The 243,793-nt window shown below is 40.6% G+C and overlaps 1 protein-coding gene and 2 non-coding genes across 3 annotated transcripts; all 3 read left to right on the forward strand.

Annotated features, from left to right (window-relative positions):
- Positions 1-33,181: 33,181 nt before the first annotated feature.
- LOC128050109 (small nucleolar RNA SNORA70) lies at positions 33,182-33,316 on the forward strand. Its single transcript, XR_008199621.1, has one exon. It is a non-coding gene; the product is annotated as a small nucleolar RNA SNORA70 (small nucleolar RNA).
- Positions 33,317-85,829: 52,513 nt separating this feature from the next.
- Positions 85,830-220,833, forward strand: ELOVL6 (ELOVL fatty acid elongase 6). The gene is made up of 4 exons (XM_052642251.1): positions 85,830-85,912; positions 174,356-174,487; positions 208,471-208,622; positions 220,406-220,833. Exons 1-4 carry the CDS (start codon positions 85,830-85,832, stop codon positions 220,831-220,833), a joined length of 795 nt encoding a protein of 264 aa, XP_052498211.1.
- Positions 136,601-136,672, forward strand: TRNAC-ACA (transfer RNA cysteine (anticodon ACA)). The gene has a single exon. It is a non-coding gene; the product is annotated as a tRNA-Cys (tRNA).
- Positions 220,834-243,793: the final 22,960 nt, after the last annotated feature.

Raw genomic sequence — 243,793 nt, forward strand, 5'->3', positions numbered from 1 at the left:
TTGATTACCTCCTCCAACAAAACATAAACAATAAAACATAGTGTTGTCGAATTTTAACTATGCTCGAGGGTAGCATAGATTTCAGTCAGACATAATCTCTAAAATATACGTGTCCCACAGTCATACATTATTATCCATGGTTTGAGGTTGTTTGACATTTGATTGTATTTAAAGGACTCTGATTTCTGGTTCCTCTGCCTTTTCTAAAACCAGCTTGAACATCTGGAAGTTCACGGTTCACGTATTGCTGAAGCCCGGATTGGAGAATTTTGAGCATTACTTTACTAGCATCTGAGATGAATGCAATTGTGTGGTAGTTTGAGCATTCTTTGGCATTGCCTTTCTTTGAGATTGGAATGAAAACTGACCTTTTCCAGTCCTGTGGCTACTGCTGAGTTTTCCAAATTTGCTGGCATATTGAGGGCAGCACTTTCATAGCATCATCTTTCAGGATTTAAAATAGCTCAACTGGGATTCCATCACCTCCACTAGCTTTGTTCGTAGTAATGCTTTCTAAGGCCCGCTTGACTTCACATTCCAGGATGTCTGGTTCTAGGTGAGTGACCAAACAATTGTGATTATCTGGGTCATGATCTTTTTTGTACAGTTCTTCTGTGTATTCTTGCCACCTCTTCTTAATATCTTCTGCTTCTGTTAAATCCATACCATTTCTGTCCTTTATCGAGCCCATCTTTGCATGAAATGTTCCCTTGGTATCTCTAATTTTCTTGAAGAGATCTCTAATCTTTCCCATTCTGTTGTTTTCCTCTATTTCTTTGCATTGATCGCTGAAGAAGGCTTTCTTATCTCTGTTTGCTATTCTTTGGAACTCTGCATTCAGATGCTTATATCTTTCCTTATCTCCTTTGCTTTTCACTTCTCTTCTTTTCAAAGCTATTTGTAAGGCCTCCCCAGACAGCCATTTTGCTTTTTTAGCATTTCTTTTCCATGGGGATAGTCTTGATCCCTGTACAATGTCATGAACCTCAGTCCATAGTTCATCAGGCACTCTATCAGATCTAGTCCCTTAAATCTATTTCTCACTTCCACTGTATAATCATAAGGGATTTGATTTAGGTCATACCTGAATGGTTCAGTGGTTTTCCCTACTTTCTTCAATTTAAGTCTGAATTTGGCAATAAGGAGTTCATGATCTGAGCCACAGTCAGCTCCTGGTCTTGTTTTTGCTGACTGTATGAAGCAAGAGAGCTCCAGAAAAACATCTGTTTCTGTTTTATTGACTGTGCCAAAGCCTTTGACTGTGTGGATCACAATAAACTGTGGAAAATTCTGAAAGAGATGGAAATACCAGACCACCTGACCTGCCTCTTGAGAAACCTATATGCAGGTCAGGAAGCAACAGTTAGAACCGGACATGGAACAACAGACTGGTTCCAAATAGGAAAAGGAGTATGTCAAGGCTGTATATTGTCACCCTGCAGAGTACATCATGAGAAATGCTGGGCTGGAAGAAGCACAAGCTGGAATCAAGGTTGCCAGGAGAAATATCAATAACCTCTGATATGCAGGTGACACCACCTTTATGGCAGAAAGTGAAGAAGAACTCAAAAGCCTCTTGATGAAAATGAAAGAAGAGAGTGAAAAAGTTGGCTTAAAGCTCAACATTCAGAAAACAAAGATCATGGCATCTGGTCCCATCACTTCATGGGAAATAGATGAGGAAACAGTGTTAGACTTTATTTTTTTGGGCTCCAACATCATGGCAGATGGTGACTGCAGCCATGAAATTAAAAGATGCTTACTCCTTGGAAGAAAAGTTATGACCAACCTAGATAGCATATTCAAAAGCAGAGACATTACTTTGCCAACAAAGGCCCATCTAGTCAAGGCTATGGTTTTTCCAGTAGTCATGTATGAATGTGAGAGTTGGACTGTGAAGAAAGCTGAGCACCAAAGAATTGATCCTTTTGAACTGCGGTGCTGGAGAAGACTCTTGAGAGTCCCTTGGACTGCAAGGAGATCCAACCAGTCCATCCTAAAGGAGATCAACCCTTGGTGTTCTTTGGAAGGAATGATGCTAAAGCTGAAACTCCAATACTTTGGCCACCTCATGCGAAGAGTGGACTCATTGAAAAAGACTCTGATGCTGGGAGGGATTAGGGGCAGGAGGAAACGGGGATGACAGAGGATGAGACAGCAGGATGGCATCACTGACTCGATAGACATGAGTCTGAGTGAACTCTGGGAGTTGGTGATGGACAGGGAGGCCTGGTGTGCTGCAATTCATGGGGTCGCAAAGAGTCGGACATGACTGAGCGACTGAACTGATCTTAAAGGACTGATACCGCGAAAAAGGAGAAGGGGGCAGCAGAGAATGAGATGGTTAAATAGCACCACCGGCTCAGTGGACATGAATTTGAGCAAACTCTAGGAAGCAGTGGAGGACAGAGGAGCCTCCATTTCTCCACTCCTAGTGCAGTCCACAGGGTCACAGAATAGGACACGGCTTAGCAACTGAAAACCAACAAAAAGTATTGTTTGATTGGACTAGTTCTCCACTTTTGAAGCCATATTCATGATACCCAACTCAAATGTCAGTGTTTCCATCAAGCTGGCCCTGATCTCCCTCCCCACCCTGTGCTCATTAGAATAGATTGGTTTTCTTTCTTTTATTATTATTATTATTATTTAACTTTACAATACTGTATTGGTTTTGCCATACATCAACATGAATCCACCACGGGGGTACATAAGTTCCCACTCCTGAAGCCCCCTCCCACCTCCCTCCCCCTACCTTCCCTCTGGGTTATCCCAGTGCACCAACCCCAAGCATCCTGTATCGTGCATCGTTCCTAAACTGGTGATTCGTTTCTTATATGATATTATACATGTTTCAATGCCATTCTCCCAAATCATCCCACCCTCTCCCTCTCCCACAGAGTCAAAAAGTCTGTTCTGTACGTCTGCATCTCTTTTGCTGTCACGCATACAAGGTTAGCATTACCATCTTTCTAAATTCCATATATACTGTATTGGTGTTTTTCTTTCTGGCTTATTCACTCTGTATAATTGGCTCCAGTTTCATCCACCTCATTAGAACTGATTCAAATGTATTCTTTTTGATGGCTGAGTAATACTCCATTGTGTATATGTACCACAGCTTTCTTATCCATTCATCTGCTGATGGACATCTAGGTTGCTTCCATGTCCTGGCTATTATAAACAGTGATGTGATGAACATTGGGGTACACATGTCTCTTTCAATTCTGGTTTCCTCGGTGTGTATGCCCAGCAGTGGGATTGCTGGGTCATAAGGCAGTTCTATTTGCAGTTTTTTAAGGAATCTCCACACTGTTCTCCATAGTGGCTGTACTAGTTTCCATTCCCACCAACAGTGTAAGAGGGCTGCCTTTTCTCCACACCCTCTCCAGCATTTATTGCTTGTAGACTTTTGGATCACAGCCATTCTGACTAGTGTGAAATGGTACCTCACTGTGGTCTTGATTTGCATTTCTCTGATAATGAGTGATGTTAAGCATCTTTTCATGTGTTTGTTAGCCATCTGTATGTCTTTTTTGGAGAAATGTCTATTTAGTTCTTTGGCCCATTTTTTGATTGGGTCGTTTATTTTTCTGGAATTGAGCTGCAGAAGTTGCTTATATATCTTTGAGATTAGTTGTTTGTCAGTTGCTTCATTTGCTATTATTTTCTCCCATTCCGAAGGCTGTCTTTTCACCTTGCTTATAGTTTCCTTTGTTGTGCAGAAGCTTTTAAGTTTAATTAGGTCCCATTTGTTTATTTTTGCTTTTATGTCCAATATTCTGGGAGGTGGGTCATAGAGGATCCTGCTGTGATTTATGTTGGAGAGTGTTTTGCCTATGTTCGCCTCTAGGAGTTTTATAGTTTCTAGTCTTATGTTTAGATCTTTTATCCATTTTGAGTTTATTTTTGTGTACGGTGTTAGAAAGTGTTCTAGTTTCATTCTTTTACAAGTGGTTGTCCAGTTTTCCCAGCACCACTTGTTAAAGAGACTGTCTTTAATCCATTGTGTATTCTTGCCTCCTTTGTCGAAGATAAGGTGTCCATAGGTGTGTGGATTTATCTCTGGGCTTTCTATTTTGTTCCATTGATCTATGTTTCTGTCTTTATGCCAGTACCATACTGTCTTGATGACTGTGGCTTTGTAGTAGAGCCTGAAGTCAGGCAGGTTGATTCCTCCAGTTCCATTCTTCTTTCTCAAGATTGCTTTGGCTATTCGAGGTGTTTTGCATTTCCATACAAACTGTGAAATTATTTGTTCTAGCTCTGTGAAAAATACCGCTGGTAGCTTGATAGGGATTGCATTGAATCTGTAGATTGCTTTGGGTAGTATACTCATTTTCACTATATTGATTCTTCCAATCCATGAACATGGTATATTTCTCCATCTATTAGTGTCCTCTTTGATTTCTTTTTCACCAGTGTTTTATAGTTTTCTCTATATAGGTCTTTAGTTTCTTTAGGTAGACATATTCCCAAGTATTTTATTCTTTTTGTTGCAATGATGAATGGAATTGTTTTGTTAATTTCTTTTTCTACTTTCTCATTATTAGTGTATAGGAATGCAAGGGATTTCTGTGTGTTGATTTTATATCCTGCAACTTTACTATATTCATTGATTAGCTCTAGTAATTTTCTGGTGGAGTCTTTAGGGTTTTCTATGTAGAGGATCATGTCATCTGCAAACAGTGAGAGATTTACTTCTTTTCCAGTTTGGATTCCTTTTATTTCTTTTTCTGCTCTGATTGCTGTGGCCAAAACTTCCAGAACTATGTTGAATAGTAGTGGTGAAAGTGGGCACCCTTGTCTTGTTCCTGACTTTAGGGGAAATGCTTTCAATTTTTCACCATTGAGGATAATGTTTGCTGTGGGTTTGTCATATATAGCTTTTATTATGTTGAGGTATGTTCCTTCTTATTCCTGCTTTCTGGAGAGTTTTTATCACAAATGGATGTTGAATTTTGTCAAAGGTCTTCTCTGCACCTATTAAGATACTCATATGGCTTTTATTTTTCAATTTGTTAATGTGGTGAATTACATTGATTGATTTGCGGATATTGAAGAATCCTTGCATCCCTGGGATAAAGCCCACTTGGTCATGGTGTATGATCTTTTTAATGTGTTGTTGGATTCTGATTGCTAGAATTTTGTTGAGGATTTTTGCATCTATGTTCATCAGTGATATTGGCCTGTAGTTTTCTTTTTTTGTGGCATCTTTGTCAGGTTTTGGTATTAGGGTGATGGTGGCCTCATAGAATGAGTTTGGAAGTTTACATTCCTCTGCAACTTTCTGGATGAGTTTGAGTAGGATCGGTGTTAGCTCTTCTCTAAATTTTGGGTAGAATTCAGCTGTGAAGCCATCTGGACCTGGGCTTTAGTTTGCTGGAAGATTTCTGATTACAGTTTCAATTTCTGCGCTTGTGATGGGTCTGTTAAAATTTTCTATTTCTTCCTGGTTCAGTTTTGGAAAGTTGCACTTTCCTAAGAATTTGTCCATTTCTTCCACGTTGTCCATTTTATTGGCATACAATTGCTGATAGTAGTCTCTTATGATCCTTCGTATTTCTGTGTTGTCTGTTGTGATCTCTCTATTTTCATTTCTAATTTTATTGATTTGATTTTTCTCCCTTTGTTTCTTGATGAGTCTGGCTAATGGTTTGTCAATTTTATTTATCCTTTCAAAGAACCAGCTTTTGGCTTTGTTGATTTTTGCTATGGTCTCTTTTGTTTCTTTTGCATTTATTTCTGCCCTAATTTTTAAGATTTCTTTCCTTCTACTAACCCTCCGTTTCTTCCTTTTCTAGTTTCTTTAGGTGTAGAGTTAGGTTATTTATTTGACTTTTTTCTTGTTTCTTGAGGTATGCCTGTAATGCTATGAACTTTCCCCTTAGCACTGCTTTTATAGTGTCCCACAGGTTTTGGGTTATTGTGTTTTCATTTTCATTCATTTCTATTCATAATTTGATTTCTTTTTTGATTTCTTCTGAGATTTGTTGGTTATTCAGAAGCATGTTGTTCGGCCTCCATATGTTGGAATTTTTAATAGTTTTTCTCCTGTAATTGAGATCTAATCTTAATGCATTATGGTCAGAAAAGATGCTTGGAATGATTTCAATTGTTTTGAATTTATCAGGGCTAGATTTATGGCCCAGGATGTGATCTATCCTGGAGAAGGTTCTGTGAGCACTTGAGAAAAAGGTGAAATTCATTCTTTTGGGATGAAATGTCCTATAGTTATCAATTAGGTCTAACTGGTCTATTGTATCATTTAAAGTTTGTGTTTCTTTGTTAATTTTCTGTTTAGTTGATCTAGCCATAGGTGTGACTGGGGTATTAAAGTCTCCCACTATTACTGTGTTATTGTTCATTTCCCCTTTCATACTTGTTAGCATTTGTCTTACATATTGTGGTGCGCCTGTGTTGGGCGCTTATATATTTATAATTGTTATATCTTCTTCTTAGATTGATCCTTTGATTATTACATAGTGTCCTTCTTTGTCTCTTTTCACAGCCTTAGTTTTAAAGTCTATTTTATCTGATATGAGTATTGCTATTCCTGCTTTCTTTTGGTCTCTACTTGTGTGGAATATCTTTTTCCAGCCCTTCACTTTCAGTCTGCATGTGTCTCTTGTTTTGAGGTGGGTCTCTTGTAGACAGCATATAGAGGGGTCTTGTTTTTGTATCCATTCAGCTAGTCTTTGTCTTTTGGTTCGGGCATTCAATCCATTTACATTTAAGGTAATTATTGATAAGTATGGTCCCATTGCCATTTACTTTATTGTTTTGGGTTTGGGTTTATACACTTTTTTGTATTTCCTGTCTAGAGAATATCCTTTAGGATTTATTGGAGAGTTGGTTTGGTGGTGCTGAATTCTCTCAGTTTTTGCTTGTCTGTAAAGCTTTTTATTTCTCCTTCATATTTGAATGAGATCCTTGCTGGGTACAGTAATCTGGGCTGTAGGTTATTTTCTTTCATCACTTTAAGTGTGTCTTGCCATTCCCTCCTGGCCTGAAGAGTTTCTATTGAAAGATCAGCTGTTATCCTTATGGGAATCCCCTTGTGTGTTATTTGTTGTTTTTCCCTTGCTGCTTTTAATATTTGTTCTTTGTGTTTGATCTTTGTTAATTTGATTAATATGTGTCTTGGGGCGTTTCGCCTTGGGTTTATCCTGTTTGGGACTCTCTGGGTTTCTTGGACTTGGGTGATTATTTCCTTCCCCATTTTAGGGAAGTTTTCAACTATTTTCTCCTCAAGTATTTTCTCATGGTCTTTCTTTTGGTCTTCTTCTTCTGGGATTCCTATAATTCGAATGTTGGAGCGTTTCATATTGTCCTGGAGGTCTCTGAGATTGTCCTCATTTCTTTTAATTTGTTTTTCTTTTTTCCTCTCTGCTTCATTTATTTCTACCATTCTATCTTCTATTTCACTAATCCTATCTTCTGCCTCCGTTATTCTACTCTTTGTTGCCTCCAGAGTGTTTTTTATCTCATTTATTGCATTATTCATTATATATTGACTCTTTCTTATTTCTTCTAGGTCCTCATTAAACCTTTCTTGCATCTTCTCAATCCTTGTCTCTAGGCTATTTATCTGTGATTCCATTTTGATTTCAAGATTTTGGGTCATTTTCACTATCATTATTCAGAATTCTTTGTCTGGTAGATTCCCTATCTCTTCCTCTTTTGTTTGGTTTGGTGGGCATTTATCCTGATCCTTTATCTGCTGGGTATTCCTCTGTCTCTTCATCCTGTTTATATTGCTGCATTTGGGGTGGCCTTTCTGTATTCTGGCAGTTTGTGGAGTTCTCTTTATTGTGGAGTTTCCTCACTGTGGGTGGGTTTGTATCAGTGGCTTGTCAAGGTTTCTTGGTTAGGGAAGCTTGTGTCGGCGTTCTGGTGGGTGGAGCTGGATTTTTTCCCTCTGGAGTGCAATGACATGTCCAGTAATGAGTTATGAGATGTCAATGGTTTTGGAGTAACTTTGAGTTGCCTGTATATTGAAGCTCAGGGGTGTGCTTCTGTGTTGCTGGAGAATTTGCGTGGTATGTCTTTCTCTGGAAATTGTTGCATGGTATGTCTTTCTCTGGAAATTTGCGTGGTATGTCTTTCTCTGGAAATTGTTGTCTGCCAATTGTTGATGCTTGGTTTCAGTGTAGGTAAGGAGGTGTTTGATGAGCTCCTATCAATTAATGTTTCCTGGAGTCAGGAGTTCTCTGATGTTCTCAGGATTTGGACTTAAGCTTCCTGCTTCTGGTTTTCAGTTTTTTTTTACGGTTGTCTCAAGACTTCCCCTTCTATACCACACTGTTGATAAAACATCTAGGTTAAAGATGAAAAGTTTCTCCACATTGAGGGACACCCAGAGAGGTTCACAGGGTTACATGGAGAAGAGAAGAGGGAGGGGGGAGTTGGAGGTGACCTGAATGAGATGAGGTGGAATCAAAAGAGGAGTGAGCGAGCTAGACAGTAATCACTTCCTTATGAGTGCTCCACAGTCTGGACCGCTCAGAGATGTTCACGGAATTATACAGAGAGGAGGAGAGGGAGGAAGGAGACAAAGGTGATCCAGACTATAAAAGAGGGGAATGAAAAGGAGAGAGACAGATCCAGCCAGTAGTCAGTTCCCTAAGAGTTCTCCACCATCTGGAACACACAGAGATTCACAGAGAGAATAGAGAAGAAAAGGGGGAGGGAGGAGACAGGGGTGATCTAGTGGAGAAAAAGGAGAGTCCAAAGGAGGAGAGAGCAGTCAGGCCAGTAATCTCGCTCTCAAGTATAAATGGGTACTGAAGATTGGGTTTTTGAAGGTACAAAATTGATAACAAATACCAAATAGCAAAGATTAAAAATCTAGAGTAGAGTTGGATTTTCAAAATACAATATTAAAAAGTAGAAGAAGTAAAAAAAGAAAAAACAAAGTCACAAGAATTATTTTTAAAAAAAAATATGTATATATGAAGTTTGCTTTAAAAATAGGGTCTTTTGGTGGAGGGGGGGAAGTAATAGTAAGTTATAAAAATGAAAACTAAAGGAGAAATAGAGGACTTAAAAATTTAAAAGTGTTAAAAAAAGAAGAAGAAAAAGAAAAGAAGAAAAAACAAACATCAAAAAAAGGAATGATCATAAAAATGCTAAAGATATATCTAGGACTTTCTCTGTTGTTGTTGTGGGCAGTGTGGGGTCAGTTCATTTTCGGATAGTTCCTTGGTCCAGCTTATATTTCTCAAGATCTATAGGCCCCTTCCTATGTAGTGGGTACTAATGACAGGATTTTAATCTATTGCACCTGTCACTTCTAAGGCAGTTCCCTCTGTTTTAGCTTCTTCTATTTGCTGGTCTCTTCAGTGTCTGATTTCCACCCTGACACAAGGGGGGTGGTGGAGAACAGTTGAGGAGGGAGGGATGCTGCAAACAATTAACACTGGTGAGTGCTCGCAGTGTCCCAGCCATGCTGGGCCTGCCCCCGCTCACAGCACACACAGCTCAGGCTCTAGGTTGCTCCACTGGGAACTGAGGCCAGCCCTGGGCTGCATGCACCTCCCAGGTCTAAGCTGCTCAGGCTCAGGCACTCAGGTAGTCCCCAGAGGCGCAGACTGGTTGGACCTGCGTTTTGTGCCCTTCCCAGGTCCAAGTAGCTCAGGTGTTTGGCGAGCGCAGTCGCTGAGACTTATCGCCTCTCCTGTCCCTGCTACTCAGTTTTCTGGGTGTACAGCTGGCATACTTTCTCAGGCAGATGATGATGTCCAGAACCCCAAGAAATCTTAGTTAGCAAAGAAGCCTGTTTGCAGTTTCATAGGTAATGTCTTTCTGCGGCTGCGATTGCCCACATCCAGCCCTTCCGACTCCGGCTGCCTGCCACCGGATGGGGATGGTCTGCAGCCGGCTAATTCTGTTCCATCCTTTGTTCTGTATGCAGTTCCGGTGGCGTCTTATGTTAGAGCTTTTCGCGTGGTAGCTATACCACAGCCTGGTTTGCTAGCCCAAGTTAGCTTGCTCTGGTTACACTCAGGGCATTCGGGGCATTTGTGCCCGATCCTTGTAAAGCAATGCAGCCCGCGCCTCCCTGCCCAGCCCCCACTTGCTAGTGGCAGATGCAGGCATCTGCACTGCTTCTCCACTGGGGGAGTTAACCGTTGGGCTCATACTCTGTGGGTTTTAATTATTTATTTATTTTTCTTCCCTGTTATGTTGCCCTCTGTGCTTCCAAGGCTCACCCAGACTCGGCAGTGAGAGTGTTTCCTGGTGTTTGCAAACTTCTCTCTTTTTAAGACTCCCTTCCTGGGACTAAGCTCCCTCACTACCTCTTTAGTCTCTATTTTTTGTCTTTTATATTTTTTCCTACCTGCTTTTGAAGACAATGAGCTGCTTTTCTGGGTGCCTGATGTCCTCTGCCGGCATTCAGAAGTTGTTTTGTGGAATTTACTCAGCATTGAAATGTTCTTTTGATGAATTTGTGAGGGAGAAAGTGGTCTCCCCATCCTATTCCTCTGCCATCTTAGGACCACCCCCCCCCCCCTTGGTTTTCTTTCATATGTCTACAACGTGTGACTCTCAGCCCACAGCTTATAGGATCTGATAACATCTGTGCTTCCTGATAGCAATAGCCCAGTCTCAGAGTACCTACCATAGTTATTATCATAAAATAAGTAGTAAAGAAATCTTGGTTGAATTTAATTTATACAAATTATATAATAAATGTCTCCTGTTTAAAATTCAGGATCTACGATTTGAAGAATTCTCAATTGGCAAACTTAGGAAAGAAAATAAACCTTGCATTTCTAAGTTGCAAGCAGGGAAGCTGTATTTAAGTAATTTAGTTAAAAAACTAAAACAAGCATCTCCCATGTTCTTAGGGAAACTGTAACTTGGACAAAATTTTAATTTGAATGCAGATATTCCAAACTGAAATCAGTTTGGATCATTAGCATAGTGCCTGGCACAGAGTTAGCACACCAAAAATATTACCTATTGCCTAGTTCATCAGTTTTAAAATGTACTTTTTTTCATTTAAACCTGTAGAATCAGGTTGCAACCAGAAATCCATGGTATCTTACAATCTCTGCCAGACAGTAGCAGTCCTGATGTAGGTATCTAAAAGCTTTCCTAGGTACCATTTGGAAAGAGCAAGAAGGCACCAACAGCAAAGTGCCTTAAGTTTAATGAAATACAGATATTTTAATTGTGCATGGTTACATCCTGGACTAGTGCCTAGCACCTGGCAGGTGTGAATATGTGTTGAATAAAACTCATAGGATAATCTTTGGAAATTTGGGTAGATTTTAAAATACCTTATAAATTGGAAATGTGTGTATAAGAACTCCCTTCATTTAGTAATGTCTGTGCAGGTGAGTGGGCTTCCCAGGTGGCCCTGTTGCAGGAAGGGGGACCCCTTCCAGGGCCCAAAACTGGGCTCTGATCTAACACTCAGAAATGAATTGTCCAAGGATACACGTTTGCTGACAAAGCAGGAGATTTTATTGGGAAAGGGCACCAGGTGGACAGCAGTAGGGTAAGGAAATCCAATAGAACAGCTCTGCTGTGACTCACAGTCTCCAGTTTTATGGTGATGGGATTTGTATTTATCCAATCATTTTGACTCAGAGTTCCAAAGAATAGCAAGAAGAGATAAGAAAGCCTTCCTCAGTGATCAGTGCAAAGAAATAGAGGAAAACAATAGAATGGGAAAGACTAGGAGATCTTCTCAAGAAAATTAGAGATACCAAGGGAACATTTCATGCAAAGATGGGCTCAATAAAGGACAGAAATGGTATGGACCTAACAAAAGCAGGAAATATTAAGAAGAGATGGCAAGAATACACAGAAGAACTGTACAAAAAAGATCTTCATGACCCAGATAATCACGATGATGTGAACACTCAGCTAGAGCCAGACGTCCTGGAATGTGAAGTCAAGTGGGCCTCAGGAAGCATAACTAAGAACAAAGCTAGTGGAGGTGATGGAATTTTGGTTGAGCTATTTCAAATCCTGAAAGATGATGCTGTGAAAGTGCTGCACTCAATATGCCAGCAAATTGGGAAAACTCACCAGTGGCCACAGGACTAGAAAAGGTCCGTTTTCATTCCAATCCCCAAAAAAGGCAGTGCCAAAGAATGCTCAAACTACCGCACAATTGCACTCATCTCACACGCTAGTAAAGTAATGCTCAAAATTCTGCAAGCCAGGCTTCAGCAATACATGAACTGTGAACTTCCAGATGTTCAAGCTGGTTTTAGAAAAGGCAGAGGAACCAGACATCAAATTGCCAACGTCCTCTGGATCACGGAAAAAGTGAGAGAGTTCCAGAAAAACATCTATTTCTGCTCTATTGACTATGCCAAAGCCTTTGACTGTGTGGATCACAATAAACTGCGGAAAATTCTGAAAGAGATGGGAATACCAGACCACCTGACCTGCCTCTTGAGAAACCTGTATGCAGGTCAGGAAGCAAAGCTGAGTGCTGAAGAATTGATGCTTTTGAACTGTGGTGTTGGAGAAGACTCTTGAGAGTCCCTTGGACTGCAAGGAGATCCAACCAGTCCACCCTAAAGAAGATCAGCCCTGAGTGTTCATTGGAAGGACTGATGCTGAAGCTGAAACTCCAATACTTTGGCCACCTGATGCAAAGAGCTGACTCATTTGAAAATACCCTGATGCTGGGAAAGATTGGAGGCAGGATGAGATGGTTGGATGGCATCACTGACTCAATGGAGATGAGTTTGGGTAAAGTCCAGGAGTTGGTGATGGACAGGGAGGCTTGGGGTGCTGTGGTCCATGGAGCTGAGAAGATTTGGACATGACTGAGTGACTGAAATGAACCTAACAGACTCTGACTCAGAGTCCTTCCTGGTGGTACATGCTTGTTCAGCCAAGATGGGTGTCAGAAAGAAGGATTCTGGGAGGTGGTCAGACATGTGGGGGCTCCTTTTGACCTTTCCAGAACTCTTCCTGTTGGTGGTGGCTTATTAGTTTTGTGTTTGTTACTGGGACCTGCTGTTGTAAAACAACTCATGTGAATGGTTCCTATGGTACCTGGCCAGGGTGCACAGTTTCAGTCAGTGTACTTCCCCTAACAACCACTCCCCCACCCCACCCGAGGAGACTTCAAACTCAAAATACTTCTTGGGAATTAGGGTGGAGGTCTCTTTCTTCTGTAACTTCTTCCTGCTGTGCATGGGCATAGGCCTGCCTAGCAGAGCAGAGCAGATTAGATCTCTCCCCCTGATCTAAGCCAAGATATTTTTTGCCTGAAACCAGCATTCACCCTTGTAATAATGGCAACTTATTTTGCAACTGTTGGTTCCTCTCAGAGATGAAATAGACAGGGGGCAAACAGAAGACCTAACAGGATGGTCATCACGGGTCCCCAGAAACAGGAGGCAACATTTGGGGTGAGGGCTGCAGGGTCTGTGACTTCTTTTTTGATTGGTTGGTGGTGAGGCAACAGAGCTGTGCTCCAGGAATCTTGTGTTCAGTCTGAAGTTACCATTCTCCACCTGGGTGGGGGCCCAGTTCTGTAGAAGAACTCAAAGACATTGTTATGCATGTTTTTTTGAGTAGGAACCAGACCCTGTCTGGAGGCTGTACCAACCTTTGACGGTTTCTCCTCTGTTTCTGTATCCCCTCCCTTCCCTGATTAGCAATTATTTGAATCCACCCTTTGGAATTCAGGGAAGGTCAGTTCAGTTCAGTCAGTTCAGTCGTTCAGTCGTGTCCGACCCTTTGTGACCCCATGAATCACAGCACGCCAGGCCTCCCTGTCCATCACCAACTCCAGGAGTTCACTCAGACTCACGTCCATCGAGTCTATGATGCCATTCAGCCATCTAATCCTCTGTCGTCCCCTTCTCCTCCTGCCCTCAATCCCTCCCAGCATCAGAGTCTTTTCCAATGAGTCAACTCTTCACATGAGGTGGCCAAAATACTGGAGCTTCAGCTTTAGCATTATTCCTTCCAAAGAAATCCCAGGGTTGATCTCCTTCAGAATGGACTGGTTGGATCTCCTTGCAGTCCAAGGGACTCTCAAGAGTCTTCTCTAACACCACAGTTCAAAAGCATCAATTCTTCGGCGCTCAGCCTTCTTCACAGTCCAACTCTCGCATCCATACATGACCACAGGAAAAACCATGGTCTTGACTAGACGGACCTTAGTTGGAAAAGTAATGTCTCTGCTTTCAATATGCTATTTAGGTTGGTCATAACTTTTCTTCCAAGGAGTAAGCGTCTTTTAATTTCATGGCTGCAGTCACCATCTGCAGTGATTTTGGAGCCCAAAAAAAAAAAAAAATTTCTGACACTGTTTCCACTGTTTCCCCATCTATTTCCCAAGAAGTGATGGGACCGGATGCCATGATCTTCATTTTCTGAACGTTGAGCTTTAAGCCAACTTTTCACTCTCCTCTTTCACTTTCATCAAGAGGCTTTTTAGCTCCTCTTCACTTTCTGCCATAAGGGTGGTGTCATATGCATATCTGAGGTTATTGATACTTCTCCCACCAATCTTGATTCCAGCCTGTGTTTCTTCCAGTCCAGCGTCTCTCATGATGTACTCTGCATATAAGTTAAATAAGCAGGGTGACAATATACAGCCTTGACGTACTCCTTTTCCTATTTGGAACCGTCTGTTGTTCCATGTCCAGTTCGAACTGTTGCTTCCTGACCTGCATAGAGATTTCTCAAGAAGCAGGTTAGGTGGTCTGGTATTCCCATCTCTTTCAGAACTGTCCACAGTTTATTGTGATCCACACAGTCAAAGGCTTTGGCATAGTCAATAAAGCAGAAATAGATGTTTTTCTGGAACTCTCTTGCTTTTTCCATGATTCAGCAGATGTTGGCAATTTGATCTCTGGTTCCTCTGCCTTTTCTAAAACCAGCTTGAACATCTGACAGAATGTGGTCCCCTGGAGGAGGGAATGGCAAGCCACTTCAGTATTCTTGCCTTGAGAACCCCATGAACAGTATGAAAAGGCAAAATGATAAGATACTGAAAGAGGAACTCCCCAGGTCAGTAGGTGCCCAATATGCTACTGGAGCTCAGTGGAGAAATAACTCCAGAAAGAATGAAGGGATGGAGCCAAAGCAAAAACAATACCCAGTTGTGGATGTGACCAGTGATAGAAGTAAGAGCCAATGCTGTAAAGAGCAATATTGCATAGGAACCTGGAATGTCAGGTCCATGAATCAAGGCAAATTGGAAGTGGTCAAACAAGAGATGGCAAGGGTGAACATCGACATTCTAGGAATCAGCGAACTAAAATGGACTGGAATGGGTGAATTTAACTCAGGGAAGGTCAAGGAGGCTGAATGAAGTCTACAAGCAAGAAATGCAGAACACAGAACACATAGTCCCTTGGACTGCAAGGAGATCCAACCAGTCCATTCTGAAGGAGATCAGCCCTGGGATTTCTTTGGAAGGAATGATGCTAAAGCTGAAACTCCAGTACTTTGGCCACCTCATGCGAAGAGTTGACTCATTGGAAAAGACTTTGATGCTGGGAGGGATTGGGGGCAGGAGAAAAAGGGGACGACAGAGGATGAGATGGCTGGATGGCATCACTGACTCGATGGACGTGAGTCTGAGTGAACTCCTGGAGTTGGTGATGGACAGGGAGGCCTGGCGTGCTGCGATCCATGGGTTCGCAAAGAGTCAGACATGACTGAGCGACTGAACTGAACTGAACTATATATCTATCAGCAAGCTGTTGATTAGAGAAAGGAGATGTCTGAAAACTCAGAGTGGCACCAGGCCCCCTACCCACAACGTGCATTTTGAGATAACATTGGTACCAGGTGAGTCATCCCATGCCATAAAACAATTGACATGAATCTTGAAGAAAGGCAATGAAGTGAAGTTGCACAGTCGTGTCCAACTCTTTGTGACCCCATGGACTGTAGCCTACCATGCTCCTCTGTCCATGGTATTTTCCAGGCAAGAGTACTGGAGTGGGTTGCCATTTCCTTCTCCAGGGGTCTTCCCGACCCAGGTATTGAACCCAAGTCTCCCACATTGTAGGCAGATGCTTTACCATCTGAGCCACCAGGGAAGTCGAAGAAATGCAGGTTTCCAAGTAAATATGTAGATTCGTTAACATAGATTAGGAGAACAATGTATGAGTAAAACACATTGGTTTGTTGAGCCCTTATAGGTTTGTTCTGAGTATTAGTTGGAACCAATTTGAAGAAAGACAGAGTCTAGGGTAAATACATAGTTCATTAACATAGCTTAAGAAAAACATTTCCATAAGAAAACTGTATTGGTTAGCTCAAGGTTTGAGAAAAGTTCAGGTAGCGCCAAGTGTCATGGCAACACAGAATTTTAAGAGAAACCTCCCTTTAATTTTGTATAGAGAAGAGAAAAAAATCTTACACTGAAAACGTCTGACACTTACAGCCTGTTTTCTCCATTTGGAGACTCCTAGCCTTCCTGCCTGTTACCCTCTCAATCCCACAAAGTCATTATATGGTATTTTGCAAATATGTGCTTTGGAAGGGCAAATACCTAAGTGTTACTTCAGAGTGGCCTTTGTTGCCCTTCTCAACACAGTTGATCTTGACCTATTTCCTACTTTCTTGATGGAAAATGTATTCCCCACATTATTCATTACCAAAAGCAGTGCAGTTTACTTCAACTTAAAAAGCAATGTGAGTTTCTCGGTCTCAGTAATGAAATAGACATGACTCAAGTGAGATTTTAAAAGAATCATAATTTAATAAAGGAATGAATATATCAAAGTGTCGTCCCCCCCCCCCCCCCCCGCCCCGCCTCAAACCCAGTGGTGTGTATTCCCCAGTTTCCCTGATGCCATAGCAGTGAGCAGTGGAAGTGCCAAGTCTTAATCTCCTGGACCTCCAGAGAATTCCCTCATTTAAGGCTTGTTAGAAGTGAGACAGAGAATTTTCTGTTTCATTTTCCAAAATGCAGGAGAATTGAGAAATCAATATATAAACATGCAGAAAAATATCTTCCTCTGTAATTCATCTCTTCTATTGGACTAATGTCATTAGCCACCATCCCTTTACCCAGGCATTTAATCTTTTTCCCACCCTACAAGTCTAGTCAGCCACTAGATTCTGGACATTCTGCCTGTGCAGTATCACAGTCTTCTGAGCCACAGGAGACACAAATTTGACCCCTGGGTTGGGAAGATCCCCGGGAGAAGGGCATGGCAACCCACTCCAGTCTTCTTGCCTGGAGAATCTCCAGTCTTCTTGCCTGGAGAATCCCAAGGATGGAGGAGCATGGTGGGCTACAGTCCATCATGTCGCAGAGTCAGACACAACTGGAGCAACTCAGCACGCCAGTTCAAATTCTGGCTTTCCTTATCTGGCCCCAGTTATAACTGCCTTCAAGATCATTTCCTCTGTTCTGTGTTCTGAGGCATTCCCTGCCGATGCAAACTAATTACCAATGCTACACTCAAAAACCTTCAGAAGCTCGTCCTTGCCACATTGATGGCTAGCATTCATCTCAAATTCAGTATGCCCAAAAATGCAGCCTTAATCTCCTCCAAACTCTCATTTCCTATATTCTTTCCATCTCAGTCAGTAGCGTGCATTACAAAATCAACATGTTTCGCTGGCAGCTCCTGATTTATGTTGCAAAACTCACTCCTGCTATAGTTTTCCCCGTCATTCTAGTTAATCAGGGCAAAAACCTTCAAGTCTTTTTTTTTTAATTCCTCTTATTCCCATACTTTGGAGAAGGCAATGGCACGCCACTCCAGTACTCTTGCCTGGAAAATCCCATGGATGTGTTAGGGGAAGCACACTGATTGAAACCGCCCACTCTGGCCAGGCACCATAATAACCATTTGCATGAGTTGTTTTATGACAGGAGATCCTGATAAGGAATACAGAATAAGCCACCACCAACAGGAAGAGTTCAGGAAAGGTCCAAAGGAGACACCACGTGTCCATCCACTTCCCAGAATCCCTCTCGCTATCATCCATCTTGGCTGAATGATGCATGCACCACCAGGAAAGACTCTGAATTAGAATGATTGGCCAAAGACCACCCGGAAACTAATCCCATCACCATAAAACCCGAGACTGCAAGCCACGTGGCAGAGCAGTTCTCCTGGGTTCCCTTACCCTACTGCTCTCCCCCTGGGTGCCCTTTCTCAATAAAACCTCTTGCTTTGTCAGCACAGGCATCTCCTTGGATAATTCATTTCTGAGCGTTAGACAAGAGCCCAGTTTCAGGCCCTGGAAGGAGTCCCACTTCCTGCAACAGATGGAGGAGCCTGGTGGGCTGCAGTCCATGGGGTCACTAAGAGTCGGACACGACTGAGCGACTTCACTTTCACTTTTCACTTTCATGCATTGGAGAAGGAAATGGCAACCCATTCCAGTGTTCTTGCCTGGAGAATCCCAGGGACGGGGAAGCCTGGTGGGCTGCCGTCTATGGCGTCGCATAGACTCAGACATGACTGAAGCAACTTAGCAGCAGCATTCCCATACTTAAGAGATATGTATTCCCATACTTTAGAGACATGGGTTCAATCTCTGGGTTGGGAAGATCCCCTGGAGGAGGGCATGGCAATCCACTCCAGTATTCTTGTGTGGAGAATCCCATGGACAGAGTAGCCTGGCGCACTATAGTCCATAGGGTCGCAAAGAGTCGAACATAACTGAAGCAACTTAGCATGCACACATTCCCATACTTAGCATCCAGTCCTTCAGGAAAAAAAAAAAAAATCTGTCACGTGTAGTATCAATGTATGTATCCAGCTACTTCTCAGAGCCTCCCCTGACACTGGCCTGAGCCACTCTCAACTTTTGCTTCTATTGTTGCGGTAGCCCCTACCTTGTCACCCACGTGAAAGTCTGCTATTCTCATAACATGACAGAATGATCCTTAAAGAAAACTTATAAATCAGTTTTGTTACTGCTTTGTTCAAAAGTGGGGAATAGCACTAATTCCTCTAATATCCTGTAGTACTCTGCGTGGTCCCACGTGATCTGCCCTCACCTTCCTGACCTCATCCCCTACCACTCTCTTCTTGCTCACCCCTGCAGCTGTGCCCGCCTCCTTGCTGAGTTCTCCAAACAAGCCAGATAAGCTCCCACCTTAAGGCCTTTGGATAGTCTGTTCCCTCTCTGCATAGACTAATCTTTACCCAGATATTTACCAGGCCATTTTGCTTACATCTTTCATATTTTTGTTTAAATTTCCCTTCTTAATAGCAGAATCAAACCCTCTCTACTGCCCAGTATTCTTGAACCTCCTCACCATATTCAAACTTTCTTTTTTTCATGGTAGCACTCACCACCTTCTAACATAATATACATTTTTCTTATTTCTTATTTGTTTTATCTTTCTACCTCTGCTACAACAGAAGCTGCACTGATACAGGAATCTTCGTTGATTTTGTTTATGGATGTACGCTAAGTACCTATTACTTTGCTGAACATATTGTGTGTACTAAATATTTTTTAAAGAACTCAATCAGTTAAATACCAACTAATTAAGAACGGATATTCTTAGCGTGGTGAGAAACATCCACAAAACAAGTTCTAATCTATTTTCCTGTCTTTATTATCTACTTCACTAATTTTCTATTTTTTAGTTGAATAGAATATCCATGTTTAAGTAGTTTTCATGAGAATAAAATAACGGAGAAAGGTGTACTTCTATAAAAAGTATTTTTAATTCTGGGTCATTTGTCCAAATTACTATGCTAAAAAAAGAGGAATGCTTCAGGTGTCTTTCACAGTTCATTCCAATGTAATTTCACTTTCTTAGTGAAGATAGAATAGCACCACCTGTGTCAGCATGTTGATTTTGATGAAATAATTTATTTTGGCCTTTATATAAGTGTTTTGTTCTCTAATACATTTTAATAATTGCCTTTTGGAACTTTGTTCAGTTCTTTTTCATGCTATCACACAATAATTTTTATGTGGCCATATAAATTTTTTTTCTTTTTAAATTCTTTTTTATTTTTTCTTGTTTTTTATAAACAAGTTTATCTTGTAATTATCACCAAAAACATTTGTCTAACTGATATTGTGAAACTAAAACATATTAACATAGTATTGAATAAGGAAATGATTCATTCAGGGAAATATAGAAAATTTCAGATCTCGTTTCTGGGAAAATTAAGGAAAGTGTTAGGGTAATGATTCTAGTTTTCCTGGTATATTAGTCATTTCACATCATGGTGACAGTCATGAATAAAGAATTTCCTTCTAGGGAAAATATCCTTCTTGTGTCCAGATTTTCAGAAATGCAGATGTCTCTCTTTTTTCCCCATAAGTGATTATTATATTGATTGCTCAACATAGAATCTATTAAAGAAAGGCAAGACTGGTCTATCTGACTCTGCATGTCATCAGTTCATTCAACAAACATTTATTGAGTGCCTGCTGTGTGCCAGATTCTGTTTTAGGTGAAGGTGATTCAACAGTCCAAAACAGACAAATTCTCTGTCTTCAAGGAATTTACATCTCAGTTGTCAATTCATTGCTTAGCTAGTATGGGAAGACTGACAGTACTTGCCCTCCTGGCAGCTAATATTTTAACTGAGAGAAAACAAACCACAAGCATAATACAGAAAACATATAGTATGTTGGATGATGTTACGGGTTGAATTGTGAGCCCCTCAGAGTTCATATGTCGAAGTCCTAACTCCCAGTACTCCATAATGTGACCATATTTGTCAGTTACACCACTGCAGATGTAATTAGTTAATATGAGGTCATAATGGAGCAGGGTGGGCCCCCTAATCCAGCATATCAGACATCCTTATAAAAAAGAGAAATTTGGACACAGATATATACACCAGAAAAATGCCATGTGCAGGTGCCAGAGTAATACCCTTACAAGCCAAAGAACGCCCAAGACTGCTAAAAAAAAAAAAAAAAAAAAAAATCTGCCAGAAGCCAGGAGAGAGGCATGAAACAGATTGTCTCTTAAAACCCTCCAAAAGGATTGGAGGGTGAGAGGGAGGTTCATGAAGGAAAGGACATACATATACCTATGGCTGATTCCATGTATGTATGGCATAAACCAACACAATATTGTAAAGCAACTATCCTCCAATTAAGAATAAATAAATAAGGAAAGGAAACTCCCCAAAAGAACCAAGTCTGCCATCTAGATCACAGGCTTATAGTCTTGGATATGTGAAGCAATACATTCTGCTGTTGTAAGTCTCCCAGTTTTTGGTACTTTGCTGTGGCAACTCTAGGAAGCTTAAGGAGGGAATAACAATAGTGTACAGGTTGCAATTTAAAATATTTTTTAAATTTTTAATTGGAGGATCATTGCTTTACAGTGTTGTGTTGGTTTCTGCCATACAACAACACAAACCAACCATAATTTTACATATATCCCCTTTCTCTTGAACCTTCCTCCCACCCCACCTCCAGCCCATCCCTCTAGGTCATCACAGGGGGCCAGGCTGGGCTCCCTACATTATACAGCAGCTTCCCACTAGCTGCCTATTTTACATATGGTAGTGTATATTTGTCAATGCTACTTGACCATTTGAGTCACTGCCTAATTGAGTATTGAGGGGCTTCATCTGAATGGTGAAAATGTTTTAGAACTAGTTAGAGGTGGCAGTTGCACAACATTGTGAATATTCTAAATGTCATTAAGTTTTATCCTTTAAAATAGTTATTTTTTTAACTTTTTAAATGAAATACCTAGTGGGCTCTTTGCCCATTATTCTTTGTCACATTGTGATGCCCAGTGTGCTGATATCACTTCTGGCTGTAGCTCTAGCACTCCAGTCACTATATTCTTTTTTATTTTTTATAGACAAGACATTATGTCATATTTATTTATTTTCCAGCTTGGACAAACTTGGATGTAGAAGTATAAACATAGTACCTTTCTACCATCTTCATCAAAAACATATCAAATATACACTATTATTATATTAAAAATACAGAAAGGATACTGAGTCCACCAATGTCTTTCTGAAAGACATACAGGGACAAGTAATATCGAAGGTGTGAGAAAATCACGGGCTAATTGTACATTCTGCACTTGACACCACAGAGTGAGCTGAGACTAGCAGTCTATATTCTAAGATCTTAGATAACATTTCACAACCTGTGGTAGAGCTAGTTTTCTGTCCTTCTGTATGCATGCAAGGTCCATAGCCTATATAATAAAACTGGCAATAATGCATTTATATGTAAATTTGCAAATGCATAATTGAAAATGTAATATATAAGCAAGTAACAATTGCTATGATACAGAAAAAAATAACTATAGTGCTGACCTTGTTTGATATAGTAAAAAGAAAAAAACACTGAATCGACTTTTAAATTTGACTTGTAAAATTTGAAGCTATTTACATTTATCTACTGATCAATATGATCAGCGGAATTTTATGGGGAAAAAAAATCCAAGACCAATAGTTCCTCGCATTTGGAAACTACTCGGATTGGCAGCTTTCAATTTCTGGATTCTGTATAAAAATGATCCAAAAATAGAGTGGAGGGGTCATTTCAGTCAATAAAGATTTAATAGCCACTGTGACCAGGTAGTTGCCACACAGAGGCCTCCTCTATCCCCATTGTCCATTAAGCCCCTTACGGGTTGTTCTTTGATGACTGACCCTCATTGCAAAGGCTGGCATCTCTAACCAGGTTTTGATCTCTTGATACCAAAGAAGATGGGGACTATTTCCTCAGTGATCCTCCAAAGGAGTTTTAGCTTTTTAGGTTTTTGTAGAGTCAGTCTGTCACACCCTCCCCATGGAAATGTCCTGGACTCTGTTGTGACAGAGAAGTAAACTCTGTCCTGTTTAGCTTTTCTTTTCCAGTTAGAGCAGGATCTAATTCTAAATAATACAATTTGGAATTTGAGTTGGAGATTTAACCCAACTCCTTATAGACAAGAGAATCAGAGAGATCCATAGCTGTACCTCAATAAATATTCATTGATCTTCTGAGTTTCAACCTAATACTAGGTTGAAACCTAGCCAGCCATAATACTTCTCCTCAAATTAGATTTTCTAGGAAAGAAAGCACTAGAAGGAAGTGGTTACTTCTATTAGGGCTGAAGCCAGTCTCTCCATAAATCTTTCCCTTTGTTGATTGCCTTCTAGCCTTAGGGAGTAAAAGAAGTCCCAGAAATAATGCCAGAGGATCAATAACCAATGTAAAGATTTTAAAAATAATTTGACAAAGCAAATTAATCACAATAATAGCTACCATTTATTAAGCACGTCTTATTTCCAGGCTCTGTGCTAAGAGTTTCAATAAGATTTTCTCATATAATCCTCATAACAAACATATGAAATATTATTGTTATCCTCATTTTTCAAAGAAGGAAACTGAAGCCTCAAGAAACGGATTGACTTTCCCAAGTGTTCACAATTAGTAAATGGCACATTACCCAGAACACATTAGGCCCAAGACTGATTCCCAGCAAACACTGCGGTCGCAAGTATTGTGTAAAGACATAGGAGCGCAGATGCTGACTGCTCACCACTTGCATATGCCATATGATTGAAGCCTTTTTCTTTATAATCACCTCTTTGCTGCTTACTAATAAGATGCTCAGCATGGACATGTTACACTCTCTGTATAATTATTTTCCTTTTGCTACATAATGAATATCCTGTCATATATATACTCTTAATGCACAGTATAATGTGTACATTGTAGAAGGTAGTGAAATTCTCCATTTATAAATACAGAAGCAGCTATAGCATCTAATCAGAAATCTTTATTCAACTTGTATAGTTGTACAAACAAGGAATGCATTACTTTATATCTATATTCCTACAGCTTTAATTTCTATTTGTGGAAGAAAGTGATTTTTTTTTTTTTTTTTTAGGAAAATGAAAGTTTTTTGCAAACAAAGATGTCTTGCTTCCCTCTGTGCTCCATCATGCTTGGCTTAGCTCTGTATTACACTCCTTCCCTCATTAGGTTTGACTTTTCTACTCATATGACTATTTCCTCCACTCAACTGACAGCAACATGACAACATAGTCATGTCTTTTGTCATTATGAATCCTTAATACTTGAGTTAGTTCTTGGCACACAGTAGGTAGATAAATATTTATTGATTAAATTAATGAATGATGCAGTAAAAGATTACATACTACTATACCAATCTCTGGATAAAGTCACCTAAAATAAGTTTTCAAATAAAGATCTAGAGTAGTTTTATTACTTTATAATATTGAGTTCAAAATTAAATTAACATATAAGCAAAGAATTGCAAAACAAAAAATTCTCCAATGTCTTTTTGCCATAACTAGGCTAGATGTTTAAACTATATATTTTTAATTAAGTTTATAAAACATGTTTATATAAGAGACACCATTTTTTTCCACTATATTTTAAGAGATTTGATGGTTGTGGGTTTTCTTTGCATGATTTCAGATATTCTGCCACATCAAATCCAAATGAAAATTTCAGTGGGCAAATAAATCATCACTTCTTTTTTATGTTATTTTTTTAATCATCATCTCTTTTACTGTTGTAAATTATAATCCTTTCTACCCTTGCAAAAATGACAGGTGTTGAATTATTTTGATCAAAACGGAAAGTGTTAATCAAGGTAGCTACAAATTGCCTCCTACAGATGGGATTGTTTAACTTATGAACACACAATATGAACATGAGCATATATCCTTTTTTTAATTCAACTTAACAGTTATTCATAAGATTCCTTGCATATTTTTCAGAATACTAGTCTGCAAATTAATCTTCCAGGAATAGAATTTCTGAAATTAAATAGAAAGAACCTTAAAATTCTAAGTGTAGTAATAAGCTATTCAGAGTGATAATATCACCAAGATGATTAGCTATTATATAGTTCCTTGTCTCTCATAATAAAATATGATTTTAAAAGGAATCTTTTTTTCTCCGTAGTTGAGTTCTAAAATTTTTTATCCACCTGCCCATCTCTAGAATAGTATGTCTGTAACCCTACCATTAGAAGAAAAGACTGACTATAACACGACACAGAATAATGTAAAAAACCAAAAAGACACTTCTTTCATAAGCACTTTTCTCTCATCTACATGTCTGTGATCTCAGTTATAAGATCGTGAGACTTCTACATCTATTATTATTACTTATATGTTTATTTTATTTCCGCCGTACTTTTCCTGATTTCTACTCACCCTGCTTTTTCTGTGCTTTTTTTGTTTAACTTTCTTCTTGTCTTGTAGCAGTCTAAATCCTGATACTTCATCTTTTTTTGTGGAATACTCTATAGCCATGTTATCTAACAAATGTAATGTGAGCCACATATGTAAATCTAAAGTTAAAATAGTTAAAATTAATTAATGCATGTGTATATGCTATTTAACATTTGTATCCATGTAATCAATAACCATTTTACTTAGTTTTGTTGTATTAAGACCTGAAACTGGTGTGTATTTTACACTTATAGGACATCTCAATCTGAGCCAGCCACATTTCAATGTTTAAAAGCTCCATGTAAGCTAGTAGCTGCCATACTGGACAATATAAGTCTAAAATTTACTCTCTTTTAGACTTCCTTGTGGTCCAGAGGCTAAGCCTCCAAGCTCCCAATGCAGGGGGCCCAGGTTCAATCCCTGGCCAGGGAACTAGACCTCACACGCTGCAACTAAAGATCCCTTGTGCCACCAAGACTGAAGAGTCCTCATGCCACAACTAAGACCCATAGCAGCCAAATAAATAAGTAAATAATAAAATTTACTCTCCTTTGTCAGCTGTAGGAAAACTTAACTTAAAAAAATACCCACTTGGAAATGGTCCCCCCCAAAAAGAACAATAGTAACTGTCAGTAAACATTATAATTTTCCTAAGCCTGGATTATCTATTCAAGAGTTATTCCACAGGCCAAGATGAAGGTCTTCACAACATGCCATAATTGTACATTAAATCAACAAAATTGTTATGTTCTTCTAAAATGAGGAGTTCTAAATACTACTCTTTGTAGTGAATGAATTCACTAGAAGAAAGATCTAAGAATTTTTTCCCCTATTTTTAAAGTTAGCAATCCAAAATCTTTCAATTCAATGTGGATAAAAGTATGGCACTGGCATCAATTGAAGAGAACATGGTATCATTTAATAATTTTAATATCATCAGTTTTCCTGTGAACATGAAAAATCCCCCGTGAAAGAATTATTCTTTATTCCATGAAGTCAAAGTGAATAAAGGACACAGACTGTCTTATGCTCTGGACAGCCTCTACCTATTGCCAAACCATTGCAAGTGCATGCCTCGACTGCGTGCAGACTTCTCTAAAACACTCAACTACTGGCTGAGATTATACTTCTACTGCCAAAGTTCTAATTGGACTAAATTCAGTGCAAATATTGGACCTATCTTATCCCCTCATTTTGGCTAGCTTCACAAAGAGAAAAAATAAGCAATTGAAATAACTCAGTTCAGTGTTGACAGAACCTATTTCAAACTGTCAGCACAATTGTTCAAAATGTTCCCCACATAAGTCAGTTTGAATGAACCTGTTTAAAATGATCAAAATTGTGCCTAAATTGCCAGCAACTTGACTAGAAACACAGAAGGGTTTTTCTCCTTCCTTTTAGAAGCTATACTTCCAGTGGAGAAAGATTATTCACACCATTTCTTATTAGGTAAGATTTAATTTAAATACAGATAATTTAAAACTTTAATTCTCTCACAATTCATTTTGATATCTGTCTTTTCTTTTCCATTTTTTTGGCTTTTGTATGACATACATGCTTATATATATGCACACACATATATATGTTTCATGTGTACAGCAATATAATTCAACATCTGTATATACTACAAAATGATTACTGCCACTAGTCTAGTTATCATCCTTCACAATACAATTGACCTTCTTCATTCATTTCACCCACTCACCCCCAACTGCCTCTTCCCTCTGGTAACCATTAGTGTGTTCTCTGTATTCATCAGTTTGTTTTTGTTTTATTTTTTTCCTTTTTTTTTTTTTTAAGAATCCATATATGAGTGAAATCATATAGTATTTGTCTTTCTCCACCAGAATTACTTCACATGGAGAAATATCTAAGAGGACTCTTGGCATGAGGACTCTTCTATCTAAGATAAAGATATCTTAGCATGATATCTTCAAAGTCTAGCCAGGTTATCATAAATGGCAACATTTCATTTTTTATGGCTGAATAATGTTCTATTGTATGTATATGTGTATACACATACTATATCTTCTTTATCTGTTCATCCATCAGTGGGCACTTAGGTTGTTATCATATTTTGGCTATTGTAAATAATACTTCAGTGAACATAAAAAGGCATGTTTCTTTTTTAATTAGTATTTTCATGTTCTTCAGTTAAATACCAAGAAGTGGAATAACTTGGTCATATGATAGTTCTATTTTCAATTTTATGAGGCATCTCCATACTGTTTTCTATCGTGGTTGCACCAGTTTATATTCCCACTGACAGTGTACAAGGCTTCACCTTTCTCTTTGTACTCTCCAACATTGGTTGTTTCTTGTCCTTTCCATTATAACCATTCTAATGGGCATGAGGTGATATGTCATTGCATTTCCCTAATAATTAGACATGTCGATCATCTGTTCATGTGTCTCTTGGCCATCTGTATATCTTCTCTGGAACAGAAGAAATGTCTATTGTCCACATTTCTATTTGGAATAGAAAATGTCTATTCATATTCTCTTTCCACTTTTTAATCAGAATGTTTGTTTTTTGTTGAGTTGTATGAGTACTTTTGGAGAAGGCAATGGCATTCCACTCCAGTACTCTTGCCTGGAAAATCCTATGGACAGAGGAGCCTGGAACACTGCAGTTCATGAGGTTGCTGAGGGTCGGACACAACTGAGCGACTTCACTTTCACTTTTCACTTTCATGCATTGGAGAAGGAAATGGGAACCCACTCCAGTGTTCTTGCCTGGAGAATCCCAGGGATGGGGGAGCCCGGTGGGCTGCCATCTATGGTGTCACACAGAGTTGGACACAACTGAAGTGACTTAGCAGCAGCATGAGTACTTTATTAATATTTTAAATATTAACCTCTTATCAGATACATGATATGCAAATATCTTCTCCCATTGAGTAGGCTGCTTTTTCATTTTGATGATGGTTTCTTTCACTTTGCAGAAACTTTTTAGTTTGATGCAGTCCCATTTATTCTTTTTTTTTTCCCCTCTTGTCTATGGAGACAGATAAAAACAAACATCATCAGTAAGCCAAATCTCAGTGAAGTTACTACCTTTATTTTTTCTTCAAGGAATGAAATGATCTCAAGTCTTACATTTCATTGTTTTGCCTTCTAGATCACTGATTTGTTCTGCCTCATCTATTCTGATACTGAACCCCTGTAATATATTTTTCAGTTCAGTTTTAAATTGTTTGTTACTTACTTATTTTTTCTATTTCTTTGCTGAAGTTATCATTCTGTTCATCCATTCTTTCCCCAAGTTCCGTGAGCATCTTTATGACCAATACTTTGAACACTTTATCATGTACATTGCTTATTTCCATTTCATTTACCTCTTTTGCTGAGGTTTTTATCTTATTCTTTTGATTGGAACATATTCCTCTGTCTCCTCTGTTTGCCTAATTTTCTGCATGTTTCTATGTATTAGGTATGTCAGCTGTGTCTCCCAGTTTCAAAGGACTGTCCTTATTTCAAGGATGTCCAGTAGGGCTCAGAAGTGCCATCAGAGCAGGAGATCAAAGGGTATCCCCTGTGGTCTGTGTGTGCCCTTCTGGAGTGGTTGGGCTATAGCTACTGCAGGGTGCTGGTGGGTGGAGATGGCCTCCAGATGGTTTTAAGACCCAGTAGTAGCTGCCTCAGTGCACCAGTGGCTATTAGGCAGGTGTAAGGTCCAGCTAAGGTGCAGTGTGGGTGGGCCTTCCTGTGGAATGTGCCCATAAGCGATAATAGGTTAGATAAAGAATTCCAAAATGGTACCTACACTTCCTATTCAACATTTTTTTCTTCCATCTTTCCTTCACAGAGGTCATACCTGAACTAGAATTCTCCCCTGAACTAAAGCCTCCTCCAGCTTCCCCCTCATTTTCCCTCACAGTCATTTTCCCCAGGAAATAACTTGCATATTTAGTTCCCTTCTGGTGTCTTCTTCTCAGAGGAACAAAACTAATACAACATCATTCTTGTTTCTAGTCTTAAGAATATATTCCTTCCTCTTCTTGCTTAAGGACAGCTCATTTAACAGTACTTTTAACTCCTCCTGTCATCTCCCATGCTTTATTACCTACACCATTCTTACTTACAATACTTCCATTTTTCTTCTTGGTATTTACATTCTTTCCCAACTAAACAACAACTACCAACACATATACCCAGGGAACTGGACTCTTTCAGTCTGGATTTGGTTATGAAAGTAAAAGTGAAGTGAAATGAAGTCACTCAGTCGTGTCTGACTCTTTGTAACCCCGTGGACTGCAGTCCACTGTCCACGGGATTCTCCAGGCAAGAATACTGGAGTGGGTTGCCATTTCCTTCTCCAGGGGATCTTCCCTACCCAAGGATCGAATCCAGGTCTCCCACATTGTAGGCAGACGCTTTAACCTCTGAGCCACCAGGGAAGCCCATTATGAAAGTAGAGAAACTTTAAAATTCCAGAAATAAAGGGTTTGTTATAAGAGTAAGGATTTATCCGAAGGATAGAAGAACTGAGGGAGCAAAGGTCAGGGAATTCACCACCAAAGTTCAGAAAAAATGAAACAGACACTGATGACCACAATCTGAAGCACTGAAGCAACAAGTTACTATCTAAAGTTCATGTGAAACTTGGAATTTTCAAGTTTAAAAGTTTTCAACAAATTTATTCCAAAGCAATGAAGCAGATGGTTCTCAAACATAAAAAAGATTGTAGATCTCATTCAAGTATAGCATCAGCAAAATCTGTGATCATATAACCGGAATTATATCATAATCAGAGTTATCAGAGTTTACAATGACCTAGAAAAGTTGTGATTGTTAGAACTCTGGAAACCTGGATCATTTCAATACCTCTCTCTACCTCTTTCTGCTCTCAGCTCTTTGGTCCTCATGGCCAGGACTGAGTTTCACTTAAACCTCCAAAAATAAAAGAAAAACACCCACAAAACTATATTTCTCTTACCTAATTCAGAAAAGAATACGAGGAGAATGCTACCTTTCTTAGTACTATTTTAACAGGTCCTCAGAAAATTCTGAAAAAAATTCCAATGTCTCATCACATATCTATAGCAGTTAGAAAGGAAACATTAGGTTTGTTATTTCTTCATTTGAAGACAAATGGTTAAGTTGCAGGAACGTGAGGTATTCATTCCTAGTCTTTGTTAAGAACGCAGGAGATCAGATACTCTGGCTCATAAGTGTTTAACAACTTATGGCAAGCATCCTGCTTATGCTGAAATATTTTTTCATGTATGCTAACTATTCATTGAGCAGTTGCTTCATTTGTTGTTTTGTTGTTCAGTCCCTAAGTCATGTCCAACTCTTTGCAACCCTATGGACTGCAGCACACCATGCTCCTCTGTCCTCCACTATCTTCCAGAATTTGCTCAAATTCAAGTCCATTGAGTCAATGATGCTTAACCATCTCATCCTCTGATACCCCCTTCTCCTCCCACCTTCAATCTTTCCCAACATCCAGGTCTTTTCCAGTAAGTCAGCTCTTCACATCAGGTGGCCAAAGTATTAGAGTTTCATCTTCAGCATCAGTCCTTCCAATGAACTGATTTCTTTTAGGATTGACTGGTTGGATCTCCTTGCAGTCCAAGGGACTCTGAAGAGTCTTCTCCAACACCATAGTTCAAAAGTATCAATTATTTGGTGCTCAGCTTTCTTTATAGTCCAACTCTCATATCCTTACCTGACTATTGGAAAACCATAGCTTTGACTATATGTACCTCTGTTGGCAAAATGACGTCTCAATATGCTGTCTAGGTTGGTCATAGCTTTCCTTCCAAGGAGCAAGTGTCTTTTAACTTCATGGCTTCAGTCACAGTCTGCAGTGATCTTGGAGCCCAGTGCTTCCACTTTTTCCCCTTCTATTTGCCATGAAGTGATAGGACTGGAGGCCATGATCTTAGTTTTTTAATATTGAGTTTCAAGCCAGCTTTTTCACTCTCCTCTTTCACTCTCATTAAGAGGTTCTTTTAGCTCCTCTTTGCTTTCTGCCATTAGAGTGGTATCATCTGCATATCTGAGGTTGTTGATCTTTCTCTTGGCAATTTTGATTCCAGCTTGTCAGTCATCCAGTCTGGCATTTCGCATGATGTATCTACGTTGGGCTTCCCTTGTAGCTCAGCCAGTAAAGAATCTGCCTGCAGTCCAGGAGACCCAGGTTTGACCCCTGGGTTGGGAAGATACCCTGGAGAAGGAAATGGCAACCCACTCCGGTATCCTTGCCAGGAAAATCTCATGGACAGAGGAGCCTGGTGGACTGCAGTCCATGGGGTCACAAAGAGTCAGGCATGACTGAGCAACTAACACTAACACTAAGCAGGGTGACAATATACAGCCTTGTCATACTCTTTTCCCAATTTGGAACCAGTCAGTTGCTCAGTGTCAAGTTCTAACTGTTGCTTCTTGACCCACATACAAATTTCTCTTGCTTCATATTCACTTCTAAATAATTACCCAGAAATTTAGAAATATATGTTCAATTTTCTCTCACATAAGTACAAAACATATATCCAGAGAGCTACTCAGAACTGTTAAAAATCCAGAGGTGGGATATCATGTCTGTCATGCTGGCTGTGGATATCTCAAGAACCAATTTTATTGACAGCTATAGGAGCTGGGGAGAATGCAGTTCATACATACAAAAGGGCTATAACATCAGTTCAAGGACTGCAGCGTAAAATATATTACAAGTTAGCAGAAACTCAAATGTTTAAGAAAGGGAGCAGTCATCCAAGGAGCATGCTTCTAGAAACATAACTGAACCAAAATTTCCTAGTTCTTAGGATTCCTTTTTGGTTGCAAAGTATGTATTTGCAGAAGCTGGAAAAATTTGGAAGAATGTGTTTTTCAGAATTATAAACCTGGCTTGTTCATGTATTCACCAAAAGACCTGGGGAAAAATAACTTTTGTAGCATCTCAAATTCCTCATTTGACTTTTAAAAATAACTATCTTAATTATCTCCAAGGGCTATTGTGGAAATCAAAGGCAACCTTGTGTGTAAATTAAATACACTCATACAGAATAAAATAAAGGTAAAATAATTGTTGCTTCCTAAACACTATCTTGATTAGACCCTGAGAAAGTTAGGTTCATTCTGTATCATTGCATCATGTAGTGATTAAGATTGTAATATAATAATGTGTCCTTTCTCTTTTTATTAATATATGTTCTTCTTGTTCTTCAAAACTCAAGATCAAATTTTCTACAAGAAGTTTAAGAGGGTGTACAGTTCAGTTCAGTCACTCAGTCATGTCTGACTCTTTGTGACCCCATGGACTGCAGCACACCAGGCCTCCCTGTCCATCACCAACTCCCAGAGTTTATTCAAACTCACGTCCATTGAGTTGGTGATGCCATCCAACCATCTCATCCTCTGTCGTCCCCTTTTCCTCCCACCTTCAATCTTTCTCAGCATCAGGGTCTTTTCCAATGAGTCAGCTCTTCACATCAGGTGGCCAAAGTATTGGAGTTTCAGTTTCAGCATCAGTCCTTCCAATGAATATTCAGGACTGATCAACTTTAGGATGGACTGGTTGGATCTCCTTGCAGTCCAAGGGACTCTCAAGAGTCTTCTCCAACACCACAGTTCAAAAGCATCAATTCTTCAGCACTCAGCTTTCTTTATAGTCCAACTCTCACATCCATACATGACTACTGGAAAAACCATAGCTTTGACTAGATGGACCTTGGTTGGCAAAGTAATGTCTCTGCTTCTTAATATGCTGTCTAGGTTGGTCATAGCTTTTCTTCCAAGGAGTAAGCATCTTTTAATTTCGTGGCTGCAGTCACCATCTACAGTGATTTTGAAGCTCAAAAAAATGAAGTCTGTCACTGTTTCCACTGTTTCCCCATCTATTTGCCATGAAGTGATGGGACCAGATGCCATGATCTTAGTTTTCTGAATGTTGAGTTTTAAGCCAACTTTTTTCACTCTCCTCTTTCATTTTCATCAAGAGACTCTTTAGTTCTTCGCTTTCTGCCATAAGTGTGGTGTCAGAAATATTCAAAGATGAAATGTCATTATATCTGCAACTTATTTTGAAACGTGGCAAAATGTTAAATGTAGGAATCTATTTGCATCCAATAAAGCAGACTGTGTTCCTTTTCTCATGGGCGCCCAGTGTGCAGTGACTGCAAAGAGCAGACTTCTTGGTAGTGTATGCAGCCTGTTGCCTGTACAGTGTGCCCTAACAGACCTTGGAGACAACTCTTTCCAGGGGACAATCACGACTGGCATGCTGTCCCCAGTCTAGGCTCCAGACAGGTATGTGTGGTACCTTTGGAAAGCCCCAGGGCATAGTGGCCAGGGTCCTCATTGGCAAAGTCATAATGTCCATCTTCACCATGCTGCAGAACAAGGAGCCTGTGATTGAGGCCAGACCTTCCACAGGGCCAAGCTCAAGTTCCCTGGCTGCCAGAAGGGCCATATCTCCAAGAATTGGGGATTTACTAAATTAAATGTGGATGAATTTGAAAACATGGTGGCAGAAAAACAGCTCATCCTGGATGGCTGTGGGGTCAAATATATCGCTAATCATGACCCTCTGGACAAATGGCAGGCCCTGCATTCATGAGAACCTTGGTTCTGTCCTCTCCTTCCTTACTCATGTCCACCAATAAATCTTACTTTCCTACCCCCCCCCCCAAAAAGTGGGAATCTAAAAGAAGAATGTTCATTAAACTGTTTGTTTAACTTGTCTCCAAGTTAAAACATTTTCAGAATAAAAAGTTGATGGAGGAAGCAGAATACATTCCTCACTTCAGTCCTTCACACAGCTGTTCTTTCTCCTAGAACAGCTTTTCCCTTCACCTCTGTGTCTAGAATTTATTACAGTGGTGAAGTTTAGAGTCATAGATCCTGATTCTGCCACATGCAAGGGGTTATGGGGCCTCTGAAATGTTATCTCACCCTTTGGAACCTCAGGTATCTTATTTGTAAAGCAAGGATTTTAATAGTATTGTGTCTGAAGGCATACAGTTGATAGATCCTAACTCATGAATTTATTTACTTTAAACCTATGCAAAGTAGCTTCAGTAACTTTTTGAGCTTCAGCTTTCTTACCTATAGATGAGGAGCAATGACACCTTATAGAACTGTGAAGATGATACGTATGATCACTGTGAAAATATTTTGTAAAATGCAATGTTCTGTTATGATTATTATTATTAATTTTTAAATTTTAAGTGCCTAATATATCATACTAGCCACATAGTATGGGCTTAGAAATAATTATGGATAGGTTTTTCTTTTTTAAGCTTTCAGCAAAAAGCTTTTTCTACAATAAACTGTTAGATTAGACTCTGTTCCCCTCAGCAGGTAATGTATCATGTTATGGTGTGAATTTCTTGTCCATGTACTGATGTCCCTAGATGTTAACAGCACCTGTTGGGAGGAAATCCAGTATTGGTCAGTTTGGGGATGCTACCCCTCCTTTAAAATTGTACAAGACCCCTAATATTTATATAATTTGGTAAAAGTGAGGAAGATCTGATGTTCATTCCATTATGTCACTGCTGAGATGCTTATTGTCCAAGTCTACATGGTCCAGATGAAGATCAGTGAGTCAGTGAGCAGTGTCTACACCCACTGAGGCAAGTTTCACCACTGGGACCTTTGCTATCCAACCAAGGGAACAGTGTGAATGCCCAGTCACCAGGTATCCACACAGTCAACTCCATCAGGCCAGTGCACTGATCACCACAGAACCCTTCTACCCTTGAGTCCTTCTAGTCTTGATAAATCCAACCCTCTTTCCAAGGTAAACCCACATCCTTGTCTTACTCTGGCAGAGCAGATGATGTTTCCTTTCACTCCCCACTCAGTATACTCTTGGTTAGTATCAATGGACCTGACACACTCAGAGCACAAAGATCTGGCTGAGCATCCACAAAAGCAAAAGGAGAAGTAATCTTTGATTCTTTGTCCCTTCCTCCACACCAGCAAAAAGACACTAAGTAATTAATCAATAACTCATCCATGACAATACAGAAAATTGCACTGACTCTTGCTAGGTCATCAGGATAAACTCTTCTCCAATTTTTTGATAATTCCAAGATACGACTGGAGTCTGCAGATGTAGTTTCAGATATTCATGGCTCTCAGGTTTAAGAAATAGTGATTTAAGGCAAACAAGTGATGATGTAAGCAAGCAGATAATATCAGGACCCTGATGAAATTTGTCCTCTCTCCAGAATTTCTATTTCAAACGTTCAGAAATTGATTCTTAAAATAGCTTCGTGTCTTTCTTTCTAGTCATCTTATTGAAAAGTTTTCAAATACCTGCGATTATTTAAACACTGAATATATTGTCTTAATAGGAGAAAATGGTAGAGAGCCTGCTACACCAGATAATTAAATGTGATTCTTTCTTTGGTTGTCATGTATTCTTTTCTTAACTCACCACCTTCATAATCTCTGGTACCACTGCAGTTAATTAAATTCTGTTATCTAAAGATTTGAGAATGATAAAATCAAAACTAAAGGAGAATCTCTGGTTTGCTGGGTTTAGACTATAAATACTTAAGATATCAGATTCAGGGGGAAAGGTAGTCATTTTAATAGGCATGAACATTTAAAAGCTAAAAGAGGATAGAATCCACTTAGTTCAACTCATGTATTACAAATAAGAATAAGGGATCAAAGAGATTTTTTGTCTGATCACATATTAAGGTAGTTATTAAATTATTTGTTTCAATACAGAAACATTTCCATGAATATGTCTAGAATGAATGGTTGGTTCACTATCATCTTTTAGACTGGGCAATTGGTATTTGCTACTTCTTTTGGGTCACTTTTAACTTTGAAAAAGAAAAAAGAAGAATGTACCTAATCTTTTGAGAAGCTATTAAATTTCATTTCTATGTTTTTTATTTGATTTCTTTTTTATTTTTTAAAAAATTTATTACTACTACTACGACTATTATTATTATTATTATTATTATTATTATTATGGCTGTACTGGGCCTTCATTGCTGTGCCTGGGCTTTCTCTAGTTGCAGCAAACTAGGACTACTCTCTAGTTACAGTGCACGGGCTTCTCATTGCAGTGGCTTCTCTTGTTGTGGAGCATGGGCTCTGGGGCACTCAGGCTTCAGTAGTTGTGGCAGACGGCCTTAGTTGCCTCAAAGCATGTGATTATCCCAGGCCAGGGATCAAACCTGTGTCCCCTGCACTAGCAGGCAGATTCTCAACCGCTGGAAAGGCAGGGAAGCCCTAGTGGCTCTCTTTTAGTTATGCCTTACCTTTCTTTGTTTATCCACAAGTAAGCCAGAGTGATTGGTCCTCTTAGGCAGACCATGCTTCCATCCCATGCTTATTGAGATAAAGTCACAGTGATTTATCACAACCCTTCAAAACACAAACCTAATACAAATTATTGTCAATTAGTACAGATTTTCCTAAATACTTATTTACAATCATCTCCTCTTCAGCTCCCAGTGTTTCTCTCTTAAAATCCAGTCATTAGATTATCTTTTCCTGTTTTCATCCCAGTGTAACATCTCTATCAGTTATTAATCTGTTGTCCCTCAGCTTCAAACTTGCCCCTTTATCTTTGTGATATTGAGACTGGGTTTCTGCAAATACTTCTATGGTTTCCTTTTAGAGGAAAGTGTCACCAGTAGGAGAATCTAGAGGGTGACCAGAAGGCAGGAGGAAGGAGAAAGAATTCACCATTTTCCTTTTTGCTTTCTACTGCTCTGTGGGTCACCCTAGTATGGCTCTTTACCCAAGTAGCACAGTTGGTTCCAGAAGCAGGTAGTTCCAGTTTCCAAGTTTTTCCCACCTCTTGGATCCAACCTCATATCAGGCCCCTTAGAGAGGTAACCACCAGGCAAGCAGTTCTGAGGACACTTGCTCCAGGTGTCTAGGTTTTTTGAGAACCCTAATCTCTTCCCTTTGTTTCCCTAGTACTAAAAATGAAGGTACTTCCTGAAGTTAGTATCTGTTTTATCTGCATCCCTTCCATTTCCCATTTGACCAACTCCCCACATTAAATTGTCTTTGTTAAAACAGTTGTTGTGATTTCTCTTTTCCTGACTGGACTCTGACTGACACATGCTCAACATCCTTTTTGTTGTAAAGAGAGAGGTCTTTAGCCCTATCACTCCTGAATTTCAAATTTCACATCTCACTTAGCAAAATGTTAGGGCACGTGTGTGTGTGCTAAGTCGCTTTAGTCGTGTCCAACTCTTTGTAGCCCTGTAGACTGTAACCTCCCAGGCTCCTCTGTCCCTGGAATTCTCCAGGGAAGAATACTGGAGTGGGTTACCATGCTCTCCTCCAGGGGATCTTCCTGACTGGGGGACTGAACTCACATCTCTTAATGTCTCCTGCATTGGCAGGCAGGTTCTTTACCACTAGCGCCACCTGGGAAGCTTGTTAAGCACACACCTTCATTCATAGTTTGTCAAATACATCCCTGTTCAAGGCGATCATTGGGAAAAGGGCTTCAGTTGACCTGTTTCACCTCTTTTTGTCTCTCAGTTTCAAATGATGCACATAAAACCTGTGCTCAAAGGGAATGAGATCAGGATAGTCTTGGTCCCAAATAGAGAAACTGAATGCTCATTATCCTTTCTTTGGCTGTCAGAAACATCATCAAAACAGATATCTTGGATCAGTTTTTCCATGAATCCTTCTTAAATTCAGAATCTTAAAACAGATTTAGAGACTTGCAGAAAAGCCTCTCATCTGGGGTACCCAGAGGATCACAGATTGAAGCTCCCCCATAGGGAAGAAAGAGATATAACCCCAAAAGGCAGCTCAAGCTCTGACATTGTTTGAAGAAAACTTTGTATGAATTAAAAGCTACAGCCTGAAAATTATAGGACCAAAGCACCCATTCTGAGCAGCCCAGGGAATGAAATGGAAAAGAAGTAGGTGATCTGAGGCACTTAGGTCTAGAAAAGTGTCCAATAGGTTTAAAACTCTCCAGAAGATAGTTTTGGAGTGGAAACACAGTAAAGAATTTTTAAGTATTTCTATGTCATTTATTATTGACATGGATAGTTAGGGTTTGTTTAAATATCTAACACAAATTACCATGTTGATAGCTTTTAAATTATTTTTCTTAGACTCATTTTTTCACTCTATTTAAGTTTGATAACTGACAACAAAGCTTTAAAGGTAATATATGATGCTTCATGAATGTTGACTTCACCTCCTGAATATTTTATTAACAGCTGCTTCATTTAATAAAATTAATAAGAAAAAAGAACCAGCTAATCAACTGTAGTACCCTGTATATCATTTAAATAAAGCAATTATGTATTAATTAAATAATCTGTATGGTTTTCTAAATGACATCAATCATACTGTGCATTTTTTACATTTGATAACTGATCTCTGGGGGGAGTTTTTTAGTTAGTAGCAGAAAAAGACAGGAAAATAAAAGGTATGGACAAGTCAGAAAGTTACAATTAAAAGACCATCCTTCTTGAACAAATCCTTATATTGTGTTTAATTTAGTTATTAACTTATGCCCACATACCTATATCTGAAAAGAATTTGAGACAACAGATAAAATACATAAAATTAAATGGGATAAATTGGATAGAAGAGTCAAAGTGAAGGGGAGTATGGGAGGAAGAGTAAAATAAAGCCAAAGTAAAATTTCCAAAAGTTCTTACACAGCTACTCAAGGTAAGGAGCAGATTTAGCTTTGAGTTTCCTAGCCACCAAAGCAAAGAAAGAAATTAATAAAATACTTGAATAGAGTACACATTCAAAGCCTTCTTGTTGCACAAAACAAGCATAGCTTTTTTCTGGTATTATGGCTTTTTTCTCTATAGATATTTATGAAGGGTTGATAGTTAGGTGTGTTGTAGATGATGTTCTCAACATCATCCCCACAGTAAATATATCTGTGAGTTCTCTCTCTTTTTTTTTCAATTAAAAAAAATTTTATTTCTTTATTTTAATTGGAGGCTAATTACTTTACAATATTGTAGTGGTTTTTGCCATACATCGACATGAATCAGCCACGGGTGCACATGTGTTCCCCATCCAGAACTGCCCTCCCACCTCCCTCCCCATATCATCCCCCAGGGTTATCCCAGTACACCAGCCCTGAGCACCCTGTCTCATGCATCAAACCTGGTCTGGCGATCCACTTCACATATGATAATATACATGTTTCAACACTACCCTTCCAAATCATCCCACCCTCGCCTTCTCCCACAGAGTCCAAAAGACTGTTCTTTACATCTGTGTCTCTTTTGCTGTCTTACACATAGGGTCATCATTACCATCTTTCTAAATTCCATATATATGAGTTAGTATACTGTATTGCTGTTTTTCTTTCTGACTTACTTCACTCCATATAATAGGCTCCAGTTTCATCCACCTCATTAGAACTGATTCAAATGCCTTCTTTATAATGGCTGAGTAATATTCCATTGTGTATATGTACCACAGCTTTCTTATCCATTCATCTGCTGATGGACATCTAGGTTGCTTCCATGCCCTGGCTATTGTAAATAGTGCTGCAATGAACATGGGGGTACACATGTCTCTTTCAATTCTGGTTTCCTCAGTGTGTATGCCCAGCAGTGGGATTGCTGGGTCATATGGCAGTTCTAGTTCTATTTTTTTAAAGAATCTCCACACTGTTCTCCATAGTGGCTGTACTAGTTTGCATTCCCACCAACAGTGTAAGAAGGTTCCCTTTTCTTCACACACTCTCCAGCATTTATTGTTTGTAGACTTTTTGACTGCAGCCATTCTGACTGGCATAAGATGGTACCTCATTGTGGTTTTGATTTGCATTTCTCTGATAATGAGTGATGTTGAGCATCTTTTTATGTGTTTGTTCGCCATCTATACATCTTCTTTGGAGATAGGTCTGTTTAGTTCTTTGGCCCATTTTTTGATTGGGTCGTTTATTTTTCCGGAATTGAGATGCAGGAGCTGCTTGTATATTTTTGAGATTAATTCTTTGTCAGTTGCTTCATTTCCTATTCAGTTCAGTTCAGTCACTCATTTGTATCTGACTGTTTGTGACCCCATGAATCGCAGCATGCCAGGCCTCCCTGTCCATCACCAACTCCCAGAGTTCACTCAGACTCACGTCCATCAAGTCAGTGATGCCATCCAGCCATCTCATCCTCTGTTGTCCCCTTCTCCTCCTGCCCCCAATCCCTCCCAGCATCAGAGTCTTTTCCAGTGAGTCAACTCTTCGCATGAGGTGGCCAAAGTACTGGAGTTTCAGCTTTAGCATCATTCCTTCCAAAGAATCCCAGGGCTGATCTCCTTCAGAATTTTCTCCCATTCTGAAGGCTGTCTTTTCACCTTGCTTATAGTTTCCTTTGTTGTGCAAAAGCTTTTAAGTTAATTAGGTCCCATTTGTTTATTTTTGCTTTCATTTCCATTACTCTGGGAGGTGGGTCATAGAGGATCCTGCTGTGATTTGTTTCGGAGAGTGTTTTGCCTATGTTTTCCTCTAGGAGTTTTATAGTTTCTGATCTTACTTTTAGATCTTTAATCCATTTTTAGTTTATTTTTGTGTATGGTGTTAGAAAGTGTTTTAGTTTCATTCTTTTACAAGTGGTTGACCAGTATTCCCAGCACCACTTGTTAAAGAGATTGTCTTATCTCTACTGTATATTCTTGCCTCCTTTGTCAAAGATAAGGTGTCTAGAGGTGTGTGGATTTATTTCTGGGCTTTCTATTTTGTTCCATTGATCTAGATTTCTGTCTTAGTGCCAGTACCATACTGTCTTGATGACTGTTACTTTGTAGTATAGCCTGATGTCAAGCAGGTTGATTCCTCCAGTTCCATTCTTCTTTCTCAAGATTGCTTTGGCTATTCAAGGTTTTTTGTATTTCCACACAAATTGTGAAATTATTTGTTCTAATTCTCTGAAAAATACCATTGGTAGCTTGATAGGGATTGCATTGATTCTATAGATTGCTTTGGGTAGTGTACTCATTTTCACTATATTGATTCTTCTGATCCTTGAATATGGTCTATTTCTCCATCTATTTGTGTCATCTTTGATTTCTTTCATTAGTGTTTTATAGTTTCCTATATATAGGTCTTTTGCTTCTTTAGGTAGATATAGTCCTAAGTATTTTATTCTTTTTGTTGCAATTGTGAATGGAATGGTTTCCTTAATTTCTCTTTCTGTTTTTTAATTGTTAGTGTATAGGAATGCAAGGGATTTCTGTGTGTTAATTTTATATCCTTCAATGTTACTATATTCATTGATTAGCTCTAGTAATTTTCTGGTGGAGTCTTTAGGATTTTCAGTGTAGAGGATCATGTCATCTGCAAACAGTGAGAGTTTTACTTCTTCTTTTCCAACCTGGATTCCTTTTATTTCTTTTTCTTCTCTGATTGCTGTGGCTAAAACTTCCAAAACTATATTGAATAGTAGTGGCGAGAGTGGGCACCCTTGTCTTGTTCCTGACTTTAGGGGAAATGTTTTCAATTTTTCACCATTGAGGATAATGTTTGCTGTGGTTTTATGATATATGGCTTTTATTACATTGAGGTATGTGCCTTCTATTCTTGCTTTCTGGATAGTTTTTATCATAAATGGATATTGAATTTCGTCAAAGGCTTTCTCTGCACCTATTGAGTTAACCATATGTTTTTTATATTTCAATTTCTTAATATGATATATCATATTGATTGATTTGTAGATATTAAAGAATCCTTGCATCCTTGGAATAAAGCCCACTTGGTCATGATTTATGATCTTTTTAATATGTTGTTGGATTCTGTTTGCTCGAATTTTGTTAAGGATTTTTGCACCTATGTTGATCAGTGATATTGGCCTGTAGTTTTCTTTTTTTGTGGCATCTTTGTCAGGTTTTGGTATTAGGGTGATGGTGGCCTTATAGAATGAATTTGGAAGTTTACCTTCATCTATAATTTTCTGGAAGAATTTGAGTAGGATAGATGTTAGAACTTCTCTAAATTTTGGTAGAATTCAGCTGTGAAGCCATCTGGTCTTGAGCTTTTGTTTGCTGGAAAATTTCTAATTACAGTTTCAATTTCCATGCTTGTGATGGGTCTGTTAAGATTTTCTATTTCTTCCTGGTTCAGTTTTGGAAAGTTATACTTTTATATGAATTTGTCCATTTCTTCCAAGTTGTCCATTTTATTGGCATATAGTTGCTGATAGTAGTCTCTCATGATCCTTTTTGTATTTCTGTGTGGTCTGTTGTGATTACTCCATTCTCATTTATAATTTTGTTAACTTGATTCTTCTCCCTTTCTTTCTTGATGCGTCTGCCTAATGGTTTGTCTATTTTATTTATCTTCTGAAAGAACCAGCTTTTAGCTCTGTTGATTTTTTGCTATGGTCTCCTTTGTTTCTTTTTCATTTATTTCTGCCCTAAGTTTTATGTTTTTCCTTCTACTAACCATGGGGTTTTTCATTTCTTCCTTTTCTAGTTGCTTTAGATGTAGAGTTAGGTTATTTATTTGACTTTTCTCTTGTTTCTTGAGGTAAGATTGTATTGCTATGAACCTTCCCCTTAGCACTGCTTTTACTGAGTACCATAGGTTTTGGGGCGGCAGCCGGGAGGAGCTACCCCACGCCCAAAGAGCAGTGGCTGCACAGGCACAGGAGGGCCTAGAGGAGCTACTCCACGTTCAAAGTCAGGAGGGGTGGCTGTGAGGAGATACCCCTCATCCAATGTAAGGAGCAGCAGCTGCACTTTGCTGGAGCAGGCATGAAGAGATACCCCACCTCCAAGATAAGAGAAACCCAAGTAAGATGGTAGGTGTTGCAAGAGGGCATCAGAGGGCAGACACACTAAAACCATAATCACAGAAAACTAGTCAATCTAATCACACTAAGACCACAGCCTTGTCTAACTCAATGAAACCAAGCCATGCTGTGTGGGGCCACCCAGGACAGGTGGGTCATGGTGGAGAGGTCTGACAGAATGTGGTCCACTGGAGAAGGGAATGGCAAACCACTTCAGTATTCTTGCCTTGAGAACCTGATGAACAGTATGAGAAGGCAAGATGATAGGATACTGAAAGGAACTCCCCAGGTAGGTAGGTGCCCAGTATGGTTCTGGAGATCAGTGGAGAAATAACTCCAGGAAGAATAAAGGGATGGAGCCAAAGCAAAAATACCCAGTTGTGGATGTGACTGGTGATAGAAGCAAGGTCTGATGCTGTAAAGAGCAATATTGCATAGGGACGTGGCATGTTCGGTCCATGAATCAAGGCAAATTGGAAGTAGTCAGACAAGAGATGGCAAGAGTGAATGTCGACATTCTAGGAATCAGCGAGCTAAAATGGACTGGAATGGGTGAATTTAACTCAGATAACCATTATATCTACTACTGTGGGCAGGAATCCCTCAGAAGAAATGAAGTAGCCATTGTGGTCAACAAAAGAGTCCTAAGTGCAGTACTTGGATGCAATCTCAAAAACGACAGAATGATCTCTGTTCACTTCCAAGGCAAACCATTCAATATCACAGTAATCCAAGTCTATGCCCCAATCAGTAACGCTGAAGAAGCTGAACTTGAACGGTTCTATGAAGATCTACAAGACCTTTTAGAACTAACACCCAAAAAAGATGTCCTTTTCATTCTAGGGGACTGGAATGCAAAAGTAGGAAGTCAAGAAACATCTGGAGTAACAGGCAAATTTGGCCTTGGAATGCGGAATGAAGCAGGGCAAAGAACAATAGAGTTTTGCCAAGAAAATGCACTGGTCATAGCAAACACCCTCTTCCAACAACACAAGAGAAGACTCTACACATGGACATCACCAGATGGTCAACACTGAAATCAGATTGATTATGTTCTTTGCAGCCAAAGATGGAGAAGCTCTATACAGTCAACAAAAACAAGACTGGGAGCTGACTGGCTCAGATCATGAGCTCCTTATTGCCAAATTCAGACTTAAATTGAAGAAAGTAGGGAAAACCACTAGACCATACAAAGTGAAAGTGAAAGTGAAGTTGCTCAGTCGTGTCCGACTCTTTGCGACCCTGTGGACTGTAGCCCACCAGGCTCCTCTGTCCATGGGATTCTCCAGGCAAGAATACTGGAGTGGGTTGACATTTCCTTCTCCAGGGGAATCTTCCCAACCCAGGGATCAAACCCAGGTCTCCCGCATTGCAGGCAGATGCTTTAACCTCTGAGCTACCAGGGAAGCCCACTAGACCATTCAGGTATGACCTAAATCAAATCCCTTATGATTACACAGTGGAAGTGAGAAATAGATTTAAGGGACTAGATCTGATAGATAGAGTGCCTGATGAATTATGGACGGAGGTTCATGACATTGTACAAGAGACAGGGATCACGACCATCCCCATGGAAAAGAAATGCTAAAAGAGCAAAATGGCTGTCTTGGGAAGCCTTACAAATAGCTGCGAAAAGAAGAGAAACAAAAAGCAAAGGAGAAAAGGAAAGATATAACCATCTGAATGCAGAGTTCCAAAGAATAGCAAGAAGAGAAAAGAAAGCCTTCCTCAGCGACCAATGCAAAGAAATAGAGGAAAACAACATAATGGGAAAGACTACAGATCTCTTCAAGAAAATTAGAGATACCAAGGGAACATTTCATGCAAAGATGGGCTCGATAAAGGACAGAAATGGTATGGACCTAACAGAAGCAGAAGATATTAAAGGAGATGGCAAGAATACACAGAAGAACTGTACAAAAAAGATCTTCAAAACCAAGATAATCACGATGGTATGATGACTCACCTAGAGCCAGATATCCTGGATTGTGAAGTCAAGTGGGCCTCAGGAAGCATCACTATGAACAAAGCTAGTGGAGGTGATGGAATTCCAGTTGAGCTACTTCAAATCCTGAAAGATGATGTAGTGAAAGTGCTGCACTCAATATGCCAGCAAATTTGGAAAACTCAGCAGTGGCCACAGGACTGGAAAAGGGCAGTTTTCATTCCAATTCCAAAGAAAGGAAATGCCAAAGAATGTTCAAACTACTGCACAATTGCACTCATCACACATGCTAGTAAAGTAATGCTCAAAATTCTCCAAGCCAGGCTTCAGCAATACATGAACCGTGAACTTCCAGATGTTCAAGCTGGTTTTAGAAAAGGCAGAGGAACCAAAGATCCAATTGCCAACATCCACTGGATCATGGAAAAAAGAAGAGAGTTCCAGAAAAACATTTATTTCTGCTTTATTGACTATGCCAAAGCCTTTGACTGTGTGGATCACAATCAACTGTGGAGAATTCTGAAAGAGATGGGAATACCAGACCACCTGACCTGCCTCTTGAGAAATCTGTATGCAGGTCAGGAAGCAGCAGTTAGAACCGGACATAGAACAACAAACTGGTTCCAAATAAGAAAAGGAGTACGTCAAGGCTGTATACTGTCACCCTGTTTATTTAACTTATATGGAGAGAGTACATCATGAGAAATGCTGGGCTGGAAGAAGCACAAGCTGGAATCAGGATTGCCAGGAGAAATATCAATAACCTCAGATATGCAGGTGACACCACCTGTATGGCAGAAAGTGAAGAGGAACTAAAAGGTCTCTTGATGAGATTGAAAGAGGAGAGTGAAAAGGTTGGCTTAAAGCTCAACATTCAGAAAACGAAGATCATGGCATCTGGTCCCATCACTTCATGGGGAATAGATGGGGAAACAGTGGAAACAGTGGCAGACTTTATTTTGGGGGCTCCAAAATCAGTGCAGATGGTGACTGCAGCCAGGAAATTAAAAGACGCTTACTCCTTGGAAGGAAAGTTATGACCAACCTAGATAGCATATTGAGAAGGAGAGACATTACTTTGCCAACAAAGGTCCGTCTAGTCAAGGCTATGGTTTTTCCAGTGGTCACGTATGGATGTGAGAGTTGGACTGTGAAGAAAGCTGAGCACCGAATTGATGCTTTTGAACTGCGGTGTTAGAGAAGACTTTTGAGAGTCCCTTGGACTGCAAGGAGATCCAACCAGTCCATTGTAAAGGAGATCAGCCCTGGGTGTTCTTTGCAAGGAATGATGCTAAAGCTGAAACTCCAGTACTTTGGCCACCTCATGCGAAGAGTGGACTCATTGAAAAAGACTCTGATGCTGGGAGGGATTGGGGGCAGGAGGAGAAGGGAGCAACAGAGGATGAGATGGCTGAATGGTATCACCGACTCGATGGATGTAAGTTTGAGTGAACTCCAGCAGTTGGTGATGGACAGGGAGGCCTGGCGTGCTGCGATTCATGGAGTCACAGATTCGGACACTACTGAGCGACTGAACTGAACTGAACTGAACTGATAGGTTTTGGGTTGTTGTATTTTCATTTTTATGCATTTCTATGCATATTTTGATTTTCTTTTTTATTTCTTCTCTGATTTGTTGGTTATTCAGAAGTGTGTTGTTTAGCCTCCGCATGTTTGTATTTTTAATAGTTTTTCTTTCCTGTCAGATCAGTTCAGTTCAGTTCAGTCACTCAGTTGTATCCGACTCTTGCAACCCCATGAATTGCAGCACGCCAGGCCTCCTTGTCCATCACCAACTCCCAGAGTTCACTCAAACTCATGTCCATCGAGTCGGTGATGCCATCCAGCCATCTCATCCTCTATCCTCCCCTTCTCCTCCTGTCCCCAATCCCTCCCAGCATCAGTCTTTTCCAATAAGTCAACTGTTTGCATGAGGTGACCAAAGTATTGGAGTTTCAGCTTTAGCATCGGTCCTTCCAATGAACACCCAGGACTTATCTCCTTTAGAATAGACTAGTTGGTTCTCCTTGCAGCCCAAGGGACTCTCTAGAGTCTTCTCCAACACCACAGTTGAAAAGCATCAATTCTTCAGCGCTCAGCTTTCTTCACACTGCAACTCTCATATCTATAAATGACTACTGGAAAAACCATAGCCTTGACTAGACAGACTTTGTTGGCAAAGTAATGTCTCTGCTTTTCAATATGCTATATAGGTTGGTCATAACTTTCCTTTCAATGAGTAAGCGTCTTTTAATTTCATGGCTGCAATCACCACCTGCAGTGATTTTGAAGCCCCAAAAAATGAAGTCAGACACTGTTTCCACTTTTTCCCCATCTATTTGCCATGAAGTCATGAGACCGGATGCCATGATCTTCGTTTTCTGAATGTTGAGTTTTAAGCCAACCTTTTCACTCTCCTCTTTCACTTTCATCAAGAGGCTTTTTGGTTCCTCTTCACTTTCTGCCATAAGGGTGGTGTCATCTGCATATCTGAGGTTATTGATATTTCTCCTGGCAATCCTGATTCCAGCTTGTGCTTCTTCCAGCCCAGCATTTCTCATGATGTACTCTCTGCATATAAGTTAAATAAGCAGGGTGACAATATACAGCCTTGACATACTCCTTTTCCTATTTGGAACCTGTCTGTTGTTCCATGTCTGGTTCTAACTGTTGCTTCCTGACCTGCATATAGGTTTCTCAAGAGGCTGGTCAGGTGGTCTGGTATTCCCATCTCTTTCAGAATTTTCCACAGCTGATTGTGATCCACACAATCAAAGGCTTTGGCATAGTCAATAAAGCAGAAATAGATGTTTTTCTGGAACTCTCTTGCTTTTTCCATGATCCAGCGGATGTTGGCAATTTGATCTCTGGTTCCTCTGCCTTTTCTAAAACCAGCTTGAACATCCTTTTTCCTGTAGTTGACATCTAATCTTACCACATAGTTATCAGAAAAGATGCTTGAAATGATTTCAGTGTTTTTCAGTTTACCAAGGCTAGATTTATTGCCCAGGGTGTGATCTATCCTGGAGGAGTTTCCGTGTGTACTTGAGAAAAAAGGTGAAATTCATTGTTTGGGGTGAAATGTGTTATAGTTATCAATTACATCAATCTGGTCCATTGTATCATTTAAAGTTTGTGTTTCCTTGCTAGTTTTCTGTTTAGTTGATTTATCCACTAAATCAGTGTCAGTGGGGTATTAAAATCTGCCAATATTATTGTGTTACTGTTAATTTCCCCTTTGATACTTGTTAGCATTTGTCTTACATATTGTGGTGCTTTTATGTTGGGTACATATATATTTATTACTGTTATATCTTCTTCTTGGATTGACTCTTTCATCATTATGTAGTGGCCTTCTTTGTCTCTTTTTATGGCCTTTATTTCAAAGTCTATTTTATCTGATATGAGTATTGCTACTCCTGCTTTCTTTTGGTCTCTACTTGCATGAAATATGTTTTTCCAGCCCTTCACTTTCATCTGTATGTGTCCCTTGTTTTGAGATGGGTCTCTTGTAGACAGCATATATAGGGGTCTTGTTTTTGTATCCATTCAGCCAGTCTTTGTCTTTTGGTTGGGGCATTCAACCCATTTACATTTAAGGTAATTATTGATAAGTATGATCCCATTGCCATTTACTTTGTTGTTTTGGGTTTGAGTTTATAAACCTTTTCTGTGTTTCCTGTCTAGAAAAGATCCTTTAGCATTTGCTGAAGAGCTGGTTTGGTGGTGCTGAATTCTCTCAGCTTTTGCTTGTCTGTAAAGCTTTTGATTTCTCCTTCATATTTGAATGAGATCCTTGCTGGTTACAGTAATCTGGTTTGTAGGTTTTTCTCTTTCATCACTTTAATTATGCCCTGCATTTCCCTTCTGGCCTGAAGAGCTTCTATTGAAAGATTAGCTGTTATCCTTAGGGGAATCCCCTTATGTGTTATTTGTTGCTTTTCCTTGCTGCTTTTAATATTTGTTCTTTGTGTTTGATCTTCATTAATTTGATTAACATGTGTCTTGGGGTGTTTTGCCTTGGGTTTATCTTGTTTGGGACTCTCTGGGTTTCTTGGAATTGGGTGGCTATTTCCTTCCCCATTTTAGGGAAGTTTTCAACTATTATCTCCTTAAGTATTTTCTCATGGCCTTTCTTTTTGTCTTCTTCTCCTGGGACTCCTATGATTCAAATGTTGAGGCATTTGACATTGTCCCAGAGATCTCTGAGGTTGTCCTCATTTCTTTTAATTCTTTTTTCTTTTTTCCTCTCTGATTCATTTATTTCCACTATTCTATCTTTCACCTCACTTATCCTATCTTGTGCCTCAGTTATTCTACTTTTGGTTCCCTCTAGAGTGATTTTGATCTCAGTTATTGCCTTATTCATTATTGATTGACTCTTTTTTATTTCTTCTAGGACCTTGTTAAACATTTCTTGCATTTTCTCAGTCCTTATTTCCAGACTATTTATCTGTAACTCCATTTTGTTTTCAAGATTTTAGATCATTTTTACTATCATTATTGTGAATTCTTTTTCAGGTAGACTCCCTATCTCCTCCTCTTTGGTTTGGTTTGGTGGGCATTTATCATGTTCCTATACCTACTGAATATTTCTCTGTCTTTTCATCTTGTTTAGATTGCTGTGTTTGGGGTGGCCTTTCTGTAGGCTGGAAGTTTGTGGTTCCTGTTTATTCCGGAGGTTCCTTCCTGTGGGTGGGGTTGGACGAGTGGCTTGTCAAGGTTTCCTGGTTAGGTAAGCTTGCATCAGTGTTCTGCTGGGTGGAGCTGGATCTCTTCTCTCTGGAGTGTGATGAAGTGTCCAGTAGTGAGTTTTGAGGTGTCTATGGGTTTGGTGTGTCTTTGGGCAGCCTGTATATTAATGCTCAGGACTATGTTCCTGCATTGCTGGAGAATTAGCCTGGTATGTCTTGCTCTGGAACTTGTTGGCTCTTGAGTGGAACTTGGTTTAGTGTTAGTATGGAGGCTTTTGGATGAGCTCTTGTCGATTAATGTTCCCTGTAGTCAGGAGTTTTCTGGTCTTCTCAAGTTTTGGATTTAAGTCTCCTGCCTCTGGTTTTCAGTCATATTCTTACAGTAGCCTCAAGATTTCTCCATCCATACAGATGATAAAACATCTGGGTTAATGGAGAAAAGATTCTCCACAGTGAGGGACACCCAGAGAGGTTCGCAGAGTTACATGGAGAAGAGAAGAGGGAGAAGGGAGATAGAGGTGACCAGGAGGAAAAGAGGTGGAATCAAAAGGGGAGAGAGCAATCTAGCTAGTAATCAATTCCCTATGTGCTCTCCACAGCCTGGAACACCCAGAGAGGTTCACAGAGTTACATAGAGAAGAGAAGAGGGAGGAAGGAGGTAGAGGTGACCAGGAGGAGAAGAGGGGGAGTCAAAAGGAGAGAGACAGGTCTAGCTAGTAACCAGTTCCCTAAGTGTTCTCCACAGCCTGGAATACCCGAAGAGACTCACAGAGTTGGGTAGAGAAGAGAAAGGGGAGGGAGGAGATAGAGGTGACCTGGGGGAGAAAAAGGAGAGTCAAAAGAGGGAGAGGGCAATCAAGCCAGTAATCACACTCCTAAGTAAAAATGAGTACTGAAGATTGGATTCTTAAAGGTACTAAATTGATAACAAATACCAAAAAGTAAAGATTAAAAATCTAGATAGAGGTTAGACTCTCAAAAATACAATATTAAAAAAAAAAAACAAAATCATAAAAATGATAAAAAGTATATATGAAACTTTCTTTAAAAATAGGGTCTTTTTTTTCTCAAGGTAATAGTAGGTTATAAAAATGAAAATTAAAGGAGTAATAAAGGACTTAAAAATTTTAAATTAAAATAATGATAATAGTAAAATATATCTAGGAATTTCTTTGGAGCTGTGGTGGCCATTGTGGGGTCAGTTCAGTTTCAGATAGTTCCTTGTTCCACCTTATACTTCTTCTTGAGGTCTATAAGCCCCTTCCAATGTAGTCGGTGCTAACTACAGGGGTTTAATCTGTTGGACCTGTCACTTCTAAAGCCGTTCCCTCTGTTTATTTTGACTTCTTCTGTTTGCAAGTCTGTTCAGTGTTTAATTTCCGCCCTGACAGAAGGCGGCGGAGGTGGTCACTTATTTAGGCTCACTTGTTCAGTCTTGCTGTGGGGAGGGAGGAACACTGCAAACAAATATCACTGGCATGTGTGGGGAGTGCTCATAGTGTCTGGGCCACACTGGCTTTCCCCCACTCACAGCATGTGTTCTTTCCCAGTCTACACTACTCAAGCTCCAGGTTGCACTGCAGGGGAACTGTCTAAAGCAGGCCCTGGGTTGCACACACTTCCCAGGTCTAAGCTGCTCAGGTTCAGGTTCTTGTGTACTCCACAAAGGCATAGACTCGGTTGGGCCTGCGTTTTGTGCCCTTCCCAGGTCCGAGCAGCTCAGGCAACCAAGTACTTGGCGAGCACACTCTCCCCAGGTGGGCCGTGCATCTTATCATCTCCCCCATCCCAGCCACTCGGTTTCCTGGATGCAAGCAGGAGTGCCATCTCAGGTGTGCTGTGTGTCTCCTCTGGGGAGCTGATCTCTGGCTGTGACCCTCCTGGCAGATGTCAACTGTCCAGGATCCCAGGAAGACTTGGTTAGCAACTGGGAGCCTGCTTGCAATTTGGTAGAGGATGCCATCTCTAGGGCTGAGATTGCCCCTCGCCCTCCAGCTCTGGCTGTTACTTGCCTGCCTCTTGCCTCCGGCTGGCGGGGAATGAGCTGATCTGCAGCCGACTAGCTCTCCTCTGGTATTCAATCAGTACTTTTTTCTGTGAGCAGGCCTGGCAGTATCTTAGGTTAGAGCTTTTCGCAGGAAAGTTCTCCCTCTCTCTCTCTTTTTTTTTTCCTCTCTCTGTCCATGCCACGGTGGTGGGTTGCTATCTCAAGTTAGTTCCCTCAGATTGCCCTTGGGGCATTCAGGCCCAGTCCTTACGCTAAGCAACGCAGCCCGCGCCTTCCTGTTCAGACCCCGCTTACTGGTTGCGATTGTGAGCATCTGGACTATTCTCTGCTGGGAGTTGCGGTTAGGCTGGTAATATGTGGGTTTTATTTATTTATTTTTTCTTCCCGGTTATGTTGCCCTCTAAGAATCCAAAATTCCCCACAGACCCGCTGGTGAGAGGGTTTCCTGGTATTTGGAAAGCTCCTCTTTCGTGACTCCCTCCCTGGAACGGGTCTCCATCCCTAACTCTTTCGTCTCTCTTTTCATCTTTTATATTTTGTTTTACCTCCTTTCGAAGACAATGGGCTGCCTTTCTGGGTGCCTGGTGTCCTCCGCCAGCATTCAGAAGTTGCTTTGTGGAATTTGCTCAGCATTCAAATGATCTTTCAATGAATTTGTAGGGGAGAAAGTGGTCTCCCCATCCTATTCCTCCACCATCTTAGGACCGCACACCCCCTCACTAGTGAGTTCTTATTGTGTGTGTGTCTATTATTGAGTCTTGTGAAAGTGAAAGTGTTACATCAAAGCTTATTTCAGTAAAAGTAACCAGGAGTGACAAGGATACTCTAAGAAAAATCTTACTGATAATCTGGCTAGATTCAGGACTAGTAAATTTAATAATACCCAAAGGATGAAAAGATAGTGTATTCAGTAGGCATGGGTATCATTTCTCACAAAGAAGTTTTTACTGAGACAACTTCTCTGGAATTAAAGATGGATGGGAGTAATCAGAAGATTTGATTGCTGTTGTCTAGTTTAAATCAATTTGATGAATGAGAGGCCAGCCTGAATGGATGTGGAGATGGGGTGATAGAGTTCCTATGGCTAAGTCCCATGTGTCCCTCAGAAAATGATTATAAGATTGTGTAACCAAAGACAAATGAACTAACAAAGAACCCAGGTTCCATGTGATTGTTAGCTAGAAACCTCCCAGAGCATGTTTTTCCAGTAGCTACAAAGTCATAAAAACAAAAATCTCAATAAAAGAATCCTACCATGGCTTCCACATGTTGTCCTTGACCTTCTTTAATGTGAGGAAAACTCATACAGTTTTGTCGGATCAAAGTCAATTAATAAAACCTTTGCTTTTTCCAGTAGTCATGTATGGATGTGAAAGTTGGACCATAAAGAAGGCTGAGTGCCAAAGAATTAATGCTTTTGAACTGTGAAGACTCTTGAGAGTCCCTTGGACTTCAAGGAGATGAAACCAGTCAATCTAAAAGAAATTAGTCCTGAATTTTCATGGGAAGGACTGATGCTGAAGCTGAAACTCCAATACTTTGTCCACTTTATGTGAAGAACTGACTCATTGGAAAACACACTGATGTTGGGAAAGATTGAAGGCAGGAGGATAAGGGGACAACAGAGGATGACATAGTTGGATGGCATCACTGACTCGATGGACATGAGTTTGAGCAAGCTCCAGGAGTTGGTGATGGACAGGGAAGCTTGGCATGCTGCAGTCCATGGGGTCGCAAAGAATCAGACACAACTGAGTGACTAAACTGAACTGAACCTAATGGAAGTCAATTAAATGATTAAAGATGTCTGCCCAAAATGCAATTTGGGGTTTAAGTTATTTGTGTTTACAGTAATTAGATAATATCCATTTATTCAACAATAAAAATCAACAATCTATTAGGTATCAGCAACTGTTCTGGACTTTGAAACAGAAATGCCAGCCTTCAGAGGACTGATATTTTTCTAGTAGAACCACATTAAGCACATAAAAACAGAAATGCTATGGAAGATATTAAAGCAGCAAAGGGGGAAATAAAGTTCCAGGAATTAAAACAGGACTGCAGTTTTAATAAGAATTTTCAAGGAAGGCCTTTTATGTGTATGCTTAGTCACTCAGTCCTTTAGGATAGACTAGTTGGAATATTCATTGGAAAGACTGATGCTGAAACTCCAATACTTTGGCCACCTGATGTGAAGAACTGACTCACTAGAAAAGACCCTGATGTTGGGAAAGATTGAAGGCGGGAGGAAAAGGGGACGACAGAAGATAAGATGGTTGGATGGCATCACTGACTTGATGGACATGAGTTTGAGTAAGCTCTGGGAGTTGGTGATGGACAGGGAAGCCTGGTGTGCTGCAGTCCATGGGGTTGCAAAGAGCTTGACATGACTGAGCTACTGAACTGAACAGAGTCACTCAGTCATGTCCTATTCTTCGTGACCCCATGGCCTGTACCCAGCCAGGCTTCTCTGTCAATGGGGTTGCTCCAGACAAGAACACTGGAGTGGGTTACCATGCCCTCCTCCATGGAATTTTCCCAACCCAGGGATTGAACCCAGGTCTCCCGCATTATAGGCAGATTCTTTACCATCTGAGCCACCAGGGAAGCCTGGCTCCCTAAAATATCACTAAGACAACCTGCTGATAAGACAAGCTAAGCTTATACCTACCTTGGTTAGAAAGAGCACAGAGTCTGAGCATCTCAGAAGGAGGAGGGCAAAGTGGGAATATTTGATGAGACCCAGAGTCAGTTTAAGGCAAGTCTTTCAATGGCAGCCTAAGGCCAGGATCCAAAGCAAGCCAAAATGACCAAATTGACCCCTATTTCCTAAGCACCTGAATCTCAAACTTTTCCAATCCAGAGGGAAAAGTTTGTCTAACAAAAAGCAGCAGCAGAGGAGTGCCGAGAGACAGAACAAAAAAGTTGGTTTCTTCCACAATGCCAAGAGACTCACTCCTTCCATGGGCTAGAGGAACAATCTAGACCAGCTTACTTCACCAGCTGTCAGAAGAGAATGCGCACATAATGGCAAAGAGTCCACAAACATCTGGTAGGAATCACAGTGCTGGCTACCTGGGGGAGAAAGTATTGACTGGGAAGGAGAACTAGGAAACCACCAGAGTCACAGACATATTTCTATTTTAATTTGGGTAGTCATTGCATGTGGATATATATAGGCAAAAATTCTTCCAACTGTTCGCTTAAGATTTGTGCATTTCATTACATGTAGAATATACCTCAAGAAAAAAGGGGGAGGACATTTTTTTTAAAAAAGGAGACACATAGCCAAACTTTTTTCCAATAAGAAAAACTTCCAGACTTTCTTTAATTCTCTGGATTTCTGAAAGTGATAGATCCCAAAGAAAGAATTAAGGGGCAGTTAAAAAAGAAGACCATGATCACAGAGCAGGATAGTTTCCATTTCCCTTCAAACTCATGGCAAAGCAACTGGAAGAGAGACAAATAAATAATGCCCTCACCCCATCACGACTTAGTTCTCATGAAAGAGAATGCATCCCCAAAGTCATCACCTGTATGTACACTGTGACTTCAAAGCCCTTTCATGAAAACAATGAGGGCTCCATCCCAGAGAAACCTGGCCATATAGAGATGATGAGTCCAAACTGCTGTCCAACCCTTGAGTAACCTTCTCTGGAGGCAGTTTCACAAGTATAGTTCAGTGCAACTAACGTACAGATATATTCTTAGGGATGTGCCAAATGATTTTCATTTTTAGTTATTTTTGCTTTTACTTTTTGGCCAAAAAGTGGCATGTGAGATCTTAGTTCCCCGACCAGGGAGTGAATTGGTGCCCCCAGCAGTGGAAGCATGGAGTCTTAACTGCTGGACCACCAGGGAAGTCACAAATGACTTTCTCTTTAAAAGGGCTGCTGTATTATTCAAATTGGGGAAATAATGCCTCTGAGGGCCTTAGTTAGGATCAACAAAAAGAACACAAGAAAAAAACTTTATTTGCTACTTTAAAATATTAACATATTCTTATACCCCCACTCCTCAATTATTTTCTTCTCTAATTCCCCGTTTGGCTCCCCACACACAAACTACCACCACTTTCAGACAACCAGATTGTTCTACCTCCTGAACTAGAGGAGGGGATGTGTGAACAAATTAAAAAATTTTATTCTTAAAAGATTTAATTTTTAATTTAAAATTTGGAATTTTAAAACAGGCAGTTTGGAGACCAACAAAGAACCATGACAGATACAATATAAATGGGAAACTACCTGATACATAAGAGAAAAATATCCCATCCTCACTCTACTCCCTGTCAATTTCCAACCTCTGAAGTACAAAGGAGTCCTCAGGCTAAAAGAAGACTCCGCATTTTATTGCAATGGAAACACAGAAGTGGTAACAGAGCATCTAAAGGGTCCCAGAAAGAGGAAGCTTGCCCTCGAGCTCTTGGGTTGAGTTCTAGGAAGGATTCAAAACCCCTATATGGGCTGGTTGTCTCTGGGAGGAAAGGAAACCAGCTCCCATTGTTTAGGCAAAGCCTGTGGAAATGACATAGCCTTGGAGGAAAAGTTGTTACACAGCACACCTACCCAGATGGCATTGGAGGCAATGCCTTAGGCTTCCCCATGCCCCAACACAGACTGGATGATTTGAATGGCTCCTCAGAGAAGCACAAAGAGAGTGATAAAAGTGGAGGGCTCGTGGATGGGAATTAGGTACAACTAGGCAATTATGTAGACCTTCATTTAAAGACCAGATAGGATGACTGTTCCAGTGGATGCCAGACAACATCAAGGACAACACTGACCTCCTGCCTTCTCCTCAATATGCAGCCATGACCACTGCTAGCCCACAGGGACTTTTGTGCAGCTTAGGAAAAATACCTATAAAATGTATACTGCTTAGTGAAAGGAGCGGTTAGCTTTCAGCTGACTTTTCTCTCTACCTACTCCAACCCTAAAGCCATGGTACTTAGAAATAGAACTCAGATGGTCTAACTCTTATACCTGAGCCACATCAACTCCAAACCTGCCTGAACAATTAAGACTAACCCATCTCAGGAAATTTATCTAAAACTTCATGCAAATTAATTAAATCTATCCCAATAAATAATCATGGTATTAAAAAAATTGTAATTAAGAAAATTCAAACTTATACAACCAAAGATATAAGGGAGAAACTACAATGCAATGGTAGAAGGTACAGAGACATAGTCAAGATCCATAACCCTAAATGGGCAACTCACAAATGGAAGTTGCAAATTAGAACTGCAGAGCTTCTCCCCAAGGAGCAAGGGGTCTGAGTCCTACACTGAGGTCTCCAGCCCAAGGGTCCGGTACAAGAAAGATAAGCCCCCAGAATACTTGGCTTTGAAAGCCAGCAGGGCTTACTTTCCAGAGGGGCAGAGAGCTGTGGGAAATAGAGCCCCCAGTCGTAAAGGGCACCTACAAAATCTCACACACTCCAGGACCCAGGGCAGAAGCAGTAATTTGAAAGGAGCCTGGGTCCGACCCACTTGCTGATCTTGGAGAGTCTCCCGAAGAGGCAGAGGCAATTGGAGTTCATCCTGGAGACATAAACACTGGTGCCAGTCATTCTGGGGAGCTTGATCTACTCTGAGGACACTGGTTTAGGCAATTTGGATTGTTCCCTTTAGCTTTACTAGTGCCTGGGGCCCAGGGCCCAGGCCTTCCCACCAGCCTGTGGCACCAGTACTGGGATGCCAGAACAGTCTGGTACAGGCATAAAAACAGACACAAAGCTCAATGGAACAGAATAGAGGGCCCAGAAATGAACCCCTCTTATATGGGCAATTAATCAATGACAAAGGAGCTAGGAAAATAAAAGGGAGAAAAAAACAAATAAACAAATAGATTCTTTGATAATGGTCTTAGAAAACTGGACAACTACATGTGGAAGAGTCAAAGTGGACTTTTCTATTGGGCTTCCTTGGTGGCTCAGCGGTCAAGAATCCGACTGCTAATGCAAGAGATGCAGGTTCGATTCCAGGGCCAGAAAGATCCCCTGAAGGAGAAAATGGCAACTCACTTCTGTATCTTGCCAGGAAAATCCCCTGGACAGAGCAGCCCGACAGGCTACAGCCCATAGAGTTGCAAAGTCAGACACGAATGAGCAACTGAACACATTCTATCACACCATGAACAAAAATAAACTCAAAATAGATTAAAGACTTCACTTAAGATCTCTGAAACCATGAACCCTCTGGAAAATAAATAGTGAAGTTAAATAGTTAAGTTCTCTGCCATCAGTCTTAGCAATGGTTTTTTGGCTATGTCTCCTCAGGCAAGGAAAACAAAGCAAAGACAAAGAAATGGGACAACATCAAACTAAAAGGCTTTTGCATAGCAGAGGAAACTATCAAGCAAAACAAAAAGGTCACCTACTGAATGGGAGACGATGGTTGCAAATGATATATCCAACAAGACCCAAAATATTCAAAGAACTCATATAACACAACACCAAAAAAAAAAAAAAAAAAAAAGAATGATCTGCTTAAAAATCAGTAGGAGGATTTAAATAGACATTTCTCCAAAGAACACATACAGATAGCTACCAGGTACTGAGAAGGTGCTCAACGTCACTGATCATTGGGGAAATGCAAACCAAAACCAGCTGTCATAATGGCTGTCATCAAAAAGACAACAAAGAAGAAATTTTGGTAAGAATAAGGGGGGAAAAAGTCCTCCTACACTGTCAGTGGGAATATAAACTGGTGCAGCCCTTGTGGAAAACCATGTGGAGGTTTCTCAAAAAACTAAAACTTGAACTACCACATGACCCAGAATTTTCACTCCTGGGTATACATATGAAAAAAATAAAAGCATTATTAGTAAAAGATACATGTACCCCAATGTCCACAGCAGCATTATTTATGATTGCTTAGATATGGAAGCAAATTTAGTGTCCATCAACAGATGCCTGGACAAAGAAGAAGTGGTATGTATATTAACATGGAATACTACTCAGTCATAAGAGAGAAAGTTTGCCATTTACAGCAACATGGATGGACTTGGAGGGGATGACACCACCCTTATGGCAGAAAGTGGAGAGGAACTAAAAAGTCTCTTGATGAAAGTGAAAGAGGAGAGTCAAAAAGGTGGCATAAACTCAACATGCAGAAAACTAAAATCATGGCATCTGGTCCCATCACTTCATGGGAAATAGATGGGGAAACAGTGGAAACAGTGGCAGACTTTATTTTAGGGGGCTCCAAAATCACTGCAGATGGTGATTGCAGCCATGAAATTAAAAGAAAAGTTATGACCAACCTAGATAGCATATTGAAAAGCAGAGACATGACTCTGCCAACAAAGGTCCGTTTAGTCAAGGCTATGGTTTTTCCAGTAGTCATGTATGGATGTGAGAGTTGGACTGTGAAGAAAGCTGAGCGCCAAAGAATTCAGTCTTAAAGGCACACTATTTACAACTGTCTGTGTATATCCCAAATTATGTCTGACAGCCTTTGGTTCAAGATGGCAGACAACAAAAGAGAACAAGAGGGCACAGTCAGTAGGCATGAGAACTCAACAAGTTTCTAGTGGATGGAAAGAAGATGAAAATACCAGGGTCTTGCAGGGGAAAAGGAAGGGATTTCAGCAAAAAAGAACCACTCAGAGTTCTAAGACACTGAATGAGAATATCTGAAGTGGCCTAGGGGGAAAAAATAAAAGCAGGCCAAAGGCAGAGGTGTAAGTACAATTCTGACCATGGAAAACATGCCCCAGTCAGTGAGCCACTGTCTGCCCTTCCCATCCTCATGTATTCCTATCTCTATTCATATGAGCACCAGCATTTTACCTACAGAGAAAAAATAAACAGACACACAACAACAAAACATTAAGGATTTTTAAAAATACAATTGTAGCTCTTTCCTGGAGAGAATTAGGGAGGAAGACCTCAGAATGAAGTTCTCCCCATTCTAGTACTTGTACCTTTTCTATTCCCCTGATTAAACTCTGCACTTGCAGAAAGTAAAGTCTTCTGACCCAAATACACACATATACACACAGACTACTGTGTCCGTATACATACAGACTATTGGGAAACTAACCTACAACACCACAACAGACGAAACTCATGCTGCCTCCTTAGAACAATCAAATTAAGCTGTGCTAACCTTTCCAGCCAATATGGATGGATGCACAACATGGATCACATGAAACTGTAAATCCAAATGTGTGAAATCCTTGAACCTGGCCACCACCTTATAAATTTAAGATAATGAAGCTCCTCCAACTAACAAGTCCATCCTTGTTCCAAAAATAAATAAATTAATGTCCCTCTAGGTAGATCTCTCCTTCAATTTTAAGTCCCAGAAGAGGGAATCAATGCTTCTCCTCCCCAAATTCTTATTTTTCTCTGACCCAACAGGAGAGTTCACACTCCACGCCTGGGTTGAGTCTTATTCCTTCCTCAACAACTTGCACCAACTGTTGTATTTTTCTTTAGTGGGTCACGTTGGGGTAGCACCAACATTAGCACCTGCAGAACTGGATCACTTCAACCTCAATGGTCTCATGAGTCCCAATCTTACAAATGTTCACAGGACAAGCCCTTCTGAAACTCCAGTACTTTGGCCACCTCATGCGAAGAGTTGACTCATTGGAAAAGACTTTGACGCTGGGATGGATTGGGGGCAGGAGGAGAAGGGGACGACAGAGGATGAGATGGCTGGATGGCATCACTGACTCGATGGACATGAATCTGAGTGAAATCTGGGAGTTGGTGATGGACAGGGAGGCCTGGCGTGCTGGGATTCATAGGGTTGCAAAGAGTCAGACAGGACTGAGTGACTGAGCTTAGAACTTAGAAAACTTTATGGAAATGTCTAAAACAAAATGTAAGCCTTAACACTTAAATCTCAGCAACTACCAACCACCAGTTGCATTTCTTGAGCTGAAGTGGATATTTCAGACCTTAGCTACAACCCAAAACCGCATCATTGTTACCAGTTGTAGGCCACCTCAGAGACAGTGTCATGGGGGAGAAGAAGGTAGACTATGGAAAATTGTAAAAACATCCTTCTTATTGATGAATGTGGATGCAGTATTTGAAAGACATCATTTCCCTAGCCAAGGGCAGCCTAAGACCTGGGTCCAAAGCAAACCAAATGACCTACATTGCCCCTGTTCCCTAAGCACTTGAATTTCAAACTTCTCCAATCAAGAGGGAAAAGCTTGTCCAACAAAAAACAGCAGCAGAGGAATACTGAGTGACAGAACCAAAGAGCTGGGGTTCTTCCACAATACCAACAGACTCACTCTTTCCATGGGCCAAATGAACAGTGTAGATGCGCTTCCTTCACCAGCTGTCAGGAGAGAACGCCCACAGAATGCCAAAGACTCCACCAAAGAGCTCGTAGGAATCACAGTGGTGGCTACCTGAAGGGAGAAAGTATTGACTAGGAAGGGGCCTTAGGAAACCCCCAGAATCATGGAACTGTTTCTGTTTTGATCTCAGTAGTGACTGCATGTGGATATATAAGTAAGCAAAAATTCTCCCAACTGTTCACTTAATATTTGTGCATTTCATTGCATATAGAATATAACTCAAGAAAAAAGGGGAAAAAATAATTTTTTTTAAGAAAAGAAGAGACACAGCCAAATGTTTTTCAAATAAGAAAACACTTCCAGACTTTCTGTAATTCTCCGGATTTCTGGAAGGGATAGATCCCAAAGAAAGAATTAAGGGCAGTCAAAAAGAGAGGAAGACAATGATCACCGAGCAGGAAATGATCACATTTCCCTTCAAATTCGTGTCAAAGCAACTGGAAGCGAGACAAAGAAATAACCATGCTTAGCCCCATGCAACACAAGTTAGCTCTCATGAAAGAGAATGCATCCCCAAAGTCTTTACCTATATGTGCCCTGTGACTTTAAATCCTTTTCAGGAAAACAGAGAGGGCTCTGCTCCAGGGAAACATCACCAAATAAAGATGTTGAGTCAGAACCCCTGTCCAGCACTTGAGTAATCTTCTCCAGAGGCACAGTTTCACAATGATAGTTCAGTGCACCTGCTCCACAGATTTATTCTCAGGGATGTGCCAAATGATTTTCTTTTTCTTATTTATTTCTGTGTTTACTTTTTAGCTACCAAGTGGCATGTGAGATCTTAGTTCCCTGACCAGGGAGTGAATTGGTGCCCCCAGCAGTGGAAGCATGGAGTCTTAACTGCTGGACCACCAGGAAAGTCACAAATGACTTTCTCTTTAAAAGGGCAGCTGCATTATTCAAATTGGGGAAATAATGCCTCTGAGGGCCTTAGTTAGGATCAACAAAAAGAACACAAGAAAAAAAACTTGATTTTGATACTTTAAAATATTAAAATATTCTTATACCCCCACTCCTCAGTATTTTCTTCTCTAATTTCCCATTTGCCTCCCCACACACAAACTACCACCACATTCAGACAACCAGATTGTTCCACCTCCTGGACTAAAGGACAGAATGTGTCAACAAATTAAAAGATTTAATTCTTAGATTTGGGATTTTAAAACTTAGGCAGTTTGGAGACCAACAAATAACCATGACAGATACAATATAAATGGGAAACTACCTGATACATAAGAGAAAAATATCTCATCCTCACTCTACTCCCTGTCACTCTCCAACCTCTGAAGTACAAAGGAGTCCTCAGGCTAAAAGAAGACTCCGCATTTTATTGCAATGGAAACACAGAAGTGGTAACAGAGCATCTAAAGGGTCCCAGAAAGAGGAAGCTTGCCCTCGAGCTCTTGGGTTGAGTTCTAGGAAGGATTCAAAACCCCTATATGGGCTGGTTGTCTCTGGGAGGAAAGGAAACTAGCTCCCATTGTTTAGGCAAAGCCTGTGGAAATGACATAGCCTTGAAGGAAAAGTTGTTACACAGCACGCCTATCCAGATGGCATTGGAGGCAATGCCTTAGGCTTCCCCATGCCCCAACACAGACTGGATGATTTGAATGGCTCCTCAGAGAAGCACAGAGAGAGTGATAAAAATGGAGGGCCCATGGATGGGAATTAGGTACAACTAGGCCATTACGGCAACCCACTCCAGTGTTCTTGCCTGGAAAATCCCAGGGATGGGGGAGCCTGGTGGGCTGCCGTCTATGAGGTCGCACAGAGTCAGACACGACTGAAGCGACTTAGCAGCAGCAGCAGCAGCAGGCAATTACATGGACCTTCATTTAAGGACCAGATAGGATGACTGTTCCAATGCATGCCAGATGACATCAAGGACAACACTGACATCCTGCCTTCCCCTCAACAATGCAGCCATGACCACTGCTAGCCCACAAGGACTTTTGTGCAGCTTAGGAAAAAACACCTATACAATGTATACTGCTTACTGAAAGGAGGGCTTCCCTGATAGCACAGTTGGTAAAGAATCCACCTGAAACGCAGGAGACCCCAGTTTGATTCCTGGGTCGCAAAGATCCGCTGGAAAAGGGATAAGGCTACACACTACACAATCCTTGGGCTTCCCTTGTGGCTTAGCTGGTAAAGAATCTGCCTGAATTGTGGGAAACCTGGGTTTGATCCCTGGGTTGGGAAGATCCCCTGGAGAAGGGAGAAGGCTACCTACTCCACTATTCTGGCCTGGAGAATTCCATGAACTGCATAGTCCATGGGGCTGCAAGGAGTCGGATATAACTGAGAGACTTTCATTTTCACTTTAGTGAAAGGAGAGGTTAACTTTCTGCTCCCTGTCTCTCTACCTACTCCAACCCCAAAGCCATGGTACTTAGAAATAGAACTCAGATGGTCTAACTCTTATACTTAAGCCACATCAACTCCAAACCTGCCTGAATACTGAAGACTAACCCATCTCAGGAAATTTACCTAAAACTTCATGCAAATTAAATCTATCCCAATAAATAATCATGGTATTAAAAAAATTATAATTAAGAAAATTCAATCTTATACAACCAAAGATACAAAGGAGAAACCACAACGCAATGGTAGAAGGTACAGAGACATAGTCAAATAGGCAAACCCCAAATAGGCAACTCACAAATGGGAGTTGCAAATTAGAGTTGCAGAGCTTCTCCCCAAGGAGCAAGGGGTCTGAGTCCTTCACTGAGGTCTCCAGCCCAAGGGTCCGGTACAAGAAAGATAAGCCCCCAGAATATTTGGCTTTGAAAGCCAGCAGGGCTTACTTTCCAGAGGGGCAGAGAGCTGTGGGAAATAGAGATCCCACTGCTAAAGGGCACCCACAAAATCTCACACACTCCAGGACCCAGGGCAGAAGCAGTAATTTGAAAGGAGTCTGGGTCCAACCCACTTGCTGATCTTGGAGAGTCTCCCGAAGAGGCAGAGGCAATTGGAGTTCATCCTGGAGACATAAACACTGGTGCCAGTCATTCTGGGGAGCTTATCTACTCTGAGGACACTGGTTTAGGCAATTTGGACTGCTCCCTTTAGCTTTACTAGCGCCTGGGGCCCAGGGCCCAGGGCTGCCCACCAGCCTGTGGCACCAGTACTGGGATGCCAGAACAGTCTGGTACAGGCATAAAAACAGACACAAAGCTCAATGGAACAGAACAGAGGGCCCAGAAATGAAGCCCTCTTATATGGGGATATAAAATTGAGAAAAAAGAGGAGAAAACAGGTTTTCTGATAAAGGGTCTTAAGAGAATTGGACAGCTATACGTAGAAGAATAAAACTGGACTATTCTATTGGGCTTCCCTGGTGGGTGGCTCAGTGGTCAAGAAATCATCTGCCAGTGCAAGTGACCCAGGTTTGACCCCTGGGTCAGGAAGATCCCCTGAAGGAGGAAATGGCAACTCACTTCCGAATTCTTACCAGGAAAATCCCTGACAGTCTACAGCCCATACAGTTGCAAAGTCGGACATGTGAACATGTTCTTTCATGAACAAAGATAAACTCAAAATAGATTAAAGATATAATTTTAAGATCTGATAACATGAAACTTCTGGAAGATAATGTAAACAGTTAAATTTTCTGACATCACTCACAGAACTTTTTTTTAAAATATGTCTCAGGCAAGGGAAACAAAACAAAAATAAAAAATGGACTAATCAAATGAAAAAGCTTTTGCATAGAAAAAGAAACTATCAAAAAAAACCCGAAAAGGCCACTTACTGAATGGGAGAAGATGTTTACAAATGACACATCCAACAAGATGTTGATATCCAAAATATACAAAGAACTCGTACAACTCGATATTAAAAAAACAAATGATCTGCTTAAAAATGTGGCAGAGAATTTAAATAGACTTTTCTCCAAAGAACACATACAGACAGCTACCAGGTGCTGAGAAGGTGCTTAACATCCCTGACCACCGGGGAAATGCAAACCAAAACCACCTGTCATAATGGCTGCCATCAAAAAGACAACAAAGAAGAAATTTGGGAAATCATATGGTGAAAGGAAAAGTCCTCCTACACTGTTGGTGGAAATATAAATTGGTGCATCCCTTGTGGAAAACCGTGTGGAGGTTTCTCAAAAAACTAAAACTTGAACTACCACATGACCCAGAAATTTCATTCCTGGGTATACATATGAAAAACATAAAAATACTAACAGTAAAAGATACATGTACCCCAATGTTCATAGCAGCATTGTTTATGATTGCTTAGATATGGAAGCAAATTTAGTGTCCATCAACAGATGCATGGACAAAGAAGAAGTGGTGTGTATATTAACATGGAATACTACTCAGTCATAAGAGAGAAAGTTTGCCATTTACAGCAACATGGATGGACTTGGAGTACTGTTATTATTCATAACAAGGTCCTTTCAATCACACCTGAGTTTTTATCAATGACATGACTTTCAGTTAGCTTCAAGATAGAGGCCAAGGGAACGATCAGCCATCCCCTGACTATGGAAAGCTCTATACCTTGCCCTATGCATCTCTTCCATCTGGCTGTTCCTGAGTTGAAACCTTTATGATAAACTAGTAATCTAGTAAGTAAAATATTTTCTTCAGTTCCCTGAGTCATTATAGCATATTATTAAACCTATGGAGGGGTTGGGGAACCTCCTATTTGTGGCAGGTTATGTCAAAAGCACAGGTGATAACCTGGACTTATGATTGGCATCTGAACTGGGGACGTGGGGTGCAGTCTTGCAGGACTAAGCCCTTTAACCTGTGCAATCTGATACTATCTCCAGGTAATGTCAGAACTGAGTTCCACTCTGACACCCAGTTGGTGTCTATAGCAAGTTGGAAAATTGCTCAGCATGAAAAAGCCTACACATCTGGCATCAGAAGTGAAGTACTGAGAATGACATATATGGCACAGAAAAACAAGTTTTTTCCCACAACCTTCTTCCTTCCAAATGTGTCATGACTGCATCTAATAGACAGAACCTATGGCTCAGATGGTAAAGCGTCTGCCCGCAACGAGAGAGACCCAGGTTTGATCCCCGGGTCAGGAAGATCCCCTGGAGAAGGAAATGGCAATCCACTCCAGTACTCTTGTCTAGAAAATTCCATGGATGGAGGAGCCTGGTGGGCTATAGTCCAGGGGGTTGCAAAGAGTCGGGCATGACTGAGAGACCTCACTTTCACTTTTCACTTTAACTTGCATCCAGATTACAGATGCAAAGGCAATTGGTCAACATAGTTTTCAGTTTTCCAGTCTCATATTTACATCAGTTCAGTTCAGTTCATTTCAGTTGCTCAGTCATGTCCAACTCTTTGTGACCCCATGGACTGCAGCACACCAGGCTTCCCTGTCCATCACCAACCCCCAGAGCCTACTCAAACTCATGTCCATTGAGTCGGTGATGCCATCCAACCATCTCATCTTCTGTCATCCCCTTTTCCTCCCACCTTCAATCTTTCCCAGCATCAGGGTCTTTTCCAATGAGTCAGTTCTTCCCATCAGGTGGCCAAAGTATTGGAGCTTCAGCTTCAGCATCAGTCCTTCCAATGAATATTCAGGACTGATTTCCTTTAGGATGGACTGGTTGGATCTCCTTGCAGTTCAAGGGACTTTCAAGAGTCTTCTCCAATACCACAGTTCAAAAGCATCAATTCTTCAGTGCTCAGCTTTCTTTATAGTCCAACTCTCACATCCATACATGACTACTGGGAAAACTATAGCTTTGACTAGATGGACCTTTGTTGGTAAAGTAATGTCTCTGCTTTTTAATATGCTGTCTAGATTGGTCATAGCTTTTCTTCCAAGGAGCAAACGTCTTTTAATTTCAAGGCTGCAGTTACCATCTGCAGTGACTTTAGAGCCCCGCAAAATAAAGTCTGTCTCTGTTTCCACTGTTTCCCCATCTATCTGCCATGAAGTGATGGGACTGGATAACCCAGGGATCAAACCCACATCTCTCGCATTACAGGCAGATTCCTTGCCAGCTGAGCCACAAGGAAGAGCCCCCAAGTTTACATAAAGACATTCTAATAGGAGAGTGGAATGAAGCTTAGCAGGCCATTCTTCAAATCTATCACAGACATTGTATCACTGTCCTAATATCTTGTATTTGTGCATTCTAAAATTATACAGTGCCAGAAAAACATAATGGAAGTTGCCCGCTTTGGGAAATAAACTATTTTAAGTAAATCTATTCTGTTGAAAGCAGGGGAAATGCAAGTAGTGTTACTTGGCAACTTTGAATATCAATGAAATGATTAAGCATACAGTTTCCATTTATTCATGATCTGTGGCTACACATTGCCAAATTTCTACCTGTTTGATATTACAGAGAAGGAGAAGAATCTGACATGTGTAGTGCCCATTTGATCTTGAAAGTATTTTAAAACCTGTGCTTTCCTCAAATTTATTCATTCTCTCCTATGGGAAAAAAAAATCCAGGAAGAAAGGCATTCTGGCTTGCATCGCATAAAATCTGAAAACTCTACAAATACTAAGTAAAGTACTGCAGTAGGCTGAACAACAGCTACCCATATATATTAGGTCCTAATCCTTGGAACCTATAAACATTACCTTATATGAAAAACAAAATCTTTTCAGATCTGATTAAAATAAGGATATTGAGATGGAGAGCTTATCCTGGTTTATCCAGGTGGGCCCTAAATGCAATTACATGTATCCCTATTAGGAGGAGGCCGAGGGAGATTTAACATGGATATACAGAGGAGAAAAGTATATGAAGACAGATTTGAAGATACTGGCCTCAAAGATAAGAGTGATGCTGCCACAAACCAAGGAATGCCAGCAGTCATCAAAAATTGGGAGAACTAAGAGATTCTCCCCTCTAGCCAACAAAGGAGCATGGCCCAGCTGACACCTTAATTTTGACCTAGTGACACTCATTTTGGACTTCTGGCCTCTAGATCTGTGAGAAATAAATTTCTGTTGTTTTAAGCTAACCAGATTTACAGTGATTTACTGTAATAGTCACAGGACAAATATTTCACAACTGAAATATTAGAGCCTACTAGCTCAGTTGCTTCGGAGAAGGCGATGGCAGCCCACTCCAGTACTCTTGCCTGGAAAATCCCATGGTAGGCTGCAGTCCATGGGGTCGCTAAGAGTCGGACACGATTGAGCGACTTCACTTTGACTTTTCACTTTCATGCATTGGAGAAGGAAATGGCAACCCACTCCAGTGTTCTTGCCTGAAGCACTCCAGGGACAGGGGAGCCTGGTGGGCTGCCGTCTAAGGGGTCGCACAGAGTCGGACACGACTGAAGCAACTTAGCAGCAGCAGCTCAGTTGCTTAAGGCAATTTTTGTCCAATGACGCGTTGCTGTGGAGCCCCAGTGGATAGAGCTGTGGAGGAGTGAGTCAGAGACAGAGCACATTGCTTCTTAGCTCCCACAAGACAGACAGTGCCTCACTGGTGAGTTAAGCTTGGGTGCTCTGATTTCAGTAGTAGTGTTAGTCGCTCAGTCGTGTCTGACTCTGCGACCCCATGGACTATAACCTGCCAGGCTCCTCTGTCCATGGGATTTCCCAAGCAAGAATACTGGAGTGGGTTGCCATTTCCCTCTCCAGCAGAGCTTCCTGACCCAGGGATTGAACCTAGGCCTCTTCTGGTTCCAGAGGCTGTGCTTTCTCCAGTCTATGGTACGGCTGAAAAGTGGACCCAAGTTCCCTTAAGTCACCACTGGAGTCATTCTCCACTCCAATCCTAGTAGAAACCCAGGTTTCCTCCTTAATTTCTCCCTCTTCCTCTTACCCACACCTGTTCAACAAGGAAGCCATTCCTGTCCAAATTCAGTTACAGTTCTTGGATCCATTTCCTCCTCCCATCCCACTGCCACTGCATCAGTTTATGCCTTTTATATCTTTTCCCCCAGATCATGGTAATAGCTTGCCAACTCTTTCTACTTACTTTCAATGCTTCCCTGTTACCTAAGGTATAAAGTCCAAGAGTATGCTGCTGCTGCTGCTAAGTTGCTTCAGTTGCGTCTGACTCTGTGTGATCCCATAGATGGCAGCCCACCAGGCTCCACCGTCCCTGGGATTCTCCAGGCAAGAACACTGGAGTGGGTTGCCATTTCCTTCCCCAATGTGTGAAAGTGAAGTCGCTTAGTCGTGTCTGACTCTTTCTGACCCCATGGACTGCAGATTCCTAGGCTCTTCTGTCCATGGGATTTTCTAGGCAAGACTACTGGAGTGGGGTGCCATTGCCTTCTCCTCCAAGAGTATAGCATCACACAAATAACTTTTCATTATCTGACCCCAAACTGCTTCACTACTTTATTTCTCCCCACACTCATGCTTCTAATTACACACTAACATTTTTATTCTCCTCCCATACGCTAGGCCTTCCCAAATGCATGGTTTTGCTCATGCACTGGATGGCATCACTGACTTGATGGACGTGAGTCTGAGTGAACTCCGGGAGTTGGTGATGGACAGGGAGGCCTGTCCATCACCTGGCGTACTGCAATTCATGGGGTTGCAAAGAGTCAGACACAACTGAGCTACTGAACTGAACTGAACTGAACTGGACTCTTTCTCTTGCCATCACTCTCACCCATCCTCAGTGCAAATGTCATCTGTTTCATAAAGCCTTTGTTGATTTTCCCAGGTAACCCTGAATGCTCCCTTTATATCAAGTACTGCAGAGCATATACCAACTGGATCGTGAATTCCTCAAGAGAAATGTATGAAATATTATGAGCTTCACATTCTGGTTCAGTCTCCAATGGTGGGATGTGCAAGACCCATTTGTGTGCATAAAGTAAGTGTTAAATCTTTAATTAAAAAATTAATTTCTGTTTATATTTTCCTTTTATTTTAGATTTTTATATTTTTAATAATGCACAAAATGAACACAATACATACCAGTGGTACCTGTGTATGATTTTCTTTTAATGAATGTCCATGAAGGGAGTGCTCACTAATTTTCTTTTTTATTTTACTAACAGAAGTGTACAATAAAATGTTTAGCAACCACTGGTCTTGCCTATTTGAGGAGATTTAATAACAAATCACCCAAATGCAGCAGAGGAAGCCCTTTATCTCAAAAAGAAAAAAAATCAGTATCTAGAACACTTATCTGCATTTGGCAAATAATCTGTGAATGTTAACTGAGCAAATAAATAAATGAGGAATATATTTTTAGCATACACATTCATGGAAGATGTAAAACATAGTCTTTTGATCCTGAAGGTCTTGGGTAAGAATACCAAATCTCATACTCCCCAAGTTTGTGACTTTGGGTAAGTCATTCATCTCTTTGAACATCAATTTCCTGATCAGTAAAATGAAGATAATACAAGTTGGTTGTGAGAATTAAAAAAAATAATAAATGCAAGCTGCTTATCATAATGCCACACTAAGCACTCAGTAAACTGAAGATGTTCTCCAGTACTGTATGGTAGAAAGTTCAAACCGGAAGCCCCTTATATCTTGTAGGTCCACCCTTACTTCTGCTCAAATTATTTTGCCTTACTGTCATCCCAGGAAAGGACCTGTGTGTCCTTAGATATAGATGAATCTTACATGGATGAAATATGAGTCTTTTTAAAGCCAGGTAAGAATCTTATGGATGGAAGTTCGTGACATTTTACAGGAGACAGGGATCAAGACCATCCCATTGGAAAAGGAATGCAAAAAAGCAAAATGGCTGTCTGGAGAGGCCTTACAAATAGCTGTGAAAAGAAGAGAAGCGAAAAGCAAAGGAGATAAGGAAAGATATAAGCATCTGAATGCAGAGTTCCAAAGAATAACAAGAAGAGATAAGAAAGCCTTCTTCAGCGATCAATGCAAAGAATTAGAGGAAAAGAACAGAATGGGAAAGACTAGAGATCTCGTCAAGAAAATTAGAGATATCAAGGGAACATTTCATGCAAAGATGGGCTCAATAAAGGACAGAAATGGTATGGACCTAACAGAAGCAGAAGATATGAAGAAGAGGTGGCAAGAATACACAGAAGAACTGTACAAAATAGATCTTCATGACCAAGATAATCATGATGGTGTAATCACTCACCTAGAGCCAGACATCCTGGAATGTGAAGTCAAGTGGGCCTTAGAAAGCATCACTACGAACAAAGTTAGTGGAGGTGATGGAATTCCAGTTCAGCTATTTCAAATCCTGAAAGATGATGCTGTGAAAGTGCTGCACTCAATATGCCAGCAAATTTGGAAAACTCAGCAGTGGCCACAGGACTGGAAAAGGTCAGTTCTCATTCCAATTCCAAAGAAAGGCAATGCCAAAGAATGTGCAAACTACCGCACAATTGCACTCATCTCACATGCTAGTAAAGTAATGCTCAAAATTCCCCAAGCCAGGCTTCAGCAATACGTGAACTGTGAACTTACAGATGTTCAAGCTGGTTTTAGAAAAGGCAGAGGAACCAGAGATCAAATTGCCAATATCCGCTGGATCATCGATAAAGCAAGAGAGCTCCAGAAAAACATCTATTTCTGCTTTATTGACTATGCCAAAGCCTTTGATTGTGTGGATCACAATAAACTGTGGAAAATTCTGAAAGAGATGGGAATTCCAGATCACCTGACCTGCCTCTTGAGAAACCTATATGCAGGTCAGGAAGCAACACTTAGAACTGGACATGGAACAACAGACTGGTTCCAAATAGGAAAAGGAGTGCGTCAAGGCTGTATACTGTCACCCTGCTTATTTAACTTATATGCAGAGTACATCATGAGAAACGCTGGGCTGGAAGAAGCACAAGCTAGAATCAAGATTGCCGGGAAAAATATCAATAACCTCAGATATGCAGATGACACCACCCTTATGGCAGAAAGTGAAGAGGAACTAAAAAGCCTTTTGAGGAAAGTGAAAGAGGAGAGTGAAAAAGTTGGCTTAAAGCTCAACATTCAGAAAACAAAGATCATGGCATCTGGTCCCATCACTTCATGGGAAATAGATGGGGAAACAGTGGAAACAGTGGCAGACTTTATTTTTTTGGGCTCCAAAATCACTGCCGATGGTGACTGCAGCCATGAAATTAAAAGACGCTTACTCCTTGGAAGAAAAGTTATGACCAACCTAGATGGCATATTGAAAAGCAGAGACATGACTTTGCCGACTAAGGTCCATCTAGTCAAGGCTATGGTTTTTCTAGTGGTCATGTATGAATGTGAGAGTTGGACTGTGAAGAAAGCTGAGCACTGAAGAATTGATGTGTTTGAACTGTGGTGTTGGAGAACTCTTGAGAGTCCCTTGGACTGCAAGGAGATCCAACCGGTCCATTCTGAAGGAGATCAGCCCTGGGATTTCTTCAGAGGGAAAGATGCTAAAGGTGAAGCTCTAGTACTTTGGCCACCTCATGAGAAGAGTTGACTCATTGGAAAAGGGTCTGATGCTGGTTGGGATTGGGGGCAGGAGGAGAAGGGGATGACAGAGGATGAGATGGTTGGATGGCATCACTGACTGGATGGACGTGAGTCTGAGTGAACTCCGGGAGTTGGTGATGGACAGGGAGGCCTGGTGTGCTGCAATTCATGGGGTCACAAAGAGTGGGACACGACTGAGCAACTGAACTTAACTGAAGAATCTTGTAAGTTCAGGGTCATTTGTGGATTTCCTCATTCTGCCACACCACAAGAGAGGTTTACTGGATTTTGGCAGAATCATTTCAAAACACTTCAGAATAGAAACACAGTTAAGTTACCTTTCTTTGGGCTTAGACCTTTGTGTCTGTCTGAGCTCATCCGAGTTGAAGGGAGGCATGGCTCCTAAATGACATACTGGCAGGAAGCAGATGAGCCTCTTCGTATGGTCACTGAGGGACTGAAAGGCTCCCTAAGCAGAGGGTCATCATCTTCTGCGACCTATGAGCACAAGTGGGTCCAACAGAACTTCACAACATTGGAGAGAGAAGGCCTAGAGAGAAAAACTACCTTAGGCCGGTAAGTCCTTAGTGAGATCAGAGCAACTAGAAGGTTTGTTTAATTAAGTGTTAACCTGAGTTTCTCATAGGATTGCCTCTTCCCAGCCTCTCCCCAGATGGAAAAGAGGCTGTAGGGCTGGAAAATCTGGCAAATTTGCAGGGGATTGTGAGTCAGTGGAGAGTGCAGCTAAGCTGACCAGTGCAATTGCTCTATGAAACAAGTCTATTATTTGAAAAATCCATTCTTCACAGTGCTTTCTTGACTCTATAATTGTTCAAAATTGCAAAACTTATCGTTCTCCATCATGGACAAATTCCTCAGAAGTGCCTCACGGTGTAAATAATAAGGTCCCCATTCCTTAATTTGGAAAGACCCACAGGATCCTTTATGATCTGACTTGTGGCTAACCCTCTAGTTTGTTGTCGTGTTGTTAAGCCGCTAAGTCATGTCTGACTCTTTGGGACTCCATGGACTGTAGCCCACCAGGCTCCTCTGTCCATGGGATTTCCCAGGCAAGAATACTGGAGGGGTTTGCCATTTCTTTCACCAGGGGATCTTTCTGACCCAGGAATCAAACCCAGGTCTCCTGTTTTGGCAGGAAGATACTTTACCACTGAACCACCAGGGACACCCCTCTTTTTCATTTTCTAAAGAATGTAATGTTTGTGGAGTTCATGGATCTGAATACACCCAGTGGCCCCAGAGGCCATGAAAATTGACAGGGTGGCAGCTGCTCTCCCAGATGATAGCTGAAGCTCAGTTTAGTGTTCTCTTGGTGAAAAGTTTGCTAAGTCATGAGCACCAGTGATTTCTAGTCTGTAGCTTTCACTGTTTCTAAATGAACAGGCTCTGAGGACAAATGCCTTTGCAAAAGTCATTCAACCTCTCTAAGCCTATTTCCCCTTTCTAGCATGGAAGTAGCTGGCCTGGTTTGCCTTCTGCACCTCTGTTGTTCTATAGGGACTTGAGGAAAGGTCATAACATGAATATCATGCTGTTATTGTCCCAGGCACTATGCTAGTCACATTAAGCCTTTACTGTATTTAATCCTCATTTTCAGAGAAGGGAATAGAGGTAAGAGAGAGCAATGTGTTGCCCCATGATTGACAGGATCCACATGGAATTAAGGGGCTTCCTAAAGTGTGATAGGGAAGAATCTTTGTATTCTATTACAAATTAATCACGAAAGGGATGTTTCCTATAAGTTTAAATCATACATAATGGCTCAGGTATATGAACATTAAGCTCAAATACTTTTGTTTGGCTCACAGGAAACATCCTGACCAGGCCCACCTGTGATTGGCTGCAGAAAGTAATATATTAATATGACCGTTCTAGAGTCTCGCTAGAACCAGGACTTTACGCCTTCTCCTTTGAGTATTAAAAAAAAAAAAAAAAGCTTGAGTTCTAACTCAAGGAAGACAGTTCTTTGGGACACTAGTTCACTATTTTCTTGGTGTGTTGGCTTTCCAAATAAAGTCTCTATTCCTTGCTTCAACAAATCGTCTCTTGATTTATTCACCTGTCATGCAGATAGCAGTAGGAGCTTGGACTCAGTAACAAAAGCTCCCCAAAGCTGCAGTGGGATGCAGTTACCAAAAGAGGAAAGACCAAGACAGCAAACATCCAAATCAATATAGAAAGAAATGAGTACAGGCTCTGTTTTTCTGAATTTTCCTACTGATGCTACAAACACAATCCCTTATGTCACTGATCTCAGATCTTTCTGTGGCTTTGGAAAGTTTTCAGTGTGTTTACTTTCAAATGTCTTTCAAGCCAATTTGCAACTCTTGTTTATGTCTAAAGAAAGTGAAAGTCGCTCAGTCGTGTCCGACTCTCTGTGACCCCAAGGGCTATCCATGGAATTCTCCAGGTCAGAATACTGGAGTGTTTAGCCTTTCCCTTCTCCAGGGAATCTTCCTAACCCAGGGATCCAAAGGGATTGAACCCAGGTCTTCTGCATTGTAGGTGGATTCTTTATCAGCTGAGCCACAAGAGAAGCCCAAGAATAAATGCAGTGGGTAGCCTATCCCTTTTCCAGCAGATCTTCCTGACCCAGGAAGCGAACCGGGGTCTCCTACATTGCAGGCAGATTCTTTACCAACTGAGCCATCAGGGAAGCCCTGTTTATGTCTAAAGAAAAGAAAGTGAAGTCTCAGTTGTGTCTGACTCTTTGTGATCCCATGGACTGTAGCCCACCAGGCCCCTCTGTCCATGGGATTTTCCAGGCAAGAGTACTGGAGTGAGAGGCCATTTCCTTCTCCGGGGATCTTCCCAACCCAGGGATCAAACCTGGGTCTCCTGCATGGTAGGCAGATGAGCCACCAGGGATATGTTTATGTCTAATCCCCTTCCTATTAACTTATCTCCAATAATCTTATTTTTTCTTCTTCCCCATCTTGATTAAAACTTCAGTTTTAAAAATTCAGTGATTAGAAGGTACACCCAAAGCAGCCAAGAAACCACTTGAGGCAAGATTAAAGGGACGTGAGAGGCTCATCAAGATTAGGAGACTGGACCACCTACGACTCTGCATACACCCTAATCTTATCAGCAACCCCAACCTTTTGAAACTTTGTAGAAGAAAGAGGAATGCAAGACTGTTGTTACTGCCTTGATCTTTATCACATACCCTTGCCTGACTTATAACTTCTCCCTATTCACCAGAGAGTGGGGGCACAGTTCTTGAGACCCTAGCCTACTGTGTCCCCCCTTTGCCTGGCAAAGTAACAAAGCCACTCTTTCTTTCTCCATTAAAAAAACAAACAAACAAACAAAAAACAAAAAACTGGATCCAAATTCACAATACCCCGGAGATCATTAGACTTTATAACAGGTACTATATGATCTTAAAAAACAAAAAAGCTTCAAAAGTCTAAAGTACAGAACTTCAAACAGAGAATCAGACATTAATAAATCAGTATGGGGACTTCCCTAGCAGTCTGACGGTTGGGAGATCATTTTGCAATGCAGGAGACATGGTCCAGGAACCTTGGTCCAGGAAACTAGGATCCCACATGCAGCTAGGCCTGAGGCGAGAATACTGGCGCTGCAACTATTGAAGAGATCACGCCACAGCTAGAGAGTCGGTTAGTCAAAGTCCCTTAGTCACGTCCAATTCTTTGCAACCCCATGGAATGTGCAGTTCTATGCAATTCTCCAGGCCAGAATACTGGAGTGAGTAGCCTTTCCCTTCTCCAGAAGATCTTCCCAACCCAGGGATCGAGCGCAGGTCTCCAGAGTTGCAGGTGGATTCTTTACCTGAGCCACAAGGGAAGCCCGCAAGAGTCCATGTGCTGTAACAGAAGATCCCAAGTGCCACAGCTAAGACCTGTGCAGCCAAATGCATAAATAAATCACCATGATTTTGGAAATCCCACATTTGGGGAACTGTTTTACTCATTTGGCTTCTTGGAAACTCTTCTTTTCTGGATGATATTTTTTCTCAAGGTCACCTTATTTTCCAACTTTAAACATCCTCCAGTCTCTTCCACAGTTTTTTCTCCTAGTTCAGTCAGTTCAGTCACTCAGTCTTGTCTTACTCTTAGTGACCCCACAGACTGCAGCACACCAGGCTTCCCTGTCCTTCACCCACTCCCAGAGCTTGCTCAAACTCATGTCCATCAGGTCAGTGATGCCATCCAACCATCTCATCCTCTGTCATCCCCTTCTCCTCCTGTCTTCAGTCTTTCCCAGCATCAGGGTCTTTTCCAATGAGTCGGCTCTTCACATCAGGTGGCCAAAGTATTGGAGTTTCAGCTTCAGCATCAGTCCTTCCAATGAATACTCAGGACTGATTTCCTTCAGGATTGACTGGTTGGATCTAAGAGTCTTCTCCAACACCACAGTTCAGAAGCATTAATTTTTCTCCTAAGATACTTGAACCATTACAAGAGTTCTCTACATGGTCTAACTGAGAAAGACTGCAGGCTCAAAGTAGAACTGTTGGAGAGGAATCCGCTGCTGTGAATGCCTGCAGCACTGAGAGAACGTGAACCATAGATGCTCAGGCCAGGGTGGGGGTGTGGGTGTGAGCCTGGCCATATGCAGTGGGGATAGCCAAACTCAGCCTTCCCTCTTCCTGCTTTTCCTACTAAGAACCATAAAACATGACAAGTGGAGGACACCTAACTGTCCAATAATCCTCATTCTACAGGAGAAAACTGAGGCCACCAAAGGGAAAGGGATTTGCCTAAGATACCTCGTAAATTAATTAATGCAGGGCTAGGAAAGAACTCAGGCTTCCCTGGCAGCTCAGTTAGTAAAGAATCTGCCTGCAGTGCAGGACACCGGGGTTCGATCCCTGGGTCAACAAGGGCCTCCGGAGAAGGAAATGGCAAACCACTCCAGAGGAAAATCCCATGGACAAAGGAGCCTGGCGGGCTACAGTCCATGGGGTGGCAAGAGTCTGACATGACTTAGCAACTAAACCACCACCACCATCCGGAAAGAACTCAGGCCTTCTAAGAATAGGTCTAGTGCTCTCCCCTTGTGCTACAGCTTTCCCTTTCTTATCCTTCCTCTAACAGGAGCTGAAATGACTTCTCCTGCCAAGCCTCCCTTTGCCTACATTTGGGGCTGGGTGGTCTTCTTCCCTCCAGCTCTCCCTCCCTCTCTCCTCCTCCCTTGCATTCTTTGCCTTCCTTGTTGTATATAAAATACAACAAAATGATGTATACAATACAATACAATCATAAAAACAAGTAACAGAAGAAAAAATAAGGGTAGAGATTACAAGATGGAGATGGGAATAAGGTTAAAAGTGTGTATTATATTAAGGTATAAACATCTACAAAGGTAAGTCCCAGATTTGCTTCCATATTTTTCTAACAGTGGAAACCATAATTTACATTATTCTTGATAATAAATCAATTACCTAAGATGGCACAACTATTAATACTGAGACCAGGTAGAAATACTTTTCAGAGTTTCCTTATGATCAAAATATTTGAAGATTTGTTGTTGTTCCTTTTAGGCTATTTGCTGTAGAACACGTTGAAAAGACAGTCTTTAGGAGTTTAATTAGTATTCACTGTCTTAGGCCAAGTCATAAGTTGGTAAAGCCCTCCTCAGTCTTACATGAGAGTAACTGCTCTGCAGGTGTGAAGGCTCAGCTATGGCCCACTGCCCTGCCACATGCCTCTGACAGGTTAAAGTTGGATCGTGGTGGGAAAGGGACTCACTGAGATTTATGCCTTTCTCAAGGTCTCCTTTATAGTTTGGACCAATATTTATCAGAGGGAGAGTCTAAGAGGGTCTAGGTATTTCTTTGTAATTAAAAGAAGTTTATTCATTGTAAATTTCCATGCATCTCCTATTTTCTACTAATGCAAAAATAAAGAATAAATGCAGTTTCCTAGCAGCCAGTTCATTAATACATTTGTTTAGTCGCTAAGTTATGTTTGACTCTTTTGTGACCCCATGGACTGTAGCCTACCAGTCTTCTGTCCATGGGATTTCCCAGGCAAGAATACTGGAGTAGGTTGCCATTTCCTTCTCCAGGGGATCTTCCCAACCCAGGGATCAAACCTGTGTCTCCTGCATTGGCAGGTGGACTGTTTATCACTGAGCCATCTAGGGAAGCCCTCATTAATACATACGAACATGTATATGCATATACACACACACACACACACACACACACACACACACACACACACACATATATATATGGAGAGAGTGTGGGAACCTTAATATAATGTAAAAGTAACTTTTCAGTTCAGTTCAGTTCAGTCGCTCAGTCGTGTCTGACTCTTTGTGACCCCATGAATCGTAGCACGCCAGGCCTCCCTGTCCATCACCAACTCCTGGAGTTCACTCAGACTCACATCCATCGAGTCAGTGATGCCATCCAGCCATGTCATCCTCTGTCGTCCCCTTCTCCTCCTGCTCTCAATCTTTCCCAGCATCAGGGTCTTTTCAAATGAGTCAGTTCTTCCCATCAGGTGGCCAAAGTATTAGAGTTTCAGTTTTAGCTTTAGAGTTTCAGTCCTTCCAATGAACACCCAGGAACGATCTCCTTTAGGAAGGTTGGATCTCCCTGCAGTCCAAGGGACTCTCAAGAGTCTTCTCCAGCACCACAGTTCAAACACATCAATTCTTCGGTGCTCAGCTTTCTTCACAGTCCAACTCTCACATCTATACATCACCACTGGAAAAACCATAGCCTCGACTAGATGGACCTTTGTTGGCAAAGTCATGTCTCTGCTTTTTAATATGCTGTCTAGGTTGGTCATAACTTTCCTTCCAAGGAGTAAGCATCTTTTAATTTCATGGCTGCAGTCACCGTCTGCCGTGAAAAGTAACTCTAGATTTCCATTAACATGCAGGTTGCCTAATTGTTCTCCAGGGGTGCTTTGATCTTAATAGCAATAATAAGAAATTGTTTTCATTATCAAATAATGTTCTTCAGGTTTTCCTTTATATCTCAAATACATTTTTTGTGCTACCACATAATTCTGTGTGTTGAACACATACAGGGGAAGTTTATCAGAATATATCTGAATAAAGAAAGCACGCGAGGTAGGATCCCATTACCTCCTATTTGATCGTCTTTCCCAGCCGTCCCTCAAGGGCCAAGGAAAACTCATTCCTTTGGGCCTTAATTGCTCTTGGCTACTCCCAGAGCAAAAAGTCTTGGCTCACAAACTCAGAGGCTTTCAGGCAGCAAGCAACTGTCTGCAGCATGGAAGGCACATGCTCAGAGTGTTGTGAAAACCCCAGAGTTAAACTGGATTTTTGAACACCTATCACAGTCCCTTATTACATTTTCTTAAATCAGATGTCTTCCTCTGAAATGCTGTGCTCACCGCTCACTTAATTGAACTTTTTCAATTCACTGAATTGAAAGTGTCTATTTTGGAGTGTGAGTTTATTTTTATGTAACTATTTGTACATCTCCTATTTACATAAAATTTTGATCTTTTATATTTCCCTTAATCTCTTCCAAGATTAATAAGGCATGTTGATCACTATGATAAGATCTTTTTAGGACAGGTCTACATGGGATGGGCTTTGAAGTGGCTCAGGCCAACCTCAAACTCTGGGGCAAAGGAAGACGATACTTTGGAACTCTGGCCAAGCACCACGATAGGGAGATGCAGGTTGCCACCTAAGGCACATACAGAGCACCTCTGGAGGGGGAAATGGAAGCAGGAGCAGAAGGGGGGTCCCTAGGTCACCCTGTTTCTCCCAGTGTTTGGGGGAGGCCTCTGCCCTGCCACAGTCTTTAAGAAGTTTCCAGGCCCCAACTTCCCTGTTCCAATCAAAAATCTTGCAAGCCACCTCAGTTCTGTCAGTTTTTGTCAGAAAAGGAATGGGGAAAGTTAAGGCTCCTTGGCTTCTTTTGTTTGTAAATACATTGTGTCTTTGAGAAAAAAAAAAGATCTTCCTAAACTTTTTAATTTTCAGAGAGATCTAAAGTGAAAATTAAAAAAAAAGAAAGAAAGTGAAAATGACCAGGAACTGAATATTGATTTTTCTCTCCGGGAGGTTTTTTTTTTTTCCCAATGTTAGAATTTCTTGCTTACAAATCAATATACTTTCCAACTTCAGAAACTATCTCCAGCTAGGTTAGCAAAGTTCATTGGGGAAAAAAAGAGAAATGAAATGTGGTCCCTGTATTGCCAACCTCTGTAAGCAGGGCCAGAATAAAATTGCAACTTAACCACTGTTGTCAGAGAGATGTAGTCCCTTTCCACCTGTGCCAGATCCAATGCCAGCTTGGTGGCATCAAAGAAGGTACATGAAGAAATTATGATCTGAATCCCTCTCAAGGGGTCAACTAAATCAGAGGACAAGGAAGAGTGGAATCACCTACTTGAGGTGTGTTTTTCAGTTCAGAAATCTTTAGATCTGTTGAAACAGAGATGTGGTTAAAACAACTCTGATGTGATGTGGTTGTTTGTAGTCATTTGCCACAGCAGCCCTATGAAACTAAGAACTAATTGTCTCTGCCCTTAAGATATAAGGTACAATGGATCCCCCGGTGTCTCGGTGTTAAAGAATCCACCTGCAAGGCAGGAGACATGGTTGGATCCCTGGGTCAGGAAGATCCACTGGAGAAGGAAATAGCAACCCACTGCAGTACTCTTGCCTGGAGAATCCCATGGACAGAGGAGCCTGGCGGGCCACAGTCCATGGGGTCGCAAAAGTAGAACACAACTTAGTGACTGAAACCATCAGTCACCACCGCCTCCCACGTGGCTGAGGGCTTCAGAGCTGTGGTAACAAGCACAGGAGTTTAGGAGATGAGAGAGCAAGAGATCTTACATTTGAACAGATCTTATATTTGAAAAGCCTTAAGCTGGGAGTAGCTCGTGAATATCCAAAGGGGTTTCGGAAAGAAGGGTATCCAAGCAGAGAGAATGACGGGACAAACAAAGTCCAGACTCAAGATGTTCAGAGGATGTGAAATGGGTCAGCATGGCTAGACTCATCTAGGGACCAGAGGTCTAGAAAAGTAGGTTAGTGTTAGAAGGGCCCAGAAACAATGAGTATATTTTAACATATTTCTGAACCAGTGAAATTTTGAGCTGGTAGCATGCAGCCCAGTGGTTATTTTACATAGAGAAAATGAAATTAAGGATCAATGTACTTTCCCGAATAGCCAGGTTTGGAATAGAGTCAGGACCAAACTCCAGATCTTTTGCTTAGCTGTCATTCATCTTTGTAAATAAATATGTCTTTCAAAGTATGCCTTACTCTCTGAACTAATTTTGAGAATTTTACTACTAAATGTCAATTAGCTGTTATTTTTTAAGCCCCAAGTATTTATATTCAATATTAACTACCTATCTGGGTATGGGTTAGAAACACACACAATAAATCTTTTCATCAAAATTCCTAGTGGTGTTGCTGGGCGCCTTCCTAACATTCTTCTCCATTTCTCCCAAGCTTCTATAGCCCCCTTGCAGGAAAAAAATAAACAACACAAATAGCCAGGTCTTAGTATGTGTTTTGCAGTGCAAAATAAATGTAGAAAAATCATTTTAAAATATTTTATTTCTAATAGAAAAATAATCCATTATTTCACTACTCATCTAACTCCTGTTGACCTTTTTTTTAATGAAATACAAATACATTATAAAATTCAAATACTGTGAAAAAATAAACACTAGGAACTCTCTTTAGTTTGCTCCCAGGTCTTTCCCCAAACATATACATCACCAACAAACTCTTCCCTCCAAACCCCACAAAACTGTACATTTGTAAATGTTTTTCTTAAATATATCACAATACAAAATGCCCTGTGCCTTGCTTTTTAATTTTCCTTAAAAATATTTCTGGAAGCTCTCTGAATATTGCAACCAACAGAACCATTTCTTTTCAAAAGGCTTTAAAATATTCTATTGCAAGGGTTTGCCATCATCTAATTAATATTAACCATCATTTAGTTAGCCCCCCCATTATTTCCAATGTTTTCTTATTGCAAACATTGCTGAACAATATCTTATACATATATCTAAAATGTGTTTATGGGTGTATCCACAGCTTAAGTTCCTAGTAATGGAATTACTAGGGATTATCATGCTATTCTCTATCTAAAATCCTTTTAATTTCTCCTCACCCCATAGCAGTTAATGTGTGTGTGTGCTCAGTCATGTCTGACTCTTTGTGACCCCACGGACTGTAGCCTGCCAGGCTCCTCTGTCCATAGAATTTTCAAGCAAGAATACTTGAGTGGTCTAATCCAATTATCTCATCTTGATTTGCCAGTCCGCCAAGATCTGGCCCATGCCCCGCCTCTCCAACCTATCAGTCATTCCTTCCTTATGACCTGGAAACACACCAACCTACAGACTTATCCCTTACCTTAGAGTGCTTGTACTTGCTCTTGCTTCTGCAGAAGTTAGTGACTCTGTGTCACTGTGGTTTCAACTACTGACCTATAACAAATAGACTGGTGATTATTACTCCAGCAAGGATGAGTTTATTCAGAATTAAGAGAATTACAATTGAGAGTGTGTAACTGTGGTAAACCATGTGCAAGTCACCGCAGAGGAAGGGAAGAACACTCTTATAGAGGGGAAAAGGAAGTCGGAGGGTATAATAAACAAAGAGACCACGGTTTTTCATTGATTCAGTTGTTGCCAGAAAAAAAGAGGAGTCTTTCTTCTTCCTGTTGGGCTCTGCTGTGGTTGCGGTGCAGGAGGGCTCCCCCTTCTGGTCTCGCAGCTTTATTTAATTGAGATTTCTGTGTATTAATTTTTTCTAAGACTCATAGTCACCTTCTCAGTGAAGCCTTCAGCGTTTAAATGAACACTCCCATCTCTTCAGATGATGCTACTTAATTTTAATCTTAGAATGTCACCTTATATGAAATTATTTTGTCTTCTCTGGAATATGAGCTCCAAAAGGGCGGGAGACCTGTCTTTCTTCTTCCCCTGACTCCCAAGAGCTCAGCAGAGCACAGGCTCAAGGAATATCTGGTAAATAAATGGTCAAAGGATAGTGTATTTAAAATGATTAAATAGGCTGCCAAATTGCTTTCCAGGTAAAGTCACCAGTTTTCACTACCACTGACAGTGTCTGTTTTGAATACTCTTAAAAATACATAACACTATCAAGAATTTACCATTTTTTGGTACTTGTCCACTTTAAAGGTCAAGAAATAGGGACTCACCTCCCATTGTAATTTTTCTTCAGACACTGTTAAGAACAAATCAGATATTTGCTTTTAACAAAACCCCAACTCCATCTCCAGAAAATAAACAGGTAATAACAGACAACAAAGTAAGTCAATAAAAATTTCTCATAGTAGTTTAAAATTGACATGATGCCTAGTGAGAATAACAGTTTAAAAATGGGGTCTTTTTAAGGCAAAAGTAGGACTTATCCTTGCAAAATATAGCAAAATATTTGCTGGATTTTCTCACCCTTGTTTCCTTTGTCACTTTCCTTGCTTCTTTAGGAGCCTTCCCTTGTGGCTCAGATGGTAAAGAGTCCACCTGCAGTGCAGGAGACTGGGTTCAATCCCTGGGTCGGGAAGATCCGCTCGAGGAGGGCATGGCCATCCACTCCGGTATTCTTGCCTGGAGAATCCCATGGACAGAGGAGCCTAGCGGGCTCAGTCCAGTGGGATCGCATAGAGTCGGACAGGACTGAAAGACTAACCAAAACACGCCTCCCTTCTTTCATCTACTTAAATCACTTCACTTTACAAATATTTATTGATTACTCATATGCCCAGGTGCAGTGCTAAAATCCTGATCTAATCAGTCCACACCCACCTTTTAAGACTACTAAGTATTTTGGCCTAGCTGTACTTTCAGATTTACTCAGACTTTTGCTGCAGAAGTCTCTAGAATAACAACCCTTAAATGGAGAGATGAGGAAAGTTTGTATATGGAATATTTGGGAGCATCAACTTATAAATTAATTTGCCATATATGTGTGTGTGTATGTGCGTGCCTGCAAAGTCGGTTCAGTCGTGTCCAACTCTTTGCGACACGATGGACTGTAGCCCACCAGGCTCCTCTGTCCGTGGGATTCTCCAGGCAAGAATACTGGAGTGGGTTGCCATGCCCTCCTCCAGGGGATCTCCCTAATCCAGGGATTGAACCCATGTCTCCTGTGTCTCCTGCATTGGCAGGCAGGTTCTTTACCACTAGCGCTACCTGGGAAGTCTGTCTGTCTCTCCCTCTATCTAGATATATACTGGATTTAAAAAAAAAACAAACTGTAACTTTTTATTATACCCTCCTTATTTAAAGAGATGTTTCTCAGTTTCCAGTTTTCAGTGGTTTGAGGCACTCCACTTTAAATGGAAATATCCTCTTTGGACTGCCTTGGAGGTGGGGAGGTGCGGAGAAAGAGAATTTTCTTCCCGGTCCTAATGTCCACCTAATTTTTAAAGCATAGGTTCGTTGTTCTTCTTATATTTTAAGCTTACAATTACATGATGCCTCGATGTCCCATTTCACTTTTCTTAATTTGTGGGGAATGAGGGGAGGGAGGGACAGAGTGAAAAATACTTCCCTCTGAGTAAAGAAAGAGGGTGTATATGGAAACTGAGATTAAAACACTGGTGTGAGACTGGGAGGTCAGTAGGGGTCAATGGTACATTTAACCCTCTCCTCAAAGGTGATTCTGTTTCGCCTACACCCGTAAAATAAATAAAGCGAATTTCTTATGCATGCAAATAGTTTTTGCATTGAACCCGTTGGTCCAGGTCTCCTATCTGCTAACTTCCTTACCCTCTTTGTTTCAGTTCACTATCTCTCTGCTGCTGCACCACCTCCACCCTTTCCCATATCCAAACCCTCCGCCTAACCTTCCTCCTCTTCTGGCTTCTAGTCACTCTCGATTTTCTGCCACCTTCGCCCTCAGCATCCCCAGCCGGCACGTGACTGGGGGGCTCCGCAGACCGGGCCCCAAGTTTCCTTGAGTCAAAGCCAGAGCTCGGTGGTGAGCGACCTGGACGGTGCGGCAGGGGCAAGGAGGTAGAAAATGCGTTCGTTTCACGTGGCATCTCAGCGCAAATTTGTCTGGAGTTCTTGGCGAGGAAGCGGGCAGGTTTTATTATTTACTTATAGCCTACATGCTAAGCTCGCTCTGGGGCTTCGCTTGGTTTTCAGAAACTTCATTCAAACGCCAGGCGAAGCGGCCCACGAGGTCGGGACTGGGCGTTGTAGATGACCTCAAAGCTACTTCCTCCCCTTCCAAGCCCTTCTTTCTCTCCCCTAGTCACCTTTACGTAGACAAAACTGCCCCCGGCGCTAGAGAGGTCTCGCTCTCTCTCGCAAAGGGTTAAAATTTGTCGGATCGCATGAGGGGGAGGAGATTCCCCATAGACAAGTAAAAAGGGCGATGGACAAACGTGCGGGCACTAAGACCGCAAGGCATTCATTTCCTCCTACGGTGGATGCGGACGCCGGGAGGAGGAGAGTCCCGGAGAGAGGAGCTGGGAGCAGAGGCGCAGGCAATGCTCAACCCCGACTGTAGCTGAGAGAGGCTGGGGGAAACCGGTTGCCGGAGATCGACCGGCGAGGGGAAGACCTTGGGGGGTGGGTGGGGGAAACAGACTGGAGAGCACTCGAAATCTAGCTCTTTACAGATTATTTTATTTTGTGTAGAGAATACGTAGCGACTCCGAAGATCAGCCCCAGTGAACATGTCAGTGTTGACTTTACAAGAATATGAATTCGAAAAGCAGTTCAACGAGAATGAAGCCATCCAGTGGATGCAGGAAAACTGGTAGGTGATGCTTTCGTGTGATGCTGTCCCCACGAGCCCCGCGCGTTTCCCCCGTATGCCTTAATGTCGGTACTCCCTTTCTGGGGCGTGAATGGAGCGAGGAACCGCGGGTAGCGGGAGCGGATCGCTGAGTTCCCGGGTCTCCCCGGTGCAGGAGACATTGGGGCTGCATGAAGCGCGTGAGTCTGTGGTTGCCCCTGGGTGAACCGTGGCTACACATGCATCTTTAACATAGATTATATAACATAGAACATACATGTGTACATAGAGTGCGACAGGGAAGGCGGGAGAGACGCCACAGACCCTACCTGTGCTGCTCCTGGTTTCCCTCTAGATTTGGGTTTTCTTGCTTGGCCTCCTGCAAGCAGAGTGTGAAAGGCAGTGGAGATAGGACCCGGTCTCCGGCTCTGTTTAACCCTCTCCCATCCGCCGTTCTCTGCTCTCTGGCCCTCGCCCTTTCCCCATTCCTCCTGTCTGTCCTTGCTTTCTCCTTGCAGCTCTCCTACTTCACTGTCTTTCTCCTTGCTGCTCCCCAGCCAGATTCTTCCTTTCCTGGACCCCTTTTCCCCACGCAGATCCCTTTCCAGTTTCATGAAGAGACGGAGGCGGGGAGTGGGGGAGGAGGGGACAATGAAAACAGTAATAAAAATGAATGAACCCGAGCGAGTGGAGCCACGCCATTATTAAGTTTGTTTTACGGAAACGCCTTTTGGACACACTGGATTCTAATTTAGTGGGAAGCTGCTGATTGGAGTTGAGACAGATTAAAAACCCCTGGGTCCGCAGAGTCCTTGTGGGGTGGGGAATGTTCCCCACACAACTTCTAACCTGGGAAAGCATCTTTCTTGGTAACTGTATTCCCTCCGCCAGTCCTTTTGGAAATCCCTGTGTGGGAAGCGATCCCCTGTCACCTTGCAATATTTAACAGGGGAGGGTGTGTATGTTCATCTCGCTTCTAGCTTGCAGACGGAGCTGCTGTGGCAGACATTCTCTAACCGCCCCACCTTAAGCCCGTGTCTGACGATCAGTAAAGAGAAAGCTCAAGGCAACCCCCAGCTAGGCAGCTGCTGGCAGCCTCCCAGGTACTGTTGGAGAGGGTCGGGCCGAGGGGGCTCTGGGAAGGTGGGGGATTCCGCCTGCCGCGTGCGCTAGCGCGTGCCCCCGGCGCCCTCACAACCTGCCTTCCCTCCCCCAGGTCATCAATGGGAAACCGGAGACGCTAGCGCGCCTGGAGGCTGGGGCGGGTGGGTGCTCTGCGCCGGAACCCGGGAATGGGGCTCAACGTCTTCTCCCCGGGAGGTTCGGCCGCCGCTCCCGCCTCCTCCCTCGCGGCCGGCCCGCAGGGGACCAGCTGGCCATTTGCGGCCTCAGCGCCGCCGGGCCCGCCCCCTGCGCTGGGCGCGCCGGCGGGGCCGGGCCGGTTTGGGTGGGCGCGGCGCGCGGCCTGGCGCGCTCACACTCGCGGCGGCGTGGCTGGGGGCTTCCTCGGGCGCGGGGGCGGAGGGCCACAGCCGGAAGCCAGGAGGGCCACGCGATTCGCTCGGAAGGCTGGGAAGTGCGGCAGCGCTCTGGGCCGAGGCCCGTCCTGGGCCTCCGAGGGCGAAGGCACCGAGGGTGGGCCCGGAAGACGGTTGTGCGCCCGGGGGCTCGATTCCGTAGGAGTTTAGACAGTTGAGGCCTCTGCGCTTGGGGAAGCCAAGCCTCCCTCGGGCCCCACCAAAGGGACCTTTCTTTACAGGCACTTCCTCCTCCCGCGTAGGGGGTGGCGCTGAAGGCCGGGCGGGGGCGGTGCCTGGGGGGGGGAGTGGCCCCCGGAGCCGCGAGGCGGACCCGCAGAAGGCGAAGGTCTTCTTTGCAACTGTTTGTCGTGGTGTCTTGTCACACCGCTGAGTCCATCTTCCCGCCCCATCGGCCCTGCGCTCTCTGTGTTTCCTAATATCTGACCAGTCTCCAACTTGCTGCACCCTTGTTGTACCTGCCCCTCCGGAACTGGCCTCCCCTCGGGCCGGCTGCTCCGCCTCACTGTGGGCTAGCCCCTCTCCTTGCACCTCCTCGGTGGATGCTCCTCCTACTCACTTGGTGCCTCTTTTCTGGGGCCACTTTCTGTGTTTCCACCACCGCCTGGTACTATTTCCCGCCTCTTTCTCTATGGTGACTCAGACCATAAAGCGTCTGTCTACAATATGAGAGACTTGGGTTCGATCCCTGGGTTGGGAAGATTCCCTGGAGAAGGAAATGGCAACCCACTCCAGTACTCTTGCCTTGAAAATCCCATGGACGGAGGAGCTTGGTCGCGAAGAGTCGGGCACGACTGAGCGACTTCACTTTCACGTTCTCTATTGACCAATACACCAATACATCAAACAGGGCCTAACCCTCGGGATTGAAAATGGGAAAAAATGCACCAATGCATCTTCGCCTGTTGGACTGTTACCACTCTTAGCTCTTTTTCTGTACATTTCATCTGGCAGTATCTTTCCTAGCTTTTTATTCATATGCGTTAAGTATTTAGATGTATGTCTGCCCTCTAGGAGAAGGAAATGGCAACCCACTCCAGTATTCTTGCCTGGGGAATTCCATGGATGGAGGAGCCTGGTGGGCTACATACGGTCTCTGGGGTCACAGAGAGTCGGACACGGCTGAGTGCCTAACACACACTGTCCCTCCCGCTAGACCATCATCTCCTCAGGGCATGCTTCTTGTTCCGCTCTTGCATGCACCTTGAAGAATGCATTGTACAGGCAGATGCCTGGGAAAAGTCTTAATTAGTGAGTTAAAGTGATGATGGATGTCTATTTTATTGCCAGCACAGCTACCTGAACCTTAGCAGACTTGGCCTTCCCTTGAGTTTTGAACACTATGACATAGTCACATATTAGGAGTTCCCCTTCCTGACTTTTTCTCTCTTTGACCCTAATTGTCTTGTTTCTTTTTATATCCCAGAGTGTATGCATTTCTCCCAGTATCCTTGGGTGCCCATTTTATAAACCTCTCCCAAAATGTCAACACCCAAAAAGTCTTGAACTAGGTGTATAAGAAAATGGAGGTTTTTTTCCTTTTCATTTCCTTTGTTAACCAAAGCTTACACCCTCTTGAGGAGAGGGAACGTTTAGGAAGCACAAGGTCTTGCATTTGCCAGACTCATTAACTACAGATAACTTGAAATAGTTTCTGGAGGAAAAACAATGTTGTGAAGTTTCCACTGTATTTTTTTGACAAATTATTTTCAGTCGTCCTTAAAAATTCCCTAGACATAGCCTCAAATAAAACTCAGTTTACAGAATTAAGTTATAACTTATCTCTCAAAGATTAAGCTGCACTCACTGTGTTTTGAAGAATTGTAAGGAAGGTCAGGAGTGTTGTTTTGTCAGGATGCTGTCTGCACTACCTTTTGAATATGATTTAAGAAGGCCTTGATTAAACTTATCCTATAATCTGTACTCATTACTTTATTACATATTAATGTAATGGGACCCTTATTTTGGAGTGATGTTTTTATAAACTAAAGAGTTCAACTGAGGCAAATTTATCAAGTTTATTGCTGCTCAAACAATGATTAACCCTGTATTCACTGTTTTAGACATGGGATAAATACTATAGACCATTTTACTTTTCTAGCAAATAGTTTCACATATAATACATTAGAAAAACTATGGAAAAATGCAGAGTAATAAATATGCCTTGGAGAATCACCCTGAGCCACATCTTTATATGTCAATGAAAAAATATCCTGGGTAATATTATCTGGTAAATGAGGGTATATTGCATGAGACAGAGGAAAATACCTGCTTTTAGCTTAACATTTTTAAGTTCTGATTTGACACTGAAAAGCCCTTGTGGTTTTACAGCATTGAAAATAGAGGCGTTTTGTTCTTTTATGAGATGTCTGGCCTTTACCTGTTATTTTCACAAATAGCTGACTTCATTTATTAGGTCTGCTGGGAAGGGGGCAAAATCGCCTAGGGATTGGTAAAGTGACATAAAATTCACTGACTGAGAAGGGCAGCTGGGCTCTGCTCTGCCTTCTCTTTCAGCAGCCTGCCAGGTCTGTGCTCGCAGCGGTAGATGCTAGTTGCTTCAGTTGTAATTGTCTGACCAATGGTGATTATCTTCTGATGTCGGCTGACACGGTGTTCACCAATAAGAAAGCAGGAGGCCTGTGCTGACTGCTGTAACATTATGTATGTGAGGTGACGTCATCACAGGGTTTGCTTAGAACCTCACGAAACCCTCCCCCGCTCCCCTCTGGCATCCTTCACATCCAGCCTTTCACTGCTTTGTATATTTTTCTGACCTTCTTTCCACCCGTGGTAATGGTTATAAAGATTTTATTGTTTTTATATGTTGTATGCTGTGTTTGAGGTCTATAAGATAGTGTGGGGATTTTTAGAAGTAAATACTGTCTGGCTAAGGAAAGTACAGATTGGTTTTTACTAAGGGAAAAAATTAAACACTGTTAAAAAGAAATTGCACATCTTTTTGTTTTTTTGTTAGATGTGAGATTTGGAAGGTAACATACAGTTTCAATATGAAAAAACATAAAAGTATTATAAGCCTGTGTTAGATTTTTACTCAAAATATAGCATTTAATGTCTATCACACTTTGGAATGCAGGCTGTTTTTCCTGTAGTGACAATTGCTTTGCATTGATCTCTAAAATCCTCCTTGTGACTTGTATGTTTTTGTAAGAAAAGTGGCTGTAAAACAGTACCGCCTGTGGCCGTAAGACAGAAAAGGCCACAATGTCTCATTTAATCAATACAAATTTGGTCAGCTGTCTAGGAAACTACTATGTCCACACTGTACCCAGTGTGTTTTTGCCATTTAGTTTGGAGAATCACAGTTCATATTAGCCTTAAAATTGAAAACCCTAAGTGTGAGGAACTTAACATTCATTCAATAAACTTTAGAAAGCACTTGAGATGTTGGCCTCTTATGCCCTAGGTTAAGAGTGAGAACACTGAGAAAATGTATACAGAGGAAAATTGTGATGTCTGATGTGATGCTAGCAAATAATATTGTGTAAGAACTTTAATCTGAACTTTTATGTGATGTATATTCATGCAGTCTGGTTTCTCTAGGGTTTCCAGGAATAATGCAAATTATTTTATGATTATCTGTCTCTATATTCACATTAGTAACTAAATATGAATATAGTGATAAAATGTTTACATAGGCCTTTTGTTAAATTGGAAGTTAAATTTTGTGGTCTAGACACGACTCCTTGGTGCTTTTAATGTTCAGTTCAGTTCAGTCCAGTCACTCAGTCGTGTCCGACTCTTTGTGACTCCATGAATCGCAGTACACCAGGCCTCCCTGTCCATCACCAACTCCCGGGGTTCACTCACACTCAGGTCCATCGAGTCGGTGATGCCATCCAACCATCTCATTCTCTGTTGTCCCCTTCTGCCCTCAATCTTTCCTAGCATCAGGGTCTTTTCAAATGAGTCAGCTCTTCCCATCAGGTGGCCACAGTATTGGAATTTTAGCTTCAACATAAGTCCTTCCAGAGAACACCCAGGACTGATCTCTTTTAAGATGGACTAGTTGGATCTCCTTGCAGAAGGGACTCCCAAGAGTCTTCTCCAACACCACAGTTCAAAAGCATCAATTCTTTGGTGCTCAGCTTTCTTCACAGTCCAACTCTCACAGCCATACACGACCACTGGAAAAGCCATAGCCTTGACTAGATGGACCTTTGTTGGCAAAGTCATGTCTCTGCTTTTGAATATGCTATCTAGGTTGGTCATAACTTTCCTTCCAAGGAGTAAGCGTCTTTTAATTTCGTGACTGCAATCACCATCTGCAGTGATTTTGGAGCCCAAAAATATAAAGTCTGACTTTATTTTTCTTTATATTTAAACTGTTTCCACTTTTTCCCCATCTATTTGCCATGAAGGGATGGGACCAGATGCCATGATCTTAGTTTTTAATCTTAGCTTTTAATGTTAGATGATAGTAAATTCTAACTGTCAGGATCACATTGGAATTTAATTACAAAGTCAATCCACTCTAGATCCAGAATTTGCTTTGCCTGTTTATCTTTAAGGAGAATCTATTTTGTGGGAAAGTTTTGAGAGGGGAAAGAGGCTTAGAAATACTTTGGAGAGCATAAACAACCATCTGACCTGTCTTAAGCCAACAAAGTAAAATGGAGTACAGCAAATCAAGAATTCATATTTGGTTCAATGATCTGGATATTTCATGTCCAACACTTTCTAAGATGAGTTATCCAAAAATTGTTGCTACAATTCACTTAATTTGTCATGTCTGGATACAGGTGAGCTGAGCTGGCTTTTATTAATAAGAATCAGACAACAGTCCACAAATTTGCCTTAGCTTTCTATTTTTATTCTTAGCTTCAAATCCATCTGTTCCACCTACTTTCCATTTATCTTTGTTAGAAGAGCACAGACACTTACCTGGAAAAGTTTACCTTAGGAAAATTACCCATATCACAGTTATTCCTGTTGATAGTCTAAGGAAATCTGAATGAAAATATAACATGGCTTTATTGAAAGGTAAAGGCTCACAACTTCATTTCTTTGTTTGTATTCTGATTATGAGTATATGGCTTCTCGGGTGGCTCAGAGGGTAAAGCATCTGCCTGCAATGCAGGAGATCTGAGTTCAGTCACTGGGTGGGGAAGATCCCCTGGAGAAGGAAATGGCAACCCACTCCAGTACTCTTGCCTGGAAAATTCCATGGACAGAGGAGCCTGGTAGGCTGCAGTCCATTAGATTGCAAAGAATCACACACAACTGAGCAACTTTACTTCTTCTGTGAGTATATACAGGCAGGAATGAACATGTAAACTTCAGAACTTTAACAGCATCCTTAACTGTATTTAACTTACAATAATTTTATAAGATTAATCCTTTTTTGAAAAAAGACTGCCCTAGTCAAAAATGGATTTGTAATTTTAAGTTCATTGAGCAAAAAGCATCCCGAATCCCAGATCTTTGTAAGTCATCTAAGCTTACATCTAAGCTTTGTAAGTCATCAAGCTTACAATTTTTATTGTGATTTCTTTCTGTACTGAGTACTCATGATTTTAAGTTTCAAGGTTATTTATCTTAGTATATTAGAATGACAGGTATTTTTAGGAACCCTTTTGTTGAGTCAGTCACCCACTGTGAACTTCCTAAAATTTAACTATAAACCTGTGTGTCCAAAATAATGTACAAATGAAAGATTCATTTTCTTAAAGATAAATTTCAGATGTCTTTCGCTCAACCCTTAATTTTTTTTTAAACAATCTTTTAAATTCTGAGACTGATTTTTTTTTCCTGGATTTTATTTAAAATTTATTGTAATGAGGTCCGCACAAAAGGAAGGGGTGAAGAGTGGGGAACATTCAGGGGACACAGGAATGTGGCCAGTGTCACAGGTTCTTAGTGGGGGAGAGGAGTGAATAGAGAAGGCCAGGCTGGAGCTGGTGTGGAGTAGGGAAGGAGGAGACTGTGGCTGTATCCTCCTACCCCAGGAAGCGCCTCTCATCCCTGGAGCCCCTCCTTTGCCCTGGGCCCCCGGGGTCCCATCCCTTGTCCTGCCTCGGGCCCAGTGGCTCTTTTGCTCCCCTTGACTTGTTTTCTCTTGGCAGATTTTTAAGCAGGATAATGTTCAGGGCCTCACCCCAAACAATTCCACCTGATGAAAGTACAGCCTTTGTGAGGCTGAATTTTTGAATTGACTATTAACACTTAATGGGCAGCGCACAAGATCATTCTTTGAAGACTGGCAAGATTAATGAAATGCATGTTTATGCATAAATGTCCATACATTTACTTAGAAAAGTATATGTTTATATATATACACACAAACCTGTAAGTACACATAACTATGTTAAAGTGACGTTTTGAAAAACTGAAAACTGATACCCCATTAAAGACCAATTTTTGTGTATTTCCTGCTAATAGAAGAGCATCTTCCTTGGGAATTCCCTGGAGGTCCATTGGTTAGGACTTGAAGCTTTCACTGCCATGGGCCAAGGTTCAATCCCTGGTTGGGGAACTGAGATCCCATAAGCTACCTGGTGCAATAAACACAGCAACAGAAGCATCTTCCTGAACCCAATGTACTTTTCTAAAATTCGCTGCAAATAGGTCCTAATTTGAATATTTTGTCAATTTTTTAAACTAAATAATACTATTTTAGTAAATTTCTTAAAACTACAAAATTTGAACATTTAGTACTTGGATTTAACCCCAGTTATTAATAATTTTAAAAAATCTTCAATATGGGTAATAGTAGGGGAAACCCTCAAGTCCCAGTTGCCTGGCTCCTTCTATTTATAATAGAAGTATGGTATAAAAGTTTTTAAGATACTTGGTCCACTCCAACTGGGGTAATTAACTTTTTCAAGTGAAGTGGGTTCAGTTGAATTGAACGCTTTGAAGTTGAGAATTTCATGATCTTGTTTTAGGAGCCTCAATGAGGTAGTGGTGGTGGGGGGGTGGCGGCTGGTGGGGGAAACCCTGATGAAAAGGTTTACACCGGAAACTTTCTTTTTTTTTTTTTTTTTAATGGTGTGAGATTTCTCTTGAAGTCTATGGATGCATTTAAAAGCTGGTATAGCAGTGGTTATCATTACAATAAGAGGGTAGGAAGCTCTATAAAAAGTTACTCTAAATATCAAGGTCTGTAGTTTTCTTTCAATTTTATGACTTTTTGACATAGATTTAAAGATCTTAGAAAGGGTAAGTTTTCTTCATTCTGAAGTAATGATACTAACAGTTGAGAACATGGTCATTTACTAATTGCAGGCATTCTTTTAAAATGTTTTATATATGTTAATACCTAAATCCTCCCCGCCACCCTTTGATGTATTATCTTTCTGATTTTAAACAACAGGAAATTAGGCCCAATGAGGTTTCACAAGTTGGAATTTGTATGTAGGGATGAAAAAAGAGAAATGGGCTCCAGCATTGACCAAAGCTTAGCCACCCAGGCCTTAAAGATCCCCCTGTTTGTGTTAGAATAAATATTCAATCAGTTAAAAAATGTGCTTGGAGACTTGGCAGCAGTGTAAACATGGAAGAGATCTGCAGTTTTTAGTTTAGGATCTTACAGTGTCTGTTTCCTATTGTTCAATAAGTGGATCCTGAACACTGAAGGCAAGAATAACTACAAAAAGCACTATTAATGTTATAATTGCCCTATGTAGATATGGATACTGTAATCACGCAGAACTATTATTTTCAGAATATTACTTAATCAAAATCTATCAGTACTTTTAAATTTGTGGAAAGCCATGTTACCTTTAATAATACTTCTATCATAAAATATTTCAGTTTCCTCTCAAACCATGACACACAGACTTGGAACATTTCTTACAAAGCATACTTTCTGTCTGCTTTTCTATGCTCTATGCTTTGTCCACTCAGCTTGGTTCTAGACTCCAAGCTTGTATTTCTACCTGTTACACTGCCTGTCAGCAGGGGGAAAGAATATATTTATATATGTGTATGTCTGTATGTGTATATATGGGCTCCCAGGTGGCAGTAGTGGTAAAGAACCCACCTGCCCATGCAGGAGCCATGAGATATGGATTTGATCCCTGGGTCAGGAGGATCCCTGGAGGAGGGCATGGCAACCCATTCCAGTGTTCTTGCCTGGAGAATCCTATGGACAGAGGAGCCTGGCGGGCTACAGTCCGCAGGGTCACAAAGAGTCTGATACAACTGAAGTGACTTAGCACGCATGCACACACAGACTCACACACACCCATACATATGACTTGGAGATGTCCCTGTTCTTAAAGGTCAGTTCCTCCAGTGTGAAGAAATAGAGCCTGTTAAAAATTAGTTTTAAATCCTTTTCCTGATTTCAAAGTAAATATTTATTATAGAAAAAAGAAATAAAAACGTTTAAAAGCATAAAGGTTCCGGAAAGAAAACACCTTTAATTCTTATCCAGGGTTGACCACTGTTCTTTGCCACATTTCTTCCAGCCTTGTTTTTAAGATTTTTATATACTTTAGATCATTCAGTGCATGTCAGCAGTGAACTGAGTTGTCTCTTATGTGCCAGGGACCGCACTGGATAGTTTTCTTTCACCTACTGCCTCATTACAGCTTTATATGTTGCTTTTGTTTCCTCTTTACGTTATAAATGTTTTCCATGTCACTAAAACCTCTCCTCTCCATAGGTATAATTTTAAGTGACTATTTAACATTGTATTGTTTGAACTTTAGGTAACAATTCCCTTACATGTTAGGTTGAACATGTTAAATTTCTAATATTTTGCTGTAGAAATAGACCTCTTGACATCATAGGAGGTCATCAAGAGTATGTGGCCCCCCAGCTGACCAGAAAGCCAGCCCTGGGCAATCAAGGCTCCTGCTGTTCCCACAGCAGGAGCCGTTTCAGGGATGCAGCCTTGAGAGGGTGATGTGTTGCTGAGATCATCCGGATGATACGCGCACCAAGCCTCATTAAGGACAGTATATGGACTCCTAGCTCTGGTCGGCAGCCGCCCAAGACCAGCCTGGTAGGCAAGTCCCTTGCTCACTACCTGCCTCCCTCCCCGTCTCGAGCGGCTGCGGCTGCCTTCATTTTTGGCCTCTTCCTGCCTTCCAGTGTAAGGGGTCCACTCTCAAATTTCACTTTGGAACTCCTAGGGATACAAACTAACAGCTCTCCTTCTAGGCCCGGAGTTGACATTGCAGTGGGCAGCGTGAGCCCTTCTTTGTGATGAGAGCACAGGTAAAATGTGCCATGCTATTAAAGATGTTTTATAATTAACCTGTTATGACTAATACTTAACTCATACGTGGCCTGACCACTGGGCCCCTATCCACTGTAGGGTGATTCCCCTTTAAGACCTAGTGTTGTAGATGGAATTTGTGCTTTTAACACCAGCAGTTTTGACTTGGAGAATGCTCCAGCAATCCAGGAAATGAAACGGTTTGGGTTTTTTCGTTTGCTTCTTTGTTTTTTTGCTTAAGTTCTCAGCACAGTTATGTTTGCTTTCTTTTATTGTCTGGTAGGTAGGAAATCTTCGAGGTAAAAGCTTATGTCCTTGTGAAAAATGGCCCCACAAAGGAGTGCAACACTGGGTACTGACTCTAAAAGTAAGAGAAGATTAAGAGATCAAGAAACATTGTGATCCTTAATCAGGAAAAAAAATAGGTGGTTTAATTAAATTTTCTATATTAAAGGAGGATTCTTCAATTGTTTTTGCTGACATCCACCTAAAAGATGTTTGAAAAATTATGTACTGCCTCACACATTTAATATTTTTTCCTTTGTAAGTTGAAGTAAATTAAATTTTTAATAGAGATAGAAGAAATAGGATGAGGATGGGCTAGTTTTAATAAATATTTCATGACTTGGTAAGATAGGTTTATCTTTTTAGTGAGTAATGGACAACAAATCTGAAATGCATGATTCCAGTCCGTGGTTTCGTTCATTGTTAGCTGAAAAAAACGGTCTGTATTCCACACTGATAACATTTAAAAGACTTCAGGTGTACTCATCCTGTACTGTTTCTGGTTGTTAAGAATTCAGAGCAGCTTAACATTCAAAATGTGTGGTCTAATCAGTGGGGGAAAAAAGTGAAGATTATCATTATGCTTCACATCATTGTTCATTTTTACTCTGCTTTTGGGGCAAGAAGGAGAGATGCAGGTAATGTCTTAAACGATCCTTTGTTGGCTATAGAGGAGGTTATAGCCGATAGCATTTCTGTGTGTGTTGCCATTAGGGCTATTCTCCTAATCCGCCAAGTGTCAGTCACTCAGTCGTGTCTGACTCTTCGCAATTCCAGGGACTATAGCCCGCCAGCCTCCTCTGTCCATGGGATTTCCCAGGCAAGAATAACTGGAGTGGGTTGCCATTCCCTTCACCAGGGGATCTTCCCAACCCAGGGATCAAACCCAGGTCTCCTGCATTGCAGGTAGACTCTCTACCACCGAGCCACCAGGGAAGCCTCTAATTGGGCAAAACACTTCCTTATTCTTGACTTGATCAACCACTGAAAGAACCTGAGAACTTTCTCAGGAAGCTCCTTTCAGTCCATTCTACTTGGGGTGGCTCTGATTATTAGAAGACTGTTCCAGTTACTGCCTGAAAGTTATGATCCTCCTAGTCCTGACTAGCTGTAGTTTATTCTCACATCTCTGTGACTGTCTTGGATGCATTTGAAAACGATTCCTATCTCCTCTCTAGGCTTTCTTTTCTAGAATATCATCAGCAGTCCTCTGGTAATCCACATGGATACTTGTGAAAAATAAAAAATTAGAACTCCTATACTTTTGAATAATTAAATGTTACCTACTAGGAAACTCCTGAGAAAGATATTAAAACTTACTCAAATTTGGCACTTATACATTAAAATGAGTAAGCCTATATTAGAGGTGCAGCAGGCGAGGGGGGACTTCTAATTTAGTATTCTGCTGAAAAGTCTGCCACATGGTGCTTTGGAACATTACAAAGCTCCTATTGTATATGACATTCTGGAAATTTTAAGGACTCTCTTAACCCTGAGCCACCGGGCCTGTCTTGAGTTGTAGTTGCTTTTCAGTGACTGTTCCTGCTTTCATGTTTGCAGAAACATTTTTTGGAAACTATTTCATGATGGCTGATGTTGTTTGTGATTATACTGCTTTGGTTGGTGCTCAGCTGTTTTTCAAGGCAATGGCACCCCACTCCAACACTCTTGCCTGGAAAATCCCATGGACGGAGGAGCCTGGTAGGTCGCAGTCCATGGGGTCGCAAAGAGTCAGACAGGACTGAGCGACTTCACTTTCACTTTTCACGTTCATGCATTGGAGAAGGCAATGGCAACCCACTCCAGTGTTCTTGCCTGGAGAATCCCAGGGACGGGGAGCCTCATGGGCTGCCGTCTATGGGGTCGCACAGAGTCGGACATGACTAAAGCGACTTAGCAGCAGCAGCAGCTCTTCTTCAGTTCTTTATAATTACTGGGCTCACTGTCTACCGACAAAAGGGTAGCTTGGGGGTAAAAAAAAAAAAAAAGTGAGAACCGCGTTCTGTGTCCTCGGTCCTTAACCAGGTGTTTGGGCCAGGGTCACACGGAGAGTTTGTTTTTCCTCGGAATACACGTGTACGGGCTTCATCTCCGAGATTCAGAAATGATGGGTCCGTGGTGGGGCCCAAGTACTAGGAAAGATCTTCCAAGCTGAAGCTTGTGTCAGTGATGAGCGCTGCCCTGATAACTGCTGATTTCATCTCCGTCTCTGGGTCTGTCTTCTCAGGTCTTTGATCTCACACATTGGACGCCTCTTCCTCTTCCAGCCTGCTTTGCCTCCTTTGTCAGCTCCCTGGGACCAGGATATCAAGCTGCCCAACACCCTGCTATTCATCCTTATCTCTAACGCACAACAAAGACCTTTGTGATCTGGCCCTCAATTTGCTTTCTCTCAATGGTTTCCATTGCCAGTCACCTCCTTCAGGCCCCCGTCACTACTTCTGTTTCCTACCTCCATCTCTCCTTGCTCACTTTCCTACCCCAGCTCTCTGCCTTCTCCTGTGACTCCTATGGTAAAAAACTCTCAATGGTTTCCCACTGTCTGTAGGATAAATCCAAAATGTTCTGATTGATTTGAAAGGTCATTCAAAATCCAGCTCCAAGATTATCTTCCTAATGTTACCTGTTGAAAGGACTTCCCTGGTGGCTCAGACGGTAAAGTGTCTGCCTACATGCAGGAGACCTGGGTTCGATGCCTGGGTTGGGAAGATCCCTTGGAGAAGGAAATGGCAACCCACTCCAGTATTCTTGCCTGGAGAATCCCATGGATGGAGGAGCCTGGTGGGCTACAGTCTATGGAGTTGCAAAGAGTTGGACACGACTAAGCGACTTCACTTTCTCCCAGGCCTATTCAAATAAAAATTCCTTCTCTTTCCCACCCATCAAAATCTGTTGCTATTTTTTTGTGTGGTTTGCTTGCACTTGGCTCAGAAATAGGTTAGTATTCTTTCTTCTGTATTGGGCTTCGCTGGTGCTTCAGATGGTAGAGAATCTATCTGCAATACAGGAGATCTGGGTTCAATCTCTGTGTCAGGAAGATCCCCTGAAGTAGAAAATTGCAACCCACTCCAGTATTCTTGCCTGGAGAATCCCATGGACAGAGAAGCCTGGTGGGCTACATGTCCATGGGGTCACAAAGAGTCAGACTCAACTGAGTGACTTTCACTTTTCTCTCTTCTGTCTTTGAAATAAGTGCCTATCACAGAATTTGGCATGTAGTTGCCCTTACTGTGTGTGGACTAGATGAATGCAGGTATGCATGGATGTTATCGTCTAGTGGCTAAATCCTGTCTGACTCTGCAACCCCCTGGACTGTAGCCCACCAGTCTCCTCTGTGCATGGCCGTGCTGGAGTAGGTTGCCATTTCCTTCTCCAGAGGATCTTCCCGACGCAAGGACCAAACCCTGTATTGGCAGGCAGTCTCCTGCATTGCCAGCCAGATTCTTTACCACTGAGCCACCAGGGAAGTCATGCATGAATGCACAAGGCTGTTTACTCACTCTCAGATGTATTTATTATTCAGCGTCTCTTTATGTTGTCCTTAAGTGAATTATGGACTGATTAGTACCTTCTTGAAATAATAATACTCCAATCAGAAAGAAGTCAAAAGTTTGCTTAAAGTGGTAGGGAAGGTGGGATTGTATACACAAGGGGAAAAAAAAATCAGGAAGAAAATAATACCAAAATAGTAAAAAGTAGTTGTATAAAATGATAGTTATTTATTTTTCTTTTTGCTGTTCCAGTTTTCCATAATTTTTTATATTACGTCTGGGTATGTAAGGTGGTAAGATTTTGCATATTGGTCTTTTTTTTTTCATTTTTTGCATCAACTATACTATATTTACTTCATAGTAAAAGACAGGCTTTATTTTACAATGGTGTATTATCCAATATAAGGTAAAAATTACTTAAAGAAAAAACCAGTACATGTTTTAATAAACATTAAGCAGCATCAGTTCAGTTCAGTCACTCAGTTGTATCCAACTCTTTGCCACCCCGTGAATCGCAGCACGCCAGGCCTCCCTGTCCATCACCAACTCCCAGAGTTCACTCAAACTCATGTCCATCGAGTCAGTGATGCCATCCAGCCATCTCATCCTCTGTTGTCCCCTTCTCCTTCTACCCCCAATCCCTCCCAGCATCAGAGTCTTTTCCAACGAGTCAACTCTTTGCATGAGGTGGCCAAAGTATTGGAGTTTCAGCTTTAGCATCAGTCCTTCCAATGAACACCCAGGACTGATCTTTAGAATGGACTGGTTGGATCTCCTTGCAGTCCAAGGGACTCTCAAAAGTCTTCTCCAACACCACAGTTCAAAAGCATCAATTCTTCAGCACTCCGCTTTCTTCACAGTCCAACTCTCACATCCATACATGACCACTGGAAAAACCATAGCCTTGACCAGATGGACCTTTGTTGACAAAGTAATGTCTCTGCTTTTGAATATGCTATCTAGGTTGGTCATAACTTTCCTTCAAACATAAAAGCATTTTGTGAGGACAGAAATGCACATTCTTACTTCAGATAAATGTACTTTGTCAGATTAAGGTAGAGGTAAGCCATACTGTTGATTGAGGTCACAATAAATTTCTCTCTCTCTCCGATTCCAAATTATACAGTTTGATTTTTTTTTTTTTTTTGAAGTAGGAAAGTGTCCTGCTTCTTTAAGGGAAGGTTATAACAGATACTTGTTTGACTTGAACATGACAACTTTTACGTCTGGGTTTCAGGAATGTATCTAATAGGGCAAAGGTTCCCCAGGGACAAGAGTCATCTAACAGCAATGAAAGATTAAACATAAACCTGCCCCTGGAGAGTAAAAAACAATAGGATAATTGGCTCAGGGACCTTGTGGCATCTGGAAATACACTGAACACACATACATTGGATATATTATTAACAAATACTCCAGCACTGCCCACTGCCTGGGAGATGAAGTCTGATTTAGAGGCGCTGGAAGGATTTAGTTACTGTCTGCAGTGAAGGTTATAAGGGGTATAAAGGACCAGTCTAGTCCAGAGGCCAGCCTGTGTGGAGCCAGAAAATCTGGTGTGTCTGGTCTGGTAGGAAGGACCAGGGATCTGATTGGGAACTAAGTGACGAGAGATTTTTTACAGGATTGCCTTGCAGAGATCTAATCACTTTGGGGCATTGCACAGAACACTCACTGCTTCTGTATTTCCTCTTAGAAGAGAGAGACAGGGATTTCCAGGTGAGCACGTGAGAAGTAATGTTTTGTTTTTAGTTCGCTGTACCTAGGAAGACTTGGTGTTCCTTTTTCCAGAAGAGTCTTTGCATTGTCTCAGTCAGCATACAAAAGGTTACTGGAGCGGGGAAAAGAGGGTGGAGGAGAATGGCTCCAAATCCTATGGGATATAGTTTGTAACAAAATTTCTGTGATTGAATTAATGATGAGATTTTGGTTTTACCTTTTATAAATTTAGAAAAAGTTCTGCACTTAAACTCCAGACAACTTAAGTGTTCTTTTTAGAAACAAAAAAAACAAGAAATATGGTTAGAAATATTCTAAAGGACCAAAAAAGAAAATACTCACTATAAGGAAAATACTGCATACTTAATATGTGTTAGGTATATTAGACTTGATTTTTCTAAAAGAGTGTTGCTGCCGCTGCTAAGTCACTTCAGTCGCGTCCGACTCTGTGCGACCCCACAGACATCAGCCCACCAGGCTCCCCTGTTCCTAGGATTCTCCAGGCAAGAACACTGGAGTGGGTTGCCATTTCCTTCTCCAATGCATGAAAGTGAAAAGTGAAATTAAAGTCGCTCAGTCGTGTCTGACTCTTAGCGACCCCATGGACTGCAGCCTACCAGGCTCCTCCGTCCATGGGATTTTCCAGGCAAGAGTACTGGAGTGGGGAGCCATTGCCTTCTCTGAAACTTTCCTCAAAAAATAATATTTCTTGAAGTAAATTTTAAGATTTAATTTGCTAAACATTTATGACTTCTATAACATTAGAAGAAAAAGTACCTTCATTCCTTTTCAGGTAATTTTTTAAGGCAAGTTTTTTCCTATCTTAGAAAAAAATCTTTTTTTTTTTTAATTTGACAACTACTCTAAAATAAAACATAAGAAATTGTTCATCATTTCATATTCTAGAGCCACATGCTTATGAGTCTGATACCAAAATTATAGCCTATCAGGTATACGGTGTTCTGATTGGCACAGTCTCTGAGTATGTAGTTACAGTTCCAACTGGTAGAGGGTGAGGGCTATATGATTGTCCTTGACTTTGTAAAACATTTAAACAGACATTTTCACATTATAAACTTGGATAAATTTTGTAATGTTCAAACAAATTTTCACATTTTAAACACTTGATATCTATTTATGCTTTATCTTGAAAATAAGCTTTCATTTCAATGCCATATGATATGAATATTGTGATACTTTTACAAAGAAATCTTTATTAATTATTGAATTCTTTTTTAATTGAGCCAATGTTGATGCTTATCCCTCGTTTAGTTCTGCTGAGGCAGATAAGAAGTGGTCAACATCCTGTAGCTGCTATGTAGGCTTGGATTGGTGGTATTTATGTGGATAGTTCAGGCAAATCAGAGAGCTGCTTTTTTAAAATTGCATTATTACATAGAGAGACTAACACACTCACAATGGAAATCTGCACAGAATAACCTGGACGAAAAAGAGAAGAAGAAAGACTCTACTGTGTTTTTGTGAATTATCTCTTGGCTAAGGAACAAAAGCTCGGTTTTGGGGAGATTGTTTCTTCCCCGCAAAATATTTGGTATCCAGAGCCTCTTCTTTCCCCAGCAATGCTGAATGGACAGGGTGTAGGGACTCAAGCTGGTGAATTATGCTCATCCCACCTTCGCACATTGAAATACTGTTCTTGTTCAGTTGCTCAGTTGTGTCTCAGTCTTTGCAGCCCCATGGACTGCAGCACACCAGGCTTCCCTGTCCTCCACTGTCTCTCGGAGTTTGCTCACACTCATGTCCACTGAGTCGGTGATGTTATCCAGCCATCTCATCCTCTGTCATCCCCTTCTCGTCCTGCCCTCCATCTTACCCAGCATCAGAGTCTTCTCCAGTGAGTCGGCTGTTTTCATCAAGTAGCCAAAGCATTGGAGCTTCAGCTTCAGCCTCAGTTCTTCTAGTGAATATTCAGGGTCAATTTCCTTTATGATTGACTGGTTTGATCTCCTTGCTGTCCAAGGGACTCACTGGAACATAGATTCTAAGGAAAAGTGGTGCAATTGTATACTTTCAGGATAAAACTTAGTGAGTAGAATACATAGTCTCTTTTATGTTTATAGTCTGTCTTGTCTAGATTTAAACTATTTTCCGTAGGTGGTTACAATATAACAGCTCCAAATGCCTTGTTTATATGCAAAGTCTAAAATATCTGGAATATAGTAGTTTACTCAAGTATTGCTATAAGCTGTGTTTTCATTGATCTTGAGTCAGACCATCAATAGCATGCCAGTTGTTTTCAGCAGTTGGCTTAAATTGCTTGTTTTTCACCTGAAAATAATACTCTTGTTTTCTCATGAGTTCAGCTGAGTTTAAGGATTTAGTATTTCCACGCTAGTTCCTGAAGTTTGTATATGCATTGTTTTTCATCAAATTATATGCATATGGAGGCCTAGAATTAGGAGATAGACATAAAATCTTTACTTTTTTCTTAAGATTTTATGTAGAAAAGTATTAGGATGCATCTTGATAGAGACATGTATTGTCACAAACACTTTGTAAGGGAATAAACTCTTATTAAGTTGTAGCTTTTTTTTTTTTTTTTTTTTCCAGTTTCTTTGTAATTATAGTTTCTTCATTCATTGGGTAGGCCTGGTGCAAGTAACTTGAAATTATACATTGTCAGAAATTTAGGAAACATAAGAAAGAATAGAGTAAAAGTTACCTTTAGATAAACATTTTGGTGTAAATCTTTTTAAACATCTTTCTTTCCATTTACCCGTCTTTATATTTTTAGCAATACCCTATTTTTCTGTAACCTGACTTTTTTTTCTTGATAAAGGATGGATCATTTTTCCCTATTCTTAAATATTTCTTCACCAAATTGTTAAGTGGGATAATTGTGTTTCTTTAATGTAGTGTTCTAGCTGACATTGGATGGAGAAGGCAATGGCACCCCACTTCAGTACTCTTGCCTGGAAAATCCCATGGACGGAGGAGCCTGATGGGCTGCAGTCCATGGGGTCGCTAAGAGTCGGACACAACTGAGCGACTTCACTTTCACTTTTCACTTTCATGCTTTGGAGAAGGAAATGGCAACCCACTCCGGTGTTCTTGCCTGAAGAATCCCAGGGATGGGGGAGCCTGGTGGGCTGCCATCTATGGGATCGCACAGAGTTGGACACGACTGAAGCAACTTAGCAGCAGCAGCAGCAGCTGACATTGGAAAAGCTTGAGGAGACATGTGTCACTGTTTTCAAAAGAGCAAAGACTACACTGGTTAATAGCATGAAAATGGTTTTAAGTTTGACCAGTAGAATAAATATGCAGTATATTTCAGATTATTTTCTTCATGGATTATGTCGTCTTTGGGTAATAACATCAGTTTGCTGTGCAGAACAAACCACCAATCAAGGAACAGTGTTAAGATGCTTTTAACTGCAAGTAACATTATAATTAACTGTGGCTTAAAAACATAAAAACTTTTAGTTATTTCACATAAGAGTAGCTCCGATTGGAAAGCTCTGTAGTCGTTCAGGGGCTTAATAATGGCATCAGTGTTTCAGGTTCTATCGGGGTTTTTACCGTCCTTACTGTGTCTACCTGCTTCTGTTATGGCCTGTTCCTGAGCCTTGTCAGGCCCAAGTTCACCTTTCTCTGTTGGCGTTCATTCTCACACTTGACTAAGTCACACCCAGCAATTTGTGTTTGTGAGCCAGGGAAGCAGGTCAGAGGTGCTATTTGAATACAGTGATAAGCGGATGACGTCAGTAGATGAGACAGCACACTGCTATGGTTGTGCAGGTTGGGCTTTTTCTACTTCTTACACAGATCTGCAGATGACTCAGCACAGGGCTGATACAGGAAGGTAGCACATGAACGTATGAAAAGTCAGCATGGCTCTGAATGCTGTTTCTCCTCTTGGACTTGGGATCTCAAGGAAAGCAGGTTTGGGAGATCCGTGAATGTTAGTGTACTTCCTCTGCACTAGGTAACATAAAGTTCAGATGAAAACTCCCCATATTCCAGGCCACAAAGGTTCATTGTCTCACTGTGTTAGTCTCTCAGTTGTGTCCGACTCTTTGCCACCCCGTGGACTGTAGCCTACCAGGTTGTCTGTCCATGGAATTTTCCAGGCAAGAACGCTGGAGTGAGTTACCATTCCCTTCTCCAGGGGATCCCAATCCAGGGATCGAACCCTGGTCCTGAGGCACTGTGGGCAGATTCTTCACCTTCTGAGCCACCAACGAAACCCCTGTCTCACTGTAACAAGACTTAAAAGCCTTATAGAGTCCTTGGTTACAAAAGGGAAGGTAATCACTCACTAAGCCACCGATACGAAGCCCGGATTATACTCCACAAAGTTCTTGTATGGATTAGTACTGTCCCCCTCTGTCCACTTTCCTTATAGGTGGTACAATTGATTCTCATTACTTGACTAGATATGTTTTATAAAGTCACTGGAAACATTAACTTGGCAAATTCTGTTCCTAGAAAAGATATAGAGTTAGGTTCCCGCAAGCTTCTGGCCATATTTTTGTCAACCAGTCAACACATAACTTTGTTTTATGTGTTTCTGTTGGCATGCTCACTTGTTCAGTCACGTCTGACTCTTTGTGACCCCATGGACTATAACCCACCAGGCTCCTCTCTGTCCGTGGAGTTTCCCAAGCAAGAATATTAGAGTGGGTTGCCATTTCCTACTCCAGTGTTTCTGTTTAAAGACACCTTATTTTACACTTTATTTATATATAGTTGATTCATGAACACTGAACTCATAGCCAACAGCACCATAACTCATGCCTGAAAGAATGTTATCTAACACATGAATTTCTCTGTAAAACAGCACAGCCTTGTATTTAGGAACACTAGTTAGATGGCATTTCGGCCCTGGGGGCCATTTTTAACAGGGAAATCACCAACAAAAAAGCATAAAAGTGCAGAACATGTGACCCTGCTGCTGCTGCTAAGTCACTTCAGTCGTGTCCGACTCTGTGCGACCCCATAGACGGCAGCCCACCAGGCTCCCCCGTCCCTGGGATTCTCCAGGCAAGAACACTGGAGTGGGTTGCCATTTCCTTCTCCAGTGCATGAAAGGGAAAAGTGAAAGGGAAGTCGCTCAGTCGTGTCTGACTCTTAGCGACCCCATGGACTGCAGCCCACCAGGCTCCTCCGTCCATGGGATTTTCCAGGCAAGAGTACTGGAGTAGGGTGCCATTGCATTCTCCAACATGTGACACTAAGTAGACTGAAAAATGGACACTTATTTACAATATGAGAGTTGAAATAAGAAGGCAGAGCATTACCTTGTTTGACCTAAGCCTGAAGCTCAGGCATTGGGCAACTCAGATTATTCACCACTCTGTGAATGACCATGAATGACCGTGGAAGCACTGAGTGGGGGTGAGAAACAGAGTCTAATGAGTAGGTGAACTTGCAATAATGAGGATCAACTGTATTCTGCTATAGGAGGTAACATCCAGAGTTCAAGTGTTCATACTGTCCTGGATAACCCTGATTTATAATGGCAGCACTCAGCTATGCTTAGCAGTGAAAATACTTTTTCACAGAATGCTGAGAAGGCATCTCTTTATACATACAGAGAACTTGTCTTTTCAGATTTGTATCACAAAGTATGCCTTTAAAAGCTCGAGATTTGAAATTTTATTAAGGGACAAAAGAAAACTTGGGGTTTTCTAAGGGAGAATCCAGAGAGAACTGGGGAGAGAAGGATGGATAATTGAAAACACACCTATACATGCACTCAAACATATACAATTAATCCTTATCAATTGGATTTATGATTGTGGAAAGTGATTAAATTGTGTTTGCTAGAATTTGTGAGTAATACTTATTTGAAGACTTCTGGGCATTTAATAAGGGTATTATGTGTGTGTGTGTGTGCATGTGCTTAGTCATGTCCAACTCTTTGCAGCTCCGTGGATTGTAGCCCACCAGGCTCCTCTGTTTATGGAATTTTCCAGGCAAGAACACTGGAGTGGGTTGCCATTTCCTTCTCCAGGAGATCTTCCTGACCCAGGGATCAAACTTGTCTCTTGCATTGGCAGGCAGACTCTTTACCACTGTTCCACCTGGGAAGCCCAACAAGGCTGTTAACTAACAGTTATTGAGAGCCTATCCCAGGTCTAACATGGACTTTATGAACACTGACTCAACTAAGGCTCTGGTTTACAAAATGCACTTTGTGATGGGGCCTGTTTTGCAGCTGAGGAACCCCAGGTACAAAGAGTGTGAGTAACTCGCAGAGACTCCTACAGAAATGGGTTCAGATGCTGGGCATCTGCAGAGATGGGTTCATAGCCTGGTAGGCTGAGTCCAGCCACTGGGCTGCACTCTGTCTCCCACTTTGGCCTGCAACCCAGTACTTACTGGGAAAATCACAGAAATCATTTCCAAAGACAGTGTTTTAAAAGTGTAGGGATGGGTGACAGAGTAGGCTTCATTCATTTTCTTTAGGAAAGTACAGATCACTGGAAGTATACTGTATGAAATAGGAGTTTTGGTAATAATTATGGTTGTATCTTTTGGATGGGACTCTTATTCCAATAATTTACAGCAATATAATGCTCACTTAAGAAGCTAAGAATACTTATAGAATATGCTTATTCACTCTTGAAGAGTTTCATTTATTTATTTATTTTTGGTAATCTCTTCTGTGTTCACATATTCTGGGTTGTAGTCTTACAGCGATACAAAGGCAGAATTTCTACTGAACATTAATCTTAAAAAAAAAATTCCCTTACTGGACTTTCCAGTTGGAATCAAGCACTAAATCTAGAATTTTATACCAAAAATACAAGAAAGAACTTCCTTAATTTTTTGTCAGCACCTATAGGCCTCAAAAAGTTTTGTGCAGATTATTAAATTAGCCTTAAACATTGAAGTAGGCATTCTGTTCTTCTATGGCTAAGAAAATAACTACAGAATAAGTATATGTATATATATGTAATTATTATTAAAAATTGATATCAGTGCTCTTCTTGTATATACTTGACTAAGATCAGTTGTAGTCACGAATAGTCTGATAGAAGGGTCCTCTACCTGCCCTCCCAAAAAATAACCCCCAGGAAAACCTTTATAGATACTTATATACCCATTAAAATTACATTACTGAGAAATATATCTTGGTAGAAAATATACATCACGTAATGTTACAGGGGTAAATTACCTGCCTACAAAACAGTCTGGCCAATTTGTAAAACACACACATTGCACACATACATATACATAGTTAGTACAGTTAGTTTGTTACAGTTTTAACTGTGTATGTACCAAAATTCTAATTATGATTGTCTTTTGAGGACAGGGTTAAGTTTTTACTCCAGGGAACCAATAGTTGTCTTAATGCACCTAATATTTTGCTAGTGGAGAGACTTCTAGAGGTCTTGCTCTTCAGCAGCTGTGTGCATCCAGGCTGATCCATCTGTTCTTGGGTCAAACCAGCTAGCAATTACTAAAAGATCAGAGTGTGCGTGACATGCAGGAGATGGGCAAGAAGAGAGAGAGGAAGGCAAGGTCCTATGAGTTAGATCCTCTGTAAATATCTCTATTTGAATTACAACCCATTCAGGAAGGCAAATATCCATGCAAAATATAGGTAGGTGTCATATAGCAGGGCAAATATTCAAGTGCTGGAATATAGGAATTACAGAAAATAGAAAAGAAAATCACTATAGTGGGACTTTAGAAAGACTCCATTAAGAGGCAGGAACCTTGAGAGCTTTTATGGTAGGTAGACTGACAAAAAGGAGAACTGGGCGTTTACTTTTAAGGTGGTAGAAGAGAAAACCAACCCCATGTTCTCCGATATGCCAGCCATGACTATGCATAGGGCTGAGATTCAGAGGCAGTGTTCAGCTGCTCTGTTAGCCAGGCCAAAAGTACAAACAGAATTTAAGAGAGTTAATATCTGAAAAGAGGAGGGCATCCAGGTATCTAATGATTGCTCAAAAGACTGAGATGATTTTGGCAATAAGGTAAAGACAAGGCAATGCCCTAGACCAAAGACTAGAGTAGTGTTTGAAGAAAGTCAGTGATACGATACCAAAGAGCACACCAGCAAAGGGCCCAGATTCATGTGGCCCAGGGCATTTCCTAATCTCACTAGCAGGCTAGAATTCAGTCCCCAGGGGAATGGATAATGCTGTATCATCCTTGAAGCTGGGCTCTGAGCCAGGCTGTGTTGATAAGCTGTCCCAGGAGTACTGGGACTCTGTTGTCACTGACAGGGGAAGTGGCCAGGTATATTGAAAAGCAGATCACTTGTTGATAATTAGGAAGGCAGAAAAGCCTAGTTGGTCACCTTGCTCAGAGAGAACCACCCCTCCTTTCCTCCCGCCCTGGTGGGCCGAAGCGTGCAGGTGGACAGTGTAGGGTTGATTGTCCTCGGAAGCCCATCTTGGCTTCTCTCCAATGCATGGGTAAATGTTTGGTTTTTTGAAGCAGATGTTACCAGTAACTTCCACATACCTTATTTCATAAATTCCCCTGATAGTCTGGGCAGGAATGCATTGTAACTGTTCCTTTATCATTGAGGAAAGTGAGTGTTAAAGAAATGATTGGCTCACTTCTGCCCCAGAGCAAATGAGTGACTGACTTGGGATTCAATCTTGAGCATGCCCATCTCCCAAGACTGGAATCCATGCTCCTCCTGACCCACTACAGCCCCACACATTGAGGAGAACAGGTAAAGCATGGCCCTTCCTTGTCTCTGTGAGTTGGACAAGCCGAACTCATTCCCACCTGCTCTTTCTTGCAGTAACATTAAAATGAAGGATTTGATAAGCATTGCTAGCTGCAAGGAGACTCAGCCTTGCCTGACTGAGGTTTACTTGAGGTTGTTGTAAGGAATGAAGTTGGATACGTGCGGGTAGATTGGCAACTTGAAAACCAGCATTAGGAATTGGAGTAACTTCAGTAGGCATGGTGTTGGGGGGTGCAGTGTGGGAAGGGGAAGAAAAACACATGTAAATCAGGTAGGAACATAATGGTAAAAGCACCCTCTTCTTTCATAAGCCTAAGTCATATTTAGGATGAGCTATATACAAGTATACATTCAACAAAAACAAGACCAGGAGCTGACTGTGGCTCAGATCATGAACTCCTTATTACCAAATTCAGACTCAAATTGAAGAAAGTAGGGAAAACCACTAGACCATTCAGGTATGACCTAAGTCAAATCCCTTATGATTATAGAGTGGAAGTGAGAAATAGATTTAAGGGACTAGATCTGATAGATAGAGTGCCTGATGAACTATGAAATGAGGTTTGTGACATTGTACAGGAGACAGGGATCAAGAACATCCCCATGGAAAAGAAAGGCAAAAAAAGCAAAATGGCTATCTGGGGAACCCTTACAAATAGCTGGGAAAAGAAGAGAAGTGAAAAGCCAAGGAGAAAAGGAAAGATATAAGCATCTGAATGCAGAGTTCCAGAGAAGAGCAAGAAGAGATAAGAAAGCCTTCAGCGATCAATGCAGAGAAATAGAGGAAAAGAACAGAATGGGAAAGACTAGAGATCTCTTCAAGAAAATTAGAGATATCAAGGGAACATTTCATGCAAAGATGGGCTCGATAAAGGACAGAAATGGTATGGATCTAACAGAAGAAGAGGATATTAAGAAGAGATGGCAAGAATACACGGAAGAACTGTACAAAAAAGATCTTCACGACCCAGATAATCATGATGGTGTGCTCACTCACCTAGAGCCAGACATCCTGGAATGTGAAGTCAAGTGGGCCTTGGAAAGCATCACTACGAACAAAGCTAGTGGAGGTGATGGAATTCCAGTTGAGCTACTTCAAATCCTGAAAGATGATGCTGTGAAAGTGCTGCACTCAATATGCCAGCAAATTTGGAAAACTCAGCAGTGGCCACAGGACTGGAAAAGGTTAGTTTTCATTCGAGTCCCAAAGAAAGGCAATGCCAAAGAATGCGCAAACTACCGCACAATTGCCCTCATCTCACACGCTAGTAAAGTAATGCTCAAAATTCTCCAAGCCAGGCTTCGGCAATACGTGAACCATGAACTCCCTGATGTTCAAGCTGGTTTTAGAAAAGGCAGAGGAACCAGAGATCGAATTGCCAACATCCGCTGAATCATGGAAAAAGCAAGAGAGTTCCAGAAAAACATCTATTTCTGCTTTATTGACTATGCCAAAGCCTTTGATTGTGTGGATCACAATAAACTGTGGAAAATTCTGAAAGAGGTGGGAATACCAGACCACCTGACCTGCCTCTTGAGAAATCTGTATGCAGGTCAGGAAGCAGCAGTTAGAACTGGACATGGAACAACAGATTGGTTCCAAATAGGAAAAGGAGTATGTCAAGACTGTATATTGTCACCCTGCTTATTTAACTTATATGCAGAGTACATCATGAGAAACACTGGACTGGAAGAAACACAAGCTGGAATCAAGATTGCCGGGAGAAATATCAATAACCTCAGATATGCAGATGACACCACCTTTATGGCAGAAAGTGAAGAGGAACTTAAAAGCCTCTTGATGAAAGTGAAAGAGGAGAGTGAAAACGTTGGCTTAAAGCTCAACATTCAGAAAACAGAGATCATGGCATCCTGTCCCATCACTTCATGGGAAATAGATGGGGAAACAGTGGAAACAGTGTCAGACTTTATTTTTTTGGGCTCCAAAATCACTGCAGATGGTGATTGCAGCCATGAAATTAAAAGACACTTGCTCCCTGGAAGAAAAGTTATGACCAACCTAGATAGCATATTCAAAAGCAGAGACATTACTTTGCCAACTAAGGTCCATCTAGTCAAGGCTATGGTTTTTCCTGTAGTCATATATGGATGTGAGAGTTGGACTGTGAAGAAGTCTGGGCACCGAAGAATTGATGCTTTTGAACTGTGGTGTTGGAGAAGACTCTTCAGAGTCCCTTGGACTGCAAGGAGATCCAACCAGTCCATTCTGAAGGAGATCAGTCCTGGGATTTCTGTGGAAGGAATAATGCTAAAGCTGAAACTCCAGTACTTTGGACACCTCATGCGAAGAGTTGACTCATTGGAAAAGACTTTGATGCTGGGAGGGATTGGGGGCAGGAAAAGAAGGGGACGACAGAGGATGAGATGGCTGGATGGCATCACTGACTGGATGGACGTGAGTCTGAGTGAACTCCAGGAGTTGGTGATGGACAGGGAGGCCTGGCGTGCTGCAATTCATGGGGTCACAGTCGGACACGACTAAGCGACTGAACTGAACTGAACTGAACTGAACTGATACGCAAGTGCCTATACTTAAATATTTTGATCTTTGAAATGACAGTATCATATGTTTCAGCTAAAACAGGTTCCCTGTTGTTTTAATCACACTTTTACTTCACATCCACTTTCACCGAGAGGCTGTTAGAGAGGGTTACCTTTAATTTAGCATTGTTTGCAGACACCAAGCAAACAATCTGTATTGCTTGTCCAACTAGTTGGAAGTCAGTTCTCTTTGTGCAGAAAAAAGACCACACCTGCTGCACAAGTTTATGTATTTGCCACGATTACAATAAACATTATAAAAATTAAATTCAAGAGAAAGGTCACACACAGTATTAACTTTTTGGAAATCTTTACTTTCATCAGAAACAAACATCCTACCTGCCTGCCTTCCATCCTATTTTCTGTCTTTCAACAAATCCTCATGACATGTCTATGGCAGACTTGTGATAGTGGAATTATTTAAGTGTTTACCTAGAGCCTGGGTTATAATACCCATGCCATAAATGCAGTTTTCCGTTTCTCTTTTTAAAACCATGGCCTCAAGTTTCCTTTCCCTGAATGTGTCATTAACGAAGCAGCATGTGACTGTCAGGCACCTCTTTCTGGCATTTCTTTCTAATTTCATTCCTTTGTGTAGAGAATATACCCTGTGTGATTTCAAACTTTTAAACTGTTTTGCAGGTTGTCTTATGGCCTAGTATATAGTCTGTCCTGTGGATGCAGGCACACTGAGTTCCAGATCCACCTTTGCCATTTGCCACTTCATGGTTTGCTGAATTTCAGTTCAGTTCAGTTTAGTTGCTCAGTCGTGTCCGACTCTTTTCGACTCCATGGACTGCAGCACGCCAGGCTTCTCTGTCCGACACCACCTCCTGGAGTTCACCCAAACTCATGGCCATTGAATCAGTGATGCCATCCAGCCATCTCATCCTCTGTCGTCCCCTTCTCCTCCCACCCTCGGTCTTTCCCAGTATCAGGGTCTTCTCAAATGAGTCAGGTCTTCACATCAGGTGGCCAAAGTATTGGCATTTCAGCTTCAACATCAGTCCTTCCAATGAACACCCAGGACTGATTTCCTTCAGAATGGACTGGTTGGATCTCCTTGCAGTCCAAGGGACTCAAGAGTCTTCTCCAACACCACAGTTCAAAAGCATCAGTTCTTCGGCGCTCAGCTTTCTTTATAGTCCTACTCTCACATCCATACATGACTACTGAAAAATCCATAGCCTTGACTAGATAGACCTTTGTAGGCAAAGTAATGTCTTTGCTTTTTAATATGCTGTCTAGGTTGGTCATATCTTTTCTTCCAAGGAGCAAGCGTCTTTTAATTTCATGGCTGCAGTCACTATCTGTAGTGATTTTGGAGACCAAGTCTCTCACTGTTTCCATTGTTTCCCCATCTATTTGCCATGAAGTGATGGGACCAGATGCCATGATCTTGGTTTTCTGAATGTTGTGCTTTAAGCCAATTTTGTCACTGTTCTCTTTCACTTTCATCAAGAGGCTCTCTACTTCTTCTTCACTTGCTGAACTTGGGCACATTCATTAACCTCCCAGGGTCTTCATCTCTCAGTGTGAAATTTGGGTAATCAAATGGCGTTCTGGCCAGAATTAAACTCGATAAAGTGTGTAAACCTCTTACAAATGCCCAGAGTTATATAAACCCTCTGTAAAAGGTAGCTTTTTACTGGTTTGTCTGTGAACCACCATTTTATTTTTACCTGGCTCTCCATATAACAACAGGGTTCCTAATCCAACACTTCTTTTCAACTTCTCAGTAGGCATTCAGAAACATTGTATCACAATTCTGTCTAAAACCTTTTCACTGCTGGAGATTGCCTATCCATGGACTCAAATTTCACAACCTGATACGCAAGATTCTTGGCAATATGAACTCAACTCACCATTTCTGTATTAAGTTCAGTTCAGTTCAGTCGCTCAGTCATGTCCAACTCTTTGCGACCCCATGAAGCGCAGCACGCCAGGCCTCCCTGTCCATCACCAACTCCCGGAGTTCACTCAGACTCACGTCCATCGAATCAGTGTTAGTTCCCTCTTTTTCCTAGGGATAGCTTATGTTCATGGCAGACTGAAGCGCTTCTTACTTCCCTTGTGTTTCCATCCCATCTTTTCCTTTTATTTCTGTCACCAGGAATATCCATCCCTTTTCCCTGCTTTGAAAACGTACACAGAAATCTCCATGTTCCCTACCACCTTCATAAGTACTTAAGTTTTTTGAAATGGTTTTAATCTTTGCCTTTAAACCCCTAACTCTTCCAATTGCATTTAAAACCCCTAAACTCCAATTTAGCTCTGGCAAATTCTCTCTTAATAGTTAGTTGTGACTTGTATTATCATCTTTATAGCATTTTATACTAATTTTGATAAGATTTGCCTTTCAGTCAAGCCTGCCACAAAGCACAGTAAGTTCAACAACTATTCGTTGTTATTTAGTCAGGAAGTCGTGCCTGACTCTTGCAACCCCGTGGACTATAGCCCCCCAGGCTCCTCTGGAGTGGAGCCGTTTTCTTGGAGTGGGGTGGGATGCCGTTCCTTCTCCAGGGGCTCCTCCCGATCCATGGGTCAAACCCACATTTCCTGCATTGGCAGGCAGGTTCTTTACCACTAGTGTCACCTGGGAAGCCTGATATTTCAAGTACCTTAAAATATATTATCCTATTAAAATAAATTATCAGTATGGTATGTAAATCTCGATTCTGAGGTTGTGTTTCTATACCATTGCCACTCATTTCAGTGGTTAAACATTCATTGCTGTGGAGTTTTCATCTTAATAAAGCAAATTTATGCCTGCTAAAATCAGAAGCATAGCAAGTCCTCAAGGAAGGTGCCTGCACACACACTCCTCTCCCCAAAAACCCCCCAAGGAGTTGTTTTGATGAGGGAACTATGGTGATTTAAGAATAGACTATAACATGTTAAGTGAGCTGGAGAAACTGCCAGTAGATATTTCCTTAACCAAAATATGATTCAATTTGTCTTTAGAGTCCAAATTGGCATGTTTCAGGATCCATTCCTTATTTTATATTTACAGCAGTGAGAGACAGAGGGAAAATGGCCAAAAAGAAAAAAAAATTTCTGGGGAAAAATTGTTCAAAATAGCTAAATATATTCAGCAAAATGGTTTATTATACCTCCTTGAAATAGCCACATTAAAGCTGTATTGAGTCAAAAGTTGATAGAATTTTGGTATTTGGTTGTCTATTATCTTTATAATTCTATTCTGGGTAGCCTTTCAAGCCAGTTGTTGAACTTTCTACTGGTAACATTCTTTTAGTTAATTTTTTTTTACCTTTAGTTTTATTCATTTAAAAAATAATTTAACACAGGCATGGTATAAAATAAAAAATGTACACAAGGGTCCTTATTGGCAAATGTATTCAGTGTAAAGGGATTTGTTGTTGTTTAGTCGCTAAGTCGTGTCTGACTCTTTTGTGACCTCATGGACTGTAGCCCACCAGACTCCTGTGTCCATGGAATTCTCCAGACAAAAATACTGGAATGGGCTGCCATTTCCTTTTCCAGGGGATCTTCCCAACCCACAGATCAAACCTGTGTCTCCTATACCTCTGAGCTACTTGGGAAGTCCATAAAAGGGTATAAATCCAGTTTTAATTCACAATGCCCCTTCCTGTGGATAACCAGCATACCTTTATGGTTTTGCATGTAAAAGCAACTGTGAATACAGTCAGTTCTCATTATTGGTAGTACGTGCATGCTGTCCCTTCAGTCATATCTGACTCTGTGTGACCCTATGACTGTAGCCTGCCAGGCTCCTCTGTCCATGGAATTCTCCAGGCAAGAATACTGGAGTGGGTTGCTCTCCAGGGGAATCTTCGCAACCCAGGGATCAAACCCATATCTTTCACATCTTCTGCACTGGCAGGTGGGTTCTTTACCACTAGCACCACCTGGGATGTATTATTGGCGATAGCTGCTGCTGCTAAGTTGCTTCAGTCGTGTCCAACGCTGTGCGACCCCATAGACGGCAGCCCGCCAGGCTCCCCTGTCCCTGGGATTCTCCAGGCAAGAATACTGGAGTGGGTTGCCATTTCCTTCTCCAATGCATGAAAGTGAAAAGTGAAAGTGAAGTCGCTCACTGGTTTCCGACTCTTCGCGACTCCATGGACTGCAGCCCACCAGGCTTCTCCGTCCATGGGATTTTCCAGGCAAGAGTACTGGAGTGGGGTGCCATTGCCTTCTCCGTTGGTGATAGCTATGTTCTATAAAATCACCACAAACACTGAATTAGCTAATACAGAACCAATGCACTCGGGAAATACAGGATTTGGTTCTTGAGAGCTTCTCATCACTTTGATCAATATGTATTTTTGTTTTGTATGCATTTCTGTTTAAATACATACTATTTAATATATATTTGTTCATTTATTAACAGTGAACCCAGCCAGTGGCTCTCTGATTCATGCATGAAATTTCTTCATGAGACACATCCCAGCTTTGCTTGGGAACACTAGGTAGCACGTTAGCACTGGGGGCTATTTTGAAAACAAAACGTCAACAAAAAAGCACAGAAATGCAAGAGACAGAGTGCCAAGACCTGGAAAGGACACGTGCTTACAGTGCGAGAGCTGAAATTGGAAGCAGAGAGTCCTTTGTCTTGTTCTGCCTCAGTTGGGCACATATGTCATGTGACTCAAATTTTTTTGCCACTCTGTAAATGTCCACAGTTGATGCTGAAAGTGCTTTGATTTCAGGAGAGGGTAGAAATAAATTTTAGTGAGTAGGAGGATTTGCAAATACAAAATCTGCAAATATATTCTATTTTCTAAATTTAGATACACAAGTGGTAGGATACTATACATAATGGTCTACATCTTCATTTCTTCATTGAGCACTACTATTTAAACTTATTTTATATACACATACATGTATTGTTTTTATTTCAGTGAAAAAGGAGCTTCTGCATTGTATATTTTTGAAGCTGTATATTGTTTCATTACGTGGGCATTTGTGTTGTTTCCAGCCCTTTATTATTTGAGATACAGTATATCTGTAAGATATACAAGGAACAAACTGCAATGAAAATGTTGATGGATATTGTCAAATTGCCATCTCTGATGATGTACATTATACACTGCTACCACTATTTTAAGAGGGAATGGTATTCTTCCTCATAGCATCATCTTTTGCTGGTTGTAATGATATGAATTATATCTAAATATCAATCCCCTATGTCAGAGAAAGCATCTTATTAAGTATCCCAGTAAGGCATAAGAACCTACTGAATAGAAAATAGTTTAAAAAAAAAGAAAAGAAAAAACCTCAAAGGAGTCAGTGTGTGAGATAATGAGGTTCCTTTCCCCCTTTGTCTACCTATTTCCTAAACTTTTTATTTGGTACATCACCCTTCTTGGTATTTCACATGAATCCATTTGTTATTTCCCATTCTAGTTACACTTTCTATAGAACATATCATGTTTCCAAAATCAGTGCATGTTGTAGCAACATATGGGCAACATGCATGCTTTTAGTATTGTAACAATAGACTAGAGTGGATAATTTGAATACATTTAAAATATCTGAAGCTTTATTACCATGAAGTTGATGTGCATTAAACCTAGTGAAATGGCATAGCTGTGCAGATTGTTTAATGAAATAGCATTTTTAGTCCCTGCCTCTATGAAGGTCGCAAAGTCAGACATGACTGAGTGACTTTCACTTTCTTTTTATGATGTTTATAAATTAGTAGTAAGAGATAGATAAAATAAGTTAACCATGTATATTTCTGATTTATATCTAGTGTGCCTGATAGTGATGTGTGCTATGGAGAAAAGCAAAGCAGGATGGCCTAGACAGGAATTGGGAATAGTTGGAAGGTCCGGTTTGGCAGGAATGTTAGGAAAGATAGTATCTCAGTAAATGTTGTAAGGTAATGAGGGTAAGTTATGCATATTCTGGAATGAGGGAAGGGTCCAAGAATAGGCTCTGTCTGGCAGGAAAGTCACATGTCTGTCAAGGCCAGGATGGCAGGAGCAGGTTAGTGAGGGGACAGTAAGAGGAAAAAACTCCAGGCAAAGAGTCAGAGGAACTAGATTTTAAAATTTGATCACTATCGGTGTGTTGAGGGTATGGGAGAATAGATGGTCATATGTACTATTGGTGGGACAGTCAATGGCTACAGTCTTGGAGAGCTTTAGACACTGTCAAGACTTTTCAATGTAAAAGCATTTTGCCCATGACTAGGATCCCGCTGCCTCCCATCCCCCCGCCGCCCTTATACATGTGTACAAAATGATACAGGTGCAAGAATGTTCTTTGCAGTATTGTTTTTAATAGCAAACAATTGAAGGCATTCTATATGCTTTCCAAGGGCACATTGAAGCCATGAAATACTACAGAACTGCAGAAAAAATGAGGTCAAGCTTCAGGTGCTGTGATGGGAAGATCTGCCATACACATTGTTAAAATGATAAGAAATCATGGCATTTAATAGTACATGCCTGTGTGTGCCTTTTATGTGTTTGTGTTTAATGTGGAGCAGAGTGGTAAACAAATTCCCATTGTATTGTTTAAAAAAAATTTAATTTTTGTTTTACTGTTTGCTTTAGGTGCCAATTTAAGAGTAGAAAACAGCAATGAGATACTACTTTTATCTTCTAGACTATGAGATTAAAATTTTTCCACACTCTCAATGCTGGGGAGTATGGCAAAATATTTTGGTTGAAGGATAGAAATTCTTGTACTTTTTGGAGCCATTTTTGAGGGTAATTTTGTATTCTCTATGAACTGTTAAAAAGATGGAGGTAGTGACTCCTGCTGATGTGAAAAGATTTCAGATACATTGCCATAAGTGAAAATATGCAATAGTATTAAGATACACCTTTTTAAAAAATGTATGCATATATTAATACACAAATATACATAAAAATCCAAGGAGTGGAATTGGGAGTCAGTGGAAAAGGGAAGGAGACTTGGCTTTCACTTTGCATCATTCCTGTATTACTTGACTTTCTCTTTTTTCCCTAAGCCTGGGCATTTCTTATTTTTATGGTAAAAATTTTAATCTCACCTACTTAAATTGAAAAACATTTATCTTTTTCATGATTAAGCAAAGTAATCATCAATTTTTGAAATTGCCTTCATATATATTATTGACTGACAGTCCCCCTGTATTATAAATCCCATGACAGTGGAGGATTTGCCTGTCTTGCTCCCCTGGGTGTGCTCTGATTCCTTGGCATGTGGTAGGCACTCCATGAAAGTTTGCTGGCTAAATGAATAAAGGAAAATGATTTTGAAATAGTGTTCAGTATTCCAACACTACCATCATCCTGGGCAGGTACACTATTACCTCTGTTTTACAGACAAACTATGGAAAAACTTACAAAGTTTTTGTAAGTCTGTTGTGAATAGAATAGAGAAAATAAAGCAACTGTGCAAAGTAAGTTTGACATGAGAGCTGAGGCTAAGATTTTGTGCGTCATGACTAGTTGTTTAACTTAGTGTACTATCCAGCTTTCTTGGTTACCAGCTGGAGAATGGCTGTTCCGTTTTGTCCTGCTTCTTGATAAATGGTGTGCCAGGGGTCCAGAAAGATGTTAATGAGAGTGGAGTTTCCCTTCATCAAAGCTGTGTTTCTGTCTCAGTAAACAGATCACAATTGAAGAAAATGTGCAGATTGATTCCACAGGTGGCACAAAATAAATTGCATCATGTTTGGCTTAAAATTTGTTGTGATATTCAAAATGGGATTACTTAAATTATGGACCCTCTATACAATGGTCACTGTGGAGTCCTTTCTCTATTTCTGTGGCGATGGATGAATATGTAGTGCCATGGGAAAATGCACCCTTATATAATATAAAGTAATATAGAGACGTATACTATGATTGGATTTTTTAAAAATAACATTCACATTAATAAATTCAGTAAACTGTAAATAAGTACAAGAAAAAAATGTAATAAGTTTCTTAAGCTGTGTATGAAAGCATAATTGACTGATTTGGCAAACTTATTTTTCAGTGTATTATATCCATGAATTTTGGATTACCTTTGTATTTAAATATAAAGTAACTGAGTATTTGGTTACTATTTATATGTATTTGTTTAATCCTTCCTTTTCCTAGAAAAGAATTTGTGATTAGATGTCAAAATACTAAGCACTGATCTCTGGTTCACTTCTTAGCGTCATGAACATATTTCTTACTTCTTTTCCTTTAAAAAATTTACTTTGTATAATGAAACAATAAGGCTGCAAAGAGTTGGACAGGACTGAAGCAACTTAGCATGCAATGACAAAAAGTGTCATTTAGCCTAATGGCTAATTCAACATGTGTAACTCATGAAGGTGTTTTTATATCTTCCATGGCAGATACATAATTCTTTGAGGGAGTTAGTACTCAGTAAGTGTTTATTGAATTGCTGTTGGTTTTCTTTCTAAAGATAAAATATCTTTAAGAACTATATTACAGATTATTCGGTCAGGACCCCCCTCCCCAATACTGTGTAGTATTATTTGACATCTGGCTCTCTTTGCTTCACATTGCATATTCCAAATTGTTACTTAACTTAGGGACCATCTGAACAACAGTCAGTCACTGTGTACAGATGTTCCTGTTATGCTTCAGTTAGCAGTAAATTATGGAGGGAAAAAGTGAGGTTGGTATTAGGATAGATGAAATGTCTGAGACTCTCTCACAAACCTCTCACTAATCCTGGGCTCTGGCCTTGCTGCAAGGAAACCCCGCGGGGCCTGGCCTTATGCTCTTGGACTCTCCCCCTGTCCAAGTCTTGAAAAACGGGTCCAAATGATGATGATTAGCCAGTTGCACAGGTTGATACAGATCAGTCGAGTGAGTGAGGAAACAGCATCTTTTGCCAGTTTGGCTGTGGCTTCCTGTAACCACAAATATCCAGCCACAGGCTACCATCTGAAAGAGTTTTTTGAGGAATAATTTTGTGCTTGGGTGTAGATGCTGAGTCTTGATACATTTTGTAAAGGCAGACATTTATTAATCAAATTTTTATTTAACTAACCAAGAAAGTACAAAACTAACTGCTTAGAGAAACTAATTCAATTCTCCTGTCCTTTCTTTCCTGAGAATGAAGTATGTAATTCAGTATACATGGAGCCCTTTCATTTCTGTTCATGAACATTAGTAAGATTTTAGACAGCACAGGCAAGGAAGTGTCTTAGAAAAACCCTTCCTTTCATTACACCCTCTGTATAGTTCTCTCCTTTAGGGAGAATCCCATCCTAATTTCAGGTCACTTGTTACCTAATCCTCTTTCCTGAAAGCATCTGAACTTCCCAAATATTCAGATTTCACCAAATGTGGCAGGGTCAGTAACTACCCATCTCTTGCATTTTCAAGGTGGCTGTGATGAAATCCTCCTTTTCCAGTAGATTCTGGTTTTCTTTTGTCTACCTCTTCTTGTTCTATCCTTTTTTTTTTTTTTGATCTTTTTCAACAGATATTTAAAGAGAAGACAGCAGGCATATTTGGAGGTATGCCCACTAAGGCACTATTCTTAAGAGAACATTTGTTCATGTCTTTTTTAACACTCCTGTGCTTTACTATTCCTGCACTGCCTCGTAGCCATTCTTATTATTTAGCATAGTTGGTTCTTCACATGACTTGCACTTCCCACATTGTAATCACCTGGGAAGATTTTGCAGTCACCATGCAAAGTCACCTTAGCATCTCTGGAGGTAGAGATCAGGTTTAACATCTTACTAGGAGATGAGGAGAACATGTCTGTAGGAAGATGTTAGAGACATGAGGTCTGTTTATCTGCCCAAGTAATTCTGATTATTTAAAATCTACCTAGAAAACGTAGCCATTCTGCCATGCCTCTAGATATGAGTATATGAACCAGGACAACATAAGTCTCTTTTTCTTACTCTCTGAAAAAACTGAAATTGTGTTAGAGTAAAAATAAATACTCCAACAAATGCCTATAAAGTAGTTAAATCTTGATACTTAAACAAGTTTTAAAATTTTGATTTTGTTATATATAATCTGATATGAAATAAAATGCATTTAAATACTTTCAGTAGATTTTATAGTTATCTTTCTTGTTTTCTTTTTTCCATTATTATAAACAAAATTTTTTGCTAAAGATAGGAAAGTTTTCTATTCCCTCAGGTCCCGGGGCTAATCATTTTTGGTGCCTATATTTTAAAATAATGTTTTAAATGATATATAAATACTAATAAATATGTTAACACACTAATAAATATGTGTGACTTAATTGTAAGAGGATTTCTAAAACCACAAAGTCATTAGTATGTATTAGGTTTAGGATTTGGTTCCAAACATGCAGTTATAATGATTTATCATCTGAAAACTTCTAAGAAGTAAAAGTTAGTTTTTGTCTGTGTAAACGTGTTCAATATATATGTTAACATTATATTTTCAAGGAATTTAAAAAATGTTACTAGTTGTGCCCACAATTTGCTACAATTTGTTGGCGTTAATAAAGTAAATTAATTGCCTGTCCTGCTTAGATTGTATTACTTATTTAATTCTCAGAATATTGCTACAGGGAAGAGATTCTCTCCATTTTACAGATGAAGAAGCTGGGGCTCCATCACAGAATTAGTAACTCAAAAGGGTAGGATTTTGACTCAGCACTGTCTTTCTGAAAGGCTTTTGTTGTTTCTGCTTCTATCACATTTTTGGCCTGACAGCAGCCAGAATAGCATTTCTTCTCCAAGGTAATTACAAATAAGAAAGGGAGTTTCACAGTTGGAGAACAGCATCCCAGGAGTCTCTGTCTTGGCCATTACATTGCCTTTCCTGTTTCGTTTCCATGCACACCACCCCCCTCCTCTACTCAGCGGTGTACAAGACAAAAGGTGGCAGCTGATAAGAAATTCAGGCAGAGTTTGGGTCCAATGACAGAGATAGCCTTAAAATATTACTGGAGAGAGGCAATTAGGAAGACACTAAGAAATTAGTATTGACAACACAATGCCTGGGACTTTTAACATTTCTGAACTTTTCTAAACAAAAGAGGAAATTTAATTTTTAATAGACAAAGTCTATGCCTTGGTATAAAATTGCCTTTCGAGAGAAAACTATTTCTGTTTCATTGCAAATGAGGTAAAGAATGCTGTTAGGTCAGTGGAGACAGCTAAGCTCTGTAAAGCTGCTTGCTTTGCATTAAGAAACTACAAAATAAGAAACAGCCCATTATTCCATCTTTAGAGTTATTTCAGGAATGGCACTGCAAAGTTCAGTGAATCCCATTTTAAACAAAGATCTGTTAGTTTTGTTTAAATATGTAAAATCATCCTGAAAATTTTCTAGATTATAATACTTTTCACTTCCTTTTTTACATGGGAACAAAAGATTTAAAGGTTTAATTTTTGAAACATAAAAAAAATCTGTCTTCTTTTAAGATTTACATGGAGAATAAAATATGTCAGCAGCTTATGAATCTTAAGCATTTTCTTATACTTTATTTCCCTTATATGGCACCATTCATGTAACTACTCTACTGGATTTCAATATCATCAAATAAGTTTTTTTGTTTTTCAAATGAGCTTCTTCAAAATTGCCACCCTTAGAGAGGATATTTCTCATTTTGTTCCTCTATCAATTAAACTTCACCTCACTGTCTAATAACTATCTATGAACTTATCCTACTGTCTCTTAAGGTTTAAAGCATTCAAGAAAGATAGGTAGGTGGTTAATGCTGTCATTCTGTTTAAAAGATTAAAAAAAAAAAATATTTGGGGTAAGAGATTAAGTATGGCCTTAAATAAGGTCTCAAAAGTGACACTAGACATTTACTTTGTACAGAATGGTATCATTTTCACAAAGTTACCAAAGTTATAGTTTACTATTATTATTAATAAATTTGAAAAATATTATCCATGACATCAGGAAACTGCCCTCACGTATATTCTGTCTGTAGTTTTCTTCGTGTCTGTCAGTACCTGCTAGGCTGATCATGACATTAAAAAGTGACCATGGTATATCAGAGAAGTAGTTCATTAACTACTGTGTCCTCTCTGCTCTCTCACAGGCCATTGTCTTTAGTTATGGAGGGGTCACCTAGGTTTCAGAGCCTTATTGTGAGAGAAAAAGCTGTCTTTACCAATTTGAAAAAGCAAATTTTGGAAGAACCAAGTGTTCATCTTGAAATAAGGTTTCTAGGACAGTGCAGCGAGTGCTTCTCCCTTCTTCATCTAAAAATTTCCAAAATATTTTTAGCCAGGTCACACATGCATATGCGTGTGTGAGCGCGCGCACACACACACACACACATACACACACACTATAGTAACCTCACTAGGATTGTCACAATGCTCACTACTTAGGACCTGGCTCTGTGTGTGGACCAGCAGCATCACTGGGGAGCTTGCTACATATACAGCATATCAGACCCCACCCCAGACCCACTGAATCAAAATCTGCATTTTAACAAGATCTCCAGGTGTTTCTTATGCTCAAACATACTCAGAATTTGAAGAGCTGGTGTCAGGGAATCAATCACTGTCTGGCAGAAAGGCACTGTCTGTATTTTTCTGTGCTTGAGAGAATCCTGCTTTTTTTTTCCCTAGGCAAGGGAGATCCTGAATGGGGTGGTGGAGAGGTGAGACTTAGGCTGGTAAAGGTTTTATAACCATAATAATGTGACAGTAGCAGCTGGAGAAGGCAATGGCACCCCACTCCAGTAATCTTGCCTGGAAAATCCCATGGGCGGAGGAGCCTGGTAGGCTGCAGTCCATGGGGTCGCTAAGAGTCGGACACAACTGAGCGACTTCACTTTCATGCATTGGAGAAGGAAATGGCAACCCACTCCAGTGTTCTTGCCTGGAGAGTCCCAGGGACGGGGGAGCCTGGTGGGCTGCCATTTATGGGGTTGCACAGAGTCAGACACGACTGAAGCGACTTAGCAGCAGCAGTAGCAGCAGCAGCTGTCAACTAATACCTGGGAAACAGTTGAAAAGAATCCATTGTGACAGATTTCTTTTTTTCCCCTCAGCAGTTTCCTCTTAGATGGTGTCTTCAGTTAAAGATCTGCAAAGAGAAAAGTCCACTTTGGGGACTGGGATGATGTAAAATGTGGCCTTGCAGTAGTCTCTAAGGAAAACTGTTTCTTTTTATAGTAATCCAAACAGTATGAAGCTGTAAAAATATTTTTTGGAGGGTGTGGGAGTTCCAAGAGCCAAATCAATAGGAGTCCCACTGTTTAGAATTGAGTACTTCTCATGTAATATTCATTTTATTGTTAACATGTGTCAACTGAAAAGAGACGCACAATGTGAGAGTTGCGAGTTAAGTTTTATTGGTGGCACAATAAGGACTGCAGCCCGGGAGACAGCACCTCAGAGAGCTCTAAGAGAGGAGACTGCTTCAAAGAGGGAGTGGGGGAAGGTCAACATATCAATATACGATTGTTGAAGAGGGAGTTGAAGCACTTCTTTTACAGAAGGTTTTCTGCTAGTCATGAGGCACCATGAAGAAATTTACTGCTTTTCTAGATATGAGAAGATGCAAGGATTGAATTATGAAATCAGTTCCTGAAAATATCTAACCATCTAAAGACCTGGTCCATCTAGTCAAGACTATGGTTTTTCCAGTAGTCATGTATGGATGTGAGAGTTGGACCATAAAGAAAGCTGAGCGCTGAAGGATTGATGCTTTTGAACTGTGGTGTTGGAGAAGACTCTTGAGAGTCCCTTGGACTGCAAGGAGATCCAACCAGTCCATCCTAAAGGAAATCAGTCCTGAATATTCATTGGAAGGACTGATGTTGAAGCTGAAACTCCAATACTTTGGCCACCTGATGTGAAGAGCTGACTCACTTGAAAAGACCCTGATGCTGGGAAAGATTGAAGGCAGGAGGAGAAGGGGATGCCAGAGGATGCGATGGTTGGATGGCATCACCGACTCAATGGACATGAGTTTGGGTAAACTCCGGGAGTTGGTGATGGACAGGGAGGCCTGGCGTGCTACAGTCCATGGGTCACAAAGAGTCGGACAGGACTGAGCAACTGAACTGAAAGACCTGTTCCACCAGTTTACCTGGTGTGTGCGTCACTCTCCACCCTGAACTCCCTTTGGGGTGTGTCAAAGGTCTGCACAGGATTCAATTGCAGAGGCAGATGGCAAATCCCTTTGGTAAGCGCCAGTTTCTAGTTGACACATGTATTAGATAAACTTTCCTTTTACCACTAGAATTTCATTACAGTTTAGAATTTAGAGATGTTGATAGTTTTAGGTAATGACTTCTTATTGTTGACTGCTACAGCTTCTCTAAGATTAATATTTATTAGCTGATTAGTAAATACAGCCATCAGAATTCATTAAGTTAATCTTCACAATACTCCTAGGCAACTAAGGACTAATTATTTCCTTTTAGTACTGATGAAGAAACTGAGATGCTACAAAATTAGGTAAATTGTTAAAAACTGTATAGCTAGTAAGTGGCAGAAGCAAGTAATAAGTCCAAGATCACTCATTCCAAAGTCTCTCAATTAGGATGCTAGATTGCATTCTAGACTTCTTTATGGCCCAAGAGCACCGGCTCTTAGGAATGGAAAATATTTCAAACCTCATTATTGCTCTAGTTAGTAAAACCTTTCTGTAAATAATTACATGTAAATCTTTTGAGACAACCAAGCACCTATCTTGTCATTCCCACCCAAATGCTGGTCTCATTGGTGACTCGTTACTATAATAATGCTATTAAAAGACTTCGAAATCTCTCCTTTCATGTGGAACTTATGCAAATAAGAGGTATAGAAATCTAGCTAAGAATTTGTTTCATTTTAAAGATACATTTTTATTTTTTAAGTTATCAATATATTGCCAAATAAGGTTAAATTATAGAATTGAAGGGATCATGTAGTGAACTGATATCCAAAGTCATTTAAATCATGTCAAGTTGATGCTTTAAGTAGTCTGCTTTTTAAAAAAATTATGTTAAATTGTATTTATTTATTTCTGGTTGTGCTGGGTCTTTATTGCTGTGCAGGCTACTCTCTAGTTGCGGTGTGCAGGCTTCTCATTGTGGTGGTTTGTTATGTTGTTGGGGTGTTCCAAGTAGCACTAGTGGTAAAGAACCTGCCTGCCAATGCGGAGATGTAAGAGACGTGGGTTCGATCCTTAGAGGGGGAAGATGCCCTGGAGAAGGGCATGGCAACCCATACCGGTGTTCTTGCCTGGAGAATCCCACGGACTGAGGAGCTACAGTCCAAAGGGTCCTAAAGAGCTGGACACAATCATACACACACACACACACACACTCTTGTTGCAGACCACGGGCTCTAGGACACACAGGCTTCAGGAGCTGTGGCGTGGGGGCTCAGTAGTTGTCTCCAGGCCCTAGAGCATAGGCTCATGTTAGTGGCACATGGGCTTCATTGATCTCCAGCATGTGGGATCTTCTGGATCAGGGATCAAACCCATGTCTCCTGAATTGGCAGGTGGTTTCTTGACCACTGAGCCACCAGTGAAGCCCTTAAGATTTTTAAACACCTTTTAGTTTTGTAAAATATAAATTGGAGGACTTTTGAAAATATTTGCTCAATTTTACTTATTGTTGAGAAATCATCGGTTTTAGAAACTGGCTTGACTTATTGCCTTATTGTTGAGTAAGAGATTTCCTTTTGCCAGACAATGTAGTGCCATAGGATAATATGGAAATTGCCAGTATGTTTGGATATTTATGGAGAATCATGAAAAACAAATCTAGATCAAGCTATACAAGCCAAGAACCTGGCACGCACAACTTAAAACTTCTAAATTGTCTGTTTCTGGGATTTTCTATTTAATATTTTTGTCAAATATTTGTATATTTTCATCACAGTTAACTGAAACTTAGGAAAAGCACAGGTAAGGGATGGGGGGCACTACTGTATTCTCACAGAATACATGACAGAGGACTTGTTAAAAAGAAAAAACAAAAATATACAGACTTTTAAACTTTTTTACCTGGAGGAGTGTAAAATTAGGAATGCAGTTAATACTCTTAAAGCATACACACGGGAATCAAAACCTTTCTGACTGTTAAAGCCTAGTCCCAATGCTGTTAAACACAGGCCTGGGAAATAGTAAGAAGAGGTAATAGCAAGAAGAGCATGTGACAATTTCCAGCAGTATCCCCTACAATTTAGTGTGTCTTATGAGACGGTAAAGTGTCTGTTCGCAATGCGGGAGACCCAAGTTCGATCCCTGGGTCGGGAAGATCCCCTGGAGAAAGAAATGGCAACCCACTCCAGTATTCTTGCCTAGAAAATTCCATGGATGGAGGAGCCTGGTGGGCTATAGTCCATGGGGTAACAGAGTCGGACACGACTGAGTGACTTCACGTGATGAATTAAGTGGTACCACTTTTCATATAGTGCTAAGTTTTTAAAAACACAACATCCATGCAAGAAATTTGCAGAAAATAGTTAAACTGACAATTTGAACTATTTGTGTACCATAACTTACTCTGGGGATGAAATTCTCCAGACTGAGTAAGCTACTTCTCAGGTAAGTGAGCATAGCCAGCTCTAATACTATGTCACAACCCACTAAAAAGTGTATTCCTCACTTGCCATAGTAGAAACAGTAACTCTGGGAATGTGAAAACTTATTTTGTGATTAAGAAAAAAAATTTTTTTTTAATGTTTTTTTTTTTAAATTTTTTATTTTTACTTTAATTTTACTTTACAATACTGTATTGGTTTTGCCATACACTGACATTAAACCTGTTAGCATGGGAATGGGAATACCTCTTTATAGAATTTAATCAGGAGGTATCCTTTCGCATATGGAAAATTTCTATTTCTACTAGAAAGAAGAGCTGCTCACTTCAGAATCAGTCCTTTTGTGATATCTGTATGAAAAAGGAGGCATCCCACCAGCGAGGAAAAAGCAAAGTGCCTCTCTAATCTTTGGAGCTTAAAGAAGACTTCAAAGAGGGGACCTGAGGTATCTGCCATTATATAAATTCAGATCATGAACAAATTTCCATTCAGTTAGTTTTAGTGGGGAGAACTGTCCTGCAGTGGCGGCCAGAAAATAATCAAGTTTCCTGTTTGGTTGTCTGCCAGCTCCACTGGACTATGGAACACGATGGGTATTAGCATTTGATACAAACTGGAAAGAGACTATAGTAATAACTGGACAGACATGGAAGGGTGGCCATTGTGGCTTACAGGGCACTTTCCCACTGAAAAAAATGTGAGCCATTCAGGGGTATTCTGCAAGTTCAGAAGTGGACAAAAGGAATATGATCAGAAGCTCAGGACCAGCTTACAGGAAAGTTGCAAAGTGAAGGTACTACAGTGGGGCTAAGCTATCTGTACGGCAGTCATTCTGCTGTATTGTATAGTCTCACACCAGCTGACTTTCTCAGGCTTGTGAACATTTCACCTGAAATTCCAAAGCATCACAAGGTTCTTTTGGATTAATAAAACACGCATTCATACTAGTAGAATTTGAATATTTCTGCAAGAATCATAGTGACTCTCCAGATAAGGACCACTCCCGTCCATGTGGTTAATTATCAGTCACCTTCAGACTTCCCACTTCTACTGCCCTTCTTGTGGGTCATCTGATAGACCCTTTTCTGAGTAGGTGGCCTCAGGAAATGCTGTTTCTGTTGTATTCCTCAGGTACATTGTCAGTATCCTTCAGATGTGCTGGAGCTGAATATTAGTTACCTGGGAAGTTTTTAAAAGATACCAATGTCTCTTACCCCAAACAGATCAGATCCTCTAGGAGGCAGTTCTCAAATACTGTATTTTTTAAAGCTCTCTAGATGATTCTAATGTGCTCCAGGGCTTAGAACCATGCAACTTTTCAATAATTAAACATGAGAACTATCATTCATTCATTTATACCTCAAGGTGAGTCAGTTTCCCCCTGGACTGAGTGTTTTCAGAACAAAGAGGTATGAGAATGAGTGAATGAGAAATTTTAATAGTCATTGTGAGCCATTAAAAAAGCAAACATTTTAATAGTCTATACATTTGGGGTAACAATATAAGTCAATATTTTGTTTAGTTTAAACTGTAAGCTATTCAACTGGTAGCAAACCACTTGCAGAAAAACAGCATAAGATTTTGCCTTTTTCTTGGAGCCAAGAGCAGGGTATTGATATAATATGCCCTCAATAAGTTGTTAAATGTCCCTTTACCTGTTGGTTGTTAAGATCAGAACTAAAGGTTATCTAAGAAACATTAGAAAAATTAATCATTCTGGAAGAGTTTGCTGCTGCTGCTAAGTCGCTTCAGTCGTGTCTGACTCTGTGCAACCCCATAGACGGCAGCCCACCAGGCTCCCCGTCCCTGGGATTCTCCAGGCAAGAACACTGGAGTGGGTTGCCATTTCCTTCTCCAATGCTGGAAAGTGAAAAGTGAAAGTGAAGTCGCTCAGTCGTGTCCGACTCTTAGCGACCCCATGGACTGCAGCCTACCAGGCTCCTCCGTCCATGGGATTTTCCAGGCAAGAGTACTGGAGTGGGGTGCCACTGCCCTCTCCCCTGGAAGAGTTTACTGTGGTGTTTTTATTGTATCCAAGAGGTGCCCTTTACACACGGTATTGTTTGTGTGTTGTTAAATCTAAGACCCTTATTGAAGACCTCAACATTAAGAAATATTATCCTTGGTTGCAATTAACAAGCAGTCACTGAAGGCACTTGGACAATAAGAACATGCTTATTATCATTCAGATATTGTCAAAATGTTGAGTATTCATTGATCTTAAAAATTCACAGAAATATTGTCTCTTGGTTACAAGTAAACAGTGCTCAGAACTGAAGGCAAAAAGTGATCCAAAACATTAAAAAGAACTAGACCCTCAGCATCAACAAATCTCTTTAGCAGAGGGAGTGATTGAGATTAGTCCTGCTTTGATACTTGAGTGCACAAAAACTTAGAAGTGAGGAGCATAAAGCAGCTGATCATTGCAATTGCAGAAATAAAGACAGTACAGGCTTCCTCTGGTCTTATCTTCTTGTAAAAAGAAAAAGTGGGAGGAGACCCAACTTCTCCACCTTTCTGTGGAATGCAAAGTCAAGTTTGGGACTTATAGACCAGTGCTAGCCCTACCTCCAAAGTGCCATGGGGAATAAAGGAGAAGCTTTCACTGAGTGAAAGAGCAAGTGAGTTCAGCCCTATCTCTGGCAGCCCAGGACTAGGGGAGTCACAGATAATTAACATATGCTTGGAGTAGAGGGATACCAAGCGCATGGGGGTGACAGAACTATCCCGAACCTTCCCCAACAATGCTTAATGTGACTAATTTAAGGGCAATTTAGGTAAGGTGTTCTGCCACAGAAGGGAAGGGGCAGGACAAAACCTGTCAGACACTTACATGTGACAAAACAGTTTGTAACCAATGAAAAGTTGAGATTCTTCGCTATGAAAGTTCAGCCATGGTAAGATGGTTGCAGTTGTTAGAGATTGTTATTGCTGAAAAAGAGGAAGGGGGCTAGAGTTAACCTGAAAAAGAAAACAAACAAACAAACAAACTTAAGATGTAGTTCACTTACACTTAAAAATTCCAAGTTAAAACACTGTTTAATAGAAAGAGTTGGGCCAACTGTGGTGGTCCAGTGGTTAAGACTCTGCACTTCCACTGCAAAAGACTTGAGTTCTGTTCCCAGCTGGGGAATTAAGAGCCTGCATGCTGAGTGGCACAGCCAAAAAAAAAAAAAAGAAAGAACAAGAAAAAGAGAAAGAGTTGGGTCAACTATACAGCCATTCTCTTCTTTGCTTCCACATCGCCTCTAAAAAAAGATAAAAGAATAGACATATAAAAGAAAAAGTCCAGATCCACCAGAGCAAAAGGAAGAATTTTTATGTGCATGGCTGTTCTCTAAAAACATATCTGTGAGCCAAAAAAAAGATAGTCATCTTTAACGGCAAAAATGCTTTGGAAAGAAGACTGATTTAAATAAGGGAAAGTGTTACTGAGGTCACCATGATTACCTATGCTGTCTGCCCATCTCTGAAAAGTAAAATATTGACATTCCAGGGCCCTAAGGGGATACAAATGCACATTCAGTTCTTATTTAAATAAAAATGCATAGGCTCAGGTCCAGGGAACATTCTTAAATTTGATTTTTTTCTTTAAGCTTCCAAAATGTAGCCAGCTGAAATTCTTCTTAAAACCAGCCTTTCCTAAAAGCAAAAAGAATGTTTTCATTTTGCTGTTTATTTCCTTAATTTAAAAAATATACACAAAAAAGCAAATCCCTGTAATCTGACTCCCTGTCCTCCCACCTTGAGATATACTACTTTTCTTCTAGAACACCTAGAGATATGTATCTGTCCATTCTTGTTTCTGTATCGGTATCTATAATGATTTAACTTGATGTAAACCTTCATTAAAAAGATGAAACCTTGTGTCCCCTTGGTCTAGGTAGTCTTTTAATATTATATTTTTAGCTTTATCTGCTTGATCAGGGATAGTTTCTGGATTACAAGGCAGTTGAAAGTGAAAGTGATAGTTGCTTCAGTCGTGTCCAACTCTTTGCAACCCTGTGGATGTAGCTCGCCAGGCTCCTAGGTCCATGGGATTCACCAGGCAAGAATGCTGGAGTCGGTTGCCGTTCCCTCCTCCAGGGAATCTTCCCCATCCAGGGACTGAACCCACATCTCTTACATCTCCTTGCTTTGGCAGCTGGGTTCTTTACCACTAGCACCACCTGGGAAGTCAAAAGACAGTTAAGTGTAGTCAGTTGAAGGCAAGTAGTGGGGTAGGCTGGAGAAGGCAGTGGCACCCCACTCCAGTACTCTTGCCTGGAAAAGAGTAGGAGAAGCCTGGTAGGCTGCAGTCCATGGGGTCGCTAAGAGTTGGACACGACTGAGCGACTTCCCTTTCACTTTTCACTTTCATGCACTGGAGAGGGAAATGGCAACCCACTCCAGTGTTCTTACCTAGAGAATCCCAGGGATGGAGGAGCCTGGTGGGCTGCCGTCTATGGGGTTGCACAGAGTCAGACACGACTGAAGCGACTTAGCAGCAGCAGTAGCAGCAGCAGTAGGGTAGGCGATGCCTTGAGGCAGTTAAAAGACAGAGAAGCCTGACAGGCGACATTCAGAGTGAGACAGTATTGAGCGACTAAGCACACACAAAGCAGTTTAGGACTCCAGCCTTATCTCAGTCCTTCCCTAACACTGCCTGGTCCTACCCACACAATGACCGTTTCTGAGTCCATTACACAAATGAAACTCTAGTTTTCAGACTTTTCAGCATGTGTTTCTTTCTACCTTGAACATTCTTCCATGCTTCTCAAGACCAGCTCTTTCTCATTTTTGTGATCTCAATTTATGTGCCACCTCTACTGAAATATTCTCATTCTCCACAAAAGAGCTTCCCATCCTCAAACACTCTCTTTCCCAGTAATCTTTTGTGGGTCCTCGCTGGCAGTCCAGTGGTTAAGACTGCATTTCCACTGCAGGAGACATGAGTTCTATCCCTGGTCGGTGAACTAAGATCCTGCATGCCTCCAAGTGTGGCCAAAAAAAAAAAAGCAACTCCTAGTACTCTCATTTTTTTTTCAAAATGCACCATACCGGGTTATTTTTCTTTATCTGTTGATTAACGTTTCTCCTCTACTCAACAGAATGCAGTGCCCATCTTTTTTCACTACTGTGATTCCAGCACTTCACATAGGGTCTGGCAGAGAATAGGTGTTCAGTATATATTTGTGAAATTAATGATCTGTATATCTGTTTATTATCATTATATATTATCATTAGCACAAACCCGCAAACATAAAACTAGCTTGCTTTACAACTGTGAGGTAGTGAAGAGGTTAGTGTTGGGTTGCTTTTTATTAGTCATGTTTTACCAAATTAAAAGTTACTAGTAAACTTCTAGTAGTAGCTTTGTCAGTAGTAAATTACAGAGCATGCCATGTTACTAAAGTGGGTTACCATTCTTGAGAAACCCAGCAGCAAGGGATAAGAACCTCCCTGCACATTTTTATAATGACTTGGCAGAAGCTGTGGGATGGAGGAGACAATTGTACTTTTTCTAATCATAGATCTGCTATTTCTTATTCATTTATTAGTAACTTCTTTTTTTAAGAGCCTCCATTTTCTTACCTGTAAAAGGCAAATGATTTGGTCTCATAGGAATAAGGTAGGTGATAACATACAATTAAAACCTGCCATAATATATAAGTGAAGCGGAAAATCTTATTATTTTGAAATGAATGAAAAGGGGAATACATGCAGCTGATTGCCTGGGAATTCCAGACATGTGTGAGCCCACTGCCAATTGTGTTAGTTCCACAAATTTGTTTTTGTCTCAAGAGTGGGTTGCCGAGGAATCTATGTAATGTTAGTAGAAGTGTTTTGTGAATTGCAAAGTGCCAGATGAATTTTTGGTCGCTTTATTATTATATGGTAAAAAAATAGATTCTATTAATAAGTAAGATAAACCAATTAATAGTGACTCTTAGTTTTTACCTTTTAAATTTAGATAGACTTACTAGAAGCATGGGCTTCCGTGGTAGCTCAGCTGGTAAAGAATCTGTCTGCAATGCCAGAGACCCTGATTCGATCCTTGGGTTGCGAAGTTCCCCTGGAGGAGGTCGTGGCAGCCCACTCCAGTACTCTTGCCTAGAGAATCCCCATGGACAGAGGAGCCTGGCAGGCTACAGTCTATGGGGTCGCAAAGAGTCAGACACAACTGAGCGACTAAGCACAGCACTAGAAGCATCAGCTTAAGTGACTCCAGTATAGTCAAAATAACTTGTAAAACCTGGTCAACGGTAATGTTTCTTCATGTAATCAAGCAGGACCTTGTAGGGCCTTCTTGGGACAGACTTCCTCCCCCATACCCTCTGCTTCAGCTCCTCTCAGAGGTGGTTAGATAATACCACCTGATGCACATCAGAGGCTAAAATTACCACCAAGTAAAAGCAATTAACTACTTAATGACCATGAGCATGCAGCCCCAAGACCTCCTGGCACCTAAGACTCATTAAGTCCTGTGACGCCGCCCTATTACCTCACCATCCACTAATCAGAGAATTGTGCCTGAGCTGATCGCTTGCCCTGGGACACCCCTCTCTCACCTTGCCTTTAGAAGTGCTTTGCTGGAACGCACGGGGAGCTCATGCTTTTTGAGCGCTGGCTGCCCTGGACTCCTTGTCTGGTACCTCACCTAAACCGCCCTTTTCTTCACAACAACCTGGTGCTGGTACATTGTACTGTGCACGGGTAAGTAGACCCAAGTTTGGTTCATTATCAACAGTGAAAATGTCCGCCTTGCCAGGGAGTGGAAGGTGAGTTTGTTTGCTCCATTCCAGATTGACTTTGCCCTCTGCTGGACTTCCCTGGTGGCTCAGATGGTAAAGCATCTGCCTACAATGCAGGAGACCCAGGTTTGATCCCTGGGTTGGGAAGATCCTCTGGAGAAGGCAATGGCAACCCATTCCAGTACTCTTGCCTGGAAAATCCCATGGACGGAGGAGTGTTGTAGGCTTACAGTCCATGGGGTCGCAAAGAGTTGGACACGACTGAGCGACTTCACTTTCACTTTCCAACGTACTGCCCAAGAGATTAGTCACAATGGTGCACTTTTTAAGAGGAGGCAGCCATAAAGTGCAAAATCACTAAAGGCAGCCAGGCAGTACCAGGTTTATACTCAACCAAGGTAGATTTAATACCAGCTCAGAGTTAGGAACCTCTGAAATCTAGTGCTGGAAGAAACTAAAATGTACTTATATTAACCCCAAAGGTCTCTTGATTTCCAGTCTTCTAAGGAAACCAAAGAAACCAGTTTTATTGTATTTCTTGACCTTTATATAAGGCCAGACTAAAATTTCCAAAGATGCCATTTTCCCTACCAAACTTTGACCTGTGTCCTCGGGCTTCCAGCCAAGAAGAAGCAAAGAGCAGAATTCTGAGTTTATGTGATTTCCACAGCTCTTTAAATGACAATCCCAGAAGACTGGATGTTTCTGTGATAAGGTGTTTTGGTTTTTTTTTTTTCAGACCTCTTTTTCTTCCTACATTTTCCTTTACTGAAATAATTACAGGCTTTACTCTTGCTAAAGTACAGATGGTATGCATTCTTATTTTCTAAAGGTATAAAAACAGGGTTTCTAACTACTTGTTTTAGAGGCTTAGAGGTCAAGTTTGCAGAGTCATTTTAAAAAGTGGAAGCTCTTCCAGGAATGGTGTTTAGAGGCATTCAGCATAATGGTCCCAAGCTTGATGCACCATCGCAGGCTCTCCTGAAATACAACCTCTAATAAAACTAGGCAGTATTGAACCCCTGGTAGTAGAATTACTTGCTTCTATACCAAGAGGATTGGGGAAAGCACCAAAATCTGTATGTGGTGTGTGCTGAGAAGTTCATGCTGTGAGACCTGAAGTTCTTGAGAGGTTACCTAAAATGAAAAAACATATCAGCAGGGCCTGTGGTGGGCCCATGTGTGCTAAATGGGTCTGTGACTGGGTCAGGCTCACTCTCCTTACTGAGGAACAGAAAATCCTGGTCAAAGTATGGAAGGCACAACCACAGAGTCAGAAAATTTAAAAAAAAAAAAGTTTTTTGGTAATTAAAAAACCTGAAAGACTTGTTTTATTTTAAAAGAAAAAAACAGAACGAAACTAAGGCACTGTGCTAAATAACTAAGAGATGAGGTTTCAAAAATGTAGTCCAGAAACATTTCAGTTAAATTTGGTGAGTTTAACTCTTTCCTATCTTATTCTTCTTGCAATACCAAAAGAGTCTTTTGGGAAATAAGGACTTCTCAGCAGAGGACTTTGCTCCCCAGGCAGACATCCTTAAGATGGAGTTAAGTCAGGGTTAAAAAGAGAAAAGCTCAGGATGAGGAGGTGATGCTGCAGTGCCTTTTCTTCCTGTCCCCCCTTTCATCTCAGACTCCTTCCTTCTGAAGCAGGTCACCTCACCTCTTTTTGCTGTCTGCCCACCTGCAGTTTCCCCCAGTGCTTTGCATATGAATCCAATTTCCATTCACATCTACAAAGTGCAACATTTGTAAGGAAATTGAAGTGCTTTTGTTATGCTTTCAAAGTAGGATGATGCTGTCCTTGAGGTTTATCTTTCCAGCATCTGGCACTCAGGGACTTCAGTAAATATTTGAAGAAATGAATGATCCTTGCACAGAGGAGGCAAGCCTTTGGAACACTCTTTATCAGCACTTATCTGTCTTGATTGTTCCGGGACACTTGACCCTCTCTGCTGTGACCTTTTTTCCATGATACTCCTAGGTTTTCTTCTTACCTTTTGATTCTCTCTTGTTCTTTGCTACTCGTTTCTTTTCACCTCCCCCTTAAATGGTGATACCTCCCTCCCAGTTGGAGAAGGAAATGGCAACTTACTCCAGTACTCTTGCCTGGAGAATCCATGGACAGAGGAGCCTGGCAGGGTACAGTCCATAGGGTCGCAAAGAGTTGGACACGACTGAGAGACTGTCACTGCCTCCCTCCCTCCCTCCCTCCCTCCCTCCCTCCCTCCCTCCCAGTTAGGCTCTACCTTGATTTTCAGGACATTCCCCCTGGATGATCTCATCCAGTTTTGTGACTTCAGCCATCACCACGCAGACGTGGATGGCTTCCAAATAGATACCAGACCAACCCAGACATTTCTAAGTCCCACGCCCTATGGGTCTCTTTTAATCTCTACCAGCAAGTCACACAATCTTATCAACTCTCTTTATTAATAAATATTAAAATGTGACTTCTTTACTCCCCACCCACAAAACTAACACCAGTTACCAAGTCACACAAACCAGAAAATTAAGAACCATCACCTAACCTCTCCTTTTTGCCTTTCTCTCCATGTTAGCTTAGTTGCTAAGGGCTTCCCAAGTGGCACTAGTGGTAAGAAAAAATTTACCTGCCAATGTAGGAGACACTAGAGACACAGGTTCGATCCCTGGGCTGGAGTGATCTCCTGGAAAAGGAAATGGCTACCCACTCCAGTATTCTTACCTGTAAAATCCCACGGCAGGCTGCAGTCCATGGGGTTGAAAAGAGTTGAACATGACCGAGTGACTGAGCACAGCCATATTAGTTGCTAAGACCTATCTGTTCCTCGCCTATTGAATTCACTTCCGTTCACATAGGGAATGATTACTGTGGGTTCAGTTCAGTTCAGTCACTCAGTCATGTCCGACTCTTCGTGACCCCATGAATTGCAGCACACCAGGCCTCCCTGTCCATCACCAACTCCCAGAGTTCACTCAGACTCACGTCCATCCAATCAGTGATGCCACCAGCCATCTCATCCTCTGTCGTCCCCTTCTCCTCCTGCCCCCAATCCCTCCCAGCATCAGAGTCTTTTCCAATGAGTCAACTGTTCTCATGAGGTGGCCTAAGTACTGGAGTTTCAGCTTTAGCATCATTCCTTCCAAAGAACACCCAGGGCTGATCTTCAGAATGGACTGGTTGGATCTCCTTGCAGTCCAAGGGACTCTCAAGAGTCTTCTGCAACACCACAGTTCAAAAGCATCAATTCTTCAGTGCTCAGCTTTCTTCACAGTCCAACTCTCACATCCATACATGACCACTAGAAAAACCATAGCCTTGACTAGACGGACCTTTGTTGGCAAAGTCATGTCTCTGCTTGTGAATATGCTATCTAGGTTGGTCATTACCATCTCCCAAATGGCATGCACATGCCTTCACCAGTCCTGGCTTCTTCTCTTGAGAACTGCAGTTCCCTGACCTCTCTGCCTCCATCAGATTGCATTCCTCCCAGGTGTCCTCTGTGTGACTATGGCCTGCAAGCTTTCTAAAAATTGAATTTAACTCTGCCCCTCGTGCCTCAACCCTCAGCTACCTCCTGTGCCTTCAAAAGTTCAAACAAGTCCCACATAGAAAAGTCATTCGGGACACCACTTCCCAACTCTCCCACCTCATTTCCGACTCCTTGGGTGTCTCGGTGAGTCCAAACTCCTCGTTCAGTTCCCAACAAGCCTTACCCAGTGCTTGTCCTTGCCGTGCTTCTTTCTGCCTGAGCGGTTTCCTCCCATTCTTTTGCTGTTCCACTCTTTTAAAACTAGTTCATGTCACAAAGGAGCCTAGTCTCACTTGTGCACTCAGTTTTATGCCTTCACTCCTCTCGGAATACTTTGAAGGCATTGGAAAATTGTTGTTTCTTTTTGCCTCTCACTAGTCTGAACAGTCTGAGCTTTGTATCTCTAGCATCTAGAAGCATATAGATTAGCATTTCTCAAAGGGAGGTCCACAGGCCTTCCTGGGTCAGATTCATTTAGCCGTTGTCAACATTCATGTTGTTGGGCTCTCCTCTCCCCCATAGGACCCAGAGAGTCAGAATTTCTGTTTTTGTTTTTTAACGGATTCCCCAGATAGTTCTATGAATATATGTATTTAACAAATATTTTAAAATAAATCAGCCAGTGCCTTTGAGCTTATATTTTACTAGTTCACGTACACTGTAGTAACTTGGATTTGTTGCTGATCATTCTATAAATACTCATCCTGTTTCTAAAAAACCATTTAATTTCTTAAAGAAAAGTTGACCTCTATGTCATAAAATGAACTGGGGATTTGAAAGTCCCGTGGTCAGTTCTAATCAGTTTAATAAACAATTTGAACAGTTCAAATGAAATAATCCACACAACTAGATTTAAGCAGGCCAGATGACTCTTCTTGTTAATTACATAAGCACTTGGTCTCACCTCTCTGAAACTCAGTTTCTCTCTGTGCAAATTCAAATTCCTGGGCATAGCTCCAGATGGCTTATAGGAATTTGAAAATCACTGTGGCAGACACTTTTTGTGTTCCATCATTTTGAGTTCAATGTCCAGGTGCAGCCCCTACACATAGTATAGTATTAATGCTTAGGAAGCTCCCTTAACTGAAATTTTTATTATATGCAAAGAAAACTAAAAAACAGTGCAGCCGGAACTTCTATATATGAGTGGGAGTGAGAAGTCTCTTGTGATGTTTAAACTCACATATTATTTCCGTGAACAGAAATATGTACTTACCAACATTTATTCCTTTTAAGTGCCAATATAAATACATACATGCATAAGGATGACTTTGCTGTGTTTGGTATCCTATAAAGACTTATCGTCATGTGCTTATAAACTAGTCTGAAGATCCTGGAGTCTGCCAGACAGGTTGCACAATAGCCGGTAGCTGTTGTGAACTTTAGCTCATGTTTGTGCAAAGAGAACCATCCAGTCCCTGGTGGTTAATGCTTTTGGCTGGTTTGCACAGTGCTTATTATTACATAACTTTAATTTGCCCCAAATTATCCATAAAGCATCTGGTTCTTGATTTTTTAGAAAGTTATATCCTTGGGCTAGTGTGTCTTTTCTGCTTTAGCATTCAGAGCTCAGTCATTTTTAATACTTGACCAATCAAGCTCAACTAAGTGAAGGTAACTGTGGCCAAAATGCCTTGGCAGAATGTAGAGAGTTTGGGGGTTTTGTTTCCCTGCTGGTTTTTGGTAACAACACAGTAGATCAGGTAGCCCAGCATTTTTTTTCTATAGGGAGGCTCTAGAAATGTCACTATATAAACATTTATGGTTTGGAGGTAACGGCTTGCTTGTTCCCAGCCAGTGCCATCAACTCGCCACAGAATTCCATATATATCAGTAGCAAAGAGAAGTTTGAATAGAAATTCAGGGTGCTGATTAAGAGTCTGTTGGAAACTAACAGAAAAATCAACAAATAGAACCTTAATTAAGTATAGAGATTTCCTTGTTTCATTCAACAGAAATCCAGAGTTGGTAAAGCAGCCCAGTGATGCCATCTGAAAACCCAGCTTGTCTCACCTTTCTGTGCTGCCAGCTTTCTCTCCTATGGCTACAAGGTGGCTGCAACCAGGCATCTGCTCTGTGACAGAGCAGGAAAGCAGGAAAGAAGCGCACAGCAGCAAAACTCTGAAGGGGCATGTCAGCTTAAGCAAGAAACCCATCTGGCTACTTCTGCTTTTTGCGTCATTGCCAGAACTCCATCACGTGACTAGCCCTAGACCGTTTGCTGGAAGGGAGCCAGGGAGAAAGGCATTGTGATCAGCAGCTCAGTCATACGGCCATCCTCAGACAACCTCCCTAAGGATGCATCCTGCTGAAACTAGGGTTCCAGTCAGAGGCCATCTGCAGAGCACATCACCCTCTGTAATGTTTGCCCTGGTGGTGGGGCATCTCTTGAGAGATTAGGGACTTTGCAGGAAATGACACTGGGGACACTCTCCTCTCAGCTGGCGAGAAGCTGGAGCAATCCAGTATAGATGTGCCTCACTTGCAAAAATATATACTACAATAACAAGATTTGATCTTTACAAGTAATCATTCAGTTCCTCTTCAGTAGGGAAGCTCCCCAAAGTTTCTCAAAATAGTTTAAAATAATTTATACAATTGTATGTAATTAAACAATTGTACAATTAAACAGTTTTCTGGGGAATCTGTTGTTTAAAGCAAGATAAACCTGTACTTTAAAAAGGTATATTTTACTTTTGAGACATGACTATAAAATTCGTAACAAAATCTTGGTTATCAGTCACTTATGTATTAGATCTTCATGAGCTTAGAACTTTAAAAGTTCTGCCTTGTTGGTTAGGAAAATAGGTGAATGTTTTCTTAGTCCTGACATCATTGCACATCCACTGTTTGACACATTATAGGAAGGAGCATAATTGTATAGCCAAGATCATGATAAGCACCAAAACCATGAGGAAATAATATACTTTGCTGGGTTCCCTATACTCATGGATGGGTAGAGTGAAAATAATTTGCAGAAGTCACTTGACTAACCTCATACACCCTTCCTTACACTGAGCATTATTAAAGTTTATGATCTGTTCCTATGAAATGATTCCTCAGCTCGGAATGTTCAAACTGGAGACGGCCTAAAACCATACTGCACTCTCCTCCCTTTTCCTCAGCTCCAGGACCTGCCCTTATCTAAAACCTGTGCCACTCATTCAAGACTTAGACAAGGTCCTGCCTTCATCTTATCAGTGAGCAATCTTTACATATCACAAATAAGAGCATATTGACTTTATTTATTTAAAGTCTTCAGTGGCTTCCTGTTGCTCTTAGGATTAAAAAGAAACATTTTAACATAATCTATAAGAGCCCTCATACTCTTGCTTCTACCTATTTCTTGGGCTGTCAGCTCAAAACTCTCAAAACCTTCTCTTGGAATTTGAAGATCAAGCCCACTAAATTTCTTATAGTTGCTTGAATGTGGTTTCTCCCTCTGCCCATGCTATTCCCACTCACTCACTCATTCGGTCTACATATGGGTTAAAGAGCATCCTTATTCTTTTTTTAATTGGGGTATAATTGCTTTACAATGTTGTATTAGTTTCTAACATGAAACGGATCAGCTACATATATCTCTTCCTCTTGAGCCTCCTTTTCATGGCACCCACCCAACTAGGTCATCACAGAGCATGGGGCTGAGCCTCTGTGCTGTATAGAGGGTCCTACTAGCTAGGAGAATCCCAGGAACGGGGGAGCCTGGTGGACTGCCCTCTGTGGGGTCACACAGAGTCGGACACGACTGAAGTGACTTAGCAGCAGCAGCAGCAGCAGCAGCATATATATGTTAATCCTAATCTCACAGTTCATCCCACCCTTCCCTTCCCCATGTCTGTTCTGTATGTCTATGTCTTTATTCCTACCTTTCTAATAGGTTCATCTGTACTGTTTTTCTAGATTCTATATATATGCATTAATATATTTGTTTTTCTCTTTCTGTCTTGCTTCACTGTGTATGACAGACTCCAGGTTCATCTACATCTCTACAGATGGCCCAGTTTCATTCCTTTTAATGACTGAGTAATATTCCATTGCACATATGTATCACATCTTTATTCATCTGTTCTTGGGCATTCAGATTGTTTCCATGTTCTGGCTATTGTAAATAGTGCTTCAGTAAACATTGGGGTACATGTGTCTTTTTGAGTTATGGTTTTCTCGGGTTATATGCCAATTTGTGGGATTGCTGGGTCATATGGTAGTTCTGTTTTTTTTTTTTTTTTTTTTTTTAAGAAATTTCCATACTGTTCTCCATAGTGGCTGTATCAATTTACCTTCCCACCAACAGTGGCAGGAGGGTTCCACTTTCTCCTCACCTATTACTGGAGTGTTTCCTTATTATCTATTCCTCCACTTTCCCGTTCACTTGTCTATTACCCCCCAAAAGCTTTAAAGTCTCCAAGGGATCAGGGAGTATATCTGTTTTGTCAACCCTTCTCAATGCCTTGAGCATAATCAACCCTTCTCAATGCCTTGAGCATAATCAACTCTTCTCAATGCCTTGAGCATAATCAACTCTTCTCAATGCCTTGCATGTAGTCAGCACTTAATAAATATTTGTTGAATTGCAATATAAAAGAATGAATGAATCAGAACTCTCCGTACTCTTGGCCCAGATAAACTCTTAGCAGTACAAATTCAGCAAAATTTGGTTCTGTGAGCCAGAAGACTTCATAAATTTATATTAACTAGGAGGTAAGTATCTTTGATCTATGCTATTAGACTAAATTCTCCTCCTCCAAGGAATTCCTTAAAAAGTGTATCTTTCAACTGACATAGCTTATCTATGAAGAAAAGTTCCTATGTGTTAGTTATCTGTCTAAAGGGCAAAGAATGAGACTAATGTGTGTATTACATTCTCACATAAATGAGAAGCTTGGCGAGATATAGACTTACCTTCTCATCATCAGAGTCCTCGGGCAGCTGCAGTGCAGTGTCCTGTCTCTGTTGTCAATGCAGAGCACAAGAGATGTGTGCCACACTTCCTTCTTTGGGTCTTCCTGGTGGCTCAGTGGTAAAGAATCTGCCTGCCAAGGCAGGAGACCTGGGTTCAGTCCCCGGGTCAGGAAGATCCTCTGGAGAAGGGAATGACAACCCACTCCAGTATTCTTGCCTAGGAAATCCCCTGGACCAGGGAGCCTGGCGGGCTACCATCCATGGGATCGCAAAGAGTTGGACAAGACTGAGCGACTCAACAACAACTTCCTTTCTTTTTGTTTTCCTCTCTTTTGTCAGAGTCTTTGCTCTTTGTAATGCACTGATTTTTTTTTCCTATTCTTTATTCTTTTTTTGTAAATATGGTATTAGAAGTTTAACTTTGATTGTAGGATATAACTGATTTTGCTGTGTGTTACAGTTGTGTTATATTTGGGGTAGGCAATCAAAGAACCAGGAGGGATGGTGTTGGCCAAAGACAGGAAGCTGTTTGATCCTGACGTGGGTCGATCAAGCTCAAGTCTAAACATCTCCTAAGAGGTATACTGAAGTGAAGACTTTTAGGGTTACTTTTTCTTAGTCTCTTCAGGCTGCTATAACACAGGACCATAGACTGAGTTGCTTAAGCAACAAAGTGTTCTCACAGTTCTGGAGACTGAAAAGTTCACGATCAAGACAGCGGCAGGCAGGTTCCATATCTGGAAAGGTCCTGCTCCTTAGATGGCCGTCGTCTCTCTCCACCCTCGTGTGGAACTTTCTTTTATAAAGACACCGATTCCATTCAGCCCATCTCTGCTGCCTCCCAAAGGCCCCAGCTCCTACCACCGTCACACTGGAGGTGAGGGTTGCGGCACTGATTTTAAAGGGAACACAGACATTTGGACCGTAGAACTCTCTAGATTCAGGTCTAGGTCTGGGAAGGGAGAATCTGCCACTGTAACAAGCACCCAGAGGCTCTGATGCAAGTAGTCAGTGGACCACGTTGAGAAACACTTAGGATTTGCTGGGAAAAGGTGCATAGTTAGAAAATGTGCACTTGTACATAGATGTTAGAAGACCAGCACCCACCTCCAGATCTGCTTAAACTCTTGCCATATTATCAGGGATCAAGTTAGAAGGTGGGAGAAAATTGGCTTCTAATCCATTCCTCACCTTCCATAGAAACACTTGTTCCGAAGGCCTCCTGAGCTGCCGAAGGGACCACATTGAGCCACTGGTTTACAATTACTGGAAATGCCAGGCCTTCCTCCAACTCAGACTAGGACCGGACATTTTTTGTTTAAGACTTTCACTTTTTGCCAGTTTTCCTCAATTCTCACTCCCAATCTCTAGCTCTCTTATCTCACTCAAATTAAAACTTATAAAATATATCCTGTTTTAAAATATATCTTGCAAAACACAAGTAGAAAATAAGTTACCCCTAAGCCTACCATCTCATTGTTTCTTTTTAATAAAGAGTAAATAAAGAAAATTAACTTTTATCCACTCTTTTCTTTATATATATTAATATAGTTTTAGCCTTTCATTTCGCAGGCAGCAATCTGAGCTCTGTAAGGATGTGAAGATAATCTTTTGTGACATTAGAAAGGATGAACTGGACAAATACGGAATTTTTTTTTTTTTAAGTAAGTTATTAGCTTTTAGCGTTTAGAGAAACAACTAGCCCTTATATTTGAAGTATTATGATGACCTCCTAAAATTGGGATTAGGTTATAGTTCTATTGTGTTATTACTTGGTTGAAAATTTAAAACCTAACTGTAACTCATTTAGCTCTAGAATAAAAAGCCTAAATTTTCTTAAAAATGGAAAGAGTTGCTATAGTATATTTTAAAAGAAATTCACTTTTCCTTTTTTTTTTTAGTTTTAAAGTCATATTTTACTCATTTGACTCTTTTTCTAAAGTTTTTATTTCTACAGTACCATTGGGCTTTGCTTCTTAAAGGACATTTAGAAAAATATACATTAAAAAGTCACCTCTGTCCTACAACCCCCCGCCCTGTCCTTCCCCCTGTTGATTCGGAAGAAAACTGAAAACTTATTTCTTTGTCCTTGTCAGGAATTATTACCCGCTTTTTTGCTACTTGGACCTAAAGCCATTTTGCCAGTGAAGCAGAATTAACGTGGTCACAGAAAATCAAATTCTGTCTCTAGTTGGGGAATAATCTTGGCAATTTTGTTGTTGTTGTTGTTAAGAACCAGCCCTTGCTTTTGTATATTCAGGTTTGGGTTTGCAGGAGGAAATCCTGAAAGAATAATATACATCTTCTTTATGAGAAAGAGTAAATAAATTCATCTCTAGTGTCAAGCTGCTTTAGATCTGTCTTAATTTAAGATTCTACCATGGTACCTCATAATCTTTTGTCTACAGACTACCTTAATTTACAAGAAATCAGAAACTCCAAAGTTTGGGGATTTCTTAGGAACTCAGATTTTCAATTATAGTTATCCCCTAAATAAATATTATTTGCTTATATAAATTAATAACTTTCTTTACCATAATTGAAATACTTTTATGCTCATTCTTTCTGAAAGATATTTATGACTATGCAAACATAGCTATATTTATAAGAAAAGTTACTGAAACAAGCAGAATTACTTTTTCAGATACACACTTAGAGATTCATGCCCAAAGGATATCCCAGTATACTGAAATTTCCAAAGGCAAAACTGGCAGAACCTGGTAAAAGTAAACATGGGAGACAGTTCTTGCCCTGGTGTTTTTCTCAGCCTTACACAGCTTTTCTCAGAGTGGTTCACTTCCTTTCTATACTGTTTTTGCTCAAATTCACCTTCTCAGTGTGTCTGCCCCGGCCACCCTATTTAAACTGTGGTCTGCCCCTACAAGTCCTTGGAACACTAAGAATTTGGAATATAGTAAGTGCTTGGTGAAACAAGTTATTATTACTTGCCAAGTTGAATCTTAGTGGTCTTCTACCAAATATTCCATCTTAGTGGTCTGGAGCAGTACACAAATATACATTCTAGGCCAGTGTTCAATTTTGTTTCTATTGTGGAATAGTAAATTCATGTAATAGATATTTACTGTGGGTGCTCAGTAAACACCCATGGTAATGTTGATGTTAAATGTTATTGGTGTTTAAATGTCATTATAGCACATAGGTGAGGCTTCCCAGGTGGTAAACAATCCTCCTGCCAGTGCAGAAGGTGCAAGAGATGCACGTTCAATCCCTGGGTCTGGAAGATCCCCTGAAGAAGGAAATGGTAGCCTGCTCCAGTATTCTTAGTTCATGGGGTCGCAAAGAGTCGGACACGGCTTAATGACTGTGCATGCACACGCATGCTCATAGCACGTAGGCATCTAGAATTTCTGAAATTGTTTCAAAAATGCTTTAGACTGAAGGATGTAGCTTGAATTACCACTTGCCAAATCATTTTTTACCTTTTTTTGGTGGGGGGGCGGGCATGGACCCTTTGTGTAAACATAGCTAAGTAATATTCTTTCTCCCAAATCTTGTTGCTTATTAAATTGGCCTTGACAAATACGAAAAGCGAAGTCTGAGGTTTCCTATTTAGAGTGACGGCTCTCTTGACACAGCATGTGCATGCCACTATGGATAATGTCAAGGACTCTGTCCCTCAAAACGCACGTTCCCGAGGGGAATGCTCTTGGGGATATGGGAAGACCCATCAAGCTTCCAGCCTTCAAAGAAACCGTGAGTCAGATACACATGTGTCTCCTTAAGAAATGTTACTTCCTTCTGAAATTGTCTGATTGAAGACAGGCGTGCTCTGGGCATATTGCTATTTTAAGAATCTCTCTTCTCAGAACACATGCTTGATAAATCCCAGCTATACCTTAGTGATGTCTCAGGATTCACCTGCCATGCAAGTGAAGTAGAAATTATTCTTGTCTTACAGCCTAGTAGTAAAAAGAAACTTTAGCAATGAGACAAATTCTCTTTTCACTTTCTGGAGAGTTGGGAGCTGTGCTCTTCATTTCTATGTTTGATAGACCTGGAGATTTTTCTATTAAACATTTTCCCCAAGAGAAATTTTTATCATTGTTCCTAGCTTTGATCCTATAATTGAAGGTTTTTGTTTTGCTTTTTTTTTTTAAAAAAAAGGCAAAGTGAAAGTCTCTGTGGGAAACAATGAACACAGATATAAAGATTAAAAGCTCCTAAACCAGTTATTGGCCACTCTCTGGCAGGTTTTATTCTGGTTCCTCCTGTGGAAATTGATGAGACACACGTGATAGAGAGCAGCTTCCTGCTTGACTCGTTCAGCTTGGTACACAAACATCAGGGGACGATCAGTATCTCTCGACATGGCAGAAATGCAGGAGACCCAATGCCTGAGTGTGGCTAATGAAAATAATAATTTGTTCTAAGATTTAGAAAACAGTGCAGTTCATTTTATTCATTACAACTGGCATTCTTTGGAATATGATAGCACCTACTTACATAGTTTTGAGATTTACAAACTAGAGTTATCTTAATTTTAAAAAGGTTGCAGCACAGAAACCTTTATTGTTATCAAACTGTCATACTTTGATTTAGAAGAAATTGGCTAAGAACATTTAAGATCAGATTTAGGGGTGTAAGTCCTGATCAGTTCAGTTCAGTCGCTCAGTTGTGTCTGACTCTGCCACCCAATGAATCGCAGCACGCCAGGCCTCCCTGTCCATCACCATCTCCTGGAGTTCACTCAGACTCATGTCCATCGAGTCAGGGATGCCATCTGGCCATACACTGTTACATGTCTCAACTTCTCTATTCTTCAGTTCAGTTCGGTCACTCAGGCGTGTCCAGCTCTTTGCAAACCCATGGACTGCAGCTCGCCAGGCTTCCCTGTCCCTCACCAGCTCCTGGACTCTCTATATTTTTCTTCTCAGCCTTGGCACTGTTGACCTTAGGTGTGGATAGTGCTTGTTGTGAACAGCTGTCCCTTGCAGCACCCAGCAGGCCCTCTACACACCAGATGCCAGCAGTCAGCCCTCCACCAGCTGTGTGGACATCTCCAGACATTGTGAAATATCTTCTGCAGGAGGGTATCACCCCCTTTGAGAACCACTGGTGTGGATGAAGAGAAAAGAGGTCCACAGACTGTACCCTGGGAGCCCTTCAAACTTTAAAGATTGAGGAAACTGAAGAGGGAGCTAGCAAATGAGAATGGAAAAAGGAGCAGTGGTGAAATTGAAGAAGAGACAAGAGAATATAGTGTACCATAAATCAAGTGAAAAAAGTGTCGCAGAAAAGAAGGGATTACCATTTGTGTCAAATGCTGCTGTCCATCAGGCCACTCGAGATGAAGACTCTTCCTTAGGTATTTAAGAGTTTTAAAGTTTAGAATAAATGGATTGCTGCGATAGGAAAATGCACCCGATGGAGCCTTTAGTGTGTGTGTTTCTATGACATATTAAACACAAGATTGTTTAACATGCCATAGAAACAAGTTCAATTGCTTTTTCTTTTTTGGCCACACCAGGTGGCATGTGGGGTCTTACTTCTCCAACTAGGGATTGAACCTATGCCCCGTGCAATGGGAGGACAGAGTCTTTACCACTGAACCACCAGGGAAGTCCCTATAGCATATAGTTTAAAATTGAAATTCAGAGGGTGGTCACAAGCCAAATAAGCTTGTTGAAAAATAGTATAAGATGGCACTTTAGAACCTGTGACATTTGGGATAGACTGAGTACATACTAATTTCTGACTGCACGTTTCACTAGAAATCCTAATCTTTGGTGCCTTGTCGATTTATGATATTAATAGTATATGATAAGTCATTTGTTACTAATGCAAATCAAGTAAATTTGTGAATTTATATATTCATGAGTCGTTTCAGGACAATCCTTAACAGTGTCTCAGCCCGTTGAATTCTAAAATGCTTTCTTGAGCTGAAGAGACTGCTTTTGGATCTAGCAAACCAAGAATAAAGTTGAAAGTTTGCCCTCTATAGGGGATTCCTCTCTGTCACAATAGAAAAGGGCCTTTAGACTCTGCTGTCAATCAGCCTAAACCATGTGGTAAGATGAAAATAGTCCCTCCAAGAGGTCCATGTCTTAATCCCTGGAAGTGTTGACTATGTTACCTGACAGATCAAAAAGAGACTTTGCATGTGTGAGTAAGTTTAGGAATTTAAGGTGAGGAGAGTGGTTTGGAATATCTGGGGAGACACAAAAAGGCAAAGGAGCAGATTTTCCCCAGAACCTCCAGAAAGAATGCCAGCCCTGGGAACACCTTGATTTTAATCCCATGAGACTCATTGGAGACCTCTGACCTTCAGAACTATAACATCATAAATCATGTCATTTTCAACCCACTAACTTTGTGGAAATTTGTTACTGCCAATAGTAGGAAAGTCATACAATCCAATTTGTAAGGCAGGTTTTCTTGATGACCAGCCTTCTCAAAGCGACTGTCCTTGGGCCTTATCTTATGTCACTGAATGAGCTTTCAGATTTTGAAGTAGCAGTGTGAATAGCCTAATTAAAATCTTGCCTTATTATTATTTTCAAGAGTAAAATGAAATTGATAGTCTTTGCTTGGATAAGTGGGTGGTATCTCATGGGTGAAAAAATGTCTGTTAACTTCGCTAATGGGCTTCCCTGGTGACTCAGTGGTAAAGAATTTGCCTGCCAATGCTGGAGACACAGGAAATGCAGGTTCAATCCCTGGGTCAGGAAGATCCCCTGGAAAAAGAAGTAACACTCCACTCCAGTATTCTTGCCTGGGAAATCTCATGGACAGAGGAGCCTGATGGGCTACAGTCCAGGTGATCACAAAAGTCAGACACAACTTAGCGACTAAACAATAAACAACTATAGCAACCTTGCTAGTATGTCGTTGCTTCTTCTTGTCATTGCTAATTTTTACTCAGTCTTCATTTCTTCTGTAAATATGATTTGGTGACAAAAAGGTGTCCCTGAGTTAGACCATGAAGTAATCTTTATTATTGCTGACTTATTTTCTCCCAAAGCCAGAAATATATTTAATCACCCAATAGTTAACATGAAAATGTAATTTTTTTTCCTTGAGAGTATTTTCTAACTTTAAAGTTGCCTGAAGCAATGAATATCAACAAAAAAAATTTTTTTGACTTGTTATTTTGTATTGGGATACAGTTGATTAGCAATGTTGTGATAGTTTCAGGTGAACAGCAAAGGGACTCAGCCATACATATACATGTATCCATTCTCCCCAAGCTCCCCTCCCATCCTGGCTGCCACATAGCATTGAGCAGAGTTCCCTATGCTGTACAGTAGGTCCTTTCAACTAAAACTCTTTGTAAATATAAGGAGATCGTTAACCGAAATGGATCACCTTTCAGTTCAAACAGTTCCTCCTTGAGTGTAGAGAAAATGCTCTCAGATTTGGGTACATTTATGCTTATTTACATAGTTATCTGTGTGGCTGTCATTTTGACTTAAATCTGGGAACATTTTATGTCTGAATTGGATTTAATCTTGTAAACCTGAAATCCGGTTTCCATTCCATTGTGAACAATCATATGCTTTTCATAGTGTTTTTTCATTTCTGGTTTTAGTCTTCAGCACTGAGATAAACCTATTATCCACAGAACATTCAGGGCTTCTTCAGAATAAAGACAAACAGGAAACATTTTTAGTTTGACTCTGATTTTATTTTTATTTTTCAGATATTTTATATTTCTGTAGTCAGCTGGCCATTTAAGTGGATGACAAGATCTTTTTTTAAGCTTGCAGCCTTGAAACAAGCCCATAATTCTACATTGTACAACTTCTGGTCCAAGAAAATTTCATATTCAGGGGGAAAAAATCATCAAGACCTCATTTATAGTACTTGGTAGGTTTTAAGCCTGTGAGAGGCACAGTTTAATCTGTTCACAGGAGTGTCCTTCAACTGCTTCTGTTTAATAGCCATTTCAGAATTCTGGTATGCTTTCTGTATTATCTTTATTATTATACTTTAAAATAACCAACAAGTGAGCATTTCTTCGTTGGAAATTAAGATGCAAGCTTTCTGTTCCTTAGAACAAAGGGCATTTCTCTAAGGGCTTTAGCACAATGAAATGGAATTGTTGATGAAATTTCTTTCTGGATTCTCTTTCTGCTTGGTGCCTCTCCTATTAGGAATGTACTGTGTTTTGTTGTTTGTTTTTTTTTTGGTAATGGCCTCTAGAGTTTAACGTTTTACCATGACTAGTATCAGTAGCTTATGTATTATAAAAGACAGTTATTTGAAAATTCTAACTTGAAGTGACAATCATTAGCAAAGAATCAGGATGATTGAGAGCAATATTTGCAAACAAAACAGAAGCTAGAAATTGTTTTGTCAATGCAGAGCTCATTGTAAGTTAGCATTGTAAGATGGGAGGAGATGTGTCTAATTAAAACCACTGATACATTTTTGGCTAGCGTGTTGTTCAGAGGTTTTGGCATGTGTTTACCCTTTTTAAGGAAATAAAACTTTGTCAAAGTCTTTTACTTTTATTTACTGTCCTCAAAAATCTTTGATGCTAACTTTGACATTAATTCTTTCTGATTTGTTAGGTTAAACCATGTCTTCCAAAACAAAAATATTCTTGTATCTCTCGAGGATGCAGTACTTTAGGATTAAAATTGACCTTTACTCTATGTGACAATTCAGGACGCAGCTTGACTGAAATAATGCCATGATTAGCCTAGCCATTTTCAAAAATTTTCTCAGAACAGGAGGATATCCATTCTTAAGTGATAATTTAAAGAAGGTCCCATCTGATAATGCCTGTGAAGAGGAATAATTAATTCATTAAAGAAGATCCTTCAGTTCATACATGTGCTTCAGCAACTCCTGTAGCTACAGATGCTGACAATATAGGTTATGGGGAATATGCCAGAATGTACTAACTTAGAGTACTAGGATTAAAGTTCAGCCACATCTGCCCACTAGAATAGATGTATTTAATGCCAAGTTTCTCTGTGAGCATATCTTTTCTTTAATTCTTTGTTGTAGTTGTTCAGTCGCTATGTCATGTCTGACTCTTTGCAGCCCCAAGGACTGCAGCATACCAGGCTTCCCTGTCCTTCACCATCACCTGGAGCTTGCTCAAACTCATGTTCATTGAGTCAGTGATGCCATCTAACCATCTCATCCTCTCGCCCCCTTCTCCTTCTGCCCTCAAGCTTTCCCTCAAGCTGCATTTCTCAAGCTGCAGCATCAGGGTCTTTTCCAGTGAGTCGGCTCTTTGCATCAGGTAGCCAGAGTATTAGAGTCTCACCTTCAACATCAGTCCTTCCAGTGAATATTCAGGGTTGATTTCCTTTAGGATTGACTGGTTTGATCCCCTTGCAGTCCAAGGGACTCTCAAGAGTCTTCTTCATCACCACAATTTGAAAGCATCAATTCTTTGGCACTCAGCCTTCTTTATGGTCCAACTCTCACATCCATACACGACTACGTTAAAAACCATAGGTTTGACTAGATGGGCCTTTGTCGGCAGAGTAATGTCTCTGCTTTTTAATATGCTGTTTTTGTTTGTCATAGCTTTTCTTCCAAGGAGCAAGCATCTTTGAATTTCATGGCTGCAGTCACTACCATCAGTGATTTTGGAGCCCAAGAAAATAGTCTGTTAATGTTTCCATTGTTTCCCCATCTATTTGCCATGAAGTGATGGGACTGGATGCCATGATCTTCGTTTTTTGAATGTTGAGTTTTAAGCCAGTTTTTTTCACTCTCCCCATTTACCTTTATCAAGAGGCTGTTTAGTTCCTCTTTGCTTTCTGCCATTTAGGGTAGTGTTATCTGCATATATGTGGTTATTGATATTTCTCCCAGCAATCTTGATTACAGCTTGATCTTCATCCAGCCTGGCATTTTGCATGATGTACTCTGTATAGAAGTTGAATAGGCAGGGTGACAATATACAGCCTTGATATACTTCTTTCCCAATTTTGAAGTAGTCTGTTGTTCCATGTCCAGTTCTAACTGTTGCTTCTTGACAGGCATACAGGTTTCTCAGGAGTCAGGTAAGGTGGTCTGGTATTCCCATCTCTTTAAGAATTTTCCAGTTTATTGTGATCCACACAGTCAAAGGCTTTTTTATTCTGCCCCCTCCCATCTCTAAGTCTTTCATTGCTCTCTACAACTTAAACCAGCATTCTCCATCTCTCTCTTTCTAGAATCACTATCCATCATTCTTCCCCCCCTTCTTCTTGCATCCAAGTCACATAATATATTTTAAGAAGGAGGAAAGAAAAGAAAATTAAGCCACAGATTTTGGTAATGTAATTTAACTATTAATGGTAACAAATTACTGGCCACCTGCCTTAAAACCTATTGCAACTTTGAGCTAAGATACAGTCAGGGTTAGCTCTGCTGTTTTCAGAACTCTAAATACTTTGACTTTCCCCTTTATTTCCAAACTAGCTTTCTCCACTCCACTTAGCTCATGCCAAACACCACTGCTTCTTCACACCCAAGTTCTCTTGCCTCTGTCCATCCATCCAAAGCCTTAAGGGTCCACCTCAAAGCACCAACACATTTTTTCCTGTCAAAGGCAGAATTTGTGCCTATGTAGCAATTTTTTTTAAACCGTTCAATGGCATACTAACCACACTGCAAATGAAAAAGATGATTACATTTTGAATGGATGGACAGATGTCAGCATTTTTCATCAACAGGTGAAAATATCTAGGGAAACAAAGGTAATTAATTGGTATCTTACCAATTTAAGTATTAGAGAGGTGGTATATTTTAGGGGGCTGTGTGTGTGTGCATTTTACACATTTTGAAAGTATTTTTCCCCAAAAGATCTTATTTCCAACTCTAAAAAGAAAATAATAAGAAAGCAGTTTATCAAGTTGTGTGTGTTTGTTTTTGTAGCAAAGGGAAAAAAGATGTTGACAGAAAATGCACAGACAACATTCTACAACAGGTCTGTCTTAAGAGGAATGCTCTTCCCTGGAAAGCAATATATGACCATGTTATTGAATCCATTGTATTAATGTAACTACTTTGATCATGACCTACTTTGACAATAGAATGATTTAAAAAAATGGTTTTCTCACCTTAAATAAAGAGAACCTGTGATCTTTAAATTAGCACGTGAGGGGAAAGCAGAATGAGAAGCAGAGGTGTTTGCAACTCAAAGCTCAGAAGTCACACTATATGTGCTGGGTCAAATAGATTAGAATAACACCCTTTTCTTTAGTAATGGCTTGTCTTGCCATCATAAACTCACCATTTGTATTAATTATGGATATACTCCATTATTCACAAAATTATTTCTCAGAATTTCTGGGCACAGAGTTAATTCCCAGATACAATTTACTTAAGGATAAAAACTGCTGAAAATTTCCCATCATTTTTAATATAGAAAAATGCTTGAAGTCTTGGTGGAACTCTCAAGAAAGTGACAGTCCAGCCCTGGCTAGACTGTGCATAATTTCAGGAGCCCTCACCAGAAAACCTCCTTTTATACCCTCATCAAATTGTAACCATGATACACATCCCCTGAGTGTCTTGTCGGGGGAGAAAGCAGTATATTTCCTTCAGTCTCTGGGTCTTGTTTGACATCAAACAAATAAATGACCAGATATTTCTCCAGCAAAGATGAATTTGTTGGGGATCAGCAGAGAATTTCAGTTTAGGGTGTTATAACCGTGGTGAACCTCATGCAAGGAAAGGAGAATGCTTTTATAAGGAAGTACAGAGGGCTATAATAAACAGAATCCATGACTTTTCATTGGCTGTGTTGTTGCCAGGAAAAAAGAGAAGTTGTTCTTTTTCCTGTTGGTCTCTGCTATGGTCACAGGGGCTTCCCTGGAGGCTCACTGGCAAAGAATCTGCCTGCCAATACAGAAGACGCAGGTTTGATCCCTGGGTAGGGAAGATCCCATGGAGAAGGAAATGGCAGCCCACTCCAGTATTCTCACCTGGAAATCCCATGGACAGAGGAGCCTGGCAGACTACAGACCATGGGGTTGCAAAAGAGTCAGACACGACTTAGCGACTAAAACAACAAAGAGAAGATGGCCACGGGACGGGACTTTCCCCTTCAGGTCTCCAGACTCTATTTAATTGAGGTTTCTGTTCATTGATTTTTAGTCTCCAATTCATGTGTGTCCTACAATTACTTTCAGAACCTTGAATTATTTTTGTGACTTGAATCAGCAGCCAAACTAAAGGAAAAATCTTAAAGGAGATGTGGCCTTACTGAGCAGCATACTTTCTGGGCTTCACACTCTTTGGCTTAGAAGGTGGAGACTTTCTATGTACCAGATAGATCAGCCGAAGTCCTTTCAGGTTTCCTTTTTGTTCCTTTTCCCCCCTCACATAATTTGTGAAAGTTGGTTGGTTGGTTGGTTGGTTTTTGTAGCAAAGGGAAAAAAGATGTTGACAGAAAATGCACAGACAGCATTCTACAACAGTTCTAATAGAATTTTCTCTTTCACAACTCCTTGTGTCTGACACGTGCACAGTAGCCATTAAAACAGAATTGCAGATATAAAGAGGTCATCTCCCCATGGGCATCATTAGCAATTATCTGATGTGAAATGCTACCCACATGGAAGTTTCACCGTTTTCAAACCTGTCTGACTTCCAAAGGAATGCAGGTCATCTGGCAGAGATTTTGATGAGCTACTCAGGCTACTAAGTGCTGGTTCAGTGTAATCCCAGGAATTGAAAAGAAAAAAGTTGAATATATATATATATATACACACACACACACACACACACACACACTTGTTAAGAAGTTTTGTTAGATAGAACAATAAATATCAATATGAATCGTAAACAGGTACACAGACTAGGTCGGAATAGGAAAAACATGTAGGAATGTTTTGGAACAATATAGCATGATGAAGAAATGCAGATCTGAAGATAAAAAGTAAAACTATTGTTTGATCAGTTATGGGCTATTTTCATTAATCACAGGGACAGAAGTAAAAGGAGAAGAAAGGGTATATACAAACATATCCGTATTGCATTTGAGTGGTCCTTATTTGGTTGGTTACTTCTTGTGTGTCCTAGGTCACTTCTGTCGTGTTTGACTCTTTGCAACCCCATGGACTGTAGGCCACCAAGCTTCTCTGTCCGTGGGGTCTCCAGGCAAGAATACTGGAGTGGATTGCCATTTCCTTCTCCAAGGGATCTTCCCAACCCAGGGATCAAGCCCACATCTCTTATATCTCCTGCATTGGCAGGTGGGTTCTTTACTACTAGTGCCACCTGGGAAGTCCTATAACTAATGTAACTGGGCTGTACAATGACTATCTCAAAAGTATTCAGTTCAGTTGCTCAGTCATGCCCGACTTTTTGCAACCCACATGGACTGCAACACGCCAGGCCTACCTATCCATCACAAGCTCCCAGAGTTTACTCAAACACATGTCCATTGAGTCGGTGATATCATCCAACCATCTCATCCTCTATCGTCTCCTTCTCCTCTCACCTTCAATCTTTCTTAGCATCAGGGTCTTTTCAAATGAGTCAGTTCTTCACATCAGGTGGCCAAAGTATTGGAGTTTCAACTTCAACATCAGTCCTTCCATTAGAGATTCAGGACTGATTTCCTTTAGGATGGACTGGTTGGATCTCCCTGCAGTCCAAGGGACTCTCAAGAGTCTCCTCCAACACCACAGTTCAGAAGCATCAATTATTCGCTCAGCATTCTTTATAGTCCAACTCTCTCATCCATACATGACCTCTGGAAAAGCCATAGCCTTCACTAGACGGACCTTGTTGACAAAGTACTGTCTCTGCTTTTTAATATGCTATCTAGGTCGGTCATAATTTTTCTTCCAAGGAGCAAGTGTCTTTTAATTTCATGGCTGTAGTCACAATTTGCAGTGATTTTGGAGCCCCCCAAAAAACAACATCTGTCACTGTTTCCACTGTTTCCCTATCTATTTGCCATGAAGTGATGGCACCAGATGCCATGATCTTAGTTTTCTGCATGTTGAGCTTTAAGCCAACTTTTTCACTCTTCTCTTTCACGTTCATCAAGAGGATCTTTAGTTTTCTTCAATTTCTGCCATAAGGGTGCTGTCATCTGCGTATCTGAGGTTATTGATATTTCTCCCAGCAATCTTGATTCCAGCTTGTGCTTCTTCCAGCCCAGCGTTTCTCATGATGTACTCTGCATAGAAGTTAAATAAGCAGGGTGACAATATACAGCCTTGACATACTCCTTTTCCTATTTGGAACCAGTCTGTTGTTCCATGTCCAGTTCTAACTGTTGCTTCCTGACCTGCATACAGATTTCTCAAGAGGCAGGTCAGGTGGTCTGGTATTCCTTTCTCTTTCAGAATTTTCCATAGTTTATTGTGATCCACACAGTCAAAGGCTTTGGCATAGTCCATAAAGCAGAAATAGATGTTTTTCTGGAACTCTCTTGCTTTTTCCATGATCCAGAGGATGTTGGCAATTTGATCTCTGGTTCTTCTGCCTTTTCTAAACCAGCTTGAACATCTGGAAGTTAACAGTTCACATACTGTTGAAGCCTGGCTTGAAGAATTTTGAGCATTACTTTACTAGCATGTGAGATGAGTGCAATTGTGTGGTAGTTTGAGTATTCTTTGGCATTGCCCTTCTTTGAGATTGGAATGAAAACTGACCTTTTCCAGTCCTGTGGCCACTGCTGAGTTTTCCAGATTTGCTGGCATATTGAGTGCAGCACTTTCACAGCATCATCTTCCAGGATTTGAAACAGCTCAACTGGAATTCCATCACCTCTACTAGCTTCATTTGTAATAACGCTTTCTAAGCCTTGCTTGACTTCACACTCCCTGTGAGTGACCACACCATCATGGTTATCTAGGTAATTAAGACCTTTTTTTTCAGATCTTTTAGGTATTCTTGCCACCTCTTCTTAATCTCTTCTTCTGTTAGGTCCTTGCTGTTTCTGTCCTTTATTGTGCTCATTTTTGCATGAAATGTTCCCTTGGTATCTCTAATTTTCTTGGAGAGATCTCTAGTCTTTCCCATTCTGTTGTTTTCCTCTATCTCTTTGCACTGATCACTGAGCAAGGCTTTCTTATCTCTCCTTGCTATTCTTTGCAACTCTGCATTCAGATGAGTATATCTTTCCTTTTCTCCTTTGCTTTTCACTTCTCTTCTTTTCACAGCTATTTGTAAGTTCTCTTCAGACAGCCATTTTGCTTTTTTGCATTTCTTTTCCATGGGGATAGTCTTGATCCCTGTCTCCTGTACAATGTCCATAGTACATGTCACAAACTTCCGTCCATAGTTCATGAGGCACTCTATCTATCAGATCTAGTCCCTTAAATCTATTTCTCACTTCCACTGTATAATCATAAGGGATTTGATTTAGGTCATAAGTGAATGGTCTAGTGGTTTCCCCTATTTTCTTCAATTTAAGTCTGAATCTGGCAATAGGAGTTCATGATCTGAGCCACAGTCAGCTCCCAGTCTTGTTTTTGCTGACTGAATAGAGCTTCTCCATCTTTGGCTGCAAAGAATATAATCAACCTGATTACAGTATTGACCATCTGGTGATGTCCATGTGTAGAGTCTTCTCTTGTGTTGTTGGAACAGGGTGTTTGCTATGACCAGTGCATTCTCTTGAGAAAACTCTACTAGCCTTTGCCCTGCTTCATTCCGCATTCCAAGGCCAAATTTGCCTGTTACTCCAGGTGTTTCTTGACTTCCTACTTTTGCATTCCAGTCCCCTAGAATGAAAAGGACATCTTTTTTGGGTGTTAGTTCTAGAAGGTCTTGGAGCTCTTCAAAGAACTGTTCATCTTCAGCTTTTTCAGCATTACTGGTTGGGACATAGCCTTGGATTACTGTGATATTGAATGGTTTGCCTTGGAAACGAACAGAGACCATTCTGTCCTTTTTGAGATTGCATCCAAGGACTGCATTTCGGACTGTTTTGTTGATTAGGATGGCTACTCCATTTCTTCTAAGGGATTCCTGCCAGCAGTAGTAGATATAATGGTCATCAGAGTTAAATTCACCCATTCCAGTCTGTTTCAGTTCTCTGATTCCTCAAAGGTTGACTTTCACTCTTGCCATCTCCTGTTTGACCACTTCCAATTTGCCTTGATTCATAGACCTAACATTCCAGCTTCCTATGCAATATTGCTCTTTACAGCATTGGAACAGGATAAAGGAGCAGTGACTCCACAAGAGACTGACCCAGAGTTGCCGTGAGTGTCCAGTAGTCTCCAGCGGAGACATGGGTGGCCTGGTGCAGGTTTGGGGGCACTGAGTGTAGCAGTACATGCATGGATCTTTTGAAGGAGGTCACCATTATCTTCATTACCTCCACCATAGTTTCTGAAAGTGAAGTTGCTCAGTCGTGTCTGACTCTTTTCGACCCCACGGACTGTAGCCTACCAGGCTCCTCTGTCCATAGGATTTTCCAGGCAAGAATACTGGAGTGGGTTGCCATTTCTTTCCCCAGGAGATCTTCCCCACCCAGGGATCGAACCCAGGTATCCTGCATTGTAGACAGATGCTTTACTGTCTGAGCCAAGGCTGCAGGTAAATAGCAGGGAGGGAACACAGCTCCACCCATCAACAGAAAATTGAATTAAAGGTTTACAAAGCATGTTGCCTGCAGTGTGGGAGACCTGGGTTCAATCCCTGGGTCAGGAAGATCCCCTGGAGAAGGAAATGGCAACCCACTCCAGTATTCTTGCCTGGAGAATCCCATGGACAGAGGAGACTGATGGGCTACAGTCCATGGGTCGCAACGAGGCGGACACGACTGAGCGACATTACCTTCACCTTCACAATGCAGGATACCTGAGTTCAATCCCTGGGTGGGGAAGATCTCCTGGAGAAAGAAATGGCAACCCACTCCAGTATTCTTGCCTGGAAAGTCTTATGGACAGAGAAGCCTGGTAGGCTACAGTCCATCGGGTCAGAAGGAGTCAGACACAATGAAACCATAATCACAGAAAACTAGTCATTCTAATCACATGGTCCACAGTTCAGTCCAGTTCAGTCACTCAGTCGTGTGCGACTCTTTGCGACCCCATGAATCGCAGCACACCAGGCCTCCCTGTCCATAACCAACTCCCGGCGTTCACTTAGACTCATGTCCATCGAGTCAGTGATGCCATCCAGCCATCTCATCCTCTGTTGTCCCCTTCTCTGCCTGCCCCCAATCCCTCCCAGCATCAGAGTCTTTTCCAATGAGTCAGCTCTTTGCATGAGGTGTCCACAGCCTTGTCTAATTCAGTGAGGCTAAGCCATGCATTGTGGGGCCACCCAGAACAGGTGGGTCATGGTGCAGAAATTTGACAGAAAGAGGTCCACTGGAGAAGGGAATGGCAAACCACTTCTGTATTCTTGCCTTGAGAACCCCATGAGCAGTATGAAAAGGCAAAATGATAGGATACTGAAAGAGGAACTCCCCAGGTCGGTAGGTGCCCAATATGCTACTGGAGATCAGTGCAGAAATAACTCCAGAAAGAATGAAGGGATGGAGCCAAAACTAAAACAATACCCAGCTGTGCATGTGACTGGTAATAGAAGCAAGGTCTGATGCTGTAAAGAGCAATATTGCATAGGAAGCTGGAATGTCAGGTCCATGAATCAAGGCAAATTGGAAGTGGTCAAACAGAAGATGGCAAGAGTGAAAGTCAACCTTTGAGGAATCAGAGAACTGAAACAGACTGGAATGGGTGAATTTAACTCTGACGACCATTATATCTACTACTGCTGGCAGGAATCCCTTAGAAGAAATGGAGTAGCCATCATGGTCAACAAAAGAGTCCAAAATGCAGTCCTTGGATGCAATCTCAAAAAGGACAGAATGGTCTCTGTTCGTTTCCAAGGCAAACCATTCAATATCACAGTAATCCAAGGCTATGTCCCAACCAGTAACGCTGAAGAAGCTGAAGTTGAACGGTTCTATGAAGAGCTCCAAGACCTTCTAGAACTAACACCCAAAAAAGATGTCCTTTTCATTCTAGGGGACTGGAATGCAAAAGTAGGAAGTCAAGAAACACCTGGAGTAACAGGCAAATTTGGCCTTGGAATGCGGAATGAAGCAGGGCAAAGGCTAGTAGAGTTTTCTCAAGAGAACACACTGGTCATAGCAAACACCCTGTTCCAACAACACAAGAGAAGACTCTACACATGGACATCACCAGATGGTCAATACTGTAATCAGGTTGGTTATATTCTTTGCAGCCAAAGATGGAGAAGCTCTATTCAGTCAGCAAAAACAAGACTGGGAGCTGACTGTGGCTCAGATCATGAACTCCTATTGCCAGATTCAGACTTAAATTGAAGAAAATAGGGGAAACCACTAGACCATTCACTTATGACCTAAATCAAATCCCTTATGATTATACAGTGGAAGTGAGAAATAGATTTAAGGGACTAGATCTGATAGATAGAGTGCCTCATGAACTATGGACGGAAGTTTGTGACATGTACTATGGACATTGTACAGGAGACAGGGATCAAGACTATCCCCATGGAAAAGAAATGCAAAAAAGCAAAATGGCTGTCTGAAGAGAACTTACAAATAGCTGTGAAAAGAAGAGAAGTGAAAAGCAAAGGAGAAAAGGAAAGATATACTCATCTGAATGCAGAGTTGCAAAGAATAGCAAGGAGAGATAAGAAAGCCTTCCTCAGCAATCAATGCATAGAAATAGAGGAAAACAACAGAATGGGAAAGACTAGCGATCTCTTCAAGAAAATCAGAGATAACAAGGGAACACTTCATACAAAGATGGGCTCTATAAAGGACAGAAATTGTATGGACCTAACAGAAGCAGAAGATATTAAGAGGTGCCAAGAATACACAGAAAACTGTACCAAAAAGATCTTCATGACCAAGATAATCACAATGGTGTGATCACTCACCTAGAGCCAGACATCCTGGGATGTGAAGTCAAGTGGGCCTTAGAAAGCATCACTATGAACAAAGCTAGTGGAGGTGATGGAATTCCAGTTGAGCTGTTTCAAATCCTGGAAGATGATGCTGTGAAAGTGCTGCACTCAATATGCCAGCAAATCTGGAAAACTCAGCAGTGGCCACAGGACTGGAAAAGGTCAGTTTTCATTCCAATCCCAAAGAAAGGCTATGCCAAAGAATGTTCAAACAACTGCGCAGTTGCACTCATCTCACATGCTAGTAAAGTAATGCTCAACATTCTCCAAGCCAGTCAGCAATACGTGAACTGTTAACTTCCAGATGTTCAAGCTGGTTTTAGAAAAGGCAGAGGAACCAGAGATCAAATTGCCAACATCCTCTGGATCATGGAAAAAGCAAGAGAGCTCCAGAAAAACATCTATTTCTGCTTTATTGACTATGCCAAAGCCTTTGACTGTGTGGATCACAATAAACTATGGAAAATTCTGAAAGAGAAAGGAATACCAGACCACCTGACCTGCCTCTTGAGAGACCTATATGCAGGTCAGGAAGCAACAGTTAGAACTGGACATGGAACAACAGACTGGTTCCAAATAGGAAAAGGAGTATGTCAAGGCTGTTTATTGTCACCCTGCTTATTTAACTTATATGCAGAGTACATTATGGGCTAAAAGAAGTACAAGCTGAAATCAAGATTGCCAGGAGACAAATAGGAAAAGGAGTATGTCAAGGCTGTATATTGTCACCCTGCTTATTTAACTTATATGCAGAGTACATTATGGGCTAAAAGAAGTACAAGCTGAAATCAAGATTGCCAGGAGACAAATAGGAAAAGGAGTATGTCAAGGCTGTATATTGTCACCCTGCTTATTTAACTTATATGCAGAGTACATTATGGGCTAAAAGAAGTACAAGCTGAAATCAAGATTGCCAGGAGACATATCAGTAATCTCAGATATGCAGATGACACCACCTTTATGGCAGAAAGTGAAGAGGAACTGAAGAGCCTCTTGATGAGAGTGAAAGAGGATAGTGAAAAAGTTGGCTTAAAGCTCAACATTCAGAAAACGGAGATCATGGCATCTGGTCCCATCACTTCATGGGAAATAGATGGGGAAACAGTGGAAACAGTGTCAGACTTTATTTTTTGGGGCTCCAAAATCACTGCAGATGGTGACTACAGCCCTGAAATTAAAAGATGCTTACTCCTTGGAAGAAAAGTTATGACCAACCTAGACAGCATATTCAAAAGCAGAGACATTAGTTTGCCGACTAAGGTCCGTCTAGTCAAGGCTATGGTTTTTCCTGTGGTCGTATATGGATGTGAGAGTTGGACTGTGAAGAAGGGTGGGCGCCGAAGAATTGATGCTTGTGAACTGTGGTGTTGGAGGAGACTCTTGAGAGTCCCTTGGACTGCAAGGAGATCCAACCAGTCCATTCTGAAGGAGATCAACCCTGGGATTTCTTTGGAAGGAATGATGCTAAAACTGAAGCTCCAGTATTTTGGCCACCTCATGTGAAGAGTTGACTCATTGGAAAAGACTCTGATGCTGGAAAGGATTGGGGCAGGAGGAGAAGAGGACGACCAAGGATGAGATGGCTGGATGGCATCACGGACTCGATGGACGTGAGTCTGAGTGAACTCCGGGAGTTGGTGATGGACAGGGAGGCCTGGCGTGCTGCGATTCATGGGGTCACAAAGAGTCGGACACGACTGAGCAACTGAACTGAACCGGGAGTTGGTGATGGACAGGTGATGAACAAGCCTGGCGTGCTGCAATTCATGGGGTCACAAAGAGTCAGGCAGGACTGAGCAACTGAACTGAACTGAAGCATGGCCCCGCCCATCAGAGCAGGATTCAGTTTCTTCCTCAGTCAGTCTCTCCCATCAAAAAACTTCCATGAGCCTCTTATCCTTCTCCATCACAGGCAGAGAGACTTAAAACCACAGTCACAGAACACTAACCAATCTGATCACATGGAACACAACCTTGTCTAATTCAATGAAACCATGAGCCATGCTGTGTAGGGCCACCGAAGATGGACAGGTCATGGTGGAGAATTCTGACAAAATGTGGTCTGGAGAAGGGAATGACAAATCACTTCACTATTCTTTCCTTGAGAACCCTATGAACAATATGAAAAGTATTAAGTACCTACAGTTAAAGGTTGTGCTGTATCATTGTGCATTTAAGAGTGCATTAATAAACAAGAGTCCGTACCATCTAGAAATTTCTAGTTATCTGGTGATAAAACAGTGCAGTGTTACCATTATACTCAGCTATGTAGACCTGTCAGAATATGAAGTATTATTGGATTACTGTTGAAGTTTTAGGGAAGTCATCTATCCACATTAAATAGTAAGTGGACCTGTGGCAAGTCATTATTCATCTTGACTGTAATTGAAACTTTACCAAAGAGATACCAGGATGGAAATACAGTTTTCATCCACTTAAATCACCCTTTTGGCTAAAGAAAAATTTTCTTCTAGCAAAATGGAAAAATCATAACATTCAACTATGAATGATTAATTTTTAGTCAGTTAATGCTTCCTCAGATGACTCTTTCTCTTAATAGAACCCTAAACTTAGTTCTAAATTAACTCAAAGCATTATTTCACATTTTTATTGTTTGTGTATTTACTCATTTTTACTACAATTTTTAAAGTTTATACTCCTTTTACAGTTATTGCAAAATATTGGTTATATTTCCCATTTGTAAAATACAGCCTCGTAGCCTGTCTTACAACCAACAGTTGATTTCTTCTTCCCTCCCACCTTTATACTACCCCTCCCCTTCCTTTCCCCACTGCTAACCAGTAGTGCTCTATATCTGTGAGACTGCTTCATTTTTCTTATATTCATTACTTTGTTGTATTTTTTAGATTCCTTCTATAAGTTATATCATACAGTATTCTTTCTTATCAGTCTCGTTTCACTTAGCATAATGGCCTTCCAAGTCCATTGTTGCCAAAACATTATTTAAATTTCACCACAGTGGAAGATTTATGTAGGATACAATAAGTAACTTGTTTTTTATTATACTATTTATACTCAGTTCCTGTGATTGACTGGGGGCTTCCCAGGTGGCTCTAGTGGTAAAGAACCTGCCTGTCAATGTAGGAGACATTAAGAGATGTGGGTTCAATCCCTGGGTCAGGAAGATCCCCTGGAAAACTAGTGATTACCACTAGTGGAGAAGGGCTTGGCAACCCACTCCAGTATTCTTGCCTGGAAAATCCCCATAGACAGCGGAGCCTGGCAGGCTACAGTCCATTGTGTCACAGAGAGTCAGAGACGACTGAAGCGATAGCGCTCATTATTGACTGCCTGGGACCCAGATAGAGCCTAGACAATTGATTTTTGTTTACCTGCATGCTTGATCACAGCCATTTCAATTTTTGGTAGTTGTGACCAATAAGTGTGAATGCAGCCACATAACCCTGAACAACCAATGTCATCAGCAAGCCCCACCTCATTTCTTTTTCTGTAGAACATTTGTCCCTCACGGTTCTCAAATTCTGCATGTTTATATTGATCAGCTTGGTTGCTCTAGCTGAGGAAATGAAGATTCTTAAAGAGATCTTATGGTAAACATGTGAAAAAGGGAACAGCCCTGGCCAGGAACCTAGCAGTACCTTAGGACTAATTCTCATTCTAGAACTGAAGAAATTTGAGGAAAGACTACAGAGGGAAGACTTTTATCCTTTGGTTAGTTCTTCAAGGCACATTATTTTTCCCTTAGATTAGAATGATGGGATCATATAGACATTCTTTAACTTGCTTCATAATTGTGAGTAATATAATTAATGTAACTATAACTGAGCTTGGAATTAGAGTGAATGAGCAGGAGAAAGAATAATAAATCATTGAAAGGAAGAGTTTTCAGTGATACATATAGTGAATTTGTTCTGAAGAGGATTTGGATCAAAGACTTCCACTTCCCAGAAAATGTGGCAGTTGAAACAAAGGTGTAGAGATTCCTCTTCATCTTTTCACAAACAGCGTGCTACAAAGTTACACAACAGCCTTGTAGTTCTGTAAAGGTGTTTAAAGAATTCTTATAACAGCAGATAAACTCTTCTTACCGTAGGACTGAGGCTACTTAATCTCTAAGTCAGGCTCCTTGGCCATAACATGAAGAAAATGTTTTACCTACATTTAAGGATGACAGGGAGGCCTGGCGTGCTGCATTTCATGGGGTCGCAAAGAGTCGGACACAACTGAGTGACTGAACTGAAGAGAATTAAATACCAAAGCTTTTTAGCACTATCTCTACCCCTAGGAATCACTCCTTAAATCGTAATACTATGATTATTGTCACTTATCATTACCTTTAATTTAGAAAAGAATATATGCTTTTGATTATGACTGCTGCTAAGTCGCTTCAGTCATGTCCAACTCTGTGTGACCCCATAGATGGCAGCCCACCAGGCTACCCCATCCCTGGGATTCTCCAGGCAAGGACACTGGAGTGGGTTGCCATTTCCTTCTCCAGTGCATGAAAGTGAAAAGTGAAAGTGAAGTTGCTCAGTTGTATCTGACTCTTAGTGATCCCATGGACTGCAGCCTACCAGGCTCCTCCATCCATGGGATTTTCCAGGCAAGAGTACTGGAGTGGGTTGCTTTGCCTTCTCCGTGTAGACTACTGTCTACATTAACTTAATAAATTTTGTTTTTGTTGAGTGAATCCTTATGTACACATAAGTAGAGATAGTGATTCTGATTTTTAAAGTAATGCCATATACTTTCAAACTTCAGAGGAGTAAAACAATAAATATATTTATGGCCAAAACTGCTTTATTCTTCAAATGTTCAATAGTTAACAGTTTCCATAAAATTGTCTCACTTTTCCACTTCTCTTTGAAATACAGAAATAGTCTCTTTCTGGAGGCAGAAAATGGATCATATTTTTTTTCTAAATATTTTATTCTTTAGTTATTAAGACATTAACTGGGAAAGGGAAAGGGAAAATGTGAAACTGTTAGATGCTGAGCTGTGTCTGACTCTTTGTGACCCCATGGACTGTAGCCTGCCAGGTTCCTCTGTCCATGGAATTCTCCAGGCAAGAATACTGGAGTGATTCCCTTCTCCAGGGGATCTTCTCAACCCAGGGATCGAACCTGGCTCTCCCACATTGCAGGCAGATTCTTTTCCATCTGACCCACCAACTGTTAATTTACTCAGTGTTCTCTGAGCTTCCATGTGCTTGAGTACATTAAGTATATTTTCTCTTATCAGGAAATGCAATACAACAAGATCATGATCATTCAATAAACATTTATTAAGCACTAGTCTGTGCCAGTCTTATGTTGCCAAGAGTTTGTGACACTCGGTGGAAGTGATTTTATTTAAATCTATTTACCAGTTGATTTCAGGAATCACCACTTTATTTGGTGGTGTTCACCAAGTCAGTCTCTTGCAATCACTGGAAGAAGAGTGATGCTGTGTGAACAATAAGATCTCGCATGAGTCAGCAATTTGTGGCAGTCGTTGGGGAAAAAATGCAAAACCCTTTACAAGTAATGCTCTTTGGGTGAATGCATTTTTCTTTTTGTATTACATCTCGGAACTTATTTTTTAGCCCTTGAGTGAGGAGTACCCATTTTAAAAGAAACATTGCTTTATCATATCAGAAAGTACTCAGTTATTTGTAATACATGAACTTTGTTACTTTCTATTGAATTGTACTCTGCGAAAACTTTGTGTTTTTGTTCTTTATGACATTATCGATACTACTGTTCACTTCTCCTTGGTACACTAATAAATGTACAGGACATGCAGATTCTATTCTATTTATCTAGACCTTCCTGACTAAAAGTCCACCTAAACCTAACAAAAAGAAAAAAGGACTCATAAGATCATGTGTTCCATCATTTTTTTTATTACTCTCCTTTCATCTCTCCATTATTTTTTCTTTGTTATCTTTTTTATTTCTGAAATTTCATTTATTTTTCTGAAAATTTTTTAGACTTGTTAAAAATTACCATTTTTAGATTTTCATTGAAAATAACAGTGTAACAGCTAGGACCTGTTGTATAGCACATGGAACTCTCAGTGTTCTGTACCAGCCTGGATGAGAGGGAGGTGAGGAGGAGAATGGATACGTGGGTGTATATGGCTGAGTCCCTTTGCTGTTCACCTGAAACTGCCACAAGATTGTTACTAAAAAAAAAATAATAATTTATTTTGTTAATACAAAATAAAAAGTTTAAAGTTTGAAAAATAATCAGCTTACTAATATATGAGGAAGCCAATTAAAAAATTATGTTATTTGACATAACTCAAATGAAGATGGACTTTAGCTAAAAATTTCCTATGGATTCTTATAAAATTTAGTAGTAAAAAAAGTGAAGTTCTGTTAGATTCAACTGTTCTGAAAACTTAATTGATTCTCTTGAGTTTGCCTTTTGGTTTAGAGTGCCTGAGCTCTTGGTTGTTTTCCTAATTTCATACATTATGTTGATGAAACACTCTTCAAAAACAAACAAGTTCTTTAAAAGTGTTTGTTGGTGGGTAGGTATTTCCTGAAATGTGAGGGGTTTTTGTGGTTTTTTTTTACTGTATTTTTTAATTGAAAGATAATTGCTTTACAGAATTTTGTTGTTTTTAAACCTCAACATGAACCAGCCATAGGTATACAGCCCCTCCCTCTTGAACCTCCCTCCCATCTCCCTCCCCATTCTACCCTTTGAGGTTGATACAGAGCCCCTGTTTGTTTCCTGAGATAAACAGCAAATTCCTGTTGGCTATCTATTTTACATTTGGTAATATAAATTTCCATATTACTCTCTCCATAATCTCACCCTCTACTCCCCTCTCCCCATGTCCATAAGTCTATTCTCTATGTCTATTTCTTCATTGCTGCTCTGCAAATAAATTCTTCGGGACCATCTCTCTAGATTCTGTATATATACGTTAGTATATGATATTTCTTTCTCTTTCTGACTGACTTCACCCTCTATAATAGGCTCTAGGTTCATCCACCTCATTAGAACTGACTCAAATGTGTTCCTTTTTATGGCTGAGTATTATTCCATTGTGTATGTGTACCAAAACTTCTTTATCCATTCATCTGTTGATGGACACCTAGGTTGCCTCCGTGTTCTAGCTATGGTAAACAGTGCTGGAATGAACAATGGGATACATGTGTCTTTTTCAATATTGATTTCCTCAGGCTATATGCCTAGGAATGGGATTGCTGGGTCACATGGTAGTTTTATTCCCAGTTTTTTAAGGAATCTCCATACTGTCATCCATAGTGGCTATATCAATTTACATTCCCACCAACAGTGCTGAGTGTTCCCTTTTCCCCACCCCCTTTTCAGCATTTATTGTTTGTAAACTTTTTGATGATGGCCATTCTGACCAATGAGAGGTGATATCTCATTGTAGTTTTGATTCACATTTCTCTAATAATGAGCGATGTTTAACATCTTTTCATGTGTTTGTTAGCCATCTGTATGTCTTCTTTGGAGAAATGCCTATTTAGGTCTTTTCCCACTTTTTGATTGAGTTGTTTATTTTTCTGGTATTGAGTTGTATGACTGCTTGTATACTTTGGAAATTAATCCTTTGTCAGTTGTTTCATTTGCTATTATTTTCTCCCATTCTGAGGGGTTGTCCTTGCTTATAGTTTCCTTTGATGTGCAAAAGCTTTTAAGTTTAATCTTGTTTACTTTTGTTTTTATTTCCATTACTCTAGGAGGTGGGTCATCGAGGATCTTGCTTTGTGTCATCCAGTGTTCTTCCTATGTTTTCTCTAAGTTTTATAGTTTCTGGTCTTTCATTTAGGTCTTTAATCCATTTTGAGTTTATCTTTGTGTACCATCTTAGCAAGCATTCTAATTTCATTCTTTTACATGTAGCTGTCCAGTTTTCCCAGCACCACTTAATGAAAAGGCTGTCTTTGCCCCATTTTATATTCTTGCCTCCTTTGTCAAAAATAAGGTACGCATAGGTTCAGTACAGTTCAGTCACTCAGTCGTATCTGACTCTTAGCGACCCCATGGACTGTAGCATGCCAGGCCTCCCTGTCCATCACCAACTCCTGGAGTTTACTCAAACACATGTCCATTGAGTTGGTGATGCCATCCAGCCATCTCATTCTCTGTCATCCCCTTCTCCTCCTGCCTTCAATCTTTCCCAGCATCAGGATCTTTTCAAATGAGTCAGTTCTTCACATCAGGTGGCCAAAGTATTGGAGTTTCAGCTTCAGCATCAGTCCTTCCAGTGAATATTCAGGACTGATTTCCTTTAGGTTGGACTGGTTGGATCTCCTTGAAGTCCAAGGGACTCTCAAGGGTCTTCTCCAACACCACAGTTCAAAAGCATCAATTCTTCACTCAGCTTTCTTTATGGTCCAACTCTCGCATCCATACATAACTACTGGGAAAACCATAGCTTTAACCAGAAGGACCTTTGTTGGCAAAGTAATGGGTTTATTTCTGGGCTTTCTATCTTGTTCCATTGGTCTGTATTTCTGTTTTTGTGCCAGTACCATACTGCCTTGATGACTGTAGCTTTTTAGTATAATCTGAAGTCAGGAAGGTTGATTCCTCCAGCTCCATTCTTCTTTCTCAAGACTGCTTTGGTCATTTGGGGTCTTTTGTGTTTCCATATGAATTGTGAAATTTTTTGTTCTAATTCTGTGAAAAATGCCATTGGTAGTTTGATAGGGATTGCACTGAATCTGCAGATTGCATTTGGTAGTGTAAGTCATTTTCACATTGATTTTTCCTACCCAAGAACATGGAATATCTCTCCATCTGTTTATGTCATCTTTGATTTCTTTCATCAGTGTCTTACAATTTTCTGCATACAGTTCTTTTGTCTCCTTAGGTAAGTTTATTCCTGTATATTTTATTCTTTTTGTTACAGTGGTGAATGGGATTGATTCCTTAATTTTTCTTTCTGATATTTCATTGTTAGTATATAGGGATGCAAGTGATTTCTGTGTATTGATTTTATATCCTGAGACTTTGCTAAATTCGCTGACTAGATCTAGTAATTATCTGATACTATCATTAGGGTTTTCTGTGTATAGTATCTTGTCATCAGCAAACAGTGAGAGCTTTACTTTTTCTTTTCCAGTCTGGATTCCTTTTATTTCTTTTTCTTCTCTAATTGCTGTAGCTAGGACTTCCAAAACTATGTTGAATAACAGTGGTGAAAGTGGCACCCTCGTCTTGTTCCTGATCTTACGGGGAATGCTTTCAGTTTTTTCCATTGAGAATGTTTGCTGTGGGCTTATCTTATATGGCCTTTATTATGTTCAGGTATGTTTCCTTCTTTGCCCATTTTTTTGAAGAGTTTTAATCATAAATGGGTGCTGAAGACCTTGTGTTCCATCATTTTTTTAAAATCTCCTTTCATCTCTCCATTCTTAATACTGCCTGAGTTCTGTTTCCTAGACTATTTTAAAGCAAATCCAAGACACGTAATTTCACCCATAAATATTAACTGATAAGAACTTTTAAAATTATGACTGATAACTTTCTGATTTTATTAAAGATTTTTTTAAGCATCTGTTCAAACAAGGATCCCCAAAATTTCAACATGTTATATTTAATTATGTCTTTCAAGTTGCTTTTAATATAGAACAGCCCTAGATTTTTATTTCTTACCACTGACATTTTGAAGAAAGAAAGTCAGCTGTCCTACAGAATGTCCTGGGCTTCGCAGCTGGCTCAGTGATAAAGAATCTGCCTGCCAAGATGGAGATGTGGGCTCAGTCCTTGGGTGGGGAAGATCCCCTGGAAAAGGAAATGGCAGTTCACTCCAGTATTGTTGCCTGGGGAATCCCATGGACAGAGGAGCCTGGCAGGCTATTGTCCACAGGGTTTCAAAGAGCTGGACACAATTTAGCAACTAAATAACAACAGAATGTTTCAGTTTGGCTTTATCCCCTATCTTTCCTATAAGCAGGTAGAAAAATCGGATATTTGCCAAGATTCAACCTCAAGGTTTTAGGCCACTGTACTGTAAGAAGTTCTGTGTTCTTCCTATTGCATTGTATGATGTCTGACAATTAGGCTTATTATTAATGATTATACTGACATTTAATACCTGCCTCCCCTGGTGAAGATGTCAGGAATCCGTCTTTCAGGAGCCGTAATTCATGTAGTTTGATTTTAGTCTTTTAAATCATGAAGTGTTTCTCAGATCATTTTTTTAGTATCATTAGTCTGTTAGGAAGATGCCATTTTTAAAGGCTTTCTTGTCCTAGGACACAGGTCTGTCATGTAGTTTTTCTATTTCCAACAAAATGATCCTTTTAAATTAATCTATCGAAATTGTCCAACAAACTCTGAAAATCAGTTCTCTTGGTAAAAATGTTTCTCTTTGTACCTCAGTACCACGTGGATGAAATGTTTAGAGTTACAGAGCCCCCAAAGAAAATACATCTATCCTGACATGAGTTAACCTGGATGGCCTACTTTATCAGGGGAGGAGTCACTAGCCACCATGTTGCCAAATGGACTCACATTTCTCTCTTCGGGGAATGGGGCACATTCCCAAGGGTATATTTTCAGTGCTGCTTAAAGACCTTTATTTCATAAGATTTTGTTTTTCTGTTTGTTCCCAGGAAGAAATCTTTCCTGTTTTCCGCTCTGTATGCTGCCTTTGTCTTTGGCGGTCGGCACCTAATGAACAAGCGGGCGAAGTTTGAACTGAGGAAGCCTCTAGTGCTCTGGTCTCTGACCCTTGCAGTCTTCAGGTAGGTTGTGTTTTTTTGTTTGTTTGTTTTTCCTTTTCCAAATAAAAGCCATCTATTTCATCAGATTAGCTGAAAGACACCCACGTTTAATCCTGCATCTCATATTTTTTATCATTAAGGATGTAAAATAGTACCACAGCCCGAGGGAAAGGCTTTATGCAGCCAAGCTTGCCACGCTCTCTTCATTTTGAGAACCCTCAGGCCACCTCCTCTCTTGTCCAAACTGTTCATGCAGTAACTCAGTTTATGTCTTAGGACTAGAAGCAGTACATGAGTTCCATTCTTTGGCATATAAATATAGATGTAGGGGTAAATGGAAAGCTGCAGCAATAAACTGTGGAAGTGTTATGGAAGTGTTATGGTAGTGTTCAGATGGGGTGGGCATACTCTTACAGACTGGTACATAGTCAAAAATGGCTTTCGGGCATTTGATGAGACACTGGACCAGAGAATGCTTCTGTCCCATATCCCCAAAGCATCCTCCACCTGAACTGACTGACAGGCATATGCTTATGCATTCAGGTCTTACTTTGCGTCAGACAAAACTCGTCATAGAGGCTGGTCAGGATCAGGTCTGGTCTCTCCAAGGAGTATCTGCCAGCCAACATGCAGACACACTCCTGGAACCCTGAAGGAGCATGTCTAGCTTTGTAATATTTGGTGATTTGACAATCATAAGATGAATTAACACACAGCTGGTATCCAAACAGGTGCCAGCACTTACCTACAGTGCTAACAAAGGCTCCTATTCCTTTTGTGTTTTGCTTAAAAACCAGCACGTTGATAACTGGCCTTGGGGGCGGGTAGGGAAGCAGATATAAATATGCTACAGAATAAAAACCTATTCTTTCTAGTATATGGGAGTATTTCTACTTTTCTTGTATTGCATATTAACAGTTCTACTTCTTCTGTGGTTCAGTGGTAAAGAATCTGCCTGCAATGCAGGAGCCACAGTAGACACTGGCTTCGATCCCTGGGTTGGGAAGATCCCCTGAAGGAGGGCATGGCAACCCACTGCAGTATTCTTGCCTGGAGAATTCCATGGACAGAGGAGCCTCGTGGGCTATAATCCATGGGGTCACAAAGAGTAGGACATGACTGAAGTGACTTAGCATGCACCACTAATGAGAAACGCATGGAATCATTAAAAGCCTCATTAGTCACTTAAGGCTTTTTAAAGATGATCAGGCAGGAAGAGGATTTTCACAAACTCTGATCTGTACATTTCCATCAAGCTGGCTCCCTGCATCTGAAACACTGATGTGCTTGCTACTGCAGGCACTCTTTATTTTGGTGCATTTCATAAGGCATGTGAGATACTTGTGATTTGAACCTATCACTAAAGACTCCTTCCGTTTCATATGTATCAAGTCCTAATTCTCTAATACAAAGCAGCATTTTTATTTTTATTATTATTTACATTGAAGGTTCACAAAGTCTGCCTTACCTTAAGTACTTTGATGTTTGAGGGGAAATTTATCTTGATGATGCCTTTCAGCATTTTACAGATCTTTCAACATCCCCTGAACCTTTATCTTCTGTTTTTTAACCGTAGCACATATAAGAGGGAAGAAGAAAGTCCAGGGACCCCTACACACCTGTTCTCCTGCTTAAACAGTTATCAACACTGTTTCGTCTGTGTTACCACTAACTTCTCCCATGACCCAAATTATTGGGAACTATTACAGACTCAACTATTTCTGAATGAAATGATACCATTTCTAAAAGTTAAGTAGTCTTACTAGACTGGTCAGTGTCGTTATCTCACCTAAATTAGTAATAATTCTTTCTTATTGAGTGTTCCATTTTCTCCAGTTGTTTCAATTTTTTTTTTTTGTACAATTTATTTTCAAGAATTTTGACCCAAAGGACTTATACACACTGCTGCTGCTGCTAAGTCGCTTCAGTCGTGTCCGACTCTGTACGACCCCATAGACGGCAGCCCACCAGGCTCCCCTGTCCCTGGGATTCTCTGTATATAAAATAGTCAACTGGTAAGGACCTAAAAAAAAAAAGTAAAGAATCCTTACCCAAACAGGTCCACACTTTCCCATTGGTTGATTTAACTTAGAGGTTTTGTCTTTCCTTCCACTTCCAATCCATTCTTTGGATAATCCAAATTGTTTCTCTTTTAGAGTTTCCCCCAGACAATATGTTACTGATCATATTCTTCTGAAACCCTGTATTATTCGTTAGTCAACAGAGCTAGAAATTTTTATATTTAGATTTGATAGGACTTCTTATAAGAAGTTAGTGAAACAAAAGCAAGGATAAATACTTGATTCTTTACTCATATTTAGCAGTTTCAAAAAAATTAATTTGATTACTTAGCATGTGAATAATAATGGGTGTTTTTAAGTATCATTATGAAGTTACAGAATTATGCTTTTTTACATGTCAGTGAGTATGAGGTGACTTTGGATATGATGTATTACAGTCCAATGCTATTATTCTTTTTGATGCTAAGTTAACCCATGTTTGGCCAGAGGGAGTTTCTTCAGATTAGCTCCTGAATCCTTTCCCCATCCTGAGTAGTGCTCATAGCTTGATTTTGTATATGTGTGTGTATTTTAGGGTGTGTGTGTGATTGGGGGAGGGGGTGGGGATGACAAGCTGTCCCAGGCCAAGCATGTTGCATATCCTTGTCCAGAACTGAAATCAGTCATTTCTCAAAAGATCCCAGCTTCCTTTGGGAGAAGTAGTATTTAGAAATAACTCTAAGTACTAGGGGTGGTTGTTGTCACTAAGTTCTTATTTTTAGGCCTCTAAGAGAGCAGAAAAAAAATTATTCGTTATTTTGAAAGAATGTATCCAGAGTTAGTACTCATACTTCTGATTCATATTTATGACTAGAGAGTTTTTACTTAATAGATTTCTCTTTCCTCCTATGCCAAAACCCAAGTTCCCAAGCTCAGTACTTACTTACACCATAGAACATATGCAATAGTCATTAACACTACCATCTTTTTTAGATTGACAAGTTCCTGTTTCATCTTCAATTTCCTTAGTTCTATTGGTTACTTTACTTTCTTCAGAGCCATGTTTCGTATAAAACTGTAAAAGCTGGAACTACTGAAAGGTGTCCAAGCATGGACTGTCTTGGATCTTATAAAAATTGATCATAATATTCTAATCATTTATTTGGAAACATTATAATGGAATTCTGTGGTTGTATTAATTGAACATGGTCCCATGTTAGGAAGAGTATATTAAGATTTCTCTGTGCTTAATTCTGATCAACAGTGCATTGAATGAAAAGGCTTAATACAGAATGAATTTTTTAATGGAATGTTTATGTCAATTTTACTCCTAGACATAAAACACATGTTGTTCATTAATACATTTAAGTATTTGTAAAAATATCTAAAAAGATAATAGAAGAAAACATACTCAATTCTTATTATATCTATGGTAAGGGAGAGGAGACAGGTTTTTTTTTTAATGCCCACTATTTACTGTAAAATAAGCAGAAAAAAAATTCAGAGCTTATAGAGGTTGGTTCTAGTGGACCAGTAATGTAGAGCAAAAAGGATTTAAATTTTTTGTGATGCCTTATCTTCTTATTCAAAAGAAATGAAACAAGCATCATGTTGACAGCTCAGTTCTGGATATTGGGTGTTTATTATTCTTTGTGCTTTATTGCATTTACAGCATTTCCTAAAATATACATACATACATACACAATCTCATACACAGCTTAGAGACTCTCAAGTGATATTTGCTTTTTCTTTTAGAATCCAAATAACTTTTGAATGAAATTGACATAAAGCATCAAAAATTTATATAAAGCATCAAAAAATAATACAAACAGATGTTTTGATGAGTATTAATAGAAATTCTCCTATCTAGGTCATATGTTAATAAAATAACTTCATTATTATAAGACTATGTTTGTAGAAGATTATGACTTATTTTACTATAATTCACAAATTTTCAAATTCACCTATAAATGGTGTTTAATATATAAGTATATAAAGTCCTTACACAAGAGATTCCTGCATGAAATGGCATGCAATTGTGTAGGACCCTTAAGAGCCACTGCTTACCACTAATAGGATATCATGGATTTGGAAAAAAGAGGAGAGAGAACCTAACTTTTCTGTTAGAGGAAATAGAAATGAGGGAGAGGAAGAGTAAGATTTTGCTTTTGGAAAATCACTGAAAAGAATTTTTAATGTATGCTGCTGCTGCTAAGTCACTTCAGTCGTGTCCAACTCTGTGCGACCCCATAAACGGCAGCCCACCAGGCTCCCCCGTCCCTGGGATTCTCCAGGCAAGAACACTGGAGTGGGTTGCCATTTCCTTCTCCAATGCAGGAAAGTGAAAAGTGAAAGTCAAGTTGCTCAGTCCTGTCCAACTCTTCACGATCCCATGGACTGCAGCCTACCAGGCTCCTCCGTCCATGGGATTTTCCAAGCAAGAGTACTGGAGTAGGGTGCCATTGCCTATATTACTGCTTAAAATGAATGTCTTTTCCCCAGTTTTTCAAGCTTGCCTGTTAGCTCCTTTACAGTAACTAGAGACCGAACTTAGACTTATTTCTGGATACCCCAAACTGTGTTTACTCATGAAATGAGACAACTGGGTGGAAATTAAATCAGATATGTAGGCTCCCTAAGCAAAAAGAAACCCCTCTCTTACTGCTCTGTTTCAGAAGGAGGGAGGGGGTGTTATATGATTTGGTGAGCATTACCTGTAGCGTGTTTTCTTCTTTATCTTTGTGTTTTGACTGAATATAACAGCAGTTTTCATATAGGTCAAATACATTGTAATTTATTGCAGGCTATCACAAGTTTTGACGGAGTAGATAGGATATGATCAAGTGAGGTTTTTCCCAGTTCCACCATGGATTTATTTCATTGAAAAATGACTTCTCTGGGGTTTTCTTAACAATTTCTTCCCATTAACCTCAAGCCATGCCTCCCCTTTTAGACCCAAGCCATCAGCTTCTGTATCGGTCTTTACAGATAAGATTAGCCTACAACCCAAGGATAAGCATTTTCTTATTTGATGAGACAATTCCAGGTGGCATTTGGCCCTAGATATTTGGATATTTCCTTAGGGTAATACTGAAAAAAATTCTGGTAATTTGAACTAGTAAATCCTGAGATTATTGTTTATGGCAGACAGCCTCAAGCCCTACAAGGTGCCAGCCACCCATTCTTCCTGAGTCATTAAATCATGTTGCTATGGCATCTCAGCGGGGTTACTTCTGTTGATTTGTAAAAGACTTTCTATGTACTGATTTAATAACTTCAGATCCTTCTAGATTGGGCACAGATGTGCTTGCTTCTGATTCAAGCAGCCTTCACCATGTCGGTGTCTGGCAGAGCTTTCTTCTCACTGGCAGAATAAGGAGCCTTCTAGGTCTCTGACCCAGAGCAGATCAAAGGACAGGTGTCTAGTCAGTGCACATTAGAATAAGTTAATTACTTTGTGCAGCATATTTGTAGATGCCAGTATCACACCTGCTTCAAATTTGCTTATTCCTGTCTCCTGGTGATTCACTCTGGCGTCAATTGCTTTAGGCTTTATTTGTTCAAAGCCAGATACACTCACTTTACAGTTGGACTTTTTGCCATGTTATTATCCAGCGATTTTCTCTGTTGAAACTCATTTTTAGTTCCTGGCCTTATTTTTATTTTGTCATTGAATTTTATCTTCAGCTTAGGTATAAAATATATTCAAAGTGAATAGAAAATTACTCTTTTTCTTTAGTAAGAGTTCCATGAACAAAGGGCTTATATATACCATAGGACACATTCAGAAAAGTGTGTTTAACAGAGCAAAGATGCATATGAATGATATTTGATCAAATCCACTTGTGGTTTTATTCACCCATCAGTATTTAATATTGGAAGAATTATTGGCAACTGCCTTATTTTTAAAGAAACAGATATATAATAAAACTAACTGAAACTGTTCAGATGAGAAAAATATGACATTTAAAAAACCCATATTGAAGGAGTTAGGTACATCATTGGCCTATAAAGTGATGAAACATTGAAAATAACAAATTTCAGAACTGAATTTATACTCACGCGCCTTGTATCTAGTGCTTTGTTTTGGTTTCCAGAAGCGGTCCTTCTTAATCCACAGAGAACATTACAGACAATGATTACAGTGATACTAATATTATGAAGGAAATGAATACATAAATTATAAATGTCATAGGGGAAAAGCTCCTAGTTTTTCAACAACAGGTTATAAACTTCACATTTTTTAAGACACAGCATCAAAAGGCCAAATGTAACAAAGCAAAATGTATTTCTAGAAAGCATATACTAAGTAGCAAAAAAAGGCAAGCTGATGAATAATTGTGGTAATGTGATACCTTTTGTAAAAAGTTTAATAACCTATAAATTAACACTACATTGTATTTATTAACATGGCAGTGGCACCCCACTCCAGTACTCTTGCCTGGAAAATCCCATGGACGGAGGAGCCTGGTAGGCTGCAGTCCATGGGGTCGCAAAGAGTCAGATACAACTGAGCAACTTGACTTTCACTTTTCACTTTCCTGCATTGGAGAAGGAAATGGCAACCCACTCCAGTGTTCTTGCCTGGAGAATCCCAGGGACCGGGGAGCCTGGTGGGCTGCCGCCTATGGGGCCGCACAGAGTTGGACACGACTGAAGCGACTTAGCAGCAGCAGTGTAGTAAAACATAAAAACAACATTTCAAAAGTTCAAGCTAGTGATTCTTTTTGGGGACGCAGGGAGCCCAGTGAGATCAGAGAGGGTCTGACGGAGGCTTGCCCTGATTTTGTATGACCTTGTTATTATGAGAAAGTTAAATTAAAAAAATAACTGTTCGATACAAGTATGGATAGCAAATTTTTTTAAGTTGAAAGCAAATAATGAAAAGAAGTCAGTTGATTAAAGGAAAGCTAGCAATGGCAGCTCACTCCAGTACTCTTGCCTGGCAAATCCCGTGGACGGAGGAGCCTGGTAGGCTGCAGTCCATGGGGTCGCTAGGAGTCAGACATGACTGAGCGACTTCACTTTCACTTTTCACTTTCATGCACTGCAGAAGGAAATGGCAACCCACTCCCGTGTTCTTGCCCGGAGAATCCCAGGGATAGGGGAGCCTGGTGGGCCGCCATCTACGGGGTCGCACAGAGTCGGACACGACTGAAGCAAGTTAGCAGCAGCAGCAGCAGCAATTCTAGTCGCTTCTAAGATTCTGGCAAAATGCTGGTGTACATTAAATAGAGCAAGTTTATATCAAAACACAAACTTTGTGCCCTGTTGATCCAAACACGCACCACAATAATGGCAGATTTATAGTTAGAATTAAGAATGGTTTTTTATATATTGTTGTTGTTCAGTTGCTAAGTCGTGTCCGATCCTTGTGACCCCATGGACTGCAGCACTCCCGGCTTCCCTGTCCTTCACTATCTCCTGGAATTAGCTCAAACTCATGTCCACTGAGTCAGTGATGCCATCCAACCATCTCATCCTCTGTTGTCCCTTTCTTATCCTCCTTTCTATCTTTCCTGGTATCAGAGTCTTTTCCAATGAGTCAGCTCTTCACACCAGGTAGCCAAAGTATTGGAGCTTCAGCTTCAGCATCAGTCCTTCCGTTGATTATTCAGGGCTCAGTTGTGTCCGACTCTTTGCAGCCCCATGGACTGGGGCTTGCCAGGCTCCTCTGTCCATGGAATTCTCCAGGCAAGAATACTGGAGCGGGTTGCCATTTCCTTTTCCAGGAGATCTTCCTGACCCAGGGATTGAACCCAGGTCTCCTGCATTGCAGGCAGACTCTTTACTGTGTAAGCCACCAGGGAAGCTGCTTTATATATACATTCTTTGTTTGACTGCTCTGGGTCTTCACTGCTGCGCTTCATTGCTGCTGTTTTCTCTAGGTGCGGCGCATGGGCTTCTCATTGCGGTGGCTTCTCTTGTTACTGAGCACAGGCTTTAGGCCCTCAGGCTTCAGTAGTTGCAGCCTGCAGGCTCAGTGGCTATGTGGTATGAGGAATCTTACAAGACCAGGGATCGAAGCTGTGTCCTCTGTTTTGGCAGGCAGGTTCTGATCCACTGTACCACCGCAAAGTCCAAATTAAGTACTTTTTTGGTTTTCTATTTTCTGAAAGTGACCCTGAGCTCAGTGTGTATGTGTAGCTGGAAGGATAATTTGGGGACCTTTCTTCTGGTTGTTTTCTTGTGACACTAGTTGAGTCACTTTTGACTCGTTTTGAAAAACCAAGAGCACTACTAAAAAGAAATGGCAACTCTCCATCCTTTAAAGTGAAGTGGGACCGGTACACTAAAATCCATACATCCTGGTTTTGCTCAGGGCAACCTTAGTTTTATACCCATTGTCTCAGCATTAATAGCTCCCCTTTCACTCTCAACAGTGATTCACTTTGAATTGTAAAAGATAATGGTTAATCTAGTTATAACCCACTGAGGAAGTGAGTTGGCTTAATAAAACAGAAAAAGGGGAAATTCCAACTATCATTTGCCAAGTTGCCCCAACAAATCTTTTAGAATTTCTCTCCTCTCTGAAACTTGCTCTTCTGTCCATAATATTCCCAAACATTTAACATATTGTCACTCAAACTTAAAAGTATTCGAACCAGATGTCTTTTTGATAGCCCTTTAAAATTTTTCAAAATTTGTCACTATTTTCTTAGTGAACATCTTTAGGTCATTCAAAAATAAAAGCTCAACTAGTCAATGAATTGTAAAGTGAAGTGTTACTCACTCTGCTGCTGCTAAGTCGCTCAGTCGTGTCCAACTCCTCACGACCCCATGAACTGCAGCCCACCAGGCTCCTCCATCCATGGGATTCTCCAGGCAAGAGTACTGGAGTGGGCTGCCATCACCTTCTCCAGTTAGTCACTCAGTCATGTCCAACTCTTTGCAACTCCACGGACTGTAGCCCACCAGGCTCCTCTGTCCATGGAATTCTCCAGGCAAGAAGACTGGAGTGGGTTGCCATTTCCTTCTCCAGGGGATCTTCCTGGCCCATGAATCAAGCCTGGGTCTCCCGCATAGTGGGCAGATTCTTCACAACCTAAGCCGTCTAAGTGAATGCTGGAGACCAAGTCACTTCTTGGGAAGATGAAGCCGGTTTGAGACCTGTGGTCAAATAACCCAGTGGAGTGTGGGTTTCATTTTTCAGCTCATGAGCTTGGTGCCAGGTAGCTGTATTCTTTGTTCAAAACAAGACAGCTGTACTCATACCGGTAATTCTAAAGGATGAGGTAATGAAGCTATGCAATAGAAGGAACTATGAACTGGACTAATCTAGATTTTACTGATCCAGCTCATCTTTTATGGATTTTAAAATCTTATCTAATATGCGCTCTCAGGGCAACCTGAGAGGCAGGGAGGACTGGGAAATGGGTAAATTCAACACAGTTGTTCTGAGTATGATTCTTATTTCTCCCTTTGCCTTGCACTATACTAACCCACCCACCCCCACCCCTCAAAAAAGATGAACACTAAAGGAGAGAAATAAATCCAGAGTGAAATAGAGCCTCAAGCCAAGTAAATCTGCTCTCATTGCTACTGAGAGGCTTTTAAAGGTATCAATATGCCTTCCCCGACCAAGGGTCACTTCCTATCTCAACACTCTGGAGTTTGGGGTCAAACTGCCTTCAATACTTCCTGAGTTGATTCTGGGGGCACCTAAGGACCTTTCTACACTGTGACTGGGAGATGATATGCCATGTACATGAGAAGGTTATGGCCAAAACCCAGGGAGACTGAAAGATCTGGAGAAAAATCTCTTTGGAAAAAAATCATCATAAGGCGATATTATTTAAAAATACTCTGATACACCTGGTCATAAAGCTATAAATCAATAGTCAGTTGCATCATATGATAATCTACTGTTGCAATAAAAAGATATTTCTGGATTGAATAGCGGGAAGTATCATCCATCTGTAGCTCTTCTCCCTGTTTAATGGTTCCCGTGGGTCATATAACTGCTCCAACCCCACCCCTGTGCCCTAATATTGTTACTGATGTAAAACTAAGTCCACCACAGAAGGAACAGCTAGAATCAACAATACTGATTCAGTTTGGCTTGTTTTTAAAGGCTGTATTTAAAGACTCACCAATTGCTGGATTCTGAATATCCAGTGTCCTTAGTGTCCAAAAACTCCTCTGAGTTATCAAATTCTTCTTAAATATGTTGAGTAGCTGTCTCATCTCCATTTCCATGCTGGAATCTCTGGTCTGGCCTTCATCACTTCACATCTTAGTACTGCAAACCACCAGTTCCTGTTTCCCAAATGTTTTCTCCATCAAAGCTACTCTACGTATCTTACTTATTTCCCTGCTTAAGCATTAATTGAAATGCCTTTGCCTTTAGGTTGACACTTCAACCTGCCCATCAAAAATTAGTCTTTCTTTGATGGATCTTTCACCACTGCCCTATACAAGCTTTCCATTCAAGCCAACTTGCCTCATCATTGCCCCCCAAAATGCATACTTTTGCCCATGCTCATTTCATATCTTTGAACCCAATATCCCTCCTCTTTCTCCATTCATCCTCCATTCCCCCACCCCCTCCCTTTTAATTCTTATCCATTTTAGAGTGTCTTCTCTGTAAAGGATTCTCTGATCATCTCAGCCCATATCTCAGCTTCTATCGACCTTGTTGCTGATGGTCAGTTAGCCAGGCTATATGCGACCTTATCTGTGTACCACTGAGGGGCCATGTGAGTTCCTTGGGGCCAGAATTGTGTCCAGTTGTTCCTGGAACACCCTGGCATGCGCACAATTTCTGAATTAATGAATAAAAATCTCACACTTAGCCACTTCTCCAGTCATGTGTAATCAATGTTTTTATTCATTGCACTTGTCCATCCTTTATATGTCTTGTATCAACTGCCGCAGACAGACCCCAGTCCAGTCTTCCTTTGGTATCATCAGGCTTCACCTGTGAAAGTACAGATGTGCTTCAAGAAATCCAGGGTTGATGTCCTGGAGCTGGAGGTGCCTTGCAGAGGCCTGCAGAGTGGTGCACAGAATTGCCTTTGTTCCTGTCTGACCTCTCCTCCTCTCCCATCCCTCAGGCCAGAGTGGCAGCTCCCTTCTTCCTCAAACCTATTAACAAGGCTGCTGCCTCAGGGCTCTCGACTGGAACATTCATTGCCCATTATTCTAATAGCCTGTCCTTTGCCTCCTTCAGACCTTGGCTCAAATCTCACCTTCCCACCTCCCAGTCTAAAATCACACCAACACCCACCCTCGCTCCTCACTGTCCTGATTCCCTTTTCTCCTTGACACGGATCACCTTCCAGCCACTGTGTGTGTTGCTAATCTTGCTCATTCCGGTCTGTAATTCAACTCTGAGTTCCATGAGGGGAAGGATTTTGTCTGATTTTTTTTGCTGTGTCTCTAGTGTCCACCTAGGCATTGAAAAAAAATAGCTTTTCAAAATGAAAAAAGGAAATGAAAAGAGATCTATGAATAGTTGTAAATTTCCTCACCTTTTTTGCAAAGTCTTCTTTCCAAAGAGGGAAACAGGGTATTTTATATGCTTTTCCCTTGACTCCAGGAACAATGTGGATTTTCCAGTATTCCTGGGAAAAGAGTAATTAGATTGATTAACTAAATGCTTAATCTTTTGCTTTAAAAACAATTCAGATGTCCATTATAGGGGAGGATTCAGAGCTGCTGTAAGAGGCGCTTTCTGAGGAAGGCCAGGAGAGCAAACATCACCCTGCTTTGCAGGGGGACTCTGGGCTCTCAGCAGAGCCCTGGCCTCTTCCTTGGGGATGGCATGGACCTGCAGGTCACTCTGCTGCTCCAGACTAAGAGAAAAATCAACTCATAGTGTCATGATCTGGTCCAAATAAGGTATAGTTTGTTGTAAATGTAAATTATGAGAGGACCTAGACTGCCCCCAGTGTGTGCATGAAGGGAGCTGCAGGTTAATGAGTCCAGGCGGCAGTGGCCTCCTGCTTCCAGAACTAGTCTGCCTGCCAACCTTTGCTTCTTTACAGCTGGAAATGGGATCCAGTAGTCATTGTTTTACTAAATGATTTTTTACAGTTATAAGAGTGAGAATTCGCGGTTCGTAAAACCGGTAACTGCGGAAAAGCACAAACACAGAACTTTTCCTTTCAGAAATCCACATATATTTGCTATTAATATCTTGGTGCATGCCCTCTCGATAATGTTAAGCTTGAGATTCTTTCCTCATAATTTTAATTTTGTGTAATCCAATTAATAAATTTGAGTCTGGATGAAAATAGGACTTCAGTAATATGTTTGTATTACAGGATGCTAGAACAATGTAGAACAGTGACACATAGGGCATTTTAAATCATTTTACCAAAAGGAATTAGTATTTAAATAGCTAGAATAACAGCTTTTCTGAAACTTGTGTGAGAAATAACATGAGTGTTCTTGAAGAGATTTCAGTCATTTAGGATATAAGTGTTATAATTCTGAACCATTTGTTAAGGATTATTTTGAGTTAAAGCTGAGTTAAGGATTACTTTGCTTATAAATTTGCAGTATTACCTCACAAATTCTTAAAGAACCTTGTTTAGCAGGGTTTAAAAAATATATGATATTGAACAAAAAACTGAATCCTCAAAACTCTTCAGACCTAACTGTTCATAAAATCCCCTAACTGCATAATCTAGAGTGCCCCAGGTGACGTGACATCCTTATCAAGATGAAGTAACTAGAATCACCACAATTGTAGACTGGCTGAAGGAAGCAAAATGAGTAACATGGACAAGGACTAGAAGCTTGTTCTGGAAAGGCCTGTTTGCACAGAATTAACCGAAATATGGAGAGAGAAAACTTCCTTCTTCTCAAGGTCCACATGTCCTCAAGGCATGAGTGTGAGTAGAGAGTGAACTACAGGGAGGACATGAGATGAGGGTTCAGGAAAGAAACACTGATAACTCACGCTAGGGTTAACCACAGCTGTCAGGATCAATGGAAATATGAAACAGTTCTCGCAGGAAACTTCTGACCACCATCTTCAAAGTATCAGCAGTCCTTTCATGAGAGCTATTTTTATTTTCTGTATTTCAGCCAAGAACTCCACATAGTAACTGCTCATCTATTTTTGATGATGCTATAAAATTGACAGGCTGCGCACATCCCACTTGATTTTGCATGTGATAGAAGGACCCAGTTTTCTCCCTGGTAACTAACGTGTCTTGTAGTCCATGCTACCACCAGATGGATTATTTTAATCGATTGCTGGTTCTTCTTGGAAGCTGATTCCTGCCGTTTGTCTTACCAACTCTTGAGTGAAAATTGATGGGGTCTGTTGGATGCCTTCTCATCGCTTAGGACTGGATGGTTGTTTGTGGTGGAGGCTGTGGTACCCCAGCAGTCCTCACTGTATTCATTGCAATCCACTGTTTCCTTTATAGTTTTCAGAGCCCTGGGGTTTAGAAACAAATTGATATGACCCAAATGGTTGATTTGGAGCATAATACTTCATAGCTCTCATGCTGCATTTTCCTAACAGCATGATTTTCTTTTATTCTTTTTTATTTCATTATTAACAGTACCATGGTGGACAGTCAGGTGGCTTTTTGTTTTCTTTTGTTCTGAGAAGCAGATGAGCAGCGTGATTACAGTAGCTGGAGAAAACTGTCCATTGATTCTAGGTATATATGTGTTAACCCACAGCAGAAATTGTCAGTACAGCTTAGAGAATTGCCCTATCACTTGAAGAAATTATGAATCATTAGCTATTCAGAGTTCTCTTATGCAGGAGGCAGGGATTCGGGTTCTCTGAAAGGGTTTAGCTTTAAAATATAGTTTATACTGACTTGGTGAAAGAAAAAATTTCAAAAAGATCCAGGTCAAAGACACAGAGATCAGGAAAGAAGTACTGAGGAAGGAAAATAAAATTTTGCCTTTAAAAAGAATATAATTAAAACTCTTAAAAAAAGAAAGAAAAACCCTGTAGAATTTTTCCAATTTTGAATGGACAGCCTGGCCCAGGAGGTTGCATCTAAACCTCTCAAGATGTTCTTACCACCACTTACATTCTTGCTGAGACCAAACCCATCTTTTGTCACACGGAGCAGTGAGGGAATTGCGCTTGGGCATGCACTAATCCACGGATTGACACCTCTAGGATGTAAATGTATGACATTTCCTGCACTCCTTAAGGACTTCTTAAATGCATTGAGGAGAATGGGGTTAAAGTTTGAAGTCATTAAAAGTTAAAGCAAATACCCATTTTCCTGCCTTGTGAATTTCTTTCTTTCTTTTTTTTTTTTTTAGGACCGATGCTTATCTATTTATATTTTTGCCACTTTATTTCTTTAATTGAAGGATAATTGCTTTAGAGAATTTTGTGGTTTTCTGTCAAACGTCAACAAGAATCAGCCATAGGTACACCCCTGCCCACTTTTTTTTTTTAAGTTAACATTTCTTTAATGGCCATGATCTCTGGTATATGGGATTTTAGTTCACCAGCCAGGGATCTGACTTTCACAGCTGCCTTGAGGTATATGTTTTCTCCATTTACAAATGAGGAAACTGAATCTCAGAGAGGTTTAAGTAATCTTCCCATGCTTACTGTTAGGCAATAAACCTAAAGCCTATTGTATTTTACAAAGAAAATTGCTGCAAAGAACGTACTGCCCTTTGGGGTAAATTACTGCTCTGTTCCTCCTCATAGTCCTAGTCATCATCACGGCTGTGCTCTTCTGCAGCCCACGGCCCTTTGGTTAGGAGCACCTCATTGGTAATTTTATGACTTGCTGTCCTGATGCAATACCACATCAGAACAAGGAGCAGCTCTGAGGAGGAAATATGGCTCATCTGATGACAAGTTCTCATTGAGCAAGAATCCCATATAGTCCACAGTGTTAGCACCCAATGCCTGCATCTAAAATTTTTTTTAAAAGGCACGTGATCTGTTAGTGATTTCAATTATTGAGAAATGCAGAGATGCAGTGTTGATCCGTTTGTGAAACTGCCAGTAGAAATGGACACCAGGTGTGTAGGCAGCCTAGTAGAGTTTTATATTCAGCCAAATGCATGTTTTCATACACAGTGTCCATTATTTCTTCATGAGGAAAAGACTGAACATCTATTTCTTCATGAGGAAAAGGCTGAACTGTTAATTTTGATTTTTTAAAAAGTACTTTATCGTAAATATGTGATTATCACTTGAAATATTTATCAAAGTAGCATCTGCCAGAAAGGGGAAAAAATAAAATAGCCCCCCCCAAAAAAAGACTTTTTTTTTTTTTTTTTTTTTAAAGGAAACGGAAATCTGTTGTGAAAGTTCTGGCTAAGTTAAATAATAGAGTCTCTACATTAAAACACCAGTATACCCAAGCAAGTCCTGCTTTTACTTACTCTTGCTGCACTTGGCATTTGGATAGAAAGTAATATTTGTTCTCATGAAATATATAAGCCATAAAACCCTGATGTTGGCTTCGGTGAAAACAAACTCCATGTTTAGTTCCACTGAAGGCTTTGAGGAGAAATGACCAAAGGTTGTGTAAGCTTCTGTACCACTGTCTCATGTTTCCTTGAAACTTCTGGGCAGAACCCTATGAGATGTTCTATAAATCCTAAATAGACTTATAATTTAAAATGTTTTTAAAATAAATAAAACCATATTTTTTTTAAATCTTTATTCAAAAGGAAAGACTAGAACCAAAGTGACTGATTTTTAAGGACAAAATGAGCACTTTTGACAAAACAAAACTAGTAGAAATCACTTTGATTAAAAGTATTTTGTACCAAAAACCAACCAAAAAACAGGAGCTACTTTAAAAAATTAACTCCTCCTCTAACCCACTGTAAGTTTTAAATTATTATTTCTTAATGCAGTTTAAGTAGCTACACAGAAAAGGCAAGGCCGAGTGTCTCTGCTGTGACATTAGTGACAGGCACACTAAGAAACTCATTCAAGTGTGTTTGCAGAATGAGAAGTGTCAGAGCCAGCTGGGCTTGCAAAACCTTCCGGAAGTCTTTTATTGTTTCCTGTATTGGATCAAGTCCAAAAGTGACGATAATTACCCTCTAGAACTGCCAAGGTTTCAGGCTATTCAGAAAACCCTGATCTGGTAGTAGGAAAGAAATGTGGGCCAAGGTATAAGAATAGTGACTGGATTTTAAAAAGAATATTTCCAAGGAGCAGTTTTCTCAAAAATGGTCCTTTTGCTTTGACTAACAGAATGCCAAGTAGAGAACCATCCAGTCAAAACCACAGACAATAGAAAGAGAGGAAATCAGACTCATTATCCACTCCTAGGCTCCCCTAATAATCGAAGAGCTGAGAATTTCAACCAGGCTTCATTGGGACTTTTATTTAGGTAATTCATGAAAGCCTTTGCTGGGACAGGGAAACAGAAGTAGATCTCAATGTTGAATGGGAAATTTTTATTGTCTTGAAAGCTCCTTATTTTCCAAATTTTTTAAAGATTACCCTGGTTTAAAGTGAACAGATCCCCTTTGTTTAGAATAGAGAAGAAATGATAGGTTTTGCTCTAAATTTCCAAACCTAATAACCAGATCAGATGGTATATGCTGGTCACTTTATCTACACTGTTGTATTCATCCTCACAACAGAAAATACTCTCCTAGGGAGGTCAGATTTTCCAGATGAAATGAGTTCTTTGGATATTTCAAATAATTTAGAACTTTCATAATTCAAAAGCATTTTCCCATAGGAATAATTTTAAATACAACAAATATATACCTAAGAGTAACTTTTCATCATATCTAACTTTTGTTTCTTCATTTGAAAGTTCTTGGTTTCTAACACATTTTTCTGTTCTACCACTAACCCCTCCACTTAATGACTACTCAAATAGCATTGTTATAATTTAGCAACAATGATTGTTAAACTGACAGCCCCCGGCAGTCACCAAAATCACCACTAAGACCTCTGAGGTACCTGAACGAAAAAGTGGTTCAAAAGAAATGACCAAAGCTCTGGGTATTTCTGTTCCTCATTGATGTGGTGTGCCCATGGGCAACACTGTAAAGGTAGTTTAAATCAGGTCCACCAGCTTTGAAATTGTATGATTCTTGAGTGTATTTTAGATGTGGGGGATTCATATTCCTTCAAATTTCACATATTAGGTACATCCTGATTGATATCATATAATACATCAGTATTTCACAATGTCATCCTTCAAATTTCACATATTAGGTACATCCTGATTGATATCATATAATACATCAGTATTTCACAATGTCATGATCCAAATCTATGTAAAATGCATCTACGTTGCTATTTTGCTTAGAGTGATGAAATTTACCTTACGGCTTATAGGTGACAGGACCACATTTAGTTGGTCTGACTCAAAAACCCACACTGTCTGCTCAATGCCATGCTAGTCACATAACTGAGAAAATCAGAAATAAAAGTCCTCATTCCAGAAAGACTTTGTGAGTAGCTTACATAAGAGGGGGAATATGATCTTACAAGCCAGGGAAGGAGGAGAAACGACTGTTTCTTAAACTGCATCAAAACATCTGGAATGTCTATTAAAAATTCCCAGTTCTGGGTCTTCCTCCAAAACTAGTAAGTTGGCGCCTCTGGTGGTAGAGCTTGGAAATCTGCATTTTTATTGACCTCCATGGTTTACTGTCATTAAAATTTCTGTGTAATTTCAGGGCTCTTGAGACATCACCCTATCCCCTAACCCGAAATCTAGATAACCCCCCCCTACACACACACATACATAGCCCTACACACACACCGGCAATAGAACAGCAAAAGGCTTTCAGAAGATGTCCAGTGTGTGGTGAGCTGCCCTACAGGGGTGACAAACTGACTGCCAAGGCCAGCACGCTTGATCCTTACTCATGCATTCTTACTGTGCTCTGCCTTTCTACAGACTTTCTCCAGCACCATGGAGTATTCACTCAGGTGCGTTATATCACAATCAGCTTCCTGGTCGACCAAAAGCCGTCTTGGCAGAGCCAGGGGAGGCAAAGCCAGCCGCCCCTTAACAGTGTCTCAGACCTCCACTATGACTTCCTGTGAGGGAAATCTCTCCCTAATTCTGGTTTCTCCACCCTACCCCCCTCCGCTCAACAGGCACACATGATTTGCCAAGTCTTGAGTTCCTATTCCATTATCAGTCTGGATTTTCTCTCTTGGCTGCCACATCTGGCCTCAAACTCAACGCTACCTGAACCTGTTTAATGGAAAATGTTCACAGCCAGTCCCTGAACTCAAAATTTCACCATGGGAAATATATTGCAAGGAAATAAAGTCAAACAAGGAGAGGCTTCCTGTATAATGATATTTATGGCAGCATTATTGGCACTTAAATAAGCAATATAGAAAGAAATAAAGAAGGGAGTGGTAAGTTACAGTGCAAACATCTGGTGGAATCATGATGCAGATATTAAATAGGGGGTTCAGGAAAACTGGGTAGATAAGGGAAAATTGCTGATGATAAGTTGGAAATGTACTTAGGTAGGCTGCTCTGCTTGGGTACTCTAAGTTCAACCATGAATGGAAAGTGAACAAGACTGGAAGGCAATAAAAATTATAACCATTGTGTTATGTTTATAGGATCATGATTGGTCTTTTCCTCTGTATTTTCTGAATTTTCTAAAGTCTATCTGCTGTAATTATTTATCTTTTTAATAAAGCTTATCAGACTTTGCAATCAGGGTGGCCTGATTGCGTCCTATTTACGAGGCTCAGTGGAGGGAGTAAGCTTTGCACCCTCATCAGGCGGCTCTCTGCTCAGGTGACAGCTCTAGTGGACCTTCCAGCAGCTTCCTCACTCCCTCTGCAGTAGTGCTGCATTGCACCCCTCTGCTCTGACCTCTAGAAGTCACAGTGCCCTAGGGCTCAGTCAGGTGCTCTGTTCCCCTCTATTTCAGTCCTCTCCCTAAGGGATCTCACCTTATTCAGCCCATGTTTAAATATCAGATGACTCTTATACTGAAGTGTCCAGCCCTGATCTCTTCCCTAAACTGCAAACTTCCCTTCATCTAAAGCTACGTCTTCACTTAGAAGCACATCTTCACTTAGATGTGCATATGGTAGGCATCTCCTGTCTTATGTCCTTAAACAGAGGTCTGGATTTCCTCTCCGCCCATGCCCCACTATGACTTAATTAACATGCAGATAAGTTCACTATTAGGTCAAGTCCTCTCTTGCTAAGTACCTGGCATCATTATCCATTCTTGTTCATCAGGCCAGAAATCTTAGTCTTCCTCCTTGTTATCTGGCCCCACACACAGTGGTCCAGGGCGTCCTCTCAGGCACACAGATTTGTCTGCTGCTTTCTGTTCATGTCTGCGGTGACCACCTGTCTCATTTGGAAATAGAAATATAATATCCTTTTAAATGTTCTCCCTGGTGGATTTCTTACATAATGATAAATTATTTAATATTAGTCATAATTACACATTAGTCTTCATTATATATGATTATCTATTTTTTAAAAATTTGTTTATTTACCTGGCTGTATCAGGTCTTAGCTGCAACACTCAGGATCTTCGTTAAGTCATGATGGATCTTTGGTGATACAGCTGGGGCTCACGGACTCCCTAGTTGTAGCCTGTGGGCTTAGTTTCTTTGAGACATGTGGGATCTTAGCCAATCAGGGATTGAACCCGAGTCCCCTGTATTGCAAGGTGGAGTCTTAACCACTGGACCAGCAGGGAAGTCCTTATGATTAGCTATTAATGTTACATTAATTATTGTGGTTGTCTTTGATTGTATTTTAGTCTATTCTCCACACAGTGGTCTGAGTGATCATTAAAAATGTATATCAACATTGTGTCACTCCCTTGCTTAAAATCCATCAATGTCTGTGCAGTGCAGTTAGAATGAAGTACATTTTATGATGTTGATTGTTAATTTTTAATATTACTATCACTGTGCCATATGAAACCCTCAAAGGCCCTACCAGTGCTGGGCCTGTCCACCTGTTGAAGTGCATTTCCCTCCTGCCTCTGTCACCTCCCAGCCTCACACCACAAGTACGCACAGCTCACTCCTGCTCTGCTGTCACCTGTCCCTGTCATGTTCTTCTCCGGGTCTTGGCCAGAGTGGCTCCTTTTCATCAGTTCTCATATCACTTTTTTTTTTTCTGTAAGCCTTTTAATTTGAGATATTCATATATATTCAGAAAAAATGCACAATAATTAATGTAGAACGCAACGATTTTTCTTGTAACAAAGTGACCTCACTTGTGTAATCCCCACCCCAATCAAAGTATAGAATATTACCAGCACCTCGGAAGCTTCCCTCTGTCCCCCTTTCCAACTGTTATCTCTCCAAAAGTAACTACCAATCTGACTTTGCCTGTATTTGAACTTCACATGAACAGGATCACACAATGTATATCCTTGCGTGTCCAGATTCTTTCATTCATTACATTTGTGAGACTCATCCATGTTTTGCATGTAGAAGTTGTTGCTTTGCTCTTATTACTCTATAGTACTTCATTTATTCATTTATTTTACTCCGTGGTAGGTTGACATTTGGTCTTTACTGTGTCAATATTATGAATAATGCTGTTGTGAACATTTGAATACCTGTCCTTTAGTGTGTACTATGTTGGCATTTCTGCTCAGTTTTTACTTAAGAGAGGAATTGCTCAGTCAGAGGGTTTGGCCTAAATGTTTTCCAAAGAGCTTGTACCAATTTAAGTTCTCACCAACAGCATGTGAAAATTCCAGTTGCTCCCCATTCTCTCCAACCATTGATATTGTCCCTTTCTCTTAGCTTTAGCAATTCTGATGGGAGAATTAGTTGTTTCTTCTTTTGAAATAAACCAGCTGCCTGGATGGATTAAATCTCCAGGAACATTTTTGTTTTTTCCTACTGATGTTGTGTGTTTGTCAGCAGATCATAGGAACTTTCACACCATGAGGAATAACAAGATAGTAGTATTTTTAAATGAGTAAACCTAGGTAGAAACAATCTGATTAAATTTTTGTAAAGGGATATATGTGCGATGATTTTACTTACATTGAGTGCCAGATTCTTGTCTCAGGATTCAAGTAAGGATTATGAACTCTGATATTTACATGAAACAATACCAATGGGTTCCTTAATCTGAAATTTCTATGAACCTCCTAAAAGGATTTGTTGATAATGGTTGAGTTCATTATGATTCTATAATGAAGACCATAAAGAAGGCAGAGCATTGAAGAAATGATACTTTCAAATTATGGTGCTGGAGAAGACTCTTTCTTGGACCAAACCAGTAAGTCCTGAAGGAAAACCATCCTGACTATTCACTGGAAGGATTGATGCTGAAGCTCCAATACTTTGGCCACCTGATGCAAACAGCTGACTCATTGGAAAAGACCCTGATGCTGGAAAAGATTGAAGGCAAGAGGAGAAGGGGACGACAGAGGATGAGATGGTTGGAGGGCATCACTGACTCAATGGATATGAGTTTGAGCAAATTTGGGGGGCTAGTGAAGGACAGGGAAGCCTGGCATGCTGCAGTTTGTGGGGTTCCAAAGAATGGGACATGACTTAGCAACTGAACAACAAGAATGAAAACTTGATACATCCTATAACATGTAGTTATATATAGTATGTTATAGAGAAGCATTCTGATTTCATCCTCCTCCTCTCATGCTTTGTAGCATTCCTATCCCAAGACATTTGTACTGATGTTTATTTCTATCTCTTTCCTCCAACCACTCATCACTGATTCTTCACCTTTAGTGAGAAATGCATTCAGTTTATGGCTGCAAGTGCTGAGTCATTTATCAGGCAGTCTCTTAACTCTGGTGTTGATATTGGCTGTGACTGGGCAATTTGAAACCAGTCTGTTGTTCCATGTCTGGTTCTAACTGTTGCTTCTTGACCTGCATACAGGTTTCTCAGGAGGCAGGTCAGGTGGTCTGGTATTCCCATCTCTTGAAGAATTTTCCACATTTTATTGTGATCCACACAGTGAAAGGCTTTGGCACAGTCAATAAAGCAAAAGTAGATGTTTTTCTGGAACTTTCTTGCTTTTTCGATGATCCAGCAGATGTTGGCAATTTGCTCCCTGGTTCCTGTGCCTTTTCTAAATCTGCTTGAATGTCTGGAAATTCTCAGTTCACGTACTGTTGAAGCCTAGCTTGAAGGATTTTGAGCATTACCTTACTAGCATTGAAATGAGTGCAATTGTCTGGCAGTTTGAGCATTCTTTGACATTGCCTTTCTTTGGGATTGGAATGAAAACTGACCTTTTCCAGTCCTGTGGCCACTGCTGGGTTTTCCAGATTTGCTGGTATATTGAGAGCAGCACTTTAACAGCATCATTTTATAGGATTTGAAATAGCTCAACTGGAATTCCATCACCTCCGCTAGCTTTGTTTGTAGTAATGCTTCCTGGAGAAGGAAATGGCAACCCACTCCAGTACTCTTGCCTGGAGAATCCCAGCTACAGTCCATGGGTCACAAAGAGTCGGACATGACTGAGCGACTTCACTTTCACTTTCAGTGCTTCCTAAGCCCGGCTTAACTTCACACTCCTGGTGAATGGCCTCAGCATCATGGTTATTCAGGTCATTAAGACCTTTTTTGTACAGTTCTTTTGTGTATTCTTGCCACCTCTTCTTAATCTCTTCTTCTTCTGTTAGGTCCTTGCTGTTTCTGTCCTTTATTGAGCCCATCTTTGCATGAAACTTTCCCTTGGTATCTCTGATTTTCTTGAAGAGATCTCTAGTCTTTCCCATTCTGTTGTTTTCCTCTATTTCTTTGCATTGTTTGCTTAAGAAGTCTTTCTTATCTCTTCTTGCTGTTCTTTGGAACTCTGCATTCAATGGGTGTATCTTTCCTTTTCTCCTTTGCCTTTAGCTTCTCCTCTTTTCTCAGCTATTTGTAAGGCCTCCTCACAGCCATTTTGCCTTGCTGCAAGTCTTTTTCATTTCATGTATCCATTTGTCTAATGGATTTTTAGAACAGCCCGACAAAAGGAATTGGGCACATAGACAGCAGAAACTTATGGCTTATGTCTCCTCCCTTTCTTATGGGTAAAACATGATCTCATGTAATTTTAGGGCTCAAATCCTGAAAGACATTCGTAGTCCCCAGTTTTAAGGATATGGAAAGCTGAGCATCATAGTTACTTTTCTCTTCTTTCCTCACTTTCTTTCTTTTTTGTTTCAGTTTTTGGGTCAGGGGAGAGACCATTTATACAAATAATATTATATATCATTATTCAAGTACTCTCCCAGTGAAATTTTCATTAATCATCTCTCAGGTGGAAAAAAAAAAGTTTGATTTCTTCTTGCAGTTGCAAACCCTAGTTAAGAATGTGCAGTGGAATTAATGGGTCAGTGCTATTTGTCTTGGCACTGGAGTTACCATTGCCTAGTAATTTGGGAATATTCCAAAAGAGATTAAGAGTTTTCTCAAAGGAACAAAGCTTTCTGTAGAAACAAGATATGTAACCACTTTTGTAGTTCTGGTGAGTTTTTTGCTTCAACATTAATTTTTACTATGCCCACATTTATTTTCAGGTTCTTTTTAGTTCATTCAAATCTCTTTCTTTAATTTTCTGCCATACTTAATTAGGATCACTAATTGTAAGACTTTATCTCATTGTTCCCATCTTAAATGTCCAGGAATCAGCACATTGTTCTTTCCATATGTTGGTGACAGTCAATAAATCTTAGTCATGAGCAAGTCTCCACTCACCCAGGCATGAGTTAGATGGCGTCCCATCAGTGGTGAAATTCAGGGAGAAGAGCTCTCACCTAGGACAGCAGTGATGCAGAGACAGGCATCTGTCTTCATCAGTTACCTGGACGGCTTCATCCAGAGGCTCGTGGAGTAGGGAGTGGAAGGCAGTCTGCAGGGTAAAGTCTCCAGGACACCCCCTAATTCAGAGCCAGCACTCACAGGTGCTTCCACATCCAAGATGCCAAGTGAATTGGTATGAGATGGGTCCTGGGTATTAGAATTGTTTTAGCATGCATCTTGATGATTGTAATATCCAGTCAACTTGAGAATCACTATACTAAATGAAAGCCTCCTGGCAAGTTCAGGGTCAGGTCTGGATAAAGGGCAAAGGACTGGAGCTATAGTCAGAAGATTTGGCTATTTAGTAACTGTAATCTCAGGCCAGTCCCCTGCCTTCTCCATGCCTATTTCTCTCTTTGTCTATGTAACCATGAAGGTTACAAACCACACCATAGTGGTACCACATGAAGTTGTTGTGAAAATCAAATTTCATAATGTAGGGACTCAATAAATTTCTTTAAATGTGAAATACTATGCCACCATCTAGTTAAACACTTGTTAGCAGAACTGAAGCTGGTTTCATGTGACTTACCTTCTTACATATTTTTACAACTCAACTCAGTCTATGTATGTATAATCTTTTTAAAATGTATACAACCTGGATCATCCTATAGAATATTCTGTTCCTTATATTTTTCACTTAATCACCACATATCCTGGAGCTCTTCTATGTCAACACCTAAGGCAAATGTACCTGGTATATTTTATTGCTATATTGTTTTCATTGTAATTAATTTAATCATTTCATGTCAGTTATATTGAGAGGTTTATATTATGTCTTAGCCATCTTTTTTTTTTTAATCAATTTTTTAAATTGCAGTAACATTGGCTCATAACATTTTACAAGTTTTATGGGTATCGAAAGTTGCTGGTTGCTCAGTCGTGACTGACTCTTTGCCACCCCATGGACTGTAGCCCATCAGGCTCCTCTGTCCATGGGATTCTCCAGGCAGGAATGCTAGAGTGGGTTGCCATTCCCTTCTCCAGGGGATCGTCCTGATACAGGGATTGAACCCTAGTCTTCTGCATAGCAGGCATATTCTTTACCATCTGAGCCACCAGGGAAGCCCACTGTTACTGGGTTGGCCAAAAATTCATTTGGATTATTCCACAGGATTTTACAGAAAAACCAAATGAACATTTTGGCCAACCCAATACGTAACATTTTTACTTCTGTCTACCTTACAGCTTGCTCACCAGCAAACTTCTGGTATCTGTTACCATACAGTAGATCCCCTTTACCCATTTTGCTCTCTGGTAATCAATACCTTCTCTCTTTTGCATCTACGTGTTTTTTTGTTTGGTTTGGTTTATTCATTTATTTTGTTGTTAGTTTATTAGTTTTCTCATATTCTACATATGAGTGAAACAATATGGAATTTGTCAGTCTGACTTTTTTCACTTACCTATTAAACCACTTCAAGGTCCACCCCTGTTGTCCCAAAAGGCTAGGTTTCAAAAGATGTGCATATTTTCAATTTTGATGAATATATATATGTTGTTCAGTTGTTATGTTGTGTTTGACGCTTTGCAACTCCATGGACTGCGGCATCCTAGGCTTCCCTGTCCTTCACTATCTCCTGGAGTTTGCTCAAACTCATGTCCATTGAGTCAGTGATACTCTCCAACCATCTCATCCTCTGTCAACCCCTTCTCCTCTTGCCCTCAGTCTTTCCCAGCATCAGGGTCTTTCGTAATGAGTCAGCTCTTCGTGTCAGGTGGCCAAACTATTAGAGCTTCAGCATCAGTCCTTCCAATAGAATATTTAGTTGTGAACTCTAGTTAAGACTATGCAATGGAATTAATGGGTCAGTGCTATTTGTCTTACACTGGAGTTATTGCTGTCCTAGTAATTTGGCAATATTCCAAAAGAGATTAAGAGGTTGATTTGCTTTAGGATTGACTGGATTAGTCTCCTTGCTGTCCAAGGGACTCTTGGGAGCCTTCTCCAGCACTGCTGTCCAAAAGCATCAATTCTTTGGTGTGTAGCCTTCTTTATAGTCCATACATGATTACTGGAAAAATCATAGCTTGGACTATACGGACCTTTGTCTGCAAAGTGATGTCTCTGCTTTTTAATACACTGTCTAGGTTTGTCATAGCTATTCTTCCAAGAAGCAAGTGTCTTAATTTCATGGCTGCAGTCACCATTGGTGTTGATTTTGGAGCCCAAGAAAATGAAATCTGACACTGTTTCCACATTTTCCCCATCTTTTTGCCGTAAAGTGATGGGACTGGACTGCATGATCTTAGTTTTTTGAATGTTGAGTTTTAAGCCAGCCTTTCAGTTTCCTCTTTCACCTTCATCAAGAGGCTCCTTAGTTCCTCTTTACTTTATGACATTAAAATGGTATCATCTGCATATCTGAGGTTGTTGATATTTTCCCCAGCAATCTTGATTCCAGCTTCTGAGTCATCCAGCTCAGCATTTCACATGATGCACTCTGTATATACGTTAAATAAGCAGGGTGACAAATATACAGCTTGGACTTATTCCTTTCCCAATTGTGAACCGGTCTGTTATTCCATGTCTAGTTCTAACTGCTGCTTCTTGTCCTGCATACAGGTTTCTCAGGAAGCAGGTAAGGTCATCTGGTATTCCCATCTCTTTAAGACTATTCCACAGTTTGTTGTGATCCACACAGTCAAAGGCTTTAGCATAATCGATGAAGCAGAAGTAGATGGTTGTTTTTTTTTTTAATTCCCTTGCTCTTTCTATCATCCAGCATATGTCGTCAATTTGATCTCTGGTTCCTCTGCCTCTTCTAAATCTAGCTTGTACATCTGCAGATTCTTGGTTCACATACTGCTGAAGCCCTACTTGAAGGATTTTGAGCATAATCCTGGCATGTGAAATGAGTGCAATTGTACAGTAGTTTGAACATTTTTTTTGGCATTGCCTCTCTTTGGGATTGGAATGAAAACTGACCTTTTCCAGTCCTGTAGCCACTGCTAAGTGTGCCAAGTTTACTGGCATATTGAGTGCAGCACTTTAACATCATCTTTTAGGATTTGAAATAGCTCCGCTGGAATTACATCACTTCCACTAGCTTTGTTAGTAGTGATACTTCCTAAGGCTTACTTGACTTCGCTCTCCAGGGTGCCTGGCTCTTGGTGAGTGATCACACCATCGTGGTTATTCGGGTCATTAAGAGCTTTTTTGTACAGTTCTGTGTATTCTTGCCATGTCGCCTTAATATCTTCTGCTTCTGTAAGGTACTTGACATTTTTGTCCTTTATTGTGCCAATCTCTGCATGAAACTTTCCCTTGGTATCTCTGATTTTCTTGAAAAGATCACAAGTCTTTCCCATTCTGTTGTTTTACCCTATTTCTTTGCATTGTTTGCTTCAGAAGTCTTTCTTTTCTCTCCCTGCTATTCTCGGGAATTTTGCATTGAGTTGGCGATATCTTTCCCTTTCTCCTTTGCCTTTTACTTCTCTTCTTTTCTCAGCTATTTTTAAGGCCTCCTTAGACAACTACTTTGCCTTCTTGCATTTCTTTTTCAAGAAGAAATATATATATATATATGCATTACATTATATAATTTTAATATCAACTTTCTTGATCCACAAGAAACTTCAAACTTGCTAATGGAGATATGCAACTAAATATCCAAGTCAAGAGCAATCAGTCACAGCTATAAATAACCACTCAGTTAAAAAGTGAAATTGTGCACTCTGAATTGTTAGTGAAGAAGTAGAGAAAATAAATTTTTAAAAACTACATTATGTGGGGTTAGCCAAAAAGTTCATTCTGTTTTTTTTCCATAGTATTGTACAGAAAAATATGCAGGAACTTTTTGGCCAATCCAATACATCCCCATTTTACTGCCTGTTTATTGGACCAAAAAAAAAGCTTCAGACTTTGACTTGTTATATTATTATTGGAAAATGTGTTTGTAGCAAGGAACAGTCTAGACCACACAAAAGGAGACATTCTCTGTTACAGATACGTGTCCTCAAGTGTGGAAAGGTGGGTTGTCGGTAGAGACAAGATACTGATGTGGAGATGCCTTCATTCCCTGGCACAAGCACTGTAATATTTTGGTTCTTATTGATTTGCTTTAACGTATTCAGGGATCATTGAGTACTCTTCCTATTCTGGAAACTGTCAGAGTCTAGGACAGTTGTCAGAGTCTGGCTCAGATGGTTAAGCGTCTGTCTACAATGCAGGAGACCTGGGTTCGATCTCTGGGTTGGGAAGATACCCTGGAGAAGGAAATGGCAATCCACTCCAGTACTATTGCCTGGAAAATCCCATGGACAGAGGAGCCTGGTAGGCTACAATCCATGGGGTCGCGAAGAGTCGGACATGACTGAGCAACTTCACTTTCACTTTAAGACAGTCTAATGGCAGTTAAAGTTTGTTGTCAGGGAAATCAGTGGCCTCACCCATGTTTACAAAGTTGCTACTGTTAGATCAGCCATCCCCATTTTTTTGACAACTGATAAGATCTGGTAGATATATTTTTTCCTGATGACAAATACAAGTGTAATGAAACATTTTTGTTGCTCACTACTGGAAGGGTTTGCACCTTTGGTTATTGAGTTAGCAGGGGGTGGGTGGCGGAGGAAGGGAGACCAGGGTGGTTGGCACTGTAGAATAAAAAATCTTTGAAAAACCTTGTTTTGATCCCTAAATACATTTAAGTTGAGGGCCAAGAAGGAAGCAATGCAAAAGTGGTTTTATCAACTCTTAGTGTTTATGCAGAAATAATTGAAAGTATTATTGATGATTTATACCCAAGGCTCTTTATTCTCAGGGTAGAATTCTGGAATTCTTATAGTCATTACTGAGATATTCCACTTTGACTTCCAGAAGGCACTAAAATTGGAAGATTAGAATACAGTTATTCAACTTTTTCTCAGGTAAATACATAGTCAAACCTCATGATCACAGCGTGGGTTTGAAAGATTAGCCATATTGCTCAAGCTTTTTTAGAAGGGACCCCAGTGTTTATACCATGAGTTGTTTCTCTCAGAATTTGAAATTTGTTCATATAATATATATATATATATATGTTTATTACCACTTATAATGAGCTGTAGAGAGTCTCTTCCTGCCCCAGTGGATTATAATATCTGATACTTGGTGGATGTTGATGACATAGATGTTGATTCAATAAATGAGTCAGTCTTTCTTCACCAGTGCCCGTGTGTCATCCACGGGCAATCAGGGAGTAGTACTGTATCTCAGTCTCATACTAAGAAGTTGCAAGCTCATGCCATCGTGATTATTCAGCGTATCAGTTGTAAGTAGGTGCCTATTTTAAAATGTATTTTTTAAATTGTCCGTCTAATACCAGCTTGCTGTCCAATAGTCAGGCATTGCAGAAATCTGTGTACGGTACAAAATAGAAGGTTCCCATCTCCATCCCCAGAGTGTCACAGTAGGAGTCCAGTGGGCACTCTTGGCACCTCCTTGAGTACATGCTGTGGCAAATGGTAATAATGATGAAACAGGGTTCTTCTGGGCCAGAAATCTAGAACATCTGATTGCGAAGAAGCACCTTAGTTAATCAGGGCAGTGGTTTCTTCCCGATCTTCCTGCATTGTGTCTAATAGGACCCAGTAGCTGAAGCAGGGCAGGAACATCTACCTCCACTGAGCTCTCCCCTCTTCCATTAACTCTTCTAATCAAAACTAGACTCAGGCAAGAAAAATGATGTATTTCTTTAAAAAAAAAAAAAAGAAAAAGGATGCTGGTGTGACTTTACAGCTGGGAAAAGGATGTGATGATGCACGTAGTCACATGCCCCCATTGAATACAATGGCCCATACTCTTAGCCTCTTTGAAGCCCTAGATTTACAATCTTTATCATCTGATCAAAAGATAAATTTCACATGAACCAGGAGCTTTTCTATACCAACAATCTCTTCTTTCTGTTAGCAAATGCCCATAACACTTAAGAATAAAACACATAATAACATGAATAATCATCAGTTCAGTCCAGTCGCTCAGTCGTGTCCGACTCTTTGTGACCCCATGAATCGCAGCACGCCAGGCCTCCCTGTCCATCACCAACTCCCGGAGTTCACTCAGACTCACGTCCATCGAGTCCGTGATGCCATCCAGCCATCTCAACCTCTGTCGTCCCCTTTTCCTCCTGCCCCCAATCCCTCCCAGCATCAGAGTCTTTTCCAATGAGTCAACTCTTCGCATGAGGTGGCCAAAGTACTGGAGTTTCAGCTTTAGCATCATTCTTTCCAAAGAACACCCAGGACTGATCTCCTTTAGAATGGACTGGTTGGATCTCAGTGCCAATCAAATTCTCCATTTATCAATTTCCTTGACTTCCAATTAGGACAATTTCAATTAAGGATATTTAGCCTTAACTGGAGGAAGTTAAAAGTGATTTTCAACACTAAAGGACAGACGAAGTAAAGCAGCAATGATAACAATAAATAATTTAAAAAAATAGTATAATAATTTATTCAGCACCTGCATATGAGAGGCTGTGTGCTAACTAAATACCTTATTTATATTGTCCTATAAAATTTATAGAACTAATTTACAAATTAGGTATTAATTCAGATGAATAAAGACTGAGAGAGGTTAAGTAATTTGTCTAGTCATGAAACTAATGAGAGCCCTGTGATTGGAATTTGCAACTCTAATCTATGGGTATCGGCTCAGTGGTCCAGGCACGTGGCCTGGAAAGTGTGTCAAGATTGGTAAGAATACTGTCTGCCATGAGCATGAGTAAGGACTGGGAATAGCCAGACATAAGCTGTGTATTTGCCTCTTGCATCATAGCAATATGATGTAAATTATGGAGGGGGAAAAGCCTCCTGCCTTAAAGTACATGTTGGTGAAGTCTCCCAGTCTAAGAACGCTGTGCCCACTTAGAACAGAAAGCTGCCTGGTTCCAAAGCGCAGTGTGGCTGAGATATGCCAGGGCCAGAGGTACTGGTTTCCCACAAATAACAATCAGCCCATTGGCCAAGCAGCTCCCTGACGGCTCCCCGGCAGTGGCATTGTCACATCACAACAAAGCGCCTTTGCCCTCAGACACATGCGCCCGACGGCTGGCACTGAGGTTTTCCCTGAAAAATGCACTGTCCTCTGTTTTGAGTCAGCCTTATTGTTCAGAGCTTAGGCGGGGAGGCGCATGTCCCCATATGGGACAATAAGATGAGCTATGGACTTGTTGCCAGTAATATTGTGGGTCACTGTGAGACCTAAACTTTCAATTCTGCAGTGCTCTGAGATGACCTCCCCTTCGTGCCCTCCCCTCAGAGTCTGGATACCTATTTAACCCTAACTCCAATGCCACCTCCTCTTCCAGGACTACTAGCAGCAGCCACTGTTAGTGTACCGATTCTTGTCCCCCTAGCACCTGGAACATTGCCAATGAGTATTTAACAAGTGAAAGAATGAATAGCTGTGCCAATACTTAGACTATAGGGTATAGTTAAAACTACAGTGACTTTTGAAACTCAGGAAGATAAACAAAGTCATCATTCCAAAACTCCTTTCCTTGGATCTACTATGGTCATATCTGAAGCACATAGTCTAGCAGCAAAATGTGGTGGAGGAAGGGCTCTGCTTCCTGGGTGTGCTGGGCGGGGCTCAGCAGGGAAAGACATGGTCTCTACAGTGCGTTGATTGTTCAGAAAAGTCACAGATCTGGGGCCTCAGGAGCAGGGACTGATACATCTTAAAGTGTGTAAAGTGTGTGTTTCTTTGCTTTCAGCTGGTATAGAAATCACTGATGTGTCTCCCACTGACGTATCTATGAAAACCAGCTAACTGATACAGTAGGTGGTTCACCAGCAGCATCTGTGACCAAGACATATTTGATAGCCACAAAAGGTTAACCAGTGTTCAGAAGTTTCCTGAAAGTAGGATGCTCTGGGGTCTAAATAGTAAAAAGCAGGCCTCCAAATGGCTTATACAGTAAGGAAGCTGTATCCCCAAGCCAAGAAGTCTTGTGGTAAAGTCACTGAAAGACTGGCGCATTCAGCAGGTCAGTCACACCTTGGAGGAATACTTTGAGATCCTCTCTGACTGAACTTTATCCTCAAGGGAGCTTTCTCCTGGTGGCAAGACATCTGCTGCTCTTCCAAGTAGTATGTGCTAATGAGCAAGGAAAACTTTCCCCAGAAGGCCCCCAGCAGCTCTCTCCTCGCATCATATTGATTAGAACTGGGCCATTGTCCACCCTAACAAGTCATTGTGAGAAAGGGAAATGGGATTACTAAAACTTGCTTAGGTAATTAGGATTTACTCCTAAATTGAAGATAAGATCACCTTCCTGGAGGCAATCATGATTTGAGAGAACCTGGACAAAATCATCACATGGAGAAGGAGGAAGGGACTTGGTCCCCAAATAGACAAACAGAAAGTCTCTCTGTAGGCTCAGTGGAAGTGCTATATCCATTTTTGCGTACTACCTTCCACAGCAGCAAATCAGTCCCCAATTTGCTAATAATTTGGTGATGGTGGCAACTTTTCATATGAAATTTAGCCATCGTCAGGTGGAATAAAGACAAAACAGGAAAAATCAATTCAGGTTAAGATGGAAAATTCTGCATTATTTGACAGTACCAATGAAATCCAACTCCCCATCCTCAAATTGGGACAAGTTTATTGACTCTAAAGGCTTTTAGGTCATTCCACCAGGAGGGGACATTTCTTTGAGACAAGAGTGAGAAGAGCAGCCTTCGAGTAAACACAGAAAAAAGCTCCCCAAGAAGAGGAAATATCATATGCACAGGTCCTAAGGCAGAAAACTGGAAGGATCAGAACTTGTTGGAGTGATTGGCTCACAGGAGCAGGAAGAGTGTGGCAGGATGCAGGGGTGAAGAAGGATGGGCCATCCAGAGTCTTGCAGTTTCTATTAGGGAGCTGGGGGTTACATTCTGTGTTCAGCAGGAAGACACTGAAGGATTAAACAGGGATCTGCAACTGTAAAATCATACCAATAATCCTGTGCAGAATGGTTTTATGTGTTGGAAAGAGTAACTCTGTTTAAGGTAGGCCATATGTTATTAGAGAAGCTGCTTACAGAGTCCTCACTTAATTAATAGGCAGTTGCCAAGAATTCAACTTCATCACCTCTATTCTATGCAAAGCTGGCCTTTAGTTCTCGCTAGCGGATGCATGTTTGTGGATGAGGTAGCCAAGTGGAATGACTTAGTCAAGCAACACTGAAGACATTTTAAATGCTAAAATGATTCAGTTATACATACATATATATGTATATGTGTGTGTAGTTCTTTTTCATATTTTCCACTATGGTTTATTATAAGATACTGAATATAGTTCCCTGTGCTATACAGTAGGACCTTGTTGTTTATTTTTTATATAGCAGTGTGTTTGTCAGCTAATCCCAAACTCCTAATTTATCCCTCCCCCAACCCCCTTTCCCCTTCGGTAACCATAAGTTTGTTTTCTATGCTGACTTTAGAACCTAAAAACGGAATGCTGCCAGAAAAAAGGATGGGCAAACACATCTCTCCCGTAATCAGTCAGCTCTCCCTTCACTCATGCACGTGGCTTGTGAACACTGGGACACATGTCTATGGGGTTCACACCGTGATGGAGCCTGTGTGTTCCAGTTGACAAATCCTCTCATACTTCACTTACGTCACTGAGCTCAACATACTCCAGAGCTCTCCTGTTTCTTTAGCAGTTCTGTGATAACAAGTCCACGTGTGAGTTTACTTCTCAAGCAGCGATCTGACTTTTTCAGCACTTGGAGCTCCTCTGACTATGCAGAGACAGATACATTACAGGGCACTGAAGAACAGTGTTGGCACAGTGTCAGGGCCTAGTTCTGGGAGCTCAGGGGAGTGAACCTGGATGCGCTGCAGGGTTGACAGTAGAGCTCAGCCTTCTTCCTCTGGCTTCTGTGAGAAAAAAATGGATTAGAGAGATTCAAGGGAACAGAGGCAGGGGATTTGGAGAATGATTGGGCAAGGGACAGAACTGAGATAATTCCAAAAGTTTTCAGCCAATTCCCTCTCATCCCCAAGGGATCGTTCTCAAGTTGAAACACTAAGGTAATTGGCATTCTTGAGATCCTGCCCTGGATCTAGTCCCCTTTTCCATGACCTCTTTTTGGAACATGGATGAAGAGTGAAGTGGCATGGCCTTCAGAATAAAGCTCTGAGCAGTTTTCTTGCTCTTAACAAAACGTTTTTAAATGCTTCTGGGTAAATGCAAATGATTGTGATGCAGTTCTGCCTATTTCTGCCAATGGCAGTCTTCTACTAATGGTTAATGTCAGACATGAAATTATTTTCCTGAATATTGTTTCTTTTCTCTTTTCATTATGAAGTATATTCGGTGCTCTTCGAACTGGTGCTTATATGGTGTACACTGTGATGACCAAAGGCCTGAAGCATTCAGTTTGTGACCAGGGTTTTTACAATGGACCTGTCAGCAAATTCTGGGCTTATGCATTTGTGCTAAGCAAAGCACCCGAACTAGGTGAGTGTCTTTTCTCCTTCCATTTCCTCTCCCACCCTCACCCCTTTGTAGTTACATACGTGTAATATTTATTGAAAAATGAACAAAAAAATAATTTGAAGGTCCTATTTTACTGGTTTCAGGAAAATTACAATAAGTGAATTTGCATTCTTAACTAACTTCTGTTATTTTTGTTCTTTTCCCTCCTTTTAAATAATTGTACCTTGTGTATATCAAGAGCCAAAAAGTTTATACAGAATGTGCATGGATCCAAGCCCCACTGAAAGCACAGTTCCAGGGGCTAAGAACATCTACCTAGCCCCTTCTCTGAGGCCTTTAACAGCTGAGCTAATATTAGAATATTGGGGAAAGTTAGCCTCACAGCTATTTCCCAGTCTCACAGCAAAGTGTATGTTCAGCTCTGGAGTTTGGATACAGACTAGGACATTCAGCCTTTGTTTGAGTAGCCTTATGTTCTCATTCACAAAATATTAAGGGTTAGTTTCTGATGTTGTTTAATTTTAATCAGTTGAAGAAATAGGCCTTAGAGAAATGTAATTCATCTTCTAGAAATTAGTCCAAAATTCTGGTACTAGATAGATAGGTAGATTCCTAACAGTTTTTGCTTTAACTCTTTAATAGTCTTGAATATAAGTATGTCACAAGTTAACAGACAGTGGAAAATCAAGTAGCAAGGGCTTTTTTTTTTTTTTTTAAACACAGGCACAGTTCCCCAGAAAAATATCTTTGTTGCCAGAAAAAGGGAGCCACCCATGATAAAAAGATCTGAGTTCATCTCTGAGCCATGCTGGCCAGAGTCTCACAAATTGGTCCACATCCTTAGGGGACACCTGTGCATCCTCTGGGTTTCTTAATGTTTTATCTATAATTAAGAATTGGCTTATTTAGTTCAAAATTCTTATCTATCAATTGCGTTCCATCTCCTGTTTCTCCTGAAAAGGGGGTTGGAAGTTGTGATTTCATTTTAAGTTACCTACAGTGTTAGCTATCGAGTCTTTCTGAAAGGTTCCCCTGGTTTGTATCTGTTCACAGAGGGTATGAGCCACTCTGCAGCAGGGGCTCTAATCTGCTGGCAATTGGTTTGAACTGTTGGTTTGACCACTTCTTCCCAGGCCAAAGACACGGGAGGAACAGCAGGAAAAAACTTCAGCACTCACACACACAGCCTATCAAAAGTCTTACAGTGAATTGCATTAGTATGGACTCATTGGTTTATTCCTTTAATAAATTTTTAAATTTTTTTATTGAAGTATAGTTGATTTACATGTTGCCCTAATTTCTGCTGTACAGTAAGGTGATTCTGTTATTCACACACATTCTTCTTTTCTACCTTCTTTTTCATTATGGCTTATCATAGGGTATTGAATATATTAATAGTTCCCTGTGTTCTACAGTAGGACTTTGTTGTTATCCATTCTATGTACAGTAGTTTGCATCTGCTAATCCCAAACTCACACTTCTTGCCTCCCCTGCTTGCCCCCTTGGCACCCTCGGGTCGTTTCTCTATGTCTGTGAATCCATTCCTGTTTTGTAAAATTCATTTGTGTCATATGGTGGATTCCACCTATTAGTGATATCGTATGGTATTTGCTTTTCTTTTTCTGACTTATTTCGCTTAGTATGATCATCCCATCCACGCTGTTGCGTATGGCAGTATTTTATTTCGTATGGCAGAGCAGCATTCCACTGTATATATGTGCGGCATCTTTATTCATTTGTTGACAGATACTTTAGTTGTTTCCATGTCTTGGCTATTGAGAATAGTGCTGTTATGAACATAGGGGTTGCATGTATCTTTTTGAATTATAGTTTTGTCTGAATATATGCCCATGAGTGGGATTGCTGGATCATGTGGTAGCTCTGTTTTTAGTTTTTTAAGGAACTTCCATACTGTTCCATAGTGGCTGTAATAACTTACATTCCCACCAACAGTGTAGGAGGGTTCCCTTTTCTCCACATCCTCTACAGCGTTTGTTATTTGTAAACGTTTTAATAATGGACATTCTGGCTGGTGTGAGGTAGTACATCGTTGTGGCTTTGATTTGCTTTTCTCTGATAATTATTGATGGTTGAACATCTTTTCATGTGCCTACGGGTCATCTGTATGTCTTCTTTGAAGAAATGCTTATTAGGTCTTCTGCCCATTTTTCAGTTGGGATGTTTGTTTTTATTGTTGTTAAACTGTATGAACTGTTTGTATATTTTGGAAAGTAAGCTCTTCTTGGTCATGTTGTTTACAGATATTTCCTTACAGTCCATGGGTTGTCTTTTTTTTTTTTTCCCTGTGTATGTTTTCCTTTGCTGTGTAGAAGCTTGCAAGTTTAATTAGCTCCTTTAATTTTTGCTTTTATATCTATTGCCTTGGGAGAATGGCCTTAGAAAATATTGGTAAGATTTACATCAGAGAATGTTTTGCCTATGTTCTCTTCTAAGAGTTTTATGGTATCATGTCTTATATTTATGTCTTTAAGCCATCTTGAGTTTATTTTTGTGTATGGTGAGAGGGTGTGTCCTAACTTCATTGATTTATTTATGAAGCTGTCCAACTTTCCTAACACCCCTTGCTGAAGAGACTGTCTTTTTCTTACCCTTGCCTCCTTGGTCAAAGATTAATTTGACCATAGGTGTGTGTGTCCTTTAATAAACTTCTAATAAGCATCTACCATGGGCCAGGCATTTAAAATGCTGAAATGGAATTGCTGCTTTATCAAAAAGAGAAATTTATCATATGAATTTTTTTTATGAACCAGGCCCCCAGGCAGCTATTTTTTAATATTTAGATTAGGACCACTAGCTGCAAAGTCTTACACTAGAGAAGTGTTTTGCAGACTTGGAGCTATAGACAATGCCTAAAAGCCTACAGATGTGTCTTTTAGGAATTTCAGAATTCTGTGAGGACATTTTAATTTTGTATTTTCAGGTATAGATAAAAGATTGTCTACATCTCTCATAGTGACTTTTTATTTAGAGTCATAGAGTCTCCGCTATTTACCTTATTCTGTGTAAGTATCCTTATGAACTGCCTCCCCACCTTTTTGGTAAAGAATTGTCTATAGATACATGAATACAGTAAATGCATGAACCTTGATTCCCTCTGCATGCCATCCCTGAACACCTTTACAGTTTCCCCCTCCCTACCCTCAAAAGGTACTTTCTTGCTTGCTTTAGTCAGGAAAGGTGTCTCTCTGCTTCTGGCCTTTGGGCCTCTAATTGCAAAGGAGGTACTTCAGTCTTGGCTTCTGGAAATGCATTTCCCTGCCAGGGCTGCTTAGCTATGTTTCGGAGTTTTAGCCAGTTGTGTCTGAGGGACTTGAGAATAAAAATAGCTCCTTCTACCTTTTGAAGGAATAATACATGGAAGAGCCACACCAGCCCATTCATAGTGGCCATTTTCCTTCAAAGGCGTGAGTAGCTCTGTGCTGTCTGTCCTCCCAGCTTCTACTCTAGATGGACACCTGAGTCGCAAGGTTAGGATTTGTGGATGAGAACTGCATCACTCAGAGGTATTTGTGCTATAATCCTCTGTCTTGTTGGAGTGTTGTTGGTCCTGAGGAGGGTAGGGCAGTCAGTCACCTGTCTTTATTACTGTAGGCTCGAACATACCACTCCCTCCTGCCCCAATGTAGACCTTGTAATTAGACACAATTCTGTTCCCTCTTGAGGCCCAGAGGAGCTGTACTCTAGTTCCTTATGCCATTGGCTTGATAATCACTTTGCCTGGAGAAGCCTCATTCACCACAGCAGTTTATAGGCTGCATATCAAACAGTCCATTCCTTCACAGTTCAAACAAGGGATTGAAGTGCTGTCAGTGGGCTAAAGAGTTGAAAAACAAATCCTAAACTTGATGCAGCTCTTTAATGAGGGTAGTGTGTGACACCAATTCTTCCTGTGGTTTCAGATCCATTATACAGATATTTTCAGTCTTGAGTACCCTTTTCCAATTTTCAAATATGACTTATTCCCTTTCAGATATCCTGGATCTTACTTGACAGCTATCTTCCCAAGGTAAACCGCTTCATCAAAATAGATCCTAAACCAGTTCGCCTAGTTTAGTGAACATGTGTGCTTTAGATGGCTTTTTGTTGGTTTGGGAATTTAAATTCCTTCCCTGTAAAACATTCTTAGAAAACCTTGTCGCTACTATTTAATTAAGAAAGCTGTATTCATTTGGATTATTTAAAATTTTTCTTATTTTTTAGGTTCCCAGTTCTGCTTTCAGTTCTCTATTCTGAACTTCCTAACGTATACCAGAAAGAAAAGGTCTTGAGAGAGAAAAAAGAACAGTTCTTCTATGTTCAATACTGAAAAAACTATTTTCCCACTCCCAAAACCTGCCTGCCTACAGTTTTCACTAAAGTTTTTCTTTTAATTGTGGCAAAGCATATGTAAAATTGGCCATTTCCAGGTGACAGACCTGCTGCATTATGGGCGTTGGCATTGTTGTACAGCCATCACACCATCCACCTCCAGAACTTTTATCTTCCCCAGCTGAAAACTCTGTGCCCATTAAACACTAACATTCCCCCTTCACTGGACTTTTAATAGCAAGAAGGGCTTTCTGTCTCAGCAGAGAACAATGAGCTCATTTCAGTGAATTCCACAGCTACGGTCTACTAGAACAAGTGAGGGGAAGAGAGCCACCAACCTGCTTTGTGTGCCAAAATCTTTGACTGACTACTGTTTGAATTATATTAAAACCTGCTGAGGTTTTGTTTTGTTAAAACTTGGAAACATCTGCTCTGAGTCTAGGTCCTTGCTCAGTTGAGCTCGTCATTGTTTTTGAAACTCTGACTCAGCGGAGCTCCCGCTAACTCTGCGAAGAGGGGCGCAGCCATCTGTAACAAGCCACACACCCAGTGGGCGCTCCGTCTCTTGGCGGCTGGGGCTTCCGCATGCTCATGAGCTTCTCCAGAGCTGCACACAGGCCTGCATTTGACAACACAGGTGTAGCAGGCAGAGTTCAGGAGGGACACTTAGATACCGGATCACCATGATCTGGCTTCAGGCTGGCTCTTGACTGAAAATAGCCAAACCAAAGGTTAGACTGTGGTAAAGAACATGAACCAGAGGAAGCTAAAATATGTGACATGCCCAAAACATTCACGAGTCAGAAGATCCACTGCTTAAACATGGCCAAAATTCTTCCCATAATGCCCGCAGGACATTTGACCAAGAAAGATTGGTTGGCTGACACTGCATTCACAGTCTCAATATCTTTTGTTTGCATTTCTTGGTCGCTCTGTAGCTTTTGATAGGCCTGGATGTGGAATGCTATCAGTATGATTGGCTCACAACAAATTAAATGAGTTATTGTGTAGTTTTTCCCAGAGCTGCATGACTGGTGCATCTCAGCTGTGATATCAGAAGAACCGTGAGAGGTCTCAGGGCGTCCTTTCTAGAACCTCATTCAAGGGAAACTCCCCTTCTCTGGGTTGGTGGCCTGCCTAGAGACAGTAACTTTGATATGGAATCGGAGTGCTACTCCTGAGAGATTCAGGGCCATTACTGGAAGATTCTCATCTTCTTTCTCCATCTAATCACCCTGTATAGCTGTTCTGAGAAAAACTGTTATGTGTATCTAAATTAATTTCATTTTGAAGGTATCATGGCATGACCTTTGCCCCCACCTCCCCATGTTAAGTGAAAACACCTAGTATGTCTTATATCAAGCCAGAGCCCCCCACTCAGACAGGAAGAACACAATATTATTCCAGATTTGTAGCTTCTATGTTAGCCCATTGTCATGGTCTATGTTTTGTCCCCTACCACTCTTCCCACTCAGACTGTTCTTTAGACAATAAAGTTTTAACATAAAGGTGATTACAGAGGTAAAATTAAATCTAAGGAATTTAAAAGGATAAAATGCTGATTATTTTATGGCAAATAATTATGTTTGAATATTGTACAGGCTTTATTTTAGTTAATACTTAGAGACTCAGAGTCTCAATTACAATAAATTTGCTTTTAACATACAATTCCTTGGAAATTCTACCTTCTTTCTGCTGTGAACAAAGGTAAGTTGAAATTACCATGTCTATGTTACAGTCCATAGAAGGAAGGGAGGTGCAGAGTAGTAATTACACAGAAATAGTGGATCTTTGACAGGCACACAAAAATAGCACAGATTAACACAAATAAGTAGACACCAGGTCTCCTAACACTAGTTGTCTCCCTTTAACATACAACTGAGAGTTACTGTCACCATTGATCATTACTATTCTGTCTGACATTTATAGGTTTAATATGTCAAACATCTCACAATAGAGAAGACTTCAAAGAAAATTTTATAAAAGGTTCAGAAATGCAGCAGCTGGAAACTTCCTTTCTGTTCTAAACAAATAAGTAATAATGTTAGAGTTTGCTTTTTCTTTTTCTTTTTTTTTTTCCATATTCCTTAGGTAGTAGCTGACTATGTGTTTTCTTGAAGAATAGCTGATTTACAATCTTGTTAATTCCAGGTGTACAGCAAAGTGATTCAGATTTTTTGTTTTAATTTTTTTTCCATTATAGTTTATTACAAGACATTGAATACAGTTTTCTATGCTATACAGTGAATCTTTATCAATTTTATGTATAATAGCATGTGTATCTGTTAATCCCATTGCTGTTGTTGTTCAGTCACCAAGTTGTGTTCGACTCTGTGACCCCATGAACTGCTTCTGATCAGGTGGCCAAAGTATTAGAGCTTCAGTTCAACATCAGTCCTTCCAATGAATATTCAAGGTTGATTTCCTTTAGGATTGACTGGTTTGATCTCCTTGCTCTCCAGGGGACTCTCAAGAGTCTTCCCCAGCACCGCACTTCAAAAGCATCAATTCTTCAGTACTCAGCCTTCTTTATGGTCCAACTCTTATAACCATATACGACTACTAGAAAAACCATAGCTTTGACTATATGGACCTTTGTTGGCAAAGTGATGTCTCTGTTTTTCAACACACTGTCTAGGTTGGTCATAGCCTTCTTCTAAGAAGCAAATGTCTTTTAATTTCATGGCTGCAGTCATCAACCGCAGGATTTTGGAGCCCAAGAAAATAAAATCTGACACTGTTTCCACTTTGTCCCCATCTATTTGCCATGAAGTGATGGGGCCAGATGCCATGATCTTAGTTTTTTGAATGTTGAATTTTAAGCTAGCTTTTTCACTGTCCTCTTTCACCTTCATCTAGAGACTCTGTAGTTCCTCTTTGCTTTCTATCATCTGCATATCTGAAATTATTGATATCGCCTGTCAATCTTGATTCCACTTGTGATTCATCTAGCCTAGCATGATGTACTCTGCATATAAGTTAAATAAGCAGGGTGACAATGTATAACCTTAAGTTACTCCTTTCCCAATTTTGAACCAGTCCATTGTTCCATGTATACTAACTAAGCAATACTAACTGTTGCTTCTTGTCCTGCATACAGGTTTCTCAGAAGGTAGGTAAAATAGTTGGGTATTCCCATCTGTCTAAGAATTTTCCACAGTTTGTTGTGATCGAGACAGTCAAAGGCTTTAGCATGGTCAACGAAACACAAGTAGATGAGATTTTTTTGGAATTCCCTTGCTTTTGCTATGATCCAGCAGATATTGGCAATTTGGTCTCTGGTTCCTCTGCCTTTTCTAAATCTAGCTTGTACATCTGGAAGTTCTTTTTTCACATATTGTTGAAGCCTAGCTTGAAGGGTTTTGAGCTTTACCTTGCTAGCATGTGAAATGAGTGCACTTGTACGGTAATTTGAACATTCTTTGGCATTGCCCTTCTTTGGGACTGGAATGAAAACTGACCTTTTCCAGTCCTGTGGCCACTGCTGAATTTTACAGATTTGCTGGCATATTGAGTAGAGCACTTTCACAGCATCATCTTTTAGGATTTGAAATAGCTCAGCTGGAATTCCATCACCTCCACTAGCTTTGTTTGTAGTAATGCTTCCTAAGGCCGACTTGACTTCACACTCCAAGTGAGTGACCATACCATCATGATTATCCAGGTCATTAACTGTCATTTTTGTACAGTTCTTCTGTATATTTTTGCCACTTCTTAATCTCTTCTTCTGTTAAGTCCTTGCTGTTTCTGTCCTTAATTGTGCCCATCTTTGTATGAAATGTTCCCTTGGTATCTCTAATCTCCCATTCTAGTATTTTCCTCTCTTTCTTTGCATTGATCACTTCAGGCTTTCTTATCTCTCCTTGCTATTCTTTGGAACTCTGCATTCAGTTGGGTATATCTTTCGCTTTCTCCTTTGCCTTTAGCTTCTCTTCTTTTCTCAGCTATTTGTAAGCCCTCCTCAGACAACCATTTTGTCTTGATGGTTTTGGTCACCACCTCCTGTACAATGTTACAAAGCTCTGTCCATAGTTCTTCTGTCTACCAGATCTAATTTGATCTCTGGTTCCTCTGTCTTTTCTAAATTCAGCTTGTACATCTGGAAGTTCTTGGGTCATGAACTGCTGTAGCCTAGCTTGAAGGATTTTGAGCATAATCTGCTAACATGTGAAATGAGTGCAAGTGTATGATTATTTGAACAATGCTTGGCATTGCCTTTCTCTGGGATTGGAATGAAACTCCTAATTTATCCCATGCCCTGCTCCAACTTTTCCCTTTGGTGACCATAAGTTTGTTTTCTATGTTTGTGAGTCTGTTTTGTAAATGAATTCATTTGCATATATCTTAGATTCTACATATAAGTGATATCATTATAATATTTGTCTTTGCCTTCACTTATGATATTCTCTAAGTCCATTCATGTTGTTGCAAATGGCAATATTTCTTTTTTATGGCTAAGTTATATTCCTTCGTGTGTGTGTGTAGCAGTTGTTGTTTAGTAGCTAAGTACTGTCCAACTCTTTGTGACCCCCGTGGACTGTAGCCCACCAGGCTCCTCTGTCCGTGGGATTTCCCACACAAGAAGACTGGCATGGGTTGCATATCATATTTTTATCCATTCATCTGTTGATGGACACTTATGTCGTTTGTCATGCTTATATGAACACTGGAGTGCATGTATTTTTTTGAGTTAGAGATTTTGTTTTTTCACAATATATGCCCAGGAGTGGGATTGCTGGATCATATGGTAGCTCTGTTTTTAGTTTTTTGAGGAACCTCCATACTGTTCTTCATAATGGCTGTACCAATTTACATTCCCATCAATCTTTTCTGTTTACTTAAGGTCCCATCAGAACCTTAAGTCTTTCCAAGATCCAACATTGTCTGACCTTCCTTTGTACCCAATGTTTTAGGGCATCCTTGAAGAATAAGGGATAAGACAAGGGTAAGTACTAATTCCCCTTGTGGTTAATTAAATTTCAGAATAAGAAGAGGGACCACCTAGTTACCCTTGCTATACAAAAAGAAATCGAGGTCACCAAAGGTCATGAAGGATATTGATTTTTCTCATATCTGAAATCCACAGAGATAGGAAAGAGAATGAAGCATCTGCCACATAAATCCTGCTTTTGTCCCACATCCCAGTGTTTGCTGCTCTGGTACTTGTTAATAGAATTGGGTGTATTTGTTACTGTGCCTGCTCTTCATCTATTTTTATGTAAGTGTTTGAAAGTATATTTTTCAGAATCCCTAGGCTTTTCAGAGAATCATTATCAATCATCTACCTACATGAGCACCATTCTTGCTTCTATAACATAAATTCTTTACCTTAGATGTGAATAGTGGTCTTTTGGGTAGCCAGAATAGCTCAGATGGAAGAGTCAGACCAGAGAAACAATAGTCTTTTTCTTCAAGGGGTTAATGTTACTGAAATTTTGGATAATCCTGTAAAGCATTTTCAGAGTTAATTCCACAAGAAAGTGTCATCCTCAGTTTTTTATCACTTGATTCATTGCTACCAAAATAATACCTGTTATCCTCTTCAGTAAATACAGAGGATTTTTGTTCTTTTTCTGTTTGCCTAACTTTTCAAAATTTATATTAGAGTACAGTTGATTTACAGTGTGGTTAGTTTCAGGTACACAGCAATGATTCACTTATAAATATCCATCCCAAATCCATCTCATTCTTTTTCAGATTCCTTTCCCATATAGATCATTAGGGTATTGGGCAGATTTCCCTGTGCTATACAGTAGGGCCTTGTTGATTATCTAAATGCCTAATTTATCCCTCCCCCGCCCTTTGGAAACCATAAGTTTGTTTTTGAAGTCTGTTTTGCAAATAAGTTCATTTGTATCATTTTTAGATTCCACGTATAAGTGATATTGTGTGATATTTGTCTTCCTCTGACTTATTTCACTTAGTATGATAATCTCTCATCCATTGCTTCAAATGGCATTATTTTACTCATTTTTTTATGACTAATATTCCATTGTATATAAGTACCACATCTTTTCCATTCCTCTTGTGATGGACATTTATATCACTTCCATGTTAGCTATTATAAATAGTGCTACAGTGAACATTAGGGTGCATGTATCTTTTCAAGTTATGGTTTTCTCTGAATATACACCCAAGAGTGGGATGGCTGGATCATAGGATAGTTCTATTTTTAATTTTTTAAGGACCCTCCATACCATTCTCCATGGTGGCTGTACCAATTTACATTTCTACCAACAGTGCAGGTTGCTTTCCTTTTCTCCACACCCTCTCCAGGATTTATTGTTTGTAGACTTTTTAAAGGCAATTTATTGGAATATAGTTGATTTACAGTGCTGTGTTAGTTTCAGGTATACAGCAAAGTAAATCAGTTGTATATAGGCCATTATAGAGTATTGAGTAGAGTTCCCTGTGCTCTACAGCAGGTTCTGAGTTATCTATTTTACATACTGGAGTGTATGTAAGTCAATCCCCGTCTCCCAGTTTATCCCTCCCCTACTTTATCCCCTAGTAACCCTACATACCATAACCTAGTTTTCTACATCTGTGATTCTATTTCTGTTTTGTAAATAAGTTCCATATACAGACTGGAATATTGCTCAGTCATTAAAAAATTACAAAATATTGATATTTGCAGCAACATGAATAGATCCAGAGATTGTCATACTGAGTGAAATAAGTCAAACACAAATGTTATATAATATTACTTATATGTAAATAGCCTAAAAAGGTACTTTTTATAAACTTTTTTATAATGGCCATTCTGACTGGTATGATGTCTTTGTCTTTGGATATAGAGTATCTTTTTTGTCAACAGTTGTTCAGTAGTTACTTGTGATTTTGATGTTTTTGTGAGAAGAGGTAAGCTCAAGTCCTACTCCGCTATCTTGTCTCTTATCCAGGAATAGCCTTTTGTTTAAATTTTACTTTTCTAATTTTCATATGCCAAGGCTTTACATTTTATAGGGAACCTGCAAAAGTGTGTACTTTTGTCGTGTACCAAAGAAAGGTGATTTTATTACCCCAGAGTGGCTTAAGAACATTTTACTGGGCACTTGAATTCAAATTTGTTTCTCTTGATTAATGAATATCACTTGACTCTCTTCTAGGTGATATTTCCTAAAATGCATAGCCTCATTGGAAATGGACAATATACTTACTAGTGTCCCTTCCAAATCAAAAATATGATTGTGTGCAAAACACCTTTCTGACAGTAACATTTATGGAGTGCTTACCATGTGCCTGTTTTGTATCCTATTGAATCTTCAAATAATTCCAAGCTATTATCTCCATATTACACATGAGGAAACTAGAAAATAGGACGAATAACCTGCCAGGGGCACTGAGCTAGTAAATATCAGTCCACAAGTCTAACCCAAATCCGTCTCATTCTGAGGTACAAGTTCAAGACATTCACCTTCTTGATATGGAGTCTAGTCAGGCGGCTCACGTCCGTTTCTGTTTGTGTCTTCCAGGAGATACAATATTCATTATTCTGAGGAAGCAGAAGCTGATCTTCCTACACTGGTACCACCACATCACTGTGCTTCTGTACTCCTGGTACTCCTACAAGGACATGGTTGCTGGGGGGGGTTGGTTTATGACTATGAACTATAGCGTGCACTCTGTGATGTACTCGTACTATGCCTTGCGAGCGGCGGGTTTCCGCGTCTCCCGGAAGTTCGCCATGTTCATCACCCTGTCCCAGATCCTTCAGATGCTGGTAGGCTGCGTCATTAATTACCTGGTCTTCCAGTGGATGCAGCACGACCAGTGTCACTCCCACTTCCAGAACATCTTCTGGTCCTCGCTCATGTACCTCAGCTACTTCGTGCTCTTCTGCCACTTCTTCTTCGAGGCCTACATTGGCAGCAAGATGAGGAAAGCAACGAAGGCTGACTAGTGTCGGGACTGAGGAGGAAGCCGTAGCTCAGGGTCATCAAGAAAAATAACAGACAAAAGAAAATGGCACAAGGAATCACATATGGTGCAGCTAACACAAAACAAGACATATGAGCAAACACACAACCCAAGGCAGCTTAGGGATAATTAGGTTGACTTAACCCAGTAAGTTAGTGATCCTTTTAGGGTGAGGACTCACTGAGTACACCTCCATCTCAAAGGACTGCTGCTGGAAGACCCCATTCCCTCCTTATCTGTCAACTCTAGGACAAATGAGAACAAAGTGGGCCAGAGGCAGAGAGAAGGCAAACAAGCTATTAACAGTATATGGAAAAAAATGAATTTACTGTTATATTTCTCTAAGGATCACAGAAGTTTACTTAAAAACCACGTGAGCACATACACACAATCCTTTCTAATCTTTTTTGACACTAAACTGGAGCCAACAGAAAAGGTAAAAATGGAAGCGACACGGGCTGTGTATCTAGAGTAACGCGTTTGCAAAATTGAAAGTACTTTTTCAGAAAGGTTATGGGTTGTAGCCCCCGTGAGAAAAGATGTCTTAATCACCTCCTGAGAAAACAGATGATAAACTATATTTCAACTATGAGAAAGACTCGTTCCCCTTCATAGCATAGCCTCAGTCTAGTGAGTTCACCATAACAAAACGGGGCACAATATTTTCCCAGGGTTCACCCTGGGAGGAAGGAAACAGTGCCGCCCAACTCCTGAAAGGGCAGCTCCAATCTCAGTATTTCTGATAGTTTTATTTTCTACCCCTAAATGGAGTAGGACACAGCATCCTTTGTTCAGTTGCCTTGGGCTTTCAAACAGAAGAATAAATATAAAAAACAGACAACTCAACCAAATTATTTGAAAAATAGACTCTCTCACCTGTAAAAAGTTGCGGCCCTACACCGAAGTTCTTGAGCTGGGAAAGAGGAATGAGCCGAAGATCAATATAAGAGAATAAGTACACCCCTCCATAGATGACTCCACACATAACTTTCCAAATGAAACCCTGTGGTACAGTCCATATTTTCTATATTTTTGTGAATTTCACAAAGCAACCCACAGGGCTCTCCTTGATCTTGGGTGAACACTGTGTTTCTGCATCATCTGCCTTTGCTCCCTAAAGCAATGCAGAGGTGTTTAAAGTGCCCTCTGCTGGTCAAGCGGAGATACTTTGACAAACACACTTTATGGCAAGTTGCGCTGAACAGTTGACACACAAACGGCCCCCTTCGAGACTTATTCTTCAAATTTTAAATGATATAAAATATTCACCATATTTTTGGCCAAATCAGAAGACATTCTTCCTACTTTGAGTCAGCTTCAGAAATTCTTTTGAAAAGGGACTTACGCTCTGGAATTCAAAAATCAACTTATTAAGAGCCATATTCTTTTAAAAAAAAGCGAGATACTATAATATCTGCAATATTTCAGTCCTTTACAAGCCAAATGTGTAAACATTCCTGTATTTCAAAGAAGCAATTATGTCAAGTTGTTCGATGTGATATAATAGTATTCTAATTGGTTATATAGCTTAATGATTAGACAAACTAGATAAAAATTAGGGGCTACTACACTGCATAGATTAGACATGCATAACCACACATATATACACACAGATGTGAAGTCCACCAAACTTTAAAGCCCAAATAGAAACATGTTTTCTGGCTAGCAGAAAAAGAAGCTGTTTAGCTTTCTTGCTTTGAGTGTGTACAGAAAAGGGATTTTTCAAATTATTTTTATATTATTTTAGCTTTAATTGTGCTGTCATTCATGAAACAGAGCTGCTGTGCTTCTCTGTGAGAGATGACAAGGGCTTTCTCAGCATCTCGTCTATGTGTGGAATTGAAAAGAATAAAGTTTTATTCCATTCTGTGTGAATGGTCTGAACCATGAACAGAGAATCCGTGCGAACCAAGTCATGACTGATGGGATGGAGGGTGGGCTGTATGCAGGGAAGGGAAGCTGTTATGTCTGTGTTAAATTATTGTGAACAACCTATGACGTCTTGACGTTGGTTCATAGATGCATTGATCGGAGAATGTATTATTAGGGCAAAAACTGACATGGACTGAAAAGACAAGTCCTGCTATAACAACTAATAGATTATTAGGATGCAAACAATGTTATTTTGAGCTTTGAAAATACATGATACTGTGCAATAAGCTTTTTTTTCTTATAACAGAAAATGAGCAGAATAATGAGGAAAAGGCCAAATAACAGTTGACTTGAATTTAACTGAAGGACAGTTAGAGCTTATCTGGTTAATTTAATTTAATGGTTTAATCCATTAATTTATCAGTGACCCTTTAATGCAGGTTAGAATAAGGAAATAATCATAGACCTTAAACAGACTCTGATGCTTCCAAAGCACTTTCATCTTGGTACAGGTTCATACTTGTGTCTACTTATGAGATAATTTAGAAATTTTGTTTACGGGTTGAATGTCTAATAAATAGTTTTAAAATTAGCTAAATATATCTAAAGGCATTTCCAATGTTTATCATGGGAGGGGGAAAATCACACCTTTAAAAAAACTGAAATTCTGGTATTACAGGTTCAATACACTGTTTTTAACATCTCAGCTTAAGTGATTAATTCTATTGATATATGAGGCTGGACCACTATCCCATGGCAAATCTGAAGCCTATAAGAGAATTGACTGCCACATAGATAATCCTGCTGTCACTTAACATTCCAGAAAAACTTGGGCAGGCAAGTTTTTGTAGCTGCCCCACTATGCTGCAATAGATTTCCTTTCTCTTGAAGATTTTCCACTGCACTTCAATTCCAGTGTCGTGAAAACATTCCTGGATTGAAAAAGTTTTTTAAACCAAATCTTCATTTCAAACATAAATACATGCAATTTGATACACAAGGTCTGAGCATCAACCCAAGTCTATGAGTTTGCAGTGAAAAACATTCTAGTGAGAAATGCTCTATTCACAGATCAGGAGGTTTTATCTGGACCTTCTAATTTTGCTCATGAGAACAGAGCCATTACTATATTCAAAAATCATGTATTGAGATGATTATTCCAGTTAATTTACTCCCATCCTTCTAACCATCTGTTCCCTTCTCCAGGGGATCTTCCCAACCCAGGGATCAAACCCACATCTCCCACATTTCAGGCAGATTCTTTACCATCTGAGCCACCAGGGAAAACTTTCTAATCATACGCTGCTATAAACACAAGGGGACAGGGACAATACATTCAAATATGTTGCTGATATGGAAAGAAAAAATTATATCCCCTGCCATTTCTATTAATGTGGCTCTGAGTCTGGAACTTTAATGAGTAGGGTTTTTGCAGAACGAGATGGAAGAACACTTCTAGGAAAGAGACTCACAGAAAAAAAAAATTTTTTTTTTTTAATCAGCTGTGGTATCATTATCATAAGATAAAACCTGTCACATTAAGAACAACAAAGCACCTGGAGTAAACTACACTGGAGTAAAATATTCCACAAGTCTGGTCTGGTTCCAGACTGCTGGGTTACCAGGGAGAAATAAGCTCAGGTTGCTATTATGAGAGAACAGCCTTTCTTCAGATACAACTAAGCTCCAGTACACTTTTCCCCCCCAGTTTGGTTAATGAATCTTCAACACAGTTGTTGGGTTGGTCATGTGCTGACTCAAGAGGGCTGTTAGGAGAGTGGAGATGGTCAAACAGACCACCTCCTTGAGTTCAGTGCTTTGAGCTGTGTGTGCATGGTCTGTGCCTGTCTCTTAGACACTTCTTTCCCTGAAAATGTTTCCATCCTGAAAATTACAATTGTGTGAGAGCTTTATGATGAAAGTCTAGTGGTCCGATCTTTTTGTTTTCAATAATAAATATTTTGCTATCAATTCAGGATGGTAGTAGAGCCTATTTTCGTGCTGTGAGTCATTGTCTCCTGTAACTTAACTTGTTATTCTGTCCTTTTTCTATCTGTATACAGAAACCAATTCTTTGTGCCTCAGACCCATCACCAACCAAAAGAGATTTTGATAAGAATGCACCACAGGGTTTGGCCTCTTGCATACACGTTAAAGTGATAAAGCAATGATACTCTATTTTGTGCTGACAATCAGGATGAATTAGGTCCCAGTCTTGCAGTGAACCAACAGCCTCTGTATGCTGGTACCCAATACTTAAGCAAAAAAAGAATCATTGTAATCATAGCATTTTCTTGAATGCCAGTTGTAACACACCAATTATAAACATCTTTGAGCCATATGGCAAAACCCATAGCTAAAGAGACCAGTTAGGTACCCCTGTGCAGAGCATCAAAGACTATTCACAGGCCTGTTGAATCACCAAGTTACTTGCTTCATCCCCAGATACTCTGAAAATTCAGGGCTCACAGAGAGGGAAAAATAGGCCCCAGATCTCCCTTCCTCCTGAATTATACTTTTTTTTTTTTAAGTGAAACAAGTTATTCTAGCACTAAAACAGACAGTGGGAACACATCTGTGGCGGAGTTCAGGGGTGCTGGGGAAATCTTAAGAATGGCAGTTTAATTTCATGTTGGGCAAGTAAAAGTCTTCACATCAGATACACTTCACAGAAATCCAAACATAACACTACATTGTAGTAAACAGCTCCTGAAGCAACTGGTTAAAGAAACTGGTTGCATGAATCACAGTCAGGCCATTTTCGCAACATATTTAAGCCAAGATTTCAAGGTCCCGACTCAATGCTGGTATTGAACACTGTCATTCTCTCAATGCTTGGTGTCTCTGGAGACTTTTCCCCGGAAGACAGAACCCTAGAATGCTCCAGAAGTAGCCTCATAGTGCTGCCCAAGCCTGTCAATTCAAACAAGTCTGCTCTCTGGGCATGTTCAGGCAAGAGGTTGCTTACTGCTACCTGGAAAACCACTGGAAGATTCTGCTTCTTAGAGGACCCAGTGCCTCTATTCAACTAAAAGCCCACCCATATAAGCCTCACAGAGCAAATCACAGCAATGTTGGAATTGTTATTTTCAAGTGCTGATTTCACGACATTAAAAGAAATATTTTTTTCTGGTATATTAAAAATAAAATCATAACTTTTTGATTTAAAACCAAACTGTTTGCCGTTCTTTTCTTTCTTCTTCTGGGCAGTACAAAGGAGGCATCCATAAAGGCTACTTAGAAATCTCAGAAAGGCCTTCTAGTGTGCTCATGGACAGAGGAGAGTCACTGAAACTCCCCAGTTTTCAAGCAAAGCCCAGGACTGATGTGGGTGCCAGATACTTCTGATCAAAACCCAACAGGTGTCCAGCCCTCCCATGGTGTTTCAAGGGTGAAACACAGCACATTATCCAGACCTGACATGTCAGGGCAGTACTCATAGGGCAGGTAGTCTAAGCTGGATCCCTGTTTAACAGGTTGAGAAAAATATGTTCATTAGATCAAATGTCACTGAAGTAGAAGGAACAAGATGTGAACATAATCTCCTGAAAGAAGTATAAGTGAGTGAAATTCCAAGGCTCAGCCCTGCACTAGGAAGCACGGTGCCACGTCACTGGACAAAGAGTTCCAGGACAAAATGTGTTGGAAACAGGAAACGTAGCGCCTGCCTCCCATCGCTTACACCCCCGTGACTAGCAAGGGGAGCACAGCCGTCTGCTCCCCACTGCTGCAATTTGGCTTCAACTCCTAACGTTTTTGTATGATCTGTTGTATATGTTTCAGGCTACATGTTTGTGTTTTTCTCTACAATGTGTACAATAGCAAAGTGCCTACAGTATTTATATTTAAAACCAAGAACCTGTTACTTGTGAAAGTTCTCTGTAGCTAAATTGCTATGAACACGCATTTCTTTTCACATCATCTCAGAATAAGACAAAACTTCCCATTTGTAACTCATTTAATGTATGTTCTGAACTCAGGTCAAAATGGGTGGATGGGAAGGGGGAGACCTATACTGCACAGAAAGTCATTTTTATTAACTTCGCAACAGCAACAAAAAATAGTGTGTGTGAAGAAAAGCAGAAGCAAACCTTAGAGGTGTTTCTCTTTTCCATAGCAGTCTCAGAACCCCAATACAAATGATTGTGCCATCAGGTAGCTTCTGACAGAAACACAATCTCGTATAATAGTATACAAGCTTCAGAAATGAACATGGCACACATGAAAACATGAGCCTTTTATATCACTATATAGCAAAAATGCTGTACTGATGACACTTCAAGACCAAGAATATGCTATAGCAGGCTTCCTAGGGATGGAAAAATACAAATAGGGTCAGAATACAGTATTTCAGCAACATGACCACTCGTAGTTGTTTCTGCAACATAAATGAAATTAATTGGACCCATAATAAGGTATCATTAAATGCATGGTCAACACAAAGTAATTAAAAGGGCTCCCCACTGGTTGGTCTATTGCTGATGAATCTCCAGGTCTCATAGATCTGGGGCAAGGTTTCGTTTATTGCCAAACACTTGTCCTGAGACTAAACAGGGAGGTCTTGCTCAGTGCACTGGTGACCACAGGGGTTTCCATTGTGCGGGGAGAGGTGGCCTGCACCAAGTGACCCCAGCCCTCACAAAACTGTACACTTAGACATACACAGAATCATACATATGCTCTCCCCGTTAGCCTGTGATATCTGCACCCTCATGTCACCATAAAGGGCTCCAGGCAAGATTAGAAGCTCTGGATTAGATCAGATGAAATGCACCAACCCAGTTCACTCTGTAACCTTTGACATTTCCTTCTGCTTTTCATTCTTTACCTATGTAATAGTTGAAGGATGTAACCATTAGTATTCCATCTTACTTATATATGGCTCTTCTGTCCATGGGGTTCTCCAGGCAAGAGTACTGGAGTAGGTTGCCATTCCCTTCCCCAGAGGATCTTCCCGACCCAGGGATTGAACCCAGGTCTCCTGCACTGCAGGCAAATTCTTTACCATACAAGCCACCAGGGGAAATATATGCATTATAGAAGACGTATTTATATGGAAAAGATAACATACATAGGCTCTCAGAAAACAACACAGCATCCTCAGGGTTAAACCCGTGGGGTGGCCCCTCCTGACACAACCCCTGCCATCTCACTACTGGATTCTGCAGTCTTTGGTATTTTCAGCCCCCCAGGGTGAAAGCCCTGTGCTACAGGCTGGGGTTTCATACACAGCTTCCCTTTCTATCGACTACACTAATTCCTTTCATACTAGAGGGAAAAACTGCCCCCCTGGGTGTTGCTCTGCTATGTTTTATTTATGAAAACTCTACTGGGTGTTTCTTCAGGCAGCCAATCTCTCTCTACAAAGAGAAGGCAAACAGGTTTGCAATGCTTGCATCTCGTCTGGCTTGTAACTCTGTGTGAGTTACTATAAAATACCAGTTCATTTTTGCAAAACGAGCACTTTGTCTCCTAATCAGAAGCAGTTCTTATTTCAACTTGGTTTTAGAATAATCAAATCTATACAACATAAATCTACTGAGCTTCTAAACTGACTTAGGCAGCCAAGGCAACTCATTTGTTTATTTTCACCTAAGCCGAATTTCCCCCGGACCCACTGGCCTGTACAGGCAAATTGTTTGCTGGTTTGTAGCTCCCACTGACTTCCTGCCAAGTCCCTTGCATCTAATTCTAGAAATCACCAAGGGGAGTCTCACAGCCTCTGTCAGGCATTTCTGCTATGTGGTCACTCCCACCCCACCTCCCTGCCTTCCACAGCCGCCCAGCTGCTATTGCATCTGTTCACTGGGCCCTGCAACCTCTCAGCCTGGCCAGGTGGAGCGGTTCTCAGAAGGCCTCCACTGCCGGTCAGAGAGACAGGGCACCCTCTGCTCTGCAGTGAGACAAGATGCCTCTTTCCCTTGGTTAGATGTGCTTTGTGAGAAAAACCACCCCCTTCTCTACCTAACAGCCAGACATGCATCCAGGAACTGAAGAATGGATTTGAGAAATGGCCACTGCACTGAATCAGAATGTCTATTTCTTCTCCTGCCAGGGGCAAAGCCGGCCCTTGGGATTGAGCTAATTGGATCTCCTTTTACCTGGAGAAGTATTATCCCCAGAAGTCCCTCAGCCCCACTATAAATGGACTCCTATGGCGACCACCTGTGCTCCCTAGACTTGCCCTGACATCTGAGTCTAACAGAGGACACAGGTGGAGCTCCTTTTCTAGAAGCCTCCCAGGTCTCCTCCTGGCTCCCCATTATCTGTCCCCATTACAGGTCCAGACATCTCTGAGATGCACTTAAATTCAGCCCAGGCACCCTGCCAAGTTTGTAAAAATGAAATGCTAAGCACACTGACCAAGGGAACATTTCATGCAAAGATGGGCACAATAAAGGATAGAAATGGTATGGACCTAACAGAAGCAGAAAGACATTAAGAAGAGGTGGCAAGAATACACAGAAGAACTGTATGAAAAAGGTCTTAATAACCTCGATAACCACGATGGTATGATCACTCACCTAGAGCCAGACATCCTGGAGTGTGAAGTCAAGTGGAACTTAGGAAGCATTACTACAAACAAAGCTAGTGTGGTTGATGGAATTCCAGCTGAGCTATTTCAAATCCTAAAAGATGATGCTGTTAAAGTGCTGCACTCAATATGCCAGCAAATCTGTAAAATTCAGCAGTGGCCACAGGACTGGAAAAGGTCGATTTTCATTCCAATCCCAAAGAAGGGCAATGCCAAAGAATGTTAAATCTACCCCACAATTGCGCTTATCTCACGTGCTAGCAAGGTAATGCTCAAAATCCTTCAAGCTAGGCTTCAATAGTACATGAACAGAGAACTTCCAGACATACAAGCTAGATTTAGAAAACACAGAGATTAAATTTCCTACATCACAGAAAAAGCAAGGGAATTCCAGAAAAAAATCTACTTTTGCTTCATTATATACACTAAAGCCTTTGACTGTGTGGATCACAACACACTGTGGAAAATTCTTAAAGAGATGGAAATACCAGACCACCTGAGCTGCCTCCTAAGAAACCTGTATGCAGGTCAAGAAGCAATAGTTAGAACCAGACGTGGAAAAATGAACTGATTCAAAATTATGAAAGGAGTATGTCAAGGCTGTATATTGTCATCCTGCTTACTTAACTTATATACAGAGTAAATTATGTGAAATGCAAGGCTGGATCAAGCTCAAGCTGGAATCAAGATTGCTGGGAGAAATATCAATAACCTCAGATATGCCATCTAGTCAAACGTCCATCTAGTCAAAGCCATGGTTTTTCCAGTAATCATATATGGATGTGAGAGTTGGACCATGAAGAAGGGTGAGCACTGAAGGATTGATGCTTTAGAATTGTGGTGCTACAGAAGACTCTTGAGAGTCCCTTGGACTGCAAGGAGATCAAACCAGTCAATCCTATAGGAAATCAACCTTGAATAATCATTGGAAGGACTGATGCTGAAGCTGAAACTCTAATACTTTGGCCACCTGATGAAAAGAGGTGACTCACTGGAAAAGACCCTGGTGCTGGGAAAGATTGAAGGCAAGGAGAAGGGGGAGACAGAGGATTAGACGGTTGAATGGCATCACCAATTCAATGGACATGAGTTCTGAGCAAACTCTGGGAGAAGGACAGGGAAGCCTGGCATGCTGCAGTCTGTGGGGCTGCAAACAGTCGGACACGACCGAGTAACTGAACTGAACTGAGCTACTGAATAATGAAAACATACTTAAACAAGTCCTTTCCTTTCTAGTGAAAATCAACTTTTGAATTAAACAGGTAAACTGCAGAAAGTCATGACAATTTCTTAGACTTTCTCTCTTTATCCCTGACTATGGCCTTCTCGTGTGCACATTTCATCTGCCTGGAAAGTAGAGGTTAGGGCACTTGTTGAGTTCTTATATCCCTGCCTGTGCATTCCTACCTTGTGTGGCTAATCACCACATAAATATATTATGTGTTATTTGTGGACTGTTGAAAAATCTGACTTCAGTAGATTACAATCTTTACAGCAGTGGTCCCCCACCTCCAGGATCTAATGCCTGATGATCTGAGGAGGAGCTGAGGTAATAATAATAGAATTAAAGTGCACAATAAATGTAACACTTGAATCATCCTCAAACTATCCCCCCAACTCCTGATGCATGGAAAAATTGTGTTCACAAAACCAGTTCTTCGTGCCCAAAATGTTGGGGACTGCTGATTTATAGCACAAAGAATCAAGTTCTCCCGTCCCCACTGGCGACTCCAGTGCCTTGGAGTTAAATATTTGTTGAACTGATGAAAAAAAAATGTTAGTTGCAGCTGTGGATGTAAACAGCATTTTAGATTTCTGTCTTCTTTCTCCTCTGTGTGCTCTGTGTGTTTGTAAATGTTTGTGTGCTCTGGGAAAGCTCTTGTCCTTTTTCACTGTATACTTACAAATAGGCAGAACTGTGTTTTGAGCCACTGGATTTGTTGTTTATTCCAGTGGGAATTTTCTAAATCTCATGCAATATCATGGTTTGATTAGCAAAAGTTCTTGTCTAGGCCTTCAAAAAATAGGCTCTGGCATCAAGTTGCCTAACTCTGCCATCTGCCTGGAGGTAGTTATTTGACTACCCTGTGCCTCAGTTTCCTCATCTGTGAAATGGGCATAAGAATGATACCTAAGTGTTGGTCGTTCAGTCGTGCCCAACTCTTTGCGACCCCATGGACTACAGCCCACCAGGCTCCTCTGTCCATGAGATTTTCTGGGCAAGGATACTGGAGTGGGTTGCCATTTCCTTCTCCAGGGGATCTTCCCAACCCAGGGATCGAACCCAGGTCTCCTGCACTGCAGGCAGATTCTTTACCAACTGAGCTACAAGGGAAGCGTGAATCTCAAATACATCAGAACATAAAGAAACCTATACACTTTCCCAGAATACTGAAGGTTTATAATAAGATTCATTAGCTCCAACTCCATGTTTAGTCAGCTGCTTTTTTCTTCTGAATTCTTCTGGATTCTGATTTCTTTCTCAGACAAAACAAAAGGAAAAGTTACTCTCTGCAAGAATGTTTCAGTTTAGTCACATCTCAGAAATAAGCCAGCCCACTAATTTGGGAATATGAGAGAGAGACCATGTGTGTGTGTGTGTGCACGTGAGCATGTGAGTGTGTGCACACATGAGCATGTGCGGCGTGTGCATGCACCTTCATGTGTGTGGGAGGTGACGTGATGAAGGAGTGGAATAATACTGTTCTAAGCAACAGCCATTGGGTAGGTTTTCAAATACTTGGTTTCAGTGTCTATGCTACAGTATGTACTCCTAAGCATCTAAGAGAAAGAAGAATTTTCCGTCCTTTGCTTACAATCTCTCTTTAAAAGAGATTGTGCTTGATTGTAGGGGAAAGATGCCTTATATTACAGTACATCAGAGCCTACCTTTGGAAATGGAATGGGACGGTATTGGTGAGATCTCTGTGTGGTAGTTTGGTCCATGTTGGTGGTCCTGTCAGCAAATGTTAGTTACAGCAAGTCCCACTCAGTCATAGTGATCTGGACTTACACTGGTATACATATAGTGACATTCATCAACCAGAAGGGCTACGAAATGTGGATTTTATTTGTTTGTCTGTTTTTTAAGTTCAGAGCCTATGTGATTTTGTGGAGAAAACCCTCTTCTAAAAGTAAAAATTCCTAGATTCAATGGACAGTCATTCAGATAGGATCATTAGAAAACCATTAAAAAAGCAGTGATCTTAAATGACACCTTGGACTAGTTGTGCTTAATATGTATCCATAGGATATTACATCCAAAAACAGGAACACATTCTTCTCAAGAGTACATGCAATGTTCTTCAGGATGTATGTTAGGCCACAAAACAAGTCTAAACAAATTTAAGAGGACAGAAATTATATCGAGCATTTTTTCTGACTACGGCATTATGAAACTATAGGAATCATTTACAGGAATGAGAATGAGAAAAAACACAAACAGGTGGAGACTAAAAAGCATGCTACTAAAAAAAAACCCAGTGTTTCAATCAGGAAATCAAGAGGAAATCAGAAAATACCTTGAGACAAATGAAAATAAAAACTATCTAAAGTCTATGGGATGTAGCAAAAACTGTTCTAAGAGAGTTTATAGAAACACATGCCTACCTCAAGAAACAAGAAAAGTCTCAAATAAACAACCTGAAAGAAAAAGAACAAACAGAGCCCAATGTCAGTGAAAGAAGGAAATAATAAAGATCAGGAAGGAAATAAATAGAAACCTAAAAAAATAGAAAAAAATCAATAAAACCAAGAGCTGTTCCTTGGAAAGATAAACAAAATTTATAAATGTTTATCCAGATTCACCAAGAAAAAAGAGAGAGGACACAAATTAACAAATAAAGAAATGAAAGAAGAGAAATTATAACCAATATAACAAAGATTAATAAACATGAGAGAATATTATGTACAGCTATAAAGTATAAAGCAATAAATTGGACAACCTAGAAGAAATGAATAAATTTCTAGAGACATACAATCTTCCAGACTGAATCAGGAACAAATAGACAATCTGAAATAGACCAATTTAAAAAGAACTCCTAGCAAGCAAAAATCCAGGACTAGAAAGCTTCACAGGGGAATTCTACCAATATAGAATATATATAGAGAGAAGAGTTAATATCTATCCTTTTCAAAATATTCTAAAAAAGCTGAAGAGGAGGGAACACTTCCAAATTCATTCCACAAACCACCATTAATTTGATACTGAAAATAAGCAAAAACAGAGATGAATATAGATATAAAAATCCTCAACAAAATATTAGCAAACTGAATTCAACAATAAATAAAAAAGATCAGACACCATCAAGTAGGATTTATCCTAGAGATGGAAGGATGGTTCAAGATCCATAAATCAATGTGATACACCACATTGACAACAGGAATACAAAAAGTACAAATAATAAATGTTGGTAAGGATGTGGAGAAAAGGGAACCCTGGTAGGACATTGGAGGGAATATAAATTGGTACAGTCACTGTGGAAAGCAGCATGGAGGTCCCTCAAAACAATAAAAATAGAACTACCATATGATCCAGTAATTTCAGTCCTGGATATCTATCTGGAAAAAAAGTGAAAACACCAATTTGAAAAGATACATGCACTTCAATGTTCATAGCCAAGATATGGAAACAGCCTAAGAGTCACCAACAAATGAATGGATAAAGATGATGTAGTGTGTGTGTATACAGTGACTGTTGTTCAACTGTGAAAAAGAATGAAGACATACAGATGGCTAACAAACGCATGAAAAGATGCTCAACATCATTCATTATCAGAGAAATGCAAATCAAAACCACAATGAGGTACCATTTCATGCCACTCAGAATGGCTGCTATCCAAAAGTCTACAAGCAATAAATGCTGGAGAGGGTGTGGAGAAAAGGGAACCCTCTTACACTGTTGGTGGGAATGCAAACTAGTACAGTCACTATGGAGAACAGTGTGGAGATTCCTTAAAAAACTGCAAATAGAACTGCCTTATGACCCAGCAATCCCACTGCTGGGCATACACACTGAGGAAACCAGAACTGAAAGAGACATGTGTACCCCAGTGTTCATCACAGCACTGTTTATAATAGCCAGGACATGGAAGCAACCCAGATGTCCATCAGCAGACGAATGGATAAGAAAGCTGTGGTACATATACACAACGGAGTATTACTCAGCCATTAAAAAGAATACATTTGAATTAGTTCTAATGAGGTGGATGAAACTGGAGCCTGTTGTAGAGAGTGAAGTAAGCCAGAAAGAAAAACACCAATACAGTATACTAATGCATATATATGGAATTTAGAAAGGTGGTAACGATAACCCTGTATGAGAGACAGTAAAAGAGACACAGATGTATAGAACAGTCTTTTGGACTCTGTGGGAGAGGGAGAGGGTGGGATGATTTGGGAGAATGGCATTAAAACATGTATAATATCATATAGGAAACGAGTCGCCAGTCCAGGTTCGATGCAGGATACAGGATGCTTGGGGCTGGTGCACTGGGATGACCCAGAGGGATGGTACAGGGAGGGAGGAGGGAGAGGGGTTCAGGATGGGGAACACGTGTACACCCGTGGCGGATTCATGTTGATGTATGGCAAAACCAGTACAATATTGTAAAGTAAATAGCCTCCAATTAAATAAATTTATATATATATATAAAAGAATGAGAGCCTGCTATTTGCAACAACAAATATAATAAAACAGAAACAGACTCACAGATATAGAGAACAAACTAGTGGTTACCAGTGGGAAGAGGAAAGCAGGGAGCGGCAAGATAAGGGCAGGGGATTAAGAGGTGTAGCCCACTATGAATGAAACAGGCTCTCAGGATATATTGTACAGCACAGGGAATGTAGCCAATATTTTATAGTAACTTTACATGGAGCATAATCTGTAAAAATATCAAATCTCTATACTATAAACCTGAAACTAATATTATAAATCAAGTATTCTTCAGTTTTTTAAAAAGGCCCTATTTGTATATGCTAAATTCCATCAGAGTTACTAAAGTTTTCTAAATATATGCAAATTTGAAAACAATGTACATGAGATAGCCTTACAAAACCATTTCGGACAATGGCTTCTCTGGAGGGGTTTTATTCAGTGGTAAAAGCTTCTTTTTAAAATTAGATGAATTGTTTTGCAAATTTAATGGAAAAAGCCTGGCTAATCACAGTATGTTCAGGAGTAACTCTTGGGTATGTCCTGAATAATTATAATGCTAGGCAAATGTGCTGAGGTAAACCATTTTTCTACAGGGGCCTCTCCACATCATGTTAATAAGTCACTTACTAGACCCAGCACATTAAAAACATAATTCTGTGTAGCTTGTTAGTTTTACAAAAGGGAAGGCATTCCTCTGACTTCTCTGAGTGGGTGAGATTAAGGAAACCTCAGAGAAAGCTGAAAGGAGAGGAAGTGATGATGCAAGCACCAAGCCGTTCACTTGGAATCAACTTAAAATAAAACAGCTGCTTGACTGCCTCATAAATCATCTGGCACACTGTTTCCAATGAAGGCTCTCAGGCTACGTTCAGTAGTTTAATAACTTGAGCCACCAAATGAACAGCAAGGTCTGGGTGAAAACTTAAATGAAGGACTTCTGATGCAGGTGAGGCAGCCACAACTAAGTTTCATTGCAGACCTAGTACAGGGTTCCAGAATTAAGTACGGGAGCTGATCGGTGCAAAACAACCCATTTAGATTATTATCCAGACTCCAACCTATTTTTATGGTGGTTTGAACCAGTTAATTATTTTAATTTATTTTCCAACAGCTCTTTTTCTAAGTGGAGGATACTTAAGTAAAATTTGTTTTTGTTTCCTTGCTTCCAACATAAAGGAAATTACTATGCATCCGGCAACAAGTAAACAAGGCCTCCCCCCGCCAAATCTGTTCTTTATTGATAATGGGCATACCAATAACTTAACACATCAATCTAAGAATATAATGAATAAACTGACATAGTTAAAATTTCAAGATCAGAACTACAGTGAGGATACATATCCATGTGTGAGGATAGCACACACATACACACACACACCCTTTTTTATGACCATCCCACTGATTTCTTTTCTGCCAAGTTTCCACTTAACTCTTTATCCCAAGTCCTAACCTTGTGCTTCAGATTTATTTATCCAGATATCTTCTAGACATCTCTTCCTAGATATCTAACATTCAGCACATCTGACACCAAACCCATGACCTTCCCTTCTAAACCTGGTTCTTCTGTTTCTAATGTCAGTGAAAGGTGGGCTGTCAGATCAGACTTCTGGAGCATCCTTGATCTGTAACTTTAGCTCATAGCCAGTTAGTCTGCCAGTCCTGACTATGTTGCCTCCAGGCTGTTCCCTTCATTGTATTCTCTTCTGTCTGTCCTGAAGTCACTGTCCTACCTGATCCTTATCATCTCTTTCCTGGACACCTGCAGTTTCTCTCATGTACTCATGTATAGATTTAGTTCTTTTCTCCCCATGTAAATAGTCATGGGTTAACCTTTTCTGCATAATGCCTTTCATTAATTAATTATCCTTACTTTTTTTCCCAATGGGTTTTCCAGACTTATCTCTAGCTAGCATCTTCAAATAAACCTCTCCTACAAAGGTATTTCTTCTCCTTAATCTGATTTTTTAACATAGTGCCTTTCCTTTTTGCCTGCTTTTTACATTACTTGTCTCTGCCTATTGAAATCCCACCATTACATCAAAATTCAGCTTCAATCCCAGCAACACTGTTGTTGTTCAGTCATGTCCGACTCTTTGCACCCCATGGCCTGCAGCGCGCCAGGCTCCCCTGTCCTTCACTGTCTCCCACAGTTTGCTCAGACTCATGTCCATTGAGCCAGTGATGCTATCTGTCTCATCCTCTGCCAAAACCCCAGAAAACCCAAACTGAAAACTGTCTGTCCTTCTTTTAAGTTCTTGTTGTAATTCCTATCAATTCCAATGATTCTCAGTCCTTAAAGTATGAAGATGGCATTCCTAAGTCAAAAAAAGAGATTTTACCAGCTCCTCTTGCCTTTGACATGATACCTACCACATAGTTATTGTGAGGAATTAATGAGCTAATCCATGTAAAGCCCTTAGCATAGTACTTGTCACGTAGCAACTGCTCAATAAATATTAGCTAATGTTACTACTTCTGTTATCTCTTACTTTCTCATCTGGGTGATAAAATACACACGTTGTGCTTAGTCACTCAGTCATGTCTGACTCTTTGCGACCCCTGGACTACATGAAGCCCACCAGGCTCCTCTGTCCATGAGGATTCTCCAGGCAAGAATACTGGTGTGCATTGCTATGTCCTCCTCCAGGGGGTCTTCCCAACCCAGGGATTGAACCCAGGGCTCCCACACTGCAGGCGGATTCTGAGCCACCAGAGAAACCCAAGAATACTGCAGTGGGTAGCCTGTCCCTTCTCCAGTGGATCTTCCCAACCCGGGAATCAAACCAGGGTCTCCTGCATTGCAGGTGGATTCTTTACCAGCTGAGCTACCGGGGAAGCCCGCAAATACAATAACCTCTGTTTTGTCTTCACTGTGATCCTCCTAAAGTTTGTCTATATAAATTGTCTTATTATTATAATGCATTCTACAAACAACAAAAATATCTTTTCTAGGCTAAAATAGAATGAGATGCTAGGTTAAAAAAAAAAAAAAAAACAATGAGGGTAAATGTAAAGTTTTTTCTGACATTCCTGTCATGGTTTGTTTTTTGTTTGCTGCTTTTGATATCCACTCCTGATCAGCCAAGATCCTTGAGAGAAAGAAAAAAAAAATCTTTCATCTGAGTACCCAGTATTTGTGCGCAGACATTATTCTTGCTTGCTTGCTTGCTAAGTCACTTCAGTCATGTCTGACTCTGTGTGACCCCATAGACGGCAGCCCACCAGGCTCCCCCGTCCCTGGGATTCTCCAGGCAAGAACACTGGAGTGGGTTGCCATTCCCTTCTCCAATGCATGAAAGTGAAAAGTGAAAGTCAAGTCGCTCAGTCATGTCCGACTCCCAGCAACCCCATGGACTGCAGCCCACCAGGCTCCTCTGCCCATGGGATTTTCCAGGCAAGAGTACTGGAGTGGGGTGCCATTGCCTTCTAACTTGTCCTGAAAGATCATTTGGCTCCACAGCTCACTTCTAGCATCAATACTGTAGCAAAAAAAGAGTTCTTGAGGAGATAGAGGTGAGTTCTTGTGATGCATAGCTTTAATATTAGGTTTTCAGCATACCACACTGAAAAGTTGCCAGGGCTCTCAATACAACACGAACAGAATGGCCTTCCTGTATCATGGCTCTGGTGGCTGTTTCTGTCAATAACTAATGTGTGTTTTTTAATGAAGCTTTCTAATAAAAGAAACTTGACTCCAGGAATACAGACATCTCCCAAAGGATTATTATATTCAAAAGGCCCTAAAACTCTGGAATTTACATATAAAATTCTAAGCTAATTAAACATGTACTTGTCATTCAAAAGTAGTGAATGAAACATTGATCACTAGAAGCATCATTAGATGTAGGCCTATTCCTTTACCTTTAAGCTCACAAATAAAACTTCAGTTTTTAAGTGTCTGTAATGAAGTCTTATGAAGAAAACTTGTTCTCGTGCGAGGAGGTATATTTGCCTATTTGAACTAGATTAAAGGCATTTTGAGGTTTTAGACCATGGATTTTGCTTTGAACTGTGGGTATTATTTAAACCTCATTTAATTTATATTGCCATTAAATATAATAATAGTGTATAATGCCTCTAAAAAGGGTTCTCTTTGTCTAGAATTTTCGTGCACTTTACATTTCTGTATTAATCTGCAATTATTTTACAGTAACTGCATTTCAATTATAACAGCATGTTTTTTCTTCAAAACTGCAGTTCTACTTAGTGGATTTATCCAACATACAGCTCTGAAACTAAAATAAAGTCAGCATCCCTAACAAGCAGGATGTTAGAACCTGTTTACATTTCCGTTTTTTTGTTGTTACATAAAAATTGTTTATCAAGGAAAATCCTTACTATATCTGAAAAGCTGTTTTGGTTCTTATCAAAATATCCCATATTTACACATATATGTTTATTTTTTTAAGGAATTTTCAGTTTTTTCTGTATTTTGGGCTGCTCCTTACAGCTTAATTCATAAAGATTTTATTGAGCCTAACCACTCACAATGAGGAAACAGTGGAAACAGTGAGAGACTTTATTTTCTTGGGCTCCAAAATCACTGCAGATGGTGACTGCAGCCATGACATTAAAAGACGCTTACTCCTTGGAAGAAAAGCTATGACAAACCTAGACAGCACATTAAAAAGCAGAAACACTACTTTACCAACAAAGGTCCATCTAGTCACAGCTATGGTTTTTCCAGTAGTCAGGTATGGTTGTGAGAGTTGGACTATAAAGGAAGCTGAGTGCCAAAGAATTGATGCTTTTGAACTGTGGTGTTGGAGAAGACTCTTGAGAGTCCCTTGGACTGCAAGGAGATCCAATCAGCCCATCCTAAAGGAAATCAATTTGAATATTCATTGGAAGGACTGATGCTAAAGTTGAAACTCCAATATTTAGCCACCTGGTGTGAAGAACTGACTCATTTGAAAAGACCCTGATGCTGGGAAAGATTGAGGGCAGGAGGAAAGGGGTCGACAGAGGATGAGATGATTGGATGGCATCACCGATTCAATGGACATGAGTCTGAGTAAACTCCAGGAGTTGGTGATGGACAGAGAGGCCTGGTGTGCTGCAGTCCATGGGGTCTCAAAGAGTTGGACATGACTGAGTGACTGAACTGAACTGAACCACTCATGAATCCTTTTATTATAAGAACTTTTAAACACATATAAAAATAGAATAATATAATAAGCTCCCATATTCTCAGCACCTAGATTTTTAACATTTATTAACATCTGCCATATCTGCCATATTTGTTTTAAGGCAAATTGCAGGCATTATATTTTATTCTTAAATATTTCAAGAATCACTGCTCTAAGAAAAGGTATTTGTTTACATAGCCACAGTATAGATATTGTGATACTTAGAAAAATTACTAATAATTTCTGATAACCATCTAATATGCCAGCCATTTTTTTTTTCAAAATCCCTGGCTATCTCCAAAATGCCTTTGTTCAGAGAGCTTCTCCTTGTTTATTTTCATGCTGAGTGCTTTATAAAGAAACAGGGTTAATGGTCTTATGAAATATCCAACATTCTAGATTTTTCTGTTTGCTACTGTGGCATCATTTAACTTATTCATCTATCCCTTGAGAAGTCAAAATTTTTTGCCTATCAGCGAGAAGTCAAATTTTTTAACTTTTTATTTTGTACTGGGGTATGTGCTAAGTTGCTTCAGTTGTGCCCAATTCTTTTGCATCCCCATGGACTGTATCCCATCAAGCTCCTCTGTCAACAGGATTCTTCAGGCAAGACTACTAGAGTGGGTTGCCATTTCATACTCCAGGGGATCTACCTGACCCAGGGATTGAACCTGAGTCTCTTTTTTCTCCTGCATTGGAAGGTGGGCTGTTTACTTCTAGCACCACATGGGAAGCCCAGGGCTGTGGCTGTATTGGGGAATAGCCAATTAACAATGTTGTGAGAGTTTCACGTGAACAGTGGAGGGACTCAGCCATACGTATACATGCTTCCATTCTCCCCCTCCCATCTAGGTTGCCACATAACACTGAGCAGAGTTCCATGTGCCGTACAGCCGATTCTTGTTGGTTATACATTTTAAATATAGCAATGTGTACATGTCCCTCACAAATTCCCTAACAATCCCTTCTCCCCATCTTTCCTCCCATAAACCTTAAGTTCATTCTCTAAGTCTGTGAGTCTCTTTCTGTTTTGTAAGTTAATTTGTATTATTTCTTGTTTGATTCCACATATAAGGGATGTCATACGATATATCTCCTTCTCTGTCTGACTGAAAGAGGTAAAATCTTAAAGTTTGATTAGATTCAAGCTATTTTTGGCAAGAATATGTCATTGGTTTCCTAGGTGGTACAGGGGTAAAGAATCCACCTGCCAAAGCAGGAGACACAAGAGATGTGGTTTGATCTTGGGTCTGGAAGATCCCCTGGAGTAGGAAATGGTACCTTACTCCAATTTTCTTGCCTGGGAAGTCCATGAACAGAGAAACCTGGTGGGTCATGGTCCCAGGGTTACAGAGTCAGACACGGCCAAGCATGCACACATGCTTCAAGCATGTGATACTGCTTCTCAAAGGAGGTGCACAATGCCTGCATATCCTACTTTTAGGGAGGCTGAGATTAATGTCCTCTTTCTCCCTTGTACTATAGGATAGTATTTTGACATCTTTCAAATATACAGTTCCTTAAATTAAAAGACACTTATTCCTTGGAAGAAAAACCTATGACAAAACTAGACAGCACATTAAAAAGCAGACATCACTTTCCAACGACGGTTTGTATAGTCAAAGCTGTGGTTTTTCCAGTAGTCAGATATGGATATGAGAGTTGGACCATAAAGAAGGCTGAGCACTGAAGAATTGATACTTTCAAACTGTAGTGATGGAGAAGACTCTTGAGGGTCTCTTGGACAGCAAGAAGATCAAACCAGTCAGCCCTAGAGGAAGTCAACCCTGAATATTCACTGGAAGGACTGATGCTGAAGCCTTAATACTTTGGCCACCTGATGCAAAGGGCCAACTCATTGGAAAAGACTGAGGATGGAAAAGATTGAGGGCAGGAGGAGAAGGGGGAGACACAGGATGAGATAGTTGGATGACATCACCGACTCAATGGACATGAATTTGAGTAAACTCCAGGAGTCAGTGATGGACAGGGAGGCCTGGTGTGCTGCAGTCCATGTGGTCACAAAGAAATCAGACATGACTGAGCGACTGAACTGAACTGAACAGTCTATGGAATCACAAAGAGTTGGACACCACTTAGCAAATGAACAACAATAAACCTTTCAATCAACCTAATCCTTTCGGCATCCATTTTGATAATAGTTGCCTGAATAATCTACTTCACTGGGGGATTAAAAAGAGCTGAGATTTTATCATGCTTTTATTTTATCCCACAGTAACTCAAAAAAATTTTTGCTTAAAAAAAAATCACTCCTTATAGTGAGGCAAGGTGAAGGCCTACTGGTGAGGAGCACAGGCTGAGATGCAGGCAGCGGGGGCCTGATAAGGAGACCATGTGTGCCTCAGCCTCCCGGGGCCTGTCCAACAGTGTCCTGGCTCCCAACCGAGAATCAGATGAGGCACCAGGCCTAAACCAATTGCTTTTGAAGCTGCTCTTGGAAATGCTGAGCTACCTGCTGCCAAGCATGCTGCTCCAGCAATGTCGCCAGATTTGCTGGTACTGGCACCCCTGGTGGACACCCAAGACGTGTAGCTGAACATCCTGCCCTATAACCACACCAAGCTGTGGCTCATCATCAACACTTGCCTGTCTCCCCACTCCCACCCCACTCAGGATGACGACAACCCCAGGCCCTGCATCCTGGGCTGCTTCTGTGAGTGCAGAAACAAAGGATGTAAATTCATCCTGAACCCCACAGGCAAAAAAGGCTTCTGTAACCATATGATGCCAAACTGTGGCAATCACTAGGAGGAAGAGGAGGAAAACTTGGGGGTCAGGCCAGGAGCTTCTTGGGAGGCAAGCTACTGCCCTGCCTACAGGTGTTGGTACAAGGGAGAAATGTAAGACTTGGAGAAGGAGGGTTTGTGGCCAGAACTGGATAGAGCAAAGATTTGGATTTGTGTCTCTCTCTGTTGGACAGAACAAGGCAGTGACCATCTGTATCAGCTAGTCATCAAACTTTTAGATGCTAACTATGCCATCCTGCCAGAGAAGGTGATGGCACCCCACTCCAGTACTGTTTCCTGGAAAATCCCACGGATGGAGAAGCCTGGTGGACTGCAGTCCATGGAGTCACGAACAGTCAGACACGACTGAGTGACTTCACTTTGACTTTTCACTTTCATACATTGGAGAAGGAAATGGCAACCCACTCCAGTGTTCTTGCCTACAGAATCCCAGGGACAGGGGAGCCTGGTGGTCTGCCATCTATGGGGTCACACAGAGTCGGACACGACTGAAGTGACTTAGCAGTAGCAGCAGCATGCCATCCTGCATCATTTTTTTATAAACATTTTCCCATCTGGTGGCAGAGAATTTCTCCTTGTGGATCACAGGTGCATTCACCAACATCAAGAAGGGCATCTGCTTTGTGTTCTTTGAGCACAGGATCAAGGGATTTGACTTGAGGCCTGAGCAGCGTGGAGTCTCTATGTCCCAATCCAGTGTCATTGGGCAGGTAAGTCAGACCTAGTTGACGGCTGTCCCTGTAAAACAATGTGACCGTGCCTTCCAGGAGCTGGGCCGACTGGCTGAGCCACCTCATTTATCAAGGGCTTGCAGATCCTGGCATCCTGGGTTCTCCTGGGTCCAATCAAGGGTCCTACTCGGCCCTGTCTTTAAATTCTGGAAGCTATGAGAAGAATGCTTTTACATCAGATTTACTAACTGCTGCTGCTCTAATGCAGCCCCTGTTCTACTGAGTAGAGATGCATGAGTAAACACAGGG

The sequence above is a fragment of the Budorcas taxicolor genome, chromosome 6 (genome assembly GCF_023091745.1).
Source record: "Budorcas taxicolor isolate Tak-1 chromosome 6, Takin1.1, whole genome shotgun sequence".
Classification (NCBI taxonomy): domain Eukaryota; kingdom Metazoa; phylum Chordata; class Mammalia; order Artiodactyla; family Bovidae; genus Budorcas; species Budorcas taxicolor.

What these genes read in the sequence shown, in the direction of transcription:
- ELOVL6 (XM_052642251.1), top strand. Translation starts at nt 85,830, where the DNA reads ATGTCAGTGTTGACTTTACAAGAATATGAATTCGAAAAGCAGTTCAAC. An exon ending in CTGACCCTTGCAGTCTTCAG is followed by an intron (nt 174,488 to 208,470) that starts GTAGGTTGTGTT and finishes TTCATTATGAAG; the next exon opens with TATATTCGGTGCTCTTCGAA. An exon ending in AAGCAAAGCACCCGAACTAG is followed by an intron (nt 208,623 to 220,405) that starts GTGAGTGTCTTT and finishes TGTGTCTTCCAG; the next exon opens with GAGATACAATATTCATTATT.